The sequence below is a fragment of the Hyperolius riggenbachi genome, chromosome 1 (genome assembly GCF_040937935.1).
Source record: "Hyperolius riggenbachi isolate aHypRig1 chromosome 1, aHypRig1.pri, whole genome shotgun sequence".
In the NCBI taxonomy this organism is placed as follows: Eukaryota; Metazoa; Chordata; class Amphibia; order Anura; family Hyperoliidae; genus Hyperolius; species Hyperolius riggenbachi.
Window position 1 is genome coordinate 231,135,335 of NC_090646.1, and position 288,358 is coordinate 231,423,692.

At 42.3% G+C, this 288,358-nt stretch overlaps 2 protein-coding genes across 10 annotated transcripts in view; both read right to left on the reverse strand.

The window, feature by feature from the left end:
• Positions 1-1,577: 1,577 nt before the first annotated feature.
• On the reverse strand, positions 1,578-145,997 carry NPNT (nephronectin). 6 transcript variants are annotated; one of them, XM_068231317.1, is made up of 15 exons: positions 145,712-145,997; positions 104,502-104,602; positions 82,123-82,176; positions 57,773-57,865; positions 43,862-43,954; positions 39,865-39,984; positions 37,221-37,340; positions 34,572-34,706; positions 34,239-34,361; positions 30,971-31,021; positions 30,326-30,841; positions 9,770-9,856; positions 9,060-9,158; positions 7,430-7,686; positions 1,578-6,181 (listed from the first exon to the last, which is right to left on the reverse strand). In XM_068231317.1, the coding sequence occupies exons 1-15, from the start codon at positions 145,786-145,788 to the stop codon at positions 6,089-6,091; spliced, it is 2,019 nt and encodes a 672-aa protein (XP_068087418.1). In that variant the 5' UTR covers positions 145,789-145,997; the 3' UTR covers positions 1,578-6,088. The 6 variants fall into 6 exon arrangements, with proteins under 6 accessions (XP_068087418.1, XP_068087434.1, XP_068087392.1 ...); XM_068231333.1 differs by lacking the exon at positions 30,971-31,021; XM_068231291.1 differs by having other exon boundaries at positions 30,326-31,021.
• Positions 145,998-241,930: 95,933 nt separating this feature from the next.
• The window catches only part of GSTCD (glutathione S-transferase C-terminal domain containing), a 186,279-nt gene continuing 139,851 nt past the window's right edge, over positions 241,931-288,358 (reverse strand). For 2 of the 4 annotated variants that reach the window (XM_068231343.1, XM_068231352.1), the window contains 5 exons: positions 285,197-285,325; positions 268,057-268,190; positions 265,123-265,153; positions 249,499-249,568; positions 241,931-244,342 (listed from right to left, as the gene is read on the reverse strand). In XM_068231343.1, the coding sequence (XP_068087444.1) occupies positions 244,206-244,342; positions 249,499-249,568; positions 265,123-265,153; positions 268,057-268,190; positions 285,197-285,325 (501 nt within the window). In that variant the 3' untranslated portion in view covers positions 241,931-244,205. Of the gene's footprint in view, positions 244,343-249,498; positions 249,569-261,209; positions 261,241-264,016; positions 264,230-265,122; positions 265,154-268,056; positions 268,191-285,196; positions 285,326-288,358 lie in introns of those variants that run through there. The other 2 variants (XM_068231367.1, XM_068231360.1) reach the window with 2 other exon arrangements.

Here is a 288,358-nt window from a genome sequence, read left to right on the forward strand (position 1 = left end):
CCCTAACAAAATCTATGGTGGTCTCCGGGTCCCGTTCTAGGAGGTTGTTGAAGATGGCGGACAGGGCCTTAGGGATCTGATCTGTAGTTACGGACTCCGGGACTCCCCTGACTCGAATATTGCATCGACGTCCTCTGTTATCGAGGTCCTCAAGGTGTCGAGAATGGTCAGTAAGTAGTGAGGTATGGACCAGAGCTGTCCGTTGCAGAGTCACTATGTGCGAGTCCCTTTTGGCGCCCGCAGCTTCGAGGGAGTGGAGTCTTGCACCGATGGCGACCACTTCACTGCGCACATCTGCTATCGCAGAATGAAGCGAGTTTTTAATGTCATTCGCCATGGCCCTGATGTCTGCCAAAGTGGAAGGTCTGTCTTGTGCGTCACCAACCTTAGTAGTTGTCGGGGGAGAGGAGCCGGGGGATGAGTGCGCTGATGCGTTCTCCTTAGCCGGCGCCATCTTGGCGGCCTGCGTGCTGCCTTTGTGTGGTTTGAAGATCTCCGGGATGACTCGTCCACTTGTTGTCTGGAGTGTCTTGGGGTCTGCCGTGGAGGCTTGGCTGCTTCTCGTGCTTCTCATAGCCAGGAGCAAGGTGGATTAAGCCAGGAAATGTAGCTTCTAGTGAGCGGGGAGCAGGAGCTCTGAATTCAAGCGGCCATCTCTGAACGGCGTCAAGCCACGCCCCCCCATTGCATTTTATTTAAGCTGCTTTTTATTATATATTAAAATCTTCTAGTGAGCTGTTCTTAACTGTGTGAATGCTTGAAGCACAGAGAGTTAATTTTCAGTTGTTATACACCATGTAACAACTGAGGAATGTAAACAAAAAATAATGTTATCTTCACTTCGAATTGGATCCTAAGCTGAAGGGGCTTAGTTTCCATGGCAGGACAAAGTGCTGTGTTTAACTGTTTGAATGCTAGTAGGTTTAAGGCTGTAAGGAATCTTTTAGATCAAAGAAGAAATGCTGCATTTCAGACCACTTTAAGAGAGTCACCTCCCCTTGTGATGCGCTAGCATTTTTCTCACAGGGTTCAGCTATGGACACAACTCAGTATATAGTATTCACCATTATTTCAGGTGTTGCGTGTGCACCAGCGTCCCTCTGTTGGCTTCCAATGCACGACACGTGACATCGGAAGTCAACAAAGGCTGGTGCATGCTGACTGAGAAGAACTGAAGAGGAGACTAAGGTGTGTTTCGCTGTGGTTGCTCTACATATATGCACTTGGTGAGGGGGAGGAGACATAGACACCTTTGGGGAACACAGGGAAAGAGAGGTGGCCATAGAGATTTAGGGAGAGAGAGAGCTCCCCATCCTAGCTACAAGTCATACATTTAGGTCTGGCGTACTTCTCTTTAGTGAGTTAGACCTAAATGTCTCGACTTCTAACCGAGGATATATGGTTTACAGTTTCCCAGTATATATGCTGTCTTTCCCATTAGGACATCTGCCATGTCAGAGTTGGCTTACAGCTCATGCTGGCACTGACTGATAAATTATGTCCCCTACTGTACAATGTCACAGAGCGTCATAAATAAAATGATCTGCATAAGAAATAAATATGATCAGTACTGTAGATGGTGTGAAAACAATTCTGTTTATTGAATACACAGAACTGGCTACAGAAATAGTATGCCTATAATATTGATCATCCCTCTGGTGCATTTGATAGCTGTGAACTGGAATGTCAGATGACTGATGGATAAAAACATTCTTAATTAGAAAAACAGTCATTTCTGGCAGTGGCTGTTACTCATTATCATCCACAGTAAAGGCCTGGTCACACTATGGACACTGTCCTGCCTTTTCCTACTATCCAGTGCAGAAACATATAAAGACATGTCAAAAGTAATAGAAACGTTGCTTGCTCATACCAATACAGTACAGTTCTAAAAAAAAATACCATGCATGTTGCATTGTCATGTTGCAGACTTGAAACCCATGCACAGCAACAAGCAACAACATGCATGACTACATCACACCTACATGCATGTATACCAGTTGTGGCGCATTCCTCATAAATATCATCCAAATGCCAAATACACCCAGAATGTTTATTAAGCTCTCAGATTGGAGAACATAAATAAGTCTGCAAACCTGGCCTAAATTGATTCAAAACTGGTGCAAATAGGACAAAAGATTGCCTGGACCATATCAGAAATGGCCATGGCCAAACTCCTGGGTGGCATTAATGCTATTTCCACTCAGAGTTGTCGCACATTGGCGGGGAAGGGGGGGGGGGGGATACGCAATTCTGGCACTAAGTATTGCCAGCAACCAAATTACCTTTTTTTTTATTTAAAGGAATACTATCGATTCGCATATTTTTTTTCAATTGACACAGGAATTGTTTGGGAAGTGCTGCTGAGGACTGGTGTATACATTTTAGTAGCAACCTCTTTGTTTACTGTTATCAATATACATTCAAAGTTTACTGACGTCAAAACTGACGGCTGACTGAGCCATGAGGAGAGGGGAATTCCCCTCACACTTGATCAGTTAACTCTGTGTGTAGCTCTGTGTGTGACAGAGAAGAGAGCTCCCAACAGCTGCAGCTCCTGTGTTTCTGACTGACGTGTCTGAAGAGAGCAGAGAAAATGTAACTAATTGTCACAGCTTTTCATACTGTTTTTGCTTTCAGAGTTTGATATGTTTGATATTTGCTTTCTGTAGTCTGATATGCAGCTCTGGCTGTGCATTGAAGCAGACACCCCTTCTGCAATTGATTTGTCCCAATATAGCTAAATCCTACCCTCAATAAATTACAGCTTTTGCCTCTGATATTTAACATGAAAAGTAGGAAAATGTTTACACAGCTACTTAGACATTATTTGCACACTGTCATTTTAGAACACTTTGGTATCGATAGTATTCCTTTAAGTTCCGGCTGTCGCTGCTGCATAGCAATTCTCATTATGGCCTTTGGCGGCACCCAAATGCTCTGCCTAGCGATGCACCAAAGTTGGCTGATTCGTATCAGACCACTGAAAGCTCACTGGCCTATCAGCAATGTTAGGCATGATCTGATATGACACAGTTGAGTGTTGTAAATGTGTGCCACCTAATAGCAGTCAATGTTCCATCCAGCATCACTTACCATCGCCAGTGTTCTCTGAGCTAAACTGACCATACACTACCTGATGTGGTAAAGCGATTGATTCTTATCTGACAGGGATCCAATCAGAAAGGAATCAACTCCTACCACACACAGCACATCAAATTTCAATAGATTCCAGCAGGACATCTATTGAAAATCAAGCAAACTGCAGCCTTAATGGGGGAATCCATTTCCAGCAGGAGGAATTGAATGGGAAACTCAATGAGTATATGGGTACCTTAAGAACTTTTGTAAATTATGGCCAATGTATTTACATGCAAAACTAAATTTCACACTTATTGTGGTAGAGGTAAATGTCAATCTAGTTGTTCTTCCCTACATAAACATCATGTACCCTTTTATATAATAATGGCACACTTATGTATGATGAGTTTACTATAAAGAACAAATTGTTGAAGGGATTGTATACAATTGCACATTAGAAACAATGTGCATGTAAATGATTGAAGAGACTGAGGTGTCCAGCTTTCTTCAGGCTGTGTTCCCATTTCTATGTAGGTAAAGTGTGGGGCAGCCATGACCTGCTGGTACTGTATATGAGCGCTGAGTCTAACAATTTGCTAAGCAACACATGGGCCACAAGTAGACCTGCTGTGTCTGGCTCTTCATGTCTCTGACCTGCTCTCTGAGCCATGGCTGTTGCAGTACAGCAAGTCCTCCTCTGTACATCTGAGATATCTGATGACACTGTGCTGATGTAAAACCCACCAGCTTCCCACTAAGCTCCACCTCTGTTACTGCAAATCCAGTCAGTGCTAAACATTGCCAAACATGACATAATAGGAGCACCATTCATACCTCAGGCCCTAAATTTCACTTCTACCTATTAGAGATGTGTAGTCTAGTGTAGATACATTTTTTAAGGTGATGATGCATTTCATTTTTGTATCCATGCTGTCATTTCTCCATTATTTTCTAAGCACGTCAGAGTGCTATAATATTTAACACATGCACATAAATATATATGTACAGAAAGAATTTTCAGCTAGAGTGATTGGCATGTTACATACAGAGTATTCTATGTAGAAACTAACTTGCATAATGAAAAAATAAGGCTGCTAAAGTGAAAGTTAAAGGCATGTGGGTGGTGTAACTGGGTGCAGCCAATCTGACACTGGACAAGACTGGGACAATACGCCTTTACAAAGATGGTGCTGTGCTCCTTTCTGGGCTGCCTGCAGCCTTTGCTGATGTCATTCCCCCAGCATGCACTTTGCCAGGTAGTATCTAGTCAGCATAATCACAAGTTATGGATTTTCTAACCATAACAGAAAAGGAAAGTGGCAGACTAACAGCTAAGAAGCAATGAGCCTGCTGACTGCTAATTTTATATACAGTTTAGGTTCATCAAATTGCTCACTTCTATGTACAGTATTTGTTCACAACCAGATCTGTGTGGGCTATGAATTCTTGTCTCCATTGTTTTCACAAATTTGTGCAATTCTTGATTAGGAACTCCAACCATACAAACACATTGGGCGTAATTCACAAAGCTTTTTCACCTGTTTTCACCTTATCGATGTTACTTGTTTAAGCTCCCAAAGAGCACAAATATAATATGACTAAGGTAAGAAAAGTAATATTGAAAATAATGAAGGAACAACTTGCTTTGATTGATTATTTTGCTTGTAAATGTGCTGAAAGATGATTTTTATCAATTAGGTGATAAGTCATGTATGAGAAGTTTTGTGAATAGAGCCCATTGTTACAATGGATATATTTGAACTATGCTAACAGACAAAATAGATATAATTCTCTTAAACCATTACTGTGATGTACATACACACTTGCCACACCATTTAACCATGTGAGTTCCCATGTATCCTCCCTGCAGCAGCTCTGCAGTGTCTCCCCCACACCAATCCTACACAATTACTAATTATCCTCCTAGGTAAGGTCTTTCTTGTCATTAGCCCTCCTGTTTTGATAACTCCATAGCTGTTTTTATGAGTTTTTCTTTAGTCAACACTAAAAACAAGTGCAAATGTATCTCCATATTATGTATGCCACTACCAGCATCTCATCTACCCAATTACTCTGTCACATTTTTATGAATATTACATGTTTGGTTGTTACAGAATCCACTTGGTAATTGCTGATAATATCCAATTTACAATTCCATCCACAGCCAGCTATGAGTTTGTAAAAATGTAAACTATGCTGCCTTGCAACCATGGTGATTCATTTCTTTGGCGTACAGAATTTCCCAGAATTCTCATGCACAGAGGACCAGATGTTTAAACAAAATGGTGTCATGTTTAAAAAACAAATTAAAAATAACATTTCTTGCACTGAGTCTACTGAGTGAATACTGACAAATAACTGAAAGGGAAACAAAAATCACAGCTGCAAATATTTTCTTGTATGCCTTTTCCAGAGTAAAAGGACTCCAATATAGATTATGCTTCCACAAAGAATTAATGTGCAACATTTGTAGCCTACTAAAAGCACCAATAGGACTTTCAGACTGAATGCATGTTGACAATTATTCACCATAATTTATTAACATGCTATACCCATTATAAAAAATGTGTAGTTCATCTCTGTTGATAAATACTTCAGTATACAATATGCATTTACAAAGCTTTTTCCTCCACTACAGGTGGAGTTTGACTTGGACTTCTCAGTGGTGCCAATGTTGTCAGAAGCTTGAGCACTTATTTCAAAATGTCCACACCACACCAGACTGGTTCCTTCTGAATAAGTTCAGTTCCTCAGAAAATGGTCTTTGGTAGTGTGTGTAGTATTCGAAAAAGCAGCACATTGAAATGTTCGTAGAAAACAGACAATCTCCAAGCACTTGTGCCTGTTGTCGTCTTCTAAACGGAGCACCTGTTGGGTTTTAGGACCTCCTCTCCTGCAATTTTTAGTTTTAATTATTTTTGTCTCTGGTTTCACAACAGCTTTGGTGATGTACGTCCACTTTCCTGCCCCTCTTTTCTATTGGGTTGTCATACACGTTAGCTGCCATTCATGCTTTATAGCACTGTCCTCTTTTCAAAATGACATCATCAAGGCCAACTCGTCCTGTCCGATCTCTACCTCTTTCTGCTTTGAAAATAATCTGCAAAGCAAAGCATGTTTTGTTAAAGAAAGTTCATAGTCCTGGCAAGTTCAAAATCGATTTGTTTTGTTAGCCTCATAACTAATCTATTCACAGAGATAATAAATGCCTTTTTCAGTGGGGAAACCCCATATAATCTTGTATGGTATGAGCTTAGAAGGAAAATGACTTTTTGTTATTTCCATGTTTGTTACAAGATGAAAAAACATAAAGCTCAGAAGAGCAGCGTGTTTGAGCTGTTTATGACTTGGCAGTCATGGCTCTCCAACATACACACCTTAGGTCCTCAGCTAAAACCATAAGGGATCAAACCCACTAGCAACCTTTTCTAAGCGCTAGTGATTTGCAAAGCTCTTGCTAATGCAATGCTATAAGGGATTTTTACAAAATCACATCACTCAAGTGGGTTCACTAGTGGTTTTCAGGCCTAATTCACCATTATATTAACTGGATCCACGAACTAGAAATCAGAAATCCCCATAAAAACCACTAACATGATTTTTGCACTTACCATAACACAGAGCGATTTCCAGACCAATTTCAGGGAATGCGATTTTGGACCCTGCATTCCCTGAATGAAATCACTCTGAAAATGCTGCATGCATATCAACTACTATTTTGGCAAATCGCTCCTGGGGAATCGCTACCACAGGCTTGCATTAGCCTAGCACGTTAGGAATCACAGGCCATTCCTTGGAAGCGAAAATCGTGGGTGAAACCGCTCTATTGGTCCTCGGGCCGAAAGTGTGTACAGGTGTATCCCAATGTCGCTGGCTGCCCTAGTAGTGGCCTAACTGGTCTGATGCTGTCAACGATGCCGACTATTATCCCCCCCCCCCCACCCCATCAGCAAGACGGCTTGTGCCTGCACAGTAGCCTGGAGCCAAGCGGGCTTGGCTCTTTCCAGCAAAACTGAGCAGCAGCTCGGAAACTTCAGGGGTCTCAGCAATGGAACGGAGGGATAAGTAAAGCCTCTCTAAGATCCAGAGGTTTCCCTCTCCTGAGGTAAGTATCTAAATTTGTTAGTTTAATATCTCCCAGATGTGCTATTAGGTCTTAAAAGGAAGAAAGAAATATAGATATATGTTAATAGTGAATACTGACATTCAGAAGGTTACCATTAGCAGTAAAGATGATTAGGAACAACACGTGTATGCATAATGCATTATAACAAGGTTAACTCTAAATGGTCTCTGCAAACAATCAAGTTATTGCTATACAATATGAATGAAGTGGTATTCTACTTACACTTTTGATTCCAGACCCAGGCAGGGTTATGTTTGTCTCTCCCCACCCTAGACCTCCACTCCTGCTCCACACAGGAGGCCCATGTCCGCCAGACCTCCGTGCATAGACTTGTAGTTTCCCAGAATTCTCCTTAGACATGAGGTGTCTGAATGACAGGCACAAGTCCCCAGAATGTGATTGATGTCCAAGAGAAAGGTTTAAGCGTGCTACTTTTCCATACTTTCCTTTAGGCTCCATAATGGTTAGATATTGTCCTCCTAAAACCACAAAAAAAATGTTAAATATGTTAATTTAATATGTTATCAAATTATTACACCCCTACAGGTGAACTCTCAATGTTCTGTTCTGCCATTAGTAATGTTGTTTAACCACTCCTCTGACTCGCACAATCCTGGCACGTGTTGATGCCAGAAGAGAGAGAGACAGTGGTGCACTATTACAGACCTGCAGCTTACTGGTCTAATTTGTGTGGTAATTGGTGTAGTTTCCCCTAGTAAGCTGCATAGACTTCTCCCTCTACAGTCTCTGCTGTCTGGTAACATGTCACTGGTTCAGGCAGGGGCAGACTAATGCCTGTGCAGCTGCCCAAGAGCCATGTGGCTTTGCCACAAGCTTTTTCCTCACAGTTGACAATGTTTTTTCTCACGCACATATGTGTATGAGTACTCGGGAAAGTGGCGCAAAAAAGAGAAGCTTCAGTTGGAATGGATCCTGGAAAAAAGCTGCTGAAGCAGCAGCAGCTGTGTCTCCATCTCCATCTGATGTCATTTTGTGGGACAACCACAGTATCATTATGTTACTGGGGGATAACCGTAGCATAATTATGATATATGGGGACACCTGTAGCCTAATTATGTAATAATTGCAGATTATTAAGTTTCTATTAAGTTTCTGGAGGTCATACTGCATAATTATGTTAATAGGGCACACATGCATCTTAATTGTCACTGGGAGAAGCCTGCAGCCTAATTATAATATTGGGACTTACATCAGCCTGGCTAAAGTATCGAATAAGTACTGTATGTTATCAGGGGAACACATGCTGCATAATTAAGTTATTGGTGGACACATGCTTCATAATCATGTTACTGGGGGACACCTACAGTCTAAGTATGTTATTTTATTATGTCTCATGTGGCTGTTCGTTCAGTAGTTAGGATTTTTTTAATGTATATTTGGCAAAGAGGGAGCCCCATCTAATGCTTTGCTGTGGCCCACTGATTACTTGCTAAGTAAGTGAATATGCACATATAATGCGACATGTAGCATGCCCCATATTTTGCCAAAAATATCTGTATGTTGTTTGTATTATCTGCTGGTCTTTGGTAATATCTGCATTTTTCTTATATATGCCTATTGTTGGTAATATCTGCTGCTTAATAAATGATTTTGTTTTTTTTTAATTTGTATAAGTCTTTTTCTTTAGAAGCATATGACCATGACACTGGCATGAGTAGTGATGTTTACTTGTGCCCCAGTCATACCAGAGGCTTAATGTATGGGTAAAACAAGTGTTACACATTAATATAGTGTCTGCAGCATTCTGTTATGTCATGGCTATTATTTGGCCCCACCCACAATGCACTATGACCATGCCCCATGGGGTATGTATTGAATGGGAAAAACTTACCTAATGGATCTCTGACTAGTTCCCAGTGTAAATCGTTGTTTTTATCTCTTATCCAGCCACACAGTCCATGGTCAAAATTACAGCTATGAACAAAAACCCCTGAAAAAGAGAAGGATAAAGGATAACAGCTTTCTAACAAACCAGGTATACCATTATTTACAAAATACGGTTTATTTGTTACAGCACATAAAATCTTAGAGAATACTACATTTATGCCCCACCCTCCCAGGGTTAAAAGCAGCAAAAAAAAAAAAAAAAAAAAAGAATAAGTGATGTAGGTAGCTTCTTCAGTCACACCACAGACCTGATATCTGTCTGCCAATTACAAGCCAGCAATACTTTCCATCAGCAATTCTATCATGGAGCAGATGCTACTCACAACATTATACACTGCTGGCTGTTGAAGCAGTAACTAGTAGTAAATAGTGATGATCAAGTTTATGAAAACTCATGGAGAAGCATGTGATTGGTTGATTAGCTGATAGATTTGCAAAGATCTGCTTTGCTGCGATCACATCCTGCTTTAGCACATGATCATGACTAGCAAATCAGAGGCTTACATACAGTATCTATCACCTGACCAAACTGGTCACATGCTTCTCTGTGAGTTTACTAGACATGACCATTGACCATCACTGATTAGTAATCTTCCAGCAGACAAATGAAGGGACAAGAGTTGAGAACAAACAGTTACTTAATTATTTTATTACCTGGATCATCATTTTCATCAAACTCATCAGCACTCAGACCTCTTTCCACATCAAAATAGGAAAATATGTTGTTTTCATGACGTGGAACTGTGAACAGAAAAACAGGAATAAAAATAGGTATCTGAGTCTTAATATTTACTTTTCTTGCACTATGGCCTCATTCATATTGTACATGTTGCCATCTGTATTTCGGTAACACGTGTAGGAGGCAGACACGCATGAACATCAGTGTGATGTTCACATTGCATGCATTGCATACCAGTGCAGTGTGGCAAAGCATGCTGCACACATTTTTTAGCAAAACGCACGGCTGATTCATTCACTACAGTAAATGGGATCAGCCATGCAACGCATGGAAACGCAGATGGCGTGTGATCGTACGCGTTGCGTTCCGATCGCACGGCCATCTGCATGTGACGATGTGAACGAGGCCATATTAAGCCAGGACAGTTCAGGTGGGTAACATTTGTTGATTGTCGTAAGGTAAAATTTATGTTATATTACAGCATAAAGAAATGTTCTGTTTATATAGTTAAAGCAAACATTTCTGCCATTCTCTTCCATCATATGCGTAATTTTATTACTACACAGTGTCACCTCACCTTGATTCCCAGAGCTGCTGAATTTGCTGCCTTTGTTTCACAGCTGCTGCCCTCTAGCTTTAAGGACCTTTCCTGCAGAGCTGATGTTTTTCTATCTGGTTCCTGACCCTAAGGGCCTGAGCACACTAATGGGCTTCTGTCAGCTGTGGACAGAAACGAGTGTGCGCAGGCTCTAAAGGGTTATATTTGCCGCTGAGCTCATTAAATGCAGATGCAGATTTATGCAATTTTCTTTAATGCCTAATTTGCTGTGTAAACATGGATCAATCAAGTCCTGCAGCTGCTTTATACCAGGGGTCTGTTTTCAAGCCGCACAGATTTGGATAACATTAGCGTGCAATTTGCATCAAGTCAGAATTATTTGCATCAAACAACTTGTCGAATTCAGTCGAATTCTTGTATACAGAAACCAAAACAGCTGAGCAAAATTGGGAGAAGGCTTCTGATAAGGTTTTTGCACAAGAAAGTTCAAAGGGTCGTTACGTTTTATTTTTCCTTTCAGCAAGTCAGATTTCTCATGGCTGAGGTTAAGAATAAAGTCTTAAAATAAATCCCTTAAACTGAACATAAAAATATGACACTCCGTTCTATTTTATATTTACCTTTAGTAAAGCCTAAACACAATTAATCATCACATAAGTTTATTTTCCCTTCAGGTTAGCTTTAAAGAATACAAAAAAAATTGTGCATTAAAAACAATGATTGTTGAGATGTTCTTTTTAGGTGGATTGGTGGCCAGTTTCTCTAATTCTTGGCAGGGTTTGTTTGGCAACACTCATCCTTTATCATGTATGGCTTGGCTAACAGTAATCTATCATTATCATTATTACAAGGAGAAATAATAGTATATAATATCTTGGAGCAGTAAGCACAACTGTTCTCTTTCTTTTTGGAATGTAAGTGAAGAAGCCTTTCCAGGTACTACGTACATTATTATTAGGAACTTTGGGTAACTGAGGTCTTCCCAACAGCGAATAAAAAACCCTTAGCCCTGGAAACCACTAGCAGCACGTTACTAAGCCTTTTCTAAGCATTTGTGATTTGAAAAGCTTTTGCTAATGTAATGCTATGGGTTTGATCCCACTTGAGCGATGTGATTTCATAAAAATCTCCCATAGCATTGCATTAGCAAGAGCTTTTTCAAATCTCTAACGCTTAGAAAAGGCTGTCAAGTGTGTTTGAGCGCTTAGGCTATTAAACTTAGCAATGCTTTTAGTTTCAAAATGTAAGCTGATGAATCAACCTCTGCTCTGCTATCAAATGCTGGTCAGGAGAGTATGCACTCCATGATCTTTCTCTCTGACTGACTTAAAGGGATACTGTAGGGGGGTCGGGGGAAAATGAGTTGAACTTACCCAGGGCTTCTAATGGCCCCCGCAGACATCCTGTGCCCGCGCAGCCACTCACCGATGCTCTGGCCCCGCCTCCGGTTCACTTCTGGAATTTCAGACTTTAAAGTCTGAAAACCACTGCGCCTGCGCAGCTGCATCCTCGCTCCCGCTGATGTCACCAGGAAAGTATTGCACAAGCCCAGTATGGTCTTTGGTCTGCGCAGTACGCTCCTGGTGCCATCAGCGGGAGCGAGGACACGGCAATGCAGGCGCAGTGGTTTTCTGACTTTAAAGTCAGAAATTCCAGAAGTGAACTGGAGGCGGGGCCGGAGCATCGGTGAGTGGCTGCGCGGGCACAGGATGTCTGTGGGGGGCCATTAGAAGCCCCGGGTAACTTCAACTCATTTTCCCCCGACCCCCCTACAGTATCCCTTTAAAGAGGAACTCCAGTGCAAATAATGTAATAAAAAAAGTGCTTCGTTTTTACAATAATTATGTGTACATGATTTAGTCAGCGTTTGCCTATTGCAAAGTCTTTCCTCTCCCTGATTTACATTCTGACATTTATCACATGGTGACATGTTTACTGCTGGCAGGTGATGTTAGTGGAAGGAGATGCTGCTTGCTTTTTGTCAGTTGGAAACAGCTGTAAACAGATGCAACAAGGCTCCCACAGTGTGATGTTAGAACCTTGGTCGTGACATCACCCTGTGGGAAGGGTGTCACAGCAATATCAGCCATACAGAGCCCCCTGATGATCCGTTTGTGAAAAGGTAAAGATTTCTCATGGGAAAGGGGGTATCAGCTACTGATTGGGATGAAGTTATATTCTTAGTTACGGTTTCTCTTTCACTTCCGCTATATATTCTTCCACTGAGTGCATGAGGGAACATGCTGCAGGGAACATACAATTTCTGTGACTGGCATATAGTTCTTGCTGAAAGTATGCTGCCAATTACACCTCATCTGTACAAAGACCTGCACCACATAATTAAAGTGAATCTGCCATCCTGGAGGTCTGTATAAATATTTTGGGAAAAAAAACCAAATGATTTGTTCTGTAGTCCTACAGTCTAGCCACTATTCAGGTGCCAATGAAGATGCTGAAGAATGTGGATAAAGCAGTCATGCTGCAATCTTCAGTAATATCCTGTAAGTAATAAGGCAGAGACTTCCGCGTGACAATAGCTATGACACAATGGCACGTAACTGGAGAAAGGTCTCTGCAGCTGTTGCCAGTGTCCTGTAAGCAGGTAAACTATCCAAACAATTTGTGTGCATACTGTGGCAATAAATCCATGTTACCTAATCCAGACCTTCTCAATCCTCTATACATAGCTCTAATCCAGCATGAGAAGAGTCTTCATTCCACTGACAGTGTATGTTTAAGGAAGAATGTCAGGATCAGATATTCTACCCGGGCAGCATTTAATCTGGGAGGTCTGTATGTGAACAACATACTGTATATCTCAGCTGCAGGTGCACCAGCTGACATGCCTTCAAAGCTTAAAGGGAACCTGAAGCGAGTAAAATTATTTGAAATAAACACATGATGTACCTACAAATGAATATTACATAGTAACCTCACGTCAGTTCCTGTCAGAAGCTCACCATTTTCTTCTTACAATGATCCCTTCCAGTTCTGACAATATTTTGTCAGAACTGAAATATACCAGTTGCTGTCAGTTATATATCAGCAGCTGTCAGTTACAACTGAATGTGCAAGGTAATGTCCATGTTTCCCTATGGCTCAAGTGGGTGATATTACTGATATTACAGCTTAACAGTGTGCTGACCAGGAAGCTGTTATGGGGTAATTGCCATTTTTAAAATGGAGGACAGAGAATTCCATTGATCACTGTGGACAAATGGGATGCAGAAGAGGAGAAAGAGATTGAGGAGTAGACTACACAGGAGGTAAGTATGACCTGTGAATTATTATTTTGACTTTTTATTTTCAGTTTAGGTTCTCTTTAAACATGTGGGACTCCAACAATACTTCTTCACACAAAACTCTATCAACTACTGTACTATGCAAAAGCTGTAATTAATCTTTGTAAGGGAATGTCCCGTTACATAATGCAAGCAGGAATGTCATTGTAGTTTTGACCTTCTGTGCATACCTGCTGGTGAAACGGTGACAGGTTTTCTTCAACATAAAGGGGGGAAAAAAAATCACACTGTACTAAATGGTTACACAAGGTACCTTGAAACTGACAGATCTTGTTTCTCTTCCTGCAGTTAGTTGTTTGTTGCCTGAACTTTCAATATACCAGATAAAGTGAACCTTAACCTCTTGAGGACTGCAGGGCTAAACCCCCCAAGTGACAAGGACATTTTTAGTAAAAAAAAAGGCCACTGCAGCTTTAAGGCCAAGCTGCAGCACAACATAGCACACAAGTGATCCCCCCCCCCCCCTTTTCTCCCCACCAACAGAGCTCTCTGTTGGTGGGGTCTGATCGCTCCCCCCATGTTTATTTTTTTTTATATAAATATTTTTGTTTGTGTTTAAAAAAAAAAAGACTTGTTCCTTTAAACCCCTTCCCTCCCTCCCTCCCTCCCCCCAGTCAGCCAATCATGGCGATCAGCTCTCATAGGCTTCACCCTATGAGAGGCGATCGCTCTCTTGTCCCCCAGGGGGACAGCCGTGTCACACGGCTGTCCCCAGTGCAGCACTGCTGCTGATTGCAGCGCTGCACCATATAAATAGACGGCGATAACGCCGTCTAACAGTCTTCCGAGCGGCAAGAGATTGAAGGCGGGTTGGAGCTCCCCCCCCAAGCAGGAGATGTGCGCACACCCTGCGAGCGATCTCCTGCAAAACAGAGCCCCAGGACTTTACGCCAATTGGCGTTAGGCGGTCCTGGGGCTGCCGCCGCGGCCACGCCCATTGGCGTGTCACGGTCAGCAAGAGGTTAAGTGAAAGTAAACTTATGATATAAACAATTGTGTTTATCTACTTACTCCTAGAATTACTCCTATGTTATAAAAATGTGTAAAAGCAGACTTATTGTTATGTCTCAGACTCAGCTCAATGACACAGTCTGTCCTGTGTCTCAGGAGAGCTAAGTCCGACTGGGTCCTGACTGGAGAGAGAATGTCAGTTGCATAGCTGAATGTTACCGTAACTCTTTCAGGGATTTAAGGTTCCCTTCCAACAATTGTCAATATAAATATGGCTATTAGCTGTGTAGGGAACATCAGAGCTGGGTCCTGGATGGGAGATGTGTTTGGTCCCTTTAAGGGCTGCATGTGTACCTGGGAAGGAGCCCAGGTATTGTGTAGCAGCAAGCTACTTGCTGCCTTTTGTTACCTTTTTTTCAGGGACGGACTTTGGAATGGGAGGAAAGGAAGGATGGGCCTTCACACACCTGGCTTTCTGTGGAGCAGAGAGAAGCTCTGCTAAAATTTGCATATAGAGGCAGCACAGGTGCAGTATGATGAAGGATGTTGTGCAGGAAGCATGTGTGCTGTTGACCTCCTGTACAAATGTGTTTGGATGCACTGTGAGAAGCAGAACCACACGATGAACTGCTGATTTGGATGGTTTTGGCCTAATGAACTGGACTGTATTGCATACGTTGGATTTTACTAATGCTAAGGACTCCAAAGATGAATGTAAGCCTTTCATTTAATGCTGAAGCAAAGCTGTTTGATTTACATGCGCTTTGAGTCCTTTGGGGAGAAAAGCACTTTACAAGTGTAAAAAAACTATACAGCTTTATATTTTAAAATCAGTGGTGTAAATGGAATTCGTAAGAATCTACCTATTTATGATGAAATACTAATGTGTAGATTACTGTAAATATAGTGAAAAGGCAGCTACAAGGTGAAATGCACAACTCCTATAGGAGTGACACTAGGGTAGTGGCGGTATATCGGTACGCCGTGGTTTGATTGTACATTGTAATCATACTATGCACAAATACGTTTTACCACTTTCCAAGAGGGAAGCAGTGGCGGGGATGCAATGTAGCGGCGGGCACATGAACAGCTGCAGAGGTAAACAAATACTCACTTTGCCGGGGTCTTGAGCGCGTGTACTGCTTACTTCTTCCTGTTCTTGCGTTCCATCTCCCTGCAACAGCAGCCCCTAGACGCCCCCCCTATACTGCGGCCACCTATTACTGGCTACACATATTCCTGGCATCCTATACTGAGGCCAACTATTAATGAGTACACCTATTCCTGGCTACCTATACTGCGGTCAACTATTACTGGCTACACCTATTCCTGGCCACCTATTGCTGGCTACACCTATTCCTGGCTACCTATACTGCAGCCACCTATTACTGGCTACACCTATTCCTGGCCTCTTATGCTGGGGGTACCTATACCTGGCTACCACACATGGGGGGGAGGGGGTAGCTCTGTGAAAACTGCACTGGATTTTGGCGCAGCCAGTGCCGCCATAGGTCGTAATAGGAATTAAGGCTATAGGGGCGTTTACTGAGCAATATGGGTGTCGTCAAAAGACAGAACACAAATTACTATAAAGACACTGTAATTTGCCTGCAAGCAGCCGAATTACATCTTTCTCCACTATCCATGGTGACCTGGAGGGGGAATAGTATTTAACGCTTCCAGAACTCTTGCAGGAGCAGGGTGAGCTGTTTGACAGCTTTACTTTGCGCCCAAATCTCCCGGTGGCCTAATCATATGTATGCCGAGGGAGTGGGGTACACCTGGCTACCATACTGGTGTGGGGGCATTATTTAAAGAGACACTTAAGCGGAAAAAAAAAATGATGATATACTGAATTGGTTGTGTAGTACAACTAAGAAATAAAGCATTAGGAGCAGATACATAAGTCTAATATTTGTTTCTAGTACAGGAAGAGTTAAGAAACTCCAGTTACCTATGCAAATTGCCATTGAGCTCTGCAACTTTGAAAGTCACAGAGAGCTCTGACTTCTGATTAGGTTATCTCAGCTGTATTGTGTTTTTCTTTTGCAGAGAACAGTTCAGGACTGGTCAAAAGTTCACTGCCTGTTCTGTAAAAACTTTTAGGGCCTGTAGAATGCTGAGTAATGTGTAAACTGCAAATATTACAGAATCATGCAATGTTATAAAAATAAAAAAAAAGCTGTATAACTGAAAATAAAAATATGAAAATATTTTTTTTTTGCTACCAATGTTCTAGTAATTACCCCTAATACACAACCAATTCATGATAACATACATTTTTTTTCGCTTCAGTGTCTCTTTAACCACTTCCCAACGCACAGAGGCGGCCAGGAAGTGGACCACGCAAGGACCGCCGCATGTACAGAGGCGGCGGTTCTTGTAGGGGCATGGGCGGCGCGATCGCGTCATTCGTGACGTGATCGGCCGCCGGGGACTGGCTCCGCCCACCTCGCGCTGTAACCCGCCGGCCGTTCGGAAGCGCAGGCGGGTTACTAGCACCCGGATCGCCGCATACAAAGTGTATAATACACTTTGTAATGTATACAAAGTGTATTATACAGGCTGCCTCCTGCCCTGGTGGTCCCAGTGTCCGAGGGACCACCAGGGCAGGCTGCAGCCACCCTAGTCTGCACCCAAGCACACTGATTTCCCCCCCGCCCCCTGATCGCCCACAGCACCCCTCAGGCCCCCCCCCTGCCCACCCGCCAGACCACTGTTTGCACCCAATCACCCCCCTAATCACCCATCCATCACTCCCTGTCACTATCTGTCAACGCTATTTTTTTTTTAATTCCCTAAACTGCCCCCTGCTCCCTCCTGATCACCCTGCCACCCCTCAGATTCTCCCCAGACCCCCCCCCTCTGTGTACTGTATGCATCTATCCCCCTGATCACCTGTCAATCACCTGTCAATCACCCATCAATCACCCCCTGTCACTGCCACCCATCAATCAGCACCTAACCTGCCCCTTGTGGGAAATCTGATCACCCACCCACACCAATAGATCGCCCGCAGATCCGACGTCAGATCACCTCCCAAGTGCAGTGTTTACATCTGTTCTCTACCCTAAACACCCACTAATTACCCATCAATCACCCATCAATCACCCCCTATCACCACCTGTCACTGTTACACATCAGATCAGACCCTAACCTCCCCTTGCGGGCACCCAATCACCCGCCTACACGCTCAGATTGCCCTCAGACCCCCCCTTATCAATTCGCCAGTGCAATATTTACATCTGTTCTTCCCTGTAATAACCCACTGATCACCTGTCAATCACCCATCAATCACCCCCTGTCACTGCCACCCATCAATCACCCCCTGTCACTGCCACCCATCAATCAGCCCCTAACCTGCCCCTTGCGGGCAATCTGATCACCCACCCACACCAATAGATCGCCCGCAGATCCGACGTCTGATCACCTCCCAAGTGCAGTGTTTACATCTGTTCTCTACCCTAAACACCCACTAATTACCCATCAATCACCCCCTGTCACTGCTACCTATCAGATTAGACCCCTATCTGCCCCTAGGGCACTCAATCACCCGCCCACACCCTCAGAACGCCCTCAGACCCCAGCCCTGATCACCTCGCCAGTGCATTGCTTGCATCTATTCCCCCCTCTAATCACACCTTGAGACACCCATCAATCACCTCCTTTCACCCCCTAGCACACCTACCCATCAGATCAGGCCCTAATTTGTCCCGTGTGGGCTCCTGATCACTCGGCCAAACCCTCAGATCCCCCTCAGACCCCCTTCCGATCACCTCCCCAGTGCATTGATTGCATCTATTTTCCCCTCTAACCACCCCCTGAGACACCCATCAATCACCTCCTGTCACCCCCCTAGCACTCCTATCCATCAGATCAGGCCCAATACAACCTGTCATCTAAAAGGCCACCCTGCTTATGACCGGTTCCACAAAATTCGCCCCCTCATAGACCACCTGTCATCAAAATTTGCAGATGCTTATACCCCTGAACAGTCATTTTGAGACATTTGGTTTCCAGACTACTCACGGTTTTGGGCCCGTAAAATGCCAGGGCGGTATAGGAACCCCACAAGTGACCCCATTTTAGAAAAAAAGATACCCCAAGGTATTCTGTTAGGTGTATGACAAGTTCATAGAAGATTTTATTTTTTGTCAAAAGTTAGCGGAAATTGATTTTTATTTATTTTTTCACAAAGTGTCATTTTTCACTAACTTGTGACAAAAAATAAAATCTTCTATGAACTCGCCATACACCTAACAGAATACCTTGGGGTGTCTTCTTTCTAAAATGGGGTCACTTGTGGGGTTCCTATACTGCCTTGGCATTTTAGGGGCCCTAAACCGCGAGGAGTAGTCTAGAAAACAAATGCCTCAAAATTACCTGTGAATAGGACGTTGGGCCCCTTAGCGCACCTAGGCTGCAAAAAAGTGTCACACGTGGTACCGCCGTACTAAGGAAAAGTAGTATAATGTGTTTTGGGGTGTATTTTTACACATACCCATGCTGAGTGGGAGAAATCTCACTGTAAATGGACAATTGTGTGTAAAAAAAATGAAACAATTGTCATTTACAGAGATATTTCTCCCATCCAGCATGGGTATGTGTAAAAATACACCCCAAAACACATTATACTACTTCTCCTGAGTACGGCGGTACCACATGTGTGGCACTTTTTTACACCCTAAGTACGCTAAGGGGCCCAAAGTCCAATGAGTACCTTTAGGATTTCACAGGTCATTTTGCGACATTTGGTTTCAAGACTACTCCTCACGGTTTAGGGCCCCTAAAATACCAGGGCAGTATAGGAACCCCACAAATGACCCCATTCTAGAAAGAAGACACCCAAAGGTATTCCGTTAGGAGTATGGTGAGTTCATAGAAGATTTTATTTTTTGTCACAAATTAGCGGAAAATGACACTTTGTGAAAAAAAACAATTAAAATCAATTTCCGCTAACTTGCGACAAAAAATAAAATCTTCTATGAACTCGCCATACTCCTAACGGAATACCTTGGGGTGTCTTCTTTCTAAAATGGGGTCATTAGTGGGGTTCCTATACTGCCCTGGCATTTTAGGGGCCCTAAACCGTGAAGAGTAGTCTTGAAACAAAAATGACCTGTGGAATTCTAAAGGTACTCATTGGACTTTGGGCCCCTTAGCGCAGTTAGGGTGCAAAAAAGTGCCACACATGTGGTATCGCCGTACTCAGGAGAAGTAGTATAATGTGTTTTGGGGTGTATTTTTACACATACCCATGCTGAGTGGGAGAAATATCTCTGTAAATAGACAATTGTGTGTAAAAAAAAAATCAAACAATTGTCATTTACAGAGATATTTCTCCCACCCAGCATGGGTATGTGTAAAAATACACCTCAAAACACATTATACTACTTCTCCTGAGTACGGCAATACCACATGTGTGGCATTTTATTTGCAGCCTATCTGCGCTAAGGGGCCCAAAGTCCAATGAGCACCTTTAGGCTTTACAGGGGTGCTTACAATTTAGCACCCCCCAAAATGTCAGGACAGTAAACACACCCCACAAATGACCCCATTTTGGAAAGTAGACACTTCAAGGTATTCAGAGAGGAGCATAGTGAGTCCGTGGCAGATTTCATTTTTTTTTTTTTTTGTCGCAAGTTAGAAGAAATGGAAACTTTTTTTTTTGTCACCAAGTGTCATTTTCCGCTTACTTGTGACAAAAAATAATATCTTCTATGAGCTCACTATGCCTCTCAGTGAATACTTTGGGATGTCTTCTTTCCAAAATGGGGTCATTTGGGGGGTAGTTATACTATCCTGGAATTCTAGCCCCTCATGAAACATGTCAGGTGGTCAGAAAAGGCAGAGATGCTGGAAAATGGGAAAATTCACTTTTTGCACCATAGTTTGTAAACGCTATAACTTTTACCCAAACCAATAAATATAGGCTGAATGGGTTTTTTTTTTTTATCAAAAACATGTTTGTCCACATTTTTCGTGCTGTATACAGAAATTTTACTTTATTTGAAAAATGTCAGCACAGAAAGTTAAAAAAAAACATTTTTTTTGCCAAAATTCATGTCTTTTTTGAAGAATATAATAAAAAGTAAAAATCGCAGCAGCAATCAAATAGCACCAAAAGAAAGCTTTGTTAGTGACAAGAAAAGGAGTCAAAATTCATTTAGGTGGTAGGTTGTATGAGCGAGCAATAAACCGTGAAAGCTGCAGTGTTCTGAATGGAAAAAAAGTGCCTGGTCCTTAACCCTCCTGGCGGTTTTTTTTTAAAATCATGTAGCGAGCCCTGCTCAGCGGCATCCCCCCGCCCGCTTCGATCAGGAAATCCCGTTCAAAGAACCGGATTTCCTGGAGGGCTTCCCCCGTCGCCATGGCGATGGGGCGGGATGACGTCACCAACGTCAGGACGTCATTGGGAGTCCCGATCCGCCCCTCGGCGCTGCCTGGCACTGATTTGCCAGGCAGCGCACAGGGTCTGGGGGGGGGGGGGATTTTTCAGTCGAATGAAAAAAAACTTTTGAATTTTTCGGGAGATCCGATCATTTTTATTGAATTACTGTAAAATCGGATCATTTTATTGTATAGTGTGTGGCCATCTTTAGTATTGCAGTGAAAGGTGGACAGATCCGTACATCACTTCCTTCTTGTTATGGGATCTGTTTATCTATGGATGAAGCTAAATTTGACCTCTTTTGCCACCATAAACTAGTTAAAATGCAATAAAATTAGCATGTAGGTTTTTCTCCTTCTTTGAGAATCCAGGATTACATTACCTTTGATTTCTCTACACATGACATGACAGAGATGTTTTTGGCAGAAGGGGCTCTCTCTTTGGACAATAGATCTTCATGCTTCCTATGTGCACAGAATAAGAACTGACTACTATATTAGTAAGGTTTATCTGCCACCAACTTATAGAGTTTTCTCCTAAAAATGTAAAGTACCTGAGGTGGCAGCTACTGTTTTGGGCTATATGTGACAATGATGTGATGTGCATACGTGCCTAGAGGGAATGCTATCCTACTATTTGGAAGGGTGGACATTTGATACAAGTTAGAAAATGTTTTCAGTTGATTTAAGCCCAACCCTTGCTTTCTCCTTTCTTCATTCTAAATTCACACACACATTTGTATGCTCAGCTAAGTTGATTAGTTGTAATTGCTTATTATGTCAATCTTTAATTATTATTCACTATTGTTCTAATCAAATTCATAGATTATATGATAACGTCAAATACTCTCAATTGTTCTCAATATGCTGCAAACAGAACCTGCCAAATTGGTTGGGTTTAGTGTTCTACAGGGATCTGGAGCTAATAGTAGAACATATACATAGACCCAACTGCACTGACAAAACACTACATTATTAACTGGACTAATGCATAAAATAAGGCTACAACAAAAGTTGGACCTTTGTCATTGACTACTAGACCTTTTTAAAACAACAAACAATGGCATCTATCTTCAAAGCTAAACTACCTTGCAGCCTTCCCTCACAGTTTATCAGCAATGTGGAAAGAAGGCATCATGCTTTCAAGAGTGGAACAAAGACTCGTTTCACTCTCTCTAATCTGCTGAAAAATTGGCCTAGCTGAAGGTTAATCAATCTTCTCACTAAGGCATCCAAATACTGTTCACATTGATTTTATGTCTAACCATGAATGTTCACGTAGATTGTGAGATACTTCAGCTCATGGTATAAGGTGTGTCTGCAGTGAGCTCTGCTAAGGCAGCTTGAAAATGAAGGTAAGGTGGCAATACTACTGTGGTATAAATTTATACTACTGTTCAGGTAGATTGCCTTAACCCCCTTGGCGGTCTGATTCTTTCCGGATTTTAGGGTCTAAAAGCGGTGCAATTTTTTAGCATGCTTTTAGACCCTAAAGCCTGGGGAAAAAAATCACACCGCAGAGATCTGCAGCAGCCCCAGCAATCACCCACCTCCCTGGGATCCAGCGCTGCAGTTCTCCATCAGTCCTCTGGGTGGCGCTGTAACCCTACAGTGAGATTGCTGGCTGTCGTCATGACGACAGACAGCAATCTCACCAGGGGGAAGCAGAGCCTCGGAGGAGAGGAAGAAGAATGGCGGCCAATGTCAGGATCCCCCGGGAGGGGAGTAAAAACTCTGCTGCACGCATTGCGCTGCAAGATCTCTCAGCGGCTACCATGAGTTCAGCTTGGAATAACTGCTCCTAGCTTAACCTGTACTAAATAACTTTGATGTCTGAAGGGAATATAGAGGCAACCAGATATTTTCATCTCTCTGCAGCAAGAGATTTTGGAGCTTATTGACTAACTTGTGGCCCCAGCCCAATAACTCATACATTGGAGTATTACATGTCCTTGCATACACCATTCAGGGTATTGTGTGTCAGCTGCACAGTTCTGTCCTCATCAGTGATCCATATACAGACATGCTCCCTTGGTAAGTATGTTCTATCTTAAAGTGAACCTCAAGTCTAGTAAAAAAATGAGTTTTACTCACCTGGGGATTCCCTTAGCCCCCTGCAGCTGATCGGTGCCCTCTGCGATGCTCCAGTCCCCGGCAGCGACCACTTCCGGTTTCGCCGTCAGGACCCGACAGGCATGGGAACGCGAGTGATTCTTTGCGTTTCTAGCCAAAATATCGCCCCCTATGCTGCTATTGCGGCCAGGAGGCCACATGAGTAAAATGCTATTCTCCATGGCCAAGGGTCAACGTACAACTATCATAAAACCCTTTACACTGAACAGACTGTTCCCTTGTGCACTACTGCCAGCCTAGATATTACTAAAAATAGACGTGTGTATCGGTGTTCCTGGAGGATTCTGCTACCCTTGGCCAGATTAGGTCATCCTATCAAGAGGCTAGATAGCTAAATTTTTGCTAGAACAGGTAAATGACAAAACCTGAGCTGTACACCTCTGCAATCTAGGTAATACTGAACAGCTGTTACCTTGCCAAGCACAAGTACTACCGACCCAGGCTAATGAAACCTTCTTGATTAGGGTTGTCTAAAGTATACAGTCTCCATGACCTGAAACACAGTCACTCATCAGTATTGCATTTTATCTATATACCATCAGGTTTCTATAGGTTGGCTGCTGTATGTTAGCTTTTATAACACATAAAGATCACTAACCAGTCTTTGAGATATAAACATGAGAAAAATCTTGTTATGACTGTTTGAAAACTTGGCTGAGAGACTTGGACTGCATAGTGCTAACCATGTGTGGGCATAAGCAGCTTCCAAAAATTATTTTGTTTGAATTCTGAGGAAATGCTAATTTTAGAACTGGGTTTTTCCTATAAACACAGTACGTTTTGTGTCAGTGTTGTTACAGTCAGAGCCATTTGACTCTGACTCTACTACATTGTAAAGCAGTGCCTTGAAAACAAGGAGAGTTAATGGCAAATTTTGAATGTCCAGCACATGAAACACAATACTATCATGATCCAGCCAGGAAGTGAGCGGGCTTTATCTTGCTGTTGGAGGTGTCCAATGTTTCTAGCTAGAAGAAATCCCATTTAAAGTAGATTATCCTGAGATAATTAACAATAAATTTAAGAGACACAGTTTACTGATCCTTCCTGAAACCTTGTAAAGTCGATGAGCCGGATTAAGGCTAAATGGAGCACTGTAACACCAGCCCCCCTCCAAACGCACACATACAAAACTGATAGAACAGCACCAGTGAATAGAATGGCCATTCTGTAAGCTACATTCTATATAACCATGCATCAGAACCTGCAGACATATTTTGGTGTGATCAGTGCATAAAGCTGCATGATTTGCAGACAGCAGTCAGTATTAGGAGAATGGGATTTACTAGATAGCTGGCAACAGTAATTGAGCACTTAGGGCTAGTTCACATTGCTCACTGCTCAGTTACATTGCAGTATAATTCTATGTGTCAACTCACTGCCCATAGAACTCTATTGGCCTGTTTACAGTACAGCATTGTAATGGATCGCAACAGTCTAACTCGCTGCATGCAGGCTTTGTGATTAAGTCTATGTCTAGCCTCTATTGCAATGCACAGTCATTATAACGTGTGCATTATGCTATTGACCACTGTGAACCTAGCCTCAACTAGCCACACCCAGGAAACAGAGCTTGGGATTTGTCTATCACAGCCTCTAGCAGCTGATCCCGTTACTGTATTAATAAACCGATTCAGTTAAACAACAGTGTGTTGATTGTTCACTGATTTGAAATGTAAATATTCATCTATATCAAGATTAGCCTAACACAAAAAGAAGTCATATGCAACAAAAGCCTTTACAAATCCCTACTGGCTGGTAGCGTTGTACCACTAATTTACTAACACCTGGAGAACTGTGGAGAATGCTGGACAATTAAAGTAATCCAGCAAACCTGGAGGTTAGTGAATTTGTGAGCTTGTGCTGTTACAGAAACCTGCTGCAGCTACAACAAGGACACATTTAATAAATCTTGGACAGACAGAATTTTATCAAAAAAACCTAGTTCTGACTCGGGGCTCGTTTCCACTGTTGCGGTGCGGAATCGCCTGCATTCCACCGCGGACGAAATCGCATGCAGGTGCGATTCCGCATGCGGGTTTGCCGTGATTTCGCATGCGATTCCGCATAGGTAAGGGTATGTGCGAATTTAACCATGTCACTGCCAGTGTAAATTAACATTATACCTATGCGAAATCGCATGCGACTTCGCGGCAAAAACCGCATGCTCAACCCGCATGTGGTTTCCCTATTAAAAGCATTAGCGGCGATTCGCGTGCATTCCTCTCGCACGCGAAATCTGACGGCTCTGCCGTGCAGATTTCTGCCGCACAAAAAAAACGCTCCCGCAGCCGCACAAGTGGAAACAGCCCCATCCACTTGCATTGCTTATGCGAATCCGCATGCAAACACCGCATGCAGATTCGCTATAATGGAAACGAGCCCTAAACTTTTCAGCAACCTGACTGTGTTTAGATATGAGCACAGTGACGTCCCAATATTCTACAGGTCTGATCATTCCACAGCTACGTCTAAATATGTCTTGGTATGTCGTCACACCTTGAGAAGCCTGCAATTAGTGAGCTTCCACTACCCATGTTTCTTTCAGTTCCTGGCTTCAGTACTAGATGTAAGTGATTTCTGCTCTTATTTTTTGTTTGTGAGGATAGTTGGTGACATGAGACAGGCATGCAGGAAGGGAGCTCACACTGCACACTTGTTCCAGTACAGTAAAACAATGGGCTTTGCAACCCAAACCAAGCTAACAGTCCTAGAGCTTGTATCCTCCATCCAGAAAAATATAAAACTAAAATGTTATTACCTATGCAAATCAATATTAACCCTTGCACTCCAAGCTTACACTTGCAGAAACACATAAAACTCAGCAATAAAAACTGCCAAAGAACTTGACGGATATGTTCTCCTGCATATGCGCAGTAGCCTGAAGCCCACTCATGAATAGCTTTTTCCTCCATGCAAATGCGGCCTCATGCCACCGTGCAGGCCGATAGTCCCAGCCAGAAGCAGTGGGGTCAAGGAGGACTTTGGAAACCCTTAGGCTAGATTCACAGTGGTCAATTGCATATCACATGCCTTAAAATGTGTGTGAACTGCAATGGAGAGTGGACATAGACTTTAATGCAAAGTCTGCATGCAGCAAGTTAGAATAACGCGATCTGTTACTGTGAACAGGCCCATAGAATTGTATGGGCAGTAAGTTGACATGCAGAATTTTTCTGCAACGCAACTGAGCACTGTGAACCTAGCCTTAGAGTCCAGATGCTTCCCAATACTTAGGTAGATATCTGTTTTTTCTTTAATTTTGTTTTCTTCCAGGTTTGTTTTACAGTTGATATTGATTATTTTAAAGAGTGGAATATAAGAATCTTGGGTTAGAACTTAAAGAGAACCCGAGGCGAGGTTCTAACAATGAAATCCCCATAGAGAGGCTGGGTCTGCTTATATTGCCCAGCCTCTGTTGCCATTTAGATTCCCCCTAAGCCCCCCCTGCGCTCAGCGAGACCCCATAATTCACAGCCGCGCTGCCGACACCGAGTGTGTCAGCAGCGGCTGTGATTACCTTTGCAATTCCAGTCTCCGCTCTCCCCCACCTCCTGCATCGCTCCGGTCCCCGCCCACATCCCTTCCCTCCACGCTGATTGGAGGGAAGGGACACGGGCGGGGACCGGAGCTCTGCAGGAGGCGGGGGAGAACGGAGACTGACGTTACAAAGGTAAACACAGCCATGGGGTCTCGCTGAGCGCAGGGGGGGGGCTTAGGGGGAATCTAAATAGCAACAGAGGCTGGGCTCTTTAGGCAGACCCAGCCTCTGTATGGGGAATCATTCCTAGAACCCCGCCTCGGGTTCTCTTTAAAGAGAAAAAAAAAAGGCACAGACAGGAAGCTAACCTGCCTTATAATTGCAGTAATACCAAAAGGAAAGGATGAGATACTCACAAAAATCAGTCAGCAGAGAGGCAGCCAACCACAATGCAGTGTAGGCTATTGGTTGCCTCTCGGGGGAGCAAAGCTCAAAACCAATGCATTTTGTGGGAGTGGGACTATGAAACATGTTTCTGAGTTTTCATTAATTACATTTCAAATTGGATGTATTTTGTTGGCAGTAAATTCCATTACCCACCTCCGTTTAAACAGTTTTTAATACTTTTATATTTTTTAGTGTTTCCTCCACTTCTATTTTAAGGCTGTTATTAAAGCATTTTTATTGTATGTGAAAACAGAGCTTAAAGAGAACCCGAGGTGGTTTCTAAGAATGATATCTGCACACAGAGGCTGGTTCTGCCTATACAGCCCAGCCTCTGTTGCTATGTAGTGTCCCCCCAGGCCCCCCCTGCGCTCTGTTATGCCCCCATAAATCACAGCCACGGTGTCGACACGCAGCGAGCTGTGTTTAACTATCTAGTGTCACTCTCGCCGCTCCCCCCGCCTCCTGCATAGCTCCGGTCCCCGCCCACGTCCCTTCCCTCCCCGCTGATTGGAGGGAAGGGATGCGGGGGAAAGGACGAGAGTGACACTACGTAGGTAAACACAGCCCGCTGCAACATGCTGCGTGTCGACAGCATGGCTGTGATTTTTGGGGGCATAGCAGAGCGCAGGGGGGGCCTGGGGGGACACTACATAGCAACAAAGGCTGGGCAGTATAGGCAGACCCAGCCTCTGTGTGCGGATATCATTCTTAGAAACCACCTCGCTTTCTCTTTAAAGGTATTCTCACAAAATAATAATTTGATTTTTTAATACCCATGATAGCCTTTACTGTGCTGGAAAGTTCATCATTCACTTGGTGTTGAAGCCAACAGCAACAGCCTATGTGGTTAATATATGATCTCACGTTAAGTCCTGTGTGTTCTGCATATATTTACATACTCCTTGGTGATATATAGCCCATGAAGGGCCTTGGCCGCCTGGCTTCCCTAGTGCATTGGTCCCGTATTAGCTTCCTTTCTCTAGGGAGGAGTTGTTGGCTCCTCGCCAAACCTCCATTCCAGAGAATCAAAGAATCCAATATACATACATTTTGACATTTATGTCTTTGGACACCCTACCAATAGCCAAGCTACTGGTGGCAAAGCACTCAGGATCATTTGATCATGCAAACCGAGACAGGTAAAAAAGGCGATGGAGATTTGTGGGCAGCCGGCACTGCCATAGGCTGTAATGTGAATTACGGCTATAGCAGTGCTCAGCCAGTAATTTGGGTGCCGTCAAAAGACTGAGCCTAAATTACAATAAAAATAGTATAATTGGGCCGCAATAGCTGGAAGGCAAATTGTGTCTTACCCCTGACTCAATGCTAGACTGGAGGGGGAATAGTAATTAATGCAGCTGGGACTTTTGCAGGAGCAGGATGAGCCTTAATTACATGTATACCATGCAAACCCCACCACTACCACAACATTGGTGTTCTGAATATACAGTCGAATATTACTTTACTTTGAAAGACGGCAGCCCAAACATAGTAGGGGAGCTTTCTGTCCTAATATGTGTCCAGGTATCTTTTACAAAATATGGCCTTTGCTAACAGAGGCATACAGGCAAGCATGAAGCAAAGGATAACTCAAATGTACATTCAGCACAATCATACTGACTAAATGAGGACACTGTATAGTATGACATTAACTCCCCAGCATCTCACTTTTATCGTTTCATCAAGTGCATGTTTGATTTAAGCCTCTATGCACCACAGCTGATACCTGCATCAACACCACACCACCTGCAGACTGGCAAATGCTCATGTTACGCTTGAACTACAGCTTGTTTTGCATTCCTTAATAAATCACAGCTGTACTTCATTTTACAAGGTATGCCTAATGTCTAACTCTAACACATACTTTGAAAATGCATCCACAAATCTGTTGGCTTTTGATGTGAGTAAAAGGAGACTGGGTTATTGCAAGTTTTTTTTTTTGAAAAGACGAAAGCTATCCTAGAAGATTCAATCCCCATGTCCAACAGAGTTTGGCCTCCCCTATTTTTCCCCTACATCTTTTTGCCTTTGTATATGAATATTGCCTAATGCAACCAAGAGTACTGGTACATTGCTGAGAAACATTGGAACCATTCTTCTGTACACAGGGCTGCAGAGGCAACCCTTTAGTGTCTGCAGCAGTTGTCCTTGCTTCCTCAGTAGCCTCTAACTACCATGGGTAAAAGTAGGTATCAGCCCCCCTGAAACTAAGGCAACACATTCTACAGCTCTGGCTGGCATGGCGAGATAAATCTGATCACTTTTAAAACAATGTGATTTTAAGAATATAGACTGCCAGAATCAAGTGGAGAAAATGTAGTTTAGGTCAGTATTAAATGAAAATTGCTGGCCTTGCCAGGATTTGTGCACCCAGATTAAAAAAAAAAAGAAAGGACTTAATTGTGGGTATATCCACAGATGGACTGAAGGTTTAATAGTTTTATATTACTTATTGCGATATACTGCCCAATTTTCATACTTTTGCTGTATGATAAGGTTAACCTGGAAAGGTTAGATGTATATAAAGATTATATTCTTCTGTGAATTGTATTTTTGTTATATCTGCTGCTCTTGGTTTTTTTATATAAAAATCATGATTTTATAAAAAAAATAAAAAAAAATTTAAAACATTTCGCCACCTGTCATGAATTTAAGTAAAGAAGGAAAAAGAACAGTTTTACAATGGGCAAATATTGACTAAATCATTCATAAATTAATAATGTAAAACATAAGCAATTTTATTAATAAAATTACATTCAGTAAAATGTCTCTTGAATCTGAATCAGGTCATCAAGTCTGGATGTGCTATTGACATATAGCACACAGATGGGCTACTTTGTACTTACTTCTTACTACTTGTTTGCTTAGTATCTTCTACAGTAGTGAAAACATAAACATTTTAACTTGGACTTTTCAGCATTGTCTATGGACTTCCTACTCCTCGATATTGAGCTATTATACAAGACTCCCTCTACGGTTGCCAGTCGTTTTAATTAATAAAATCAGAAGAATAGCTAGTGAATTGAAGTAGCTCAAGCCTGAATGAGATTGGCATGTGTGGTATGTACCAAGGGAAACTGGCAATCCACCAGGGAAATGTCTATTAATGGGTTACTTAAAAGTGACTCTCCTCAGTTCACATCTGACCTGTCCCAATTAACTGCAGGATAAATGTGAAATAAAATGTTTCCAGCTCTTCCTGTCTGAACTATTATGAGCCTTTATGTCTATAAAAATAAGCAATGATAAATGTATCAAGATTACTTACTGAATACATCGCCTCTCTGTTTACCCTGGTCTTCAATCCTGTTATCATATGGAGCTCTAGTTGCTGGCTGGACCGGCACTGTTGTATATTTAACTGTAGTGGTTGTTGGCTTAGGTGGAGGTCTTGTCACTGGCTGGGTAGGTCTTGCTGTAGGTTGAGGAGGCCTTGTCGGTGGCTGTGGTGGTCTTGTCGGAGACTGTGGAGGCCTTGTCGGTGGCTGTGGAGGCCTTGTCGGTGGCTGTGGAGGCCTTGTCGGTGGCTGTGGAGGCCTTGTCGGTGGCTGTGGAGGCCTTGTCGGTAGCTGCGGGGGTCTTGTCGGTAGCTGCGGGGGTCTTGTTTGTGGCTGTGGTGGCCTAGTTTGTGGCTGTGGAGGCCTTGTTGCTGGTTGTGGAGGCTTTGTCACTGGGGGTGGAGGTCTTGTTGCTTGTTGGGGTGGCCTTGTGACTGGTCGTTGAGGTTGTCGTGTTATGGGGATGGGCGTTGGCCGAGTTGTAGTTGTCTTAACATAAGGCTTGGCTGTAACAGAAGGTGAAGGAGGCCACTTAGGATATCTGCCACCAAAGTCTGGAATCCTGTTACTGCTTCCTTCACTACCACTCAGTGCGCTGCCATTCCCTCTAATAACGTTTCTGCCATTATCTTTACCTGGTAGGAAATTATGTGGACCCATTGGATCAACCATAACTTTGGGGATGGCTGAAATTGAGAATACATTTAAGAATTAGAACATATACCGCGTTTTTAAGACTATAAGACGCTCCTGACCATAAGACACACCTAGGTTTAGAGGACAAAAACCAGGGGAAAAAGTATATAATAAACCTGGTGCATCCATGGTGAAGGGGCATCTTGTGGATAATGCCTCCTTGTACCTTTTGTGTCTACCTGTGTCCTCCTCTCTCTACCCCTTGTGTCCTCCTGTTTCCACATGTATCCACCTCTGTCTTCCTTGTGCCCTCCTCTATGCTCCTTTGTGTCCTCCTCTATGCCACTTTGTGCCCCCCTGTGTCCTCCTCTGCATGGGCACAGTACAGGGAGTCCCCGGCATTGCAGCAGGTATTGCCAGGCGTTCACAAGTCAGGAACTTCATGCATTTGGACTATAAGACGCAGTTACTTTTTTCCCCCATTTTGGGGGGAGAACTAGTGAGTCTTATAGTCCAAAAAATACAGTATTACTTTTACCCCGGTTCTACTCTATATGTAGTCCAGTATAATACTCCATTTCAACAAACAAAATAGAGGGGTCAACTTGTGATTGAATAAGTCTATTTACTTGATTCAAATGTAAACTTTTCTGCAATGATTTAAGTGTCTGGGTGGGAAGAGAGGGTGCTAATGGTAGTAATTGTTATGGGGAAATATTGGGGAACAAGCAGCGATACTTGTAATGAGAGGACATGCTATACCTCTTATGGGATGGGGGTAGTACATGGCTGTATAGATTTTCTAAGGTTACCCAAAGTTGGAGCATGGTGAAGAGCATGCGTAATCCAGCAAACAAATTTGTAAAAAATGGTCAGTTATAAGGTAGGAAAGTTAGTAAACTTTACTTGGATTGTATCATAGCATAGTGAGAATATCTAAAAGGATAGTGAATTAGAGATTGTACTACGGTATTTGCATCCATGCACCCACAGACATAATTCATTTTAATAAGTCTAGGACAGCCTATATTTATTTTAAAAATAATCTGTAGGTGTGCTGGACATGACTGCAATACCACCATTTTAGTAACCTCTCAGCAACCCTAACGGTGTTCTAATATGTCACAGGTGAGGACTACAACGTTTGCCAACTAACAGAAAACTATTTTAAGAAAAGATTACTAGCATTCTCCCACTCGAGTGCCTAATAACATGCAATTTTTAGCAAACATTTTTAATACAATTATTTAGATCAAAGCGAAAGGTTGTATTTAATTGATCCACAGAATCCAAACAATTCCCAATATCAAACACAGTTGCAATTGTATCTATAAAAAAAACTGCCACCTCATTAAACATTTTTTTCAAGAAAATAACAGATAATGCAATCAATTAGGATCAACTAGGAACATTAGCACTCTATTCATACAGTACAATCGTTCATTTAACATTGTACCATTAATGGACACCTTCAGTAAACTCCATTATGTAATGACCAGATACTTTGAGCAGATCACATGTATGATTTTTTTTTACTGCATACTTAGCAATTTGCCTGATATGGTTGGTTTGTGCTGAAGGACAGCAAATGCAATGTACATGCGTTTTTGGCAGCATGGCTTGACTGTTCTATAGGAAAACCACCTTTTCGGGGCTTGGTTTTGGTCCTGAAAATATGCTAATATATAGCCAAAGAGTCAGCTGTCAAGATATCAGCTCCCTTGGATTGGGTAGGATGACGAATGGTGAGTATCATTTAAGGTCAGGTGTTGGTTAGAAGGATTTAGTGTCAGTGGATAGGTAAGAGATAAGTTATCTTTACTGGTTAAGGTTAGTAAGCAATGGTTAAGGTACGTACACATGCAGTATTGTAACAAACGCAGACCCTCCCGCAGCGTGGTCGTTCTCACGACAGTAGTACGTGAGTACAGGCTGTCGACAGACTGATAAGACTTATCAGTCTCCTGACAGCCTGTACTCACGTACTACTGTCGGCAGAACGACTGCGCCGTTTATTACAATTCTGCGTGTGTATGCACCATTAGACATCAGGTTAACATTGACAGAAGGTTTGGATTAGGCATTAGGGTTATGTAGTTCTTAACCTTAGAGATTAGGGTTTGAAAAAAATCCCCTCAGCAAGTAATCTTAACTTTTCATCTCTTCCTGATGCCTAAGAGGATCAGTTAAGGTAGCCATACACTGGTCGATTTGCCATCAGATCGACCAACAGACAGATCCCTCTCTGATCGAATCTTATCAGATAGGGATCGTATGGCTGCCTTTACTGCAAACAGATTGTGAATCAATTTCACTATGAAACCGATTCACCATCTGCTGAGCTGCCGCCTGTCCCCCCCCCCCCAGCATGCTTTACCTGAGGCTGGCTCCCGGGCGTGACATCCCTGTCACGTGGCACCTCCGGCATCCGCATATAACTTACGCTATCACACCAGTGACAGCAGAGGTTATGCGAGGATGCCAGAGGTGCCACATGACGGGAGCAGTGACGGACGGGATGCCCGGGAGCCAGCCTCAGGTAATGTATACCTGCGTCGAAAGGCCCTGAATCATACGCCGCAAGCGACGCGCTCCCTACCCGCCGGCGATCGACTGTAATTTCCCGCACGGCGCAATCAGGAGGAAATCAATCGGTCGGGTGTGTTTAGCGCAAACTATTTGACAGCAGATTCGATCCCAGTGATCGAATCTGCTGTCGATCGGTGGGAAATCGGGCCAGTGTATGGCCAGCTTTAGGGTTAGCTGATTGGCAAGGGAGAAGCAACACCTGAACTGAGAGGGATATGGAAGCGGACATATGTATTTCCTTTTAAACAATGCAAATTGCCTGGCTGTCCTTCTGATCCTCTGCCTCTAATACTTTTAGCCATAGACGCCAAACAAGCATGGAGATCAGCTGTTTCTGACTGAAGTATGATTAGAGTAACTACCTGCTTGTTTCAGGTGTGGGATTCTGGCACGGCTGCTAAAGTAATCAGCAGGTCAGCCAGGCAACTGGCATTGTTTAAAAGGAAATAAATATGGGAGCCTCCATAACCCTCTCAGTTCAGGTGTCCTTTAATAGGGGAGAACTTGAAGATAAGATGCAAACCAGGAGGCATAAGTGATAGGTTTCCACTTCACATTTTCGTCTGCTCTTCATTTAAATAATGGTCCCAGCCAATGAAGCAGCATGATCATTGATTTCATATACAGGATAGGATAAATGATCTACGTTTCTATTTAATATGCACACACACAACTTACGCATACAATCTGCTCCACTGCCACGGTAGCCTTCATTGCATTTACATTTGTAAGATCCTGGTGTATTAAAACATCTTGCATAGTTACTGCATTGATACTGGCCAGTATAGCATTCATCAATATCTGCCAAAGTAATCAAAATAATATTTCAAAACAAATATACCAAATAAGATCCTAATGATCGCATCATAAAAAAGAACATTAAAATCAAAGAAATCTATTGTTTTTCTACAGATTGTCACCCAAATGCTCAGATTTCATGAAGCAATACTCAAATAGACAAAACATAAATCTACATTAAAATCTAGCACAATAAAATATTTCCTTACGTACCAAAACACTGGTATTTGCCATGGGCATGGATTAAGTCATATCCAGGATAGCACTTGCAGATATAGCTTCCAAATGTATTGACACATTTTCTGAACCGAGGACACACAGCTTTTCCTGTTGCACACTCATCAACATCTGGAACAGAGATGTGGGAGGTTAGATTGGGAATGTCATGTAAACAGGTTGAATGCGCGTGTGTTTATGTGTACATGGATACCACCATTTCCTAGATCAGTAGCACAACAAAGCTTCCCATGATAAGCACAGGCAAATCCATCTTCTGCCAGAAAGCTTTGAATAAGATATGAGCTCTTGAAAGCTTTTCAGTTTTAATTAACCCCTACTGGCTACATAGTCATATTAATTATACTTGCACTACTTCCCTTAAAGTAACTAAACAATGAATGTATTTTTTAAATAAAAAGTATTTGTACCATTGACTACTATTTTGTGCTTCTTGTCCATGTATGTACACCAGTGAAGCAAAATGTGTGACTCACCCTGCAGGCTTGGCTATTTAGACTTAGACAGCTCTGCTCTGTCCCTTCCTGCCATCATTAAAACAGATATGCCCAACCAAAGCTCAGTGTTCTAAGTCAGTTTCTCTATTGTAAAAGGAGATCAGTGGGTTCCCTGAGTACACATAATGTAATTATGGTATTTGAAGTAACTATGGCTGTGCTACTCCACATCCCTCCACCTATATTTGTTTTTTGTTTCTGTGGGGGATACAAGGTAGAGGCTGAGCCATTGGAATGTTTATATTGCAATCTAAATCTCCAAAGGAAATAACATCTCTCACTCTTAAGGTGGCCATACACTGGTCAATTTGCCATCAGATCGACCAACAGATAGATCCCTCTCTGATCGAATCTAATCAGAGAGGGTTCGTATGGCTGCCTTTACTGCAAACATATTGTGAATCGATTTCAGCATGAAATCGATTCACCATCTGTGAAGCTGCTGCCGCCACCCCCCCTTCCGCATACATTACCTGATCCAGCCAGCGCGAGTCTCCGCTGTCTTCTTCTCCGCGCTCGGCTCCAGCTTCACTGAACTTCCTGCCGGGGGAAGTTTAAACAACGAGGGCGCTCTACTGTTTAAACTTCCTGCCAGGACAGGAAGTGAAGCCAGCCGAGACCTGGAGCCCAGTGGAGAAGAAGACAGCGGAGACCAGGGGACTCGCGCCGGCAGAGCAGGTAATGTATTGCCGCTAGCGTCGGGCATTCGAACTCCGCTATCAATGCACTCCCGACCCGCCGGCGATCAAGCAAAATCTTCCGCACGGATGGCTCGACGGGAACAATTGATTTCGGACGGAAATCGATCTGTCAGCATTTGCGCAACAATTTCACAGCAGATTCGATCACAGTGATCAAATCTGCTGTATATCGTTAGGTGTATGGGCCCCTTTATTTGTTCTTAGAGTACAGGATGTGAGGCTATTTTAGAGTGGGAAAGGGTAGAGTTGATTCTAGGTTTGTATTGCTGTTTATGCCTGTCTTGTGGTTGTTCCAAGAGACAGAAAGTGAGAGGAATCCTCCTCAACGGGAAGACAGAGAGCATTAACAAACTGGCAGTGCAGTTGTTCTTTTACTTATAAAATATCTGCTCATTCTAGGCTAGCATAGAGAGCAATACTCCAATAACATTTGTTGCTTAAACAATGAGTTGTGTGTGTTTGATTTCTTTTTTTTTTTAAAGATTTTTATTTTGAAAATAATTTTACAACATCAAGAAATATCAAAGCAAACATCTCAATGCATCAGGTACATATATTTAAGGGTACATAGGTAGGGTGACAAACCAGTGCCACCAAGCGGCTACATATATAACACATTGAGAGTAAGGTGAGCTGGACATGACAGGGATTATTATACTCATATAAGCATTAAGCATAAAATAGGTGATTATAGAACACAAGTCTGCCACACATGTGTATAGTCAGGAGATCCGAGTGAAAGTCGTTCTTTATTAATGCCTTAGGAGTACCTGGGGCCCAGAGGGAACATACACCCAGGCACTCCCTTAAATGGCTACATCCCTCGGACCCTGGGCCTGGATAGCTATTTACATCCCTGGTAGAGCAAGTGAAATATTAGAAAGAGGGAAATAGAGGAGAGGCAATGAATACTACAACAAAGAAAGAAAGAAGAAGAAAAGGAAAAGTAGTAAGAGAAGAATAGAGAGAAAGAAGAAGAGAGGAGTATGGCCGGCTCAGAGTGTAAAGAGTTCCGCAGGCATGTCCATTTGTTCTTAAGATCTCAGTCCCCCAACATGACAAAGAGAGATAAGACGCCCATATAACGCCAGGGTACGGGATAATTTGCTTCAGTATGTTGTTTACCCTAAGAATCGTTTGTAATCATCTGATTCAGTAAACTCAAACCAGGGCCTCCATGTCCGAAGGAACTGTTCATTTCTCAACTGAATAGATTGCGTTAAGTCCTCCATTTGTTGAATAAATTTAATCTCCTGTAACCATTCTGCGATTGACGGGGTCTGCGGGGACTTCCAGTGTCTAGCTATAAGTATGCGTGCTGCGTTCAACAAATGTTTGTGTTTGATTTCTTATTACTAAAAAAGAGTTTAGCTTGGGTTTTTCTTTTCATATCTCTCCACATTGTATGGACTTTTCGTATCACTTACCCAAACATGTTCTACCATCTGGCCCTAACTGCAATCCTGGGGATGGACAGCGACAGCGAACCTCGCCTTTCACTACATCACAGCCGTACTGGCAGTTTGCCATAGCACAAGTGTGTGCATCTGAGGGAACAAAGCAATTATGGTCATTATTACCACTACCAGGCACACAATCAAATACAACATATCACACCTGCTTTATTACTTTAAAGTCATTACTTGATTTCCTCCAGATTCTGGCAGAAATGTGCTTGATAAATGTCTATATCACCTGTGTCAAACACAAAGCGGAATGTGGCCCTCCTTGCCAATTTATGTGTCCCTCAAGAGCTTCAAATGTCCATCATTGTAAGAAGAAAAAGAACAACACCAAACTTCCTTTCCATTAAAAGGAGCACACCGGTGACAGTCTTTCTAATTAAAACATTGTCAGTTTGAGCCAGGGTGCAACAATAACCCCCCCCTAACAAGATTTGCATGGGCCTCCTCCTGAGATCCAACTCCCAACCCCCCAGTGGGTGGAAAACCACACACACACATTCCTTTCCCTCTCCCCCGACACCATCTCTCCACATTGCAGAGTAGTGCAGCGGAGTAGTGTAATATTTACTTGCTCCAGCGATGCGCTGTGTCTCTTCTGTCCTTCCTGGAAGTCGCATGCTCTGTGCTTCCTCCTTCTCCCAAACACATGACATGCATTTGGAGCCAGAGGTGTGAAGCATAGAGCATGTAGCTGTCAGGGAGATCAAAAGTGACCCAAAGCAGCACTAGAGTATGTAAATGTTAAACTGCTCTGGTGCTCTACACTGCAGAAGGGGGATGAGCTGGCCCCCCACAGACTCTATAGTTACGTCACTTAGCTTCAGACTGTTCCATAAATGTTAAATCTTAATAAAAATTTTGGCCCATGTCTTGGACTAAGTTTTGTGTGATTGAGTTTAACACCTATGATCTATATCCTTCCTGTGTGTTCCGTGACATTCTTAATATTGTACTCATAGATATGACAATCTAAGTTCCACTTAACCCACAGACAAAAATGTCTTTGTTTGTTCAGTCATTGTAGCAGCTAGGATATGCTCATCTAGCATCAAAACTGCCTGTGAGGAATGTGATTGTCACTTATAACCTAGAACTCTGGAGCTGTTTTTATGTCTTCTAGCTATACAGGATCTTCTCAAAAAATTAGCATATTGTTATAAAGTGACTATTTTCTGTAATGTACTGATAAACATTAGACTTTCATATATTTTAGATTCAAATACACACAACTGAAGTAGTTCAAGCCTTTTATTGTTTTAATATTGATGATTTTGGCATACAGCTCATGAAAACCCAAATTTCCTATCTCAAAAAATTAGCATATTTCATCCGACCAATAAAAGAAAAGTGTTTTTAAAACATAAAAAGTCAACCTTCAAATAATTATGTTCAGTTATGCACTCAATACTTGGTCAGGAATTCTTTTGCAGAAATGACTGCTTCAATGCGGCGTGGCATGGAGGCAATCAGCCTGTGGCACTGCTCAGGTGTTATGGAGGCCCAGGATGCTTCGATAGCGGCCTTAAGCTCATTCAGAGTGTTGGGTCTTGCGTCTCTCAACCTTCTCTTCACAATATCCCACAGATTCTCTATGGGGTTCAGGTCAGGAGAGTTGGCAGGCCAATTGAGCAGAGTAATACCATGGTCAGTAAACCATTTACCAGTGGTTTTGGCACTGTGAGCAGGTGCCAGGTCGTGCTGAAAAATGAAATCTTCATCTCCATAAAGCTTTTCAGCAGATGGAAGCATGAACCCACTTTTGAACCAAAGGCTAAAGGGTATGTGCAGCTGTAGGTTGCCAAGGAGGAGAGGAGGTTCCACTGTATTTTGCAATGCATAATTAATAAAAAAAAATGCTCTATTAAAAGCAGGTAAAAGTACTGTGCATGAACTGGAGTACCTTGCTATAGTCATTTCTAAGAACTACTTGAAAAACACAAAGCAAGACCAAGAGCCCAATATAGTGTAGTACCTTAGTAGCAGATGATAAAAAGTGTAATCAAGCAATGGTTATATTTACAACTATAGGTTGCCACAAAAGGCAACCACTGGATAGGCAGGTGGGGAGAATTATAACCTGACCCCACTCAGGCATAAGAAGTCGCTCTCTGTAGATAGGAAAAAGGGGATACACCCCTCCACCAGGGGTGGACTAGTTGATTTGTAAAACAGTATAACAGAGGCGCCAACAAGCGTAAAAGCGATTAAAAACAGTTTAAAAGGAGGAAGTTGGTGGACTCCCCTCCCTCGTAGAAAAAAGCGGACAATGGGACGTTACTAACATACAAAGTAACTTTTATTAAAAGCTCCAAGATTTGCTAGCACACGAGGGAGGTGAGTCCACCAACTTCCCCCTTTTAAACGGTTTTTAATTGCTTTTACTCTTGTTGGCGCCTCTGTTATACTGTTTTACACATTTCTAAGAACTAGTGAAAAATAAGTCTTTAAATGAGCAGTGGGTAAAACAAAATCAACTTGTACTATTTAGAAAAAGAGGACAGGGAGAACTTAAGTCCTTGCCAGCAGTCATAAATTTCCATGGATGAGCAGCCAATAACGAGGGGATAACAATGTCAGATAGTAATGTTGGAATGAAAGGACATACTTGAACATGATCCATCAGGCATCAGCATGTATCCATTCAGACAATAGCACTTGTAGCTTCCATACGTATTCATACAACGGTATTTGCAGGGTCGAGGCTTCAGTCCACATTCATTTAAATCTGTGGAGCATTGGGATGAAAAACAAATGAGCATGCAATCTTACTAGTGTAATCACTTTAATGAGGAAACTGTGAAGGCTTCACAATTTGTACATGAACTTACAAAGAATGCCAGTATGTGCCAGCCTATGGCTATAGCTGCTGGGTCAGAACAACCTAGAAGCAAATATTAATTTCAAATACACATTACTCAATGATATTTATTGAAAAGGTTCATGGTTTATTGTATGATTTTTCACATTATTACCAACTTATTTTCACATCTGTAAAAAAATAATGTAGTGTGGGCACATACTTGTGTGAATAGTAAAAATGTGTAAGTAGAATACATTGTCACCTTACTGTTGCAGTAAAGAAGTTACTAATATTACAGTTGCTAAATCACTTGGCCAATTATGATGACAGCACAGCAACAATCATTCCACAGACATACTTACTGGCTGTGTGCTGATCAGCTTGTTCTGTTCCGTGGACAGTGGAGGGAGCATGAACACAGTCACCCCCCATTGCAACAACTACAACAGTATCGGCCAAGATTAATCCAAGGCAATAACTCGCAGAAGGAGAGGCCAATGACATCAGGGGAAACTAGTACTTAGGCTAGATTTTAACCCAAGATGATCGGGAACGACCAACTGGAGTTACAAAAGTCTAGTATGTGTTCATAGCTCAACCATTGTACAAATGCAAACCCTTGGTGCCAGCTGGAAACTGCAGCAGAGTCGTATAAAAGTCAGTTCTAATGAACTGGCACTGCTCTCAGTTGTGACCAGCAGGAATACTGGCGGAAGCTTGAGGGCAGTCTTTGGACTCAATTAAGTGGATTCTAGTTACATGATCACTGTGAGATCCGATCACAATGATTATAGTACCAGGAAAACTGCTTCATTCTGCTGCTGATCTCTCTTCTCACTCTAAGAGGGGATTAGCAGGGGATGAAGCTCCAAACAGTGTAACAAATGTATAACTCACTACACAATCCTTCCTGGGTTTAACTGTGACTTTACAAAACTTTTCCCTCCAATTTGAAGTAGAAAATGGCATTTTTTTTCTTCCAGTTTGAAAATATTTTACTTATTATATACTGTATAGCATCAATAAAAAGCGCCATTGTGTTCTCTAAAAACAATATACAGACATGGGTATTATTGAACTAACTACAAACAACGGTACAGTTATTCATAAACACAGCACATTCTCACAAACATGAAAAATAGAAATATAAAGGTTTTGAAGACTTGAATGAGTTAAGAGTTCCCATGTATTGTATTCATTAAGTTGTTCTTATAGGAGAGACTACTTAGAGCACTCTTTACATAACTACAGTTCATGACAAGACTAAAATATCTAAAATATGAAAGAATGGTTACACAATTCTTAGTAGTTGATTTTTTAACACAAATAGAAAACATTCTCTATTGCAATATGGTAACAAAAGCAGTAAGGTGGATTTTGAATAGAAAACTACTGTATTAATGATAACGATGTTGACAAGAACATGTGTGGCCCTGCATAGGCCTGTCCCGTTGTTTCTCAGCAGCATCTGCTTACAGGCCAGGTAAAAGGAATCCTGACGTTTGACAAACTGTCTGACTCAATGACACAAAGTTCCACCCAGAACTAACGATTAGGAAATGTCAGGTATGTGGACATATTGTACATTTTACATGTGCAGAGATTAACATGCCACTCATTAGACACACACATAAATCAGCGCTGAGAAAGAAGTATTGTTGGCAAAGTTGGAGGTTTAGCCCAGAAGTCTGAAAGCTGTGGTTTAAGTGGAGGTACATAAAAAGCAGAGAAGCATACAATAACAATATTGTTCAAAATGACAAACAGCAAAGATAGTGTATGCAGGGACAACTGCTGCCACTTTCTCTACGGGAATTTGCAGCTAGATTAGAGGTTTACCATTAGGCATAATGGAAAGTTTGTATTCAAACATACCTAATGAAAGCACTTTGCCCTTCGCCTTAAAAAATGCTGCTGGCAAAATTCCAATGGACAGTACATTTAAAGGAAGCCTGCAATTACAGGAATATGGAGGCTGCCGTTTATGTCCACTTTCCCAGCTGTGCTTTTGAGTTCAAGGCATTACAAGCATCTTGGTTACGAGGCAGCTATACCAGCGTTCGGCCAATATTATATCACACCTTTCCAGTGAAATCTATAGTTTACTACAGAGTAAAGGTGCCCATACACTCGTCAGATTGGCAGCAGATAGATAAGAAATGCATCTGATGATCTATCTGATGCGTTTTTAGAACATTTTTTACCAGGATAGAATTCCAATAGATTTCAGTTTGAAATCTATTGAAATTCGATCTGATGGCATTTTTTTGCCATCAGATTTCCATTAAGGCCAATGCAAACTGATAAGCAATCTCATCAGATCGACCTAAATTTTCCACCCTGCAAGTTCGATGGAAATCCATCGAAATCGATCGAAATCGGCCGTCGATCGGTCGATTGGCCAACCGATTTGCAATCGATTGATCGATCGATCGATCGGGATCGATCGGTCGGCCAGAAAATCGGCTGAGTGTATGGGCTGCTTAAGTGTTGGAGTCTGTCCACACATATACAACTCAAGGAAGCTGTAGAACCTTGCATGCTTCTTAGGGCGTTGTATTTGCAATCCTCACGATTGGTTAGACACAGTCTAACCACAATGCTCACAACCATGTAAATAGGCAAAAAGGTTAACCGTTATTTTGCAGGGCTGTAAAAGAGTTTTAATTTTTCGGAGGGCTGTAAAAGGGTTTTAATTACTGCCAAATCTGGCACCTTGGTTTTTAAAATACAAACCGATCTTCCAAAAAAGTTGGGATACTGTGCAAAATGTAAAGGAATACAGAAACTGTTGTCTTGCCAAGAATGAAAATCTTATATTTAATTATAAAGGTACAACATAGCAAATGGTAATTTGGAAATGTTCCTTTTTTCAAAAATCTGTGCTCATTTGGAATTTAATGCTAGCAACTTGTTTCTAAAAAGTTGGGACAGAGAAAACACAAGCCTCGAAAAGAGGTGTAATGATTGAAAAAAAAAAAAACACCTAGTGGAACATCCTACAACTAATTTTTATGTAATTGTGAACAGTTCAGAAACATGACTGAGTATAAAATGCACATCTCAGAGAGGCTGAAGCCAATAAGTTCCTTTTGGCTGCAATTTAATACAGCCAAATGACAGCGTTTTTAACACCAGACATGTAAGTGTTTGACACGTGGTGGGATTACCCAGCAGCAAAAAACTGCAAGATCTGGCATCTGAGCAAGGCATCCTCTCTATTGCCCAAGACGAGTGTTAGCAAGTACCTGACTGGTGCACCACCTTCAGCCTACCATGTGAAAGAGGCCTTAGTTTCAGTAGTAAACAAAGGAGCAGTGCACCACTGAGGAAACAATAACATTTCTATATTTCATCATATGATATGTTGTCTTTGTATTACTGTCAATTAACGGTTTACAGTTTCACATTTTTTTTTCATTTACATTTTACACAAAGACCCAAACATTTTTGGAAGTTGGGTTGTGTAGGCCTTGTGCCAGAATGATGGCATTCACCGCATAAACCTTTTGTTTTATCCCCTCATCTTGATATCTGCATAAAATCTTTCCTTTGAGTTGTCCCAGAAAAGTGAAAAGGAAATGTGCTCTGAAAGGAAGAAAGGAAGGGAAAAAAGTGGCATTTTCAGAAAGCGGATCCTGCCATTGCACTTTGATCTGCATGCCCTAAGCTTGAGGAGCCAGCTTTCCATATCACAGCCATCTCATCAAGGAGTAGCACGCTACAGAACAGGCCTGTCAGTCTTCTACAGCCATGCGCTATTTAGAAGAGCACTGGCGTAGTTAGAAGTGGATAATCTCACCCCATGGAGGGTACCCTGTCACAGGAACATCCACAGGGTTGAAAACAGATGCATCATGGTACCACTCTGGCTGGATGGTCAGCAGATACTCATCTTCAAATATAAGAACACATAGTCAGCAATTTTATGAACAGATGGAGGAGTGTGTGGAAAAACCCATTAGAATACGTGCCAAAGCAATTTTATAAAAGTGGTCTAACATTGCACCATCCATGTAACTAACCTCCAACATTTTATGTTTTTTGAGTCTATGAATTTATAACAGTATGCCAGAATGAAATAAACACCACAATCCATTAAAGAGTACCACATAAAATATAAAAAATGTAATGTAAACCTCTGTTTTAGCTTTGTTAGAATCTTAGGTGTGAGGTTTATGAACTCACCTGCTTGCCTGTAACTCATTATACGTCTGAAAGAACATTCCCTTTGCAAAGCTGTCATGGCATTTTTTCCCCAAAATGTTTCCAAAGCTCTGTGGCCACTCCCACCTGCATTACCGCATTCCACACACAGCTCGGCAGCCAAGGCCAGGCTTGGCCACGCAAGTGGGGTCGCCACACAGCTTCAAAAACGCTTAAAGCAGCCAACGGGGTGGGGGAGTTTCAGAAGTATAATGATTTAGGGGAGAGCGGGTGAGTTACTAACTCTAACAACTGCCAAATCTTGCATAACTAAAACAGAGGCTTACATTGTGTGTTTTATATTTTTAAACCTTGGTCTTATTTACGGTTAACCTATTTCACTTTTGATGAGTACCTGAAGTGACATGTAGCTTGATGAGATTGTGTATATATATATTGTACCAATCCTACTTTGTGTATTCTGTACCTTGTTCCCTTTTTATTATATTTGCTGTAAGGGTTAATAACCCAGGGCTGGGAATCCCAGTGCACAAAGTAAGACTGCAGACAATTCTCCCCAATCCCTAAAAAGAGCTTATTCAACCTGTGTAGGCTGTGACAAATAGCAGGGAAGGGAAAAGAAGTTCAATAAGTCATAATTACTCTTTATGGGAGCTGAAAAACATAAAGAAGGCTATTTATAAAAAAAAAAATGGCACTTAGATTAAGAGCTGTTCCCTACTTTTGAAAATCCAATTGCCAGTTTTATGTTGCCTTGTTAATAAAAATAGGAACAGGTTTTATTTCCTGAAAATAAGACTTTCAAAGGTGGAGAACATCCACTATCATGGGGATTGTAATCACCACCTAAAGTGGTGATTACAATCCCCATAGAAGGTCCTTATCCCATCAGGTCTGATTGCCTCATTAAAATGGAAAAATTAGCACTTAAATGATAATAAATAATGGTAAAGTAGCAGGAATTCAAAAGTAGTGATCCCGCTGAAAGAATACAAGGGGGAATAGTGGGTCATGTCAGTTAAAGCCTTGAATTGGGATATCCCTGGAGGCAGATGCAATTTTCCTATTTAATCGGAGTGCACATGATTGCTCATTTACTAAGCAGTCAGGTTAAATAGCAAGCTGCAGATCTGCAGTAGTGAATAATGGTGCCACCATCCTTGCTATGTCATAAGTCATGGGTTAAGGCTACAAGAGGGACTGAACAAAAGTACAAAAAAATTAACTGTTAACTGGATTTGGTTATTCAGTTACAACATCTGTGATGGCTTTTTATTAACTTCAGCTGAATTAAATCAATTACTTGATGTTTACTAACCATGAAAGTAAAAAGTATAACAGACTGTCTTTAGGCAAATTGATCATTACTATTTATTTTCCGATAAGAAATTGATTGGTCAGAAAAGCAAGAACATTATACACATATGTCCAATGCTTTCTTCAACTGATTTGTTATTTTCAACAATTTCCTGCAGGTACCTGTATATTTTGATCAGTCAGCTGTATATGTTTATGCAACAAGTCCAAGACTGATCAATATTTGCCAGCGTGTCTGATCACAAAATGACCAATGGAACAGTTGTTTCCAATTGGTCTGCAGCAGAAATTATTTCTGACCAATGCGGAACATGATCATTTTGATTGTTCATCAATAAAGTGGTGTGGCACATAATAAAGAAGGGCCAAGACAATTCAACATTTTAGATCTCTTGATTATACATCAGGGTAGCTCTACAAATGCTAGACTCACACGTCAGTGTGTAGCACTCTTTAAATTTGGTGAAAGAATTCTCATTAAGACTATGTTCATAGTGGTTCCCCAGACAATATAATCACATTGCTAACACAATTCAATTACATTGTAATGCTGCATTCATATCGGTGCTTTGAGACGGATCAGTCAGGCGTAATGTGATGCATACATTGCGTTTCTGCATAAACCGAGCGTGGCAGTGAATCATACTTTGTAAATACTGTATGTTCCACTGTATGCGTTACAATGCATGCATAAAGTGCGATGTGACTTTTACCCAAGTTTGTGACCCTGTTTTTCCATGGAACGCAATGCAAGTACTTGCTGTGATCGCAACCTCAGGGCTCATTCACACTATGAGCGTTTGCAGGTTTTTTTAACGTGCTGGCGATTTTAGAAATTGCCCCAAAAGCGCTTGTACAATGATTCCCTATGAGAGTGTTCACATGTAAGCGTTTTGATTTCATTGAAATTGCAAACGCGATACATGTACCATTTTCTCAGCGCTTTGGCTCAATGGAAGGTATAGGGAAATCGCTTTGTATAGCAATTTCCTGAGCGCTTTTATGAATAAATACATTGGCCTCAATTCACTAAGCTTAACTCCTGTCTTTAATAACTCTTCTGGGCTGTTTTACAGTTATCACAATTATATCACCATGGTGATACCTGTAAAACAGCTCAGAAGAGTTATTAACTATTTGACATTCCTGGACGTGAAACTCACGTCCAGGAAGCCATGTGCGCTCCTGCGCGTCCACGTGGCCGATCGCGCGCGTGCACGCGCGCTCCCGGCCGGCGGTTTGTTAGCCAGTGAATCAGTGAATCGGGCAACGGTGCCCGATCACTGATTCCTCTCCCCCGCAGAAAAAGCGACAGCTTCTCTCGGAAGCTACGCTTTTTCTGCTTCCTATGTCGCTCTAAGCGTACGTGGTACGCTTAGAGTGACGTCACTGTAAACAACTCATGGCTGCCATCTTGTGGCCAAAAAGTAAACTACATCTAAATGTTAAATAAAAATAAAAATACACATATATTTACAAAAAAAAATACAATTTCAATCCCACCCTCCCAAAAATATCCACATAAAATGTTTAATTAAAAAAAAACAAAAAACATTACAATAAAAAAAAAAAAAAAACACAAATATTTACCTAAGGGTCTAAACTTTTTAAATATCTATGTAAAGATGAAATATTTCTTTTTTTTATTATTATAAGCTTGTAACTAGTGATGAATGCAAAACGGAAAAAATGCACTTTTATTTCCAAATAAAATATTGTCGCCATACATTGTGATAGGGACATAATTTAAATGGTGTAATAACCGGGACAAATGGGCATATACAATACGTGGGTTTTAATTATGGAGGCATGTATTATTTTAAAACTATAATTGCCGAAAAGTGAGAAATAATGATTTGTTTCCGTTTTTTTCTTATTCTTCCTTTTAAAATGCATTTACAGTAAAGTGGCTCTTAGTAAAATGTACCCCCCAAAGAAAGCCTAATTGGTGGCGGAAAAAACAAGATATAGATCAGTTCATTGTGATAAGTAGTAATAAAGTTATAGGCGAATGAATGGGAGGTGAACATTGTTCGGATGCATGAAGCGAAAAACGACTGAATGCGAACTGGTTAAAGACAGGAGTTAAGCTTAGTGAATTGAGGCCAATGTATTTATTAATTTCTGGGATAAAGAGTTCACTTCCTGACTGACATCAGGAAGTGAATAAACAAATCACTCTGCAAAAAAAGCACTTAAAAAAGCGCTTTTCTAAGTGCAAAGCGCAGGGAAAGGCGCTTAAAAAACTCTCAATAAATCACTCAGCGCTTATGACAGAGCTGGCGATTTATAATGTGAACATAGCCTTAGAGGTTGTGTTATTACAGTCTCATGCACTGTAGTAACAAATTGCAGAATTGTAATTAAAAATGCAGGGTGTGCTACTTGTACAACAATTCCCCAACCGCATATTTACTAACCTTCTAGCTATCCTGACTAAATGTTCTGACAGTTACAAACTTATCTCCTAATAAAATACTTTTTTAACGAACTCCGATCATATTTGGAGGGCTTAACCACTTGAGGACCGTGGGCTTTACCCCCCTTAAGGACCGGCCACTTTTTTTCGATTCAGACCACTGCAGCTTTCACGGTTTATTGCTCGCTCATACAATCTACCACCTAAATGAATTTTGGCTCCTTTTCTTGTCACTAATAAAGCTTTCTTTTGGTGCTATCCGATTGCTCCTGCGATTTTTACTTTTTATTATATTCGTCAAAAAAGTCATGAATTTTGGCAAAAAAATGTTTTTTTTTAACTTTCTGTGCTGACATTTTTCAAATAAAGTAAAATTTCTGTATACATGCAGCGCGAAAAATGTGGACAAACATGTTTTTGATTAAAAAAAACCCATTCAGTGAATATTTATTGGTTTGGGTAAAAGTTATAGCGTTTACAAACTATGGTGCAAAAAGTGAATTTTCCCATTTTCAAGCATCTATGACTTTTCTGACCACCTGACATGTTTCATGAGGGGCTAGAATTCCAGGATAGTATAAATACCCCCCAAATGACCCCATTTTGGAAAGAAGACATCCCAAAGTATTCACTGAGAGGCATAGTGAGTTCATAGAAGATATTAATTTTTGTCACAAGTAAGCGGAAAATGACACTTTGTGACAAAAAAAAAGTTTCCATTTCTTCTAACTTGCGACAAAAAAAAATGTGGGGTGTTTACTGTCCTCGCATTTTGGGGGGTGCTAATTTGTAAGCACCCCTGTAAAGCCTAAAGGTGCTCATTGGACTTTGGGCCCCTTAGCGCAGTTAGGCTGCAAAAAAGTGCCACACATGTGGTATTGCCGTACTCACGAGAAGTAGTATAATGTGTTTTGGGGTGTATTTTTACACATACCGATGCTGGGTGGGGGAAATATCTCTGTAAATGACAATTTTTTAATTTTTTTTACACACAATTGTCACACAATTATTTTTTGTCACAAGTTAGCGGAAAATGACACTTTGTGAAAAAACACAATTAAAATCAATTTCCGCTAACTTGTGACAAAAAATAAAATCTTCTATGAACTCACCGTACTACTAACAGAATACCTTGGGGTGTCTTCTTTCTAAAATAGAGTCATTTGTGGGGTTCCTATACTGTCCTGGCATTTTAGGGGCCCTAAACCGTGAGGAGTAGTCTTGAAACAAAATTTCTCAAAATGACCTGTGAAATCCTAAAGGTACTCATTGGACTTTGGGCCCCTTAGCGCAGTTAGGGTGCAAAAAAGTGCCACACATGTGGTATCGCCGTACTCGGGAGAAGTAGTACAATGTGTTTTGGGGTGTATTTTTACACATACCCATGCTGGGTGGGAGAAATAACTCTGTAAATGGACAATTGTGTGTAAAAAAATCAAAAGATTGTCATTTACAGAGGTATTTCTCCCACCCAGCATGGGTATGTGTAAAAATACACCCCAAAACACATTATACTACTTCTCCCGAGTACGGCGATACCACGTGTGGCACTTTTTTGCACCCTAACTGCGCTAAGGGGCCCAAAGTCCAATGAGTACCTTTAGGATTTCACAGGTCATTTTTGTTTCAAGACTACTCCTCACGGTTTAGGGCCCCTAAAATGCCAGGGCAGTATAGGAACCCCACTAATGACTCAATTTTAGAAAGAAGACACCCCAAGGTATTCCGTTAGGAGTATGGTGAGTTCATAGAAGTTTTTATTTTTTTGTCACAAGTTAGCGGAAATTGATTTTAATTGTTTTTTTTTTCACAAAGTGTCATTTTCCGCTAACTTGTGACAAAAAATAAAATCTTCTATGAACTCACCATACTCCTAACGGAATACCTTTGGGTGTCTTCTTTCTAGAATGGGGTCATTTGTGGGGTTCCTATACTGCCCTGGTATTTTAGGGGCCCTAAACCGTGAGGAGTAGTCTTGAAACCAACAATGTCGCAAAATGACCTGTGAAATCCTAAAGGTACTCATTGGACTTTGGGCCCCTTAGCGTACTTAGGGTGTAAAAAAGTGCCACATATGTGGTACCGCCGTACTCAGGAGAAGTAGTATAATGTGTTTTGGGGTGTATTTTTACACATACCCATGCTGGGTGGGAGAAATATCTCTGTAAATGACAATTGTTTGATTTTTTTTACACACAATTGTCCATTTACAGAGAGATTTCTCCCACCCAGCACGGGTATGTGTAAAAATACACCCCAAAACACATTATACTACTTCTCCTGAGTACGGCGATACTACATGTGTGACACTTTTTTGCAGCCTAGGTGCGCTAAGGGGCCCAACGTCCTAATCACAGGTCATTTTGAGGCATTTGTTTTCTAGACTACTCCTCACGGTTTAGGGCCCCTAAAATGCCAGGGCAGTATAGGAACCCCACAAGTGACCCCATTTTAGAAAGAAGACACCCCAAGGTATTCCGTTAGGTGTATGGCGAGTTCATAGAAGATTTTATTTTTTGTCACAAGTTAGTGAAAAATGACACTTTGTGAAAAAAAAAAAAAAATCAATTTCCGCTAACTTTTGACAAAAAATAAAATCTTCTATGAACTCGTCATACACCTAACGGAATACCTTGGGGTGTCTTTTTTCTAAAATGGGGTCAGTTTGTGGGGTTCCTATACCGCCCTGGCATTTTACGGGCCCAAAACCGTGAGTAGTCTGGAAACCAAATGTCTCAAAATGACTGTTCAGGGGTATAAGCATCTGAAAATTTTGATGACAGGTGGTCTATGAGGGGGCGAATTTTGTGGAACCGGTCATAAGCAGGGTGGCCTTTTAGATGACAGGTTGTATTGGGCCTGATCTGATGGATAGGAGTGCTAGGGGGTGACAGGAGGTGATTGATGGGTGTCTCAGTGGAGGTTAGAGGGTAAAATAGATGCAATCAATGCACTGGGGAGGTGATCGGAAGGGGGTCTGAGGGGGATCTGAGGGTTTGGCCGAGTGATCAGGAGCCCACACGGGGCAAATTAGGGCCTGATCTGATGGGTAGGTGTGCTAGGGGGTGACAGGAGGTGATTGATGGGTGTTTCAAGGTGTGATTAGAGGGGGGAATAGATGCAAGCAATGCACTGGCGAGGTGATCAGGGCTGGGGTCTGAGGGTGTTCTGAGGGTATGGGCGGGTGATTGAGTGCCCTAGGGGCAGATAGGGGTCTAATCTGATGGGTAGCAGTGACAGGGGGTGATTGATGGGTAATTAGTGGGTGTTTGGAGGAGAGAACAGATGTAAACACTGCACTTGGGAGGTGATCTGATGTCGGATCTGCGGGCGATCTATTGGTGTGGGTGGGTGATCAGATTGCCCGCAAGGGGCAGGTTAGGGGCTGATTGATGGGTGGCAGTGACAGGGGGTGATTGATGGGTGGCAGTGACAGGGGGTGATTGATGGGTGATCAGTGGGTTATTACAGGGAAGGACAGATGTAAATAATGCCCTGGCGAATTGATAAGGGGGGTCTGAGGGCAATCTGAGCGTGTAGGCGGGTGATTGGGTGCCCGCAAGGGGCAGATTAGGGTCTGATCTGATGGGTAACAGTGACAGGTGGTGATAGGGGGTGATTGATGGGTAATTAGTGGGTGTTTAGAGGAGACAATAGATGTAAACACTGCGCTTGGGTGGTGATCTGATGTCGGATCTGCGGGCGATCTATTGGTGTGGGTGGGTGATCAGATTGCCCGCAAGGGGCAGGTTAGGGGCTGATTGATGGGTGGCAGTGACAGGGGGTGATTTATGGGTGGCAGTGACAGGGGGTGATTGACAGGTGATTGACAGGTGATCAGTGGGTTATTACAGGGAAGCACAGATGTAAATATTGCACTGGCGAATTGATAAGGGGGGTCTGAGGGCAATCTGAGCGTGTAGGCGGGTGATTGGGTGCCCGCAAGGGGCAGATTAGGGTCTGATCTGATGGGTAACAGTGACAGGTGGTGATAGGGGGTGATTGATGGGTGATTGATGGGTAATTTGTGGGTGTTTAGAGGAGAGAATAGATGTAAACACTGCGCTTGGGTGGTGATCTGATGTCGGATCTGCGGGCGATCTATCGGTGTGGGTGGGTGATCAGATTGCCCGCAAGGGGCAGGTTAGGGGCTGATTGATGGGTGGCAGTGACAGGGGGTGATTGATGGGTGATTGACAGGTGATTGACAGGTGATCAGTGGGTTATTACAGGGAAGGACAGATGTAAATAATGCCCTGGCGAATTGATAAGGGGGGGGTCTGAGGGCAATGTGAGCGTGTAGGCGGGTGATTGGGTGCCCGCAAGGGGCAGATTAGGGTCTGATCTGATGGGTAACAGTGACAGGTGGTGATAGGGGTGATTGATGGGTGATTGATGGGTAATTAGTGGGTGTTTAGAGGAGAGAATAGATGTAAACACTGTGCTTGGGTGGTGATCTGATGTCGGATCTGCGGGCGATCTATCGGTGTGGGTGGGTGATCAGATTGCCCGCAAGGGGCAGGTTAGGGGCTGATTGAAAAAAAAAATGTATTGGTAAGGTCAGAGTACAATAGCAAAAAGAAGGGGACTTGGCTTGACAGCTATCCACAGAGTAAAGGAATGTTTAGTTGTGGGAATTGTACTGTATGTAAATATGTAGAGAGGACAAAAACATTTAGAAATGCGAGTAATACTAAACAATATGAAATTAGGGATTTAATAACGTGTACAACAGAAAGGGTGGTCTACAGTATTGAGTGTCCCTGCGGATTACTGTACATTGGGAAAACAAAACGAAGATTAGGAAAACGTATTGGGGAACACCTGACGAACATTGATGAAGCAGATAAAGATAGTCTGTTGGGACAACACTTTAAGGACTTCCATGGTGGAAAACCAAAGGGATTACGTTTTAAGGGAATATTGAAGCAAAAGATTCCCAATAGGGGGGGTGACATTGAGAACGAACTATACAAAATAGAGACCACCTGGATTTATAGACTGGGCACGAGAATTCCGTATGGACTTAATACAGATCTGAATCTAGTTTATTTCTTGCAAAAAGGTCTAATACACAACAAGGAGAATGAAGTGCACTGTGGACAGAAATAACGAAACTGAGTTTAAACCAGTTTGGTATGACTTTTTATTGAGATATGATAGAAAATGAGAAAGTGATACAACCATGATTCAAGAGCTATACTGCAAAGATTGAAAAAGATTGGAAGAAGAAATGATATAGATTGACTCAGGAAAAGGAATTTGTATCCGTGTAAATACAAGGGGGAGTTTCTGATCAATATGAAAGAATGTTTTATGCATGAGGAGGTGGACCGATGCTCGGCCCGCCCAGCCATTTGTTAAGATAAGAAGGCCGTCACTGCACTATCCCACAACCCTCTACTGCTTTGAGAAAGCCCCGGTGGGAGGGGCGAAACGCGTCAGCAGGAGGGAGGAACAGGAGTGAGCGCTCACGTGACCCCAAGCCGGCTGGAGACACGAACGCATGCGCAAGAGCAGCAGGTTACCGAGGGAGCCCCGCGGACCAGTAAGGACAAAGTCTGGACGCCAGCACAGCCGAGATGGTGATGGCAGAAGCTCGCTGTATCAAGCTTGAGCACTGCTGAAAGCTGGGATACATCAGCCGAACCTTGGAGCGGGAGGCTCCTTCCCTGGAACCGAAGGTCTCAATACAAACGGGAGCAGTGAGTAAATGTATGACAGCTTGGCGTCAGCCATACACGCTAAATCTATCTCCCAGCTACAGCCCCAACGCAATGCACTGGTTACCTTATTGAGCAATACTTCAACATCGTAGACCTAGATTGTTAGAGTTGTTGATACACGGAATCCGTATTGTCCGGAATTGAGAGACAGTTTGGTATCACTCCTGCACACAGGTCTTATACACGGAATATGCCCACTAGTAACTATGCACAAAGTGTTCATCAACTGCTGATAACTACATCATTTTGAGTACCTACGTTTTTGTTGCAGCTGCTTTTTGAGGCCTCTGAGGTGTGCGTCGGTGGCGGGTCCACACATGGTCAGACCAGGACGGTGGCAGACACCATATGCATAAGCTGAGGCTGGGCGATGGTGTTGTGCATTGACTGCATGGTGACCAGTGGAACATTGTAAGGGAGCGCTCCCTCCTGTTCTTATGTGGTTTTAATGTGTTTTAATGGAGTTTACCCAGCTGTGGATTGATCCATCCTTTTGTACCAATAAAGATTGTTATATGCACATGTAGGACTCTCTGGATTTATATATTTTTGGGCTGATTGATGGGTGGCAGTGACAGGGGGTGATTGATGGGTGATTGACAGGTGATCATAGGGGATAGATGCATACAGTACATGGGGGGGGGTATGAGGGGGGGGTCTGGGGAGAATCTAAGGGGTGGTGGGGGGGGGGGGGTGATCAGGAGGGGGCAGGGGGGGGGGAAATAGCGTTGACAGATAGTGACAGGGAGTGATTGATGGGTGATTAGGGGGTTGATTGGGTGCAAACAGGGGTCTGGGGGGTGGGCAGAGGGGGTCTGAGGGGTGCTGTGGGCGATCTGGGGCAGGGGGGGGCGAAATCAGTGTGCTTGGGTGCGACATAGGGTGGCTGCAGCCTGCCCTGGTGGTCCCTCGGACACTGGGACCACCAGGGCAGGAGGCAGCCTGTATAATACACTTTGTAAACATTACAAAGTGTATTATACACTTTGTATGCGGCGATCGTCGGGTTAACATCCCGCCGGCGCTTCCGTATGGCCGGCGGAATGTTGCGGCGAGTGAGCGGAGACAGGCGCCGGCGGATGATCGCGTCACGGATGACGCAATCGCTCCGCCCATGCCCCTACAAGGACCGCCGCCATTTGTCAATAAGGCGATCCTTGCGGGGTCCACTTCCCGGCCGCCAATCGTCAATACGGCGGTCGGGAAGTGGTTAAAATGTTCTCCACTCAAGAAAACCCCCAGTAAGGCCTTGTCAGCAGAAATGGCATAGAGGTGGCACACTCACTGTATGTCAGCTGCTGTGTTACAGAGGTGCAAATAACTGGAGGAATCTGGCATCGTTGTGGTACAGGACAATTCCCCACCCACCACTATAATATCTGAGCAGACATCAACCACTTGCCAGATGTTAAATGCAAGAGATTTGCATGAGGTTGTTCGGCAACTATCAGCTACCAGTCCCAGGCACGCATGTGAAGTGAACTAGACCTAAATAAGGGTCAACTATATTTTTGACTACAGAGAGTGTATGGGGGTATTGGGCAGTGTCTGTTTCCTCATGCAGACACCTGCTGGAAAACAAAGTGGCCATTCACTATTCAATCGCAGAAATAGATTAGCATATTCCCTGAAAATCAGTCAGGATGCAGGGTTTATTTCACTGCTTAGTAACCCCTTTACCTTTCTACTGATCAATAAAGTGACACCCATCCCAGTTAATAAAAATGATGTATCTTATGTAAAAGGGCTTTACATTAAACTTGTTATAAAAAATTAAATAAACATGGAGGCTACCATTGCTAACCTTCTTCTTAAAATGGTAGTGTCTGTATGTGATTCAGGTGAGTTACTTTGTATATTTATTTATAATACGATGAGCCTAACAGCTGGGAACTTATGTTTTTCAATGAGCTCTGCAATGGCAACCTCCATGTTTCTCTCATGATTGACATGCAGCTTAAATCTCATTTATCTTCCTTTTTTATAGACCCATTTGATAAGGTATTTTTAGATGCAGTTGTGTTGCTAAAACTGTAAGAAAAAGATATTACTGTGGTACAGAAACTGATACAAAGTCCAACATCTGTTGCTTGATATTCGTCAGTTTATTTCTTTTTCCGCCAAGAACATAGTTTGCTATTTATCAAGCCATCAGCAAGGGATCACTGAAAACCTTCACACACCAAAGGAAAAATGCTTGGATTGTGCGAATGCATAAACACAGGCATATCTCATAAATACACAACAGCACAGTCCTCATCTATCCTAGACTCTGGGAATACCTATGGATGCACCACACTGACCCAGTGATCAATGTAGTATGTCTACTGGCTCCCTTTTCTGTTTTATACATGAGTGTTGACGGCAGGATATTTAAATTAGTTTACTAGACTTTTCCCTCTAAGGGCCCATTTCCACTACTGCGGAAACCGGGCCGAATCAGCAGTTTCCCCGCAGGTGAATCGCGCAGGGAAACTCTGGCATAGGTACGTAATAGAGCCGCCGGCCAAATCGCTTGCGCTAGCGATTCGGCCGGCTTTTCCATCCGCAGTTGTGCGGGAGGCTGCGAATCCCATAGCCGTGCATGGCACAGCTGATGGAATTCGTCAGCGTAACCACAGATCCGGAAGTGCCGTCACGCGTCTCGTAGATGTGTGGGGCTGCAGTGGAAGCGGGCCCCCAATCTACCAAAGGCAGCTGTAGTATATTACGAACCTCTCACTTTCTCACAGATAAAGAACTAAACACACGCCCATATTCAATTAACTTTTTCTATTGTAAAATGCTTAAAAGTTATTTTAAAAAGAATATGAAAATTATATCCTAGGAGATAACTCAGGAGAAAAAGTACCTGAAATTTGGTGAAAAACTACTACCAATTTTATTTAGGAGTATTTTTTTTGCTTGCTGGGGTTTTAAAGGGCATTTTATGACAAGATGTGAAAATATCACCTAGGAGAAAACTCAGGAGATAATGTGAATTGCATATGGGCCACAGAATTCATCTGTAATGACCAAACTCACAGAAGTTTGCTTTTTCACCCACTAGATATTAGTAAATGCCCTTTAAGAAGGGGCAGACCTACCATGAAGCCACCTGAATCACGTGATTCGGGCGCAAATCTAGGTGGCGGGTTTGGACAAACAGTTTGGGCCACCTGGCGCCTACCTCCTCTCCGCTTTCCTGCCCACCTTCCTGGTACACACACTCCCCGAATCCTGCTGGCACCAGACTGGCCAATCACAGCCACTCACTGCTCTTTTTCCTAACTGGTGCCTCTGGTCTCGTGGGCGGGACCATGGCACGATCATTGGTTCAATCACTGCAAAGTTTGCCTCAGGCAGCAGAAAGTCTAGAACTTGCCTATAGGCCCCTCATAGAATACAGATACACTAATTGATTTCTTCTATTTACAAATAGGGTAATGCTCTGGAGTCTGGACATGCTTTTTTAGCCTTGTTAAGAGCAACTCCAAGATAGGCAGTTAAAGAGACACTGTAGTGACATATAGAAGAAAAAAAAATAGTAGTAGTAAATAATTCAGGATATCCACTTTACATTAATTATCCTGGTTTCAGCATCAGAAACGCTTGCTATATCTATATATAGCCATATGTTGCCCTGCCCTCACAGTGATGTTCAGCCTAGGCTGTTTAGATCTGCAGAATTCTCCTCCCAGAGCAGATCAAGTGTTTCGGCTCTCTTTCACAGTAATAAACATTCTGCAGTGATGCACCTAACAGCAGTAAAAATGTCGCCCTCTGTGATAAATATAAGAATGTAAATTGGGGATAAGAAAGATTTTATCATGTGAAAGCATTGCAATCTGAAAGCTTACAGCCCATCCAATTTTAAATACTTTTCATTCAATTTATGAAATGATTGTGCTAGATCTAGTTGGCAGTGCATCCGTTTATCAGGTTTATGGCTGAAAAAGGCACTTTCCTATCGTCAGGCGTCCGATGAGTGGAAGCTTATGTGAAACAATTTGAGAATACTTGGTTGCAAATACTTAGCACTGCAAAAATATACATAATAAAACAAAGGTATGTAAGTGACAGAATATAAATAAGCATACAATACCTTGATTGCAGGTCTTTCCGGTGTATCCAGGATGACATTTACACTTATTGGGACCTATACAATCCCCGTGCTTACATGGTGGCTGGCAAACGGCTACAAGAAGAAAATATACACAGTTTAAAATGTAATTATACAGAGAAACAGTTAAATCATAGTTAACTATGGAGATAAATTCTAATAGAAACAACTTGATCTCCGTTTCTAAACCTATGCTTGCATAGTGAATTATTTCCAATAAAAATAATTAATTTCTACAATGCTGATGCTCTGAAATTCAGGTTTACAGGCAAAAGGAAAAAGCACATAAAAAGCTCTGAAAATCTGTGTATGAAGCTGTGTAACTATCAAAAGAGTTACTTCACCTAGAGAAATAATTCAATCAAATGTTACGTACATACAGTTGTGAAATTTCTATAGATGTGAGCACACAATTCTAGACCGTTAGAAGCCTGGAAACACCGTACAAAACATTTTTTTAAAGCTATTAAGGTTGTTACAATCTTCTGCACTCTACAAAAAATTTTATTTGCTGCTGTGTTTATGTTGAGATAGATACAGATATTAAATTAGAGTAATTCTGGCAATGATAACCCATTAAGAGGGTTATTAATGTTCCTAGAGGTGAACTTAAATGCTTGAGGCATTCCTCTACAGCTCTTGAAGTGGTTACGTGCAGCCATCTGTAATTCTCATCTGAGCTACAGATGCAATAAACACGGCCAATCAGGAACCTGACATAGAGCCCTCCACTATTTCTTAGAGGCACAGAGATACACCAAGCCAGGCTCTTCTGGAAACCAGCCTCCCACAATCATACAGCTTCACCCTGCAGAGGGTTTATTTATTTGTGTACGTATTTATATAGCGCCAACCTATTACGCATCACTGTACAGAGTATATAATGTCTTGTCGCCAACTGTCCCTCAGAGGGGCTCACAATCTAGTTCCTACCATAATCATATGTCTATGTATGTATCGTGCAGTGTATGTAACGTAGTCTCGGGCCAATTTAGGGGAAGCCAATTAACTTATCTGTATGTTTTTGGTATGTGGGAGAAAACCAGAGTGCACAGAGGAAACCCATGCAGACACGGGGAGAACATACAAACTCCTTGTAGATGTTGACCTGGCTGGGATTTGAACTGGGGCCCTAGCACTGCAAGGCGAGATCGCTAACCACTACGCCCCGGTGCTGACCATGGTTGGCCAACTAGCACTTATAGTCAGCCTAGCATCTGCAGAGCACTGTCTCCTTAAACAGTACAATGTCAGCTGAAACAAGACCTACTGTCAATGTGCGTGTAGCAATGTAGTGGAGAATGGAACACTGCTATAGTCATCCAGCACTACCTGATATTTGGCTGAAAGAATCACTCTTGCAGCTGCCAGACATTAAAAGTGGAAGGCATTGGCCATCACTTCACATCATTGTATGAAAGTGGGTATCTGTATTCTACAGAAAGGAAAAAAAAAGACTCTGAAGAAGGAGTATTGGCTGAAAGCTTACTCGTTTTCTTTTAAAGAGACTCCGTAAAACAAAAAATTGCATCCTGTTTTTTATCATCCTACAAGTTCTAAAAGCTATTCTAAGGTGTTCCGGCTTACTGCAGCACTTTGTACTATCACAGTCTCTGTAATAAATCAATGTATCTTTCCCTTGTCAGACTTGTCAGCCTGTGTCTGGAAGGCTGCCAAGTTCTTCAGTGTTGTGGTTCTGCTTTGCACTCCCCCCTCAGGGGGGAAAGAAACACACAAGTGATCTCTTGAGATTCAAAAGGAATGCTGTATACAGCCTGCTTGTGTATGGATGTATTTTCTATGTGTGGACATACTGTACATCAACCTACTTCTGTTTTGGTGACCATTTTGTCTGTTTATAAACAAACTTTTTAAAACTGTTTTTAACCACTTTTAATGCGGCGGGGAGCGGCGAAATTGTGACAGAGGGGAATAGGAGATGTCCCCTAACGCACTGGTATGTTTACTTTTGAGCGATTTTAACAATACAGATTCTCTTTAAGTCAGTCAATAAATGGCATCATCCTGATTCAAACAACCTGCTTTACCAGTATTCTGTAAGCCTAGTCAGGTTGGGACCTCTTTCCTTACTGTGTTATGTTTTCACAGTGTTCCTATCACATTTGTAATGTACACCACTTACAAATGTATGCTGCAGTACTGCATAATATGTTTGTACTTTATAAATAAAAGCTTGTTTGTGCTTTAAAGCCCTAGTTCACCCTCTTAGATTTTTCAGCAAGTATAGATGTATAGGGGACTATGGTATTGCTAACACAATTTCATATTTGATGCAGCTATTCCTTTCTATGCACGAAGACCTCACCTGACCCCACCCAGGTGGGTTAGCTCAGCACTCAGGTGAAGGAGCTGGTGTAACCTCCCAGTTCCTTCCCTATTTACCTTGTGTGGAGGAAGATAGGCTGGAGGAGGGGTTTGAATAGAACAGGGACTAACCAAGCTTTTAGTCACCATTGTAAACTAGCCATGATGAAAAAAATTGTTTTTACAAGCTGATGCAAATTTGGTCACAAATGTTATGCATATCGAAACTGAAGCAATCAAATGTAGTTGCAGTCCATTGTGACAGGTCTAGTATTAATCTGCAATCAAATTTGCTTCAAATCGTAACATTTGCCTTGATCATTTATTTGGCAACTCAAGTAAGGGTCTGAGCCCACTAACACTAAAATGTTGACCAAAATCAGCAGTTGTGAAACTGGAGTGGCAGTTTCAACTGGGAATATAAAAGCTGTAGATCATGATGTGTGACAAAACCATAAGAAGCAGGCAACCTTGTGCTGCACATCAAGGGAAGAGGTACCCAAGGAGGTATAAAACGGAGTTAAAATCAACTAAAATGAAATGAAAGAGGTGGCTTACCTCTAGATGACAATAAATTACGCAATAAAATAAATTTTATTAATAAAATATCTTTTATAGCATAAACCTGTATTATCTAGAGCCTAGGTTCTCAACGTGTGGTACGCGTACCCCAGGGGGTACTTCTGATGGTTCCAGGGGGTACACAGGCTTGATATGCTTAACCAAGAACAACAAATTTAGAGTTTTAGAAAATGATACACCTTATTTAATTAACACCAAATTAGTATTTTAGCTAATTAAAAGCAATAGTCAATGCTCAGAAAATTGTTTAGAACCAATTATCATGTACTACGATTAAATATACATTTGTCAAGGGGTACTTGTAATAATGTTTACTATGCTAGGGGGTACTTGATGAGTACAGGGTTGTAAAAGTGGTACCTACCAATAAAATGTTGAGAAACACTGATCTAGAGGCTTCACCGCTACAGTCCCCGAGCAATAGCCCCCCTGTCTCGCTTACCCGTCGAAACCCGCAGAGCCGTGATTGGTGAAAGAGAAGAAGATTTCCCTGAGCCAATCAAAGTGCCCATAAGCAAAGATCATGGCTTTAAAGAGAAGCCAATGGCCTTTGTTGTAAGAACACTGTCTCTGTCTCACAGAGACAGTGATTATGAGGACACCTAGTAATAAAAAGAAAATTACATACAAAAGTAAAAAAAAAAAAAAAAAAAAGCTACACCTACACTACATTTTTAATAAATTAATTAATACCTCTTCTACCCTATCTCCCCCCCCCCCCCCCCCGTTACCAAATTAAAACACTTGTTAAAAAAAAATGACAGCATAAATAGATAAATAGTTATGCTGGGGACTCCGCTTTCTTACAATGTATGTATATTTCTGTTATATTTGCATATATGGGGTTGTAATTAGTGACGGACACAAAACTAAAAAAATGCACCTTTATTTCCAAATATTGTCGCCATATATTGTACTAGGGGCATAATTTAAACGTAATAACCGTGACAAATGGGCAAATAACATACGTGGGTTTTAGTCACAGTAGCACATTTTATTTTAAAACTAGAATAGCTGAAAACTGAGAGATAAAGATTTTTTTTCAATTTTGTTTTCTTATTATTCCATTTAAAATGTATTTAGAATAAAATAATTCTTAGCAAAATGTACCACTCAAAGAAAGCCTGATTTGGTGGAGAAAAAAATAGGATATAGAACATTTCATTGTGACACGTAGTAATAAAGTAATTGGCAAATGAGAGGGAGGAGCGCTGACAGGTGAACATCGCTCTGGTTCGTAAAAAAACCCTTGGAGGTAAAGTGGGTAACCAGTTTTTTATACCTTCTTGGGTGCTTCTTTCCCCATTGTGCAGTTTCCCTCCATGTGAAGGGACTTTGCTCCCCTGTGGATTAGCCACAGTGAGTACCAGACCTTTGTAATAGAGAGCGACCATACCCAGAACATTTGGTAACACCTGAGTGGGGGGAGTCTGTGAATCTCCACAAGCTCTCTGCAAACTCCATAGTTGGGCAACCAACAGTGGTTGGTTGCCCTTCTTACAACCCATCCTTGGAAGTACCATTCTCCTTCACTCTTTTTCCATGTACTCAGTGACTTATTGCGCTATTTGGGCTCCAGTTGTCTCTGTGCTTTCTTTTCAAGGTGACGGGGCACCTCATCTCAACTTGTGCTTCACATAAACCGCTGGTGCCGAGAATAATAATAAAAATAATTTGCTTATTGCCCTTTGGTAAGATTATGAAATGGAAAATATTTAATGCATAAGTGAGGGGTGTGATTTCAAAGGTGCTAAGCTATTATTTTTTCACTGAGCAGTTAAACATTTAGTAGATATGCTCTTTATGACTGCTTTTGGTTGCAAGGGTTTCCACACAATTCTCTGCTCAGTTCTGGTTCAGTCATATGTGTAAGTTTGCAAATAAATCCCCATCACGTACCAGACTCCTTGTAAGGTGTTCCCTCACTGAACTGGAAGTGGGTGAGGGTTTCCTCCCACATCCCAAAAATATAAAGATAAGTTAATTAGGTTCCCCCTAAAAAAATTGCCCTAGACTATGCTGGATTTATAACTATGGTAGGGATTAGATTGTGATCCCCTCTGGGAGGGTCAGTTAAGTGACAAGACTATATAGTTTGTACAGCGTTGTGGAATATGTTGGAGCTATATAAATACTAAATAATAATAATACTAATAAAAAGTTAGCAGTAAAGCACTACACATTGCCACATTATTCAGATTTTAAAAAATTACTGGATTTTACATTTAAAAAGACAGTTGTTAACTATATATTTTTTTAAAATCTAATCCTACTGGTGGAAATGATCCAACTGTTTAGTGTCAATGCTGGAATAACACCATTGTAATAAGAATCTCACTTTAATGGGCATCAGATGGGCTACCTAGATATAGCTGGAAATATATACATATAGCTGAAAATATATTATCTCCAGTAAGTGGTAGTACTAATAAAAAAGGTCAAGCTTCTTGCAACTGCTAATATCCTCAGTTATGATTATTAAAGGGCTTTTTTGCAGCTTTCATCCAGGTAATCCAACTTTGATGGGAAAAAGTGTAGAACTGGTAGCAGACTGCAAAATAGGCTTGATTTACTTTCTTGGTGAAAACAGCTGGAGATCAACAGTTACATTAAATATGGTAGACAAGTATTTTATTAACCTCTGCAGCTATGTAAACAGTTCGATGCACTGCATCTTATTAACTGACATGCACTATGTACATTGTCTCTATGGCCTCAATTCACTAAGCTTAACTCCTGTCTTTAATAACTCTTCTGAGCTGTTTTGCAGTTATCACCATGGTGATATAATTGTGATAACTGTAAAACAGCTCTGAAGAGTTATTAAAGACAGGAGTTAAGCTTAGTGAATTGAGGCCAATGTCAGTACACAAGACTGGTTAGCATCTTAGGGAGCTATGAAGTAGCTTAAAAGATGTTCAAGCTAGATTAAAGGTATGCATTTGGTTCTTTAAAAACACCAAGAATAGAGGTTTTGCACTTGTATGTGTGGAAAACAGCTACATATTTTTGCTTGCATTACTCTGTACATCCCATGGGCTTGATTCACTAACCGGTGCTGAGCCTTACTACCCAGCGGGCGCAAACTACGGAGTTAAGTGGTTAGCGGCCACACATCTTGCACAGCGCCGCTCAGCGGCGTGCCGGTATTAGTGCGCGGTGCGACGATAACGTTACACCCGCCACCTTGTAGGCGCCCCCAAAGGTAGCGGGTGCGACGTTATCGTCGGACTGCGCACTAATAGCGGCTCACCATTCTGCGCGCGCACCGACCGGAGTAGAAGTAGCTTTGCGTGACTGTTAGTATGCGCAAAGCTACTTATGGGGCTCTAAGTGGCTTTTCACACTGGTGGTAACACTTAGTGCCGGTTAGAGAATCAAGCCCCATGTGTTTGTATGTTGAGCTAGTGTCCTTCCACAGTGATTTTTGGGAAAAAAAGCTGGTGTGTGAAACAATGCCTCAGGCTATTATTTTCCCGTATCCAAGAATTTACATTCTAATGCGCATTTGCATTGTGGGAAAACACATGCAAGGAGTTTAAAGTGTACCAGAGATCAATGGTATACAAGAATCGATACTTACCCAGGGCTTCCTCCTGCCTCATAAACACATGCGAGTCCCACGCCGTCATCCCGTGGTCTGCCGTTCAGCTGCGATGAGCCCCGGTAACTTGCTCAGTGATGTCATGCGCAGTAGACCCGAACTGACATCACTGAGCATGTTAAGGGGCTGATCGTGGCTGAACGGCAGACCACGGGAGGACGGTGTGGGACTCACATGTGTTTATGGGGCGGGAGGAAGCCCTGGATAAGTATCGATCTTTGTATACCGTTGATCTTCGGTTTCCTTTAACCACTTCACATCTGAGGGGTTTTACCCCTTTAGCACCAGAGCAATTTTCACCTTTCAGCGCTCCTTCCATTCATTCGTCTATAACTTTATCATTACTTATCACAATGAAATGAACTATATCTTGTTCTTTTCGCCACCAATTAGGCTTTCTTTAGGTGGGACATTATGCCAAGAATTATTTTATTCTAAATGTGTTTTAATGGGAAAATAGGAAAAAATGTGGGAAAAATGTATTATTTTTCAGTTTTCTGCCTTTATAGTTTTTAAATAATGCATGCTACTGTAATTAAAACCCATGAAATGTATTTGCCCTTTTGTCCCGGTTATAAACCCGTTTAAATTATGTCCCTATCACAATGTTTGGCGCCAATATTTTATTTGGAAATAAAGGTGCATTTTTTTCAATTTTGCGTCCATCCCTAATTACAAGCCCATAGTTTATAAAGTAACAGTGTTATACCCTCTTGACATAAATATTTAAAAAGTTCACTCCCTAAGGTAACTATGTATTTTTTTTAATTGTAATTATTTTTTTTAATTACAAAAAAGAAAAAATTGGGGAGTGTAGGAGGTAATGAGTCACAAGATGGCCACAGTGAGTTTTTGTTTATGTAACCTGCAAGCGTACAGGAAGTACGCTTGCAGGAAGAGTTAGGAAGCTGGGACACTGTTTTTTTCTCACAATGATCGCTGCTTCTCGTAGAAGCAGCTGATCATTGCGGGGGCCAGAGATCAACGAATGGGAAAGGTTTTTCCCGTTCATTGATCTCCGGGTGAGCAGGCGGTGGCGTGCACGAGCACGGGGGCGCGTGGACAGGCGAGCGGGAGCGCGGACAGCGGCGTCAGGTACGGATTTCTCCGTCCCTTGGTGGTAGCAGGGTGGAAAAAGGGACGGAGAAATCCGTACCGCTGGGAGTAAAGTAATTAAATGTGAACCCTGCCTAATAGTAACATAACAATGTGCTTCCAGTGCGGCTCCAGCTTCAAATTTTTAAGGGGGCACGATGGCTGGCTGGTGGTGCCCATTTAGGTGATCATAATCAATGATTGTACAGCGAGCTTTAGATATTTTTTTGCCTAACTCAAAATTTTGATCCTGTTCAGTGTACACTGCTGAAGCCTGGGATCCGTTAACTGTATGTTACAAAGCAGGGGGGCATTCATGCGTAAGTTCTAATTAATTAATACTGCGTGCAATATTTGGACCATCACTGCCAAATTTTGATTGGCAGCTTTGGTTCAAGTTTCATCTTTTATGGAATGAACAAATACTGTATGTGAATGATCAGAGTTTCTATATTACTATTTAATCTTAACCTGTAGCTCTTACGGAGAATTGACTGCCAATGTCTTTGGTAACCATCCAGGTAACTACATAACATTTTACAAGTTCTAAGTTTACAATAAGAGGATTGTGTAAAAGAATACACAGTTAATTATGGTGCTTTGAGAGTTTTCCTGGATGGAGCTGCTGGCAAATCTATGAAATGAGTGTTTATACACCTAGTAATGTTTATATGACTAATATAACTTGCCACTAAAAAACTTAAAGGCAAACCCTGGTTACTTATGATTTGATGTACTGTATCTCCGAATTATCATGTGATCATGTGCACTTATACATTTTGTATCTCAGGGAGGCTTTTGTCCTTATTTGCTAAAGATTAATTCATGTCCTTTTTTTCATTGAGATCAGAACAAATAAACGGGAAGTGTTAATGTACTACACATTTTTTCTTCTCCGAGGATTATTTTTATCCCTCTCATAACTTCTGCAAAGTGACCTTCTAATTTAAACAATCATTGCTAATATTCAAAGAAAGTTGTGAGTTTAAACTGTTCTATGTATTTTTTTTTTCATTTTCGATGTAATAATTACCCACTAATTAAGGTCTGTTGGATGTTGTAAGCATCAATATGTGTAACACTATGGGCTTGATTCACAAAAGAGTGCTAACTGTTAGCACGGCCGTTTTCGCACGAATTTTTGCATTGCGCGCGATCGCGAATTTTTGCGCGAAACGATAACGTTCTCACATGCAAACGAGAATGTTCTCGCAAAATCGATAGTTTTTGCCCGAAAATTCAGGTTTGCGCGCGAAAATGTTATCGTTTTGCGTGAAAATTCACGATCGCGCACAATGCGAAAATTCGCGCGAAAACGGCCGTGCTAACAGTTAGCACTCTTTTGTGAATCAATCCCTATATGAGAAGGCAATGTTTGTCAAGGTGAACCATCCAAAACAAAATCAATTTAATACTGTGGTGTTTCCTATTGTCATATGCAAAACTGCACACTAAAGAGGGTGGACAACTGATATGTAAAAGAAACTTCAGCATGTACCGTATATTTAGTGTATGACTGAACAAACTATGTGAATTAATAAGTTCTGTGGTTTTCTTCACAGTGTGCACAGCTTAAAGCGGACCCAAACCAAACATTTTTTTAAGTCAATATATTTAGTTGCACCACTCTGACACATACAAAGATAAATAAACACTCCTTCAAGCCTATGAGCATTTCAGTGCATGCTTTTCACCCTTCTCTTTTCCTAACTAGGGTTATACAGGTGGCAGCCATTACTTCTGAGCTTAATAGGAGGTTTTAGATCATGGGTGTGTTTGTCATCAGCTACCCTCCCTCACCGGGGCGTCGTCTATGTGAAATCTCACACAAGCTGAAATCACCTCCCCTGTGACATCATTAGTAGCAGCCTGTGTTTTGTTTTTGTCTCCTCCACCAGTCTGCCGGATTCTGTCCCAGCAATATGAAAGGAAGGGAGGGGTTCCTCCAATAAATGTAAAATATTTTATATTTGTCATCATGCAGCTGCAAAAAGGCTGCTATTTATTATTATAAGTTAGAAAATAGATTTTATTTCTGAAATCTTGTATTTTTAATTTGGGTCCACTTTAAGCTATGTCACACCTTAGATTCTTCTCAGCTGAAAATATCATTCATAAATATGAAGTGTTTATAGTTGTTGCCGGTTGCCGCTGGCTTACTTTTCTAAGATCTGTTAAAACAGATTATCTCTTACCCCCCAATACGTCTTACTATCTACAGGAGCGTCAACAGAGCTTTTCATAATGGGGTGCTTCTTCCATGTACCAACATAGTGCAGAACACACTTCATAGCTGGAATCCAAAAAGCAAACAAGCTTTAGAAGTCTTTCTTAGTGCTATGGATGAAAATCCCTTTTTTCCCCTCTCTCTCTTTCTTGTTTATTAGCTTGAACATGGATGAAAGTAAAGTGTAAAATTTACGCACTTGTCTGCAGTATAGATTAGTTTAAAATGTTGTCACAATATAATACTTAAAAACTCACCCGACTTTGCAGTACAGCACATACACTGGTACACACATTCATTTTTGTTTGGCCAGTTTTACCATCTCCATATAGTATGATTATTTACACAATCTTTTCGTAGTATTCAAAATCTGTTGGCCCTCATACTAAACAGAGGTGGCAAAATTGCCCTGTCATTGGCCAATCAAAATTGAAGGTTTGTACCTGGCTTTATAATAATAACAGTCTGAAACACACCTGAAACTACAGCTTATTGTGAATGTGGAATGAAAATAAGGCATGGTACACACTTTCAGTTATGATTGGCCAATCACTGACCAATTTTACCATCTCCATGTAGTTTTACCTACACAATCTGCTCATAGTAATCAATATCTGTTTATCCTCAAACTACATGGAAGTGGTAAAATTGGTCAGTGATTGGCCAATCATAGTCAAAAGTATGTGTTCCAGGCTTAAAGGGAACCTAAACTGAGAAGGATAGCGATTTACCTGGGGCTTCTAATGGTCGCCCGCAAACATCCTGTGCCCGCGCAGCCACTCACCGATGCTCCGGTCCCCGCCTCCGGTTCACTTCTGGAATTTCCGACTTTACAGTCGGAAAACCACTGTACCTGCACGGCCGTGTCCTCGCTCCCGCTGATGTCACCAGGAGTGTATTGCGCAGTCCCAGTATGGTCTGCGCCTGCGCAGTACGCCTAGTGACGTCAGTGGGAGAGAGGACATGGCTGTGCAGGTGCAGTGGTTTTCCGACTTTAAAGTCGGAAATTCCAGAAGTGAGCCGGAGGAGGGGAGCATCGGTGAGTGGCTGTGTGGGCACAGGATGTCTGCGGGGGACCATTAGAAGCCCCAGGTAAGTTCAACTCTTTTTACTACTACCCCCCCTACAGTAGTCCTTCAGATCAGGACGAGGAGCCAGGTGATACCCAGACATACTGCTGTCGTGTACTCCTATTCACTATTGCCTGATGAAGCGGGTTTAGGCCTGCGAAATGCATTGCGACGACCCCCTAGAGTATACCAATAAATCTACCTTTTTTGAATACACAGCTTGTTGTGTTTGCTTACAGGAGGTAAGTCCACCACTGCCTCCTAAGCACTTTTAAACATTTTAATAATTGCTTTTATTCTTTTGGCGCCTCTGTCCTTGCTTACGCTATACCTTCAGATCAGGTGATCTGACTGAAGTCAGACTGGATTAGCTGCATGCTTCTTTCAGGTATGTGATTCAGCTACTACTGCAGCCAAAGAGATCAGCAGGACTGCCAAGCCACTGGTATTGTTTAAAAGGAAACCTCCATAACAACCTCAGTTAAGGTTTTCTTTAAGTAGTGCAAATGACACTTTGTAAAATGAAAAACAAAACGTGTTTTTCAGCAAAGTACAAACTTGAATTGAATGCAAGTGCCTTTTTGTTATGAGGTCCAGAATGTTTGATGCAGTTATCGGTCTTAAGTCAATCAGCGCTATCCTATTCCATAGGTAAACTTAATAACATAATTTACACACCTTTCTAGATAAGTGTTTTTGGAGTAGCTCTGCTTGAAGATTAGATTATAGTCCAGCTTGAATAAACACTACAGTTCATAAAGTCATACAGTGAGATAAGCTGCCACTCTGATGAAAATGTAGAAATGGAGCAGACATGCAGTCTGTAAAGTATGATATGCCTTCTTTTGTTATATTCTATTTTTGTGTAGTAGAGGTAGAAGTAAAATACGACTTTCTTAATTTGACCTTCTACCAAAAGATCACAGTCTGCTAACACAATGGCAACACAAGAAGGAAGGTGATAATGACTCTAATGCAGGGCATGCATGGTTCGTTTCTGCCGCTCGATCGTTTTTGCCACTCGATTCTGCAGTTGATTCTCTTATCTTCCATTCATTTTACTTATCTTTTTCCATTCACTTCTATGAGAAATCGAGCAGCGACGATCGAACGGGAGATCGGACATGTCGAAAATCATCTATCGAGCCATCTATCGTCCTCAAAAACGAACAGTGTATTCCCAGCATTAAGGTTGCCGTTTTTACCACCTTAAAGAGGAACTCCGGTGAAAATAATGTAGTAAAAGAGTGCTTCATTTTTTACCATAATTATGTATAAATGATTTAGTCAGTGTTTGCTCATTGTAAAATCTTTCCTCTCTCCGATTTACATTCTGACATTTATTACATGGTGACATTTTTACTGTGGGCAGGTTATGTAGCTGCTCCTAGCTGTTTTGGCTGTTACAGACAGCTTTAAACAGCTATTTCCTGTCTGTGAACATTGTTACATTGTGGCAGTTTGCCCAGAGTACCGCGGTACTCAAAGCTTCTTGTGGGAGGGTTTTCAGCACAAAATCAGTCATACAGAGCCCCCTGATGGTCTGTTTGTGAAAAGCATTATATTTCTCATGTAAAATTGGGTATCAGCTACTGATTGGGATTAAGTTCAATTCTAGGTTGGAGTTTCTCTTTAAACGTTAAAAGGGCAAAACTGTAATGACAAGCTAATTAAAAAATTCTAGCTGTACAGGGCTTGGTATCAGTGACAGTCAAACTGGGCATTATGAGCAATGAGGACCGGTGATGCAGGAAAAATCCTGATCGCATAATTTATTCAAATGAAAAGATTGCGAGCGACTGTGACCGACAATGTCACACCGTGCATTTATTAATCATTTGACAGCTGTCACTATATGTGTTTTATGCCCCAGGCAATGGATACAGTGATCACCAGCAAGTAACAGGCAATTTTACTGTGAATATAATGAAACATCATTGCTAGCTCAAATATCTATAACAATAACATCTAAACATTATTTTTTCTTTTATTTTCATTGTAAAAAAGAAAGCAATATCCCCTTATCGTCTCCCTCGAGAGTTCCTCACCCCTTAACAGGACATGCAGGTTGGAGGCCCGGAGTATAGGCAGGCCCTACTCCCTGAGTCATGACAATCCACAAGGCTTTGATTACTGGGGGTACCTTGTGGAGAGAGGCATAAAATACTTTCCGCTCACAAATTATCCTTTCCCACCTAGACTCAAACAGAAGGAGGTTGTAACTGGATAAGGTGGGAAAGGGAACTTATGATGCTTAGAAATTATAATAAGCTGTCTCATGGGTTAAAGCAGGTTGCCAGTTCTAATATCAGAATGAGTTTTATTTCAGAAGAAGAAACGAAGATGAAGAATTTTGAAAGAGGTTAGCACTCTTGCAGCACTAGGGTCTCTAGTTCCAATCTCAACCAGAACACTGGGTAATCAGTTTCTCCCACATCTTCAAAATACACAGATGAGTAAAAGTGGTATAAAACTGACATCCCATTGAATAATAATAGTTTTAATAATAATTTTAATAATAAATAGTTTTATTATTAAATAGTTTTTATTAAATTATTATTTTATTAATAAATAGTTTTCCTACTTTTTATTACCCATACAGTTACCACGTTTGCTTTTCTGCACATGTAATATTAATGATTTACAAATTATAAGTGCCCAAAGTGCAGTTTAACTGCTTTGAAAGCTGTCATTGCATTTTATTGCATAGCCGCTGTATTTATATATTAACCTTCCTGGCGGTAACCCCGAACATAGTTCGGGGTAAGCCGCGCAGGAGGTTTTCTCAGGCCCCACTGGGCCGATTTACTCAATTTTTTTTTTGCTGGACGCAGCTAGCACTTTGCTAGCTGCGTCAGCACACCGATCGCTGCCGCCCCGCGCTGGATCGCCGCTATCCGTCGCGCCGCTGGCGCCAATGACGTCGCTGACGTCGGTGACGTTATCCCGCCCCGCCCCGTCGCCATGGCGACGGTGGAAGCCCTCCAGGAAATCCCGTTCTTTGAACGGGATTTCCTGATCGGAGATCGCTCGCTACATAATTTTAAAAAAAAAACGAAAAACTGCTGCGCTGCCTCCTGGCGGAAATAATCAAACCGCCAGGAGGGTTAAACTATATCTGGTGATCACTTCTCAGATCTCTCTGCTTCCCCTATGTGTTCAGTTCAGTTTCAGCACTGCTGCTAATGATTACTAATTGTAGCTGACAAAGGAATGTAAAAAAAAATGTCATCACCTCTTTGGATTAGGCAACAAGCTTTTCACTGAAGAAGAAAGTGCTGTGTTTAATTGTTTGAGTGCTGTTTTGCTACCAATTCTTTTTGTGGTAGTAGGTTTAAGGCTGTAAATAATATTTTAGAGCAAAGAAGAAATGCTGAGTTTCATACCACTTTAATGTCAGTGTTATAAGAAAATGGATAATAATAATGTGAATTTATTCAACTACATTCTGTTCTTCTTTTTATTAACTGTTTGTGGTAGTAAGTAGTAGGTCAGAAAGTGTGGATCAGTTCATTTCAGCACCGAAACTGGGCGCCGTCATAGCAACAATGCTATGATGCGCGCCCCGCTTGGCAGTAATTCGGGATCTGGCAGCATCCCCCTCCGAGTTGCGACAACTCGGAGGGAATAGTATTTAACGCCACCTCTGAGTTTTGCAGCAGCGGGGAGAGCTGTCATTCGGCTCTCCCCACGCCGAACTGAGCGGCGCCAAAATAATATGCACCACAGAAAGTGACCTCTTACATATTCACCTTGTTTAGAGTGTTGATTTTCTAAGGGATGAGAAGACAATTATTAGCTTTTATTAAACCGTAACCTTCTCCTTTTTTTTAGGACAAGGAGGTGGAGACAAGAGTGCTTTGAGAGGGGAATTTCTCCCCCCAGGCAGCCCATTGCAAGACCACAGCACAGTAATGCAAGCAGTCAGGGATATGTCCACCCACATGAGCCAGTCCCTATTAAAGTTCAAAAAAGCTAAATAAAACTCCTTATGTGCAGTGAACACTGGGTGAACACTGGTGGAATGTGGTCCTTTGCACAATGGGCTCTATTCACAATCATTTTCCACATGCGGAAATGCACTTGCGGTAAATTCCCGAATGAAAAAAGGCCATCTTGACATTCACAAAGTTTTACGCATGATTATTTACCGCATGCGTAAAATTGTACGCATTGTTTACCCGCATGTGTAAAAAATGCAGTAAAAGTCTGCAAAAGTCGGTTATTCCCACAAAAAATTATCAAAATTCTCAAAAAAAGGGGTGCCTTATTTCTGACTTAACTACCGATTTTTTATCACCTACTAGTACTTAGTGATATATTTTGCTTCCCATTGACTTAAATGGAGTCTGGAGCCTTGAGTTTGTTTGAGCCTTGAGCTGTGTTTGCTGGACTTTAATTTTTTTGGGAGGGGCAAGATTTTTTTTATGCCACTTTTTTTACACATGGTTTCCACATGTTTACTATGTAATTACGCATGTTTCCCAAATTCTTTTACACATTGTTCCCGCATGCGGGAAACATGCGGAACATTTTTAGTGAATGTGGAAAAATGCGGAAATTATCACTGGCGGTAATATAGCGTTAAAAAATCGTATAGTCACATGTCATCTGGCGATCACATTTTCTGGGATATTTCTTTCTGCCCTCCTACGAAGAACATGGTAGGAGTCTTAATGGGCTCGCAATGACCATGGTCACCACTGTAGGATTTCTGAATACCACATCACTTCCTTCCCCACCCTGAGCAAATCCTGCCCTGTGTCAGTCCTTCACATGCACAAATAATACCACTGCCCACATATACACCAGCCCCTCAGTTGTCATACCCATGTCAAACTCTGCCTGTCTTTTCTCTTTGTCCTCATCCTATACATGTACTATACACATACCCACTAGCTCTAAAATTATGCCAAAACAAATACCCATGCACTGTACAAACATACTATATGCATCCACGCACTATACACACCCACATACCCCCACATGTGGTACATGTTCTCACTTACTGTGCATACTCTGCACACATACCCAAACACTTAAATGCTGCACAAGTATCTAACACTGTACACACACAGACACAGGAAGGAATAGAAAAAGAATAAGGGTATCAGTGTATAGTCCCACTCTTTCTTCTTGCTGTTCTCTTTCTAGGTACCTGAAACTGCATGTCATTGAAATCCCGACAAATAATGGCATCAATGGCAACTGTACCTTATGCCCCTATTGAGTGCAAAAGGGTAGGGTGAGATCCCGTTAACACATATGGTAGAGGCTGGTGCTTGATATAATAGCTGTAATCATTTTAAAAGGTATTCTACTAAGACAAGTTTCACATATACCCAGACAGGAATGGCTACTCAGTTAAATAAAATGCATGCTGCACAAATACCTAACGCTGTACATACACAATTGTGCAGCGTGCGCAAACTTGTTAGCGTACTTAACAGTGTTTTGTGTATCGGCCCCAATATGTTCTTTTTTGACTGTTGCTTCATGATTTATATATTAATCAAGGGTCAGATGGGCCTTCTCCAGCAGTGTGTCTAGGTAAATAATATGGTCAGAAGTGTAGCCACTCCCCACTCCCAATAACTGTATATATAAAAAATTACAAGATACAGCAACTTCAGAACCCAATCTTCAATAAAAGCCACGGTGCTAGGGCCCGTTTCCACTACACGCAGATTGGATGTAGAATGGATGCAGAAAAACCAACTCCAGTGAATGCCTATGGGAGAATCTGCTTCAGAAAAAACGTGTTTAGTAGAAACAGGCCCATAGGCATTAATTGGAGTCAGTTTTTCTGCATCCATTCTGCATCCAATCTGCGTGTAGTGGAAACAGGCCTTTAGGGAGGTGTAAGCAGCGTGGAGGAACACTTTCTTTATAATCACCACTATACAAAGCACAAAGGTGAAAAAAAGGTGAAAAAATCACTGTAGCACCAATGAGGAGCTTCCTTATGCTGCAGCTGAAGGAAGGTCCAAGACTAACCCTATAATTCAACAGCCATGCAATGGTCACAACCTCTGCACCCTTAGGGCCTATTTCCACTACACGCAGATTGGATGCAGAAAAACTGACTCCAATGAATGTCTATGGGCCTGTTTCCACCAAACGCAATTTTTCTGATGCAGTTTTTCCCATAGACATTCATTGGAGTCAGTTTTTCTGCATCCATTTTGCATCCATTCTGCATCCAATCTGCGTGTAGTGAAAACAGGCCCTTACTGCCACTGAGGAAGTTAAATATGTGGGTTAACAATTAAACTGATACTGGTTTTAGGTCAGGACATCTTTTGATGCTGTCAATGACCAAAGACTAGCATTTGTTCATGTAATACTATAAACAAAGAACTGGTGTGGAAATAAGTTCCATACTGGCATACTTTTGTTCTCTATTAGGGCTTGTCTACAAATGTTTTTGACAATACTTGTGTGTCTGGTTCACATCTTCTTAACAATAATGGAATCAGTCTTTCTTCAGCTTGGCCTCAGTTTGATCTGACTTTCTAATTCAATAGTATAAGTTGGACATTAACTGATGTAAAACTGAAAGGAACCTGATGCCAAAAGCTGGTTTTGTTTTTTGGCCAATAGTCGTGTCTTTACAGTTCCAGATTTATGGTACAAAGTAAGCAGGCTTCTCAGCTCTACTTAACATAGCTTGAACTCACAGACAGATGCAAATGTCAAGATCCACCTGATTTATAGAGGCATCTCTGGACCAGAAATCATAAGTAATCCCACAAAACTAGCTTGGAATGATAAAAGTAATCTGCAATCAAGTGGATTTACAATCCTCACCTGCTTCAGAAAACCCCTAGGCTGGGTGAAAAGTTAGTAGATTAGTGTCTTCTTGACTGCAGTTTAAGGCATACCCTGCACTAGGAGGTTTTTTTTACTTAACCCCATCTTCTTTAATTTTCCTTTTGAAACTGCTGAACTGTTTTCTGAATCCCAAGCTTTAAAAAGTCTACAGTCGAGTAACTTTCTCTCAGAAAAACTCCCAATCTAACCCCCCCCCCCCCTCCCCACCATAGTCACAGCTGAATGTCCTTATCATAGCGTAAAGGTGGCCATTAATGATATAATTCTCTGGACAATCGATCGTCCGTTTTGAGTGTAATATCGATCTAAAACGATCATTCAGGCACATTAACGAAAATAAAGCTGCTATGCAATTCATTCAGATTAATGGAAAAGATCCCTCTGGAGAATTGTATCGCTAATGGTCACTTTCAGGCCAAATTTGGGGAACCAATTAGCTTATCAGCAAGGGGAAGGAAGCCAGAATGCCTGCATGAGACCCATGCAAATATAGGCAGAACAAAAGCTTCATGCAGATAATGTCTGGGCACATACTTTAACCAGGGAGCCACAAGGCAGGAGTGCTATCCACTAAATCATCATGTGACCTTATTTTCCCCTCCATCTAACTAATATGCAAAAACATTTTTTTTTAATTGAGGTCATTTTTTCATGAAAGCTTTTTTCTGCTAGTCTCCACTGATTGCCACGCTAGTAATACTTTGAGAAATTGGACCTTGTGTCCTTTCTATAATGGAAACGAAAACATTTTCCATAATATCTAGGCAAGATTTCATTGAGTCCCTCAGTGGGCACATGTAATACACCATGAAAGAGTGATAGTCAGCTGTCAGCAGTACGGTTGTGTTGGCGGCACTACAAGGAAACCAAGAGGAATTAGGAGAGCTATTTTAATGCTGAGACAGATGTTTTCTCTCTGATGTAAATTTTGATTTGACAATGTTGATTATGGATATCATAAAACAAGTTGAATGACATAGGCTTACACAATTGTACTTTATCTAAGGACGTTCCAGCTCTCATTGTGAATCCATAGAGGGTAAAAAGCAACACTCCACAGCTTATCCTTTGAAGTTTTATTTTAATATATTAGACACGGTGTTGTAATGTGTATGTGAAAAGCTTGTGTATAACAGTTGTCATCAGATACTATTCCTACATATTCTACCAATCAGAAGAAAAAACAGCCCTATATGCACAACACAGGAAGAACCTGTAATACCACCAAGCAAAAGTCATGCATAGAGTCTAATAGAAAATAAGAAAAAGAAGGCTGCAGGTAACATAAAAAGCAACATTTGCTAAATATACATACGGTACCTGTTCTGATATACACACAATGCTAAAAGGTTGCTTTGCTTACTGTGCTTCATTAGAAGCTGTGTCAGGGCCAGTTTAAACTATGTCTGCTGGCCTGCATTGTAAGGACGGGGCAGCGGATTCAGAATGGACAGAAGACTGTACTGATTTTCCACGGTCCAGTTCACACTGACCTACTTAGTCTGAGTTTGGTGTGAAAAAGCTGCATGCAGATTTTAGGACAGTAAATTGCATTGCCATTTATTTCATGAATGGTATTTCTTCACTCTGGAGTGTCAGCAGACCCTGCAACCTTAAAGTGAACCTCAACCAGGGATGTCAAACCGATCCTACGAGGGCCGAGATCCTCACACATTTTTGATATAGCTCAAATGAATTGATGGGTCTGAATCAGGAAAGGTGTGGTCCATCAGGTAGAACACATTCCTCTCTTTCTCAGTCCATCCTAAACACTGGCATGGATCTGGCCCTCCAGGCCTGGCGTTTGACACATGTGACCTAAACTAAGTATATGGATTTTTCCTTTTAAAATAATACCAGTTGCCTGACTCTCCTGCTGATCCTACGTCTCTAATACTTTTAGCCACAGCCCCTCAACAAGCATGCAGATCAGGTGCTCCGACTGAAGTTAGAGTGGATTGGCTGCATGCTTGGTTCAGATGTGTGATTCAGCCACTATTGCAGCCAAAGAGATCTGCAGGACTGCCAGGCGAAGGGTATTGTTTAATAGGAAACATTATTATCCCTCTCAGTTAAGGTTCCCTTAAACCAACCCCCAAGGCTAACCATCCTGACTGTCGCACCCCCCCCTCCTCCTCCCCACGCCTAACCTGAACTGTCCCCACCACGGGTTAAAAAAGAAAAAAAAAAGACATACATTTTTGGGCACCCCCATAGGACGCCCAAATTTCCTCTCCTTGCCGATAATTACAATGGGCCCCTATGGTGGCACCCAAGCGTCCACCCCTACCAGATGCCCAAATTTCCTGCTTCCCTTTTTTCTATCTTCTTCTAATGGGCTGCTCTTAAAAGAGCCCGCCACAGGATATTTGAACCACACCATTTTATGTTTAAATCACCCTGAGGCAGAGTGCACTGACACGGTAATTTGCATAGTACCACCTTCCACTCAGTGACATGCCTCCACTGGACAGGAAGTACGTCACTGATTTTTGAATGATCAGCGCATGCGGCCATTAATTACAATGAAATTGCGTGCAGAGTGGTACTGTCTGTGTAGTCGGCAGCACTTTTGATGCATCGCCATGCACCACAGGTGCTGTGGACAGTCTCATAGAGACTAATAACCACTGCGACAAGCTGCTGTGGGGGAGAGTACCACAATGCAAAGTGTGAAAGGGGTCTAAAGGGTAACTGTAGCCAGAGTGAAAAAATTTAGATACATACCTCAGTAGAGATAAGCCTCTGGTCCAGAGGCATCCCCCGATTTTCCTGTGTCCATTGGTTCCTGTGCTGGGACCCTCTTTACAATAGACGACATTAATGACAGTTATTGCTCGTAGCCACACTCCCCACTGTGTTCGAGCACAGCCATACTGCACAGGCCTAAAGTAGGGTCCGCACCTGCGAGTAGTTTGGAGTAGCTTGTGCACAACTTTTTCCTCTGTGCATGAGTGGATCCATGCTACTGCGCAGGTGTGAACCCTACCAACACCTGCACAGTGCGGCTGCGCTCGTACACAGAGGGAAGCGTGACCCGAAGATTAAGAGGGTCCCTGCAAGCAGCAAGAGGGGTCATGGAGGATTGGGGTAGCCTCCGGAGCACCCACCTTACTGTGGTAAGTATCTAAACATTTTTCTTTATCGACTTCAGGTTTAACACTGGGCTGGTTCACACAGGCTTTTGCGTGGTGGTAAATGTGATGTTTTTGGTGGCCAACAAAAGCAACATTTAAGAATGATGAATTTATTGTCTTATCCTTGCTGACCTTGCTACTTTCATATATTTTAAAGTTATGAGTGGCTGTTATCATACAAAATGGACCATAGAACAATGAACAAAGGTGGTTTGATTGAATGAATTATGTTTTCTTTAAGATCATATGGATGTTACTTTGACATGCAGATCACACTTGTATGTTATATATGTGGTTTGCCACAGTCTCGAGGGCCTGTGTACACTTGTGCTCTTTTGTGCATTTTTCAGAAATATGAATCATTCTGTAACATTGATGTGTTGCTGAAAAATACACAGAAGCACACCAATGTGCTCAGGCCCTCAAGATGCGTACAGTAAAAAACGGCGCGGCCAAATTTGGACGCAAGGTGAAGCTGAAAGATGGCTTACCTGTTACCTTGCTCTAACTATTTTGCTGTCTCTTTTCAAAACTATTCCCCTACTGACTACCTAATAAATTATCTGACCATGTAATTCAGGCATTGGCTGTTGCTGACTGCCAAATTATCCAGGTTTTTACGGTTTCATTTTGGGCACCGGCTATTGCCAACACCCAAATTAGTCAGTGAGCTTGGCTACAGCCATAATTCACATTATGGCCGTAATTCACATCATGGGCTAAGGTGCCACCCAAATCCTGGCCGTAGCGATGCGTCCAAATTAGGTGTCTCACTTTAAGACTGTGGCAAACCACATATACAATATACAAATGTGATCCATAGAGTTTCCACCGCAAATTACAGGACTTTGAGGATCTCCCCCATATGTCTTAGTACCAAAATCCCCAGGGCACCTCCAGAGGTCTTTTGGAAACCAAGTTGGATGTGTACACCAAGTTAAGAGACTTGATGGATATTCTGTTTTTAAAGGTGCTGTGTGTGCTATAATATTACAAACTCACCAAATGCAAACTAAAGAAAGTATGAACACATACATAGCCCTATGACCCAAACAGGGTGTGAGTGATCAATGACTAGACGCCCAGCTTGGTCATGCATGGTCAGATCTCCATTTGCACACATACGTTTTACTGGGCATTACACACAGCATGCATGTTGCTTCTGCAATATCATTACATCATTACAAGACTAGTGCAATGCGTATTGCAGACGCAACATAAGCAAGTCATGGAAACTGCGTATAGTGTATACATTTTGGAAGTTTTTTTTGTGACTAGACTCCGTAATGATAAAAATGTGTATGTACAGTCCCAATCCTACTTAGAACTAGGTAATATTCCTTTTTTCTGTTTGGGTTAAGAATCCACCGCTATAAATGGCAGTTTTCCTGCAATGTGGAACTATGTAACGCTCCCTGATAAGTAATTACAGGTCACAAAAATCATACGTGGCTGAGAGAAACACATCTGATTGCAGGGAACAGATAACACATTCAACTGTTTAAGATTTGTCCGTATGGGAGTACGGGAACTAACTAACATTAAAAAAAATACTGTCATACAACTGAGCACACTTTTAACATAGATTTTAGACTTTGAACATAAAATAAAAGACTATGGGATTCCAAGAAAGTCTTATTTAGCAATAGATATATAGATGCAATTGTTAATCTATCCAGTTTGTTTTCATTTCAGGTTTCATGTTGAAAAGACTCATGACTTTTTAAAAGTTTGTTAAATAACAGAACGCAGAAGCAGCTTGGTCCCTACAAATAGCTTTAAAGAGAACCAGAGCAGACACCCAATTTACAAAAAAAAATCCCTGACCCGGAGGGCTAACCAGATCAGGTAGAGCCAATTTTCACCAATCCCTGATGCTCAACTGTCCATTTTTTTTAACTTCAATTAAACAAAAAATGGCTGGGACACTGGGGTCACGATGCTGGAGCTCCAGCTGTGTGCTCTCCTCGCAGAGCACAGAAAAAAGGGAAAACAGCGAGGAAAGGTGGAGAGGGGAGGAGAGGCAGTCCAGGGCACATAAAGGTGGGGAAGTTGCATTTTGAATGCCTGAGGGGGCGTGCTGCAGGAATTCCTCTCTGAAAAGCTTGTCAAGCTGCAGACCCAGAAGAGTGCAGGATGGACACTGAGGCATGTGATGAAATCACTAACATGCCTCTGTGTCCAAATCATTAACCACATTCCTCCCCAATTGCACTGACATTCAATGGACAGATTTCTGTGTATTTCCTTAGCTGAAACATTGTTAACTTACATGACTTCAACATAATAGTAAGTAAGCATTTATCAGTTCCTTCTACTCACTTTAAATAATGCATACAAAATATACATTTTTACCTACTAAATATAAATAAAATGTTAATAAGACAACCTGCAGATTATAAGGTCATTATAGAAGGAAAACTCCTTTAAGTGAGGTTAGTTGTTGAGGGAAATAAAGCAGAGTTCAATCCTTTCTATTTACAGTGGTGACCTTTAGACTGGAACTCTCACTTGTATTCCCCAAGCTGACTAGGTGTGACGTGAGGAGGACTCAGCTGACGCCTGACACACTGTGGAATTCCAGGTATTCCGTGTGATAGGTAAACTACAATGCCCTCCAGACACTGTAAAATATACATGCTGTGAGGCACGGGAATCTCAAAGAAACACTTGCATGCAGATATAACAAAAACATGCTAATACATCATAACAGTAGTGGGTGAGGCAGGGCTCAAGTCATACAAAAACACTGAACATGCAGTAATTTCAAGCAAAAAACTCAAAGCAACTTCATTGCATAAATCTAAAAACTGTGTGTGGTGTGGTATTACAATCCTTAAATAAACTATGAGTAAGGCCATGATGCCTAAAACACAGGAAGGTTTACACAAATCAAGTGCTAAATGGCGTCTGTGCTAACATGTGGAAGATATGTAGGTATCAGTATCATCCCACTAGTGGAAGCATCTGTCTCCATCACTAGTGGAGCCAGAGAACTTAAGCAGCCAACAAGGGGATTAAAACTGCTCTTCAGGAATCATGACAGACATCCTTTAATAACAGGTATGTATGGTCATACACCTAGTTCCCATACTATGATAAACAATGAGAAGTTAACTTAACTTAAAAATAGATCACACTACATGAAAAAAAATGTAATCAGTCATTTCAGGCTAAGGAGAGAATGGACTCTTATGTATTTAAGAGCTATTACACAATAAGCAGTTCTCTGCATTCTTCTCATAGCAGGTCATTTTGAAATAACATCAGTTCTGATAGCTTTGTGAAAATTGACTAAATATCTCTAAAATGTTATTTATAGCTTGTTTATGTAAACCCACGTGTGTTTTAGGTTGCATGGTTCTGTAATATATCAAAGTTGTGTGACTGGAGTCTGTTCTCCCCAGACTCAAACAGTATTCTGCCAAAATGATTTGTAAGAAATTTATTTAGCTAACCTTGTGTGCGGCACCTTACGCTGGCTACTCTCTGCCTTAAGACGTAGTAGAAAGCTGTAAAACAAATGTCCAAAAAAGGAATTGAAGATCTTTGTTTTTTTATTTTTTTTAGTCCTTTTTCGGAAGGCTGGACTTGGGTTTTAATCAACATGCTACATTCCGGCAGCCTTAAAGACATTCAATTTTCACAGACATTCTGCAACAAGAAGAAAAAATCTCGGAAAAAGGATTGAAATAAAAGAAAACGGCACAAAACAACTTGGTTATTGAAATGCAGAGAGCATGCTGCAAGGTAAAACAAGTTAGTTGTACATGGCATAGCACTGCTGCACATCTTTAAACACAATAACAGTAAAAGAAACAAGGGCACAGGACATTCTCAGAGGACTGTATCTATGCTTAGTGCCATCACCTGTTCCAGGTTTACGTGTGTGTGTGTGTGTGTGTGTGTGTGTGTGTGTGTGTGTGTGTGTGTGTGTGTGTGTGTGTGTGTGTGTGTGTGTGTGTGTGTGTGTGTGTATCTGTGTGTGTGTGTATCTGTGTGTGGGTGTGTGTGTGTGTTAGCACAAGCATGCGCCTCTGAGAAATGCACTCACTAAGCAGTGCATGCTGTGAAGAACAAGTTAAATGTTGGTTTAACTATATTATTTCAAATTGGCATATGCATAGAAGTACAAGGCATAATAAAAATAGCATCAATTCACTGTGCATCAGTGCTGTGGAGAGATGACTTTGCTTGACACAGATTGCTTAATTCCCAGCCCTGTGTCTTGGAACCCCTTCACATACCATGAATGCAGAGGTACTTCTTCAGTATTACTAGGCCAGTTCTCTGTAGCAACAGAACAGAACAGAGCTGCAGGTGTTCAGCCCATTTTCCACAGTACTATGGGTCAGTAGTTCTTTATAGCTCAAAGTCTTCAATTGGATCAATTGGAAACCTACTTTATCCATTTATGCCAGACAAATTCTGGTTGGAAGGATGGGGACATAGTGTGGAACACCATGCTAGTGTATAATATTCTTTGATGGTCCAGCTTCCCTAAGCAGATTTCAAACATCCATACTAGGCAGTCTTTGTCTTGAATATCACAAAATAAGGAGTAAGACACCAATTTTCATGATTCTTGTGTGGTCTGCTGGTGCCCAGACACTATACATTCCTTGTCTGTTGTGTTCCAGATCCTGTAATGTGTATGGCCAGCTTTAAGGATCAGTTTGTCATGTGTACACAGAAGCACCAGACAACCAGTTTACATGAAGGATTTGGAAACAAACCATACTTCCCCTAGTAAATCATTATCATCAACAAACTATATTGACTATAATGCCTAATAACAAACTTTAATGCAATTGGTAAAAAATAAGTGACATGATATCAGATACAACTACTTTCATGTAATGCTGCATGGAAATAGGTGGCTGTCTAAATGCAGTCAAGGTATAAGAGGCATGGACAGCAAAAAGCATAAGATCCAAAGTTAATTAATGAACTCAGCTGAACGAACTGAAGTATTGCTTAAAGTAATGCTCAGAAGAGATGGGGATATAAATTCATCTGGGAATTTTCTAACAGGACAAAAACATCATGTGAAGCAAGGGTCATGGTCGGTGTCTTTGAATTCCATTCAGAGACATTTATTTTGATCCCATAATCATAATTTACTTACCAGTTCATTGCCAACCAAACACTGCACAAACATGCATTAATGTTCTCAGAAAATACAGACATCAGTGCCCTGAAGATTAATGTGTCTTAAGCATTGCCATAAGTTGTTCTGTACTGTAAGCGTATCAAGGCACACTGGACCTTCAGTAGCATTAGTGAAGGTTTTTCTGCTAAATATCTTGTGATGTGAAGGGCAAGACAGAAAATTGAGCTGAAGGTTAAATTAGCTTCAACTAGCACAGCAACCAGATCCCCATGAGCTCAGTGTGGGATATCAAGATGAGAAATATGGCGAGGAAAGGAACAGCGCTACTTAAAAACAGATTGGATCCTTATGACTACCCGCTTGATAGTGCAAACCCCACTAGTGGGATAAAATACACACCCAGCATTCAAATAAAATGCACCTGTCTACCATTGGAGGATGTTGGTTTCCGTAATAGCTTGCATGCAACTTATTAAGTACTCGTCCCTCCCACTGCGAAGAAGTCATCCCCCATGAGAGGGGCCCTATCACTAACTAATCCTAAATTATGCATATGCATAGCCTGGGTGCGCTACCAAGTAAAAATTCAAAATTGCACAAAGGGGGATCAGCGCATCACCAGGCCGCCTCCGAATGGCCACCAATCAGAGGTGCGCTAAGCCCCCCCAGGAAACTACGAACGCACTTTGAAACCAAACAGAAGTTCTGCATAAACATCAATAAGCAATGCTATTAAATGGGAGCAGCTGACCAAAGTTACTTACATTTGTACAAGGTCGAGGAAAGGAACAGCGCTACTTAAAAACATATTGCATCCTTATGACTACCTGCTTGAGAGTGCAAGCCCCACCAGTGGGCTAAAATACACACCCAGCATTCAAATAAAATACACCTGTCTACCATTGGAGGATGTTGGTTTCCGTAATAGCTTGCATGCAACTTATTAAGTATTCATCCCTCCCACTGTGAAGAAGTCATCCCCCATGGGAGGGGCCCTAACACTAACTAATCCTAAGTTATGCATATGCATAGCTTGGGTGCGCTACAGGTAAAAATTCAAAATTGCGCAGGTCTGTGGATCAGCGCATCACCAGGCTGCCTCTAAATGGCCACCGCCTCCAAATGGCCTCCTTTTTTTGTCCCTAAGGGGACATGCCACCGGAGGGGTCCGATCGTTGTGACCGTTTGTTTATTTTTTTCCCCAGCCTCTATGACGCTCTCTCTCCCTCCTCCCCTCCGTAATCTTTTTGGAACAGGACGGCGATCCGTCCTGTTCCGCCTCTCACAGGCATCAGCCTATGTGAGGACGGCGCTCCCCGGCCAATCAGAGGCCGGGGATAGCCGATCTCGTACATCGCTGCTGGGGACCGCAGCGCTGTACAGTTGTAAACAAAGGGGATTTCTTTCCCCTTTCGTTTACAAACAGCCTGCTAGCCACGATCGGCGGCTAGCAGGCTAATCACGGAACTCCGTTCCGTGAAGTGGCAGGGAACGATCGCGCATGCGCGCAGCTATTCCCTGTGAAACTGCAGCCCCAGGACTTGACGCCAATTGGTGTTAGGCGGTCCTGGGGCTGCCGCCGCGGTCACGCCCATTGGAGTGAGGTGGTCTTTAAGTTGTTAATGTAGGATTTGAGCCTTTGACCATGCTCAAGCCAGTATGTAAAACGGTAAGGAGTCTTTGCACAAGGATCCCTAATTATCCTGATCGCCCATGGGACATGTCCTAAGTAGCTGCAGCCCTGAAGCACTTTGAGATGTTCTGTGTCTTGTCTTGTCCACTAAGTGCAACACTAACAGCAGGTGAACTGCATGAGGATTCCTAATTCATTTAGTGCACTAAAAAATGCACCACCTCTGTATCATTACACTCCAGTTTTCTGTACTTTGTACACTTGTTTATATTTATCTGCTTTGTACATCTTATGCCTTATCTACTATATCCCATCCCACACTGGGGCTGGTTAGCCAACTGAACAGCTGCCTCAGGCCTTGTGTAAGTGTCTGGCTATAAGAGGTAATGTTGCAAGGCTCGTGTTGTACCGCCCAGCAATAAGGGGGCCTGCTGTGGGTCTTACATGACCCACTGGTATGAACTAGCGATTTAAGAGATAATGGCTGGGGCCATAGAGACATCGAATCTGGAGGAGAAAGGAAGTTTCTGGAATATCCATGCTCCAGTGTTTCTGGGACATGGACAGTCTCTGCTTCATTACGCTTGCCGTATTGCATGGGGGTTACCAAATACAGGGGGTATAACTGGCTACCTAATACTTGGGGCACCTCTGACTACTTAATACAGGTAGTGGCTCTGGCTAGCTAATACTGGTGGGTACATCTGGCCACCTAATACTTTCACTACATAATACTATTTGAAGGCACCTCTAGCTACATAATACTATTTGGGCAGCACCTCTGACTACCTGATACTGGGGAGCTGACTACCAAATACCATTGAGGGGCACATTCAGCTACCTAATACTACTGAGGGGCACATCTGGCTATCGATTTATGAGCCAAATCTGGCAGTCTAACAGGACAGCCTAATACTACTAACTGCATATTTGCTCACCTAATACTTGTATTAATATCTAGGGGCACACTTGGGTATCTAATACTACAATCTTTGGGGATCAGGGTGTCACGCATGGTTTCCCAATACTGCAATCTGGGGGATTCACGCGGCTACCTATTACGGTTAGCTGGGTATCTGGGATGCACCTGGCTATCCAACATTGATGCAGCAAAGTCCCCATTACATGGTTTCCCAATACTGCAATCTGGGGGATTCACATGGCTACCTATTACGGTTAGCTGGGTATCTGGGATGCACCTGGCTATCCAACATTGATACAGCAAAGTCCCCGTTACATGGGGATAAGTCATCCAGGAGTCTCACCTAACCATCATGCCTGAGGGGGATAATGGGAGTGGAACTTTTGTGGTTTGCAGAGCAGAAATAACTTACCAATCCACCGGTGCTGTCTTCTATGCATCCTGCAGCTTTTAGCCAATTTCCAGCATCCATGCACAGCACCCAGCGTGTCACCTGACCAGATGCCAGGAGCCTCATACACGGAGGATGCAGGAAAGCTGCAGGATGTGTAGAAGACGGTGTTGGGAGGATCGGTAAATTGATTCTGCTGCTCGTTGGGGAGGGGGGCTTCAGTTAGTGTTAATTTAGCGCTGGTTCTTTGGCTACTTAATTCCTTTAACTGGAGGCACATTGCTACTTAGCTGTTACATCTGGAGGCCCATGGCTATATAATTTTTGTATATAGGGGCACCTGGCTACTTATTTTTTGTATCTAGAGGGTACCTGGCTACTTACTTTTTTATCTTGAAGCCACGACTACTTAATTCCTCTATCTGGAGGCATGTGACTTTTATCTTGATGCACAAAGCTACTTAATTCTTGTAACCACGGTCCATGACTCTTTAATTCTTCCCCCGGGGGTTCAGGGGGGGGGGGGCAGTGGCTAATCTGGCATTTGGGGAATCCACATCTTCCAACCTAAATGGGGAGGCCAGTGGATTATTCAGTGCTCTGACTAAGGCCGTGTATGGTTTTAATCCAGCTTTGATCCTACTCCATTCCTTGCCCTAAGCATGCCTTGGTTCACTCCGTATTTCATGTTTCATAATACCTCTTCCCTCTTTGTGCCTTATAATACCCCATTCATGTCTATGCCTCACTTTATTATTTAAATTATTTTATACCATACAACACTTTCAGTCATCAAAAACAGTGTGTTGTTAATTCTTAGCCTCTCAGTAAATCAAAAATCCTTATAGCTTTACTTTTGTTTTCCTTATACCTTTAGGGTTCATTAACACTTAAGTGGAAAAAAATGTGTTTAACTGCATTCTGTTAAAAGCAAAAACAAACGGTAAATGCATCTTATGTTATCAATATGATGCATTAACACTGTCAAACAGAACTCCAGACTGAAAATGCAAAACGCCGACTGCAAACACGAAGGCGCAAAGCAAGCAGTGTCTGTTCCCACTGGCCAAAAATCGCATACTTGTCCCATAGAAATTTGGCACCGCTGTCCCAGCTCGTCCCTAAGACCTGGATGCGCAGGGCTTCCTGTTGGTTTGCAAAAGAACCAATGGGAATCCTCCTGCAACATAGAAAATTCTCATTGGTTCATGTGGTGGACAGGTGGCGTTGCAAACACAGCAGCTCATGTAAATGGCGCCTGTGCATCAGCGCAGGTCCTGAGGGGATTTGCTTACCATGCCATTTACTCATACACTGTGTTTGCAGTGTAGAGTGAACCCGGCCTAACTCTCGCATAAACCAAATTTACGTTTCCCCATCTGTTGCATTGTGATCTTGTTTTTACGGGGTACGCAATGAAACTAGCCTTACTCTGGGACAAGTTCATATGTGTGTATATATATATATATATATATATATATATATATATATGTGTGTGTGTATATATATATATATATGTGTATATATATATATATATATATATATATATATATGTGTGTGTGTGTGTGTGTGTGTGTGTGTGTGTGTGTATATATATATATATATATGTATATATATATATGTATATATATATATATATATATATATATATATATATATATATATATATATATATATATGTGTGTGTGTGTGTATTTTAAATTTGACAGTTTGTAACCATTGTGCCCCTTTAAAACAGGCCTAATTTACAATCTTAGTGCCAGTTTGTGTCGCAAGTTAAAATTGACCAAGTTGTTTAAGCCTTAAAGGAAACCAGAGCTAAATAAAAGAAATGTTTTATACATACCTGGGGCTTCCTCCAGCCCCATCCGCTCGGATCGCCCTCCAGCCCCATCCGCTCGGATTGCTCCCACGCAGCAATCCTCCACTGCCTGCAGCTCTGGTATGGGTCCAGTCACTTCAGCCAGTCGGGGCCAGTCTGACATAAGAAAAGTGCACTTTTTGCGTACCTCTCCAGCAGCCGCTGGAGAGATACGTAGAGGGCGCACTTCTCCTGCGTAGACTGGCCCCAACTGGCTAAAGTGACGGGAACCAGTACCAGAGCTGCAGACATCGGTGGACGGCGGTGTGGGAGCGATCTGAGCGGATGGGGCTGGAGGAAGCACCCGGTTAGTATAAAACTTTTTCTTTTATTCAGCTCTGGTACACTTTAACCATTTATTGACAATGTATTGTATTAAAACATCATGTTAGAACCTGTTAACGGCAACATGACGTTTTAATACGTCGAGCGTTCCCGCCGCCGGTCCGTCCGGATTCCGTGTTGAGTGGTTGGGGAGTCCTCTACCCAATCGCAATGCCTGGAGTGAATGAATGTGACCACGAACAGCGGCCGCTTCCATTTATAAAACAGGAAGCCGTCACAGTTTAGCAAAAGTGTACAAAAAAAAAAAAGTAAACACTTTGTAAACAGGAGGGTGTTCACTAGCGCCATCTTGTGGCTGAAAAGGTATATTACACATACAGGCACATACATACACATACGCTTATACACAATATTAATAAAATTAATAACTTACACTTCCAAAGCCCCCCCTCCCCCCCGCACTTGTAAAAAAAATCAGCTTTTAAAAAATACATAAATAGTTTCCTTAGGGACTCAGCTTTTTAATCTATATTTTATGAGGGAAAATTACTTTTACTTTACTACATAGGGGCTTGTAGTTATGGACCGGACAAAAAAAAAACAAAAAAAAAAACACCTATATTTCAAAATAATATATTGTCGCCATACACTGTGATAGGGACATAATTTAAACGGTTTAATAATCGGGACAACTGGGCAAATAAAATGTGTTTATCCACAGGACAGGAGAATGTTTAATTTTAAAACTATAATGGCTGAAAACTGAAAAGTAATGATTTGTTTCCATTATTTTTGTATTTTTCCCATTAAAACGCATTTAGAATAAAAAAAAATTCTTAGCAAAATGTACTACCCACAGAAAGCCTAATTAATGGTGAAAAAAAACGAGGTATAGACCATCTTCTTGTGATAAGTAGTAATAAAGTTATTAGGGAATAAGAGGGAGGAGCACTGACAGGTGAAAATTGCTCTGGTCCGTTAGGGTAAAAACCCTTGGGGGTGAACTGGTTAAAGAAATACAAATAATCCTCCACAAAACCAGTCATGAAATAAGTCTGTATGATCCCACTTGGTGATTATGGTGATTACCCAGCTGTTATTCTGCTCCTCTGGCTTTAGTACTTTGTGGGACATCATCTAGTTAATGTTGTGCACTCAGTGAAGGCAGAGCTTGTGACCTGCATGCTTATTCCATGTCAATAAATAAAACAAAAATATTAAAGCCAGAAGATTAGCAAATAACCCCAGCTTGCACAAATATTTAATGCAATTGGAACTGGGCCAATCCAATGCACTTCCTGGTGTTTTCAGTGGCCGCTTACAATTTTCATTAAATGAGCATGCAAGTTAGATTTTTTTTTCTCCCAAAAACCATCTCCAGTCAGCACAATAGGCAAGAAAACAGTATTTTCGTAATGAGGTCAATAATGGCACCAAACTTAACCGATGACGGGTTACCTTTTATGTTAGCCTAATACTTCAATGTTTAAAAAAATGAAATGCGTAACCTCAGGCACATGTGCAAAAAAAAGTGAAATGGCAACATGCAGCTGATTACTCACAAAACACTGTGCTGCTAACTCCACCCCGACAACTCTCCCACAACCCTACAGTGTACCATCGCCTTCACTCACCCAATAGATGTGGAGATGGAGAGTGCTACATACAAGAACTTTGACCAACTTTGACTTTTACAAAACCTGTCTCCTTACTAATAAACACTTATTGATGGAGCAGTGACCATGCTAAGGAGGGAGATGGATACTGCACAGCATTAAGTGAGTAATCAGAAGCTACCACATAAGCACCCTTCCATTTTTTAATACGGTATGTAGATGAATTCAGAGTGGCAAGGTGAATTTACAACTCTAAAATGATTTATCCTTTAAGCTTGTATACATTTACATTACATTTAATAACAATTTCACATTAAAACTAACTCCCTCAAACCCCTCCCACTTCTGTCTTCTGAGCGTCTGACTTTTTAGCTGGGTATAACCTCAACCTTTACTTGTCACCTACTGCATTCACAGGGTGAACATGGAGGAAGCCGACACCAGCAGGTGAAAATTGGCAAGGAGGTTCAGCCTTGAATCATTTCCAAAACCTAAAAACACAAGGCCCATATGCAAATAACTTTTTCACCTGAGCGATCTCCTAGGAGATCATTTTCATCTACTTTTTAAATTAACTTTTCATATTACAATTGAAAAAGTACCCAAAAGTTGGGGGGTGGGGGGAGTACTATTCTGAGTATTTTCTTGCTTGCTGGTGGCTTAAAAGGCATTTTATGACAAGTTGTAAAAATATCACCTAGAAGAAAACTCGAGAAAAAGTGAATTGCATATGGGCCAATATACCATATTAACTTTTCTCCTGAGTTTTCTCGAAGAAGATATTTTCAAGCCTTCCTAATTAAATACTTTAACCATTTATGCCACGCGGACTTGAGCCCCATGTCTGCAGTGGCAGCTGCTACAGCCGCAGGGACACGCTAGTCACGTCCCTGCAGTTTGGGGGGTGCACACGATCGTGCGTGCAGATGCCCGCGATGTTGCTGGTAGCTGTGCCAATCCATACATGTCCGCCAAGAATAAACACTGTTTTTGTTCAAAAACAGTGTTTATTTTTAAATAGAGCTTCCGCCCGCCGCCGATCGTTAGATTAATGAATGGGAACAAAGTTCCCATTCACTTCCTTCACTTCCCTAGTTATAATGTAGCAACACATTGTTTCCTATGTAGCGTACCTGTACGGAACATAGGATTTGCTCAGCGGGGACATCTTGTAGCCAAATAGTAAAATTACACCTACTGACCTAACGGATTAAAAAAAAATGTATATGTATGTCAAGAGGGCATATTATTAAACATTATGGGCTAAAAATTAGCGATGGATGTAAAACTGAAAAAAATGTACCTTTATTTCCAAATAAAATATTGGCACCATATATTATACTAGGGATATAATTTTAAAGTTGCAATAACCGGGACAAATAGGCAAATAAAATGTGTTGATTTTAATTACAGTAGTATGTGGTATTTTAAAACTATAATGGCCGAAAACTGCAATGATTTTTTCAATTTTTTTCTTAATGATTCCCGTTAAAATGCATTTAGAATAAAATAATTCTTAACATAATGTACCACCCAAAGAAAGCCTAATTGGTTCCGGGAAAAAAAAGGTATAGATCATTTCTTTGTGATAAGTAGTGATAAAGTTATTGGGGAATGAAAGGGAGGAGCGCTGAAATAGGAAAATTCCTCTCGTCCACAAGGTGAAAAATACCCGCAGGCTGAAATGGTGATAGCTACCACCATGCAAGAAAATACTCAAGATAAGTTTGATAGTACTTTAAATACTTTCTCAGTTGCTAAATTATTTTAGATAAGATGTAAAATGATCTCCAGGTAGAAAACTTAGGAGAAAAAGTCAATTGAATAAAGTCCAATGTTGTTTTCATCAAACTTTTTTTACACTACAGAGAAACACTTTGCAGACAATTTGTTAAGATAGGTACAAAGATCATGGAATAAAATTGAAGCTGTTGCCCGAAACAATCACTGTAAATGCTTTGTTCATTCAGCAGCTGAAATGTGACATCTTGGCCTGCTTCCCTTTTGTTCCAGTTTTCTTTGCACTTGACTTGAGAAATCAGCACCTGTACATTTTATATTTAAATACAATGCACAAAATGACAACTATATGTAGTATACATCTGTGGATAACCAATACCTTTTTCTCCATCATCTTCACAATATGACACAATTCAGTGCAAGCAGTGCTATGCCATTCATTTTAATAATGTATCATTTACAGTGGAAGCGTGACACAGCATGATTGAAAATGTGCACAGTAATGATTTTGCATTTCAAAGCAGCAGCAGCACAAGCATTTAATAACATTATGGCGAAAAGCTCTTGTGATAGCAAGCTAGCAGCAGCCACATGCAGCAGGCAAAGCCCCACTAGAAGTGCCCACACACCTTCTGTGCTTAGGGGTTATCATGATGCTCTGGCTCGTACTGTGTGACATGTGACAGTGTGTACATATCCCAGACATAGCTGTGCCCTTCATAAACACCAAACATGGTTAGACATCACACACAGATCTACTCGTCCCACATCTGTCTGCAGATCACTGATTGAAAAAACGTACAAATATACAGACAACTGCTAAGCTATCGAGAGAGAGACTAAAATAATGTTGCTGAATGATAACACACATGATACTCTGTTAATGTAATTTTTACTTCATGCGAGTGATCAGATCAATATTCAGATCTGACATTGATTAGATATAGACGTTTGCTAGTATAAACACGGATGCATTTTTTTTTAAACACCGATCAGATTTCTGATCATTTTTCGATTGGGTAATGGTCAAGAACGGATTGAAAGGATGCACACATGGGGCTTGATTCACTAAAGCTAAAGCTATCACAGCAGTTATCACGCGATCTGCGAACTGCGTTACTTCGCCTGATAAGCGCCCGTGATCGCGTGCAAACCTTCTCTTATCACGCAAAGTAACGCCGTTCGCTTGCAAAAACCTTTGCAGTTATCACGCTTTAGTGAATCAAGCCCATGGAACGATAGCCAGTATTTTGATCGATAATTTCCAGCATGTCTAACCTGCTTCCAATCGTAAAAGGGATCAATTTTGGGCTTGGGATCAGTCGATGGCAGTCAGTGGGCTGTATATATTTTCTTGGTCAGACATAGTATCTGAAGTACAATTGCTTGGTGTGTACCAGCCTTAAGACTACATCAGGTATGGAGTTTTCAGTGTAAATAATAATAATAATAATAATAATAAAAGAGTGACGCAGTGTGGGGCCATTGAAGCCTGAGATTAGAGAGGCAGGACAGAGTGAGCCTGCAGCCCGTTTAAAAACAGGCTCTGGGGTCTGTTTCTCCCCACCGCATGTTACTGCACACGCGCACACCCGCCGCATGCACACCTGTGCACACCCGGCCGTCCGCTCACACGCCCGCCCGGCTCCCTGGCCCCATCCACCTGTCTCTGTGAGGCTGGGTCCGTGCTGGGCACATGCGCAGTAGCAAAAAGCATGGACCAGCTACACAGAGACAGCACACGCAGGGACACAGGGGTTTTATTATAGAGAATATCCAGTGGCGTAGCAATATTGGTTGCAAAGGTCTCGACCGCCCCGGGGCCCTTGGGCCAACCCTCAACCACAGTATTAGCTCATTATTGGTCCTGTGTTGATAATAGTCACTTCTGTAGATGCTTTGAATAGTGTTAATCATTAACAAACTGTTCCCCATCCCCTTCTCACACCGCGGGGCCCATAGCTCCTTAGCTACGTCACTGACTATATCCAGCTAAAAGGTGGATAAAGACACTAGATAATAGTCAGACTAGTCAAAACATTACCAAACTATATTATACTATTTAATACATTAATTGCATGCATTCATTAATGTTTGTCAAAAGTATAGGAAGAGCACACATCCTTATTGGGCTCAGTGCTCTCACAAGGTGCTGGTGGGACACCACTGTAAAGGAGCATGCTGCATTTACACAGAGCATATCACTTTGCTAACAGTCTTACTTTTCTGATATACTGTAGGTACGTTATATCCCAGTCTTTTCTGGATATGTTCTAGACTTGTAGTAGAGGGAGTTCAAAGCCGTGCCTCTGTTACACTTTCACACTCTCTCTTGTTACAAATGTTATCCTCCAATACACATATATATGCATTTGTTATATTTGCGCAATGTGTGAATACAGGCAGCACAATGGAGTGGAGGATAGGACATTTGTCTTGCAGTACAAAAGTTCCAACGTTGACTCCCTGACCAGGACAGATTCTGCATGGAGTTTGTATGTTTTTGCAATGTTTCCTCGCACATCCCCAAAAACATGCAAGTAGTTGGCTTTGACCTAAATTGGCCTTAATACGGTAGGGATAAGGCTATGACTATAATAGGGCCATTAGACTGTGAGCTCCTTTAAATAACTCATGCCCCTCTGTGTACTCTGTAAAGCACTGTGGAAAATGTCAGTGCTATATAGATGTGCAGTAATAATAATACTCCAAAGGGGCACAAGCATCACCTGCAGTTGCCCAACTGCTAATTCAGTAACCTTTCAACAACCTCACTAAAAGCCTAAAGTGAACCCAAGGTAAAAATAAACTGATAAGATAAACAATTATATTTATCCTCCTACTCCTAAAAATGACTTTTTTAAGTATCCCAGGGTTATATTTTATATTAAGCATTCAGAACGTAGGTTGAATGTTTTACGGCCTCTAATCAGTGAAAGCCTTTTAAGTTTGGAAAAAGGTCAGTAGTTCATCTATTTTATCTCTCTCTGCTCTTAAAAGAATTGCAAACGCCTACCATTTAATAAGCAGGGCTGTGGAGTCAGAGTCTGAGTCGAGAAGTCTAAGTAATTTTTCAGTACCTGGAGTCGGAGTCAGTGATTTCATAAACTGAGGAGTCAGAGTTGGAGTCGGATGATTTTTTTAACTCACTCCATAGCCCTGCCAGGCCTGTGGAGTCAGAATCACCAAGTCGGAGCAATTTTGGGTACCTGGAAGCGGAGTTGGTGTTTTCATAAACTGAGGAGTCGGAGTCAGAATATTTTATAAGGTCTCCACTGCCCTGGAGGCACTCTGGGACTGCTGGGTCACTTACAGTATATTTTCAAACCACATAAAATCATCTCCTCTATGTGTCTGCTCCACTCACCACTGTGCCTGAGCCTTGACACGTGGATAGAGGTGAAGACTTTAAGAAACTAAATATTTGCATACAAGATTGTGGATGTGCCACAAGTGACTAAGTGGTAGAGGCAACATTTTTACATAATTGTTAACCTAGCATGATGGACTATGAATGTATATATTTGTAAGATACATGTTCACTTTAAATGCACTATTGCACAAAGGTAAATCTTGGAGTTTTGCCTTCCAGTTTCCACTTGAACCTAAATGTGGTTTAATTAAACAAATTAGTCAACTGACAGTGAAGAATGTGACCTGAGCTACAAGGGAATAAATCATTTACGATGACTGAGGCAGATACACGCACTCAGAATACCATTGTACACTGAAATATTTGCAGCATGGATTCAAAAACTATTGAATAACTAACTCTTCATGGGACTGCAAAGCTAGGCTTCGGAACACCCAAGGTCTGGATTTCAGTTCTGCCTCCCATCCCATGTTTACTAATACCATAAGCCTTCCAAGCAGAATAACTTGATTAGAAGACATGATTGCCATTTGAAATAAACTGGTTGCACAATATTTACTCTCTAAATTTTGAAAACCGTCCACATTTCCCATCTACAGTAAGCAATTAAGGTGAGCTGTGAAACACAATTGGCAAAGTAATGTTTGGCTGAAGGAATGTTTTCCTATATCCTTTTGCTCATAGTTACTGGGGAAAAGGCAGTTATGCGCAGGTGGTACACAGCCAAGAGCGGTCTGCAGCACACAGCTCTCCTCTATGTTATGCATGCTGTGTCATGTACCATGTCAGCTACTTTCACGTTCAACAAGCTATTTTTGGCCAAGAATGTTTCAGATCATGTGGTCAATCTTGAAATCAGCTTTCTGCAGATATACATTTCAATGAGAGTCAATAGTAGAAAAGTATGTAATCTAAAATTGTGCTACAAGCCATGGCTTAGAAAAACACTGTCTCCATATACAGATGGAGTATAAAACCCTAAGGGAACTCACAGTCATTTCCAAATTGGTTTATGAGTAATTATTTAATGAACTCACAGCAAAGTAAATTTACAAGTGATAAGTGTAGCAGACATATGCTCAGGCATGCACGTATCAAACCTTTTTACAATGGAACTGAAATTGTTCAGCTAATATTGTGGTACATACAGCCCTGACATATAGCCCCGCTAATGGGTAGAAACCTTTTAATTGCCATCTCAGCTCTGAAATATGTCACCTGTCTGCTCTTTACACAAAAAAACAGCACCATCAAACTTCTGATCAAATGTCCAGTGAGTTGATACGTGACATTGGGAACTTAACAGGTGAAACAGGAAATAGCTGTCACTGGACTCAAACCAGCTGTGTGGATTTGTGACAGAGACATATGAATCAAAAGACTGGCTCAACAGAATTACAAATTCAGTCATTAGTGGCAATATCTTGAAAAATCAGGACTAGTGCACGGTTTTGCTTGTGTGCATGTGTCACATACAGTCCTATTTATAAAACTCTCAGAGGTCTAAAGCTGAATTCTCACCTAACAACGCAGGAAGATGGATCACAGCGACTTCCCATGGATCACAGCGATGTCCCACAGCGACGTCCCCTGATCCATCTTCCCGTACGTGTTCGCGGCACTTTATGTGTAAGTTGTCGGGGATCTTAAAGTTTTGATCAGCCATGACAGTCATTGTTACGTTCGCATAATCGCGTACCTGTGCCCACATTGCAAGATCGTGGAAACGATCACTCATCACTCAGAAGGTCCCTCAGTGTTCTCCCCATGCTCTTTTAGCCGAGTGCTCCACCCGGCTAATTTTGGTGAGAACCCGCCTGTCATTGTCTCACCTCCTCATCCTCCTCCTATGCTGTAAGTAGAGTTGCACAGAGAAGTGCCAGCTCTGAATTTTCCTGTCGCGCCTCACCCAGCTACTTTTTCTTGCCACCTAGCTTGAAAAAATGTGTGGTTGTGTATAATTTCCCCTCACTAACCTCACAACACAACGTGCACTATGTAAAAGAAGCCTGAAGCATTCAGTACATACAAAGTATGCTTCACTGCCTCTATTAACGTGGGCATTATGTGGTGTTGCAACGCTCTTTTAATGTACTATTATAATATAATTGCATCGCATTAGCAATGTAGTTATAATGTCTGATGGTGCGCCCCACTGGGAATGTAGCCTTAAAGCAAGCCCAACAATGTGTAGTTATGAGCTTGATGTGCCCACTGCAATTATCACTACAGGACAAGCCTCGGTAATGGCTAACGACCTCTCAAACGGCTTTTTTTTTAATTAATAATTGCAAAATGCAAATTTTTTTAATAACTGCATTTCTGTGCCGCAGCTGAGCTTTAAAGGTTTCTGGGAGGGGTGCCTTTTTAAGGAACAAAAAAAGAAATTAAAAGCAAGGAAAATTGCAAATGCTATTTTCGTTCAATGCCAAAACAAATGAAACTTCTTGGAATAATCCTTAAAGTCTAACAGCCGGAGACATTTTTAGCTTTATTGCATCAGGATGGTAATTTCGTAGTGTTTTGTTTATTCCTTCACTTGGAGCTGACCTCTGGAAGCAATGCCCCTTGCTGAGGAAGACTTCACACCACTCATTTAGAGAGCGCTGATTTCATTCTCAACTGTGATGGGCATAAATAGAAGTCAATGAATTGTAATCCCTGAAGGATTTATAGTAAAAGGGGAATCAAGAGTTTGGAATGTATAGGATCAAATGACTTCAATCTGCTTTATTTACAGAATTTACCTCTATATCAAGAGGTCACCCATTTTTCATGATGCTGTAATTGGGGCCAGCATAAAAAAGGGTCTGCATTGCTCCACTTCTACTGCTTCTACCAGTGATTACATTTCCGCTTGTCCCCAGCCACATAAGGTATATGCGAAGTTACTTTGCATTCAGTTCACTGCCTGGTCTTTTCCACTGACAACCAATAGCAACCACTCTTGTTTCTGTGGCTGATAAAATCCCTTATAGTTATACAGTAGAATCTCGTTATAGTAAACTCTAATATAATAAACCTCTGGATATAGTAAACTCAGTGTTCATGTCCCAGCAAATGTGTCTTTATAAATATACAATGTATGACATAATAGGTATGATATAATAATAGGTAGCGCTCCACAGTATAAATGCAACCAGCAGATAACATCTCATATGGTATTGCACTCACCCCATCCAATTACCCCTGCTAGATTGGTCCTAAATTGCTCATGTAGTGTCCTGCACCATCTGAGCATTTGCTGCTTTTCTACTTCTCCCAGTTTAGGCATTCGCTGGATCAAGGTGTCATGTACCTCATAGGATGAGAAAACTCACATAGTACAGCTTGTCTCCGCTTGTTTCCTTGTGCCACCGCAGCGTGTGCTCAATAGTTCCTGACAGTCCGATAGGCTCCACCCGACGCGTTTCATCACACCGCGTGACTCATCGCGCCCCTGATGAGTCACGCGGTGTGACGAAACGCATCGGGTGGAGCCTATCGGACCGTCAGGAACTATTGAGCACACGCTGCGGCACCACGAGGAAACGAGCGGAGAGAAGCGGTGGTGACGAGATCTACTTCACGAGCCTGACCGGGAGGCACGGGGGAGTGCCCGTTCTGAAATACTCTACACGCTGTCAAAACTGCAAGGAACTTGTGAGTGTATTTTTATAATAAAAAGTACTTTTAATCTACGGAGCTTTACTATGTGAGTTTTCTCATCCTATGAGGTACATATGACACCTTGATCCAAGCGAATGCCTAAACTGGGAGAAGGAGAAAGCAGCAAATGCACAGACAGTGCAGGACACTACATGAGCAATTTATGACCAATCTAGCAGTGGTCAATTGGACGGGGTGAGTGCAATACCATATGAGATGTTATCTGCTGGTTGCATTTATACTGTGGAGCGCTACCTATTATACTGAGAATCTGATCCAGGTGAAGCGGACACCTTTTTGGATACTGGTTCTCTTATCTGCTATGCATTTTTGGACTATAATTAACAGAGACAGTTGGGTCACAGGGACTGTGACCCCTGATTTATGTCATATTATATCATATTTATGTCATATTATATCATATAACCATGAATTGTGAGAAATTGCACTGAATTATAATCCACCTGTACCGCTTATCTTTAGAATTTTACAAACTTCTGATATAGTAAACTACTTTTCCTGGTCGCTTGGAGTTTACTATGAAGGGATTCTACTGTATTTATACCGGCATATTCAGATCTATAAATACCTAGTGTGAGAAAACATGATAAAATGCACATTGCTCTCTATTAACAATTACCCTCTTTTATTGGGAAGTGGGTTTAAAGCCCAATCAACACGATACGATCCTTTATACGATTTGATTACGATTCTATTTACGATCCAATTAAATCCAACATGTCCGATCGGGATTCGATTCGATTCGATTTGCCATTGTTTTGCAATGGCATATCGAATTGAATCAAATCAAATCCTGATCAAACATGTAGGATTTAATTGGATCGTAAATAGAATCGTAATCAAATCGTATAAAGAATCGTATCGTGTAGATTGGACTATAAGCCGTGATAGAAATAATTTTAAAGGAAAATTCCAAGAAGTATCTTTGGGTCGGACATCAAATAGGAATCACTTGTGTAATTTAAAATGTTGTCTTTCAAACGTTATTAGTAGTAGAAGGTGTAACCTCTCTCTCCACCCAACTGTGCCACTAGTAGAAATATAACTAAAGATTATTTGCATTGGAGCTTCTAAAGCCCCATACCCACAACAAGATTTTTTGGTCCTTTTTTTGGCCCTAAGTAATGTAACTGATTTTATGTTTTTTACTGGCCGTCTCGCTGCGGCCAAATGTATCAAAAGTGAGTTAATTGAATTAAATTAAGCCAGCGGCAATGTAACAGATGAAGCCGCCGGCTTCGGCTCTGCCTCCTCTCCTCCCCCTTGCCTCTCTCCTATAGAACACTGGCAACCGGGGGACACGCGTGTCCCCGAGAGTTGTTCCTCGCAAGAAACAAGCAGAGTGGGGAGGCTGCAGACATTGCTTCTGCCAGCACCCGCGCTGAAAGAACGAACGGCAGGATTCCCTGCCGCTACGAACGACTCTGGGGGGACACGCATGTCCCCGCCGGCTGCCAGTATTGTATAGGAGAGAGGCAAGGGGGAGGAGAGCGAGAGCCAAAGCCGGCGGCTTCATCTGTTACATTGCCGCTGGCTTCATTTAATTCAATTAACTTACTTTTGATACATTTGGCCGCAGCGAGACGGCCAGTAAAAAACAACAAATCGGTTACATTACTTAGCTCAGTTGCGCCTGGCTAATGGAAAAGTACTGACTTTTTTTTATATAGACAAATTATTTTTTTCCCATGATATTACGCAACATCGTTTAACGAAATGTACACCACCTTTGGCGATTGTTCATTTTTGAATGGCCGCCATGCTGGATTAAATTGCAGAGGATCGCTCCGATCCTCACTGATTTTCGCTGGTTTTGCCATGATCATATAAACGATTGTTCATGATGGCGCAAACAATTTGTAAACAAACAGATTTGCCAAGATGAATCGGGGAATAATCATTTGTCAGCGGCGATCTCCAATCCACCTGGCCATGGATATTTAGCTTTAGGCAAACATGTCCAGCTCTGACCCAAGGGCCAAATCTGGCTTGCAGTGCCATTAAATTTGGCCAGTACATGGATTCCTCACGTTGCATTATGTTTGACCTGCGAGCACCTCAGCCCTAAGCACTGAATATGACTATATGGCTAAGAAGACAGGGGCGGGGCGGTGCAAGAGGGCCAGAATGAGCAAACTGGAAGTGCTAAGGAAGGGAGGGGTGGACCTTAGATGGCCAGAACTGCACACAGATGACTGCATGCTGTCCTGCATGCTGATGTGACTGTACAGCTTGATGGGGCTCAGTTTGGCAAAGTGTATAGGACACCGTGACGTACGCACGTCACTTGAGATTTTTGCAGAGGTAGTGGTGGCATTTCTCATTTAAGGGATGCCAACACCACCACAGCAGAATTGGTTATTGGGGTACAGCAGAACATGTGAGGTATATGCGGGGGGTGGGGGGGAGATGAAGCAGCAGCATTTGGGACACTGCCACTCTGAGCCCAGGATCAGGTAAGGTGTTTATTTCAATCCTGGACGCCCGTTTGCATGCATGTGATATTGCTTGAGGATTTATGTAAGGTCACTAGTCACTAGACCACCAGGGGTGCTATGTATATTTTTTTTTTGGGGGGGGGGAGCACTAGACCACCAGGGAAGCTACATGGTGGAGGGAGAGGGGCCACTATACACCAGAGCACTGTAGGGGGGGGGGGGGGGGCATTGGTTTGCAACAGATCAATTCTTCCTAACAACAGGGACATTTTTCATTGGTCCACCATGAACCAATGAGAATCCTCCCAGTTGCTGAGAATTCCCAGTGGTCTTTTGCAATCCACTGGGAAGCCCCATGCTTCTGCCCGGCACCAATCTGTTTACCAGCTTTGGGACCAAGCAGAGAAGTCAGAAGTGGCAGAACTGGGACACATGAGTATTTGCATTTTGCATGTGGCAATGAGCCTAGGTAGAACCCATACTCCATGCAACTGTCGTTTTGCAGTCCATTCGGCAAAAAAATGCAGCAGGGCGGGACTCTGTGTTCCATTTAACAAGTGAAAGCAGATTCTATAAACAATACGATTTTCTTCCCGTGTTGAGTGGAGGTGTAGAAAATGTACCGAACAGGTACATTTTCTACACAAGTAGGCCCCACCCAAAATAGCTGCAATGATTCATTTCCTTTTTTTCACACACGTGCATGGATAAATAAAAAGCAGTTTCTTGCTCTTTACTGATACTGGCTATTAACGCACTGTATTAAACCAAGCATTTAAAAATGTGATTTATATTGTGGAGACAGACAAATGTTAGTAACTATAACTGTGAAGCCACGTGAATATAACAGCACTTACACAGTAAAGGGTTGGTTTTGGCAGCGAAAAAAAAACTGTAAACTTGGTTCATCCAATAAGCTAGCACCCTTGCTGCTTTGTAACCGTACTTTTTAGACATAACATACATTTTGCTGATTGTTGTGCTGCGTCCCTACTATTTGTATATCCACATGCATCGATATGCCTCTTTGCAACACACCGTTTATCTTTCACACTGAACTGATGTATTTAAAGAAAACCTGAACTGAAAATTAAAAGTCAAAATAAGCATAAAGTCATACTTACCTCCTGTGTACTCCTCAATCTCTTTTTCCTCTCCTGCATTCTGTTTGTCCACTGTGATCAATGGATTTCTCCGTCCTCCATTTGTAAAATGGCCATTACACCATAACAGCTTTCTGGTCAGCACACAGTTAAACTGTAACATCGCCCACTTGAGCCATAGGGAAACATGGACGCATCAGTTCTCCTCTCAGCTGTAACTGATAGCAACTGATATATAACCGACAGCAACTGATATATTTCAGTTCTGACAAAATGTTGTCAGAACTGGAAGGGATTATTGTCAGAAGAAAATGGTGAGCTTCTGAGAGGAACTGATGGCAAGGTAACTATGTAATGTTCATTTGAAGTTACCTCATGTGTTTATTTTAAATAATTTTACTCAGTACAGGTTCTCTTTAAGGCCACTTTCACACATGTGGCTGAACTGCACGCTTGCCATTCAGCTTCAATTCAAGGTAGCCAAATATTAACAATTGTAACCCCAATTGTGTCAGCATTTGACCCGTGGTGCAGTTGCCCAGCAGCAAAAGATCACATCAGGTCGCTTATCAGTAAGACTGTGCTCAGATGTGACTCAATTCAGTGGGCGCCTCTCAACTGCGCATGCCGAATGCTAACTGGTTGCACAGGAGCAACTGACAGGCAATGAATTAATTGCCTCCAGCCTCCAGTGTGAAATGGCCTTAGTGTGCAATAACTGGCCTGTGTGCCATTACAGACAATATTACTGTGTATTATATATAACCAATCAAGAAAGCTCTTCAAACCATTGTCAGGTAAGCCATTAGCTGATTAGAACCTGATTAATGCTGAGCAATCCAGCAATGTCACACACAGGAACATAATAGACTAATAACAGAAGTAACCAAGCCAAATCCAAATGACGTAAAACACAACCTAGATAGGACTAAACAGAGTGCCTGAATTCATGATATATGAAGACACCACATACCCTTCAGCAACAGAGGTGTTAAAGGACCACTAAACCTAAAATGTAAATTGTGCCATATAAAAAATGACCTAAACATTCATAGATGTATATTTAAAGTTATATTAATGTTTCGGAGATAAAGATTTTTTAAATACTTTGTCAGTATGGGATGTGGGGGTTGTTTCTGTCTATGAGACGTATTTTCCCAGCCAAGCTTTTGTTTGGAAAAGGTCACACTGAACAATAACCCTCGCTAAGCTGGATAACGCAGGTAAATACTACGCCAAATACTTGAAATATCTGTTCTGGAATGCAGAATATGAAATATACATTTGTGAATGTTACCTGCAGCTTTGTATATTAGCCAACTTATATTTTAGGTTTAGTGATCCTTCCCAATGGGCATGGTTCCCTTGCAGTACTTCTGTAAATACTAAGCAATGCTACTCCATAAGGCACTCTCAAAAACACAAAGCCGAAAGTCATGTGAAACTTCTGCATTTGGAAGTGTCTTGTAAAATAAAAGTGCTTAGTACTCATGTTTGTGCAACTCTTACATTTAATGCTGGACTCTCAAAGCACCATTACTTAATCAAAGTTGGTCAATGAGAGTCATCACATAGCATCTGCATGTGCAAAAGCCCACGTTAAATAAGCCTTGCTGTGATGTATGGAAGCTTTTATTAGATATGTAAGAGCCCCTCCTACATGGCAAAAAGCCCCAGCAATGGTAACACTTACGTGTGCATTGTCCCCAAGATTGCCGAGCCCATCCCCAACAGCAGTCAATCCTGTTACCGTATCGACAGAGTCCTGTAGAAGAAGCAACCTGTGTGGGCCACCTGTTTGAAGAGAAGTATAGTTATTATATGTAATCTCCAATAGAGGTAATCTATTGTGTCCACCCATTTTAAATGTCAGCACAAAACTTAATATTTTCTCAAAATGTTTCTTTAAACATATAGCATTATCATTTATACTCTCATCTGCCAACACAATAAAATCACTGACGGGTGGATGGAATAACAGATGACCCCAGTTCACAGGTGTCCGCTCCTGGACAGCTAACTACTGTGTAACAGCAAAGCTCCCAGAAGACCTGGTGTTTAGGAGATGCTTTAGCCCAGTTTTCTAGCCTTAATTCCTGACACTTATTATTTATTATTATTTAGTATTTGTATAGCGCCAACATCTTCCGCAGCGCTGTACAGAGTATTGTAAAGAGTATTGTCTTATCACTTAGCTGTCCCTCAGAGGGGCTCACTTTCTGATCCCTACCATAGTTATAGGTCTATGTATGTATCATGTGGTGTATGTATCGTAGTCTAGGGCCAATTGTAGGAGGAAGCCAATTAACTTATCTGTATGTTTTTGGGATGTGGGAGGAAACTGGAGTGCCTGGAGGAAACCCAAAAGACACGGGGCGAGCATACAAACTTCATGCAGATAGTACCCTGGCTGGGATTCGAACCAGGGACCCATGTACTGCCCTTCCCACCATTACCACTTTTTCTTGCCTAAAATATATATATCCCACCCTTTTATCCTGTAAAGTGTACCCGAGCCAAAGATCAGGTACAAAAGGAGATACCTAGCTGCAGTAAGGGAGCCTCAGGATCCTATTGAGGCTTCCCTCGGCTTTCTCCTGCCCCCCTTCACTGAGCGCAGACCCCGAAAAGATTGCCGACAACAGACTGTCAGCAATTTTGTCAGGTCCTTGCACCTTCTCAGGCATCATTGAGGATGCACAGTAGCTATGCACATGTCGCTCCCTGCTACTGCTCCTGGGCACCCGTGCTCGCGTGGCCACTCCACAATCATGCTCGTCAGAGAAGGGGAGTACAGCCCCGATATGCAGGGGGTCCACCCTCAGCATAGGGGGTCTGTAGAATGCAGAGGGAAGCCTCAGTAGGATCCTGAGGCTACCCTAACTGCAGCGAAGCAGGTGGTTTCAGTGCACGGCACTCAGTGCCAAGCCCTGTCATAGCAGTAATGTTAAACTACGCTGGGTGTCTGAGAGTAATTCGGGGGTCCAGCTTATTTAACGCCACCGGGGATTTGAGTGGCAGCAGGGTGAGCCATCATTTGGCAGGCAGTATAGAAGCAATAAGTGTGTTGTGTACATAAAATGAGTTGCACCATGTGCGCAATGCATGTTACATTGCTGGCATAAACATCAGTCAAATCATTGTGCTAAGGTACAATTATAATATAGGTTGCTGAATCAGTTGTAATTGTTTTTTTTTCCTTTGGCCAATCCATAACCTGGATAAACCAGAACCTTCATGTGGAATTTGGTATCTAGTTGCCATTTTCACAATCACAGATTTGATCAACAATTCTACATGTTAAATGAGCTGTTACCCTTTCAGAATTCGTGCTATGCGGTGACATATTAATGTATGCATGATGGTCAATAGTTGGTGGTCTATATATAAATGCTGCTATTCCATCTATGAATGAACCATTCCATTTGTAGAATCTTAATGAAAATATCCCAAGGGTAGCCCAGATAAAATATCAACAGGTCAACATGCTGCCCTGGTTGGGTGTCTCTGCAAGCTCATATAAACAAACAGAAGAAAGAATGTTCTGAGCAGCAAGGACCTGCTTGTGCTGGTGTTTACTCCCACAATCAACTACACAGTAACTACACCAACGCACGAGTAGTTTTCATTCCTCAACTACATTACTATTTCTACATACAAGACACATGAAATACACAGCAACATCTGTGCTGTCGTGATTGTATTTTGTGTTGTCACACAAATATGTTTCGGAATGTCAGTAAAGTAAAGAGAGTCAGATTTCTTTAGAAGAGCCATTAAGCTGTTTCAAACCAGACATAATTGCTCTTGGCAATGTGGTATTAGTATCTTTTTTTTCTTGAAAAATGTAATAATCCTGGTTGCTGGAATTTATTTAACTCTTTGCCAAGTGGAATTTTAGAAGTAGTGTGAATGAAAACATCGAAACTGTAGATGTACAGATAGATACTATTTTATATCAGCTATTGTACTTCTGAAGCCTAATAGATATGCAAGCTGCCAGTTAAACAATAGAGGAGTGTTTAACCTTTAGTAATATGATGGATACACACAGGATACAGTTAACTTCACCAAATGGAATTCTGACACTTAATTGCTGGTTTCTCCAGCACAGCCTGAGGATTTGTAGCTTGTCTGAAACCAGACTGCACAAGACACACGTACAGATAACATCATGGCATTAAAAATACATCATTCCATGGAGATAAGTCAACATGGACTGATATATTTACATTAAGAAATGCCAGCAGGAAAGAACAAACACATTTAAACCAAGAGCTGAGACTGTTGCACTTTGATTTTCTCTATGAAACAGTAAATGATCAGACATACATAATAGGTATTCTGAATTAAATATCTTAATATTTATACAGTGTCTTAGAAATATATTTGTACCCTTGTTTGTCTTGTTTGATCGCATTACACCCCAAAATTAAAATGAATTTTGATTTTGATTTCATGTAATGACCTTATCAATACATTCCAAAATGTTGAAGTGGAATGAACATAAACTATATTACATATAAATAAAAAAAACAAGTTAAAACTGGAAAGCTGTGAGTGCATATGCATTTTTCCCCTTTGTTATTCAAACCCCTAAGGGCTCTTTCACACCAGAGCCCTTTTTCAGCGTTTTAACGCAAAGTCTATACTTGGGTTAACCAAGGTAAAAGGAAAGTCCATAGGCTTTCATTTTACCTTTCACACCTGTCGCTGCGTTTCGATGCGTTGCGGTACGACGCATCCCGGTGCATTTTATTGTTGGGAATCGGCGTTTCCTGTTCGGGTTAATTAACTACTACTGCCGCTACTCAGCGTCGCACTGCAGATTCCCGTCGACACACCGCAACGCGTGCAGGAGCCGTTCTCCTGCACGTTTTAAGTGTGTAACCGGCCTAAATAATACTTGGTTCAATCTGAAGCCACATAATTAGCTGTGTGCAGTCAGTGTCACATGATCTGTCACATGATACCTGTATAAATAGACCTCTTCTAAAAGGCTCTTGACTCTACAACACTGTTAATCAGGCCACATTAAGACCAAAGAACATTACAAACTGGTCCAAGATAAAGTGTAGAGAAGTATGGATAAGAGTTTGGCTATAAAAAGACTCTTGTGCAAAGAAGAAAAAAAGTCGTGCCCAAGCAGCTTCATTTCTCTGGGCCTACATGGACCTCATTTGTGTATACCCAAGTCTGGATGCACTTGTCTACAGCCAAGGCGAGCAGCCAGAAAGTGAAGAAGGGCAAATTGTAAGTGTACTTCTTATTTAATTCCAAATTCCATGACAGATAATGTCATCCTTTTAAAGTTCATAGGTACTGATTCTCTTTATAAGAACCTATAGAGCTGATGAAATAAAATCCTTTGCTGATTTTTTTTATAGATTTTAAGCTGCACACAGTATTCACTAAGGTTAAGACATATGAGGAATATTTAGGGCAAGATGTATCACAAGAGTACTCATGTGCAATAACTATCACAATGTACCTTTTGTGTTATCCCGCAAAACTTGTTGAGAAGTGTCAGTAAGAACCAATGTTTATTAATTCCTGAATTTGATCTTATTGTGAGGTACTGTATATACTTGCGTATAAGCCTAATTTTTAAACACAAAAAATGTGCTAAAAAGTTACCCCTCAGCTTATATGCGGGTCAGTGGAGCAGAACTGATGGTGGAGCAGGTTTTGTTACTGGCAGATGAGTTTAAGGATTGTGCACTAGTGATCCTGCTCTTGCCAGCTGCCTCCCTGCTGTGTCCGTGCCCCCCTCCCCTACATCATGGTGTGCAGAGTGCATTGCTTAAGACTACCTGTGTCCCCGAGCTTGTGGAGTAGAGCCTGCATGTAACATGTCAGCGGTGCAACGATCGGGCGTTCTTCCTTTGTGGCAATCTATGTCTCTCATATCTATGACGCCATCTATTGGTGTCTTAGGACATAGCTGTATCATCCTTGAGTCACATCTGGCTATAGGGACAGGGGCTGACTTATACTGGGGCACATCAGGCGACTGTGGAGGGGTCTATACTGGGTAGGGGGCTTATACATGAGTCACTTTTTTCCTGGTTTCTGAAGGAAAAGTGGGTACCTTGGCTTATATGAGAGTATATACTGGTAAGTGCTTCACATAAATTCCTTTCCATGTTGGCCAAAGGAAGCCACTCCCTCATGCACAACCCCATCACCTCTTCTCCACTGACATTCTGATCAGCCTGTGCAGTGGTCGCTCCCTGCAATAGCCCTAACAATTAAGCAATAATTATTAACCACTTTACCCTTTAGGTTAGGAACACACTAGGCAGAAACGCTGGCGTAGCGGAAAACGCACATAATGCAAGTCAATGGGCCGCGTGAAAAAACGCATAGGTTTGCGTTCTGCAATGTGCATTTTTTTTTAAACGCAGGACTTGCTGCATATTTTTCAAAAACGCATCTAAAAAGCACATAATCATTGTCAATGGTGATGCAGAGGTATTGCGTATTAGCATTTTTAGTGCTTTTTTTTTGCTCTTTTTTTTTTAAAAAAAAACAAGATTGATTATGTATTTCCGCCTCCTGTTGACTTCCTAGTGATTAGCATAAAACACATCAAAAGCGCAAACAAAATGCATATGCGATTTATATATGCAAACTGCATACGCACGCAAACCGCAAGAAAAACGCATGTGCAAAACAAAAATGCAAATGCAATGAGAACGCACACAAAATGAACTGAAAATGCACAAATGCATATGCAGCAAAATGTTAACTTTCACACACTGACTAGTGTGTTCCCAGTATCAGTGTTTTTTCACATTATGCATCTGTGCAATTTTCACATTTCAGCATTCCTCCCATTCATTTTCCAGTATCTTTATCACTACTCATCACAACTAAATGATCTATATCTTTGGGGGGGGGGGGGGGGGGGGGGGACTGCCACCAATTAGGCTTTTTTGGGGGTTGTATTTGTTTTCAGTAATTACTTTATTTTCTATGCATTTTCAAGGGAACAACAAGGGGAAAAATAAAAAAGTACACTATTTCTCCATTTCCATCCACTGTGGTTTAAAAAACAAAAACAATGCTATCGTACATAAAACCCACACATTTTATTTGCCCATTTTTCCTGGTAATCCCAGCATTTAAATTGTGTCCCTAGTGCAATGTATTATACATTATATATTATTTGGAAGTAAAGGTGTATTTTTTCTGTGTTGTGTTTCTTGTTTTCACATTGTACCCTCGCAATAATTACAAGCCCTCATTTGCAAAAATAACAGTAATATACCCTCATGGCATACATATTTAAAAAGATGAGTCATTAAGGTAACATTTTATGTATTCTGTTTTAAATTCTGTCACTTTGTTTTATTTTTATAAGCTTTTTATTGTGGTACTGAATACATAAAAATAAAAAAGTAGTGCTTTTGATTCAGTTTGTTACTAAAAGTATTTCACAAGACACAGGTCTCAACTAAAAAAAGACCTTAAAATATATTAAAAGGATACCTGATATATGTCATCTGATAACTATCTGGGCATCTAGCATGCCATTAATGACAAAGTGTCCATGTGGCTTTGGACAGGCCAATTTTTTTCCACAAAGTATTTTAGCACCATAATTTGTTTGCATAGCCCCAGAAGAGTCTGGACAGCAGAAAAATGCCATAAATGTCACCATTATGGAAAACTAAGAACCAGGGCTATTCAAAAGAGGGTGTTTTGTAAGCTACTGATCCATGTAATTTTGCTGAAACGTTCCCAAGTTTGATCATAACTTTTCTCATAATGGATTGCATTTGTCACTACCTATTTTTTATGTGACAGGGGTTCAAGCTATAAGATACATCAAAATATATTCTACAACTCATTATGATTAAAATTAGGTCACATATAAGTCATTTGATAAACTGGACGCACAACAATCCATTACACTCATGGTGTGCCTATGGCATTTTTGCAAGCCATTTTTTTTTTTTTGCAAAAATTGTTACAGCCCCATTCTTTGCATAGGCCCAGAAGAGTCAGGACATCAGAAAAAGGCCACAAATATCATCATTATGGAAAACCTAACAACCAGGGATATTTAAAAGTGGGTATTTTGTAAGCTACTGACTCTTGTAGTTTTGTTGAAACTTTCCCAAGTTTGATCATAACTTTAAAAACGACATTTATTTGAATGATGGATTGAGTTTGTCCATACCTAATTTTTATGTAACAGGGGTCCAAGCTATAAAACACATCAAAATGTATTCTACAACTCATTATGATTAAAATGAGGTCACAGACACGTCATTTGATAACAAACTGGATGTACAACAATCCATTAATCTCGAGGTGCACCTATGGCTTTTTTGTAGGCCTTTTTTTTTTTTTGCACTAATTCTTATGACAACATTCTCTGTTTGCATCACCCCAGAAGAGTCTGGACATCAAAAAAAGGCCACAAATCACTATCATGGAAAGCTAACAACCAGGGCTATTCAAAAGTGTGTATTTGTAAGCTACCGACTGGTGTAGTTTTGCTGAAACTTTGCCAAGTTTGAACATAATTTTGAAAATTATATATTTTTTTAATGATTGATTGAGTACGTCCCTACCTATTTTTATGTGACATTGGCCCAAGCTATAAAATACATCAAAATGTATTCTACAACTCATTACAATTAAAATGAGGTCACATACACGTCATTTGATAACAAACTGGATGCCGTAATGCCTGGGGCACTACGTACTTAGCAGATCTATAAAAATCAAGAAGTCACGGATAGCCAAAGGTCATACACGTATCAGAAACAGAGGTACCAGGAGTCAGACAAAATCAGAGTCATTAACAGGCAGAGGTCAGAACAGAGTATCAGATGACTGCAGTACAGAGAGGATAAGGCAGAGCCTGAGTCGTAAACAGGCCGAGGTCAGAACTGAGTATCAGATGTCTGTAGTACAGGAAGGATGAGACTAATCAAAGTGAGGGGCACGCCGGGTCATACACAGGATAACAATCAGGAGAAAATACAATATAATATACAATATACAAGACTGATCTAACTAGAGTACATATATATCGACAGGGTCTGCATATATACATATATATATATATATATATATATATATATATATACAGTATATATAGCTCTGAAAAACTAGCTGACTTAGGCACAATAGCAAGACAAGGTCCAGCGCACAGCGTACTGATAGCTATAACAGACAGCAAGTAACTGAATGCCCTGGGCTTATATAGAATGAATGGATCACAGACCAAGACCCCAGGAAAATTGGACCAATCAGCAACATTCCTGCAGCAAGTGTCAGCTGACCACAGGAATCAGCTGACACACCTCAGACACGCCTCCTTAATCTATAAAAGCAGTCTCTCCTCCTAGGGAGACTGCCAGAAACAACATGCTGACTCACATCTACAGGGGAGCTAGGGATGTGTCTGAACAAAGAGGAAGAGGAAGCATCTTGCAGCTGCTCAACATCGTCAGAGCAGCCTCCAGAGACAACACCAGATAAGTTTGTTACAGATGCACAGCAATCCATTATTGATTACCCTACCCTACTGCTGATTATTCTAAAGGTGTGCCTTTGGCTTTTTTTGTAATTCTTTTAGATAGGGACTGGTTAGTATTAGGAGTAGGTGGTGGGTGGTTAGGGTAAGAAGTAATTGAGGGGTAATTAGGGTAAGGCATAGTTAGAGGAGGGTTCAGGTGAGAATTAGGGTACGGTGGGTGATGGCAGAATAATAATTTATAACTGAATATTAAAAATAGGCAATTGAATTAATTTTGTTTTTTTCACTACAGTCCCTTTTTAAGAGACTAAAACTAACTTCAGATCTCATTTAATTCTATGCAAGTACCTGACTGTTTAACTTTGTGGAATGTATGGTTTAAACAATACTTAATCAACTTTGTTTTACTAGTTAGTACTCTTTTCTCACAGTGCTAGGATTCTGGATTCACATTCTGTCACGTACAAGCGTCATGTATTAGTGCTGATCTTCATAAACACGATGCAGAGAGATTCATTTTACCTCAAATAAATGCAAATGATTGAAAAAGAAGCTTATTTAATTTCACAACAACTCGAGGCAAAAAGCAAATTTCATTAGTAAACTGCTAAAAACATTTCACAGGACAGAAGTCAAAAAAGGCTGTCCAGGATACCTTTACAGCCAAACTTCAAGAAAACAATATTTACCGTAGCTTTGGATGATGTTGAAAGAAAATTAAAAGGTCTTTTGGCTTTTCACTTCTCTGTGTGTTCCCATAACTGAATTCATAAAGACTAATTGAGAATTAAGTCTGACAAACGCTGCACAGCAGAAAGCTTACTCTTAATCTTTTAAATTAGCCAATAAATGGAATCATCCTGACTCTAAACTTCTTCATAAAGATTGCGATTTAATTTGTGAAATATTTGATAAAAATAATACTGTAGTTTGTCTCCTCAAAACAGCTATTAAGTGAACCTTAACTCTGGCAAAAAAAAAAAAAAAAAGTTCAACTTACCTGGGGCTTCTACCGGCCCCTGCAGACATCCTATGCCCACGCATTCATGGAGTGATCCTTAGGTTCCCCGTATTGGCTAAGTTTAATTTAGCCCTAGCCACGCCGTCCTCGCTCATGTCACCGTGCTGCGCATGCACGTGAGCAAGGACCCACACAGCCAGGGCCGTGCAGGTGCAGTGGCTCAGCGTCTGGCTAGTCGCCGAAAATGAAGCTTAGCCACTTCGGGGGACCAGAGGATCGTTGCATGATGGCGCGAGCACAGGACGTCTACAGGGGGCCAGTAGAAGCACCAGGTAAGTTAAACTCTTTTTTTAGCTTCCAAAAGTAGAAGTGACCAGCGCAGGATGGTGCAAAAAGTCAATTTATTTACTTTCACGGCGTGAATAACATCAGCCCAAACATGCAATCACCTGACAAAGAGCGGTTATACCGCTTGAAACAGCGACAGTCCGTTGTCAGCAGACCTGGAGTGTGGACAGAGGCTAGCTTTATCCTAGAAGTGTGTCCTTCATTTACTGCATGCATCTGAGAACTATGAATACTTTCTAAGAGCTGTATTTACATTCCGACCTGAAATTGGATGTTTGGGCTGATGTTATTCACGCTGTGAAAGTGAATACATTGACAGCTATGATTATAAAGTGTAGGAAAGTGATAACTGAACCAACTGATGGAAATAATCATTACCCTTGTTGCTTTTCTTTCCCCTCAGTTAAAGAGCAGCGAAGTTCAAGAGGTTGAACTTAATTGACATATCTTTTTTTTCAAAGTAGATAGTTATGTAACTTCAGGCGACCAGCTAAAAGCACAGCTAAGATAAATAAATTAATTATTTTTACTTGCCAAAGGAATTAGAATTCTGTTCTTCAAGCTCACAAAGCACCAGTATGCCAATGATAACACAGTTTCTATCAATGTTGTCGTTTATTATGGTGTCACATGATGTAGCCTTCAGCTAAACAAGTGGTCGACGAGCAACGGTAGTTGCTAAAATGGGAGTTAGTGCAAAATCTTCAAACGTTAAAATAGCCAGATTGCGGTTTACAGCAAAAAAGTTTATACTATTTACACTGTCCACAAGGTGAAGATGGAGGAGCACCCATGTAGAGGAAAAATGGTTGTGTGCCCAAGCCTTAGATCCCAGTACCATAGGGACCTTTAATCCAATCCACGACAAGAGGCTTGCACCACAAAAATCAAAGTTCATGGCTGAGTGGCTTGAGAAAGAGCTAGGAGGCTCGAAACAGCGGGCTGTCGCTGCTATTGCCATTTTTATCATCTTTAACCTTTATGTCATTTTTAATGACTAATCAATAAAGAGCGTAACTTTGATTTTTGTGGTGCCAGCCTCTTGTCGTGGATTACTATTTACACTGAAACTAAATTCAGAATGATCACTTAAGATTTGACATTCTTAACCATTTAAAGATATTATTTTTCCCCTGCAAAAGTAAATATGGCTACAATCCAAGCCACAAGCTATTAAAGGGAATCTATTAAGGAACTATGTCCTATGACCAGCTAAACACACTGAAGTCTAGGCTGTTCCAAGAGTGACACATTGATCTCTGCATATTTATGCCTACTGTGCACTAGATCCAGCAACAGTGCTGTTTTACCAATCTGAACTAATTTCAACAGAAATAGTTAACTTTTGATGCAAGTTAAACTCCAAGAATGAGAATAAAAACAAATCTCCCATACCGCTCCCTCTCTAGTTATATTGCTATGTAAGAAAAAGGCTTTGAATATCATTTTAGACTTCAGAAAGAATCTTCTGGCCAGTGCATTTGCTGTTTCTCCATGCTCTGCGCATTTGTTGGGGATTCACAAGACAGGGCTCCATCATTATTGCCATGCAGCCAATCTTTTGGTACCTTATTAAACTTACAGAAGTAGTTACACAACCATTTAGGGTTTAGGGCAACTGTAGTGCACTCCTCTCTATCACTGCCATGCGGAGTATAGGGGGCAGCAAGATCCCAATCCCAGCCTGCTGGCCCACTAGTAGTGCACTTTCCATGGCCAGAGCCCCCCCCCCCCCAAATGCTCCTCCTGAAGAAAAAAATAAAGCTTTTTTATGGTATTTTATTTTGTTTTTGAATCAAGCAGTCTTAGATAGGAGGAAATAATGGGTGGCATCGTTCAAATTATGCACTACCCATATGTAGCCTTTACAAGTGCCGGAAAATGGTAACACTATATTGCTTGCTCTGACTTTCAATAGTACAGCACACACACTCCAAGCTATGCTCCTAATCTTTTGATGCTCTGTGGAACTGAATAACTGAATCTTCCAATGCACATTATTATTAATGTTATTATTATTTATTGTATTTATAAAGCGCCAACATATTACGCAGCGCTGGACATTAGTTTAGGTTACAGACAATATTTAGGGGTGACATACAGCAATATGACAATACAGGAATACAAGAAAGACCAGATCACGCAGCACAGTATGTGTACAAGGTAATGCTTAGTCAGTCACTGGATGGAGCATGGAGACTAGGCAAGTTAGGTTCACTCAGGTGCATAGCGTGAGTTCACAGTAATGGAGGTGCATGTCATGTGAAGTGCTCTGTATAGTTTGCTACTACAGTTTTTTCTAGCACTCTTCAAAGTATGCCCCAACTGTCCAGTGCACCTATATTGTAGCCCAGATCCAGCAACCCAAATCTTTTCTAGCTTTCCATCTTCCCTGAGTGCATTCCGGCTTTCTGGGGCACCTGGCAGTATGTTCCCAGCTTTTTAGAATTTAAAAATATAGTCTTATGCTGGGCATACATGGATAGATTCTCCCTTATCAATCGAGCCGCTGATGGCTCGATTGATAATATCCGACAGGTTCGATGACCCGTCGGATAGATTCCCCGCTTGATTGGCGGACAATAGCGGAGAATCGAGCGGCTGATAAGGCATACCCGCGGGGACGAAAGGGAATCAATCCACGCGGACGAGCGGTGACGCGCCGGCATCGAGCCGCTGTCTGTGTATGCCCAGCATAAGACCACCTCTAACTTCTAACACATAGGAGGGCTGCATTGTGTCAGAAGCTAAGTGCTGACAGAGACTGGAAGCTGCAACGTGATGATTGCTGTGAAAGTAACAGTGAATTATATAGTTACTTCCACCTTGCTATTACATAAGAGTACCTGGAGTTTTAAATGGAGCCTCTGGGAGCAAAGCATTATACAAAACAGTGGCATGTTACTGGATGACAGCAACTTCAGTTACAGAAAAACTGAGTAAACAATGACATGTAACAGAGAAATGACAGCCACCAATGCACCATTATGAACTCCTAGCCTCCAGCAACAGCAATCCACAATGGCTCCTACGTCCATATATTATTTATGGCACTCACCGTGCAGCTCATCTTATCGTACTACATGACCTGCATGTCCTGCTCATAACATTCCCACACACCCCTATGACCCTTATTCATCATTAAACCATTGTGCACCACCACCCTGCTCATAACTCCACCACCACCAAGTCACTGTGCCCTCTATAGCCTCATAAGTGGTTAGTGACTTAGCCATTGTGGTGACATACAGTGGCGAGTTAGAAGCAGCTGCACACACTGAATCCAAACTATTATTGTGATTTACGCCTATTAAAAAAGTATGCACTTCACAAGAAAATCCTCACCATACCTCTTCCACTATTGCCAGTGGAGCAGCGTCCATTCTAACCTTTGGTCAGTATGATGGAGATTTGGGGAGCATCTTTTTATTATATAGAAGAAACAGGATGAAATAAAAAAAATGGCAATCATTTGAGGACATGAGCTTTAAAGGAGATGCAAGCTAAAAAAAAAATCTTTGTATTACTAATGCTACTGATGTAATAAAGGCAAAGTACATTAGTACTACCTAGCTAAACCTCACCCACTGTTAAACATTTCTGATAAGTGAGTTTCAGTATCGAATTCAGCCTTCTACTATCTTAAAAACACAAATGCAGCCTAAAAAATGTTAAACGCAAACGCAGGCTTAAAAAAATGCAAAACACCCTAAAAATGCAAATGCAAACTAAAACCTTAAAACACAAATGCAATACGATTCTGGGAGAGGTGCTCGCAATCTTGGAACTATGAGAGCAGCAATGGAAATTAGATGAGGGGGAGAGGCTAATTATATTAAATTGTAACAGGAGAGGGAGAGATTAAAAAAAAAAAATTTAGGGGAAAGAGGCAATTAATGACTGATGACCCCACATTTGATCTTGATTACACTTAAAAACTGAGCAGACGTTGTTCTCTCAGGAGGTAATATCAGGTGACTTTTTGAACTGTGGCAGGTTCCACTCACTTCCTTGTTGTTTTACACATCACCTGGCTCCCTCCTGAATGTCCTATGCATACTTAACAAGCATCAGTCCCCCTTTGGTGCTCATTAACGGTGCAATTTTTTAATCAGATGCAATCTTCTGATGCACATTTAATGATCAAATTGCACAGAAAACTGTGCAGTGTGTGGCAAAAATCATTGTAAAATGATTCTTTGGTCGATTGAAACAGAAAATTTAATTTTTGAGTTTGATTTTACAATCGTATCGGAAGAGACAACATGCCTTAATTTACCCCTTTATGGGAACAATTGATAGTTACCATACGATCACTTACAGTCATAAAAAGTGCATCAAAATATTGCATCTGATGAAAAGATTGTACTGTTAATGGGCACCTTTTAAGTGCTAACAGCTGCAAAACATGCATCAGAGGAGCAGGCAATGTGAGGCTCTCTCATGATGATTGCAATTTGTAAATTACGGTTATATTTCCTGGGGCCCAGAGAGACCCAGGTGAATTTCCCAGAATTCATCTTGAATTGCTGTCTGTGACCTCATTGCAAAGTTCAGTCTTATAATGTCAATGCATTTCCTTACAAAGAATCAAAATGATGCAAATGTAGTGACCATCTGACCCACTTATCCATCTTCTCAAAACACACCTCTGTAAAGTGAAAGAAGTCTTCCTTTGGTGCCCTTTTTTTACCTTCATCTGTGTCATCACTCAGATGCTGCAAAATGCATTATAATCATTCTGACAACAACTGTATGCCTTTTCTGTAACACACACCAGACAGACTTCAGGGAAGCCACTGGTAATCCAGCTACATTTCCTTCGACTTTCATCACCTTAAATGATTGTTTATGATGGTTTGGGTGAATATCAAGCACTATACAGGTATCACCTCACATCGGCGGCCTCCTATCCTGTCAAGTTGCAAAACAGTTTATCATTGTTCTGGTGCCCACAGAGAGAGCCTTCTAGTTCATCATTACCCTATTCACTGAGGAAAACAGGCTCTTGAGCAGACAACAGATCCAAGACTGTCACCAGGAATTATCAATTTTCAAAATCATTTTCCTAGGTGTGTACATAGCCAGTGCTTAGGTTCAGCTCTGTCATGAAGTTTGCAATACAGTACAGTACATTCTGCAGTAGCAGATTAAGATGAAAGGTGGGATAGTTGAAGGCTCCATATTCACCTTACTCTATCACCAGTATAACTACCGTAAGTTAAACTAGTAACAGGACGGTTTAAACTAAAAGTGAAACCAACATCACTAAGCCCAAAAGGTTAAAGTGCAGCAATGTGAAAAACTAAATATGCAGCAATCAGATTTAATTTATCACTGTTATAGAACAAGAAGAAGAATGAGAGATGTTTTGCTTACTTCGAGTACCTATACATACAGGTTGACTTCATTAGTATTGCGTGCTAGTTTACCAGGTCAGCTACCATTTGAAAAGTTCAACAGCCAGTAATGTTAAGTGCTGCCACCATGAATCATACACTGCATTCCATAGTTCCAGCACTTCTCATATTCTTTGTGCTACCTGTCATAGCATGACCTGCTCTTCTTATCTTACACAGTCACTTACATCTTAATGACTCTTGTCTATGTCTACAGTCACTGTTTGTGGTGTGTGCAACACATCACATTTTACTATGAACTTTACACTTAAACTTGATGGCACATTTACACACTTTAGTACGTTTTCACTTTTGTATACATGTATAAAATTTGGTGTTCACTTACAGTACTATAAAGTAGAGAACTGCAGTACAGTAAGTTCACAAAAGTGGCAATCTAAACCCTCCATAACTTTTCTAATCATGAATGGCTGGTTCTTCCCACATATCCTATCTGCAGAGAACCAATAATAGCAAAGTGATGCCCATTTTTAAACAAATACCCCTCTTCACTACTATTGATTGTTAATGGGGTCTGTCACGTTCAAAGATCCCTATCAGATTTGATTACCCTTTTACAAATTTTGCAATGGTAAATGCCAATAAAAAAGTCACGTGATCATCATGCTGAAAAGATGCAGTCTTTTCATCCAGTAGACACCTTTATAAATGTGGCAGACAGAAAAATGTTATTTCAGAAAAAACTAATGGCATTTTTCTGGAGAACCCTTATCAATAGGACTCTCATCTCTTCCTATTTATTCTGTAATCTTGCTATTTATTGCAAAGATTTCCTAAAAAAGTGTTATTCAATTTTACAACTGGTTTGCCATTAAATAATATCTTTCTAGTTTTTGGTACAGCCCTGTAAATGTTGCTGTATCGAATGATGTGTTGGTAGCTGCACAACACATGACATAGTAAAGTACTTTATTAAATGGAGGAGATAAGGTCAATGACAATTATAAACTGGAAAGAAATGTTGCTATAAATTATTTATGTTAAAGGTACAAATACAGCACGGGATAGATTTTGAAAGCAGAACTAAAATAAAAAAGGCAGTTTAGCATACAGCAGCCTTAATACTTAAAGAGTAACTCTCACTTAGCACAAAATCCAGCTTATGTCAGTGCTACACAAGTCCTTTTGTAACTGAATACCATTAAATACTATCTTTCAACTTCAGTTTGCAGCTGTTGACTAAAAAAATTCAATATACTTATTTACAGTTTTATTGCACAAAAAAGACAGATCTTACAGGTCCATTGGTGTGCTTAGAATTTATATACAGCAGCTGGAACAGTCCTATATCTGCAGCAGCTGACTATGGCTCTAAGAAGCTATTGCAGCGGCAGCACAGTACATGGAAAGCCTTACAGCAGTTGCCATAGGAAACACAGATCTGTATGCTAGTGTGTTAAAATATTTGTAATGTATAGAGTTGTGTTGATAAGGATGGCATTTTTAACCAAATGGATCTACACGGTAACGCTGTGCCTTGTAAACTGATATTGTCACAAATACATTATCCATGATATTGTCACAAAGATACTGTCCATAGAAGTTCTAGTCAGCGAACCTATTTTAGTCCTCTGTACACCACTCTGTTGGCAGACTTAATACCCTTTTGCTGACATCAACAATAATAATCCCCTGGTTCTTTAGAATCCACTAAGATTTGACAAGGATATGAGTCCAAAATGTTGCAAAACTAATAAGAAAAAAATTCAGTATATTCAAATTTAGAGTTGACTACCAAGGGAGCAGACTGATTTGAAAAACTGATTAACATGGAATTCAGGTTTACTGACATACATCCCTCTAGGTTGTAAGCTTGCAAGGTTCTCCTCCTATTGTTTCTTTGTCTGTTGTAATTTATCATATGAACATGTACCAATATTGGTGATGCCTCAAACCACACATTGACTATATATGTATTTTGTACTTGTATTGCTGGATGTCTTGATCGTACAGTGTTTTCACATGTATTTATGTTCGCCAATATTTGTTTTGTACTATGTACAGCACTACGGGAGATGTTGTCTCTATATAACAAAAAAATAATATAATACACCAACAGCTCATTCACTATATTCACTAAATAAGTTGGCATGTTGTACAGAAAAAGGACTACAGGAGGCATGACTTTCTATTCCAGTTTCATGTTTTGCTCACAGTATAGCAGAAGGCTGGATACTGCATTTAGAGTCATACGTGAATAATGAAAGTCCATACTTGGCTTTACAAATTACACTTCTTAAATAAATAGTAAAGACAAGTGGCAGAATTCCCAATAAGGCAATGTTATGAATTGAGTCAAGGGCACAATGTTAACAGCAAGAATTAAATATAAGCCAACATAAACAAATGGTTTCCTGTAAATTCTGTAGATAGTGTAATGATTATAAACTGTGATAGAAGGGAGCTGCTTTGGACAGTTCAGGCCTTTGACCCTGCAGTGTATCTGAAGTGAAATAACAGTGGCGTATTAATGGGAGATGCAGAGGTAGCGACTGCACCAGGGACCCTGGACTAAAGAGGCACTCCTTTAACTGCTGCATTAGTTTCACATTGGTGCTATGCTGGCAATGATCACCTCTGTATATGCTTTGAATTGTGGTAATCATTAACAAACTGTTCACCTCCCGCCCTTACAGCAAACCTGAAATGAAGACAGAAATAAAAGTTATATACTTAACTTGGCTGAGGGAAACTTCCGGATAGTCCTGAGGCTGTCCCCATCATCCTTGACCCCACCCACCCAGCGCTGGGACCCTCTAAGCAAACCTGACAAGAGCTTGTCAGATTTAATTTTGTAGTCTCGCTCCCCTCCATGTATGAGCATGGCCCTAGTGTGCCTGTGTGACTCCTGGCCATGCATGCACAGTACCACTCATGCATGGAGGAAAAAGCCATGCACAAGTGGCTTCATGCCTCTGCACAAGCTTGCCCATGGCTTGCGCAGACGAGCAGTGGCTACCATGGTACATGGAGGGGAGCATGGCCGCAAGGAAGAAGAGAGTCCCAGCAAGCAGCAGAGGGTTTGAGGAGGACACAGGAAGCCTCTGGATCATATAGATGCTTCCATCTAATATGCTATCTATATTTTTTTCCTTATTTGCCCACAAGTTTGCTTTAAACCTCTTTGTTACTGCAGCTGTTCTTGGCAGGTTTTGGTACATTTCAATTGTACGAGGGGGCCCAATGTACAATTCACACTAGAGCACTGAGTTGCCTAGTTACACCACTGTGAAATAAATTAATATCAAGTAGGCAAGTCTGCTGCTCACCAGCTATGAAGTTTCTGGCTGACTCAAAAGCTTCGAAAATTCTCCTATGCAGATGCCATCTTTCTGTAAACTAGTAGTAGTTGTCCTAGCTGTAATAAGTGCATAACATCTGTTACTTTTCTTAAACTACAGGTTTGCTTTAGCAAAGCTTTGAGACGTTTTTGATGTATGAAGTAGGCTTACACCACGGCAGTACTGCCCAATACACCTGCTTCATATTTATAATGAATGGGTCAGTCATGTGCAGACTGATGGTCTTCAGCAAATGCAAACAGGCTGGTATTCCACTGTTTCCTTTTATGTTTTGGGGGCCTCATTGATGAGAATCCTCCTTCATAAGTCCAGACCTAGTGCAACAATCTCACATACGAATTCTCCTTATAATAAAAAAGAGAGGTGGCCAATTTATCTCACCAGCACAATTACAGACATATTTGTTTTGGGTGGACTTACCCTTTACTATACACACACAACTCAGGGCTCCTCAAGTAGGAGGAATAAAAAGTTCATTGGTCCACCTCAAACTAAGAACTCTACTTCTGAATCATGAAAAAAAGATTGCCAAAGTTTTCACCCAAGTCATATTATTAAGCAGCACAATAGAAGAGTTATTTATTTTGGCTGTATAGCCTTTGTAAATAGTAGTGTTACATTGAAAAAGTGGTAACAAAGTTCACACCAGGTTGAACAAATATATTAATGATATTAAAAACTTTAGCACCCAGCCAAGAAAACACTGCCAGTTCTGTTTCAGTAAACAGGCTTCAGGGGAGTACAGACTATACAGCTTGCTGTAGCTGCACGTAGCAGCAATGACAATTCAAGGTCTAAACAGATATTTAATGCTACATTAAAAGGATGCTAAGTTTAATTGGACTTTTTATGCTTTGGCATACTGTATTATCTAATGCAAACTGTGACTGGTTTGGGTCATTGAACAACATTTTACATACACGTTATTCTACAAATTTTCAATCGGAAATAATGCCATGAGAAAACATTGTTTAATGAAAACTTAACTTATATTTTACCAACAAAAGGATCATACCAGGTACTGGAAGGTGCTTCTTTACTTTGAGTCCACAGATCATAATGAACAGGCATACATTTTTACTCTATCATTATTGATTAGAAAAATATTTCCTGGAAAAGGAGGCTGGTATATTTCTTTCCTTTTAAACAATGATGTACATTAACTCTGATCCACTGCATCTAATACTCTTAGCCATAGATCCTGAACAAGCATGCAGATCAGATGTCTCTGACTCAAGTCTAGCTGGATTAGCTGCATGCTCATTTCAGGTGTATGATTCAGACACTGTTGCAGCCAGAGATCAGCAGGACTGCTAGGCAACTGGTATTGTTTAAAAGTAAATGAAGATGGCAGCCTCCATTTGTCTCTTTTCTCGAGTTCCTTTTAAGGTCAGAGGTTTTTGATAAATGATCTGTTGTGAAAAGCCATCAAGCCCTACACCCTTCCCAGCCACTACAAGCTTACCTGTTTACTGTGATCTGTATAATCACAACGAAGCAGCCTCAAGGCCCGTACCCACCTCGCGATTCTTCCGAAGACCGGTATTTTTGGGGGGTGATGAGCGATCGTTTCTGCAATCCTGTGAGGCGGGTACGAGTGCGTGATTAGGCTATAATGACCATCATGGCATATCGGATGTTTAAGATCCTCAACGACTCCAGCACAAAGTTCAGTGATCGTTTCAACTCGCGCCCGACGTGTGACATTGAATGTTCCCACGTGCAGCAAGCTGGATCGGGGAACCTCGTTCGTCATGAGGTGTCGCTGTAAGGTTCCCTGATCCATCATCAGGTAAGTATTTAGCTTCACACATCCTCCAGTGCATGATGTAATCCCTCTATGTGACTAGTAAGACTATTCCCACTATTTTTATTGTTAGTTTAGGCAATAATGAACATTAGTGTATACACTTACTTTCAGCTTGATCGCCTGCCCCCTGGCGGTATTCCCGAGCATAGCTTGGGCTAAGGTTTAGATGCTGGAAGCGGTAAGCCCCAGCTACGCTCGAGCTAGTTAAAATAGCAGCTGCTGCTTACCTGGATCCCGCACTTGATCCGCGCTGCCCAGAAAAGACTCCAGGCCTCTCCAGCCAGCCACCGGGATCCCCAGCTTCTCTCTTCTTCCTGGATTTCAGTGGCCAATTAGTGGCGGTACGGAGCGGAATGACATCATCGGGACGGCACTTAAAATTAAAGTGGACCTGAACTATTGCACATGACAGAGAGATACAGCCTGGATGTGTCTAGAAGAATTTAGCCTGTCTAATTGCCCTCTCCATCTGATCTCTGGCACAGGACAGCAGGATAACAGAGAGAAATACACCCAGTATGTATGTAGAGAGTATAGCCTGTCTAATTCTCCCATCTGGACCTGATCTATTGCACAGGATAGAAGGATAACATAGAGAAATGCACCCAGTATGTATGCTGAGAGTTTAGCCTGCCTAATCCCCCCTCGTTTGTCTATAATCACACGTTGTAATTTGATCTCTCCCCTGTGTCACATGACTACCATGGCAGATAAGCTCATTTGAAAGCACAGGATCTTAATAACATATAGACATTTGGTTTCCAACTGCTTCCGAACTAAGTGCTTCTGCGGATCTGCCTTACGCTCCATCATCACCACAAGATGGGTCCTGTGACGTCCCCTTGACGACGGTCATCAGCGACACCTCTTCCTGCCAGTGGGTATGCGTGACGTCACGTAACATTACATGTTGGGAGTGAACAAGGCTTCAAGCGATCGCGGTACTTTGTGCAGGAGTCGTCGGGGATCTTAGCAATCTGATCTGCTGTCACGGTCGTTATTGCAGCACAATGTTTGCGTGGTCATGCATCTGTATCCACATCGTGATATCACAAAAACGACCATTCTGTGCTAGAAAAAAAAATCGCCGGCTTTCGGCAAAATCACAATGTGGGTACATAGCTTTACTGTTACAGATTTTTTTGCCTGGATTTTGACTACTCTCTGCCTGGAATCTGATTACTCTCTGCCTGCCACCTGTACCGACCTCTGCCTGGTTTTTGACTACTCTCTGCCTGCCGTCTGCACCGACCTCTGCCTGGATTTTGACTACTCTCTGCCTGCCGCCTAAGACTGATAGCAAAGGGGGAAAAGTCCAAAAGGAATCACGCTTCTACTGCCCTGATTGTGATGTCGCCCTCTGTGTCATTTCCTGTTTCACGATCAGGGATGGGTTAACGATCGTAATTAAAATTAGCCTTAATTGCTGCAGCTGTGCGGCTGGATGATAAGGAGTTATTTACGCCTAATTCCGCCGTCCTGCATGCGCTTAAAACAGCTTGCATGCGTCCTATTGGAAGCGTTGCAAGCCTCACTACGCGCACTTCCTCCTTCAAGAAAAGGACTACGCACTCCCGTCCCGGCCATCCTACTTGCAAATGTCTGCTCACACCCCAACAAACTGGACGAGCTGCTCCTCCTACTCGGTAGCAAACCCCAGATCAGCAAGAACACCCCTGTTCTCCGTTTTACTGAGACCTGGCTGAGCGACAGCACCCCGACAACTCTCTACACGTACCTGGCTACAACCTCCTAAGGGCAGACCGCGACATAGCCCTTTCTGGGAAAATGAGAGGTGGGGGGATCTGCTTTTACATGAACACCTCCTGGTGCTCCAACATCACCACTCTCAACAAGACCTGTACCCCAGATGTTGAATTTCTGGCCATTAACTGCAAGCCCAAATAATCCCCCAGGGAGTTCTCTTCCCTTGTCCTCATTGGGGTCTACATCCCTCCCGACGCATGCTCCAAGACTGCGCTGCAAGCCCTCAGTGACTGTATCTCGCGGTGGGAATCATCCCTCCCAGAGGCTCTGTTCATCATCCTGGGAGACATTAACAAGGAGAACCTATGCCAGGAGATGCCCCGCTACAGGCAGCACATAACCTGCCCCACCAGAAACGGTAACACCCTGGACCACTGCTACACAGTCCATAAGAGCGCATACAAGGCCACCCAAGGTGCCCCCCTGGGAAACTCTGACCATAACACGATCCACCTGATCCCCACCTATAGGAGGCTCCTGGAGACCTCTAAGCCCACCGTCAAAACCATCAAAGAATGGACAGCAGAGGCAAAACTGGAACTCCAGGCTTGCTTTGACACCACCGACTGGTCAACCCTGGAGGCACCCTCCCTCGATGAATGGGCCGAGAATGTCACCTTCTACATCAGCTTCTGCGAAGAAGCGTGTATTCCATCCAAGACCTTCAGGGTCTTCCCCAACAATAAGCCGTGGTTCAACGACAAGCTCCGCCGACTTCGGAAACGCAAGGAGGAAGCGCACAGGTCTGGCTTCCCTGAGAAATACAGAGAGGCCAGGTATGCCCTGAAAAGAGACCTGCGATCAGCAAAGAGGGCCTACTCCGACAAACTGGGGCTCTACCTCCAATCAAACAACACACGGGAGGTTTGGAAGCGCATGAGCGCAGCCACGAACTTCAAACCCGTGGCTCAACCTGCAGCCCCGAGCCTTCGGGTGCCAGAGGAGCTCAATGAGTTCTACTGCAGGTTCGAGAGGCAACCAAACCAGCATGAGGACCACACAGCACCGGCTAAGAGGCAACCAAACCAGCATGAGGACCTCACAGCGCTGGCCAAGGTGACCTTCCCCTCGGGCGAACTCGGTGCCCTGGCCCCTGTCGCTGTCCATGAACTAGAGGTACTCCGTCACCTCCGAAAGCTGAACCCTAGGAAGTCTTCCGGCTCAGATGGAGTGTCGTCAATCTGCCTGAGAACCTGTGCCGATCAGTTAGCCCCTGTGCTCACCTCCTTATTCGAGCGGTCATTATCGGACGGTACTGTCCCCTCGTGTTTTAAACAGTCCGCAATTGTACCAGTCCCCAAAAAACCCGGCAGCACTGAGCACAACAACTTCCGTCCAGTGGCCCTAACCTCCAATGTTATGAAGCTCCTTGAACGGCTGGTCCTTGCCCACCTGAAGAAGCACACGAACGCCCACCTCGACCAGCTCCAATTTGCTTATAGAGCAAATAGATCCGTGGAGGACGCCATCAATGCCAGCCTGGCATACATCACAGAGCACCTTGACAACCCTGCCTCCTACACCAGGATCCTGTTCCTAGATTTCAGCTCTGCGTTCAACATGATCTGCCCAGACATCCTGCTCACAAATCTGACGCGGTTCGGTGTTGACCCCACCCTTCGAGCATGGATCAAGGACTTTCTGACAAACAGAATGCAACAGGTGAAGCTCGGCAACTGCTACTCCAGCGTCAAAACCACCAATACATGGGGCTCCACAAGGCTGTGTACTGTCACCACTATTGTTCTCCCTTTATACCAACAATTGCATATCATCCGCGGACTCTGTGAAAGTCATCAAATTTGCAGACGACACCACCATCATTGGCCTAATTGGCAGCACCGGGGAGCACGAGTACCGCAGCGAAGTAGAGAGAATCTGTAACTGGTGCAGTGACAATAATCTAGTACTCAACACCGCAAAGACCGTTGAACTAGTCGTGGACTTCAGGAAGAATCCTCCCCCCCTCCCACCTGTCCTCATTGGGGGTACTGAAGTCTCTAGGGTGTCATTTGTGCGGTTCTTCGGCACAACTCTCACCAACAACCTGAAGTGGGGGCAGAACCCCACCAAAATTCAGAGGAAATCTCAGCAGAGGTTGTTCTTCTTGTGCCAACTGAAGAGATTCGGCATGCCCAGGAATCTGCTGGCCAGCTTCTATACTGCCACTATAGAATCCATCCTCTGCTCCTCAGTCATTGTCTGGTACATGGGTGCAACGGCCAGCGATAAATACAAACTGCAGAGAGTCATAACGGACGCAGAAAGGATCATCGGGTCTCCTCTTCCACCCCTGGAACTCCTCCACTCTGCTAGGATGAGGAAGAGGGCCACTGTGATCTCCCGTGACCCCTCCCATCCAGGCAGTTGCTACTTCAAGCTTCTCCCACTGGGCCGCCGCTACAGGACTATACCATGCAAAACCACCACACGGAAGAGCACCTTCTTCACCCAAGCGGTTCGGCTACTGAACTCCAATCTCCCCCTGTCAGGCCTGCCTTCTGGCGTGCCCTAGCAGGGCCTTCCAGACAGTTCTCGCCGCTGCTGCCTTGGTTCTCACTGCCCAGGGCAGCATGGGGGGCCACCATCACCATCCTCATCACTATTAACATTAACCTCATCGTCATTTATCAATTATTGTTATTATAATCAATATTATTATTATTGAACTGTTCCTGCACGGCAGGAAGAACAGTAACTGTTGACCGGGGTCTGCACTACTGAGGGTCAGACCTATACCATTACTGTAATTCCAACTGTTGTGTTGTGTGTCTTGTCTTCCTATACTATGCCCATGCCATGTGTACCACAAATAATTCCGAGTATAGCCCTGCTGTATTTGGCGAAAATAAAAACTGATTCTGATTCTGAAGCAGGAAGGAAGTGCGTGTAGTGAGGCATAAACCACAACTACTAAAATAACAAGAATAAATTCAAATTTTTTATGTTTAGATGGGTAGAACTTTAGGACATTGTTCTAAAATACTACAAGATTACAATCAGCTCATTTTCACAAAGTGGTTTGTTTAGCGGATGAGTTATATGTGCAGCTGGCAATGTTTATTGTTACATTAGCAATATCACTCTCTATGGTGACCAGCGCCTTTTATTCTGCTGTCAAATCATTTCCACTTTGTTTCCTCTTGATTTGGCTCAGGCCGAAATATAGTAGCCAATTTAAACAAGTAAAGGAGGGAAGCAGCTCATAAGGTGTGTAAAAATATCTGGTGAGCTTTGACAGAACCAAACCATGTGGAGTTTTGGAGCCAATGAAATTAACCAGAGCCATGGGATGACACCATGAGCAATACTTTACTGGGGTGTAGGAAGGAAGCTTGAAGGGTGTGCAGTTGGTGTACACTGTCAGTATGGATCATGCACACTATGTCCCCTTCTGGAACTTATGAGTCACACTAATAAATATAAAGCACAGTGTCAGCAGCATATCATAGTACATGATATAAAATTAACATCACTTCCTTCATCTTCACAAGCAACATCCTTGTTCATGCATGTTAAATGTTATGCTTGAGATCCTGTAAGTGGTGATATACTATATAATCACTGACCCTAATACCATTATTATTATTATTATTGATTTATAAAGCGCCAACATATTCCATGGCGCTGTACAAAGTAAGAAACAAACATGGGGTACATAATAATACAGGGAGTGCAGAATTATTAGGCAAATGAATATTTTGACCACATCATCCTCTTTATGCATGTTGTCTTACTCCAAGCTGTATAGGCTCGAAAGCCTACTACCAATTAAGCATATTAGGTGATGTGCATCTCTGTAATGAGAAGGGGTGTGGTCTAATGACATCAAAACCCTATATCAGGTGTGCATAATTATTAGGCAACTTCCTTTCCTTTGGTAAAATGGGTCAAAAGAAGGACTTGACAGGCTCAGAAAAGTCAAAAATAGTGAGATATCTTGCAGAGGGATGCAGCACTCTTAAAATTGCAAAGCTTCTGAAGCGTGATCATCGAACAATCAAGCGTTTCATTCAAAATAGTCAATAGGGTCGCAAGAAGCGTGTGGAAAAATGAAGGCGCAAAATAACTGCCCATGAACTGAGAAAAGTCAAGCGTGCAACTGCTAAGATGCCACTTGCCACCAGTTTGTCCATATTTCAGAGCTGCAACATCACTGGGGTGCCCAAAAGCACAAGGTGTGCAATACTCAGAGACATGGCCAAGGTAAGAAAGGCTGAAAGACGACCACCACTGAACAAGACACACAAGCTGAAACGTCAAGACTGAGCCAAGAAATATCTCAAGACTGATTTTTTTTGGTTTTATGGACTGATGAAATGAGAGTGAGTCTTGATGGGCCAGATGGATGGGCCCGTGGCTGGATTGGTAAAGGGCAGAGAGCTCCAGTCCGACTCAGATGCCAGCAAGGTGGAGGTGGAGTACTGGTTTGGGCTGGTATCATCAAAGATGAGCTTGTGTGGCCTTTTCGGGTTGAGGATGGAGTCAAGCTCAACTCCCAGTCCTACTGCCAGTTTCTGGAAGACACCTTCTTCAAGCAGTGGTACAGGAAGAAGTCTGCATCCTTCAAGAAAAACATGTGGTACAGGAAGAAGTCTGCATCCTTCAAGAAAAACATGATTTTCATGCAGGACAATGCTCCATCACACGGGTCCAAGTACTCCACAGCGTGGCTGGCAAGAAAGGGTATAAAAGAAGAAAAACTAATGACATGGCCTCCTTGTTCACCTGATCTGAACCCCATTGAGAACCTGTGGTCCCTCATAAAATGTGAGATTTACAAGGAGGGAAAACAGTACACCTCTCTGAACAGTATCTGGGAGGCTGTGGTTGCTGCTGCACGCAATGTTGATGGTGAACAGATCAAAACACTGACAGAATCCATGGATGGCAGGCTTTTGAGTGTCCTTGCAAAGAAAGGTGGCTATATTGGTCACTGATTTGTTTTTGTTTTGTTTTTGAATGTCAGAAATGTATATTTGTAAATGTTGAGATGTTATATTGGTTTCACTGGTAAAAATAAATAATTGAAATGGGTATATATTTGTTTTTTGTTAAGTTGTCTAATAATTATGCACAGTAATAGTCACCTGCACACACAGATATCCCCCTAAAATAGCTAAAACTAAAAACTACTTTCAAAAATATTCAGCTTTGATATTAATGAGTTTTTTGGGTTCATTGAGAACATGGTTGTTGTTCAATAATAAAATTATTCCTCAAAAATACAACATGCCTAATAATTCTGCACTCCCTGTACAGACAATGGTGTACACCAATATACAAGATACATAATCAGTGACAAAATACAAAAAATGATACAAAATACAAAATATAGAATTGGTAATGACAGTGATAAAAGTAACATGATGAGTAAAATGTATAATGATTTCCAAGACACAAAAGGGGAGAGAGTCCTGCCCTTGCAAGCTTACAATCTAAAGGGAATGGGGGGGGGGGAACAAGAGGAGGGGTAGTATACGATAAAATATATAGAGGCAGTGTGTTTTAAGATACCGAGGAGTGCAATTTGGTCTCAGGACAAAGGGAAGTGGCCTAAGGTAACGCATATGCTTGTCGGAACAAATTAGTTTTTAGAGAGCGTTTAAAGGTCACAAAGGTTGGCGAGTGACGGATGTGTTGTGGGAGGGCATTCCAGAGGAGGGGTGAAGCGCGTGAATGTGAGGAGGTGATTCTGGAGGAGGACAACAGAATATCATGTGCAGATCTGAGATTGCGATTGGGTTTGTATCTGGAAATTAGTGAGGATATGTACCGGGGAGAGAGATTGTGGAGAGCTTTGTAGGTTAGGGTTAGGAGCTTGAACTGGATCCTCTGGTTAATTGGCAGCCAGTGAAGAGCTTGACAGAGAGGGCCAGCAGAGAAAGATCAGATCGAGAATAAAGATGAATGAGACGAGCAGCTGAGTTCAGTACCGACTGGAGCGGGGCCAGTCTGTTAGAAGGTAGTCCACAAAGTAGTATGTTGCAGTAGTCCAGACGAAAAATTATAAGAGCATGTATTAACATTTTCGTTGTGTCTTGAGTGAGAAAAGGACGGATGCGAGATACGTTTTTGAGTTGGAGATGGCAGGAGCTGGTTATGGAGTTAACATGAGGAATAAAAGAGATGAGTCAAATATTACCCCCAAGCACCGCGCTTTGGGAACTGAAGTTATGGGAGTGTTATTAACATTTATTGTTACCATCCCCAGGAACCCATATTTGATATCTACCGATCTGTCTTTAAGGAATGTTCATTCAGCCCTGAAAAAGATCCTTATCCTTATCCACCCAACAAGAACCATGTATTTATAGTTTGATAATTCCTATGCAACTTACAATAACATTTTTTTACAAATATGTAACCGATTCTGGCATAGGCCAAGTACAGCAGTGGCCATACCAATGTAATTTCACATTAATGATATAATTTAACAGTTTGACCAGTTTGACCATATATGGCATGGTGGAGCAGTGGATAGCACTCTTGCCTTGCAGCGCTGGGTCCCCAGTTCATATTTGGGCCATGCATGGAGTTTGTATGTTCTCCCCATGTTATGTTTCATCATGGCACACCAGCTTACTCCCAGAGTCTAAAGACATACAGATAAATAAAATAGCTTCAGCAGAAAATTGGCCTTAGACTAATGGACCTATGACTATAGTAGGGATTGGATAGTGAGCCACCCTGAGGGACAGTTAATGACAAGACTGTGTAATCTGTAAAGCAGTGCAAAAGAGGTCAATGCTATATAAATAGCTTCATAGAGGCATTGGCCTACTTCCGAACATCTGCCAGTGTTTGGAAGATCTATATAATCTGTTATATGGGAAGAGACTACCAAGCATTAAATATAAAGGGAAACTGAATTAAGAAGAATACAGAGACTGCCATCTTCATTATCTATTAAACAATGCCAGTTGCCTGAAGTCTTTGCTGATTTTCTGCTTAATACGTTATGTCATTGGCGCAGCATGAGCATGCAGATCAGATGCTCTGACTGTGTTCTGATTCCACTGGCTGCATGCTTATTGCAGGTGTGAGACTCAAAAACAGCTAACGATCAGCATGGGTACTATTAGAGTTCCCTTTAAGCTAGCCTGAACAGAGAAGACATTCAAAAGGATGATATCCGCTACACTGATGAAAGCTGGTGAGTTTGATTTGACTACCTGTTAAGTTTGAACACTGTGTGCCCCAATTTTATAGGTATATAACAGATTTATTGGATTGGGCACCCAATAATTAATCAGCAGTTTTCTGTGTTACAGCAGGAAGCTGAAGTAGAGCCACAATTGAACATAAGCATTAGTTAGGGTTATTGGTTGGTGTAAACAACCAGATAAACAGGTTAGGATTAGGAGTAAAGGTACGGGAAGGATAGATTTACTTTGAGGCAGGGATGTCAAACTTCAGTCCTCAAGGGCCCGAGGTCCTCACACATTTTCGGCACACCCTAAACTAATCGATGGACCCGAATCAGGAAAGTTCATTGAGTAGAACACATTTTTCCAATTCTCGGTTCATCCTAAACTCTGGCATGGATATGTCTCTCGAAGACCGGAGTTCGACTCCTGTGCTTTGAAGTGTCACAGTAGTAGCTTAATAATTGCAGCCATACCCAGCAGAAAAGGTTAACAAATGGATTAGTATTGGAGGAAATGTTAAGCATCAGGAATGAGTTATTGCTGGGGAAAGAGGGTCAGGGTAGAGGTAGGTGTCAGGGAGTGGTTAAAATCAGACTCACATATTATAGTTAAGCATCAGGACGGAGATTTAGCATTGGGGGAGTGGTTAGGAGTAGTCGATCGACCAGGAAGATGTGATGAAACTCTGATAAAAATACAGTCATAAACCTTAAATATCTGCTCCTGAGTGTTGGATTAAACCAAACCAAATCCATACGTTCCCCACATCAGTGTAGCTCACCAGCGCAGCACCAGTCTACATCTCACTATACATCTGATAGCAAGTAGTTAAATTTTTATTTAAAACAAGCTTTGTGCAGCTAAAAATCATGTTTTAAAATGTGGCCACCAGGATGCCTAGGCTTGCTCAGTGTATCAGACACATGAACAGAAAGCTCCCCTTTGATGTTGTCATCTACAGCCCTCAGCTTGTTAGTGAGAGGTAATTTCAGGACACCAGAAACACAAGTGTTCACCAGACCAACAAACCTAATTTCCTCTCCCATTTTTTTTTCATTCTACATTAGAAATATGTTAGTGGAGTATCTGCTATGGATGACAAATTCCTCCAGTACAGAGTAGGCACTGACTCATGAGGAATATAACTACTGCTCTATGACCACTATGAGCATGCTTTGCTAACACATATACATTTAATGAAACCACAAAACTAGGAATTTGCTAACCTTTCAGCAATCACCATTGTGCTTTAGGATTACCCAGATGAGGGCTGCAAATTCAACGAACAACAACAACAGACCAACAACAACAACAGACCATTTTAAAAGATCCTGTCTACATTTGCTAAAGGACTTAATAATAATAATTATAATTATTATTATTATTATTATTATTATTATTATAATATTATTATTGTGTGTTTATATAACACTGACATCCTTTGAAGTACAGAGTATATACAGTCATGGACCAATTGTGAGATCTCAACTGAGTATCCTCAGGGACCACTGGAGATGCCATAGGAAGTCAGTATACAGCTTCTTAAAATGAGTGTAATGCATTTTTGATGGCTACATTTTTGTGAACAGTTTTTAGTACATTTTTTAGTACACAGTTTTAAGGCCCCGTTCACACTTGCGGTTCTCTGCCAAACGGACCGGATGACCTGACCGGATCCGGAACGGATCCGGATCGGAACCGTACGGTTCTGATCCGGATCCGATCCGGATCCGGTCAGTTTGCATCAGGCGTTCATCAGGATGCAATCCGGATCCGTTTGGCAAAAGATAGTAGAAAAGGAATAAAAATGTTGGGGTCTGGGAGGTCAGCAGAAGGTGGACCTGTGGAATCAGGCCCTCCGCTGTTTAGCACTCACCTCCACCTCCGACATACTGCCAACATCTCCAGCACGTTTAAAATCACTGCTGCTCCACTCCAAAATGCTTGCCCATGTGTCCCCATCCAAAATCGCCGCTTCAATACGCATAAGAAGTGGGGTAGAACATCCGGATTTTTAGCCAGTGTGTGGTGCGCTCTCCGGTTCTCATTGGTTTGTATTGGCCGGATGGTGCAGTCCGGCTCCGCTCCGGATACGGCTGCCGGAGGAGCCGGACCAAAAAATAGCGCATGTTGGGTCTTATGCCGGAGTCCCGATCCGGTCTGGATCCGGTCCGGACGAAACGGACGCATGTGAACGGACGCATAGGCTTTCATTGCTATGCCGTGCGTCCGTTCCGTCCGTTCTGCATGCGGTCCGGCTCCGGCACGGCGATTCCGGATGGCGACCGCTAATGTGAACCGGGCCTTAGTACATTTTTGGAACAAATTGAGTCCCTATTCTCTCTACTGGGTTGCAATTTTAAAGTGTCACTGAACTAAGGAACTGTAAACAAAAGCTAAAGGGTCTCTCCTCTCACAAAGATAATTTTCTACTTTACATTTGCCAATTTACAGCTCCTCTTAGGAAAAATTGGCCTTTTTCGCTGTTGGTCACTGTGTGAACTCTGTAAAGAGGTACATCACTGCTTGTCCTTGATGTAGTGTAAATAATCGCCTGTCAGGGGAGATGCAGAGCCATAGATAAAACTTAAAAGGGCACGTTTACACCACAAAGAATTCTGATTTTGATTTGATTCTGATTTTTATGCAATTTTAAAAAGTCCTGCATGATGCGTTTTTCTTCTCCTTGTGTTCCTTGCATCCAGTGAAAATTGCATATTGTATTGTAAAAGAGTCCCTAAATAAATTGCTTTTGGGTGAAGTGTTTATAGCAAACAAATCTACCTCATAATTCTGATCACATGACCAGAAGCTGCTGCAATGGATAAAAACCATTACCACCCACTCTGATATTCATACATTGTTTTAAACACAAGTACCTCTTTCGATAAGCTAAGAAAGTAGGTAGAAATGTCATGACAACTGGAAGGAGTCAGAAGAGTCTATGGCCCATCTATGGCCCATATGCAATTAACTTTTTCACCTGAGTTTTCACCTAGGAGATAATTTGTCATCTTCTATTTAAAATAACTTCCCAGCACTTTTCAACTAAAAAAGTACCCAAACATAAATGAAAAAGTATTTTCAAAATTATTTTGAGTATTTTCTTGCTTTCTGGTGGCTTAAAATGGATTTTATCAACAATTTTAAAAATATCACCTAGGAGATAACTCAGGTGAAAAAGTGAATTGCATATGGGCCTATAACTCAAATACCTTCAAATAATTATTTTTGATGTCTCTACTGTTCAGTAGTATAGTAGAATGGAAAATGATCCTATACACCAAACAACACAATGCTTACAATGCAGCCTGCTTTTCATTTTCATGATAATTATCACATAATTTAAGCAGTGTCACAAAAAGGGAAATAGAACTTCTTTTCAGGCAAAGTGATTTCAACGTCTATTCTTGTTTATAGATCTCTGTGGAATACTCAGCAGACAATGGCCATGGCAGAAAAAAAAATGCATAAGTGGACATCACAAATTCCATTCATACAGAACTCTCAAAATGTTTCTTTCCAGATTAATACATACTTCTGGTCAAACAACCCGCAGAAATCTGGATCAGTACACTGAAGCATAAAAACATAGCATAAAAACTCAGGAAGCAGCCACCTACAGTGGCACTGGGGCCAGGATTGTGAAGGGGTTGATGGCTTCTTGCCCTCTCTCAGATGCAGCACTCCCTACCCAGAGTATTTGGGTGGCATGAAAGTTTTGCTGTTGCACAATGTGTAGTTACACCACTCTATTGGTACGTCAGCAGGTGCTATTGGTGTCGTCCTGAACTTTCTAAGAAGCAAAACCCTGCAGATTTATATATGTCTACCTAATTAGATTTATGGAAGTATAGCTGATTTAGCAGGGAAAGATGATACAGTAGAGTCCTGGTTATCCGGAACTCAACTAAACAGCAGATTCAACCAACCAGCACAAATCGCTGGCAGTACTCAGTGATGAAGGCCAACTTTTTGTTTGTGGGCTCAGCTGTGCTTTAAGACTAAGGCAAAGTGAGAAGTGCATTTCTTGCACAGGAACTGTACTCTTGCACATACTGCTCTAAGGCTTCTTAATAGCTTATCCCTGCCTGTGTCATTGACTTTGCTGCTTATCCTAGCATCACCTTCCTCAAGCTTATTTCTTCTGAAGTACCATATGTATGTGCCAACTTCACAAAGTTCAAATGCAAGAGATCACACAGTAAAACTGAGCATAGTACATAACACTTGGCACAGAGTACTATTAAGAAGTCAGTAATCTCCTGTACACATGGCCACCACAATATCACGTATAACATGGTAACTTTTTTCCCTCCAAACCACATGTATTCCGTTAACAAGAGCCAACATATGCTTATTTCTGCTCAGTGCAGGAAACACGTGCTAACTATACTATTTTATACATGGATGGTCTTAATTTGTTGTCCAGAGTAATTCATTTCTCATGTAGTTTACTGAATCAATAGCAACCACACTTTGATTTTCACTTAAAAGATGAATGCACTTTAAATTAAAGTATAATTTTTCGGCCACAAATTTCCTTCAGTCAACAATGGAATTATAATGTATTACTAATTCTGTCTCCCTCAAGACATCTGTGCCACTCTCTCCTCTGCGTGTGTGTTTTTTAAACACCTCCTCACTTAGACCTCTTTCACATGAAAGGCTGAACTTCACACTTGCATGGAAGTTCAGCCTCAGGTCTGCTGGCCAGCGAGCACCTTCCAAATGCAATTTAATGCAGCTTAATGGCAACATTTGAAATCCCATGTTTGGCATGATTCTGAGTTTGCCATGCTGAAATGTACCTGCATAGTCTAAGGGTCTATTAACTGGTCAAACTGTCTTTTCTGTCTTACCCTGAAGAACCCTTCCACTACTTCCTATTGCTATGTGTAACAGGATTGCTGACATTATTGTTATAAGTATTTTGTCTACACACCATGCCTGAAGAACAGTGCTCCAACCACAGTAAAGGCCCATACACACGTCGGATTTTTCCGAACAACGGGTCGTTTGAACGTCCCGTCATTCAGTCGTCATTCAGTCGTCCGCATGCCAAATCGGGTGCGTGTACAGACTGTCGTTCGGGTGATAAGACTGGTCTTGAGCGATCCGCCCGGCGAAATGTGCTCAGAGACCCTGCAGCCACCCCCCCCCCCCCCCCCGCAGATTTGCTGGAGCTATGCCTCATTTAATAAGCTAATTAGGCCTCTTCTGCTAAGCCAGGTATTTAAGGGTTCACTTGGTTGATGCACACACCCTTTTTGCAAAATGTTGTTTGTTTCTTTCTTCTGGAAGCAGGTGGTGGATGATCCTCTCTAAGGGCTGTCTGCAGCCTGCTTCCCCATTGGGGTGTGGAGCTGTAGAGTCACCCCTGAGCTTTACCTGGCTTGGGGTGACCTCTGTACCACTCCCCCCCCCCCTTCGTAGTGCTCCCAAGTTGCGCACATTTGGCCTGGCATAATAATGCACTTGGACGCAGTACGAAATAAGGTAGGTCCTATCCTTTGGGAGGCGGGTGGGGGCGGCTCTCTCTGGTGGTGGCAGCGCTTGGGGAGGCCGCCCGCGCTTCTCAGCCTCCCCCCCGGGGGGGCGGCTGCAGGGTCTCTGAGCTGGTGCTTGGAGTGCCCTGTTGGTCCCCCTTTTCCTGGGATCCTGGGGGGGGCCTCCACGTGGCGATCCTGGATAAGTGCTAAATGCTGCGCAAACTAATCCCTCGCAGGACAAAAATTTTGCGGTGAATTAGTTGGCAAAACCCTGCAAATCCTGGCATGTGAAAGCGAATGCAGATTTGCTGGAGCTATGCCTCATTTAATAAGCTAATTAGGCCTCATCTGCTAAGCCAGGTATTTAAGGGTTCACTTGGTTGATGCACACACCCTTTTTGCAAAAAATAAATGTTGCAGACTGCATAATGACAGTCTGCAACTATGAAATTCGCGCTGCTCGCCGCCCGTAGGGTAAATCAGCCGTTTGGCTGATCGTGTAGTCACCGGGGGTGTCCATGGTAACCTGACTAGCAGGTCGCCATGGCCAATCAGATGCGCGGCTGGGAGTGGTTACAGCCCTGCTCAACCGAGCTGAAACAATACGCCGAGTACGAGCGGTGGGCGTGGTCAGTATCAGTAATGACCACGCCCACCGCTCGTACTCGGCGTATTGTTTCAGCTCGTTTGAGAAGGGCTGTAACCACTCCCAGCCGCGCATCTGATTGGCCATGGCGATCTGCTAGTCAGGTTACCATGGACACCCCCGGTGACTACGCGATCAGCCTAACGGCTGATTTACCCTACGGGCGGCGAGCAGCGCGAATTTCATAGTTGCAGACTGTCATTATGCAGTCTGCAACATTTACACCAGGAACTGCTGTGGATTTTGGACACACTGAGGCAGATGTACATTCTGATGTGGAGATACTGAGCTCGCAGGTCAATTATGGGGTAAGATAGTGGATCTTACTGTGATATTTATGCATTGTTTTTGCAATGATCAGATTACGCATGGTAATTAAGGGGGCGGTTCCTTTTGTGATGCCTGGTGATTGATCACTGGTGGTTCATATATATAAATGTGCTTGTACTTTGTATCACTGATATGTCTGCACTTATCTGATGAAGGGCACCCTCTGTGGCCCCGAAACAATTGTCATGCTGTGCATTCAATAAATGTGCTTGGGAACTTGAATTGGTGTGCCGACCGACCTTGAATCGTTTGGACTGAACTGATGTTGCTTCTACATCAAGGTTGAGCACCCAACTATCCATGGCAAGATGTGCCAATTCTAAATCTGTTACCGTATTGATGTGCTGATAAGAGATCACAGATCACATCAGTGAAACTGGGCCATGAGCACCAGTAAGAGGTAACAAGTAGAGAATAGGGAATCTGTCAGGCCAGCAGTTAAAGCGGATCCGAGATGAAAAACTAACTATAACAAGTAACTTGTCTATATATCTTATGTACAGTTTAGATGGTTTAAACAGCAAATCTGTCTGCAAACAGCTTTAATAGAATATGATTATTTCTTCCTGTGATACAATGACAGCAGACATGTTTGTAAACATTACACAGAGGCAAGCTTATCTGCAGCATCAGCACTCAGACTGAAAAAAACCTAATCCTCCTCTTCCTCGCTCCTCCCCTCTGCCTCTGAAATCTCTGGCTAGTAATACCTCCCCCTCCTCCTGCCCAGACTGAGCTCCCATGAGCCCTTGCTACTGCCAAGGCTCTCTGAAAACTCTGGGTGGGGCTTATTTAGTTTATAGGGAATTAGAGTATTAAAACAAAAACAAAAAAGTATTTGGCTTGAGGAATGCCCTATAAACTATAGGAAAGGAACACAATTATGCAATGAGTAAAAGTTCATCGCGGATCCACTTTAAAGAAGACCTCTATTAAAATAAACAATAAGGTTAAAGTAAACCTCTTAGACAGTCATACTAGTATCAGCGGATAGGTGGTTGCCAAGCTGGGGCAGGTCGCAGATAAACAGGTGGGGGTGGCAACAGCTTTGGAAACACTTCAAACTTACCAGCAACCGGATTAATTACTTCTCCTGGCACCAATTGATACAAGTATTACTGTCAAGGTTTACATTCACATTTTCTTTCTGTACAACCTCCGTTGTCTTTAAGACTTGAACACACAATTGGTAGCTCTCAAGCAACACTTTTGTAAATTGAGAGTTTTGGGTGACAAAGCCCAAGCAAACACTACAGCCAGGCAGCCTGTTCTGTGTAGATAGAAGACAACAATGAGAGGAGAATCGGCATCCAATGGTGGGAAGAACAATGTTACGATAATGCTCATTCATCATTAGTGATATATTGAAACAGGTTACTAAATAAATGTCATGGACTCGTGTACCAGTGTTAGATCTGTGGCTCGTGGTGATGGAGGTGTACACTATACTGATAACAGATCAGTGTATGTAAACAATACACAGTCAGTGGATTCTTATATCTCTCTAGGAGTGTTAAAACCATGACAACAGTATATGGCTTGGTTCTAAATAAACAAACATTCTTCTCCATTGATTGTCTTATTAGCTCGTATAAGCCTGCACAAAGCAGGATGTAAAACATGTTGTATTCTGTCACACTCTGACTCCTCTGCTGGGTTTACTGCAATGACATACTTATTCCACCAGATGGAAGGAGACTATGCTCAGCTATTCTGGTTCTGTATATACAGCATTTGGAAGAATCACTTCCATCTCACCAACACCTGAGAGTAAAACACAGCAGCTTCACAGCAGCTTTCACAGCAAAGCAGTCAGTGCTACTGAGTTTATCCCTTGTTTCTGTATATAAAAGGGCAGTTATTTTAAAAATGTGCAAATGAAAGTGACTAATCCCAGCACTAATAACTAGTTGTTAAAAGGCACAAATGAAACATGCCGCTTTGAATAACACTGCTCTAGGCAAATGCCTAGCACAAGGAATACCATAGAGAAGGCTAACCTTTAGGAGCTTTCACAATGACGTGTTGTAGCAGAAACCATTTAGCATATGGTCTGATACAAAGTCTATAACCAGTTCACACCTCATCAGTTGCAATGTGATGCAACTAATTCCAATGTAACAACACAGAACATGCAGTGTGGAGTTAGAATCGCACAGTATTTGTCAATCAAGGTGCACATTGGTCAGGTGCTTTTATGCATGCATCACATTGCATGACACAGCAAATGCTGTTTTCGGTTGTTTCATGCGTACATTATTATGCAAAGCAACGATCCAATGCGAAACTAGCCTTAGAAGACACTTTTAGGCTAAGTTCGCACTATGAGCGTTGCATAACACCTGCACTACATTGTAGCTATAAAGCAACGCACACTATGCACGTAATAAATATAATGTATTTTTTTCACACATGTTATCCAGAAATGCACTGCAGACAGCCTGTTAGTATAACATGGTTCTTGACAATGCAGAAATGTCAACGTGCCCATGCAATTGTATGGACGAAACAGGTTCACATGAGGCAATGCAGCGCAATGCAATACTCAGTGTAAACGCACCTCTAATCTCATCCTACTGAGCAATTTAACTACTTGTTATCAACTCATCTGTAATCAAAGTGCTGTAACATGATATCATAGCAGCCAGAACAGCATAGTCCTGATTGGTCTTTTTTATGGAAAGGAGAAGTTAAGTAGATCATATGTTCTGACTCACCTTTGCCTAAACCAGCTATTTATGTGAGCCCAGTCCAGCAAGCTACCAGTCACTCCTCAATCGGAAATAGACTAAAGCCTCACACACACTTTCAATTTGGACTGGCCAATCACTGACCAATTTTCCCACCTCCATGTAGTATTAGAGCTTACCTAAATAATGTGTTCATAATATTTAAAATCTATTGGCCCTCATACTACATGGAGGTGGTAAAATTGTCCAATCATTGGCCAATCAAAATTGAATGTGTGTACCAGGCTTAAAGAGAACCAGAGACAAGAACATAAGAGATTTATACATACCTGGGGCTTCCTCCAGCCCCATAAGACTAGATCGCTCCCACGCCGCCTTTCTCCGCTGCCTCTGTCCACCGGTACAGGGCCCCATCATTCAGGCCAGTCGACGCAAGCACAGTGCGCTCCCTCCGTACTGCGCAGGCGCATGCGTACAGAGCTGGAGGGAGCCCCTGTGCATGTGGAAGACTGGCCACGTCTGCTGGAAGTGACAGGACCCGGTAGCAGCGATAGAGGCAACAGAGGACGGCGGCGTGGAAGCGATCTAGGCTTATGGGGCTGAAGGAAGCCCCAGGTATGCATACAGTCTTTTTTCATTTTTTAGGCAGTCTTCGTCTCTGGTTCCCTTTAAGGGTTGTTAATCAATGTAACCACCATCTCTTATGTGCTCTCAATTACATTTTGGCAGAAATCTGATCAAGAATCCGACAAACCCCTAGTGCACCAATTGCAATTTAGCTGGCAATCTCCTATGCCCCCTATGGCCAGAGCAGGATCATCCACAAGGCAAACTGGGCAGGTGCTTGAGGCTTAGAAGATGTCAAGGTGCCTGACTGCCTGCTTCTCGGATCTCTCTACCACCTCAGCTTACTAAAAGGATAATTAAAAAGCACCTGAAGTATGTGTTCTCAACACCAAATATGAAGTCATTCACGATTAATAACAGTTGGCAATAAAAAAAATGGAGGAATTCACTTGATGAAGAACCTCGGTCTTTGGTCCTGATGAAGCATCTCGCTAGTGGGTGCAAAACAGCTGTAGACTGAACTTGCCTTGTCCTCCCTCCCTCCCTTTCTTTGCCTGTGATTGATGGAACTGGACTTTGCCTGTGATTGATGGAATTGGACTTTTAAAGTGATTTAATAAATGGACGTTTTATCCTGGATGTGCCTAGGCGCTGTTTCTATCTTGTATATGGACTGTTGATCTGGGTTTGGAGCACTCGGGTGAGTCTGTGGGCTTGGGCCTGTGCACATATCCTACTTGATTACTGAATTCACTTGATTAGACCAAGGCAACAGAACTGAAGGTGGCCACAGAGCTGGGGGCTGGTTTGGTAAAACTTCAGGAAAAATTGGCATGGCGGATTTGCTAAGGGGGGGTTTCGGGTTATCTTTAACGGCAGCCAGAGGTACTATCTTGCCTAGGACCCCAAATCACCTTAATCAGTGTCTGTCCATGGTTCCAGCCTTTCTCCTCCATCTGCAATAATGTACAACTGATCTCAATCACTCAATCGATACACTGCCTGAAAATCAATCATAAACTTATTGAGTATGTTGGGGACAACACATCTATATGACTGTTGCTCCAAAGCTCCACTTCATAATCTCACAAAAATTGTCACAAGTCAATGAAAATGAAAGTTCTCCAAGTTCTCTTCTCCATTATTTGCTGTTTATCACAGCTCTAGTCACGTATACATCACCAGGATTTATCAGACACAGGTGATGAAGAATAAAGAGAACTGTCTACAGAAGAGATAACAGCCAGAGGTGACGCTAGATATCCATTTCTTTGGCACTGATGAAAAAGATGCTACAGAAAGAAAAATGTAGGTCAGCCAGGAGAGAGGACATTCGCACAGCAATCTGTGTTTATTAACTTTCAGGCAATAATAAACCAGTCTCTAATAAGAAGCCTGGTCAGCTGTAAAGCAATCATTTCCTATTCATGTGACAGGAGAAACACTGTAATTGAATCTGTCCTAAAGTAGCCAGTTGCTCCCCAGTGGCCATTAGCCACAGACCATGCAGGTGTCCTATCTGTCAGCAGCACTGCACGCCTCATTCCACACGCACATCTGCCAGGCAGGATGACTCACACACACACCTTTCACTCTCCAGCCTTATCTGTCCTCCACTACATGGCAGGCAGCTGGGAGAGGTGTGATCTTTTCCACAGAAACATCACAAAGTCAGCGGATGCCAAGCTGCAGGCTGCCAGCCTCTTATAACAAGACCTGATGCTGCTACAATGCCATCTGTCATTATCCGATGATGAAGATGGGGCTGCATCCCTAAGGAAAGATGATACAAATTGCTACTATTGTCTTGACTCCTGGCTGCTGTGCATGAACTTTCTGACTCTTGGCAAGATACAGCTTCTCTAAACTCGCCCTGAGAGAGTTATAAACTCTTGTGCACTGAAGAGTGACTGTCTGCAAATTACTGCTTCCCTGGAGATGAATGAGGTTTATTTAGTTAAATGAACATAGCCAAATGATTTGACATACCACAGCATACGGACGCACTGCTATGTCATTTATCTTTGGGTGCAGGCTTTTTAAACTATGGAAAGGATAAATGTGCGTTCCTAAATGTGTTTTTCTTTCAAATGTGATGAAATATAAGCTTGGTTCAAAGGAAACCGCAGTAGTTAAGTGATTATTACCCACAGAACACTCTCTACATGCAGTTTATGTTTCCCAGCGTCTCTGTGGGTTTCCTCTGGGTCTATAGTTTCCTCCCACATCCCAGAAGCATAGTTGTAATAGGTTCCCCATAAAACTGGCCTAAAACTATGGTGGGGATTAGATTGTAAGCTCCTTTTAGGCATATTTAGTCCAGTAAAACCTTTCAATTAGGCAGAGTTCACACTCATAAATGCGGAAACCTCAAACGTTTTTGCACTTATATTTTTCAGATGCTATGCACATTCGTTTGTGGGGTTTTTTACGTGCATTCTTTCAGAAGAGCTAATGAAAGTCAACGAGAATTACATGCAGTGTGCTAATTTATGCTGAAAAATGTCGGTTTTTTGTCACACATGCGAAAACACGAACACGCTTATCTTAACAAAAGTGCAAATCTCCATTGACTTTCATTGTTTGTGCAGCAAATTTGTCCAGCCAGTGTAAGTTACAATCCATGTGCAATATCCCACTTTTGCCAGAATAAAGGCACAGATGACAAATGGAAGATCCATGAAACTTTCTGTAATGTATGTTAGGAGTGATAGTGTAGATAGAACTAAAGGCACAGATGGAAGATCCATGAAACTTTGTGTAATGTAGTTAGGAGTGATAGTGTAGATAGAGCACAAGTCCAGGGACAAATAATCATCAGTGGAACTGATTCACCTACTTCAGCTGAAGAGGAACAGGCTACACCTCTGCAACAAGTGATGACAAGTGATCAAATGGACAATGCTAAAAAGTGGCTTACCTTCCATCATAGTCCCCGGCTGCCTTCATATACAGGGAACAGGCAATCATTAACCTTAAAAATAAATCCATGACCATGGCTGGGAGGAAGGCGAAATAAAATGCTGTAAGGTGCCGCAAGTCAGGTGAGAGCAAAACTGGAGAGGAGATTCAGCTCCAGCGCCCAGTGTCCGCTCCCCACAATGGCAACAGGTGAGGTGTGTGTGCAGGAGCCCCGGAATCCCTATACAGAACAGACATGAGCAGCAGCACGCCTGTGTGTGTCCTTCTCCCTGCAGGGAGCACTCTGACACATGCCGCCGAGCTCCGCTCCCTCCCTCCCAGCCTTGTCAGTGAGGAGGAGCTGCCCTCCACTAACACACCCTCCCTCACCGCTGGCTGCCAGGCTGCCGGTGCACGTCACCTTCACTTCTACTGTCCCGACCTGCTCTACATTACCGAACTCACCTGGCTGTTATCGCTGCCACGCACTGACCTCCCTGACCAGAGCCCTCACCTCGCACACGTGCTGCTCTGCCATTCTCTCTAGCTACACCTTCCCAGCTTCTGCCTGCTTAGCTTCAACTGCATTCTGTGTTCACGTACAGATGCTGTGATGCTGAAACTCGGTTTGTGCGGATATTTCACAACCAAAAATTAAAACTATATATATTTTTGTTTGGAAAAAAAAAATGTTTACTTTGTCAGATCTACTTTTGGAGTTTTTTTCTCGTCTTTATCTTACTTTTCTTTTCTTTTTTTATATTTTTCACTGTACATGTATATATGATCTGATTAAAAAGTTATGAGTTTTTATTTTTTTGTATTCCACAGACACAAAATATATATTTTTTCTCTTTAGAAGAGGAGTCTTTTAGCTACATACACTTAACATTTCAAAGATGATTAAAAAAAACCCTCTTGCAGGTAACTACAAATCATGGGGTCCCCTAGAAAACCTTTGATGGGGCCACCTGACACTCACACCCTGACCCTTACCTACCTTTTGTGACCCTCACAGCCTGGGGCCCATCTTGCAAGGGTCATAAAACAAGTGTGGCCATCATAATCTTCACTCCCATAACAAGTGTAGCCACAAAACCACCTGATCTGAAGGATAGATCCCTTTATTGGAGGAAGGGAAGGTTAGTAGTTGGGGTCCCATCATAACTCTGGGCCCCCCTGCAGTTGCGGGGCTGCTCCCCATAGTTGCGCCATGTCACTTTTAACGTTGCAGCTGTGGCAATTTTCACTTTATCATCTGAAACCAAGCAGTAAATTTGGCCAAATTCTTGATTTACTGGCTACAGCCAGTAATTTGGGTGCAGGAGTTGCCCGAGAAAAATAGCAGCGGTGGACAGCGCAACTCATGGTGGAGGTGGCAGTGTTAGGTTTAGGTAGGGAAGTTTGTGTTAGGCGTAGGTAGGGGGAGCTTAGTGTGGTGCATAGCTAGGGGGGAGCTTAGTGTTAGACGTAGGTAGGGGAGAGCTTAGTGTGGTGCATAGCTAGGGGGGAGCTTAGTGTTGGGTGTAGGTGGGGGGAGCTTAGTGTTAGATGTAGGTAGGGGGGAGCTTAGTGTTAGACGTAGGTAGGGGAGAGCTTAGTGTGGTGCATAGCTAGGGGGGAGCTTAGTGTTGGGTGTAGGTGGGGGGAGCTTAGTGTTAGATGTAGGTAGGGGGAGCTTAGTGTTAGGCATAGGGGGGGCAGCTTAGTGTTTGGTGTAGGTAGGGGAGCTTAGTGTTGGGCATAGGTAGTGGGGAGCTTAGTGTGGTGCGTAGGTAGGGGTAGCTTAGTGTGGTGCATAGCTAGGGGGGAGCTTAGTGTTGGGTGTAGGTGGGGGGAGCTTAGTGTTAGATGTAGGTAGGGGGGAGCTTAGTGTTAGACGTAGGTAGGGGAGAGCTTAGTGTGGTGCATAGCTAGGGGGGAGCTTAGTGTTGGGTGTAGGTGGGGGGAGCTTAGTGTTAGATGTAGGTAGGGGGAGCTTAGTGTTAGGCATAGGGGGGGCAGCTTAGTGTTTGGTGTAGGTAGGGGAGCTTAGTGTTGGGCATAGGTAGTGGGGAGCTTAGTGTGGTGCGTAGGTAGGGGTAGCTTAGTGTGGTGCATAGCTAGGGGGGAGCTTAGTGTTGGGTGTAGGTGGGGGGAGCTTAGTGTTAGATGTAGGTAGGGGGAGCTTAGTGTTAGATGTAGGTAGGGGGAGCTTAGTGTTAGACGTAGGTAGGGGAGAGCTTAGTGTGGTGCATAGCTAGGGGGGAGCTTAGTGTTGGGTGTAGGTAGGGGGAGCTTAGTGTTAGATGTAGGTAGGGGGAGCTTAGTGTTAGACGTAGGTAGGGGAGAGCTTAGTGTGGTGCATAGCTAGGGGGGAGCTTAGTGTTGGGTGTAGGTGGGGGGAGCTTAGTGTTAGATGTAGGTGGGGGAGCTTAGTGTTAGATGTAGGTAGGGGGAGCTTAGTGTTAGGCATAGGGGGGGCAGCTTAGTGTTTGGTGTAGGTAGGGGAGCTTAGTGTTGGGCATAGGTAGTGGGGAGCTTAGTGTGGTGCGTAGGTAGGGGTAGCTTAGTGTGGTGCATAGCTAGGGGGGAGCTTAGTGTTGGGTGTAGGTGGGGGGAGCTTAGTGTTAGATGTAGGTAGGGGGAGCTTAGTGTTAGATGTAGGTAGGGGGAGCTTAGTGTTAGGCTTAGGTAAGGGGGAGCTTAGTGTTGTGCATAGGCAGGGGGGAGCTTAGTGTTTGGTGTAGGTAGGGGAGCTTAGTGTTGGGCATAGGTAGTGGGGAGCTTAGTGTGGTGCGTAGGTAGGGGTAGCTTAGTGTGGTGCATAGCTAGGGGGGAGCTTAGTGTTGGGTGTAGGTGGGGGGAGCTTAGTGTTAGATGTAGGTAGGGGGAGCTTAGTGTTAGATGTAGGTAGGGGGAGCTTAGTGTTAGATGTAGGTAGGGGGAGCTTAGTGTTAGGCTTAGGTAAGGGGGAGCTTAGTGTTGTGCATAGGCAGGGGGGAGCTTAGTGTTGGGCATAGGTAGAGGGGGCTTAGTGTTGGGTGTAGGTAGGGGGAGCTTAGTGTTAGGCGCAGGTAGGGGGGAGCTTAGTGTTAGGCATAGGTAGGGGCAGGGCAGTTGTTAGGCTAAAATGCACCCAGGGTGATGGTGTAAAAGTTGCACCCCCCCATGTGAAGCCAGGTATAGGTGCCCGCAGTATAGGATAGCCAGGTCTAGTTGCACTCAGTATAGGTAGCCAGCTCTAGGTCCCCCCAGTATAGGTAGCCAGGCATAGGTGCCCCAGTATAATTGCCCCCAGTATAGGTTAGCCAGGTAGGTGCCCCCAGTATAGGTAGCCAGTATAGTTGCCCCCAGTATAGGTTAGATAGGCAGGCAGGTGCCCCCGGTATAAGTTAGATAGATGCCCCAGTACAGGTTAACTAGGTGGGTGCCTCCAATATAGGTAGCCAGAATAGTTGCCCCCAGCATAGGATAGATAGGTACAGTAAGTGCCCCAGTATAGGTTAGTTAGGTAGGTGCCTCCAATATAGGTAGCCAGTATAGTTGCCACCAGTATAGGCTAGCTAGGTAGGGGCCCCAGTATAGGTTAGCTAGGTAGGTGCCAGCACTATAGGTTAGATAGGTAGGTAACCCCAGTATAGGTTAGATAGGTAGGTGCCCCCAGTATAAGTTGGATAGGTAAGTGCCCCCAGTATAGGCTAGATAGGTAGGAGCCCTGGTACAGGTTAGATAAGTAGGTGCCCCCAGTATAGGTTAAATAGGTAGGTACCCGCAATGTAGATTAGATAGGTAGGTGCCCCCAGTATAGGTTAGATAGGTAGGTGTCCCAAGTATAGGTTAGATGGGTAGGTGACCCCAGTATAAGTTGGATAGGTAGGTGCCCCCAGCATCGGCCAGATAGGTATGTGCCCCAGTACAGGTTAGATAGGTAGGTGCCCCCAGTATAAGTTGGATATGTAGGTGCCCCCAGTATAGGCTAGATAGGTAGGAGCCCCCAGTACAGGTTAGATAGGTAAGTGTCCCCAGTATAAGATAGATAGGTAACTGCCCCCAATATAGGCTAGATAAGTAGCTGCCCCAGCATAGGTTAGATATATAGGTGACACCAGTATAGGCTCCCAGCCTAAACCCTGGCACCCAATCACAGAAAGGAACACTGGCCAGCCCCCCCTGTATAATAAGGAGGGCTGCCATGATGAGACATATCGTTTTAGCTTGCTGAATGCTCACTGAGAGACATGCTCCAGTGCTGGTGGCCTAGCAAGGGCTGTACACAGTTATAAACCTAAAGCTGTTCAGTGATTAACCCCTTCACTACTATCACTACACTATTGTTAAATCGTTAATTAGCTTGATTGATGTCATTGTATGACAGTCAGAGTGTGTTCTCCAGTGCTGCTGGCCTAGCAGTGATAAACCGAAAGCTGTTCAGTGATTAACCCCTTCACTATCACTAAACTATTGTTAAATCAGTAATTAGCTTGATGTCATTTGTGTGACAGTCAGGTGTGCTGCAGGCAGCTGCTATGTGTCTGTGTGTGTGCTGTGCACAGACCAGGCCAGCTGCTGCCTGCTGGCCAGCTATTAGTCTCAGGTATAGGTTGGGTTAGGGATTAGGGGATAATATTACTGTGTTATTTTGTAGTTAGTACTGTAGTACTGCAGTCATTGCTAGTAGTTGTTAGAGTAGTAGTACCAGTGCAGTTTCTAGGCTAAAATGCACCCAGGGCGAGGGTGTAAAAATTGCGCCCCCCCGGAGCAAGGTATGGGTGCCCGCAGTATAGGTTAGCCAGGTCTAGTTTCACTTAGTATAGGTCCCCCCAGTATAGGTAGCCAAGAATAGGTACCCCAGTATAGGTAGCCAGGCATAGGTGAGCCAGTATAGTTGCCCCCGCTATAGGTTAGCCAGGTAGGTGCCTCCAGTATAGGTAGCCAGTATAGTTGCCCCCAGTATAGGTTAGATAGGCAGGCTCCCCCGATATAAAAGTTAGATAGGTAGGTGCCTCTAATATAGGTAGCCAGAATAGTTGCCCCCAGCATAGGTTAGATAGGTAGGTGCCCCCAGTATAGGTCATTTAGGTAGGTGTCTCCAATATAGGTAGCCAGTATAGTTGTCACCTGTATAGGCTAGCTAGGTAGGTAGGTGCCCCCAATACAGGTTAGATAAGTGCCCCCAGTATAGGTTAGATAAGTAGCTGCCCCCCCAGTATAGGTTAGATAGGTAGCTGCCCCCCAGTATAGGTTAGATAGGTAGGTTCCCCTCAGTATACGTTAGATAGGTAGGTGCCCCCCAGTATAGGTTAGATTAGGTAGCTGCCCCCCCCCCCCTTCCAGTATAGGCTAGATTAGACAGGTGCCCCCCAGAATAGGTTTGATAGGTAGCTGCCCCCCAGCATAGGTTAGATTAGGTAGGTGCCCCCCAGTATAGGTTAGATAGGTAGCTGCCCCCCAGTGTAGGTTAGATAGGTAGCTGCCCCCCAGTGTAGGTTAGATTAGGTAGGTGCCCCCCAGTATAGGTTAGATAGGTAGTTGCCCCCCAGTGTAGGTTAGATTAGGTAAGTGCCCCCCAGTATAGGTTAGATTAGGTAGCTGCCCCCCAGCGTAGGTTAAATTAGGTAGGTGCCCCCCAGGATAGGTAGCTGCCCCCCAGTGTTGGTTAGATAGGTAGCTGCCCCCCAGCATAGGTTAGATTAGGTAGGTGCCCCCTAGTATAGGTTAGATAGGTAGCTGCACCCCAGTGTAGGTTAGATTAGGTAGCTGCCCCCCAGCGTAGTTTAGATTAGGTAGGTGCCCCCCAGGATAGGTTAGATAGGTAGCTGCCCCCCAGCATAGGTTAGATTAGGTAGGTGCCCCCCAGGATAGGTTAGATAGGTAGCTGCCCCCCAGGATAGGTTAGATTAGGTAGCTGTCCCCCAGCGTAGGTTAGATTAGGTAGGTGCCCCCCAGGATAGGTTAGATAGGTAGCTGCCCCCCAGCGTAGGTTAGATTAGGTAGGTGCCCCCCAGGATAGGTTAGATAGGTAGCTGTCCCCCATAATGGAGGGGGGAAGCACCGTAGCCGCGGGGAGGGCAGCCCGACCTCTCCCTCCGTGCTCCCCCCTCAGATGTATAGTGAGCAGCAGCCAATGAGGGAGCGCTGTATACAACATACCTCCCTGGCTCCAAGCGCTGCTCTCTCGTCGCCGGTCTTCTGGCACGCCCCGCACGGGGCTAGAAACGGGCATGAGTAGTACTACTGTGTTAGCTTTCTACAGAACTGCTGTGCTGTGAGCAGTGGCAGTGTGACAGTTAGTGTGCACTAGTGTCTTCTCCTCTGCTGTCTGACTGTCACTTGGCATGTGTCACGTGACACTTGCCAAGTGTCACTTGGTACGTGGCACTTGGCACATGTCACTTGGCACGTGTCACTTCGCACGTGTCACGTGGCACTTGCCAAGTGACAAGTGCCACGTGGCACACACTTGGCAAGTGACACGTTCCAAGTGACACGAGCCACGTGACACGTGCCAAGTGACACGTGCCAATTGCCATGTGACACGTCCGGCATGCTCCTGGAACACATTACACCTGCTGCTGCTGCATTGCTCTGTTCCTGTGCAGCTCCCACCGCCAGGCCAGGGTGCCACAGGCCACTGATACCATTTTTATTTAACCCAAAAACACAATTGCTGCGTAATTTTTTGGAGGTGTCTTGGCTGAAAACTGTCATGTCCCAGTTGTGCGGTTGGACTTTGGACACAATGTGGGCTGCACGACCGCTGTCTGAAATATAGGCCTAATGTTGACAGCCATTTTTTTTTGGGGGGGGGGGGATTTTAAGTCCCCACATCATCAATTAGTGTTCCCCTTTAAAAAATAATGATGCTGCATGCCTCATATACCCTTAAAAACGTTTTTAAAGCAATTTAAAGGCCACTTCCGTTTTTTCTATCCGGATATCCGAATTTGCCCGGATATCCCGGATATTAGGGTCGGATATCCGATTCAGATTGGAACATTTTGAAATCGGATATCCGACCGGGATCGGATAACTGGGTATGCGGATCCAAATCGGATCCGGATTTTGAAAAGGGGTATCCGAGCACCCCTGCCCACTAAGGGACACACACAAAACATTTTAGCTGCCGATGAATTCCACACACTCAATTGTTGATTGACGGTACGTTCACACAAATATGTTGCGTTGTCACAGACATAAATGTTGTGCACTGTAATGGGGTGCAATTCAAGGTACAGTATATGAAAAGTTCACACCCCATCAGCTGAGATGTGATGCAATGGATTCCATTGTTACAACGCAGAACATGCACTGCATTGCTACAAGCGTTATATCACGTTGTATTACATGCCACGGCTAATGTGATTTTTGGTTTTGTTATATGTATGCTATAGCACAACCCAATGCAACACCCCAGTGTAAAACTAGCCTAGGGCTGGGTTCACACATACACTGGATGAAAATGTGTACAGTTCCCTTCCAGTCTTGTCCTGTCCTGTCCAGTATATGTTTGGCTGTTTTCTCCCTTGAGCGGAAGGCTAACTTTTTTTGTCCGGTATTACTGCATTGCAAAACTGACAGTGAACGGATGCTATGTTATAAATAGGTGCAAGAGGGGAGTGGGATAACTCCCTAGTAAGGGCGATCTGGTGTTTTCAAGGATAGGCAGCTTTCCAATCCACTCAAGAAAAAAGAAAAAACAAGAGAAAGCGCTCTAAGTCTTAGGTAGGTGTGAGGGTGAGTGCCCCACCAGGACTGGTCTCACCTGGATTTAATGTGGCTGTACGGATGGATCCACACAGCGAAAGGGCCGGCATCGCTCAAATGTATTCAAAGCTCTTTGTTTAAGTGCATAAATGGCAGCAGGACAGACCGCTGTTTCGGGACTATGCCCTTCTTCAAACTGCATCAGCCTTGTTGTACGGATGGAAACAGCAAGGTCAGCAGGTCCAGAAGCAATCCTGGTGGCAGTAGCTCCAACAGCTTCCAGAGGGTCAGAGGGCATGGGATGCCTGTACCATGTGGCGAACTCCTGCCTTAGATTTTCAGGCAAAATTATCATTAATTATAAATTATTCATATATTATATATTATATCTGTAATCATAATTATATCTGTTCATCATAGCCGAGACCCACAGCATCAGGGCTGCTCTGGGAGATTCAGGAATGGTAGAGACTATTTTATAAATATAATCCGTTCACACTTGTCAGTCTGCAACTAATCCTTTGCGTTATGCGGACCGCACTTCTATGCCATCCACGATTTTCCTGGACAGCGTTCCCCCATATAGACTACAGTTAAAACGCATCCACCCCTGGCTCCAGCCTGACCACCACCGTTAGAGGTCTGGTTGCAGATGGGAACCCGGCCTTCATCAGTTTGGAACAGTTTTGTGTCAGTTTTAACGGACAGGAAAAACTGACAGGAAAAGAATGGATAGAACAGGACAGTAGACAACTGATATGTGAACGGCTGCTGTCTGATTCTTTTGACAGCTACTGTGACAGTTAGCATATGGTATGCAGTACCAACTGAAATTTGCGAACAGTTCCATGCCATAACATTGTATCAGTTTTTCTTTCCATTTGTCCGGTTCTGTACAGTCCACAGCAAAGACGCGTGTTGCGTTGCTACACAATGCAAATAAAACGCAACGCAAAGTAACAAGTAATGTGGTTGCGGTGGCATGCCATGTAACGGAGGCATAAGAATCAAAATTGCACCATAGATGTGATGTCTGTGTCACACATTTGAGAGTATAAAGCCCTGCCTTTTTAAAAACAGGTGTGCACCTGTGCAATGACTATAACGTAGTGTGACGCAGTGCAAAAGTTCAAACATGCAAGCGTTACCATAGACTAACATTGAATGCATTAACGCATATATTTGCATAAACACAGAGCAGGATCTGCGTTATATTTATGTAGCCCGTTGAGGCGCATCGCACTGCATGTACTGTGAATGTCGCATTTACTTTTCATTGCTGTGCGATATTCTCAGCTCCATTATGACGCAACATAACTGAGTACTGTGAACCTATCCTAAGGCCCCTTTAACACATGTGGTGTCGCAGTACTTTTCTACACTGTAGCACGTTGCAGTGGCCAGAAGTCTGTACTGTGGCCTAAAAGGACCACTATCGCAAAAATCCTAACATTTAAAATACATGTAAACACGTACAAATAGAAGTAGGTTTCTTCCAGAGTAAAATGAGCCATAAATTACTTTTTACCTATGTTGCTGTCACTTACAGTAGGTAGTAGAAACCTGACAGAACTGACATCCTCATAGTGGATTCTCAGGGTTTGTTTGTTTTTTCAAAAGCATTTAGAGAGTGGCAGTTGCTCTGTCCAACTGCCAAAAAAGTATGCAGTGAACGGGGAAGCTGGCCAGCATCATTGTATAAATCCTTTTTAGGGAATGTCTTTATACAGAATAAGAGCCTTGCTGAGCAGTGGCGTAGCTACAAACCTCTGGGCCCTGATGCGGAATCTGGATGTGGGCCCCCCTCCCAGCAACACTCGACGCACACAAATCCCTATAGCCAGCTATAGGTCCCTTCAGTATAGGTAGCCAGGCATAGGTAAGCCAGTATAGTTGCCCCCGGTATAGGTTAGCCAGGTAGGTGCCTCCAGCATAGGTAGCCAGTATAGTTGCCCCCAGTATAGGTAAGATAGGCAGGCACCCCCGGTATAAGTTAGATGGGTAGGTGCCCCCAGTACAGGTTAGCTAGGTGGGTGCCTCTAATATAGGTAGCCAGAATAGTTGCCCCCATCATAGGTTAGATAGGTAGATGCCCCCAGTATAGGTTAGTTAGGTAGGTGCCTCCAATATAGGTAGCCAGTATAGTTGCAACCTGTATAGGCTAACTAGGTAGGTAGGTGCCCCCAATACAGGTTAGATAAGTAAGTGCCCCCAGTATAGGTTAGATAGGTAGCTGCCCCCCAGTATAGGTTAGATAGGTAGCTGCCCTCCAGTATAGGTTAGATAGGTAGGTGCCCCCCAGTATAGGTTAGATAGGTAGGTGCCCCCCAGTATAGGTTAGATTAGGTAGCTGCCCTCCAGTAAAGGTTAGATTAGATAGCTGCCCCCCAGTATAGGTTAGATTAGGTAGCTGCCCCCCAGTATAGGTTAGATTAGGAAGCTGCCCCCAGTATATAGTTAGATTAGGTAGCTGCCCCCCAGTATTGGTTAGATTAGGTAGCTGCCCCCCAGTATAGGTTAGATTAGGTAGCTGCCCCCAGTATAGGTTAGATAAGGTAGCTGCCCCCCAGGATAGGTTAGATTAGGTAGCTGCCCCCCAGGATAGGTTAGATTAGGTAGCTGCCCCCCAGGATAGATTAGATTAGGTAGCTGCCCCCCAGGATAGGTTAGATTAGGTAGCTGCCCCCCAGGATAGGTTAGATTAGGTAGCTGCCCCCCAGGATAGGATAGGTAGGTGCCCCCCAGGATAGGATAGGTAGGTGCCCCTTAGGATAGGTTAGATTAGGTAGCTGCCCCCCAGTATAGGTTAGATTAGGTAGCTGCCTCCCAGTATAGGTTAGATTAGGTAGCTACCCCCCAGGATAGGTTAGGTAGCTGCCCCCCAGGATAGAATAGGTAGGTGCCCCCCAGGATAGGTTAGGAAGCTGCCCCCCAGGATAGGTTAGATTAGGTAGCTGCCTCCCAGTATAGGTTAGATTAGGTAGCTACCCCCCAGGATAGGTTAGGTAGCTGCCCCCCAGGATAGGATAGGTAGGTGCCCCCCAGGATAGGATAGGTAGGTGCCCCTTAGGATAGGTTAGATTAGGTAGCTGCCCCCCAGTATAGGTTAGATTAGGTAGCTGCCTCCCAGTATAGGTTAGATTAGGTAGCTACCCCCCAGGATAGGTTAGGTAGCTGCCCCCCAGGATAGAATAGGTAGGTGCCCCCCAGGATAGGTTAGGAAGCTGCCCCCCAGGATAGGTTAGATTAGGTAGCTGCCTCCCAGTATAGGTTAGATTAGGTAGCTACCCCCCAGGATAGGTTAGGTAGCTGCCCCCCAGGATAGAATAGGTAGGTGCCCCCCAGGATAGGTAGCTGCCCGCCAGGTTAGGTCAGGTTAGGTAGGTGCCCCCACCCCAATAATGGAGGGGGGAGCCTCAGCCGCGGGGAGGGAAGCCCGACCTCTCCCTCCCTTCCTCTCCCCGGGCTCCCCCCTCGAAATTCTGAGTGAGCGTGCAGGGTAGCGGCGCTATACTAAACTACTCACCTCCGTCCCAGGTTCCAATCGTCGCAGGTCTCCTCCCGCTCCACATAGATGCTGATACACACGCTGCGTCAGCGTGTACGCAGCGTGTGTATCAGCATCTATGCGGAGCGGGAGGAGACCAGCGACGATTGGAACCTGAGACGGAGGTGAGTAGTTTAGTATAGCGCCGCTACCCTGCACGCTCACTCAGAATTTCGAGGGGGGAGCCCGGGGAGAGGAAGGGAGGGAGAGGTCGGGCTTCCCTCCCCGCGGCTCCGGCTCCCCCCTCCATTACAGCGCACACCCTCAGGGCAGCGAGCGGCACAGGCAGCACGGGCCTGGAAACGGGTATGGGCCCCCCGGGCCCCTCCCCCGCCTCTTCAGGAGCCGGGTCCGGTCGCGAAGGCGACTGCTGCGACCCCAGGCCCTACGCCCATGTTGCTGAGAATCCCCCATGAAGAGATGGACTAGTGCAAAACCTGTTGCTTCTGTCAGATTTCTACTACTTACTGTAAGCGACAGCAACATAGGAGAAAAGTAATTTATGGCTCATTTTACACTGGAAGAAAAATGCTTATTTGTATATGTTTACACGCATGTTAAATCTTACAATTGTTTGCAGTAGTGGTCCTTTAAAGAGAAACTCCAACCTAGAATTGAACTTTATCCCAATCAGTAGCTGATACCCTCTTTTATATGAAAAATATAATGCTTTTCACAAACAGACCATCAGGGGGCGCTGTATGACTGATTTTGTGCTGAAATCCCTCCCACAAGAAGCTCTGGGACCGCGGTACTCTGGGCAAACTGCCACAATGTAACAATGTTGACAGACAGGAATTAGCTGTTTACAGCTGTCTCTAACAGCCAAAACAGCTAGGAGCAGCTACATAACCTGCCCACAGTAAAAATGTCACCATGTAATAAATGTCAGAATGTAAATCGGAGAGAGGAAAGATTTTACAATGAGCAAACACTGACTAAATCATTTATACATAATTATGGTAAAAAATGAAGCACTTTCTTTACTACATTATTTTCACTGGAGTTCCTCTTTAAAGTGTGTGTGGACCAGCCCTGAATCAGTTGCTGTCAGTTATAACTGAACAGACAACTGATGTGCAGACCAGGGGAAAAAGTGTCCATGGTTTCCTATGGCTCAGATCACCTAGGCTGCACATCAGTTGTCTGATCAGTAGGCTTTCATTGCATACATTTTACTGGCCATATCAGAAAAATGCAGTAAGTTCGGACTTTGTGTTCCATTTGCTGCAATGCAACAAGTGTAAGTGGAACCTATTTTTAACATTAGGATCCACCTCCTGCAAAAAAATGTACAGAATGGGTTTGTTTGTTTTTTTAAAGTGGGAACCAAGCCCAAGCCTAAGTTCATAGTGGTCAGTTGCATAACTCATGCATTATAATGACTGAACTGCAATGGTGACTGGCCATAAACTTTAATACAAAGCCTGCGTGCAGCGAGTTAGAATAATGCGATCCGTTACTGTGAACAGTAACATTTTCCATGCAACTGACCACAGTGAACAGGGCCTAAGGCTGGATTCACCATGGTCAGTTGCATAACGCACATGTTAAAAATGTGTGTGAACTGCAATAGAGAATGGACATATATATTATACAAGGCCTGCATGCAGCGAGTAAGAGTAACGCAATCTGTTACATCGCAGAACTGTGAACAGCCCCATAGAACTGTATGGGAAGTAAGTTGACATGCAGACATGTTCTGCAACGCAACTGAGAACTGTGAACTAGGCCTAACTCACCATTTCATCAGCTCTTCTGTGAAATTGGTCACTTCTTTGGATACTCTTGTGGTACACAAGCAACACAATTTCAGTTTCACTGTCACAATGTGTAGCGTCCATTCAAATGAGAAGCCAAGTAGAGTTGACAGTGTGTAAAATGAGCCTTTTGTCTTTTTGCAACTGGTTGTTGGCCTTGGCAATGCTGACATCCCTAATCGTGGTGAATGGCCCATTAGAGTGCATTTTGAAATCCACGTGTGTTGCTGATCTAAAGAGGAACTGTAACCAAGGATTGAACTTCATCCCAATCAGTAGCTGATACTCCCTTTCCCATGAGAAGTCTTTACCTTTTCTTAAACAGATCATCAGTTGGCTCTGTACTGTATTACTGATATGGTGAAACACCTCCCACAGTGTGATGTCAGCACCTAGGTACTGACATCACACTGTGGGAGCTTTGTTGCATTGTGGGAAATAACAGCTGTTTCCAAATGCCAAAAAAGCAGCATCTCCCTCCACAGACATCACCTGCCAGCAGTAAATATGTCTTCTGTGATAAATTTTAGAATGTAAATCAGAGAGAGGAAATCTTTTACAATGGGCAAACACTGACTAAATTGTTTATAAATAATTATTGTAAATAATTAAGCACTTCTTTTCATTCTGTTATTTTCACTGAAGTTCCTCTTTAACTAGTTTAGGTTCCTGGCAAATTTGACATTTCAGCTGTGTTGCCATTGACACAGTGTGAACTTTTTTTTTATTGCTTATGACCTCTCAAGCCCGCTGTCTGGGTGTCACCCTGGACTCTGCACTCTCCTTCACTTCCCACATCCAAAACCTCACAAAGTCCTGCAACTTCCACCTTCGTAACATCTGTAAGATTCGCCCTTTCCTGACCTCTGCCACCACCAAACTCCTCATCCATGCCCTCATAATTTCCCGCCTTGACTACTGCAATGCCCTGCTGTCTGGTCTCCCTATGACCCGAACAGCCCCACTGCAGTCCATCATGAATGCGGCAGCCAGAATTATCCACTGCTCCCATCGCTCCACCACGGCAGATCCCCTCCTAGAATCCCTCCACTGGCTTCCTATCCAGTCCAGAATCAGATTCAAGATACTGTGTCTGACCTACAAATCTGTCCACAAAACCTGTCCAACCTACATTTCCGATCTTACTCAGAGGTACACACCTAGCCGCTCACTCCGCTCTTCCAATGAACTTCGCCTAACCGCCCCTCGCATCACCCAGTCCCATGCACGCCTCCAGGACTTCTCAAGAGCTGCTCCAACACTATGGAACTCCCTACCTCCACCCATTAGGGCAGCCCCCTCCTTCAACATCTTCAAGAAAGCCCTCAAAACTCACCTTTTCACTCTGGCCTACTACCCCTCACAAGTGCTCTAAACCTACAGCTGAACTCTGGTCCCCTACCATTCGTGTCCTTACCTCTCCCTCTAGATTGTAAGCCTTTGGGCATGGTCCTCCTCCTTTTGTGTCCTACCTGATCTGGCACCTCCATTACTGTGAACCCATGCTATGCATCTGAGAGAACATAACTTGCCTAATCTCCATGCTTCATCCAGTGACTGACTAAGCATTACCTTGTACTAATACTGTGCTGTGTGATCTGGTTTTCTTGTATTCCTGTATTGTCATATTGCTGTATGTCACCCCTAAATATTGTCTGTAACCTAAATTAATGTTCAGCGCTGCGTAATATGTTGGCGCTTTATAAATACAATAAATAAATAAATAAATAAATCTAACTGCTAGTTTAGGCTTTCATTGGTCAATATTTTATTCTGGATATTATTGTACTTTGTAGTCAATTTACAGGGGAAAAAAGACATAAATGCAGAAAATGTATAGATTTTTCTCACCATTCCTAATTTTCACAAGACAAGTGCCATTGCTATAAAACACCTCAAAATATATTATTTGGCTCTTTATGGTTATAATGATACCATATATGCCTTATTTCATGACTAGTTGGTCAAGTAGCTTACCATTAACACCAGCCTGCGCCTCTGTAGTGATCGGATCAGATTGCTATGATAACAGTTCCGATGCTGTACAGAGGCATCGCTGGGCAGAGGCAGGGAGATGCACCTGTACAGTTTGGGCCCTTTACTGTCACCCTAGCAATCTCTCATTAACTTGGTCGTCTGTCATTAAAGGTGTGCACAGCTTTTAAGGCTACATACAGGTGACACAAGGTGGTAATAGGCTAGGTAGGTGGTTATTGGTTAACGCTTCGCTACAGAAAAAAACACAGCCACTTTTTAAATATTTTTTAAAAAACGTTTTACCCTCCTGCCCAGGAATAGATGTCCCAGCAAATTCACCCCAAGATCAGACCGTGCAATGCTTACATACCGTGAATTCCAAAAAAAACACGTGCTACATCTTAGGGTCTACATATGGAATAGAGAGAGAGGCCTCAATAGGATCTTGAGGCTTCCCTCTCTTTAGGTAAGTATCTCATATTGTATAGCAAACAAGAGCAAAATGAATCTGTACATGAACACTGCACCACCAATTGAATATACAAAATATAAGCTTTATTGAACAACAGAGAAACATAAAACCATTTAAAAAAGAGGTATAAACCTCTGGAAAAAAACTTTTATAGACACATGATAATGTAAAAAATGAACTGCGCCTCACCTCTGTACAATGGGTAATTCCCTGAGCTGCAAATTCACTAAATTTGGGGTTCAAAAGGATCCCCAAGTATGGAGTGGCGACCCGGGACAGGTAAGAAACTGCCTGAGGACAATGCAAATTGCTAGTGCTCAAAAAAGAAGACTGTGAAAGCCAAGATTTATAGCCTGAGTAAGTGCAAGGGTTAATATGCTCATAGTCAAACCAATAATTATCTGAGTGAGCAAATAAGATATGATATGACAGGCATACAGAGGATAAAGGTTGTGTGGCATACATACTATACCGGCCCAGTGTTCCACAAATGAAGGGGGTATGGCAGCGATTCATTCAGCCAGAGGGAGGCATGAAAATGCTCCACATGTGGCGTGGTCCACGTGACCACTTCGTCAGGAGCTTCGGCTCGGATACACTTTTAGACACCCCTGAATAGACAGATCTTGCCAGCTAAAACTTTACCTTTTTATAGTGGGCAACCTGCTATGCACAAGAGGTCTTCTATGGTGATATTTTTACTCCACCAATTGTTCCAGCAGTTCATAAGTCACACAGTTATTACAGTACCAGGTTATTTTTACAAGGTCCTACTGTACTCAATATTCCCGCTTGCTTAAACTCAACATGAGCAAAACGGAGATTGTGATATTTCCACCTTCACTCTATGTTCCACCTCCCATAGTCACAATCAATGTAGATAGCACCCCAATAACATTAACTCCCAAAGCTCGTTGTTTGGGGGTAACTCTGGACTCTGAGCTCTCCTTTATACCACACATGAACACATTAACTACTTCCTGCTACTTCCATCTCAAAAACATTTCCAGAATCCGTCCCTTCCTCTCTCAGGAGGCAACCAAAATGCTTGTGCATGCCCTAATCATCTCCCGTCTTGACTACTGTAACACTCTACTCTGTTATAAATAAAAAGGGGGTTTATAAGCGCTACATACACAATAAACAAGAGTTCCTTGGAACAGACACTATTCAGTATATCAGTTCATCTGTAATATGGCCACAATATTAAAAGTTCATCAATAGGTGATAATGTTGGCCAATATAATCACACATATAATTCATCTGAAGGTATGATTTTCAGGGTTCACTCTCCCCTTCAGTTCCCCACTCACCAGATATAGCGGCCTATATGGGCCCGTCACAGCAACCTCGGGTTGTAACCGGTCTATAGTCAGAAGCCGTTAGGCAGGCGGAGCGAGCAGACAGGTGCTATATTTAACCTCGGGCTGCATTGGAGCTGATCATACCAAGTCCACATATTGAAGAGGCTTATCGGATCGAGAGGCTGTGGGGTGGCCAATACCTCAGATGCTGTGACGGGCCCATATAGGCCGCTATATCTGGTGAGTGGGGAACTGAAGGGGAGAGTGAACCCTGAAAATCATACCTTCAGATGAATTATATGTGTGATTATATTGGCCAACATTATCACCTATTGATGAACTTTTAATATTGTGGCCATATTACAGATGAACTGATATACTGAATAGTGTCTGTTCCAAGGAACTCTTGTTTATTGTGTATGTAGCGCTTATAAAACCCCTTTTTATTTATGATTGTTTAGCTTGCACAGAGCAGGGTAGCGCTCTACTTGTGAATCAATTTATTGGCGTTAATCAAGTGGCTGAGCGCTTATCTATTTGTATTTATTTACACTCTACTCTGTGTTCTACCAAAAAGCAGACTAGCACCTCTCCAGTCCCTGCTAAACTCTGCTGCCTGTCTCATCCACCTCTCTTCCAGATGAAGCTCCTCTCTGCCAATCCCTCCATTGGTTACCAGTTACCCAAAGGATCCAGTTAAAACTTCTCATGCTTGCATACAAAGATCTACACAAGCTATCACCTCCATACATCTCCTCTTTAATCTCCAGATAAGTCCCCGCCCGGATCCTCCGCTCCTCACAGGAGACCCTTTTGACCTCTAGCCTAGTCACCTCCTCTCACTCTTGCATCCAGGGCTTTTCATGGGCTGTCCCTCTCCTTTGGTTTGGTGGTGCCACATTCCACACTGCAACAATGGAAAGGCCCTCATCTGTGTTAAGGACTGAGGTTGTCAAACTTGTGAATGAGAGGAGGGTATGTATGCTGCAAAGATTATAAACATGAACTTATGACTGCAGACATTGAAATGTATTACTTAGCTAAAAAATGTTGTTATTTTAAGCAATAAATAGCTGCTTACTTTACAGATATCTTCAGGATTATCCAGATTGTCTGTAAATAAAAGAGATAAAACTTGTCTACATTGCAATAAATGTCACTCACGAAAGCTGCTTGCGTGCTTTGCTGTTTTTATGTGGCATCAATAAAATGTTTCTGCTGGTAAACCTTCAGAATTAAAGCTCTAGTTCAGCATCATATTTTTTTATACATTTGATAGTAAATTGGCATTAATTAGCAATACACAGAGTTTTGTAAATTGCATGTCTGTACTTTTTGCAATAAATATTTTTAAAATACCTAGTTGGGTAACTCCATAGGCTCCATTTCCAGTTAAGATGATCTTTCATTGTCGGAGAGACATCTGTCCAAATTTCACCTATATCCCAACCCCTATCTACCTAGCTATGTTAGGGCTAGTTTCCACTACATGTGAATTTTCCCATTTTGGCATATTGAATATCTACATGCTACTGACAGTCTATGGCACAGGACTTGAACTCAAGGCCCATGGGCCGAATGCGGCCCTCGTTGCCATTTTATGTGGCCACTGAGAGCTTCAAATGTTAGAGATAAAAGAACAGCACACTGCCTTACCATCAAGGGGAAAACACTAAAGACAATGTTTCTAGTTGAAACGCTGTTATTCTTAGCCAGGGTACAGTAACAACCCACAGGGACCACCTCCCTCCCATGAGATTAGCACAGGGCACCCTCCTCAGATTCAGTGGCTGGGACAGCAGACGCACACCTCCCCCCCCCCTTCCTTCGAACCTCCCCCACTTCCCCCGACACCACGACACCACATCCCCGCATATTGGCGTGGTGGGTCAGTGTAATATTTACCTGCCTCAGCAATGCATCGTGTCTCTTCAGTTCTTCCTGGCAGTCTCTCACTCTGTGCTTTCATACTTCCTTCTCCTGATCACACGATGTCTCAGGAGCTGTGTGGCCATCAGGAAAATCAGAGGAGACCCAAAGCAGCACTGGAGCAGGTAAGTTTTAAATTGCTCCACTGCGCCACTCTGCAGAGGAGGATGAGCGGGCCCTTCATGGTCGCTATAGTGATTATTATTATTATTTATTGTATTTATATAGCGCCAACATATTACGCAGCGCTGCACAATAGATAAAAGGGTTACCATACAAGGTAGGACATACAGGAAACTCACAACAAAACAAGATCATGGAAATTATTTGATAACAATAGTGTCATAGGTCAAAATAGAGACTGTTCTAGTCCACAAGAGGGGTGATTGTTAGTAAGATTGCATAATCAAGCTGGAAACACTGAGGGAGATGGCCCTGCCAGAGGCTTACAATCTAAAGGGTGGGGGTGGAGACAATAGGTGTATCTGTTGAGAGGGTGTCTAACAGAACATATTATGGTGCTGGTGTATGCGAGCATGAAAGGGTGAGTCTTGAGAGCTTATGTGAAGCTATTAAAGGTGGGGGCGAGTCTGGTGGCTGGATGGAGCGAGTTCCAGAGAGCAGCTTATTGCGGGTGGACCTGGCATTCCAGAGGCCACAAGGAGTGAATGCCCAGGGGTAGGATGGATAGGAATAAGGTTATGCCGAGGGGGTGTGTGGGTAGAGTTTGGGGGGGAGGGAAGGGAGGTGCATGGGGGTTGAGGGCCAAAAGGGACTCTAAGGACAGAAGGGGAGAGGGTGCAGGGAAACAGAAGGGGGGCAAGGTGTAGAAGGAGGTGGAGGTAGAGCATGTGGTGATGGGGGAGAGCAAAATGGGGAGGGAGATAGCTTGGAAATGGTGGAGTGGTCAGGGAGTGAATAGGAGGGAACATTTTGTACTGATGGGATAAGGTAGGATGGGGTGTGGAGAGTGGAAGCATAGACAGGGGGACAGCAGTTAGACCAAGATGAGATAAATGTCACCAATGATGTGGCTGATGGGGTTCAGCAAAGTTGCATCAGTAATCAATCTGGTAAGGAGCAGTCCACAGGAGATCAGCAGTGAAGTTGGCAGAACATCAATGATGGCAAAAAAAAATAATAATCCAGATGTGTGTGATTGGTAGATGGGGTGTCTGGTTGGTAATGACATAGCTTCTCTGGAGGTCGGCGATGGATCAGCTGATGGGGAGTTCAGCAGTGGAGCAGCCAGCGAAGATCAGCAGTAATGTGGTTGGTGAGGCACGGTGAAACTATCAGTAGTTTGGTAAGCGGGTGTGCAGTGCTTAAATTTAGCTGGCTGTATGTTTAGCTGGTGATGCCACTTAGTTTCAGACTGTTCAATAAATACTCAATCTTAATAAACAATTTGGCCCACAACTTGGACTATGATTTAGATTTTGGCCCCTTAGGTGATTGAGTTTGACACCTCTGGTCTTTGGGTTGATTTTCATAACATTTGAATTGTCTTTCCTATTTCTTTGCAGGAAAAATAAAACTTATGCTAGGTACACACGATACAATTTTCTGGCAGATTTACTGCCAGATCGACTATTTCCAACAGGTCCTAACTGATTTCCGATTGATTTTCCGTTCACTTCTATGCACAACCAATTGGAAAATCAAGTGGAAATCAGATCGGACCAGTTGGAAATAGTCGATCTAGCAGTCAGTCTGCCAGAAAATTTTATCTTGTGAACCTAGCATTACAGAAACAAAAACTCTGGAGGAAGAAAAAGGAGGACGTACACCCCAAGCAATTCAAACAACACTAGCATTACAGAAAGTTGAATTTTTTTACATGCCGCACTAGTTTGCATCCAAATCTTCCATAACGATTCTCAATAACTCCTCATGTGAAATGCAAAAATATGTTTTACAAAGTAAGCAAAGGAGGAAGCTGTATTTTATGCTTTACTAGCTCATTGGCCGGGTATGTATTTGGCTGGTGTTGACTCCGCCCACTTTTCTAACCCTAACGCACAATGACTCAATGACCTAGTTTGTGAGCTTTGCATTGTTTGGCATCAATAATTTTCATTGAAATGAATCAAATCTGATTAGCTGTGGCTCCACCCTCTTTTCTGAATTTGAACCCCAGTCACCCAATGACCAACTGTAACAGGTTTTAAGCGTGTGTCCTTAACAGTGCAAGAATGGCAGCAATTGAATATTCCCCTTGAAAAGCAATACATGAATTTGGATTGGCTTTTGTAGGATCCACCCTCTTTTATGAATATTAATCCCAGTCACCCAGTGACCAACTGTGCAAAGTTTGAGATCCCTACCGTTAACAGTGTAAGAATGGCTGCAGTTTACATTTTCCCAGTGAAATTTGTATTTGTCTCTGCCCACTGATGACCCAGCATTGCCTGGGTATGTAACAGACAATTACTTAATTACTCAATGACCAAATTTGTGAGCTTTGCAGTCTTTGGCATCAATAATTTGCATTGAAATGAAACAAATCTGATGGGCTGTTTGTGTCTCCACCCCATTTATGAATTTGAACCCCAGTCACCCAATAAATAACTGTACCCAGTTTGGGGCGTGTGCCATTAACAGTGCAAGAATGAAATATTCCCCTTGAAAATCAATAGGTGAATTTTGATTGGCTTTTGTAGGCTCCATCCACTTTTATGAATAATAGCTGATGAATCGGCGTTGCCCGGGTATGTATTTGGCTGGTGTTAGCTCCGGCCACTTTTTCTAACCCTAACACACAAATACTCAATGATCAAGTTTGTGAGCTTTGGGTCTTTGTCATCAATAATTTGTATATTCCCATAGAAATTAAACAAATCAGATTGGCTGTTTGTGGCTCTGCCCCTCTCTGGCATTTGAACCCCAGTCACCCAATGACCAACTGTAGCAGGTGAATTTTGATTGGCTATTATAGGCTCCACCCACTTCCCATAATATTAATCTCAGTCACCCAGTGACCATCTGGGCAAAGTTTGAGAACCCTTGCCAGTAACAGTGTAAGAATGGCTGCAGTTTATATTTTCCTAGTGAAATTTGTTTTTGGCTCCACCTACTTTTTGTAACCTTGACACACAGTCACTCAATGACCAAGTTTGTGAGCTCTGGTGTCCTTGGCATCAATTTGTAATTTATCAGTGAGATAAAACAAATCGGATTGGCTTTTTGGAACTTCACCCCTTTTCTGAATTTGAACCCCAGTGACCCAATGACCAACTGTAGCAGGTTTGAGGCTTGTGTCATTAATAGTGCAAGAATGGCAGCAATTTAAATATTCCCCTTGAAAATCAACAGGTGAATTTTGATTTTCTTTTTAGGCTCCACCCACTTTTCTGAATATTAATCCCAGTCACACAGTGACCAAGTTTTAAGCTTTCGGGTTTCTGCCATCAAAATTGTGTGAATGGAAGCAGTTTATCCAGTAAAGTAATCTGATTGGCTGTTTGTGGCTTCACCCCTTTAGTGGATTTGAACCCCAGCCACTTCATGACTGACTGTAGCCGGTTTGAGGCGTCTGCCATTATTAGTGTAAGAGTGGCAGCAGTTTCAATATTTCCCTTGAAAATCAATAGGTGAATTTTGATTGGCTGTTGTAGTTTTCACCCACTTTCCTGAATATTAATCCCAGTCATCCATTGACCAACTGTGTCACATTTGAGAACCCTGCCAATAACAGAATGGCTGAAATCAATCTAACAAATTGGATTGGCTGTTTGTGGCTCCACCCCCTTTAGTGAATTTGGACCCCAGTCACCTATCAGGCAAGAGGCCTCTGCCATTAACAGTGTAAGAATGGTAGCAATGTAAATATTCTCCTTGAAAATCAATAGGTGAAATTTGATTGGCTGTTGTTGGCTCCACCCACATTTCTGAATATTAATCCCAGTCACCCAGTGGCCCACTATGCCAAGTTTGGGAACCCCGCCATTAACAGTGTAAGAATGGCTGAAATTTATATTCTCCCCTGGAAAAAATGTAGTTGTTGGCTCCGCCCACTTTTTCTAACCTTTAAATACAGTCACTCAATGACCAAGTTTATGAGCTTTGGGCTTTTGGTATCAATAATTTGTATATTCCTATTGAAATAAAAAAACATCTGATTGGCTATTTGTGGCTCCTCCTCCTTTCCTAATTTGAACCCCAGTCACCCAACGACTAACAGTACCAGGTTTAAAGCATTTGCTATTAACTGTGTAATGCTGGGTACACACGTTGCGATTTCCCGCTCAACGCGCGGGATCGATTTGATTATTTCCAACATGTTTGATCAGGTTTCGATGGATACAGCCGTTGATTTTGCATACTTAATATGCAAAATTGACGGCTGTATCCATCGAAACCCGATTGAACATGTTGGAAATAATCTAATCGATCCAATCGATCCCGCGGATCGAGCAGGAAATCGCAACGTGTGTACCCAGCATAAGAATGGCAGCAATGTAAATATTCCCTTTGAAAATCAACAGGTGAATTCTAATTGGCTGTTGTAGGCTTCACCCACTCTCTTCAATATTCATCCCATTTACCCAGTGACCAACTGTGCAAAGTTTGAGAACTTTGCCAGTAACAGTGTAAGAATGGCTGCAGTTTATATTTTCCTATTATTTTTGGCTCCGCCCACTTTTTGTAACCTAGACACACAGTCACTCAATGACCAAGTTTGTGAGCTTTAAGGTTCCTGGCATCAAAAATGTGTGAATGGAAGCAGTTTATCCACCAAGAAAGTCTGATTGGCTGTTTGTGGCCCCGCCCCTTTAGTGAATTTGGACCCCAGTCACCCAATGACCGACTGTAGCAAGTTTGAAGCCTCTGCCATTAACAGTGAAAGAATGGCAGCAGTTTTAATATTCCCCTTGAAAATCAATAGATGACTTTTGATTGGCTGTGGTAGGCTCCACTCACTTTCCTGAATATTAATCTGATTCTCCCAGTGACCAAGTGTGCCAAGTTTGAGAGCCCTGCGATTAACAGTGTAAGAATGGCTGCAGTTTACATTTTTCCATTTAAAATGAATGTCTGAAATTTCATTGGCTGTTTTATGCTCCGCCCACTTTTCCTGGATTTGTAACCTCGGTCACCAAGTGACCAACTGTTCCAAGTGTGGGGACTTTGGCTCGATTACTGTGAGAATGGCAGCCTTTTACATTTTTTCCATTCACTTTAATGGGTGGAATCTGATTTGCTGTTTGTAGCTCCGCCCAGGTAAGCACATATCATCCCAGGTAGTAAGGGGTCTGTATACCAAGTTTCGTTCAAATCGGTCAAGCCATTTTCACGTGATCGCGACACACACACACACACACACACACACACACACACACACACACACACGGACGCACGCACGCACGCACGCACGCACGCACGCACGCACACACACTTTTATATATATAGATGCACAACATTTACATTTTTTTTTCTTTTCATGTGCAAAATTTGCAGAACAATGGAAATTAGTATGCTAAGTAACTCTCCACTTATTACTTCCCTACTAACCACTTCTTTCCTCTGCTATGTTGTGAGCTATGTTTGTTGCAACAAGGAAACTGGGGACATGCTTTAGAGAAAGTATGTTTTAAATGGTGGAATTCAGAGGATGTCTGCAGAAAAGTAAAGAGAAGCCGGACTCAGTAAGGAGAGGACACATGGCAGTATCAGCTTCGATGGAGAGCATAGAAAGTATTAACTACACTGTGTAATACGTCTGAATGGAGTAATATCCTTTATATACAGAGTTTGAAGCTCCATAGCAGCATTGCATAAAATAAATGTCAACCTATTAAAAGAACACTGAGTTAGTATGGAGGAAAAGTGTTAATCCTCTTGCTACCAGCTCCCAATTGCCTGAAATGGGCAAATGATATTGACAACATCACATGATCTCGCTGACCAGTGAGAGAGCAGGACAATATCTTGCCACTTACTTGAATGCGATAGCCACTGGCACTATTGTTGGCTTTGTGAAAAGGGAGGGGGATATTGAGGAGAGGGCTTGTGCTGACTAATGTCTGGTACACTAATGCATTTTTCCCATCAGATGGTGGACAGGTTTTTTGATAATTTTTGCATTTCCGGCTCCCGATCGAGAAAGGGATCAATTTTGTGCAGGACTGATCTGAAAATCGATCCCTTTATCCATCTGAAGCAGAACAGACATGCCAGAAATTATCAATCGACCCATTGATAAGACGGGAAAATTGCTTTGTGATTTTTAACCTTAATATTTGGAAGCTTCATTTCAGCCCTGTATATTGAATAGACTTTGCTACCTAATAGGTAGTAAAACTACCCTTGTGAAGAGATTAGTTGAAGCACTGTCAGATTGTATTTCTATAGCAATTGATTAACTAGGCTGCTTTTTCTAATGATATGTAGGTAAAGAAATGAGAACCTTCAGGCGGTCATGGGAAGCTCATATGAGATTCACTGTAGGAAATCTTAGAAAGGAAGTAGTCAAATTTTGGTCTATGTTGGGCAGATGTATATATAACTGAATGTAAATTGTGGAACTTTCGCTATACAGTATACCTGTTTTTTAATAAGCTCCTATCTGCAGAATAACTGAGGAAAGCAATATGTAGAGAAGGGATAATGTGTTCTTTATCTTATGACTTGGAAAATTTTTCTTATAGTTGTTCTGAGCAATGTTTTGTGCAGGGGCGTAACAATAGACCCTGCAAGGGATGCAGCCACAGGGGGGCCCAGAAGCCACAGGGGGCGCTGTCCTGAGAAACTGACAACTAAGGGCAAGGAGAGAAAAAACTATCTGCTCTCTGCACAATTGTTCTAACGACTGCATCTGCTCAGCCACTGATAAGTAATTATACAAAGTTTTGTAGTCAAAAATTTGTAGAAAGTCCCTATTCAGGGTTCAGCAGGGTCTTGTGTACAGTGCTGCTCTACCCCCAAGTCTTTCTACCCCTCCCCAATTGCTATGTACTGTAGTGATGTTTGTCTGGGCATGGAGAGAAAAAGCTTTCTGCTCTCTGCACAATTGTTCTGATGAATGCATTTGCTCAGCCACTGATAACGAATCATACAAAGTTTTGTAGACAAAGATTTAGGGGGTGGGGGACCCCATCTAAAGTTTCGCAAGGGGGCCCAGTGATTTCTAGTTTAATCTCTTAATGTGATTTTTATTTTTTATGTGATACATTACTGTTAACCACTTTACCTCCGCAGTGCTAAATTTCTCCGTCCCTCTGCGCACTGCTTCACCCCCAGGGACGGAGAAAGGCGTATGTTTCTGTTTACATGCCGGGAGTGGGCGGGGCAACACGCTTGCACACTCTAGCCAGCCCGCACAGCAGTTGACTAATTGGACATTAGGAACAAGTGTTCCTAAATCCAATTAGAGTCCCCGATTGATGTATGAAGGCTGCTTCAAAGAGAAGCAGTCTTCATAACAAACCGCCGGCACATTGTTATTGTGTCCGTGTGCGCGCGATCACGCGATCGCGCGTGCACACACCCACCCGCACAGCCCCTGCAGTCCAAAGATTGGTTATTGGGGACCCCAGTCCCCAATAACCAATCATACCACATGACAAATAAATGAATGGAGACTGCCTCTGCTTGAGGCAGTCTTCATTCATAACAACAGTTGTAAACAAAGGTGCAGCGTGCGATCGTGCGCCCCCACGCCGCGCGCACGCACGTGCACACCAGCTCCACAGTCCAATGATTGGTTTTGGGGACCCCAGTCCCCAATAACCAATCATATTGCCTAATAAATAAATGAATGAAGACTGCCTGGGAGGAGTGAAAAATGCTCTGGTTTTTAAGGGGAAAACCCCTCAGTTGTGAAGTGGTTAATGTCAATTTTGGCTTTCTCTAATGTAAGTTGTAAAATATTTTGTTTTGTTTTTCAATAAACATTTTTTTGAAACACACAAACATTTTTAGAACCATTAGTAGGGATTTCCCTGTTGTTCAATTGTAACTTCACTATTCTATAAGAAATAAAAATATTACCGTATATGTAGCACTATTATACCTGCCATTTTGTAACTGAGTGAGCATGTACACACATGCAACTGCGGTTGTCGGAAACAAACAATGAATGTCAGGTTAGCCCGACAATCGTTTAAAAATACATTTCCCAAAATGGTAAAATACAGTGATTATCATTCATGTAGATGACTCCATCCAGGCAGATCGGTTCAGAGGATCATTGCTAATCATTGGTACTGCACAATGGTAAACAATAAATCCATTCAAAATACTTAAAGAAAACCTGTAACAAGAAAAAGTTCCCCTGGGGGGTACTCACCTCGGGTGGGGGAAGCCTCCGGATGCTATCGAGGCTTCTCCCGTCCTCCTGTATCCCACGGCGGTCTCGCTGTGCCCCTCTGCACAGCGGGGATGTAAATATTTACCTTCTCGGCTCCAACGCAGGCGCAGTATCGGCTCTCCGCTCTAAGATAGGCGGAAATAGGCAATTGCTGTCGTGCCGCTCTACTGCGCAGACGCAAGTCTCCTGCTCCTGCGTAGAAGAGCGGACCTGACAGAGATAGGCTATTTCAGTCTATTTCCATGCTGAGAGCCGAAACAGCGCCACCCGCTGGAGCCAGGGAAGGTAGATAAATCTAGCTTGTCAGGCTTGTCGAGCTAGGATTGTGGGACACTTCGGGGGAGCCAGCGCTAGATTGCCTGCAGCTACAGGGGAGGAGGAGCCTCATTGGGACCCTAAGGCTTCCCCCTTCCGAGGTAAGTACCCCCCAGGGGACGTTTTTTTCAGTACAGGGTCTCTTTAATGTTGCACTTCTGGGTCCTCATTTTCACATTTCCGGTGACAGTTCGATTGGGAAATCGTTGTTGTGGCATAGCTGAATTTAAATGTGCGCTGATGTTGTTTGCTCATTGGAGCAGTCAGGAATCGCTTGTTTACCGACAACAGCAATCAGCAGATTGAAGTTTGTCTAATATTGATTGTGCCTTTGCAAGCTAGTGCAATACAAAGCTTACACAGATGTCGGTTATGCACCACTCCTGCCTATGGTATGGGGGGAGGTAGAGAGAGAGAGAGAGAGAGAGATCAATAACTTCAGTCTACCTGGATGACTATAGTTGTCCAGATAGACACCTCTCAAGTCTAACTGGACGTGTATTGGCGTCCTGTGTTATAGCGGTGGGTGCGTGCGCATGTCCACGCGACCTCCGCTATTACCTGGCGGGATTTCCATAGCGGTGATTGGGGAAGGGAACCTCCCCAATCCATTAATAGTTGCCTTAGGGATGCAACTTTTTTTTAATATGTATGTCATGAAGGTATATTACTGTTATTTCAGTAAATAATGGCTTGCAATTGGCTGGACACAAAATACCTCCAAAATAGAAAATACAGTAGAATCTTGTTATAGTAAACTCTGCTATACTAAACCTCTAGATATAGGAAACTCAATCCTCGGATCCCAGAAAATGTCTGTATAAATATATAATGCATGACCAATTCTGATACAGTAAGCATCTCAAATATTAAATTACTTCTACTTCTCCTGGACCCTTGGAGTTTACTATAAAGAGATTCTAATGTACACCTTTACTTCCAAATACTATATTGCCGCCATATATTGTAATAGGAACGTAATTTAAATGCTGTGATAGCCAGGACTAATGGGCAAATAAAATGGGCGTTTATTTTTTTATAGTAGCTTTGCTCATTTTAAAATTATAGAGGATGGAATTGGAGAAATAGTGTATTTTTTTCTTGTTTTTGCCTATAAAATGCATGGAATATAAAGTAATTACTGAAAACATGTATCACCTACAAAAAGCCCTATTTGTGGCGAAAAAAAAAAGATACAGATCATTCATGTGTGAGAAGCAGTGATAAAGTTATGGCCAAATGAACGGAAGGACGCTGGCAGGTAAAAATGGCTTTTGGCATTGAGGTAAAATGGGCTGTAGGCTGAAGTGGTTAAGTAAGCCATATACTGAAAAATACATGGGATGCATATTTCAGCTGTTTTCTCGCAATTATGCTGTGAGTGACAAAAAAATAGGATGAATTGAAATTACTAGGCTTTTATGCGTGAACTTCATTGTGAACCTTTCAACTTAGTTTACCCGTTAATGCATGCCTGTGAATATGCCTATATTATCATCAAAGAGGATTTCGCTAATAAAAAGAACGATTGTCTTTGGAAGACTGAGCAGAATTGGCCCTTCTGCTCAAGTTCATCTGCAGCACAGTTTTTGTTTAGCGGAAATATTTTATTGTACAATAAAACACAGAGATTTATATACTTCTTCTCTGCATATCATTAGCACAAAAAAAATTATACAAGCACTTTTATCTCTACACTGAATTGCATACCATATGAATGTGTAGTATGCATGTGGGTCATGCAGCTGCAGAAAACCTGTAGTGTGGGACTGATTAAAAATATTATTTAGTTGGAATAATTAATAACATTAATACTCTTACAAGAACCGAAAAAGGTTGCCAATATGAAATCTTTGATGCACACTGTTTATGAGAGCCTGTGGTATGGGCCATAATCATAAGCAGCACATCATGGGTATAATTTGGGAGACCTTGAATCCTATGCAGAAACATCAGCTATTTATTCATGCAACCTCAGCATATGCTACTTATGTTCTTGGGAAGATAAAGGATCAGATAGAAAGACAAAATGAATAGATGGCAAATGTCATCCAAACATAAAGTACACCCTACAATAGACTAACAGATTTAGGCCTCGATTTATTAAAGCTATTTCACTAAAGATTTTTAGTTCGTTAATTTACTGCAATCAAAGTTTATCGTTGGTAGTGTAGTATTCATCATTTTGTTCGTCTGTTGGCAGGTGATCGATAAATACTCGACAGAGGTCGTTATTTATGTGGTTTGCGTGCGTTAAGGTGTTGGAATCTATTGTTAGCGATGTTTTACCAAAAGTATATGACTGTCATGGTGCATTGTGGGTAAGAGGGCTGTCTTTAGAGTTCAACATGCCGTTCCTTTTCATGCCACTAGGGCAGTGTACTTCCTGGAAATGTGTTTTAGTGCCAGCCTGGGTGTTTGCCACCAAGAAGACCAGACACGTCAGAAGGGGACAAGGCTGCCATGAGTGAGAGAAGGGACAAGCCGACATGACGGATCGTGTAACGACAGACGATAGGAAAGCAGCCATATTCAGCTATATTTCATATAGCCTGAAATTACAAATTGCAATAACCCTAGACTGTAACCTAGCTCTTCTCCTTCTTTGAACAACTCTAATTTGATACACAATTGCATCAAAAGGCTCCATAGCAGCTACACTAACAAATGTACATAAACACCGACAGGAGATACAGCGATACCGCCAGAAAAGTGCAGGAGATATGCAGATCGGTATTTACCGTACTGACAAACCCCCCTTTCTGTTTGATGAATACAATTTTCTGACATTTTACAGCTGAAACACCGCATTAGGATCGCTGGAATCCCGCACTCTCAATATTCACTTGCCATTCCCTTGATGAATGCAAAGTGCAGTAAAATGATTGCAGTAATTTAACGAGCGCTCGATAAACCGTTCAGTAACACTTGATGAATCAAGACCTTAATGCCAAACTCAAAGTATTTAGTTTTAAATATACTGTATGATTTCTTAGAAGGCACGATGCTCAGGATGGGGGGGAAGGATGGGGTGTCTTGGCACCCTAAAGAAAAAGACACAGAAAACAACGCCCAGATAGCATAGTATGTAAGTATTGAGATGGAGTGTGGAAGTGAGTCATAAAAAGGGCTACTCACAAAGGCGAGTTGCAGCACAGGCAACCAACCACTTGAAGCAGTTGGAGACAATAAAACCAACTCCATTGGGGGTGTCCACAATGGACTGGATCCGGTTGCTCTCTTTAGTGAAAAGAAACTGGTTTTCACTATTGTGTCCTACAAGTGAGACCAGAGGAGTCCCCTCCAACCTCTAAGGCGTGGGGGTTATTGCACACATTAGGGGTAAAGAGGTGCCCAGGTTTGGATAAAATTGAGTTAAAACCAATAAAATCGCAAAGGGTGAGGTGGCTTACCTCAACGACGACAGTCAAATAAGAAAATAAGGTTTTTAAATCACAGGCAATGCATTTCACGGGGCATAGCCCGCTTCCTCAGGCCAATACAATTGCCAGTTAGCAGATAGCTGGGTAGCATCAAGCGCCTCTCTTATGTAAATGTAAGTCATCTCACCCTTTAAGCTTTTATTGGTTTTATCTCAATTTTATCCAAATCTGGGTGCCTCTTTACCCCTACAGTGCTCAGATGTTACCTGTTTTATGTCATGCAAGGACTCCACAACTATAGGTCAGGTTTATAGGTCAAAACATGACTTGAGGCAGCCCTGTTAAAAGAGTTAGCAACAGGATCTGCCAGGCCAGACTTTCCAGATCAGCGTTGGATCTGATTTGTGAGTTGAGTTTGGGTATTCCAGCTTGTGTTTGATTGGATTGCAGATCAGGTGTGGGTAGTAAACTGAGAGAGTGTTTTGGTTCGGTGGCTATATCCTGCTTTCAAATTCAGCTTCACACACCTAATTAGGGACAAACCAGCAGACAAAAGGATAGTGCCACTTAATCATGATTCTCCACAAAATGGAACTCATTTGGTCCTGTGTGTGCTCATTTCTATTTTGGATTTATATGGTGCCAGCATCTTCCGTGGTGCTTTGCAATGGAGAATACACAGTACAGACAGTTACAAGGCAATGGGTTACAGATATGTAACAATTGAACAGGTCAGCAATGCATCATATACAGTGGAGGAAATAATTATTTGACCCCTCACTGATTTTGTAAGTTTGTCCAATGACAAAGAAATGAAAAGTCTCAGAACAGTATCATTTCAATGGTAGGTTTATTTTAACAGTGGCAGATAGCACATCAAAAGGAAAATCGAAAAAATAACCTTGAATAAAAGATAGCAACTGATTTGCATTTCATTGAGTGAAATAAGTTTTTGAACCCTCTAACAATAAAAGACTTAATACTTAGTGGAAAAACCCTTGTTTGCAAGCACAGAGGTCAAACGTTTCTTGTAATTGATGACCAAGTTTGCACACATTTTAGGAGGAATGTTGGTCCACTCCTCTTTGCAGATCATCTCTAAATCCCTAAGGTTTCGAGGCTGTCTCTGTGCAACTCTGAGCTTGAGCTCCCTCCATAGGTTTTCTATTGGATTAAGGTCCGGAGACTGACTAGGCCACTCCATGACCTTAATGTGCTTCTTCTTGAGCCACTCCTTTGTTGCCTTTGCTGTATGTTTTGGGTCATTGTCGTGCTGGAACACCCATCCACGACCCATTTTCAGTTTCCTGGCAGAGGGAAGGAGGTTGTCGTTCAGGATTTCATGATACATGGCTCCGTCCATTTTCCCGTTAATGCGATTAAGTTGTCCTGTGCCCTTACCAGAAAAACATCCCCAAAGCAAAATGTTTCCACCCCCATGCTTGACGATGGGGACGGTGTTTTGGGGGTCATAGGCAGCATTTTTCTTCCTCCAAACACAGCGAGTTGAGTTAATGCCAAAGAGCTCTATTTTAGTCTCATCAGACCACAGCACCTTCTCCCAGTCCTTCTCACAGAATCATTCAGGTGTTCATTGGCAAACTTCAGAGGGGCCTGCACATGTGCCTTCTTGAGCGGGGGGACCTTGCGAGCCCTGCAGGATTTTAATCCATTGCGGTGTAATGTGTTTCCAATGGTTTTCTTGGTGACTGTGGTCCCTGCTAATTTGAGGTCATTCACTAACTCCTCCCGTGTAGTTCTAGGATGCTTTTTCACCTTTCTCAGAACCATTGACACCCCACGAGGTGCGATCTTGCGTGGAGCCCCAGAGCGAGGTCGATTGATGGTCATTTTGTGCTCCTTCCATTTTCTAACAATTGCACCAACAGTTGTCACCTTCTCTCCCAGCTTCTTGCTAATGGTTTTGTAGCCCATTCCAGGCTTGTGCAGGTCTAAAATTTTGTCTCTGACATCCTTGGAAAGCTCTTTGGTCTTTCCCATGTTGGAGAGTTTGGAGTCTGCTCGATTGATTGATTCTGTGGACAGGTGTCTTTTATACAGGTGACTAGACAAGACAAGACAAGACAAATAACATTTATATTGCGCTTTTCTCCTTGCGGACTCAAAGCGCCAGAGCAGAGCAGCAGCCACTAGGGCGCGCTCTATTGGCAGTAGCAGTGTAAGGGAGACTTGCCAAAGGTCTCCTACTGAATTAGTGCTGGCTTACTGAACAAGTGTCCTTAATGAGGGTGACTAATTGAGTAGAAGTGTCTAACCACTCTGTGGGAGCCAGAACTCTTAATGGTTGGTAGGTGTTCAAAAACTTATTTCACTCAATGAAATGCAAATCAGTTGCTATCTTTTATTTAAGGTTATTTTTTCGATTTTCCTTTTGATGTGCTATCTGCCACTGTTAATATAAACCTACCATTGAAATGATACTGTTCTGAGACTTTTCATTTCTTTGTCATTGGACAAACTTACAAAATCAGTGAGGGGTCAAATAATTATTTCCTCCACTGTATGAAGGTGGAAAATATGTAATGCTTTACACAGAAGCAATAACTTATAAGGGGATATACGGTAGCAGTGCCCAAATATGCTCGAGTGAGAGAAGAGGTGGATAACTCATGCCGAGGAGTTCATAATAGACTGGAGTGGAGCAAACTGGTTAGCTGGCAGGAGTTTCAGTAATTAAGATGTGAGAACATCATGGCATGCACGAGGAGTTTGGTGGAATCCTGGGTGAGAAAGGGGAGAATGTGGGAAATGTTCTTTAACTGAAGACGACAGAAGGGAGAGGCAATTACTAAGCTGTACCTTCCTGTTATTGACTGAACCTAGATAACTGACCCTCGATAAGCTGGGAATGATGCTGTTAAAGCGGACCTGAACTCAGAGCTTCACTCTATTCTAAAAGATACACAACAGCCAATAACCTTCAAACAAAAAAAACATTTCTTTGTTACAGCTGATACAAATCCTAAAATACATCTGCAATGTTTCTACTTCCTGATTCATGGAAGCAGACTTATTGTTAACAGCCTGTGCTTTCAAATGAGCTTATCTTCCATCTCTGCCATTGGCAGTCATGTGACACAGGGAGAAATCAAATTGTTAGACACAGATGAGGGGGAATTAGACAGGATAAACTCTCTAAATACATACAGGGTGGATTTCTCTGTTTTCCTTCTGTACTGTGCAAGACTTTAGGTCCATTTTAATAAGGCACATCCACACTCTCACAGGTACATGTATATGTAATAGCATTGTTTTATTAAATACATACAAATACCTGTGCCTGAACTGAAACTTTAACTAAATGTAAATGTATTGTATAGTAAACTGCCTCTAAAACTTTATTTGGCAGTTTTGTGGCTACTGTGTTGACAATGTATTAGCTTTCATGTAGAGAGGAGCAGAATGTACTGTATTTAGTTTTAGCTCAATATATTCATGTTGACAGTGGGCAACTTTCTGTACACAAGCAGCTATTTTGTGGCCTTTAGCTAGCTTGGGTCAGGTATATGGATCTAACCCACCAGCAAGGTGGTTGATGAGTCAGGTGCAGGTAATGGTATGCATGTGTGGGTCTAAATCTACATGCTCACCTGCAACGCAGGTAGATGGATACAGTGACATTCCTCAACAACGAGCATGATCGCATGCCTGTATCCACGTCACGAGAGTGTGGAAACGATCGCTTGTTGCTCAAAAAATTACTGAAAAGAAAGAGATAGATGGAAGCTGACTGGTTGCTTTGCATATCTATTGCTTTTGGAAACCTGCATTGTCTACCACACTGCCTTTCCCATTTGATCATGAGCAGGAGTTTACTGTTAAAGAGAAATTCATTAGCGTGACTAATACATTGAGATACACCCTTTACGAGAAAGGAATAAAGGAAAACTCTCTCGGAAAAGCTTTGACTCATTCTATGTAAAGGAACTCACAGTCATAATATGTTTGGAAGACAATCTCAGAGTTAGTAGAGCTTTAAGAGGTGTAGCTGGCCAAGTATAGCTTGAGGGGTAAATAATGGGACAGACTGGAAGGTTTTTCCTGATTTTTACTGTTTACTCCCATGCCCTCTTCCCAATATAGATGTAAATAGGAACACAGTCAAGTATTCCCCTAAAAGCAGCTAGATTGTGTTTACATTTTAACTGCCCTTAAATATATGTAAGCACCTTACTAGTGTGCAAATACAATAGAACTGAATTCCTGCAGGAATATTTATGAAAAATTGATGAAATTATCTCTGAGCTGTAAGGTGCCAAAAGGTATCCAAAAGTATTTTAAAGGTAAAGGATTACCCCCTTGTTGTCTCAGACATCCGGATCAGCACAGCGACTGCCAGACCTCAAGATCAGTGACTGATGGACACAAGGCAGAGCAGCCACAGCACTCGCGCGCATCACTTCAAATGCAGGAAGTGACGAGTGATGTCACTTCTGTATATGAAGTCTGCGGCAGAGTGTTACTGCTCTCTCTGCCTCGGGTTCTGCGCTGATCTTGAGGTCTGTCAGTTGTTGTGCTGATCTTGAGGTTTGTCAGTTGCTGCATTGATCTGGAGGTCTGAACGGGGTAGCAACAGTACATTTTATTAAAATAGGCAAAGGAGGATTCATGAGGGGCCCCTACGCACCCTGAAACCCTGGAGCAATTGCCCCTGTTGCCTTTATTGTAGCGCTGGCCCTGACCCTGGGGTCTCATCCCTCTCCCCTACCCCTTTGACAGAGATCGGCAACAGAAGTAAGTAAGTCTGGTAATTATGTCCCACTTCTCCTGGTCCCTGCAGTGATTGTCTCTCTCACCTGGCACAATCTGATGCCAGCCTTCTGTACTTGCATGTACCAGTTCCTCTCTTGATTATGGCATCAAGCCGGAACCCAGTACATGTAATAAAAGTGGTTAGTATCAGAAAAAGCGAGGGTAGCACTTTAATAGCCGCAGGAATGGGGTAGGTGAGAGATACTTACCCAGAAGCCCCTTCTGCTGCCGATATCTGCAAGAAGGTGGGGGACCACTAGACTACTAGGGAGAACTGTGGGAAGGAGGGAGGAACCACATAACTACCAGGGAATGCCTTTAGGGAAAAGAGGGGGACAACTGGACTAAGAAAAAGTGGTAAGTCTCCACCAGGCACAGGGCTTTTTTGAAGAGCTAGTGGAGGATTAGAGTTAGAGGCTAGGGTAGGGTGTTAGTATTTTCGGTTAAGGTTAGAAAAGTATGGTTAAGTAAGGAGGGGGTTTAAATTGAGGGCTGGGGTTAAAATTGGGCATCATGAAGGTTTTCTTTGTGAGAAAGGAAGTTTTCATTATGGGGGTAAGTAAGGGTAAGCGTCAGAAACAGGTTTGTGTCAATAGCAGATGGTTAAAGTTAGGCGAGAATATTCTTACCCCTCATGCACATAGGTATATCAAGAGAACTCCCACTAGGGATGGGAAACTTGGGGCCCTGGGAGTCCCCCATGGGCTGTAGCCAAAAACACAAAGAAAGTCAAACTACTATTAAAGTGTTTAGACAGCATAAAGCATAACATTACGGGTGTCCCTATGGTTACAGCATTCAGCTATAAGTCATAAAACATAAAATAATTGACTAAAGGTTTTAGACACAGCTTTAGTTTTATTATAGCTAGGTTTAGCCTTTTTCTTAAGTCTCTGTTGAAGGGAATGGGTGGGAGGCTGAAGATTAATTGCTGGGAGATGCAGCTTATAGAAGGGAGGCTGAATCAACAAATTCATGGGGTTTTGTAGGCTTTTCACAATTTTATTTCAGCCTTTAATTTCCTTTAAAACCTTCTGCGTCAGTCAGCTTGCTAAGACAGCAAATGAAGAATTTCTCTGTGTGTCGTGAGGGGAAAAAAAGCTGCGGTAGTCTTGTGAAAAAAGATAATTTTCTAAATGGTTTCCTGTTTGAAGGCCTTGTCATGGGCTTGTCTTTGTGTTATCAAGCTGGTAATGATCTGAGAAGCATCAAGGAAGGTTTTATATATATATTTTTGTAATCCAACAATGCAAGGAATGTGGACTGACTCCAAACAGCTGCAAGTGTGTATTTTGCAAATATGTACAGCAAACAGAAGCAAAACTGGTGTTAAGTGATTGTACTTAAAAATGTTGTGATCATTCTCATGCAGGCTTCTAGGAACCTGGGAAGTAATTAGTCACGGTCGTGTTGTTTTACACAGTAAAATTATTATCATTGTGGATTTTTACAACTACACCTAGTTTTTGTTGCACATGAATGTACTCATAATTTTAAGAAAACCAGACAACTCTTCATAGAATATATAATACAACAATGCTTTTTGAGGGGTCTAGTGCTTAACATGAAAATATAATTAGAAATTAAATGGCTCAAATGTTCATCCTCCCGCTTGCACCACACAGTGTGTATCGTCCCTAGTCATTCCAAGTAAGTCAGTCTGGAGACTTGCTTACATCACAAAAAAGGATTGCCCCAGAGCTCCAACCACTGACAATGGTAGCACCAGGATGTCAACCAGAATACACCTGGATCCCACAGGGTTGTACAATCAGATGCAAAGAATAGAAAAAGCTGGGTCTCTACTCGGATAGTGGTACCATAGACACAGAAAGCATAGCCACAGAAAGCATAGCAACAGGTGCTTTCTGTGGCTATGGTACCACTAATAAATTAAGTTAATATTGCAAAATCCAGGTGGAGACCCAGCTTTTCTATTCTTTGCGACTTTCTTACATCAGTCATACTAACAGCTTCAAGTCTAAGAGATGTTTGGCACCACGAGTCAGAATTTCTATCTTGGATTTATGAAGAGTTCTAAAGACTTTGACGAGATGGATCATAAACAGCAATAGCAAGTGACACTGAATAGTGAATAGTGACACTGGCTCATCTCACCTCTATGTGACTCAACAAACAAAGTTGGAACTGACTATAGAAGAACTGACTGATGCAAGATTAGTAAATACGCAGGCTGCATTTTGTCATGTACAGTATGTTATTTATTTTATGTAGTGAATACATAAATTATCTAAATTAATCAGACATCGGAACTGTCAGGAGTCAGGGAGTAATATTAACAACCTCAGTTGTTGTACACTGTGATGATAAATCCTTAATGGCTACAAATGAGGAATCGTTGAAGAGCCTGTAAATTAGAAATTTAAAAAAGTACAAAAGCGGTCTTGCTGCTGAGCATAAAAACACAACAGCAAACAAAAAATACATTGTGATAAAGATTCTAATTAATTCTTTGCAAATAGACTGATTTTCCGGATGTTTTTTCAACGTCAAATTTTTTTTTCAGGATATGGCATTACATTGTTTAACGAGATTTCTGACACAGGCCACCCGCAGTGATTGTTTATTTTTAAACGAACACCATGTTGGTATCGCAGTGGATCATTTCGATCCCCATTGACTTTTGCTCTAATTTGCCACAATCGTGTAAATTATCGTTTACACAACTGTTTGCTTCCGCTGTTGCTTGCAGATTCAGCCAGATGGATCGGGAGAACTATAGTTCTCCGGCAGAGATCCCTGATCCATCTGGCCATGGGTACACAGCTTTAAAGTAGGGGTGGGGACAGATTTTACCCTCGCGGGCTGGAAGATCTCGGCAGATGGTGACTGCAGACATGAAACTAACACACGCATTGTGCTTTGGAAGAAAGCTATGGAAAACTGGACATAATACTAAACATTAGAGACATTAGTTTATCGAGAACAGAGGGTTAGGATGGATTCACAATGACATAAAAACCACTTCACAAATTGGAAAACACAAAAGATCGGAAGGCATGCAAATGGATGCTATGTAAGGCAATAGGATCTATTTACATTTATGCGTTTGGTACAGATTATTTCATTCAGCTCCGATGAGGGGAACTGATGGCTGAGCAGTACACGACAATTCAGGAGCACTGATACTAAATAAAGGTTTACAGATGTAATTGAAAACAATGCAAAAATTTAACAATGTAAAAATATATTTACTGAAGAGGCTATAAAAACAGAAATCGAACAGGCTACTTCCTGTCAACTTGATTGTATTTTGGATGCAATTTCAAATTCCCATTTTATACAACACTGAATTATGAGCTTTCATCCTAAGTCTATTTATAGGAAGTCAGAGAGAAAAGACAGTCCAGCATTGTCCAGCAAGCTGAGAGTAAACTGGTATGTGTTATGGGAAAGCAGTGTGCTCTTGAGACATACAGTCAATCAGATTGCAATAGTTGTGGTATAAACTGGGGTTCCAGGCACTGTTGCAATCTGGTATGTTTTCACATACCAGATTAGGAGACAGTGGGTGTAGGGTGCAAGTCTATTTAAAAAATGAAACTATGTCCATTCAAAAATAGAACGGAAAAGGAAGTAAAAAAAAACTGATAAAAAAATCTTATGCTTCATTTGTAAAACAGAATGGATCAGTTTTTATTTTTATCAGCTACAGTGTGAACCCAGCCTTAGGGCAATGGTCTTTCCAGTACTAACTTAAACTGACTTTACCATAAATAAGACCCAACTTAAAAGAATATATATATTATTTTGTGTTTCAAAGTTTTTTAGTAGTTTTTTTAGTTTTGTATAACAGGAAAAACAATACAAAGACAACATAAATTCCATATGGTGTAACCATCAATACAGAAAACATAGCCAGCATCATCACGTACAGTTACAGGGTTGGCACTAAGAAAGCTATTAAACAATTAGACTTTCCATTAACATACGTCGTCATACCAACTGGTTTAGTAATGAATGTAGGAGTCTGAAGCACATTAGTAGGTGGTTATGTGCATCTGCTTTATCTACCTAAGGACTGCCTAACGCTAATGGGAGTGATCAAGGCGGCAGCCCCGGGACTGCCTAACGCCAATTGGCGTTGAGTCCTGGGGCAGGGATTTGCAGGAGATCGCGCGCACCGATATGCGCGCATCTCCACATGGATGACGGAGCTCCGCTCAGCCATCAGTCTCCCAGCGGCGATCCCCACTAGAAGACTGCTAGACAGCGTAACCGCCGTCTATTTGCTTAGTACAGCTCTGCGATCTAAGGCAGCACTGTACTGGGGACATCCGTGTGACGCAAGTGATGGATGCAAAACGGAAAAAATGCACCTTTATTTCCAAATAAAATATTGGCACCATACATTGTGATAGGGACAAAATGTAAATGGTGTCATAACCGAGACAAACGGGCAAATAAAATACATAGGTTTTAATTATGGTAGCATGCATTATTTTAAAGCTATAATGGACGAAAACTGAGAAATAATGAATTTTTTCAATGTTTTCTTATTAATCCTGTTAAACTGTATTTATAAAAAATAATTCTTAGCAAAATGTACCACCCAAAGAAAGCCTAATTAGTGGCGGAAAAAACAAGATATAGATCAATAAATTGTGATAATTAGTGATAAAGTTATTGGCGAATGAATGGGAGGTGAAAATTGCTCTGATGAATAAGGTGAAAAATCCCCGCGGGCTTAAATGGTTAAATAAATATAAATAAATAAATATTTATTAAAAATAAACAAACAATCCTGGGGGTGATCTGATACCACCAACAGAAAGCTCTGTTGGTGGGGTAAAAAGGGGCGGGGGATCACTTGTGTGCTGAGTTGAGTTGCAGCAAAGTCTTAAAGCTGCAGTGGCCCAATTAGAAAAAAATGGCCTGGTCACTAGGGGGGTTTAACACCATGCTGCTCAAGTGGTTAAGCAATAACAAGGAAACACGTTAAACATTATAAAGAGAATGAAACAAAAACTGGAGTGAACCAGCCAATGTCGAATTCCAATTATACTCCAGAGGATTATAACCTACTACATGGAGCATGCTGTTAGGTAAACAGGGTTACCAGTCTAGAGAAGAGAAGGCTGGTATGTGAGTGAGCTGTGGTGGCCTGCCTGCTGAGAATAGGCAGAGCACCTAAGGAGATGTAACGTTGGTCAGCGCTCAAAGAAATAAATCTAGATTGCTTGGTGGATGGACTAAAACTACTTTTGTCATACAGTGTGAACAAGAGCCCCGGGAACCCCATAGCCGTGTGTGTTGGGGGGGGGGGGGGGGGGGCACATTCAGTATTTTACGGATTTTGTGGTATTTGATTCAGTGTCTGAGGGATTGTTGAACATCACCTTGAGTGTTGGTTATCTGGACCCAGTTCTACACTACAACTCTACCAGTAAAGACCTCCAGTACACTACTGCTGAATATGACCATTTTTCTTTGTGATATAAATAACCATGTTCTGCTCATAGAATAAACTGCTATGTGCTACATGCCTCCTGGATACTGCTAAGAGCTAATATAACCTGGATAGTCAACATATTGCTCTATATCACTTCAGGTGCACAATCCACACTTTGAGGAACAAAATGAGTTGCATCCTCTCTCCAGAAATCTGCATTCAAGAATTAATGTTATTGTTTTATGATTTTTGTACTCTCTTCTTGTTTTGCAGATTAAGAGGACAAGTCTTCAATCATATGAACTGTAAAATATATAGTGGTATCTACCGATACCAGGTGGGGAGTGTGCTGTCACAACAGCCGCTCTATATGTTATTAAACATTTTTCTACAATAGTATAGTCCAGTTCCCCTGATAGATTTAGCTAGTTAGGATATCCCAGCTGTCATTCCCTGCTTAGCAGCCATTTTCTAGATCATTCAGTTATAGATTGGAGTCAGTTGGTGAGGTAATCATGTATGTTCCTTGCAATTGCATCATCTTTTTACCTATGAAAAAAGCTCTGAAAAACATCCCTGTATGCTTTAAATGCAAGTAAAGATTCTTCGGATTATACTTGGAGTTTTATTTCATCGAGTTAAACTGCCTGTGGAGCTCTGCAGCTGATCTTGTGTTCTCAAAATTTGGCTGATTTTACTACAGATATATGATTGGACAGGAAGGTCAAATCAATATGCACGTGTTTACAAGCTCTTCTGTTGAATAATTTCTTCTTGCGAAAGTTCCTTTCACTGTCACACTGTGTCAACTGGTGATTCACATGTGCACATAGAGTGATATATGTACTTATTGATTTACCAGCACATCTATTTGTGCATTAACTGATAAAAGATTAATCACTCACTTGATTCCATTCGGAAAGACACAGAAACCAGGATCATCTCCTCAAGTGAGGACAATTAAATAAGGTAAAATGGAGGTGCTAAACGGAGTGTAGCCAATTAAAAAAAAAATGAACCATGTGCACACTCTCATGCAAATACTGAATGCAGACCAGCCATTCAAGAACCACTACTATCCCTACAACTAAGTTAAAAGCATAGGTCGTAGTTTGCCACACAAAAAAAAGCATTATTTTCCGTAGTCACTTACACCATGCAGTTCCTCCCCTGAATTTCTATGCCTTGTATAATGCAACATGCAAGCATTCAGTACATCAACCCAGGGGCGGAACAATAGGGGATGCAGCCCCTGCCCTCTGGGGCCTGCTCAGGGCCTATTTGAGGGGGCAGGAGGGGTCGCAGCATGTTTAACTACCTGCAGACCGCCGCAGTATAAATCTTCGGCGGGCAGGGGGCGCTGCGGTTCTGACCGGACGTAAACTCTATGTCCCATTCACCGCGTGCCCCCGCCTGTCCTCGCCACTGTCGCCGCTCGATCTCTGCCACAATGTGTTGCCCTGCCGCCTCTATGACGGCAGAGCACGATGAGCCGGGCAGGAGCCGTTTTCATTGGCTCCTGGCCCTGTCATTCATGTAAGCCATTCCCATTGGCTTACATTGAGTGACAGGGTCAGGAGCCAATGAAAGCGGCTCCTGACCGGTGCACAGCGCTCTGCCATCGTAGCGACGGCAGAGAGAGCAGCCTGCGGCGGGGACAGAGCGATGTGACCGGCGGGAGCGGCGGATTTTAAGGGCGATTTTTTCGGTTAAACAGGAAGTAGTGTGAAGCACCTAGAGATCTAGCACCTAGAGATCGGAACCTCCAGCGGTGGATGAAGGTATGTGTCCTGCCTGCCGCCATTGCCAGTGATAGATGCAGGAGGGGAGTGCTGAGGGGAGAGCCTGAGGTGAGGGCGACCCCTCCTGCCCCCCCAAAACATCCCTGAGCGGGCTTCCGGGGGGGGGGGGGTGCTAAATTTCTTGCAGGGCGGCCCGGTGACTTCTACTTACTCCCCTGCATCAACCTATCAGATTAGGAACGCATATCATAACATCCTCTTATGGGACAAATAGTGCTTTGAAGTAACCTTACATGCTGCAATATATACCCATATGCCTCATACACAAAACAGAGTGAGTTGTGTAAATGTTGACAATGGTTACAGGACAGAGAGAGAGAAAACACTGGGATTTAACCTCTGCCACAAGGATCACAAATACAAGAAAGAAACAGAATCCAAGCTCATCCCCTTAAGTGAAGACACTTAAAGGGGCACTACAGCGAAAAACTGTAAAATGTAAAATATGTGCAAACATACTGTATACAAATAAGAAGTGATTTTTTTCCAGAGTAAATTGAGCCATAAATTACTTTTCTCCTATGTTGCTGTCACGTACAATAGGTTGTAGAAATCTGCAGAAGTGACAGGTTTTGGATTAGTCCATCTCTTTATAGGGGATTCTCAGGGATGTATTTATTTTCAAAAGCACTTAGTGAATGGCAGTTGCTCTGTCCAACTGCCAAAATAATGTACAGCGAGCAGGGAAGCTGGCCAGTATCATTGTTTAAATCCTTTTTAGGGAATATCTTTATAAAGAACAAAAGCCTTGCTGAATATCCCCTATAAAGAGTCCAAAACCTGTCACTTCTGTCAGATTTGTACTGCCTACTGTAAGTGACAGCATTATAGGAGAAAAGTAATGTATGGCTTATTTTACTCTGGAAGAAACATACTTCTTATTTGTATATGTTTGCACGTACTCTAAATTTTACAGTTTTTCGCTGTAGTGCCCCTTTAAGTAAAATGGAGGTGCTAAAGGGGGTGTGGCCAAACAGCAAAATCAGTTAACCCTTTACACACTCTAGTAAAAATACTTATTGCAGACCAGCCATCAAGGAACCACTATTAACCCTAACGCTACAGCTAAGGTAAAAGCTGTTGGTAAGTTAAAAGAATTGCATTATTTTGCATAGTCACATATGCCACACTGATGCTTCCCCCTGAATTTGTATGTGTCCTAACTCTGTATCTATAACATGCATAATGCATAATGTAAGCACAGTGTATCAACCTATCAAAATATTAGCAGCACATATCTTAACATCTAAATATGATATTGTCCCCCAATGTGACCAATGTGAGAAGAGTGTATTGTACAGCATTTGGTATTGTAACTTGATGCACTGTGAAATGTCTCTTGATGTTCCACTGAAACTTCTGAATACCCAAATTAGTGCAGAATGTAAATGACTAAATAAACTAATTATCTGAACATTCACACTCTGTTAGTGATCTAAGGGCAAGGAATGGGGCATGTCTCTTTCAGACTTCAGCTTTTTTCTTAGTTTATGCTAAAGTTGGGCTTGTCTTGTCAGGATGAATGAAGGATATAAATGGCCTCTTCCTTGATCACACAAACTGACTTAGATTTATAGGTGGATGTTTGTGGCTGACTAAACATTGGGATCTGGAAACCTGTGGTTAATTTTGCACTAGATACTTTGTTGAGGTTTAGTACACACACTTCTCACTGTAGAAGTAAACAGACTTGGTGATATTTATGTCTGGATAGATAGTCTGATTCTCCTCAGCAGAACACAGGGAGTTTCTGCTGTGAAAGGAGTTAGTGGCCCATAACAAACATGCAGGTCAGACTTCAGAGGCTGCTTAGTGGCATATCTGGTTTGGCACATAACAGTACATACTGATAACAGATGATAGTCTTCAAGTTTGACAGGTCATGGTCAGACTGGGCAGCTATGGGGTATCTGTACAGGTATCCTCTGAGCTACTGGCCAAATTTTCCATGTAGAAAGACATGGGTTAAACCCTCTTGGCTGATTGATATTAATATCCTGAGCCAGGGTAATGCTTGGCACCACTTTTATCAACTTCATGCTTCATTAGATGACAATCTCATTTCTACAGGTTCTCTGCAGAGACCATTGGCTGAGTGCTATTGCCGAATTCTGGCCTAATTATTTCACTCTGATAAGATCACATGTGCTGAATTTTGTATCACTCCCCTCTCCAATCCCATTATATGGTGGTAATAGGAATTATTGGCTGAATCAAATGTTTCTGGATGTTTTAGCACCAGCAGTTAAAGGGACACTTAAGCCAGGAACTAAAAAAAAACTAAGTTTTACTGGCCTGGGGCTTCTACCAGCCTCCTGCAGCCATCCTGTGCCCTAGCAGTCACTCATGGAGCCTCCAAACCCCGCCGCCAGCTAGTTGTGACAGGCCTGGCCACACGGATTTTTCTTTGCGTTCCCGTCCACAATAGCATTTTGCGCCTGTGCAGGACGCTATTGAGGATAAGAACATGAAGAAGGATACGTGTGGCCAGGCCTGTGTAGGTGCAGAAAGCCAGTCGACTCCCTGTCAGGGCCTGTCAGCGAAAATGAAACTAGCTGGCGGCAGGAGCTGGAGGATCCATGAGTGACTGCAAGAGCTCAGGACGGCTGCAGGGGGCTGGTAGAAGCCCCAGGGAGGTAAAACTGATTTTTTATTCCTGGCTTAAATTTTTCCTTTAAGGTCCAGAGAAAACATGATAGGGTTCCATGATAGGTGGGTACAGGCGCCCAGAATGGATTTTTTTCTTGTTCTAGGCACGAAAATTGACCTGATGAAGCCGTATTGACCGTGAAACGTGTTGTCACTAAAATGCACAGTGAAGTCCATTTTTTTGAAAACATCATTGTTTGAAGTCTACTTCTGGAAGATAGGACCTTCTTGTTCTTATGTAGAGAGAGAAGTTTATGGTTTTTGTCTTATCAACCCAGTCCGAGACGCAGATAAAAAAACAATCTATATTAATATTATTTTTTATATTTTGGGCCCCTCCTATCCAGTAAGTTCTTATTTTGTTTTTTATTCTCATAGATCATACAGCAATTGGATTGTGGGCTGCTGGTGCCACCAAAGACATAACATAAAGTCCACTGGAAAACATAACTATGAATCTCTTTTTAAATTGTGAGTATTTTTATAAATATCAATGCAACGTGATACTTCTTGCATGCATCACACTGGTGAATACAATTAGGACTTGAAGAGTATCTTAGTATATGATATGCAGTATTGGAATACAACTGTAATGTGTAGCTAGAGCATGAGAAAATGGAACGTGTATGAAGTTTGTACACAGTATTTTTTTCTGATTCCCATGATGATGTTGAACTTCTTGAAGTGCTCCAATGGAAGTACCAAGCGATCAGCATTATGATGTCAAGAGCCAGTTAAGGATCATTATCAGTTAGAGAGTCATTGGCAAATTGAAAAACTCTTCATAAAGCAAGTATCATGGCATGAGTATCATTGACATAATTAAAGTTTAATTAACTAAAGCTGTGTAAGATGTTCAAAAGAGCCTTACAGGAGAATCCCCAAATAATTGCTGGCTCAGTTATACGGTATAATTTGCTGGATATGGTTACTTACTATAGATTAGATATGAGGAGAGGACTGAAGTTTTGCTGGCAAGAAACCTTTCTCAAAGTCCAGTAAGACAAATTCTGCCTCTTTGGGTATTGTGTAATTGCCACCTCTTGGTAAATTACCTCTGAATGCTATTTAAATATTTTGCCAGATTGTCCATATATTCTCCCAAAAGCTGCCTAAGTAAATCTAATTCTTCAGAAATGTGTAACTTACCCCTCATACAAACTCTTGATTACTCTTGTCCACCAGGGATCAGCACACAGACCCTCAGGTGGCAGTACAACAATGTTCCTAGCCTTCTGGATAGCAACTGATTTAGTCACTATGGAGGGGGGTGGAGGGATGATATGTAGTGCACAATAAAGGGGGTGGAGAGAACAGTAGCATTGGGTTTTGCTCAGGTGAGATGAATCATCAGATGATGTGTCAAGCCTGACCTCTCATCGGTCTATCAGAGTCACCATACACACTAGGTTCTGACCTGAGGTGGTTTTTAGTGGCCACCCTGGCTGATGTGTTTAGTTGTAGTAGCATGGCCTAAACTGTTATCAGAGTGTTTTGAAACCTCCTCCCTCCACTGCAGAGCACAAAATGGAGTGTGTCAGTAAGCAGGGCCATTTTATGGACTAGGTAATCTTTTGAACTCATGAACTTTAGATTATGTCCCCAAAGGAAATTCTTCTGCAGCAACTACAACACATGCTGTTGGTAACATCAAGTTACAGTAAAAGCTGGTCATTATTTGGATTCTGATTAATTGCTGCCAGAGCTTTAGTAAAAATCTGCACACTTTAAACAAAATGACAAGACATAGAACATTTATATTGTGTTTTTTTGTGGCAGACTCAAAGCGCCAGAGCTGCAGCAATCAGTACACAGTAGCAGTGATAGGGAGTCTTGCCCAAGGTATCCTCACTGACTAGTTTCTGGCTTACTGAACAGGAGGAGCTGAGATTCGAAACCCAATCTCCTGTGTCAAGGCAGAGCCCTTAGCCAGTACTCTATACAGCCAGTAGTGTCATCCACACAGTTTGTTAAATTCAGAAATTGAGGGCTCATATGAAGCAACTAATGGAAAGTCTCATGTGCCTCACAGGGGCTGTCTGTATTGCATAAATCTGCAGCAGCTTTATACTAATATATAAAACATATTGCCAGAAAACAATATCTGCAGTTTATTTTTTAAAATTCTGGTTAATCATCACCAGAGCCAAATATGGTGGATACCTTCTGAGTAAGATGAATTCAATGATGTTATTTACACAGTGTCCCAGATGTTAAAGATTGTCTGCATAACATAAGTTAAATAGTTAACTTGTAGCACTTCAAAGTTTTCCAAAGGCAATGGCTTCAAACGCATCTTTACTGCGAGCGAAAACTTTGAAGTGCTACAAGTGAATGACTTAATCTATGTTATGCAGGCAATGGCCTCTGTGATACATGTGTGACTATTTGCTGGCCGCTTCATTATGGATTCAGCTGAAATTTTAGTAATTTGATGTTGCCTAAACACCCTTTATTAGAAATATGGGTTCCATCTTAGATTTGAACCCTGGTCTCTTGTGTAAAAAATGGCAGACTAAGCAACTACACTAATATATATACATATATATATATATATATATATATATATATATATATATATATATATACACACATATACACACACATATTATATATATATATATATATATATATATATATATATATATATATATATATATATATATATATATATACACAGTATATATAGTGTTCAATTTTCCTGTGTTGCAGACTTAGGCCTCTCTTTGTCTGTTTAATAGTACACGGTATTATTACAACTGCTGTCTATAACTCCTCAACCAACAAGTTTTTGCCACCATTTGTTTACCTAACATCTATTTTGTGTGTCATTAAACTAGCCCTGTCTCCAAATGGTTATAAACTTGATACAATTAATACGTGTAAAATAACTAAAATACAAAATAAATGCGGACTACCATTTTTATTTGCACCACATAAATACCTCTACTCCTGGTTCTTTGCCATGCAGGGCACTGCTGTTGCCGCTAAATGGAAAATTAGGTGATCCGTTGCATTGTGGCATTTGTAGTTCTATGGAGGTTCTTAGTAGAGATGAACTCTGCCCAATATGTTTTTTGGGACAGTTAAAGCTGCCAAATGTGTATTTTGGTAAGAACACAGCAGAAACACTAACAAATTATGTGTATTTTGGGGGGAAAACACAAGTTACTGTATGTGTGTTTTGGGAGGGAAACGCTGTCTAATTATGTGTACTTTTGCATTATTGCATTATTATGTATATTTATGCTGCACTTGTTATGGAGAAGAGGCGGTCTCTTGGTGGCTGCACTATGTATACCCCCCAGTGGCTACTTTGAGGGCAGCCCAAACTGTATAGTTTACTGCTTGAGTTGTTAATGCTCTACATGCTTTGTGTATATGTATTCATTTTACTTTTCATTTTGTGGTTATTGTCTGTTGAGTGGAATTATGTGTCAGTGTTTTGTCTTATTGTTCTTTACTATATGATTGATTGGTCCTTGCTGTATTCACCTTTTGCAGACACTGTATATATAAAGTCTCACTTTATCTCATTTCAGTGTCTCAAAGTAGATGCTGCAACCTGGTTTTAATCTGCTCTATAGGTTTCAAACAGTATAACTCATTATATTGTGTAAAGAAACACTTGTAAGACAGTACAGAGAATCCCCCTACTTACAAACGACTGGAGTTACAACAATTCAGAGACACAAACAAAGTTGTCATCAGTCACAAAATATACATTACTATTTTTTATTACATATGTTTGCTGTTAAATGTTACAGTAGTGTTCAAACTGTTAGAAGTTGTTTAAAAAAAAAGGTAAAAGCAAATTGAAAACAACCAAAAAACATTGTTAATATGTCCAAATCCAGAGTTGTCCAAAAGTAAATGATTTATCCATGTTTCATGACGTTTAACACAGTACTCAACTTACAAACAAATTGAACTTACAGACAATCTGCGTCACGGAACCTGTTTGTAACTAGGCGATTGCCTGTACAATCATACTTTAAGATGCATTTTACAATTACATTGTTTTTGTATTTTATTAATTACAATTATACAATAATGATTTTTCTTTGGTCCCTCTGACTGAACATACATATCCTAAATAGTGACAGCAGGAAAGTCTGCTACCAGTAGCTTACTGCATTAACTTGCTTGGATGTTCTGACTTATTTTTGTACTATGTATTTTAAGTTCACTTGGCAGCAAGATTCTGCAGTTCTATATATGTCTATCTGCATATCTGCTCTCCTCTTTTTAAAATCACTCCATGTGTCCATCTGGTAACCCATACCAGGAACATCTGACATATTTGGCAGAATTACGGGTAAAAAAAAAACCTCACTCTGATTTAATTGGTACCAAAAATAAGCCATCACAGATATACAGTAGGATGTTTTCTTCATTCAGTGGAAGGATTTATTGATATGAATACTAAAGTGCATATCTCTCAGATTATAGTGATTTGCCATCTTAAAACAGAAGGTACTTGCGATAATTCAGCTTTCATTGAATATCTGTGGTTACCCACAATGCACCACTACTGAATATGCAAATTATCTCTTTATGCCCCTTGCATCCAGAACTGTTGGTGTTCAGCACCCTATAGCTTAGGAAGTAAGGAGAGGAGAGTGGAAGGCTAGTGTTAGATAAAGAGAGGGGAGGGGGGAGGTTAGTGTTAGAAGGGGAAGGTTAGTGTAAGAATAAGATAGGGGAAGGCAAGTGTAAGGATAAGATAGGGGAAGGCTAGTGTAAGGATAGGAGAGGAGAGGGGAAGACGAGTGTTAGGAGAACAGATGGGGAGTGTCAGGAATATAGCAGCTAGTTATGATGTTAAGGATAATACAGGAACATATTTGTCATTTTTCATTGTGTGTCACATGTGTATGGTTGAAAGAGGCTGCTACCTTGCGACCTTTGATCTGCTGTCTCAGATGTGATTGTCTGTGTCTGGGTACAGGTAATTACATAACAACATTGCTTGGAACTCTGTGTACATGTAAATAGCTACCTGTGGGCCAAAATACAATCTGACTAATTGAGTTCAAAGTGGACAGGAAAAGCCTTGGAATTTACATATGACAGGAGGAAACCTCACTTCACAATCTTTTGATGTATGGACTAGACTATAGTTTTACCCGTGGAAATTGGGTTTATGGAAGTGTTCTGAAATCTCTGAAAAGATCAAACACTAACACAGGAACGCTTTGAAGTTGCACACGTTAAACAGGAAATTGGATTATTCCTGGACCTGGGACATGGGGTGGCCCCGGGGCACACATTTTGCTAGAAAACAGCAGCTAGGCAGTCACAGATCATCTTCTCCCGAGAGTAGCTCATCGCTAGAGATGATCCCGAGGAAATTGGAAAATTCGTGTCTCTCCACGGTTGGACATTTGCGCTGGTAAAAGTTCAATTAACGTTTATCCCATTTTATTTTTTATGCAAACTTGTCTTGCTGTGTATCCTTGTAAACTTTTATTTTGTAACTTTTTACTTTGTTCTTGTAAATCTTTTGTATATATTATTTTCTACATTGTTCCACTTTTTTCCTGGAATATTAAATTGTTATTTTATAAGTTTGACTTCTGCTGTACTAAGCTAACACTCATAGCCTAGAAGAGACTGAATTGTAACTGTGTATAAGTCCATGCCTGATTGTATGATTGAGCAACACTACCGTATAAGATTGTAATTGCATTGTGTGTATGGGGCCCTTCCGCGCTCGACAGCAGAGTGGGAAGTCTCGGAGTGGCTGACAGTATCGTTCGGAACGACTGTTAGTGGTTTTGCTTCACTACAGTGTAAGATTGCAACTGTGTGTGTGTGTGTGGCGTTCCCGTATTCGGCCTAAAGCACAAAGCTGACCCAAAAACGAAAACGCGGATTGCGTGCTGAGCACTCGACAGCAGAGTGGACGTGTCTAGCAACAGCTAGTGGTGGCAGTGAGAAGTGTTTGAGGGGTCACAGCCTTGTGGTAGCTTGACTAAGGCTGCTTCCCCTCTCGATCTGGTCAAACCCGCAGTCGGGAACCATATACGCAGGCGTGCCGCGGGCCGGTTCCTGACAGGGAGGGGGGAGGTTAGTGTTAGAGGGGGAGGCTAGTGTAACAATAGGAGAGGGGGAAGGCTAGTGTTAGGATAACAGATGGGGAGGGGGGAGGTTAGTGTTAGAAGGGAAGGCTAGTGTAAGGTTAGGAGAGGGGAAGGCTAGTGTTAGGAGAGGAGAGGGGAAGACTAGTGTTAGAAGAAGAGAGGGGGAGGTTAGTGTTAGGAGAGGAAAGTTAGTGTAAGAATAACTCAAGAGAAATTCCAAAATAAGGGAGCACAGGGCTATAACCATACAAACCATTTATTGAAATTACCATATAAATAGCTTAGTACCAAGAAAAAGCGCAACATCTGTGATCACACACATACATACAACCCCCATACAAACCAAAAGCAATCAAGACCTCTAAAAAAGTCCCTATAGGAGTGCACTCCTTTGAAACAGGAACCTGTCCATCTTCTGGCCCATGTGATTGCATATCTGTAACATCCAAGACCGTGCTGTAGATGTAAATGACAGGCGAGTTCCACAATCAAACTCCTCAACCCCGTGTGCACAATAAGTATGCCTCTGGGGGACACCCTTACGCATCCATTACAGACACATTCGTGTCTAACCTCACCAGCCCCGGCCTGAGCATGAAGAAAAACTTATAGCAGCATATTAATTTAAGCAGTAAACCGATACCCTCCTTATGCTTGCTCCAATCCGATGCCCAAGACTGGCTTTCACACTCCCAACAGGGGTTACTGCGATGATTGGATGAAGGTAGGGTTTCTGGTCCTGCGTTCAAGCGGCAACTATGTCCATTACGGCTGCAGGCAACTCACCGGCTCACGCCGGGCTTAGAGGAAAGATGTGCAGGCACGGGGGAGGCAACACTGCGTGGTCCAGTGCATCACAGAACACTCAATGTTGCCTCCCCGTGCCTCCACATCCTTCCTCTAAGCCCGGCAAGAGCCGTGAGCCAGTGAGAGGTTGATATCCCGTATCTTTCTATTTAATAGTGTAAGGATAAGATAGGGGAAGGCAAGTGTAAGGATAAGATGGGGGAAGGCTAGTGTAAGGATAGGATAGGGGAAGGCTAGTGTTAGGAGAACAGATGGGGAGGGGGGAGGTTAGTGTTAGAGGGGAAAGCTAGTGTAAGGATAGGAGAGGGGAAAGCTAGTGTAAGGATAGGAGGGGGGAAAGGTAGTGTTAGGAGAGGAGAGGGGAGGACTAGTGTTAGAAAAACAAAGGGTGAAAAGGGTGGTTAGTGTTAGAGGGGAAAGCTAGTGCAAGGATAGGAGAGGGGAAGGCTAGTGTTAGGAGATGAGAAGAGAAGGTTAGTGTTAGAAGAGGAGAGGGAGAAGGTTATATCCAGAGATGCCATTAATGGGCACCTTTAGATATAGCGCGAGGTTGTATCCATAGCAGCTATTGAATGTTGAGCTGAACTTTCTGCAGTAGGGAGAAGTACTTGAGAAGAAAATGTATTCCCACCTGCTAAGTGCAGCAACCAGGCATATAGTCCTAAGAGAAAACCCTTCTTCTCCCAGGTAGGAGAGGCAGGGGGTGCTGAAATAATGTATAATGGCTTATGAGTACTCTTAACCTTTAATTCTCTTTTTTCTTTACTTCTCACTGTGCACTTTTAATTAACATATAAAACTGGATGCATTCATTTTAGAGCACATTAGTAAAAGTCACATAGAAATGTTTGCTTCCAGGCTCTTTGTGTACGTTGCAGAAATGAGCCGTATGGTTTTAGAAATAAACAAATGGGTGTGTTGATGTGCACGGTAGAGTCATTACATGGTGACAAATAAGTCACTTATGAATATGTGTACAGGTAGCTGACAGAAATGGTCTTTGCTTTGTATGTGATAAAACTCATGTCCCCTACTTAAAGAGCCAGGCACTGAGTTTCAGTATGCAGCTGTAACGAATGACAATGGGCTGTGTACCAATATTTTTTTTTAGCAAGAACGTACGGCCACAAGTGGTAATCAGTTATTCCATTCAAGTGAATGGAGCCTTGAAGCAGCCCTTTAGGGCAATTCACAGCAATGAGTGCCAGGCAAGGAAAAACCGGAAGGTAGGAGTGGAACTTGGCACCAATCTACAGAACATGCCATTGCTTGGGTGCTGTTACCTGTATGGTGGACAGTATCACCAAGCAAGTCCATAAAAAAGTTATAATTTCAGCAAACACTCCAAATCTAAAACTTTAGTAAAAGTTCAATAATAGAATCTATTATGTTTCACAACCAAACCTGAATAGGGCTTTGTGCTGGTGCCAATTCCACAAGTGGGTCATCACTCCATGCTCAGCAAATTTACAAAGACGAGGAGGCACTTCCTTGGCAATAAACATTTTTATTATTATTGCACATATGGTAATATGCAGGAGAAGTATGTATATACAGTGGTTTGCAAAAGTACCGGCCCCCTTGAAGTTTTCCACATTTTGTCACATTACTGCCACAAACATGAATCAATTTTATTGGGATTCCACATGAAAGACCAACACAAAGTGGTGTACACGTGAGAAGTGGAACGAAAATCATACATGATTCCAAACATTTTTTACAAATCAATAACTGCAAAGTGGGGTGTGCGTAATTATTCAGCCCCCTCTGGTCTGAGTGCAGCCAGTTGCCTATAGACATTGCTTGATGAGTGCTAATGACTAAATAGAGTGCACCTGTGTGTAATCTAATGTCAGTACAAATACAGCTGCTCTGTGATGGCCTCAGAGGTTGTCTAAGAGAATATTGGGAGCAACAACACCATGAAGTCCAAAGAACACACCAGACAGGACAGGGATCAAGTTATTGAGAAATTTAAAGCAGGCTTAGGCTACAAAAAAATTTCCAAAGCCTTGAACATCCCACGGAGCACTGTTCAAGAGATCATTCAGAAATGGAAGGAGTAGGGCACAACTGTAAACCTACCAAGACAAGGCCGTCCACCTAAACTCACAGGCCGAACAAGGAGAGCGCTGATCAGAAATGCAGTCAAGAGGCCCATGGTGCCTCTGGGCGAGCTGCAGAGATCTACAGCTCAGGTGGGGGAATCTGGACATGGGATAACTATTAGTCGTGCACTGCACAAAGTTGGCCTTTATGGAAGAGTGGCAAGAAGAAAGGCATTGTTAACAGAAAAGCATAAGAAATCCCGTTTGCAGTTTGCCACAAGCCATGTGGGGGACACAGCAAACATGTGGAAGAAGGTGCTCTGGTCGGATGAGACCAAAATGCAACTTTTTGGCCAAAGTGCATAACGCTATGTGTGCCGGAAAACTAACACTGCACATCACTCTGAACACACCATCCCCACTGTCAAATATGGTGGTGGCAGCATCATGCTCTGGGGTGCTTCTCTTCAGCAGGGATCAGGGAAGCTGGTCAGAGTTGATGGGAAGATGGTTGGAGCCAAATACAAATCAAAATGCAGTGACTCCTGCTAGAGTCCTTTATGCTGAAGTTCTTTATAGATCCAGATTTCACACTGATCATGGTTATGCTGGCTCCATTGGGTTGCTTGTATGTAATTCTACTACCGTAGCATGTGGCCAGTTTTGGGTGAATCCTGTGGGAGTGCAATATGTCCCTATTCCTTTTTTTTTCTTTTACATTTAACTCTTTATTGAAAAATGTCAGCTTTACAACATAAGCATAGCATCAACATCCGTTGCCGTAAAAGAGGACATTTATATAATAAAAGTGCATAAAAAGAGCAATTAAAGTCATATAACACTGCCCAAAAATCATAACATAGCAGTAAAGATGAACCATGAAACATCAAAAACTCCCATGATAAAACGAGATGCAGTAAAGACAAAGGTCCATGGTTTCACTACAACAACACTATTAAAGGACATCCGAGGTGAAAATAAACTGATGAGAAAAACAATTGTATCTACCATCAGTCTCCTAAGAATGACTTTTTAGATATCCCACAGTTTTATTTTATATTGAAATCTAGTTTTTAAGTTTTTACTGTTATATTGTCTCTGCTCAATGACACATTCATTGAAGTATGTCAGAGCTCAAATCTATGAATTATTGACCCTTTTTATCTCTTTCCTGCTCTAAGAAGCCATTTACTGATAAGAAAGTGTTTTATGGCTGTAATTACTTATCAGTGCTATAGTCTGACCCAGTCTGACCCGGTCCTGACCCAGGCAGAAACTGTCACTCGCATACCTGTTGTTTAACTTTTTCAGGCAGAGAAAGAAAAAAGGAAGACAGCCTAGTTCTTTGTGTACTTGGCACTGTACATACACATGTCTATCTCATCATGTCACATGTCACCGCGGTTATCCTTTAAGTAGAATCAAGTGATGTTCCTCACTTCTGTAGCAGGAGAGAGAGAAAAATGAGGAAGAAAGAAAAGAGAAAAAGAAAGAAGAGAGAAAAAGAATCAGGAATAGATGAAAAAGAAAGAGAAAGAAGTAGAGAGCCAAGAAAACTCGTAAGACAAAAGAAAAATAAGAGAGGTAGCATAGCCAAGGTTAGGTAACCAGCATCAATGTTTTATAGTCATCTGAGTATTTGAACATTTCCCAGGTGGCCCAGGTATGTGTAAACTGTTCCGTTCTACCCTGGGAAAGAAGGATAATCTCCTCCATCAGCGGGATTTTATCCAACCTGGAAAGCCATTGGTGAACAGTAGGGGGATCCTGTTTCTTCCAAATAAAGGGAATTGATGCATGAGCAGTGTTAACTAGGTGTAAAAGAATGGGATTTCTTGTACTTCTTACATGAGAAAGGGCCAGAATGCAAAATAAAAATTTCAGGGGTCTTGGAAACCTTTGTAGAGGAAATTTCCCCTGTCCACTTATAAACTTGAGACCAAAAAGTGGACAAGTGAGGGCAATGCCAGAACACATGCAACAAACCGGCTCCTGAGGAACCACACTTCTAGCATTTATCCGCGATCCCCTCCAAAAATTTGCTGAGTGCAGCAGGTGTCCTGTACCATTGGGTGGTGACCTTGAGTTCCTGTGTAGTAACATTAAGGGAGCCCTTATGATTTAGAGATCAGATGGCCTGCCACTGCTCATCCGAAAAGGTTCTGCCCAGAACGGACTCCCGCCTGGCTTGAGAATACACTAGAGTGTAATGAATCAATTAGTTACAGAGCAGCACCTGACATAAAGTCACAGTCTGGGGATAGAAGGGGCAGACCAGTCGTGGGTGAGGGAAGAGTGTTGGCCCGGTGAGAACTCTGGATTATGCCATACTGGAGTGAGAGGTCCCAAAATGGAGGAACCCCTACCCTCTTTGATAAGCATACGGAAAGCCCATGTTGTAGTGTAAATGAGAGGGTTGGAGGATTCAGCCACCTTGAGTTTCTCGTTAGGAGCCAAGGAAGGCCTGCCAAAGGAGCAGGTATGAGGGCCTGTTCTATCAAAACCCAATGTTTAGTCGTAATATTTTCTATTCTGATGGGCATTATGATTTGACATTTTCCTAGCATTAGTGAGGCTTTACAAATGCCAGTTATAGAAGGCATCCAAATGACAATCAATAGTATAGTAGCTATATACATACAGTATATGGTGGGTGTCAGCCTAGCTTAATGAACTTAATTAGACGAATGCAAGAAGCAACTAATTTTTATTCAGCACAGTCCACTTGCTGTTACCCACTACCCCAGGACTGGGGTTCATGTTTTATGATCCACTCATAAAATTCTTTTGGAGCTGCGACCCGTGAACTCACAAAAGGCCAAGTGGGGATTGTATTTTCCACACATCCGTTATTAGTGGTTGCTAGATCAGCAACCCAGAATTGTGAGTACTATACTTTTACTTACGATATTCCATCTTATATAACATACTGCACCAGATTGGCCTCCAGGGGTCCCTGTGTTTTTTTTCTTCTCTTGCATAATCTACAGTTGAGGTCCACCAGATCACCACAATTTTTATATAATTATCACATAATACTAAGTGCCAAAACCAGCTTTACAAGGACAGCTAGAGTGTGAGACAGGTGTAAACAGGAGGAAATATAAACAGATCGTTAATATTTACCACTATTCAAAGTGCACATAGAAGGGATGATTATAATTATAGCCCAGCCAGGTCAACATCTGCAAGGAGTTTTTATGTTCCTTGCCGTCTGTGTGGGTTTCCTCAGGGCACTCCGGTTTCTTCCCACATCCCAAAAACATACAAATAAGTTAATTGGCTTCCCCCTAAAAATTGGCCCTAGACATGCACTACACGATACATACATAGGCATATGACTATGGTGGGGACTAGATTGTGAGCTCCTCTGAGGGACAGTGACAAGACAATATATACTCTGTACAGCGCTGCGTAATATGTTGGTGCTATATAAAAACTTAAATAAGTAAATAAATAGCATCAATTAAGAGATAATGCAGTTGATGAAGGTGGCCTTAGATAGGTCCTCTTGTCCAGGGGCTCAGGTACCATTGCTACCTCTACAAGCCCTAAACCTGAACCACTACAGATGCTTTACAAACTTTGCCAATTGCTGAGAAAATGGCATAAGTAGTAGCTCTCCTTTACTTTACTTTCCATTATCTGTCTGAATAAAACCTTAGACACACAATGTTTCAGGGGCATCCATGTATTTCCTCAGCTGATAATGCTGTTCTGGCCCTGGTAGGGTCACACAGTTTTTGTGCCCAGATATACTGTATATCCCATGGTGGATGCTGTCACTGTTCGTGTAAGATGTATTTTGCTCTGTGTGCTTCTGCTCAGTCTCTTGAACTCCTCGCTTGTTAGATATCAGCCTGACTGAGTGGACTACCATATCTTTGGAAGCCATCGTATTGTGTGATCACTGCACATTTATTTTATAACTCATGTGAGTAACCTGCCCACTGAGCAGCATGATGGTTAGCAATGAATAGGGAGACATGCACCGTTTACCTACATTAGAAGAACTACACATGACTGCATCAGTAGCCGGGCATGGCTCTTTACAAACAATAATGCTGTAACTGGCCTGCTGCTTAGATGAGTTGTGCTTAGATGAGGAGTCTACTCCTGAAGACACCCTAGAAACGTTGATCAGGTCTGCTCAACCCTGACCACTTCAACCAAACTTCAAGCAGCTTAATGGACTCGCCAGCCTTAGGGAATTCCTACTTTCAGCTTTCTGCCTGTAGTTCTTCCTGATGAACTTTCAAGATTATTGCCTCTGCAGCATGAAAGCACATTGCAATACTTTATTTTTAGTCTTGCTATATTCCTCATTTGTTCTGCATGAGTTTTCTAGCCTGTATTGTAAACATAACTAATACCAGATCATCATCCAGCTCCTTGAAGAATAAATATTTCTGGGCTTTTGAAACCTACAGCTCTAGCATTAATCATGATTACAGTGATAAGTAAAATAAAATATTCTTAAATATTTAGATCAGAGAACAGCAGCACTTACTATGATAGTACAGGGGAACCTGGCTTAAATCATCTTGAGTTAGATATACTCACATGCTTCTGGCTTTTCACTTGACCTGTGCAGGGCCGGTTCTAGACTTTTTGCTGCCTGAGGCAAACTTGTTAGCACAGCACCCAATATTTTTTTTCCAGCTATGTGCGCAGCACAAGTACAGTGAGTGGCATTGAGGAAGTGACGAGTGATGGTACGCAGCACTGGAACGCGGAAGGAAGAAGTGAGTAATTACTTCCCCGCCTGCTGCCAGACACACGCTGCGCACATAGCTGGAGGGGGAGAGCGGATGGGGGGACCCAGGTGAGGGGGGGGGTCAGACCTCCCCCCCCCCCTTCCTGACTGCTACCACCTTTAGCTCACTTCACAGCGCCCCCCGCTGTAAGCTGGGGTGTCGGCAGGCCAGGCACACTTTCTGGTCTGGCCTGGCAGCGCCCCCAGACTTCCGCTGCCTGAGGAAGATGCCTGACTTGGCGTCATAGGTGGGACGGCCCTGGACCTGTGCTGCAAACAGTCTCCATGAAGAAGTCACACTTGTGCCTCGCATTGATACTATTTGATACTATTCAACTATTGGCTGCTGCTTCTTCTTCAAGTCCTATTTCACCCACCAGGGTTTTTCATTGTTGGTAGAGGTGCTATTACTCAGGGCCGGGACGAGGCAGAGGCTGGAGAGGCTCCAGCCTCAGGGCGCAGTGTAGGAGGGGGCGCACAATTCATTCAGCTGTCATTCACAATTGTGTTTGAAGCAGAAAGAAATAAGAAAAGGGATACATGACAGTGACTGCAAGCCAGATAACTAGAGATTAAGGTGTTGGGGAGGTTGGGGGCCCTGGGGCACCTATTAGTCTAATAGCTATCAGTGTGTGACAGCTGGGTGGGAGGGATGGAGGGGCGCACTTTGCTGTCTCAGCCTTGGGTGTTGAAGGACCTTGTCCCGTCTCTGCTATTACTTGTGTATCGCATATGATAGGCACACACTCCACCCTATCCTATCATTACTCCTATTAAAGAGTCAGAAAGAGTCTGAGAGGGACAGTAGCAGCTGTCTTGTCCTCTCAGCACAGAGTTAACACCATCAATCTCCTTCCTTTGCTGATAGATTAACTCTTTGTGGCCAACACTGCAGCAGCATAGCTGAATAAAGTTATCATTGTATGGGGTATTTAACCACTTGCCGACCGCGCACTCATACCGCGCGTCGGCAAAGTGGCAGCTGCAGGACCAGCGACGCAGTATTGCGTCGCCAGTTGCAGGCTGATTAATCAGGAGCTTCCTGTCAATTCACGGCGGGGGGCTCCGTGAATAGCCTGCGGGCCGCCGATGGCGGCTCGCAGGCTAAATGTAAACACAAGCGGAAATAATCCGCTTTGTTTACATTTGTACGGCGCTGCTGCGCAGCAGCGCCGTAAGGCAGATCGGCGATCCCCGGCCAATCAGCGGCCGGGGATCGCCGCCATGTGACAGGGGACGTCCCGTCACTGGCTGCACAGGACGGATAGCGTCCTGTGCAGCCCGGATCTCCAAGGGGGGGCCAGGTAGGAGAGGGAGGGGCAGGATTTCGCCGCGGAGGGGGGCTTTGAGGTGCCCCCCCCGCAACACCCGGCAGGCAGGAGCGATCAGACCCCCCCAGCACATCATCCCCCTAGTGGGGAAAAAAGGGGGGCGATCTGGTCGCTCTGCCTGCACGCTGATCTGTGCTGGGGGCTGCAGAGCCCACCCAGCACAGATCAGCTACAACAGCGCTGGTCCTTAAGGGGGGGTAAAGGGTGGGTCCTCAAGTGGTTAAAGGGACACATATGTTAATATACATACAATTGTGTAATAGTAAATACACCATATGTTTTACCTTACATATCTGGTTTTTGCTTTGTGAATGCTCAAATCATTTTTGTGAACCATTTTCTGTATCTAACCAATATTGTTATTTTGCAAGAAAAATAATATTTTACTTAAGTTTTTTAGAACACACATTTTAACCATAAATCAGCCCCAAAAGCATTACTTACTGAACGCTTAAAAGAATTTCCCTCACCAGCTGGCCAGTCACTCTCCCATCAACTATCCAGTCACTCACAAATAGAGCTTAAGCCAGGACAGGAGGCACAGGAGAAAGTGGAAGTGGTATTTATGAAGAATGGAGATGAGAGTCAGTTTGGGAAAAAGTAATATATGTCTGTGTTGCCTGACTGGAGTCTGTCAACTGAAAGGCTGTTATTGAGGTATTGTAGCTGGATATACTAAGGGCATTATCCCTGTAGGGCTATAACCAATGAGATTATGACTGAGGGGACTATCATTGTGTTGTCATTAAGGGGCCAATCACTGGAGATATATAGTCCACTGGGTATATAGTCCATAGATGTGAGGAGGGTATAGGGAGAAGTATAAGGGGTATATAGTCCGTGGGGTATCATGTTCCTCTCAGTTGGTGTCAGGTAATGACATATTTGCACTGTTGTTTCCTCTTCCCCCAGGATGAAGAGTTTCCTCTCCTCTTGTGGAGGTGAAATCCAGGATGTATGTGGAGAGCCTTTGGAAATGGGCAGTCCTCCCAGGTGTGTATTTGCTACATTGTAGCAGGAAGTGGGCCTCATCCTCCAAGTCCCCCTGGTCACACTGCCTGCATAGTCTCTCCTCCCTGATTACTGGAGGGGTTATCTCAAGAGGGGCAGTCACCAGATATAGATCTCACTGAAGGATGCTATCACTGGAGGGCAGACCTAAAGTGGCTTTAACTGAGGAGGCCATTACTTTTATGTAAGATCAATTAAAAATTCTTCTTGCCGACCGCGTCACGCCAGTAGGCGTGGCCGCGGCGGCAGCCCCAGGACCGCCTAACGCCAATTGGCGTAAAGTCCTGGGGCTCTGTTTTGCAGGAGATCGCGCGCAGGCTGCGCGCGCATCTCCCGCTTGGGGGGCGGAGCTCCGCCCCGCCTTCAGTCTCCGAGCGGCTATTGCCGCTCGGGAGACCGGTAGACGGCGTGATCGCCGTCTATTTACTTTGTGCAGCACTGCGATCAGCAGCAGCGCTGCACTGGGGACAGCCGTGTGACACGGCTGTCCCCATGGGGGACAAGAGAGCGATCGGCTCTCATAGGCAGAAGCCTATGACAGCCGATCGCCATATTTGGCCGGCTGTGGGGAGGGAGGGAGGGAGGGAGGGAAGGGAGTTAAAGAAACAGGGTTTTTTAAAAAAAACAAACAAACAATAATATTTATTAAAAAAAAAATAAACATGGGGGAAGCGATCAGACCCCACCAACAGAGAGCTCTGTTGGTGGGGAGAAAAGGGGGGGGGAATCACTTGTGTGCTGAGTTATGCGGCCCTGCAGCTTGGCCTTAAAGCTGCAGTGGCCATTTTAGCTAAAAAATGCCTGGTCACTAGGGGGGTTTAGCCCTGCAGTCCTCAAGAGGTTAATAAATAAGGTAATTAGAAAATTATTATTTTCAAGTAATGATTTCATAATATAGGCTGAAAAATATAAAATGTGTTAAAACCATACCATGAACCCTGATTAATGTGTTTGGACTGCACTTCCTACGATATGCAAGCAGGTTTCTGCTGCCTATAATGCATTGTCTGTTTGAAGATGACTATACGTTCTTGATGTGGAGCCAAACAAATCTTCAAAGAGATTTAAAATGATTCGCTTGCACTTGCTCAAAGGAGTAAAAATATTTAGAAGGAGTGCAATGCACCTCTCCCCCCACATCCTTTTCTGAGGAGCACCAGCATAAACAGCTCTGCTCACACATCTGAAAGACAGCCTCTGCTTCTGTGAAAACACTGGGAATTCTGAGCTGTTCTCAAACAAAACAGCTATGTGATCGTTTATCAAATGAAAGAAAGTGAAGGAGTTGCCCATGATAGCAACCAATCACATACCAGTAAAAGTAAACATCTGATTGGTTGCTATGGACCACAACTGCAACACAAGAACAGAAAATAATCTATTTTTAATGCCTGTTACTATCAAGTTTTACATAGCTTATGCCACCAGGCTTACATGATATTCATATTCAGTAGATCCAAATTCATGAAAAGAAGAGTTTAAAATTACTGTTTTCACACCTAATCCTATTTAATAAAATTAAACAAAATAAAGAAATATTCACAAATTGTATTATTTGAAGTAAAAACAGGCAATAAAGTAATAGGGTTGACCAGGGCCAGATTTACCATAAGGCGCTGTAGGCAAGTGCCTACAGCCGCATGATGATGGTGAGTGCCTCCCTCCCTCCTTCCCTATGCAGAGTCCCAAGCAGAGCGTAAATGAGAGGTTACTCACCCTGCTCTCGACATTCCACTGACGAGATCTCCCTTCAGTCGGGGGCACCTCTAGCTACTTCCTCTAGCTACCTAATACTTCTAACTGCTTAATATTGAAGGTACTTCTGGCTACCTGATACTAAGGAGCACCTGTAACTACCTATGACAGGCAGGGGAAGTAAGGGAGAAGTGACAGCTGGGTCAGCCAGCACACTTGCGGTGTGGTTTGGTGGGGGTTTGTAGGTTCATGGAGGGTAAAGTCTAAGGAGCCAGGATATCTGTGCCTATAAGCTCCTGTGAGGTAAATCCGGGCCTGGGGTTGACTGAGGTTGAAGAAGAAAGGAAATCAGTTGGGTACAGAAAGGACTCAATAAACCTGAGATTATTTTTTTTACCTCCTTAGCTGTAACACCGGATCAGGCTCGGGCCAGAAATCCGGGTGACCCCGAGCCTGACTTGTGGTAGCTGTCGGGCAGTATGTGCAGAGTCAATGTGCAGCGGGCATTTGTAGCTCACCTCCCCCAGGATCCAGACGCTGGCAGACATTCTTCTTCCGGTCCTCGGAGGCTCTTGATCCATCTGGTGAGATCGCCATTTGTCACTATAGGGGTAGAGCACCTGGTGGATGGAGGTTGAATTGCAGTGCTGGATCCAGGGGAGGTGAGTAATGTGCAGGGCTGCTGCAGATCTTTATAGCAGCATGATTTTTTTCCTGCTTTTAGGGTCTAAAAGTGTGTGAAAAAATGGCACCACTTTTAGACCATAAAATCCGAAAGTAATCATACCGCTAGGGAGGTAGGTAATCCAGAAGTAATACTTTCTGTGTCTTTGTAGTCTTTGTATACTGTACAGTTCCAGGCAAGCAGCAAGTCGAATATGCTTCTTTGGTGTGCCAGCGTATTTGTGAACGAGTCCATACTGTGCAACTACGGTTGATGCAGGCCTAGTGGTATGATGGCACTCCTGCATGGCTTTTTTCTTCCGTGCAAGAGCACCTTCATCCCACTGGGCCTACGCACCCATACGCACGTATGCTCAATACGGCTACACTCATCCACAGCTACACTCACATTCTGAAGACACTAAGGAGCCCATTGTTGGAACGGTACAGTGTACAAAGATACGAGGTACGAATGGCGTACCACTAACGAGGTAAGTATCTATTTTCTTTTTAAGGTATGATTTCAGGATTGCTACTAAGTGGCGAAGCTAGAAATGATCTTCCATGAATCCAGGACAGGCTGGACTAATTAATGCAGAACACCTCTAGTGCCTGCCACGTCCACCTGCATAACATTTCCAATGTACACACCTTCCTTTCCCCAGAGACTGCCAGACATGTGATACATGCTCTCATTATGGCCCTGATTCACTAACCTTGATTGCCACTAACAGCGTAGTGCCCATTGCCTAATTGAACTGCAATCTTACTGTTGGTTAGTGAACCAGGACCTATCTCTCATCATCTTCTTAATATCAACATCCTCCTATGTAATACTCCTCTAACTAGAATATTCTCCTCTAACTACACTCTCAATCCATCATAACTGCTGCAGCTAGACTTGGTCATCCTTCTTTAACTCCCTCTGCTGCCCTGTCCAACATATATTTCTGACCTTACAAATACAACCCCACCTGCCCTTCCACTCTTTCAATGACCTTCTAACAACGTTCTTACTATTTATCTCTTCCCATGCATGGCTCCAAGACTAATTAGGCTAGATCCTATCATTAACATATTAAAAAAACAATCCTCATAATCTATCTCTTCAAACTTTCCTTCTCATCTTTCTCTTGCTTCTAACAACACCTAACAACCCACATTTGTATTTCCCCACCCTCTCGTATACTATGCTGCTCCCTCCTGCTAGATTTTAAGCACAATTGTACACAGTCTTCTCATCTTCTTGTGTCACGGTATGTACTTGATACAGTATGCTGGTTTGTCATCTGCACCCTAATAATAATAATAATAATAATAATAAAAAAGCCCTTGCTTTGTGCTGCACATGACTCTAATCTACAATTCTTTCAGCAACTCTCGGTATGTTTTGCAATGTCCCAGACTAGGGTGGCCAGCTTTTGCACCAAGTAGCAGATAATCTTGAAAAGCCTCCAATCCAGTTTACTGGATCACTGAAAGTACACCTGAGATTCCACAATAAGCCCATCCCTCAAGACCTAACTCCACATTTTTCGAGGTAGTCATCCCCACCTCTAAAGCACAAAGGTGTAGAAGTGTCCCTTGTCCTTGACAGGTTGGAGACTTTGCAGGGGAAGGGGGGGCTCCTGCCCCTATCCTGCAGAGTCATCTCCATGCCATGGATCGTGCTGGCTGGAATGGTTCAGGAGCTTTACACATCTTATGCAGGAGGTGTGTGCATGGTGCGCAGATATATTTTGTTAGCTCCATTGTGAAATTAGTTTGATGCATCTGTTTCAAGAGAGGACGTCAAAATATGTGATGCTAATCTTTGATGCAATGAATATTTGCATGTTTGCACTATGCATATTACAGGGCCAGAGTTAGGACACCTACAAGCATTGGGGTACCTCTGCACGATGTATGACTATGCAAGAGAATGCATTCTTTTATAGCAAGACCCCAAACAGAGGCGTATCTAGAGATAACAGCGCCTATGGCAAGCATTGAAATTGCGCCCCCCCAAGATATTGAAAATACTATGGAGCAGAACTATATGACGGCGCTTAAGTATGCGATGACGAATAAGCTAAGCGTGCACTGTTCTCCCGCAATAGTCGATGTTCTTTTGGCCGACCCACATAACCTAGAACCCGGACATACTGTGCTGCGTATGTACAGTATGTCCCCTGTGCTCGTGCCGAATGATGTCCCTATACAGGGGAATGCTCGCTACCCGCGCTCCACTGCAGTGAGAGTACATGCAGGACAGGAGTTAGCGCACTCCTGTATAATGACATCATTCATGCACAGGGGAGAAGGACATACTATGCATACACAGTATGTCCGGGTCATGCGAGTTGCCCAAAAGAACATTGATTATTGCAGGAGAACAGCAAGTGAGGGACAGGAAAAGAAAGTGGTATTTGCTTATACCACCCTACCCTAACCACAACATATGCCTATTTAACCTGTCTTTCGGCTCTGGTATCCTATTTGGTCAGTGGACATTGGACAGTGGTAATCAATCAGTTCTTATTACCTTATAATATTTTAAATTTCACTGCTGCCACCAGCCAGATGTGATCTCTGCTGGACTGCTGCCCATGCCCAATGCCTCAGAGACACAGTCAATGTGCACACTCACCGCCAGCGCTATTGTATAGGTCCGCCACCCGCAGGAGGAGAGGAGAGGCCAAGGGATTCTGTGACATTTACTGCTGTACCTCATGTGTCACCTACCCGCCTGGTGCCAGCTACATCCACGCATTATTTCCTACTAGTGGAGTCTCCCCTCCCACCTCCATTACATATGTGGCCAATCAGGAGCGGGAACGAGGATACAAGGCAGCGAGCAGCGCCGCAGTTGCTATGGCGACCAGAGACGCTGCGGGGACCTCCGTCCCCGCAGTGTTTTTGGTCGCCATAGCAACGCCGACGCCTTCTCGCTGCCTTGTATCCTCAAATCCGATCCCGCTCCTGATTGGCCACATATGTAATGGAGGTGGGAGGGGAGACTCACTAGCAGGAAATAGTGCATGGATGTAGCTGCCTGGCACCAGGCGGTTAGGTGACACGTGAGGGGCACTGCACGGCAGGTCACCGGTACAGCAGTAAATGTCACAGAATCCCTTGGCTTCTCCTCTCCTCCTGCGGGCAGCGGGCAGGCGACGGACCTATACAATAGCGCTGGCGTTGAGCCAGCTAATACAGGGGGGATTCATTGCTTGTTGGGGATGCGCCCCCCCACAAGGGGGCGCCTATAGCAGGTGCCCTATGTGCACCCCTACAAATACGCGTCTGACCCCAAATTTAACTTAGCTGTAGGGATAGCAGTGGTTCCTGGATGATTGATTTTTGTGAATGCATTTGTATGAAAATTAGCATGTGAGTGTGCAAGGGTTAACTGTCTATGACTTATAACCTAGGAAAAGCACCGTTCCGAGATGAGATACATGACTTATAACCTAGGTAAGCAAGGGATAAGTTTCTCACACATCTGCGCTCATTTGTGAGGGAACATTACTTCTTCACATGCAAAACTGAATGATTAGGAAAAGTACTCGGGACGAGGAAAAAAAATAAATCGAAGTGAATTAATATTCACTGTGCTTGGCAAAGTAATATTTGCCTCACAGTGCTGCGTTAATGGAATCCAGTGGTTGAAAAATTGCATGATTTTACCATTTGCCAGCATATAATGCTGGTGAGCTTTGTAATTGAATAGGGCCATGTGCATTTATAACAAGCAGCATGTAAACCTACTCTCTCTACTGCTACAACAACATTGTAAATCATTCCAGTAACTTTTAAAGCTGTAATACAATAGCAGTTAATAGATTTAGGGAGCAACACAGTGAACCTTTAAGATTTGACATGCATATTTGAATTACCTCACATTACAAACTTTAAAGATAGAGAAGTCTCAGCTTGCTGTTGGATCACCTGGTGTCCACCCATGTAATATTTCAAATTTATCACACTACCCAGGGGTGTTGCTCCCGGAGGCAGCTGTCCGGGGCACACGGCAGACACCTTGGAAAAATACAAGTATTTTAAAAATGTTTTTAAGGATTGTACTTAAGAGAATCTGACCAAAATAATTCAATTATTAACAGAACCATACACTTGAATATACACTATTTATATTTTAGTAAGACAGAGAGCAAGGTGTGTTGCCAGTAAAAGCAATTATAATTCATAAGAATAATTATATCAAGAGACAAAAACAAAGGGAGGAATGCAGAGATCCATAATTAACCTTGTATAGAAATGTGTTGTCATGAAAGGATCATTCATTTTCTTGAAACATTCCAGAGCCTAGATCATACCAAGTGATATCAGGAAGAGCTATTGAGCATATAATGTATGGTGAGGTCACATCCTGAGCATGGTTTTGTAGGGTGACAAGCTGGATAGAGTGGCTTGCTGAAACGCATGCCTCCATATGATCTGCATCACATGCACCCACATGCACTATGTGAGAACAGACATGTACCCGCACTCACACTGGGGCTCAATCTTAGAGCAGGTATTTAAAGCAAAAAGTGCAATGGAAAACATTGTGAAAGCAACACCGGCTTATTATTTGGTAGGAGACGCTTCTACTGTATACAGTGGAGTAGGGAGCACAAACCTGGTGGATGTTAGAGCGGTGGGTGCATGGCACTCATTTTACCTGATGGCCGTTTTGCTCATGAAAGCTTTTTCGGAAGCAAGTACCATGTTGCATCGTGGGTAAAGGCAGTCATTTAACTGTGAGGTGGTGGGACGGTGACTAATGGTCTGGGGGTGACTTTTGCCCATAAACTCTGTCCCCTCTCTCTGCGTAATCTTGGAGACATGTGCCTCCAGCCATCTAAGCTGGAACAGACAGTTCCTGCTAATGTAGGTTTGCGCCCGTGTATTCCCAGGAGACAGATGTTCTATTCAGGGGTGCTACTAAGGTTTCTGTGGCCCCAAGCCGCACATAATTTGGTGCTGGATCGTGGCCATGTGAGTATAGCAGGAGGATGCGGACAGCACAGGGCAGCCCAGCATGAGGCCTGCTAGGGACAGCGAGGCCCTCTCTAAAGTGAGGTTTACTTGTATCCTGACAGCGCTCCTGGTATAGTCAGTGGACAGTGTCTTTAGCCACATGTCCAACTTGGAAACCAAAAAAGAAAAGTAGTGAAAAGAGTGAACTTATGCTTATGTAGGGCTGCAGGGATAGACTTCCAAGTCATTTAAAAGCAGATAGTGTGCAGTTGTACCCCCAGCTCAAACATAGCTGGAACTGATTTAACTATGTGGTTACACATATATCACTATGTTACACAGAGGCCCAGGAGTGAAGTGATTAAAGGACAACTATCGAGAGTCTGAAGAGGAGGAAGACAAGTTGATCAGAGGAGATGTAGCAGGTAGCTAGATGTGCTCAGTGCTTAAATATAACTAGCAGACAATGACATGTATATACACCACTCCTGACTGGCTGCTTGTAATGTTACACTTCTGGCTGCAGAATCTCCTGTAACTTCCAAGGCTGAGGCTCTGGCTTACTTTCCATGCTGGAAAGGGGGAAACAATGATAAAGACACAGTGATAATGCCATTGTAAGCAGCGCGAGATATGAAGATAATAAACACACATTGCTGGAAACCAAACAACTTCCCACCACCTGAAGGCATTTCTTTCACCAAGGTGATTACTAAACTATACACTGAGGAGTTGATAGCAACCTCCAGTGCAGTTAAATGGTTCAGTCCTGTCAGGACCTCAGATTCTGTATCTGAAAATATTGGATTGATTTTACAGCATAGACGCAGAGCTGTATGAAGAAATAAATTGCTTCTAGTATTTGTGGTAATGTGCGTTCTAATATACAGTATTAAAAAATATATATTTTTTTATTGATAGTTGTCCTTTAAGGGGTAAAACACACACACACACCCCACATTAATAGAATAGTGATTTGCTTTAAGCCCAACTAGTGATCATAGGACACGTGAGCGGTATACCATAATTTTAAGCATAGCAAGTGGCAAAATAGATGTGCTTTACAAATTAGGCAACTGTAAAGTAATACATCTTTAGAACATTTTCAAAATATTACAAGATAGGAAAAATTAAAAAAAAATCCAAAAGATTTAAAGGTTAAAAACAATAAGAAATGAATAGCCAAGGTTTTCGAACTGGTGGCATTTGTGTGGCTTTTGATGTTCAAGCGCTTAAGAGGCTTTGCAAATTGTACTGTACTGTGAAATTCAGCGCAGAAATATTGCTGTAGAAAAACACAAACGCACAGCATGTGACTAATCGTCTGTTACATGCCCAGCTAGTCATCAAAAGACACATGTGGGGTATCATATGTGACAAGCAGCAACCTAAAATATTTCATCAAGCAATCATAATTTCTCCCTAGTGAAAGTTCCTCAGATCTCTAGTCTTGCCCATTTTTCTTTCTTCATTAAAAAAAGAAGTAAAGAACAAGATTGCCATTGTTTTTCCTCTTCACTTTTTTTAAAAATATGATTGCCACTTTTATATTGACTTGCCTATGATATTGCGATCATATCTTGGTCACTAGCAATTTGTGCTTGATTGTCATAGAATAATTCACATACATTAGCAACTTGCATTTCCAAACACTTGAAGGAACAGATTGTCTAATGAATGTTACAATTAAGGGGAAAGAGGCGCCCTGGATTATATAGAAGCTTCTAAAATCAATTTAAAATGGAAAGGGTAATGAGGTATCTTACCTCAATGACGAAAATCCTTGTAATATACAAAAAGATTTTTTTTTTAGCACAGGCAACGCGTTTCGCGGGTTTAAGCCCACTTCCTCAGGACAATAAACAGTGCCTATAAACAACAAAGAGGACTGCTAAATATTAAACACTAGTACACATATATACATTGCGTAAATAAATAAATAAATAAATAAATACCGAAGTACACAAAATACCAAAACAATAGAATAGATCATAAATAGCATATAGCGTAAACGTGTAACGTATTGTATGCAAAATTATTATTCCAGCTGTTCTGTATAACATAAAATAAAAATAAAAAAAAAATATCTCTGTAAATGACACATTTTTGATTTTTTTTTACACACAATTGTCCATTTACAGAGAGATTTCTCCCACCCAGCATGGGTATGTGTAAAAATACACCACAAAACACATTATACTACTTCTCCTGAGTACGGCGATACCACATGTGTGACACTTTTTTGCAGCCTAGGTACGCTAAGGGGCCCAACGTCCTATTTACAGGTCATTTTGAGGCATTTGTTTTCTAGACTACTCCTCACGGTTCAGGGCCCCTAAAATGCCAGGGCAGTATAGGAACCCCACAAGTGACCCCATTTTAGAAAGAAGACACCCCAAGGTATTCTGTTAGGTGTATGGTGAGTTCATAGGAGATTTTATTTTTTGTCACAAGTTAGTGAAAAATGACACTTTTGTGAAAAAAACAAGAAAAATCAATTTCCGCTAACTTTTGACACACAAAAAAAAATCTTCTATGAACTCGTCATACACCTAACAGAATACCTTGGGGTGTCTTTTTTCTAAAATGGGGTCACTTGTGGGGTTCCTATACTGCCCTGGCATTTTACGGGCCCAAAACCGTGAGTAGTCTGGAAACCACATTTCTCAAAATGACTGTTCAGGGGTATAATCATCTGCAAATTTTGATGACAGGTGGTCTATGAGGGGACACATTTTGTGGAACCGGTCATAAGCAGGGTGGCCTCTTAGATGACAGGTTGTGTTGGGCCTGATCTGATGGATAGGAGTGCTAGGGGGGTGACAGGAGGTGATTGATGGGTGTCTCAGGGGGTGGTTAGAGGGGAAAATAGATGCAATCAATGCACTGGGGAGGTGATCGGAAGGGGGTCTGAGGGGGATCTGAGGGTTTGGCCGAGTGATCAGGAGCCCACACGGGGCAAATTAGGGCCTGATCTGATGGGTAGGTGTGCTAGGGGGTGACAGGTGGTGACAGGTGATTGATGGGTGTCTCAAGGTGTGATTAGAGGGGGGAAATAGATGCAAGCAATGCATTGGCGAGGTGATCAGGGCTGGGGTCTGAGGGCGTTCTGAAGGTGTGGGCGGGCGATTGGGTGCCCTAGGGGCAGATTAGGGTCTAATCTGATTGGTAACAGTGACAGGTGGTGATAGGGGATGATTGATGGGTGATTGATGGGTAATTAGTGGGTGTTTAGGGTAGAGAACAGATGTAAACACTGCACTTGGGAGGTGATCTGATGTCGGATCTGCGGGCGATCTATTGGTGTGGGTCGGTGATCAGATTGCCCGCAAGGGGCAGGTTAGGGGTTGATTGATGGGTAGCAGTGACAGGGGGTGATTGATGGGTGATTGACAGGTGATCAGTGGGTTATTACAGGGAAGAACAGATGTAAATAATTCACTGGCGAATTGATAAGGGGGGGGGGTCTGAGGGCAATTTGTGCGTGTGGGTGGGTGATTGGGTGCCCGCAAGGGGCAGATTAGGGTCTAATCTGATGGGTAACAGTGACAGGTGGTGATAAGGGGTGATTGATGGGTGATTGATGGGTAATTAGTGGGTGTTTAGAGGAGAGAACAGATGTAAACACTGCACTTGGGAGGTGATCTGATGTCGGATCTGCGGGCGATCTATTGGTGTGGGTGGGTGATCAGATTGCCAGCAAGGGGCAGGCTAGGGGCTGATTGATGGGTGGCAGTGACAGGGGGTGATTGGTGGGTGATTGATAGGTGATTGACAGGTGATCAGTGGGTTTTTACAGGGAAGAACAGATGTAAATAATGCACTGGCGAATTGATAAGGGGGGGTCTGAAGCCAATCTGAGCGTGTGGGCGGGTGATTGGGTGCCCGCAAGGGGCAGATTAGGGTCTAATCTGATGGGTAACAGTGACATGTGGTGATAGGGGGTGATTGATGGGTAATTAGTGGGTGTTTAGGGTAGAGAACAGATGTAAACACTGCACTTGGGAGGTGATCTGATGTCAGATCTGCGGGCGATCTATTGGTGTGGGTGGGTAATCAGATTGCCCGCAAGGGGTAGGTTAGGGGCTGATTGATGGGTGGCAGTGACAGGGAGTGATTGATGGGTGGCAGTGACAGGGGGTGATTGACGGGTGATTGACAGGTGATCAGTGGGTTATTACAGGGGGGATAGAGGCATACAGTACACTGGGGGGGTCGGGGGGGGGGGGGGTCTGGGGAGAATCTGAGGGGTGGGGGGTGATCAGGAGGGAGCAGGGGGCAGTTTATGGTTAAAAAAAAATAGCGTTGACAGATAGTGACAGGGAGTGATTGATGGGTGATTAGGGGGGTGACTGGGTGCAAACAGTGGTCTGAGGGGTGGGCAGGGGGGGGCTGAGGGGTGCTGTGGGCGATCAGGGGGCAGGGGGGGGTGATCAGTGTGCTTGGGTGCAGACTAGGGTGGCTGCAGCCTGCCCTGGTGGTCCCTCGGACACTGGGACCACCAGGGCAGGAGGCAGCCTGTATAATAGGCTTTGTATACATTACAAAGCCTATTATACACTTTACATGCGGCGATCCGGGTGCTAGTAACCCGCCGGCGCTTTCGAACGGCCGGCGGGTTACAGCGCGAGGTGGCGGAGCCAGTCACCGGCGGCTGATCGCGTCACGAATGAAGGCAATCGCCGCATAACCACGCCCGCCTCCGCCGATGGGCGTATTGCGGTCGTTTAGGCCCAGTCTTTGCCGCCGCCCATCGGCTGGGGGCGGTCGGCAAGTGGTTAAATAGTCTGTCTCAAACGTTCTACACTGGTTTTGGAAAGTTAAGGTAAACCTTTTTTTATGGAGTAAGACTCAGGCTGGGAACACACTTAGCAGAAACGCTAGCGGTGCGGAAAACGCAGTGTTTTTGCCTGCAATGGTAGTCAGGGAGCGGCATAAAAACACGCATATAAAAAATGCACATACGTTTTTAAAAACGCTGGTTTTGTTGCATATTTTTCAAAAACACACTTAATGAAAGTCAATGGTGACGCAATGTAATGCGTTTTGTATGCATTTTTAATGTTTTCTGATGCATTTCCACTTCCTGTTGTCTTCCTAGTGATTTGCATAAAACCAAATAGAAAAACGCATACAAAATGCATATGTGTTTTGTATATGCGAACCACAAATCGCATGTGTGGGGCAAATGCACTACAAACACAAAAACACACAGACAACGCGACCTTTCCCGCACTGACAAGTGTGCACCCAGCCTCAGGCACAAGTTGTAAATTATGTCCACCCCTTGCTGCCTCACTAGGCTACTCTGACTGTCCAAATGTCACGATACTGGTGCCCACTAATCCTGTCACAAATATCATATGACTAAAAATGACGATAGTTAACAGCTTATTGAGGGAGGAAGAGGCAGGCACAATATACAACAACAATATAAACAACTAGACACAGGTTAACTTTAAAGGAGTTATCAGGTATTTAGTACTAAAATACGTGCTACTTACCCGGGGCTTCGCAGTACGCTCCGGTCCACGTGGCGGTGATTGACAGCGCCACTCGCGCAGGCACAGTACAGGCCGACTGATGTAATAACCGTGGACCGGGAGGCAGAGGCAGCGAACGGCTGCGGGTAGAGCTGCGGCGAGGGACATGCTGGGAGCTTGGGGCTGGACGAAGCGCCGGGTAAGTAGCCCTTATTTTAGTACTAAATGCCTGATAACAGCTTTAAAGAACCACTGAAGTAAGAGGGATATGGAGGCTGCCATATTTATTTCCTTTTAAACATTACCAGTTGCCTGGCAGCCCTGCTGATCTATATGGCTACAGTAGTGTCTGAATAACACCAGAAACAAGCATGCAGCTAATCTTGTCAGATGAGACAATGGCCTCAATTCACTAAGCTTATCTCCTGTTTTTAATAACTCTTCTAGAGTTGTTACCATGGTGATAAGGCATGTAGTATTCAGGAAACATTTTACCTCAGGCAAACCTAAAGTTAACTCTTCTGTCTTTAAGTTAACTCTTCAATCCTTAAAATAACTCCAGAGTTAAAGACAGGCTGTTTATTAACTGCATGGAAAAATAACTACAGAGGAGGTAAATTAACTACAGAGGAGGTAAAATAACTACAGAGGAGGTAACTTAACTACAGAGGAGGTAACTTAACCTCCCTGGCGATTAATTTTTTTTTCCAAATTGGCAAAAATCCTTTTTTAAAAATTTTTTTTTTTTGTTTCATGTAAAGCTACCAGAGTGGTAGCTACATGAAACACCACTAGAGGGCGCATGTGTCCCTCTAGTGCGATCGTCGCCGGCATCTATAGCAAACAGGGGAATGCGTATATAACGCGTTCCCCTGTTTGGCTTCTCCTGTCGCCATGGCGACGATCGGGATGACGTCATGGACGTCAGCTGACGTCCGGCACACCAGATCCAGCCCATAGCGCTGCCCGGAACTCATTGATCCGGGCAGCGCAGGGCTCTGGCGGGGGCTCTCTTCAGCCGCTGCGTGCGGCCGATCGCCGCAGAGCGGCGGCGATCAAGCTGTGCGCGCGGCTAGCAAAGTGCTGGCTGCGCGCACAGCACTTTACAGCATGAAAATCGCCCCACCAGGGGCTGAGATCTCCCCCTGTGCGGCATAGCCCGAGCTCAGCTCAGGCTTACCGCCAGGGAGGTTAAGGAATGAAGAGATAAGATAACTCTCTCTTATGTGGAGGTAAGTTTTCTCTTGCCTTATTATCTCCAGCATGATCTTAGTGAATTGAGGCCAATGTCAGAAACACCTGATGTGCATATGTTTGTTCAGGGACAACCAGGCAACTGGCTATGTAAAAGGAATTAAATATGGCAGCCTCCATATTCCTTTCTCCTCTGCTGTCCTTTAAATTGATTCTATAAACTCAAAATGATCTACAGGATCTTCTCAAAAATTTAGCATATTGTGATAAAGTTCATTATTTTCTGTAATGTACTGATAAACATTAGACTTTCATATATTTTAGATTCATTACACACAACTGAAGAAGTTCAAGCCTTTTATTGTTTTAATATTGATGATTTTGGCATACAGCTCATGAAAACCCAAAATTCCTATCTCAAAAAATTAGCATATTTCATCCGACCAATAAAAGCAAAGTGTTTTAAAACAAAAAAAAGTCAACCTTCAAATAATTATGTTCAGTTATGCACTCAATGCTTGGTCGGGAATCCTTTTGCAGAAATGACTGCTTCAATGCGGCGTGGCATGGAGGCAATCAGCATGTGGCACTGCTCAGGTGTTATGGAGGCCCAGGATGCTTCAATAGCGGCCTTAAGCTCATCCAGAGTGTTGGGTCTTGCGTCTCTCAACTTTCTCTTCACAATATCCCACAGATTCTCTATGGGGTTCAGGTCAGGAGAGTTGGCAGGCCAATTGAGCACAGTAATACCATGGTCAGTAAACCATTTACCAGTGGTTTTGGCACTGTGAGCAGGTACCAGGTCGTGCTGAAAAATGAAATCTTCATCTCCATCTCCATGAAATCTTCACTTTATCACAATATGCTAATTTTTTGAGAAGATCCTGTATGTGTTCAAGAGCTGATAACATCAGTAAACACCGCATGACTGCTGCTAAGTATTTTCTACAATATCAGCAGTAGGGCAGAGAACACTGAATGTTGGAGCAGAAGTAAACCAGATATAGAAGTATATTGTATAGAATTATAATATAGAATTCTATACAATATAATATAATTTTTAAAAAAATACTTTTTGCAATTTTTTGTTTAAAAAGTTTCCATTTTGAACAATGTTAGCAGCACTTTATTGCTGTCAAAAGTCATTATGCATATGATTTTGAGTGTGCAATGGGTTAATTTTTATGTTTCCAATTTCACGAAGTTAAAACATTTTGGCATGCCACTTGCACACCTGCAAGTCCTGTCAGTCGTAGGGAACAGAACTCAGTTCCTCAGGTAACAGTTCAGGGCTGGGTTCCATACTGTCCAGCAGGCTGGCACCATGTTCTTTTGCTATGTAGGGAGGTAGAGGGGCACACGTGGTACATTACGTAGCAGAAGTGGTAAGGAGGAGAACAATGACCTCTGCAATCTGGATCCCTCAGTGACACACTGGGGCTGCCATACACATGCTAGGTTCTCGGCAGAAGTGGCCTGGACCGTCCTCCATGCCTGGGTGATGGTGGCTGCATTTTTTAAATGGATTAGTGATTGGTGCATTTACTGTTTGTGGGTAGTAACTGCTGTAGCTGACATTTGATGGTTATTGTTGCTGCATGTATCATTTCTTGGCTAAAGGATGCTACATTGGTCATGTTGGAGCTCATTATTAGTGAATAATAGGTTAATAAGTATAGATGTGTAGCATAAGCTGGAATTATAATTTTGTATGCAGGGGTTTGCCAGGCAGAAAAGGCTGAGAAAAACTGCTGTAACTGGACATAGAAGCTCTCTGCCATAAATCAGCCTCTAATCTCCTGTAGTCCAAGATCTCCTGCAACCTGGACAGCTCCTGCTGCTCTTAGCACAAAATTAAATTAAACCTTTTAGACACTTTTTTTTTAAGTGTTTGCCCCCTAAACTTATAGTGTGAGTGACTACTCTGTTAGGGCCAGTTATCTGTGTTTTTGCTTTTATGTGTACTCTGTTATTTATTAAATGCACAACAATAAAAAAAGACAACATGGCACAGAGTTGGCTAAAAGCATTTTTCATTTTTACACTGACTTTGCTATAGTACCAGGAACACAGGTGCATGAGAGTTCTGGAATGTACTGAAGTTAGTGAAAAGCACAGAAATGTAAAAAACACTGTAAAAGCTGCATTCTCAGGTGATCTGTAGACGTTCCATTTTTATGGTAATATAAACATTTTTTATTGGAAAGAATGCAAGACGTTATACTGTATGGATAATTAACATTGAAAACATCTGAAAAATTTCACACCCACTACCACATGTCTGGGGGAAAGCACTACCTGTCAGTGAAAGTAAAAAGGTAGTTACAGATTAGATTAATGACTTGATTGTATAGGTCTCATTTTCTCCTTTTTTTTGTTTATGAAAGGATTTAACAAGACTGGGTTATTCCATTTTTCACACATGCTTTAAAGAGGAACTGTAGTGAAAATAGCATAATGAATAAAAGTGCCAGGTGATCTGTATGGAATGTTCGTTACTGAGAGTTCTATGCAGAGAGTGCGGCCCAGTGCACACCGAGTGGTTTTACGAGAGATCCGCCAACCGCATCCGCCAGTGAAAACGCTTGGCTAATGTATTTCAATGGGATGGTGCACACCAGCGGTTTGAGGTTTTTAGCAAACCGCAAACGTGCCTCCTGCTGTTTCAGAAGCGTTTCTGCCTCAATGTAAAGTATAGGGAAAACACAAACCACTCTGGAAAACGCTACATCAGAGCGGTTCTCCAGGCGTTTTTGTTACAGAAGCTGTTCAGTACAGCGTTTACTGTAACAGTATTTGTAATCTGTTACACAAAAACGCTCCCAAAAACGCTAGGCATGTTTAGAAAACGTCTCTAAAGATGCCTAGAATCGCTCTGAAATCAGCTCCAGAAACCTCTAGTGTTTTGCCGATCTGCTAGCGGTTTTGGTGTGCCCTGGGCCTGAGATACTGCTTGCTTGGCAATTGGAAAACGACATTATTACCTACAATGCAATGAGGTTCACAGACAGCAAATTGCCAGGACCATGGTCATGACATCACACTGTGGGAGGGATTTCACTACCAAATCAGCCATACAGACCCCCCTGATGATCTATGTGAGAAGTAAATATTTCTCCTAAGAAAGGGGGTATTAGCTACTGATTGCATTGTTGTGATTCTTTCCAGATTTTAGGGTCTAAAAACAGCACAATTTTATTGCATGTTTTAAGGCCCTAAAACTGGGAAAAAATCATGCTACTAGGGAGATCTGCAGCAGCTCAGCACTCACTCACCTCCCTGGGATCCAGCGCTGCAGTTTTGCCTCTGTCCTCTGGGTGTAACCCTGTAATCAGATCACCGTCTGTCGTCATGACAACAGACAGCGATCTCACCAGGAAGAGGAGAGAGGCGGCCGACGTCGGGATCCTCTGGGAGGTGAGTAAAAATGCCCGCTGCACGCATTGCTCTGCAGTAACCTCCCGGTGGCTGCTATGAGTCCAGCTCTGGGTTACCACTCCTGGCTTGTTTTTTCCCCCCTGAGCTGTACTCATGATTACCGCTAAGGAGGTTAAAGTTCCTCTTTAAAAACTTACAGTTTTCCATACTATACAGAGTAGGATAAATGGAAAGAAAAAGGTAAACAATGTTTTAAAATGTAACTGTTCACACATTTCTGTTTCATTTAGTTTGTTTCATGAATAGAACGGAAAGTCCTGGCCTGCAGCATTTTTCAGGACCTGAAGCTAAACATACTGGATATCATATGCTTACGGACACAGTGGCAGTCTATAGGAACGGACAGTAGTCGTTCACACCGTATATGTTATCCTATATAATAATCTCTGTGTCCCTGCGTCCCCTTGTGTCTCTAAGTTTTGCCCAGCGTGTATGCACGGAACGCGTCTGGACTTGAGACAGAGATGGAGGATGGTTGCAGGGGGGTGGGTGTGTGCACACGCTCGGTGGTGCACACGAGTTGCGGTGTGTGGGTGCATACCGTTGTAGGCTTGTGCGAGTCGCGTGCGTGCTTTTGCACACTGACCGTGCGGGCGTTGCTGCAAGGGTGGAGGAGCTACCAGCCGAGGCCAAGCACCGGTTATTTTAGTGAACCTAAAGTCCTAGTCTATTTAATAATTACCTTCCGCTTTAACACAAGGCCATATGCAGCACAAAGCATTGCAAGAGGAGAATTAGTTGTTTTCTGTCCTGCTCTGTCAAAAAAAAAAAAAGACCAATGGGAATCCTGGTGCAGGGAGGATACCCATTGGTCTTCTGCATTCCAAAGGCAGCCTCTTGCTTCGGCTGGGGGTCCGATCTATAAATTCACACTTGTCTCATGCAATGGAGCAGACTGGTGGTGCCAGTAGCGGCTGAGGATCCAAATGGTGGCTGCGGCAACGACAGCAGCGATGGACCAGATGCAAAATGGTGAGCAGTGTGAATTTCTTGCCGGACATTGTGACGGGGCACAGCGTAACCAGTCAGAATGTTGTGCATTTAACAGAATGTGCACCTAGCCTGATACAATGCAGATTGCCTGGCTGTCCTGCTGAACCTCTGCCTCTAATACTTTTAGGCTGCTTTCACAGTGGGACGTTACAGGAGCATGTTAGTGCAGCCTGTAACGCAACCCACCGCACAGTAATGAAAAATCAATGGGCTGTTCACAGTGCCCACGTTGTGTTACATTGTAACGCTGCACGTTCTGGGAAAGTGCGTTATACTGGGCTTTAGCTGCGTTAGACTGCTTGCACATGCTCAGTGACTAGCCACATGGCTAATTAATATTCACTGCACTGTGGTGATGTAACCTGGACCCATAGTGTTGTCCAGATCATGAATGAATCGTTCATTTGATCTGGATCTTTTTTGTGAGTCGAATCATCTGGATCATCACAATGAACGATTCGGTTCACAGTGGATGTCTGTCTGGAAGAAACAGGAACATACAGAATGTACAGTGCAGGGAAAGTCGTGTCCTGCTAGGCATTTCACTCCCAGTCTGCTTCCCTAGTAAAATGATTCAAATTATTTGGTTCAAAGATCCGGATCTTTTCAATGATCCGATTCGAATCATCCGAATCCTTGAAAAGATCCGGACTTCCCATCACTATCCTGGAGAGGCTGTTCTATCAGTATAGACAGAACTAAAACAGCGCTCCAAGAGCCGCATAACTCAATCTGACGTACAACTTCAACACCACCATGCATTGCGTTAGGGGCACGTTATGCGATCTTAACATCCCCTAAAACGCAACGTCTTGGTGTGAAAGAGGCCTAAGTCATAGACCCTGAACAAGCAGGCAAAACCGAAGTTTGAATGGATTTGCTGCATGTTTGTTCTAGGTGTGTGATTCAGATACTACTGATTCCTCAAAGATGAACAGGATGCCAGGCAACTGGTATTGTTTAACCACTTGAGGACTGCAGGGCTAAACCCCCCTAGTGACCAGGCCATTTTTAGCAAAATTGGCCACTGCAGCTTTAAGGCCAAGCTGCAGGGCCGCACAACTCAGCACACAAGTGATCCCCCCCCCCTTTTCTCCCCACCAACAGAGCTCTCTGTTGGTGGGATCTGATCGCTCCCCCCATGTTTATTTTTTGTTTAATAAATATTTATGTTGTCACTTTTTTTTAAAAAAAACTTCTTCCTTTAATTCCTTTCCCTCCCTCGCTCCCTCCCTCCCCACAGCCGGCCAATTACGGCGATCGGCTCTCATAGGCTTCTGCCTATGAGAGCCGATCGCTCTCTTGTCCCCCATGGGGACAACCGTGTCACACGGCTGTCCCCAGTGCAGCGCTGCTGCTCATCGCAGCGCTGCACCTAGTAAATAGACGGCGTGATCGCCGTCTAACAGTCTCCCGAGCGGCAATAGCCGCTCGGAGACTGAAGGCGGGGCGGAGCTCCGCCCTCTGAGCATGAGATGCGCGCGCACCATGCGCGCCATCTCATGCAAAACAGAGCCCCAGGACTTTACGCCAATTGGCGTTGGGCGGTCCTGGGGCTGCCGCCGCGGCCACGCCTACTCGCGTGACGCGGGCGGCAGAAGGTTAAAGAAAATAATTGTTGCAGCCTCCATATGCTTCTTACTTTGGGTGTCCTTTACTGTGCACCTGAACTTATGATACATTTTAAAATGTAATGTATTTATATGTTCTGCCCTAAAACATAGGTTATATATCTTTTTCTGATTCCTCAGATAATCCAACTTCCTGCCTACAGACGATGCTAGAATGCAAGCAATGCATTGGAATGTATGAAGAAAGTGACTTCATGGAGACAAAATAATACACCTGTATTTTCTCCGGTAAAGCATGATTAGCGGCATGCCTTTTTCTCTGTCAGTGTAAGGTTCTATTCCTCAGGTATTCCCACTTCCTTCCTGTAGCCGGGCATTGAGTCTACTGGCAGGAAGTGGCAATATTTGTGAAATGGTTCTGCACAGAGACTAAATGATGGCGTGCAGCTAATCTTGCTTCAAAGAACATACCGTATATTCCGGCGTATAAGACGACTGGGCGTATAAGACGACCCCCAACTTTTCCAGTTAAAATATAGAGTTTGGGATATACTCGCCATATAAGACTACCCCTTTTCCAACACACACCAAATAAAAATTAAAAAAAATTGTATACTGGTGCTACGTATGAACAGATACTGGTGTTGTACTGTCTGTGGTACCCAGTATATAACAGTATATAGTCAATTGACTGGTTGGATTGGTCAACTCTCCCTAAGTGGATTGGTCAGCTCTCCTTGTCTACCTGTTTATCAGAGTGGTATGGAAGAATAGATTGTGCTGTGCCCATAAAACACGCCTCTTTCACCTGTCTGGCCCACCCTCGTATCCTATTTACCTCCTTCTCTGCCTCTCAGATCTCACACATTTGCGCCTGTGCTGCTTCACTACAGTACTCAGCAGCAAGATCTTAGAGTCGGTAACAGGATAGGGCGTATCACCCGGCGTCAATGATACCCGGCGTATAAGACGACCCCCAACTTTTCAGAAGATTTTCAAGGGTTAAAAAGTAGTCTTATACGCAGGAATATACAGTACACGTATTTTTATGTAAAGACTTCCAGAGTTCATATGCACTCAAGACTGTATTTTACGGTATTTTCAGATGAGATATTAGGTTCAGTACAAAAATTTTATCAAGGGAAAATGTAGATGTGTGAATCAAATGCAAGAAAAGGTTTTTGACTAGCGGTATGTAGTGTGCATCATAGGTAACTTTTTGTTTTTATGAAAGCAGTAGAGTAGGCTACTGTGTGATATGCCTAGCAATGAGATCTTAGCTATGTATCTGCCATTATTCACTGTTCAATGAAAGGGTCAAATTGCAAGCTATTGGAAAGACACATTGGAGCGGGTGTGAAGTTCAGCACTTGAAAAGACAAGAACAAAGCAAAATGTCTTCACTGGCTCATAAAATCTTTGCCACCCATGACCTTCCCCCAACATCATTTGTCAGCGGAATCAGCTGTCTGCTCTAGCGGCTCTTGGCAGTGATTGTCTTGGATTATTGAAGCAACAATCTTGAACTCCAGTAGGACAGGTGAACGGATACCAAAATGATTGTGTGCAGAACAATATCCATAGAGACAAGTAGTCTTGTAAAATTCCTGCGAAGCAGAGCAATAAATACTTCAGAAAGAAATACAGCCTGTGCCTATCGCAGGAATGCAAAATATGACAAGGCCCGAGGAAAGGCCTAAATTGTCTGGAAAGCTTTTAGCTAAAACATTGCACAGCTATAAAAAGTATCATCTTCAGCGAACCATTTGTCGTTTCCTTTAATAAAACATATTTTAACTGTGACACATAAAGGCATCCTTACAAGCTTTATGGTATGTTCTATTGTAAGATCAGCCTCACACATTTCATCTTATAGCGCGGTCTGACTTCCATGAAGCCTCAAACAATCTGAATTCAGTGAAAATACATATCTACTGTGCATATAGGTAGACCTGCCTGTGCATCCCAGACATCTAGGCACCAGTATATTCCTTATCACTCTTTACTTAATAGGTTTCCCATTTGTTAAGTAATTCTTTGCTGCATCTTGGGCAGAAATGACTAGAGTTTCAGAGCCCTTTTCACAGTGAAAGCTTTTCATGGTATCAGCTTGTCATCACACAATTTATGACTTACTTATACTGTACATCTTAAAGGTAAAATTCACGTATACCAGTCAATAATAGTTACACGTCTGTATGTTATATAATTGTGAAATTAAGTACATGCTAATGCAGATCTGAACACTATTATAATTATTTTTAAATCAGCGTTAAAAGTGGCCCTAAACTCACATCATGCTTTTTCCTTTAATCAAAAGTTGTACGCTGCAAAAAGTAACAAGAATTTTCAATCTGCTTCCTATTCAAACTATAAACACCTTTGTAATTATGTTTTCACATGTATTGATTCAAGACACCATTTTGTCCAGTGTTCAAATCCTCTATAATAAAACCCTACTGTCTCTGCGTCCCATGTCCCTGTGTGTGTCCCACATGCGCTTCGCGCATGTCCAGGGACGCAGAGACATTGAGGGAGAGTGACGCGCGGCGAGCAATGACGGGCGGAGGGGCGGACGGGCCAGGTGGCGCGGGTGGGCACGTTGTGCACGCGCGCGGCAGAAATGTGCGTGCGAGGCGGGCGCATGTGCAGTGACAGACCTAGCCCGTTTCTAAACGGGCTTAGGTCCACTAGTGGTCAATAAAGATTTAGTGAAAAAAGGGGCAGATTTTTCAGCTGCGGAGGTACTTTCACATCTCTATGTCACGTATTGTGGTAGGGGTGTATTGACACCGTGTAGGAAAAGGCAAAGGCAACAAAAGACGGGAGCCCAATAGTGTGGTATGTTAAGTGTGAACGTAACAATAAGTAAGTAAGACACTACTCACAAAGGAGGTTTGCAAGGTTTACACTTTTCGTACTTATCATACTTACTGGATTTCCGAAACAGAAAAGGAACGCAAGCGAGCGTCACTTCCTGTTTGGATGTCGGCCAGAAGGGGATTACCGCATACTAACGCAGTAATCCCAAAAGGGGGCTGCACCGCTAATCTATTGTCTGAAACTGGTCTCAGGGACATATACAAATCTCTATGCAAAGAGGAACGTCTTCCTGAGCACTAAAAGTGGTTACCATAAAGCAGAGGTAGGGAACCTATGGCTCGGGAGCCAGATGTGACTCTTTTGATGGCTACATCTGGCTCACAGACAAATCAGTAGGGGTTGATTCACTAAGCTACACTGCTCAAGCAGCGCAGCTTAGTGTGGCAGCGCAAGTAAAATTTTCAAAGTAGTGCACGCTGCTTCTGTAGCATGCACTACTAACTTACTCGCACTACCCCAAAATTAACAGCTGCTCTAATTGTCCCAATTTGGACCCTGTCAGGTCCAGTGACTTTGTAGGACAAGATCCCCACACTTTGATTGGCCCAATAGACTACCTGTCAGGGATCTTTTCCTACAAAGAGAATCAACCCCCAAGTCAGCTAGCTAATTGTACAAGCTGATAGTCGGTATTTCTCCTGTCTAAATTGCTGATGTTGCTGAAACCCAAGAGAAGCTGAAGATGTGTCTGACACTTCCGCTGCCCAGCGGATCAACTGTATACACATCACCATGGCAACAGGGATGTGAGCCATACTGTCCCAGTTTGAAACATATTGTATGGCTCTCACAGAATTACATTTTAAAGTATGTGGCGTTTATGGCTCTCTCAGCCAAAAAGGTTCCTGTCCACTGCCATAAAGGGTACCTGTAACTTAAAAAAAAGGTTAGATACCTACCTCAGTAAGACCAACCAGAGGCTTCCCCAGTTTCCCTACATGCCTCCTGCGCTGGGACCCTCTAAACAATCTTCAACATTAAAGTCAAAGATTGCTCATGGCCATGCTGCTGCCCACTAAGTGTGGATGTACTGCACGGGCACAAAATACAGCCCGCGCCTGCACAGTAGCACAGAGCTTCTTGTGCATGTTTTTTTCCTCCATGCTATTGTGCAGGCGCAAAACCATTGGTGCCTGTGCAGCGCGGCCACAAAGATAAAGAGGGGCAGCGGAGGGGTGCGGAGGACTAGGGAAGCCTCTGGAGCTTCCCCTACTTACATTATTATGTAACTTTTTTTTAAGTTATAGGTTTACTTTAAGAGGTATTTTAACCAAGAATTGAACTTCATTCCAATCAGTAGGCAATACCCTCTTTCTTGCCAGAAATCTTTACCTTTTCTCAAATAGATAATCAGAGACATCTGTATGGCTGATAGTGTGGTGAAACCCCTCCCACCATGTGATGTCATGACCATGGTCCTGACAGTTTGCCGTCTGTGAACCTATTTGCATTGTGGGAAATAAAGGCTGTTTCCATCTACAAAGCAAGGAATATCTCCCTCTGTGAATAGAACTCTCAGCAACGAGCATTCCGTATAAATCACCTTGCAGAACTAAAGATGTCACCAGTAGTGATACACTTATGAATGTAAATCAGGGAGAGGAAAGATTTTACAATGGGCAAACACTGACTACATAATCTATAAATGAAGTTTGATCTATAAGTGAATATTGTAAAAAAATAAGCAATTTTATTCATTACTAGTAGACCCAAGCCTGTTTAAAAACGGGCTCTAGGTCTTTTTCCGGCCACCGCAGGTGCACTTGCGCGTGCCCGCAACCACCCACACACCTCGCTCACCCACCCACCTCGCTCGCCGGCCCTCATCCGCCCACCTTGCTCGCCGGCCCTCATCCGCCCACCTCGCTCGCCGGCCCTCATCCGCCCGCCTCGCTCCCTGGTCCCGTCCGGCTGTCCGCATGCGCAGTAACAAAAAACCTGGGACACAGGGACAGCTGCTGGACGCAGCGACAGTTAGGGTTTGTTTATAGAGGATGTTATTTTCACTACAGTTCCTCTTTAAGGTGCCCAATAACGATACCATTTTTAGAGAAATATCCTATTTTCGATCAGATTATTTAGATCGTATTGTATGAAAACAGAGAAGCTGGTGGGCCAAATGTTTTATGATCGCATTATTGATCGTTTCCTAAAGGAAGTGATCTATCAACAGGGCATATTTTTCATAGATACAATCATAACTGGCTCAGATATGAACACCAGTTGAATTCTGTAGTGCTGTGGATCCATTAAATGCAATCTTTTCTTTAAGTTTTAATGGTCTTATTGAAAGAAAGAGGATAATTTGCTTAACCAGTTCGCATTCTGGGGTTTTTACCCCTTAAGATTCCTGTCAATTTTGGCAAATTAGCTGTGTCGCAATGATACAGCAATAGCTTTTTTATTACTCAACTATCTGGGACCGCCTAACGCCGATGGGCGTGGCCGCGGGGGCAGCCCCAGAACCGCCCAACGCCGATGGGACGTCAAGTCTTGGGGTTGGGATTTGCAGATCGCGCGCATCTCCTGCCTGGGGGGTGTAGCTCCGCCCCGCCTTCAGTCTCCGAGCGGCGTTTGACGCTCGGGTGACTATAAGACGGCTAAATCGCCGTCTTTTCACTAAGTACAGCACTGTGATCAGCAGCAGCGCTGTACTGGGGACAGCAGTGTGACATGGCTGTTCCCCTGGGGGACAAATGAGCGATCGGCTCACATAGGCAGAAGCAGCCTATGACAGCGGATCGCCAGGATTGGCTGGCTGGGGGGAGGGAGGGGTTTGTTGAAAAAAAAAAGTCAGAGTTAAAATACAAACAAAAACACTCAAATAAATAATTATTTAAAAATAAACAAACAACTGGGGGGAGATCAGACCCCACCAACAGAGAGCTCTGTTGGTGGGGGGATAAGGGGGGGAATCACTCGTGTGCTGTGTTGTGCGGCCCTGCAGCTTGGCCTTAAAGCTGCAGTGGCCATTTTTTTTTAAATGTGCCTGGTCTTTAGGCAGTTTACCACTGTGGTCCTCAAGTGGTTAAAACATCAAAGTGATACACATATTGTTTTTTTAAGAACAATCTCGGATTTCTTTGGATAATATTTGTTTCCAAGAATTATTTAATTTTATAAGCATTTTATAGAAAAGAATAAGATGTAAATGCAAAAAAGGCGCTTTTTTCATTTTACACCCTGTGTAACTTTTAGATGATAAGTGCCAATTATTCCACACCACACATGGGCATATTTCACTGTGAGTTGGAAATGTGGTGTACCGTTATTGCCAGCCTGTGCGTTTGTATATATTAGATCCGATCACTATGGCGCATGGTTTGGGGACCCCAGTATTGTACAGATTCATTGCTAGCCAACAGTATAGCAAAGTATATGTACAGGGTTTGGTCTTGAAACTGTCGCACTAGTGATCTCATCCGATCGCTACGGGGGCGGCAGCCATTACAGGTGTCCACTAATCTTAGGGCTAAGTATAGGTGACACAAGGGGTTAATTAGTTAGGTTGGAGTTAATACTTTGCATGGGGGGGTTGTAAACACTTTATTATTTAATAGTGACACTGTCCCCTTACATTTTTTTTTCGTTTACAGTGAATGAGGGCTGCTACGGTATTAGCAGCAGTCATTTACATTCAAGTGAGTGCAAGAGCATGCACAAGCATGTGCACTCTCGGGAATGACAAGAGGGTGCGTGCACGCACACAAGCACGGTGGCGGCAATTCAAACAGCAGAACGTGAATTTCACGTTCTGGAATGCACAGGGGGGCTAATTAGGATGTGAAATTCATGTCCTGGAATCTTAACTGGTTAAAATTGCACTGCTATTGGGCACTTTGACATAATACAAAACAAAACTACACAAGTGACGTCTTTATTATGATATACTGTATATATGGTTACCTTACTTAGTACATATTACTCATGTTCAATTTCAGTGTGAAATTATGACTTGGGCCCATATGCAATTAACTTTTTCTCCTGAGCTTTCTCCTAGGTGATACAGTATTTTCACACCTTGTCAATAAAATGCTTATAAACCACCAGCAAGCAAGAAAATAAAATCATTTTGATAGCACTTTCTCACCTACATTTTGGTTATTTTCAATTGCAGAGGGCTGAAAAGTTATTTTAAACGGAAGATGAAAAATTATCTCCTAGGATAAACCGCAGATAAAAAAAAAGTAAATTGCGTATGGGCCTTGGAGTTAATTTCATGACAAATGCATGGAAAATGTCTACCTATCTGACCTTCTTTCGGGCCTGCAAAATATTTTAGCTGCAGGGAAAACAGCAGTAATCTAAACAGGCATAAATGCAATCGTTCAATAAAATTATGCAGTACTCCACAAATTACCATAACTCATTCTTGTTTAAAATTTAATAAATATGTTTTATGTCTTCATAAAGTATTAATAACCAAACCTTTGTGCCTCAGGCAACCCGACTTACACACATGTGATTTGGCAAACTGACTAATAGTGTGTGTAATATCTAACTTGTGCCTTTGCCACAAATTACAGAAAAGGTGTGGTTACCATCCTAAGGTGGAATAAGATGGGGGCCAGTACTTCTTACTTCATACTATAGAGTTAAAAGCCAGAGATTACAACACTATTCTATCATTGCTACCTAATATGTACTGTTTACTATAAGATCATAGGAAACTGGGTCATCACTGAAGTTCATGCAAGGTAAAGACAAAGATCTGTAATTAAGAGTGCAATTAGCCTATAATTACAGTACAACAGAGTTCCAGAGAGACTACTGTTTATAAACCTCTGATGGTTAAACCATGTACAGGACTGATAAAGGGAATATTATTTTTTTATCTAAAGACTACTTTGCAAAGGTTTTCCCTCTATGAATGCAAAACAACTTGAAACAGAGATGGAGAATGTATGTTTTTGCAACACAGGTATCATTTTACGTTGGCTACAGGTCTTATTATGGAAACCTTGATAAATACCAGCATACATTTTTTTATTGTGGATTCTGACACCACTTCTGGTCATCTGCTCTTACGCGATACATTAGGAAGCAGAAAATAGCTTGGAAGAAGATATTAACTTGAAGGGCAGTCATGGAAGCCAATGGAAATATAACGTTTATATGGGGTGCAGAGTTACCCAGGAAGGAAGTAGGACAGGAAGCTATGCATGTTACGACTGCAGTGATGCTCTTGAAGGCTCTCGTTCAAGTTTCATTGTAAAATAATGTTCATCCTATACTATGGTGGGCTGTTTTATAGAAGACCAGTGCAGATGCAAGGGCATTTCAGAACATAGTTGTCATTACCAACTGATAAGCATGCAAAGTGGCACATGGCAAGTGGGGATTTCTGAGAATAGCTACCAATGAAGTGGACTGTTTTACAAAGACATAACTGACATCAGTAAAATCTGATCGTTACTGTGGACTGTTACATAAGTCAAGAGCCCCACTTAAAGAGAAACTCCGACCAAGAATTGAACTTTATCCCAATCAGTAGCTGATACCCACTTTTACATGAAAAATATAATGATTTTCACAAACAGACCATCAGGGGGCGCTGTATGACTGATTTTGTGCTGAAACCCCTCCCACAAGAGGCTCTGGTACCGTACGGTACTCTGGGCAAACTGCCACAATGTAACAATGACACACACAGGAAATGGCTGTTTATAGCTGACTGTTAAAGCCAGAACAGCTACATAATCTGCCCACAGTAACAATGTCACCATGTAATACATGTCAGAATGTGAATCTGGGAGAGGAAAGATTTTACAATGAGCAAACTCTGACTAAATCATGTATACATAATTATTGTAAAAATTAAGCACCTTTTTATATTAAATTATTTTCACTGGAGTTCCTCTTTAAAGAAAACCTGAACTGAAAATTAAAAATAAACATACACAAGTCATACTTACCTCCCGTGTAGTCTACTCCTCAATCTCTTTTTCATGTCCTGTTTGTCCACTGTGATCAAGGGAATTCTCCATCCTCCATTTTGAAAATGACCATTACCCCATAACAGCTTTCTGGTCAGCACACAGTTAAACTGTAACATCGCCCACTTGAGCCATAGGGAAACCTGGACATCACCTGGCACATCAGTTGTCCTCTCAGCTATAACTGACAGCAACTGATATATAACTGACAGCAACTGATATATTTCAGTTCTGACAAAATGTTGTCAGAACTGGAAGGAATAAGAAAATGGTGAGCTTCTGAGAGGAACTGACAGCAAGGTAACTATGTAATGTTCATTTGAAGTTACCTCGTGTTTACTTTAAATTATTTTACTCAGTTCAGGTTCCCTTTAAAACAAACCTAATTAAAATTAAAAATCAAAATAAACATACACATGTCACATTTATCTCCCGTGTAGTCTACTCATTAATCTCTTTCGCCTCTCCTGCATCCCGTTTGTCCACTGTGATCAATGGAATTCTCCATTCTCCATTTTAAATATGGCCATTACAGCTTCCTGGTCAGCACACTGTTAAACTGTAATGTCGCCCACTTGAGCCAAAGGGAAACAGACATTACTGTGCTCATCGGTTGTCCTTTCAGTTATAACTGGCAGCAACTGATATACAACTGACAGTTCTGACAAAATCTTGTCAGAACTGGAAGGAATCTGTATAAGAAGAAACAGTGAGCTTCTGAGCAGGTACAATATCATGTGTTTTTAAATAATTTTACTCCGTTCAGGTTCACTTTAAAGATGCCCTTTACTGAAAGATTAACCCTCTGATCGATCGGACTAGACAGTGTTGATTGTGCCAATTGACTTCAAATGATCGTTTTATTGATTTTTTTTGCAGATTGATTCCATATAGATCGGTTATATTCCTTATTCCATTTATGGACCCGATTGATGCTTTCCGATCGTTTTCTTCCACTTGTCGTAATCGGATCAGAAAGTTGATGGACAACTTAACAGATCACAGTGAAGCCAGCAAAGTGGTATTCAGGCTTAGGACCAAATGCAAGTGCCATCTCTTTTAAGGATTCAAATCGAAAGAGATACAGATGAAAAAAATAAAGGAAAGAGATACAAATCAAAATCATCAGCTAGTGTATTTGATTCCTCCAATTCCAAGTTGCATACATTTGAATAAAATGAACAGAATTTGCACAATTTTAAGATTGCTGGGATGTTTTCTAAACATTTTCCTCAATAAAAATGTAAAGGAAACGTTTTTAATACATCCATGCAATGTACAATACATGTACGCTGACACCATCTCCAATTGCCTGGAATAAGTTAGTTAATTCCTGTATTACATCCAGGCCCGGATTTACCTCACAGCAGCCTATTGGCACATATGTCCTGGCACCTTACATATGTGTGACTTTGCCCTCCATGAACCTACAAACCCCCAACAAACTGCACCGCAAGTGTGCTGGCTCTAACAGCTGTCACTTCTCCCTTATTTTACTTACACTCTCATCAGGACTCTATGTAGGAAAGGAGGGCACTTGGAGAGGGGAATAAACCGCCTTTCCATCAAGCGCCTGCCTGTAGGCAGGTGCCTACAGTGCCTTATGGTAAATCTAGCTCTGATTACATTGTAGGCTTTAAGCATACACTTATGCTTATACTTACATGCCAGTGTTTTGCTTAGCAATCACATCTTTGCACTGCTTTGGTGAATCAGTATGTAGATCAGATGATCTTACTCAGGTCTGGCTTCACTGGCTGAATCTATTGAGGCTGTTGCCCAAATTTCCTAGAAAAAAAATAATCCTTGGAGTACATACCTCCAGAAGATTAGTAGTAATGATTCTCATGGTCCTAGGACTAGAGAAACCTGACTACTGACATAGGGGGAGTGAGTTGTGACCAGGAATATGAGGTTATATCTATGAATTATTTACAGTACAGCGTTAACAATATGAAATCAAATAACTTTAATAATTCAGTACACATAGTAAAAACTTCGATTTTTTATAAACCAATACATGTAAAATGACACCACTAATTTACAGTATCCAGTGTATCTTTCACACATGTAAAACACTTGAGGTGCGTTTTGTGGCAAAAATGCAGCAATAACATATTTGCAATGCAATTTTTTGGGTGACTGGGCTTTGCATTTTCGTTTGGGCAGTGGGAACTGCAGGCAAAATTCAACATGCACAATGTTTCCAATTGGCGCAATTGCAACGTGTTTATTTAAAATTAAACCTGTGATTTCTCTTTTAAACTCTGTGTGCCTGCGAGCGATTTTGAGATTCGGATGCGGCCTGCAGAAAACTGCAGCCGGCAATACATTTTTTTGGTCACACATAATTTTGAATGCAGCCTATTGCTTTCAACATCCACATGTGATTTCGGATGCAGAATCACAGCCTAACAGCTGTGATCCGCAGCTAGTGGAAATAGGCTCTTACAAAGCCTTGTACACATGCTAGATGGAGAGTCTAGCATGTACACAAATGTCCCGGAGGTTGCTAAGTGACAGGGACACCAAAATACATTGTTCCCCTCCTTGTTTTGCCCTGGAAGCAGCTCAATTCATTGTAGTCCCTCCTCTGCTTTCCATAAAAACAGTACACACTGCTCGAGTATACTAAAGTGAGGTCCCTGCGCTTGCTTGTCCCGCGTATTACTGCTTGCAGGAACAAGCTTAATTATGATGGGTTAGACTAGCAATGTGGATGTGTGCACCGTCACAGTGTCTTAAGTATGTATGTAGCTTAACCCTTTCAACACCAGCGGTCTCTGGCCCCTGAAGGATCGCTGGTAACAGAACCCGGCAAAATACAAACGTACCACTGCATGCCCGTCGCCTCAGCCCACCCACTCTGCAATCTCTATGACGGCAGAGCTCTGTGAGTTGGCCAGGAGCTGATTTCACTGGCTCCTGACCCTTTCATTAATGTGGGCCAATGAGATTGGCTCACATTGATGACAGGGTCAGGAGCCAATGAAATCATACTGACAGCATGGCCAATGAGATTGGCTCACATTGATGACAGGGTCAGGAGCCAATGAAATCATACTGACAGCATGGCCAATGAGACTGGCTCACATTGATGACAGGGCCAGGAGCCAATGAAATCATACTGACAGCATGGCCAATGAGATTGGCTCACATTGATGACAGGGTCAGGAGCCAATGAAATCATACTGACAGCATGGCCAATGAGATTGGCTCACATTGATGACAGGGCCAGGATCCAATTAAATCATACTGACAGCATGGCCAATGAGATTGGCTCACATTGATGACAGGGTCAGGAGCCAATGAAATCATACTGACAGCATGGCCAATGAGATTGGCGCACATTGATGACAGGGTCAGGAGCCAATGAAATCATACTGACAGCATGGCCAATGAGATTGGCTCACATTGATGACAGGGTCAGGAGCCAATGAAATCATACTGACAGCATGGCCAATGAGATTGGTGCACATTGATGACAGGGTCAGGAGCCAATAAAATCATACCGACAGCCTGGCCAATGAGATTGTGAGTAAATACCGTATATACTTGTGGATAGGGTGATCCATGCTTAAAGGGAACCAGAGAGGAAGGACAGTAAAAAAAATAAAAAGATTTCAGCCCATTAGGCCCGGATCGCTCCCACGCCGCAATCATCCGCTTCCTCTATCGCCGGTACCTGGTCCCGTCACTTCCGGCAGCGCGACCAATTGTCCGCATACACAGGTGCTCCTTCCATACCCTTATGCATGCGGCTGCGCAGTAAGGCGCCACACGCGTAAGGATAAGTAGAGCGCACCAGTGATGCGGAAAATTGGCCGCGTTCTTCCGCCGACTGGCCGACAGTACGGGACCCGGTACCGGCGAATACAGGCAGCGGAGGACGGCGGCGTGGGAGAGATCCAGGCTTATGGGGCTGGAGGAAGGTATGTATAAAATCTTTTACCTTCTTCAGCTTTGGTTCTCTTTAAGGCCACCCCCTCCACATTTTTGTAATAAAAAAAGGGTTTTAAATCTAGTAACCCGCAGACAGGCCAACCCTTTAATGTTTGACCTTAGCCCACCCCCAGGTAGAATGCTCATTGGAATGTGATTTTGGGATGTGGGAGGAAGCCAGAGCGCCCGAAGGAAACCTACATAGACATGGGGAGAGCATACAAACTCCATGCAGATGGTGCCCTTGCTGTGGTTCAAACTTTGCAAGGGGACAGCCTTATCCACTACTGCACCACTGTGGCTACATAACAAAACAAAACATATATATATATATATATATATATATATATATATATATATATATATATATATATATATATATATATACATACACACACAGTGTATTAATATATATATATATATATATATATATATATATATATATATATATAGTGGCTTGCAAAAGTATTCGGCCCCCTTGAAGTTTTTCACACTTATACTACTGCCACAAACATGAATCAATTTTATTGGCATTCCATGTGAAAGACCAACACAAAGTGGTGTACACGTGAGAAGTGGAACAAAAATCATACACGATTCCAAACATTTTTTACAAATCAATAACTGCAAAGTGGTGTGTGTGCATAATTATTCAGCCCCCTTTGGTCTGAGTGCAGCCAGTTGCCCATAGACATTGCCTGATGTGTGCTAATGACTAAATAGAGTGCACCTGTGTGTAATCTAATGTCAGTACAAATACAGCTGCTCTGTGACGGCCTCAGAGGTTGTCTAAGAGAATATTGGGAGCAACAACAACACCATGAAGTCCAAAGAACACACCAGACAAGTCAGGGATAAAGTTATTGAGAAATTTAAAGCAGGCTTAGGCTACGAAAAGATTTCCAAAGCCTTGAACATCTCACGGAGCACTGTTCAAGCGATCATTCAGAAATGGAAGGAGTATGGCACAACTGTAAAGCTACCAAGACAAGGCCGTCCACCTAAACTCACAGGCTGAACAAGGAGAGCGCTGATCAGAAATGCAGTCAAGAGGCCCATGGTGACTCTGGACGAACTGCAGAGATCTTCAGCTCAGGTGGGGGAATCTGTCCATAGGACAACTATTAGTCGGGCACTGCACAAAATTGGCCTTTATGGAAGAGTGGCAAGAAGAACGTCATTGTTAACAGAAAAGCATAAGTCGTCCCATTTGCAGTTTGCCACAAGCCATGTGGGGGACATAGCAAACATGTGGAACAAGGGGCTCTGTTCAGATGAAACCAAAATTGAACTTTTTGGCCAAAATGCAAAATGCTATGTGTGATGGAAAACTAACACTGCACATCACTCTGAACATACCATCCCCACTGTCAAATATGGTGGTGGCAGCATCATGCTCTGGGGGTGCTTCTCTTCAGCAGGGACAGGCAGGGAAGCTGGTCAGAGTTGATGGGAAGATGGATAGAGCCAAATACAGGGCAAACTTGGAAGAAAACCTCTTGGAGACTGCAAAAGACTTGAGACTGGGGCAGAGGTTAACCTTCCAGCAGGGCAACGACCCTAAACATAAAGCCAGGGCAACAATGGAATGGTTTAAAACAAAACATATCCATGTGTTAGAATGGCCCAGTCAAAGTCCAGATCTAAATCCAATCGAGAATCTGTGGCAAGATCTGAAAACTGCTGTTCACAAACGCTGTCCATCTAATCTGACTGAGCTGGAGCTGTTTTGCAAAGGATTTAAGTCTCTAGATGTGCAAAGCTGGTAGAGACATACCCTAAAAGACTGGCAGCTGTAATTGCAGTAAAAGTTGATTCTACAAAGTATTGACTCGGGGGACTGAAAATTACGCACACCCCACTTTGCAGTTATTTTTCTTTTTAAACTTTTGGAATCGTATGATTTTCGATCTACTTCTCATGTGTACACCACTTTGTATTGGTCTTTCAGGTATTTGTGGCAGTAATATGACAAAATGTGGAAAACTTCAAGGGGGCCGAATACTTTTGCAAACCACTATATAAAATGTATCATTAAAAATGATATTTTATCAAGCAATGTTTTAGCTACTTTGAAAATAAAAAAATACAGTAAATTATTCAATCATAAAAGAAAATCAGCACACTTCAAATGTTTATTTTAAAATTATTGCTTAAAGTACAAAAATGTGTACGCATACACTGACAGTGAAATATCAGTGACATATGATTAGTTACCTCTCCTGACACTGGTCATATGTAGAATTCCACAAGCCTGAAAAGAAAATAAATCAAGTAACAGCAAAACTTTTCTGGGATTTTTTTAAGGAAAAAAAAGGCAGCACAGAGAGAAATAATATACAATTATCCACAACTTACACTTCACCAGGGCCCTTATGCTGGCAATACACGGTTCGTTTTTGAACCTTTTAGATGGCTCGATAGATAATTTTCGACATGTCCGATTTCCCGGCCAATCGTTTTGCCGCTCGATTCTGCATTGAACACAATGGAAAAAGATAGGAAAAACAAGCGGAAGATAAGAGAATTATCTGTGCCATCAAGAGGGGAATCTATCGAGTGGGAGAATCGAGCGGCAAGATCGAGTCATATATGCCCCACATTACACTTGTGCTATGCGTTTAGCTGTCTGGTAAAGGATGTGCTTCAGGTGCAAGTTTTGTTTTTTCCCGCTATGAACAACATTCAAAACATGTACGCTTTTTGCCAAAAAACTTTTAAGAATGCAACACAGCCCAGAAAAATTGTCTACAAGGTAATTAGGAGTTTTTACAGAGTGCCCAGCAAGCTCATGGTGAAACAGAACTCCCAGGAGTTTTTAATATCACTGGTGCTCACAAATACACATGCATACACACTGTGTGGAAAACCCCTAAGCCATCAGACTGCTCTCTGCTGCCCAATGTAGACAAGACAAATAACATTTATATTGTGCTTTTCTCCTGAAAGACTCAAAGAGCTTGAGTTTCAGCCACTAGGGCTCCAAGGGCAGGCTCGGTAGGCAGTAGCAGTGATAAGTAGTCTAGCCCAAGGTCTCCTTAATGAATAGGTCCTGGCTTACTGAACAGGAAGAGATGAAATTCAATGAAATCATACAGTAGCAGCTCCATAGGTGTACAGACCAAAGCATTATGTGGCAGACATAAGGCTGGACTTGCACACTTACAAGTGCAAGAAACTTTGGAGTGCCTGAGATGTTCATAGGAACCTGACATACAGAAAATAGCAATGCAGATCAGTGCTCAAAGGCACCCACAGACCTGAAACTTTGGTCACCTGGACCAGCTGTTGAACAAATGGTGCTTCATAATTCTCAATGAATAAACATTCTTGCCTGAACACCCAATCTGCTGGGACAGACACTTCCCAACAGAGGATAAGGCAAGCGTTGCAAAGTAATAGTCTTCCGCAGGAAGTGAATGCAGAAATTACATTCAGGCTATAGTTGCAGGTCTATGCTGCCTAGCATTCACCTCAACACACAGTTTGAGTTTTAAGCACCTACAGATTCAACTTAAACTTGAACTCCAAGCATTCCAAAAAAATGAAATCCAATAATGTATTTATTAGCAAAGAAACTTTGCATTTTCATATACAGGAAATTAAAAAAAAAAGTACATCTGTTCCCTGCACTGCAGATTGCTCCCGAGAGGGAAGGAACTGTGTTGCAATCTTAAGGTGCCCATACACTCATAGATTTTCCCATTCGATTCTCTGCAAATTCCATTCATCTGCTGAGAATCAATTATCCAATATATCAGATCAATTGAATTTTTATAAATTTAGACCAAAAAAATCGATCTAAGGTATTGATTGGTCAGGATGGAAAATTAAGGTTGAATAGGGGCGGGACGAGAGCATAAGTAGATTGTTGCCCATAACGTTGCACTGCATCAAACGGTGCAATTCTGCAATCTGATCGATTTTCAATAGATTCCCTGCTAGATTCTATTGGAAATCGATGTGCAGTGTGGGTTTCTTCTGAATCGATTATTTTCAGAAAATAATCTATAGTTTTGGAACATTGGGTGGAAATCTGTATGTGTATGGCCAGCATTACATGGTAAGCTTCCCGATAAAAAAAAATAAAAAAGACACCAGAGAGATAAGTCATCAAAGTATTGCTGCTCTTCACTATCCAGCATGCCTTCATTTGCCTGCCAATGGTGCAGTGCAACAGAAAAAAAGGGAATTCAAGTTGCAGGCTGTACTGTCTGGCTTAGTTGTCTGTTGGTTCCTGAATCATGGAATTGACTAGACAGAATTACAAGTATTTTGGTAAGGAAAAGATTTTACATGTATTCACTGTTTTTGAACTATTTAGTTGTTTTGAGTTCATCTTTATGTAAGCAGTGTTTTTGTTTCACAGTCCGTTGCTGGCTTTAGTTTCCTCATCTTACACCGGAGATCCCACAATCATATTATTTTTGGGCGAACAGCTTTCTGGTTCCATTGAGATAACTTCTGCTTTATAGCCATACTCCTCAGCGTTCCACGCTCGATCGAGGTCCACCAATCCCATGCATCGCTTCCCTTCAGGAGACACAAAAGGCAAACAACCATTTATTACCTATATATAGGCTAATCTAGATCAGACTGGTTGGTAATTAGTGATCACAGGCTGAACTAAAAGCACAGCTAAAAGTTTATGTTTTGTAAAAGTATGCCTGTAGCAGTGTTAGTGCAGTGATGAATGACTTCTAACTGAGGCAAGTGATTTACTGCTGTGGCCATTGTTTCCTCACCCACTAAACCTGGTGCACCAAATATCTATAAGGGCTCTTTTCCACTAGCAGTCGCAAAAGAAAATCACAAACGCAAGCAATTACAATTTTTCATGAATTTTGTTATGCGATTGAGATTTCGCATTTAACATTGAAGCACAATTGCAGGTAAAAATCGCTCCAAAAAGCAACTGTGCTTTAGTAAAAATTGAATCGAGATAGTGGAAGATACTTTTTGTGATTCCCATGTTAAAGGAAACCAGAGGGGAGGGACCCTAAAGATTTTATATTCACCCAGAGCTTCCTCCAGCCCCATAAGCACGTGTGAGTCCCTCGCCACCCTCCCGCAGTCTGCCGTTCAGCCGCGATCAGCCCCGGTAATAGACTCAGTCTGGATCAGTCTGGGCTACTGCGCATGCACTCTGGTACACTGTAAAGTAGCAATTGCTATCGTTTTGCGATTTTAAGCAAATCGCTCACAGTGGAAAAGGGCCCTGACTGAAGAACAAACTGTAAATGTAACCAAGATTTATCAACATTCCCTTTTAGATAACAAGTGTTCAGGCCTTTCCTGTATCATTTTGTATGGCAGGGAGTGTAGCTGAAAGGGTAGTAAACTAGTGTTAGTGCTATTGCAGTTACTTGCACAAACCCACAGTAAAAGCCTGTTCTTTTTTTATATTATACATTTGTATTAAATCGAGACCAAGCTTGCAGGCTCTTATATGCTCTACAACTTTGGAGAACCTATAGCTTTGCAAAGTCCTGTGTTACATGGCATCCACTACTTTTCCAGAGTGCAATCACAGATGGAAACTTAGGATTTCCTCTGCACCTCTTTAACCGCTTTACTTGATTTGTATATCTCTAAATACATGGAAGGGGTTATACCACAGTTGATTTTTACTGACTGGAAAGTGACTCCATAAAATAATTATTTTACATGCAGCAAGTGCCCACCCAATTGCAGAACATCTCACCTCTTTGGTGGGTGACATCAATCCTCCTGGGGGCTTATTCATGCAGGTCTTGTACAACCATGTGCAGTGGTAATAATGGCATTAGAGTTGTCACACATAAGGCAGTGCTGACACATTCATGTTGTGCTATGTTAGGAGTAGATGAGTGCCTGGCATTGGTGTCCATGCCATGCATGGACAAGTTGTAGTTAACTGTGCAAAGGGATATCTAGTTCTGGCACCCCCATATGGATAGTTAGGTGGTCCTGCTTTTCTGACATGGCAGCACCCTGCTCCCAAGGCAAATTTCTGGGAATGGAGCTCCTTTTTCACTTTAAATGTACTTTTCAAATCAAGTAGTGGGACATCATTCTTCTACCTACTTTTCAAATCAATGAATATTGCCAACTACTACCTTAATTCTGAAGAAGTGCTCTTTGCCCCACATAATGTGCCAACACTAACTGATTAATGTGATAAGGGTGGGGATATTTTATAGAAGTACTGTGTATTGGCAACCCACCTGCAAATTTCACTGACCCAGTTCAGGGTGCTGCTACAAATGACCAGTATAATGTGGCTCTAACCTTTTACTTACCCTTTTGTAGTTACCACTGCCAGACTTCTCTTACTGATTTTGTATTGTATCTGTATTGCTTTTTGCCCTATTTGCCCTTTTCCTGCAATGGGGTTGATTCACTAAACAATATTGTGCGCGTAACCTCCTGTTACTCATGCCATTTCCACAGCGTGCCTTACATGTAATTGAGTGCACTCTATGCGCGCTAGTAGCCGCGTAATCACAGGAGCGCACGTTATGCTGTGGCTAGTAACTTCCGTCAGCTCCCAGCAGATAACTAGCGCTCCACTCGTCATGCCCTGCGCCCCTTCGGGTCAAGTAACTATGATCCCCATACTTTGATTGGCTCAAAAGGCTGCCTGTCACCTGACAAGTTACTGGACCCGAGGAGGCGCAGGGCATGACAAGTGGAGTGCTAGTTATCTGCAGGGAGCCAGCGTAAGTTACTAGTCTTAGCACAGCAAGTGCTCCTGTGATTATGCGCGCTATGCGGCTACTAGTGCGTAGCGTGCAGCCAATTACATGTAAGGCACGCTGTGGAAATAGCATGAGTCACAGGAGGTTACTCACGCAATTTTGTTTAGTGAATGAACCCCAATATTGTTTAAATGCCTATAGTTACTCTGCTAATGCCCCTTTCATGGATGATTAGAAACGTTTGTATATCTGACAGGAAAGGTATTTATTTATCCACTTTATTTTGAATAAACAGCTATAACAAAAGTTGGGATTTGATGGTCTTAGTCACTCTGCAGAATCCACCTATTCTTGTCCTTGTAATACCCTGGGGATTTGGATGATGGACTTGGCCCTTGGAACTTTTTCTACTGTTTGTGTGGCTAGGGATACCTCAATCATGATATACCAGTATTTATTTACACCTATAGGTGCAGAATAAAAGAAAACCTTTTAATTTAGATTTTACACTGTTAAGGTACGTACACACGCCGGACTGGAGGCAACGACGGGTCCGTCGGGGCGGATCGTTTAGAAGCAGCCGTATCAGTCCGCCGACAGTGCGTACACACGCCGGACTGTCGTTGGAACGCCCGCCCAGCGGGAAGTGACGACGGATCTGTCATTGCCTCCAGTCCGGCGTGTGTACGGACCTTTACTCTTTGGACTTTGATATATCCATTCCACTCTTGCCCAGCACACAATAAAACAACTTAATTCCATATATAGTTACTGAAGAAATTCACTTCACTGTGTTCTGTTTGTGTTTAGACATATCATCATGTCTAATTAGTGCTTATTAGCAACTGTGAATAGACTACAGTAGAGCTCTCTACATAGTAAACACTGAGGCTTAACCCTATCAGAGCCTTCTGCAAGTATTTTTTTTTTTTTTAGGATTTCCATAAATTGTAGTTAGTTGCGTGTGGTCCAGTGTTAGTCATGGAAAGAATCTGAAAACATATCAACAAAAGTTGTTTAGGTGATACTTTTAATGACTAATTGAACAAGATTTCTTTGTAAGGTTTCAAAACTCTCAGGCATGTTACAGAGCTGGATCAGAACCGTACGGTTCTGAATTGGAATCATTTGGTACTGATCCAGTTCTAGAACATGCCTGCAGAAGAAACTTAAAGTTCCAAAAGCTTACAAAGAAATCTTGCACGGTTGGTCATTAAAGTTACCACCTAAACAACTTTTTTTGCAATGTCTTCCCATAAATTGTAATGAAAGTTATCATGCTGTGGCTAATCTTTTAAAGCAGAGAGTAAGTTCTGAGTTTACACCCACTTTAACATTCGTTTGCTAACATATTCTCCTACTTGATTTTGCACATGATAAATTATATTTTGCTATGATAAATGATATTTACCCATCACTGTATTTCCCTTAAAACTTAGCAGGCTTGGATCAATATTGTCAGAGAACTATAAGAAATAGTACACAGATGCTTAAAGCTTAATAAATCTCTCGGACTGACTTGCAGCTGGTGGATTCCATGGCAAAGGCAGAGAGTCTAGAAATGAATTGCTTGAATTTAAGGCTGATAACTGCACAGTCTACCAGTTAATGTTATTAATATTACAGCAGAAATTACTTTCCATTCCTTTACACCATGACTTTGACCCGATAATACTGTATTCTAGTTATGCACAAAATAGCTGCAAAAATTACACACCACTACCTCTTGTTACAGGAAGTACGAATGTGCTTATGTGTGTCCTTATGAGCTATACACAGTTGTGCTATAGCTTAAGCCACAAGTGTCAAACTCCAGTTCTTGAGGGCAATATCCATGCCAGTGCTTAGAATGGACTGGGAAATGGATTAATGTGTTGTACTTGATGAACCACACCTTTCCTGATTCAGTCCCATCAACTGATTTGAGCTGTGCCAAAAATGTGTGAGGACCTCGGCCCTTGAGGACTGGAGTTCGACATCCCAAACAGTCTGGATCCCAGCCTATAACCCAAATACTCATCTCCTGCTTTGATTTGTAAGACAGAACAACTGTATATGTAAGGAAATGTCCTTTCTTGTGTTCACAATGCATTTCAGCTTGGATTGTAGGCCAAAAGAAGCTGTAGTAAGGTCTGTAGTGATGATTGAAGCCTCCGGGAACAGAAGATGTGCAAAGAAAGACCCCAGACCTTATTTAATGCTGTGTATATTTATGCTGGTCACATACTGCGATATTTGACCTAAGAGATATATTCCAGATCAAAGCATCTACCAACAGTGCAGGTGGCTTAACAAAGCAAAGATGTAATGAAGCTTCACTATGTTGATTCCAAACAGCCAAATATGTGCAAAAAAAAAAAAAAAGGATTACTATACAAATAAAAAAAGAGAGTGACGCTGGCTAGGTTCAAAACAAGCAAATTTATTTTGTAGGCAAGTAAAATGTATAAAAGTTTAATATTCAAATTAAAACTTTTTTTATTGCTCAAAGATCAATCTATATTGTAGTCATATACTTCACACATACCTTGCCTTGCACACAAGGATCCCCTGATTCCCCTTTAAAAGGGGAATCAGGTGATCCTTGAACCTAGCCAGTGCCACTCTCTTTTTTATTTGTATAGTAATTTTTGTGCGGAGGGGACTAGGGGGATATCCCCATTCCTAAGAGAGCGGCTGCAGGATATTCTAAGGTTCAAAAATCAGGACATTAAGAGAAGCGCCCTTCAGAAAATCTTTTTTTTTTTTTTTTAAGAAGGTTTGCTGCATGACAGCCTATTCAGACTTATCACTGTGAAACATCAATCCTTTTCACTTCATATATCACTCAGTAACCACTTGAACTTTAGGTAGCTTCTGTGATCTGACTGACATCTTTCAGATCAAATCTCTAGGTATGTAGCCAGCATTATAGATGTACTGCTGGTTTATTTTAATGCTTGTTACCAGAAACTTCTTCTAGAGCACTAATGCCCCGGCCAGTGACTGCTGAGCACAGCATGCCCTTACCTGTCAGTCTGCGTTCTGGAGGAAGCTGGAGAGCTGTCTGATCAGCAAATCGACACAGAACCATGTGCTCCTGGAAATGGAGGAAAAACGGCATTTCAACATATTGGCAGACACATTGCAGGATGTCATCAGACAAGCAGATCTCACAGCATCAGACTACAGATTACAGAAAAGAAACCTGTTACAAGATATGACTTGAGGAGACAAACGCTATAGTTTGAATTAAAAAAACAAAACAAAAGAAAAGTACAGTGCTACCCAGGTAATTGTCAAGGTCTTCAGAGAGCCAGTGCAATATGAAGGCTATCACACACCACTTGACATTTTTTTTTTACCAGATTAGACATGAAGGCCCAAATTCAATTCACTTTTACTTCTATGTTGTCTCCTGGAAGGTTTTTTTTTATTTTCTGTTTCAAATAACTGTCCAGAATTGTACAATTGAAAAAGTATCAAAACGTAGGTGAAAAAGTACTGTCAAAATTATTTTGAGTATTTTCTTGCTTGCTGGTGGGTTAAAAATGTATATATAATAATTATATATAATCCATATTTATTAATAATTAATGTATTAATAAGGTGTAAAAAAATCACTCAAGAGAAAGCTTAGGACAAAATGTTAATTTAATAAGGCCTACTGTATATCAGATAAATACACTGAACATAACTAAACCTTTTAAAAACTAGAGCTGCTTTGATAATTGTTGATAGGCTATCAGTAACCAGCGGCACTTTATTTGGCCTGAGGAAGTGGGTAAGTTCCCACGAAATGCGTTACTTGTGCTTTGTACTAATAAACAATTCATCTTATGCTGCAAAAATCTTCTGTCAATTTGCAGTGTCGTTTTTTGTTTTTACAAGGCTTAGAGTTACTCCTTTTAAAAGAAAGATGGTTATCAACAATTGTGAACATTTAAAAGATACATATTTGGTCATCACGCATCGGATCATCATAGCAAATATGAGGACTACCAACCAGTGATCATGTGAACTACTTCCTATGGCAGAGAACCTACAATACAGTATCTTGTTCTAATGTAGAGAAAGCAGACTTCTACCAGTCACTGGTTTCATCCCACATTCCAAAAACATACAGGTAGGTTGTTTGAAGAAAGTAAATTAGTGCTGTTCAGCTCCAGCCCTTGAGGGCCGAGGTCCTCACACATTTTTTGGCACAGCTCAAACTTATTGATGGGACTGAATCAGGAAAGGTGTGGTTCATCAAGTCGACCACATCTCTTAATTTCTCAGTCCATCTTAGACATTGGCATGGTTATAGCACTCGATGACTAGAGCTGGGCAGCCCTGAAGTACCGTAGATGAAAGATCTCAGCACTGCTTTACTGGCGTTCCCCCCAAAATAGCCCCAGTCTACAGTGGAGCTATTAAACTAAAGCTTCTTACAGATGCTAGATGGTTCTTCTGCTCTACTGAGAATCTAGCATGTGTACAGCAGCACCCAATCACCTTAAGTAAGTGCAATGAATAAGGAAAACCTTAAAAAAAACACAGAGTTACCGGGAGCCCGGAAGGTGCATTATGTCTAATAGTTGCAATATTTTTGAAAATCAATAAACTCAGTACTCTCAAGGTTGGGTTGCTGGAAGAGCAACCACCAAACAGCACTTGAGGAGGATAACTGCCTCCAAACGGGTACACCTCGCTATCTGTACAGGTCGCACTCTGCATAAGAAGAACCTGAAGCCTGGAGGCCTGAGGGGAACACCCCTCAAAGGAGGAGTGTAGCTGTGAATCACACACAGAGGAGAGGTGCCCAAAAGTATAAAATATTTACAAAAATGAAAAACAAACTGAAGTGGCTTACCTCATACAAGAATTTACTTACAGTAGAGTAAGAAAAAGAATGTATTGAGCCTAGTGCTCAATACATTATTTTTCTTACTGTACCCTTAGTGAATTCTTGTATGAGGTAAGCCATCTCAATATGTTTTTAATTTTTTAAAAATATTTTATACTCTTGGGCTCCTCTCCTCCGTGTGTTATTTACCCTCAGTAAGTGGTTGAGTATTCCACCTGGCAGATTAACTCCGCTGAGTTCTTTTACTCACCTAGCTCCACTCCATTTGCCCCCCTTGCATAGGAACAGAATGTACAGCCTCTGTCCCAAACTGTCACCTGAGGCATAAAGTGATGATCCCTCTTGGGGTAACAGTTCTCATACCTGTGTATAAGGCTTTAGACTGTGGTAGTGGCATTTAATCATAAGTGCCTCAAACTGAAGAAAAAACTCAACAAATAGTAGCACAAATAAGATAGGTGCCTTATGTTTAATGCTTATGTTGTTTCTCTGGGTGCTATGATTTTCTCCTGGAAACTAAAAGCATAGAAATAGGTAACAGTAATTGGCTCCCACCCAAAAACTGGTCCAGAATTTGGTACGTATCTTAGTGTCAGAGCTCCTCTGAGAAAAAGTGAGTACTGTGACTTATTTAGTAACAGAAATGAGTAAAATAAATGAATAACGGACTATTTTCTAATGAAGGACTCTGCTGGCCTGAGGCCCACTTCAGACATGCCACACTGTCTGATTCCCTGAGAAGTGCAGGTATTGGATGAGAGCCACCGCATAATTATCAGTCATTTTAGTTAAGCATTTTATTTGTCTTTCCTTTATAATTAACCATTTTCTACTTCATAAGGAAAGTTCATTGAGAAACTGTTTGAGAATGTGTGTTTGAATAGTCTACGGCATTTTCTCTCAGAAGAAATGGCTTTGAGATTAAAATAAAGAAAAGTCTATAAACCCCGTAACGCCATCAAAGTAGGATTTATTCTGGATAATTAACAGACAAGAGGTCTAAATCTGCATGGTCAAGCTGGGAGACAATGTCAGTCTATTAACGTTGAATGCTGGGCCCTCTGCCAATTATCTAGGCTAAGTTCATAAATAGGCCCATTAAAAGTGCCACACATCTCTACCTGCACTTCAGTCTGCAAATTCTGGAATTCATTCTGCAGCTTGTGCAAACATATTCCTGAGCTCCGTGCATAAAAATGGCTGCTGGGGGCAAAATAATAATATAGACAATAAACAAGGAATGCGATTAGACTCACTTTTCAATTCAAGAGTTTCATACAACTAAAATGAAGAAAACTTGGCAGAAGGTGCAGTGTGTACTTTCAATCCTATCATTTTTAAAACAAATATTTGAAAGATGTCATCACTAGAAACCTTAAAAGTTCAACAGATTGAATTAAAGAACTATTCATAAAAGCCGTTTTGAATTAATAGGTGATCAGGTCACTTGCAATCTTGTTTAAAAAAAAAAATGAGTACACAGAGTAGCAACACTCCAAAACCAGGCTTAACTTTATATAGTCAAATGAGGAAAAATTAAAGTTAGCATCCAATGTCAATAGGAATTATTATAGTGATATATCAGTACTGCACAAAGCTTTTTGTAATTTGATACAATTACCCGACTATTTCAGTATGCAGGTAGCTATACATTTTAAAAACTGTCCACGGTAAGTAAATGTAGGTCTTTAACCCCTTGCGTACCAGCAGTCTCTGGCCCCTTAAAGGGGAACTTCAGCCTAAACAAACATACTGTCATCAAGTTACATTAGTTATGTTAATTAGAATAGATAGGTAATATAATCTCTTACCCACCCTGTTTTAAAAGAACAGACAAATGTTTGTGATTCATGGGGGCTGTCATCTTTGTCATGGGGGCAGCCATCTTTTTGGTTGAAAGGAGGTGACAAGGAGCAGGAGACACAGTTACAACTTTCCTGTGTCCTGATTACCCCTCCCAGCTGCACACGCTAGACTTCAAATGTCAAATTCAAAATGTAAAAAAAAAAAAAAATTGCACCAAATCAGCAGAACGAGAACAACAAAATCAGAAATCCCATCATGCTTTGCACAGCATCAGGGGAAAAAAGCCCGGGCAGTTTTCTTCTGTGCAGCTAAAAATGAGGCTTGTATAAGAGAAACAAAGTTCTGATGCTGTGAAACTGTTAAAGAAACACTAAGGCTTTTCAGTGCTGCTGAGTCGATTTTTAGTCCGGAGGTTCACTTTAAGGATTAAAGTCTGCGGATACCATAAAACAGCGCTTAACAATGAATCGCCGCACATACCCGTCGCCCTTGCCAGTCACGCTGCTCTATATGCGGTTGTTGTGATGGCAGAGCTTTGTGCGCTGGTCAGGAGCCGATTTCATTGGCTCCTGACCCTATCCATCAATTTAAGCCAATGGGATTGGCTCACAGTGATCACATGGTTAGGAGCCAAGGAAATCGGCTCCTGACTGGCTCACGGAGCTGGCCCTCCTGTCTATATGAACTGCGGCAGGGAGAGAGGGACGCGATCGGTGGTAGCGCATGGACATACAGGATCTTCTCAAAAAATTAACATATTGTGATAAAGTTCATTATTTTCTGTAATGTACTGATAAACATTATACTTTCATATATTTTAGATTCAAATACACACAACTGAAGTAGTTCAAGCCTTTTATTGTTTTAATATTGATGATTTTGGCATACAGCTCATGAAAACCCAAATTTCCTATCTCAAAAAAATAGCATATTTCATCCAACCAATAAAAGAAAAGTGTTTTAAAACAAAAAAAGTCAACCTTCAAATAATTATGTTCAGTTATGCACTCAATACTTGGTTGGGAATCTTTTTGCAGAAATGACTGCTTCAATGCGGTGTGGCATGGAGGCAATCAGCCTGTGGCACTGCTCAGGTGTTGTGGAGGCCCAGGATGCTTCGATAGCAGCCTTAAGCTCATCCAGAGTGTTGGGTCTTGCGTCTCTCAACTTTCTCTTCACAATATCCCATAGATTCTCTATAGGGTTCAGGTCACGAGAGTTGGCAGGCCAATTGAGCACAGTAATACCATGGTCAGTAAACCATTTACCAGTGGTTTTGGTACTGTGAGCAGGTGCCAGGCCGTGCTGAAAAATGAAATCTTCATCTCCATAAAGCTTTTCAGCAGATGGAAGCATGAAGTGCTCCAAAATCTCCTGATAGCTAGCTGCATTGACCCTGCCCTTGATAAAACACAGTGGACCAACACCAGCAGCTGACATGGCACCCCAGACCATCACTGACTGTGGGTACTTGACACTGGACTTCAGGCATTTTGGCATTTTCCTCTCCCCAGTCTTCCTCCAGACTCTGGCACCTTGATTTCCGAATGACATGTAAAAGTTGCTTTCATCCGAAAAAAAGTACTTTGGACCACTGAGCAACAGTCCAGTGCTGCTTCTCTGTAGCCCAGGTCAGGCGCTTCTGCCGCTGTTTCTGGTTCAAAAGTGGGTTCATGCTTCCATCTGCTGAAAAGCTTTATGGAGATGAAGATTTCATTTTTCAGCACGACATGGCACCTGCTCACAGTGCCAAAATTACTGGTAAATGGTTTACTGACCATGGTATTACTGTGCTCAATTGGCCTGCCAACTCTCCTGACCTGAACCCCATAGAGAATCTGTGGGATATTGTGAAGAGAAAGTTGAGAGACGCAAGACCCAACACTCTGGATGAGCTTAAGGCCGCTATCGAAGCATCCTGGGCCTCCATAACACCTGAGCAGTGCCACAGGCCGATTGCCTCCATGCCACGCCGCATTGAAGCAGTCATTTCTGCAAAAGGATTCCCAACCAAGTATTGAGTGCATAACTGAACATAATTATTTGAAGTTGACTTTTTTTGTTTTAAAAACACTTTTCTTTTATTGGTCGGATGAAATATGCTAATTTTTTGAGATAGCAATTTGGGGTTTTCATGAGCTGTATGCCAAAACCATCAATATTAAAACAATAAAAGGCTTAAACTACTTCAGTTGTGTGTATTTGAATCTAAAAATATATGAAAGTCTAATGTTTATCAGTATATTACAGAAAATAATGAACTTTATCACAATATGCTAATTTTTTGAGAAGATCCTGTAGATTTCGACCAACACGGTCCAGAAGCAGTTAAGAAAGAGTATCTTTGCAGAGATGGACAACTGTCTGTTGTTTTCCACACCTTCTGTAATGGAATGATTGGCAGTAACGTTCACTCTTCTTGTCTGACAGCCTCTGCCAGGCTCATTGTGAAGTGACTGTATTTAATATTCACAAAAAAGTAATTAACTTTCAAAACGTTTGTCATAAATGCCAACAATAAGCAGAACCGAACTGAAGGGAGTGGTTACTTTTCAACAACAAAGGAGCTTCATTTTAAAGAGAACCTTCCAACAATGTACATTAATAGCACACATTTCCATGACAGCTGGGGACAATGGTTTTCCCATTGCATGTTCTTGCTGCTCTGTCAGTACAGAACCTCTGCTGCCTGGTACCTTTATATCATTATGATATATGTAACAGTTTTAAGAGCTTGCAAGCTGTAGCTCTTAACATCTAGGATGCTGAGAACAATGTACTGAAGCCTGATTGGCTCATGGCAGCAGGTTTTTCAGTGACGTGGCCAAGCTTACATTGTCTAGTTGCCATCATAGTGAACAGTTAATGCAGGTAAATAAAGCATATCTAAATCTAAATGTAAATGGTGAGGTATCAAAAATGCACTTCCTATGGTCTAGCCTTGTGGGTGGGATCTTGTATCATCTGAGTAGTACAAGAAAGTAAAAGGTTAGCACCCTGAAAGTTTTGGATTAAAAAAACTTTTTTTCATGCTGCCAGTTTATAATCCACCATCTCCAGGCAGTTATGTGCCAAGGAAAGCAGTGCAAATGAATTGTAGTCAGCGGGAAAGGCTTCCTGTAACTCCTTGCGGTCTTAGGCTCTGGACCCAATTAAGTGGAGAAACTGACATTTTTTTGTCCGTTCTCCGCTCCGAAGTGAGCGGCTCCTATTTTATAAATGGGAGCCATTCACACTTGTCACGCTGCAATGGATCCACGGCATCTGATGCAGTAAGAGGACCGCACTTCTGTGCAATCTGTGATAATCCTGGGCAGGCGGATGCGTCCCCCCTTATAGCATATGGGGTAGCACATCTGCCCAGGGCTACAGCTGGACCAAAGTGGACCATCAGCTCCTGCTGGAACAAGTGGGAACACAGCCTACACTACTAAATGTACAGAAGTGTCTCTAGATAGACTTAGCTTATATAGTACTATACCCCACTTTATATACATACCATGAACTCTGTATTAAATGTTAAAATACAGTAACTGAAAGTATTAACTTTGGAGGAACTGTGGAACCCAGACTTTAAGCACAGCAGAGCCCACAAACAGCCTAAGAGGTTGAACTTCACCACTGTGAGTACTGGCAGTGATTTTTGCTGGTTGGTTTAGACTGCTGGTAAGTTGAGTTACGGATAACCAGGACTCTACTGTAAATGGCTACCAAAATGCATAAACACCCATACAAACCTACCAACTTGTAAAATCTGCCAATAAATTGCAGTAGCCAGCTCACAGTCTGCAATGATGGTGTATTTTCTGTATAGATTGGGAAACCGAGGGTTAAACAATTACATACTGCATTAAAATGGGTGCATTAACTGTGAGAATATGACCCAATGACTTATTGAGACAACAACAGAATAGCTTAAGCTGACTAAAGGGTTCCTTGCTTCAGAATTAATTAGCCAGGAGGTCACTGACCCTACAGGAAAATGAAACCTCCCACCCTGCTTAAAAGGATTAAAAAATAAAGCTGGTTTGAGACTATATTGTTCATTTAATTATATGTCCAGGGAGGGATTGTGTTCATTAAGCCACTAACATGTAACTGGCCTGGAAAACCGACATACAACATGTAATTATACACTGCATTTTCTCCCGCAAAAATCTGTCCCCTTAGAAGATAACGAAATAACCGACAGCCATGATGACTATAGTACTCAATTCTCAAATGTGATAAAACAATCCTGTATCCAATCTCAATAATATTACCATAATTTAATGACCTGTTTATTTAGTTATGATAGTGTAAAGTTTCAGACTTAGCGTTGCCATGGCTGTCTCATCTCCTACTCCTGCTTCCTGAAAAAATGAAGGGTTTGTTTTAGTATAGCAATGGAAGAGCACCTGTCAGCAACAGTGAGCTCAGGAAAAATACATCAGACAGTCTCACTGGGGGCCAGTAGCAGGATCATCAGAAGTAAATTTGACCTTCTAGATTTATGTCTCGCCACTGCAGGCCAAGAAGCTCAGATAAAGGCCATCATAGCCAGTTAAACTATTTTTTTTTGTGGGAAAAAGTCAGTCAGTATTTTAGTCAGAAGTAACTAAATTCCCTACCAGCTAAATTGTAAGCATTCTAAATGTGGGGACCATGCAGAGATTCTCAAGGTCATAACTTCTGGGTGGCCTGTATGGTACAAATAACAAAGTTCTGTCAGGTTGGAAAGTGTTTAAATGTTGCCTACTGCTTTGCATCTTGATACAAAAGATAACATTTTGTCTGACGTACAGCACTATATGTATATATATATATATATATATATATATATATATATATATATATATATATATACATATATATGTATATGTATATATATAGTATATATTAATTCATCTAAAGCTCCTTTTTTGGCAAAGAAATGTATTACTCTGCTCTTTCAGTGACCTCTCACTAGTCTTGCCAATGTATGAAAAAGAGTGGAAAAAAATGATATAATATTTTGATGTAACTGAAAACAGCAGCAGTCATATGACCACCACTGCAAGTCCTTGTGCCTAAATGACAGGCATGCACTCTTACAGGCTCACACACAAGGCCAACCCCAAGCCTCTTCACTGCCCCCTATGGCAAGGGGGATTGTGTGTCAGCTTGGCCAGTCCTCTCCTGTTTCCTTAATTATAAAAGTTGGTGAGTGGCAGCTCAGCCATAATCCTCTTAAAGAGGTGCTGTCAGCCATACTATCTCAGAAAAAACACACACATATATAAGTAGATACATACTTGTTCTACTTACATAACATGTATTGCACTGTCCACATTTTGATTTTAATTATTTTTTTTTTATAGTACTCTGTGATTGTGTCTATTTTGAAGCCAATCCTGACATAATTTCCTCCCTTACTTTGTCTGTGTATCATTGCCCACCCTCCTCCCAGTCTTGAGACACTTCCACCGAGGTCTGCAGTAGAAAGTGCATTGTCTCAGCATGAGAAATACTGGCCAATCAGAGAGGACCAGAGATGTGGGAGGGGAAACAGGAGGGAAAGAGGCTTCAGCCAATCAGGCTGCATTAATAGCTAATGCAGCCTGATTAGCTGAAGCCTCTTCCCTGAGGGGAAAGTAAAGAAGAAAAAAAGAAAACCCAGCATGCCCTGCAACTTCCTTGGTGCGGCAGATGTACCAAATAAGAGCCAAGGAAACTGGGGAATGATGTTTTATGGAGAAGAAAAGTAAGAGATTTTTTACTTTTGGATTGCCTGGTTAGCATCCCTATTACTTGTTTACCAGATAAAAATAAAGTATTGATTTCTGATTTTATGCCTGACAGTTGCACTTTAACAGAAGGCATAGAAGCAAAGCCAGACCCGGTGAGCAGAACCACAAGGAGCAATTTTGCTGTGCCTGCCAAGGGTTTCAGCTAAGTTTAGGTATTTATGAGATTTTTTTCAATCTTATTAAGATCTTGTAAAATAGTGGGATAAATTTGGCTGATTGATTAACATTTTGCCTGTAAAGGGGCCTTACATTCTAGACATGTCTCTGTGTGTCTTAGCATCAGGTAATTGTAAGATCTCTTGGTTGCCAGATTAGTTTCTCACATCTAGCCTCAAAGGTCTATTATCATCCAAGATTCAATACTGATATAATTGATATAGGGGGTTGAGCTGTATCTTTTTCCCTACTTTTGCAGTTACTCTGGTGGCTCCTGCCAAAGTCAGAGCCATAAGTCTTTAGAGTAAAGAAGCATGGCTGGAAACTTTGAAAGGGACATTCCTTCACTGCAAAGCAGGTGGTTTAGGCGCCAGTGCTATAGTCCGCAGCGGGCACAATGGGTAATTCGGGTGGCAGCGATCGCCGAGTTGCTACGACAGAGTGGGAACAGTATTTAACGCCGCTGGAATTTAAGCAGCAGCGCTCACCCTGCGCCCAACTCACCGGCGGCGGGACAATACGTACCCTCTTCAGTGACGCTCCCAAAGGATATAAGAAGCTTGTAGGTGGTTGAGGATGCCAACAGTTATCTAAAGTGCTCCAAACCTGGACATCTTCAAACGCACTCTTAAACACACCTGTTCAGACAAGCTTATAACATTTTATAGCCCCTATTTACATATCTGTTCGCAATGTAATCAGAGACAAAGGCTCACTGCCTCATCCATCCATCCATCCATCCATCCCCCGTCTCCTTACCTAGTGTGTCCTCCCAATACCCCTTAGATTGTAAGCTTGCAAGGCCAGGGTCATCCTCCTAAAGTTTACTGTTTTTGTTGCAATACTTGTGCTGCTTGACACTCTGCTGTAGATTTTTTGGTTGAACCTATGTTCCCCTTGTCATCTTATTGTGCTTTGTAAAGCGCTGCGGAATATGCTGGCGCTATATAAATAAATAAATAATAATAATAAAGTGAAATCCTTCCTCATCCTTTTGTGTCTTGGAATTTGCTATATATTTTGTTCATCATGGTACAATTGTCACTTTAATTACTATGCCTACGTATTCTGTATTATATATCTGCATCTATATTTTGTGTGTGTCTGTATCATTATGTGACCCATACGCCACAAGATCTGTTTGCACATTATAAATCAACAATCATAATACTTCATACTAGCAAAACACATGTACTGCACTTAGAAATGCATAGAAGTATACAGGGTATAAAATATTATTGCAGCCCAAAGAAGAAATAATGTACATCTAAGTATTAATGCAAATAGCATTGACAAAGTGCTAATTTCACAAAATTAACAATTTTAACAAAATGATCAGGTTTTATAGTCCTGTTCAGATGGTTTCAGGAGCATTTGATGTTTCAAATATTAATATGCTGGTTTTCATGGAAACTGAATTCATAATCTTATAAAAAACAAATACAGATAAGGTCATCAGAGCGATTACTGTAAAGGACAGCAGCAAAGGGAGAGTGCAGCACTGTCTCTACTAATCTCTTTAACTTTACTGGATCACAAGAATGGTAAATGTACATGATACAATACCAAGGTGGGATCATAAGGAGGAAAATTATGTATTTTACATCATAACTCTCTAATCAGGCCCAGATTAACCTCACTGGAGCCTATAGGCACAGATGTAACAGCACCCTAGACTTCATCCTCCATGAACCTACAAATCCCCACCGAACCGCACCGCAAGTGTGCAGGCTGTCCCAGCTGTCATTTCTCCGTTACTTCCCTTGCCTGGTGTAGGTAGCCACAGGTGACCCTTAGTACCAGTATTAGGTAGCCAGAAATACCCTCAATATTAGGTAGCTAGAGGTGCCCCCAGGTATTAGATAGCTAGAGGAACCTCAGTATTAACTACTTAGAAGTGCCCCGACTAAAGGAAGATCTGGTGGTCAGTGGAATGCTGAGAGCTGGGTGAGTAACCTCTCATTTACACTCTCATCAGAACTCTGCATAGGGAAAGAGGGAGGGAGGCACTAGGAGAGGAGTGAGCCACCTTTCCATCATCAGGTGTCTGTAGGAACGTGCTGCAGTGCATTATGGTAAATCCAGCCCTGTCTCTAATCCTATATAATAATATCCCTTACCATTAGCTATATAATGGTAAGATCTTAGAACAGTAAAATTACCTTGTATGACAAAACCTCTCCAAAGCGACAACTGTAAAGAAAAGTTACAAAAGATTAGCCATCTTGTCTCTCTGTGTCCTCCTGTGTCCCTGCGTGTAGGCCAGCGCGCATGCGCAGCACGCGGGTGGACTTGGGACAGCAGAAGGACGGTTGCAAGGGGGCGGGAGCGTGCGTATGTGGGAAGTCAGACGAGTGTGCGAGTGCGGCAATTGTGAGGGAAAAAGGGGGTGAGGGGGTTGCGGCAGAGCCCTGGTGCCCCTTTTTAAATGGGCAGGGCTTATGTGTAGTTAAAAAAAAAGTGCAAAAACTACACAAATGGCAAATTTTAATGAGCGTACTTACAGAACACACTTTCCTATCAGAGGTTTGGGACACGATGCCTCATGCCGTATGCACATTCTATGGCCTCCTCCCTTTCCATCACAAACCATCTGTCCAAATAGGCACTTTGGTGTCCAACATAATGGAATTATTACCAAATCAGTTTATTATTTCAAATAAAAAGTGAAACAAAAATTGCTCTCTCTTGAATAAAATTGCTTTTGCCATGGGTATACTTTAAGGCACTGTACCAAGATGCAGACTTGCTGTTGGTGGACCTAGAGAGATCAAAGAAAACGTCTGATGTAGAACTCTTGCACACTACAAGTGATTCCGATTTTGACGCAATTTTACATGAGATTTCGATTTGCAATTTTTAATCGGTATGGCATGCTGTGTTTTTCTTTTCGTTTTGATAGCAACCAGGGCAACTCGGAAACGCAAATTGGAATCGCAAATTGGACAGTGTAGTCAAGCGAGGTCGCGATGAGAGTTACATGTTATGGAATCAAACCATTTCTGTAATTTTCAGTCTCCTGTACTGTCAGTTCCTACAGCTCCCTAAATCAAAGTTATAAAGATGTAGTAGACTGGTGTGGATGCATATGGGCCAAAAAAGAAAGCCTATAACAAGAACGAAAAGACCACAACAGTGCCTTTTCAGGCAGACACCATCAGGTGGGAACACCTCAGATCTAGTCTTTGCACAATGTCCTCTGTGAAATTCTAATACATAACTGCTACTTGCATTAAAAATAGGAGGGACAATATATTTAGCACCTAAATGAGCACTGCTGATTAGCAAAAAAAAGGACACTTGACTGAATAGATTGAGAATGATACATCAGGTGCTACTAATGTGCTAATTAAACTGTAATTGTTTTAAATTGAATCTGCATTTTAGATGTGGACCTGTAAGGATCCCACCTGTACATAACCAGTATAATGTTTTTATTAAGTGGCTACACAGCCCTCATAATTATAGTAAGTGTTCAGTGGACCTGGACTGATGAAGTAGATTGGCTGGATAGTGTACAGGTTAAAGTCACCACCTTTGACAAAGGGGACAAGGGTTTGGATCCTAGCTGGAGCCAGTTTAACCGGTTCAGCACCGCAGTGCCGTAAATCTCATGCATCCGAGCAACGTTCACCTCCCATTCATTCGCCTATAACTTTATTGCTACTTATCACAATGAATTGATCTATATCTTGTTTTTTCCGCCACTAATTAGGCTTTCTTTGGGTAGTACATTTTGCTAAGAATTATTTTTTTCTAAATCCATTTTAACAGGAAGGTTAAGAAAGAAATGAAAAAAATTCATTATTTCTCCGTTTTTGGCCATTATAGTTTGAAATTAATATACGCTACCGTAATTAAAACTCATGTATTTTATTTGCCCATCTGTCCCGGTTATTACACCGTTTAAACAATGTCCCTATCACAATTTATGGTGCCGATATTTCATTTAGAAATAAAGGTGCATTTTTTTTATTTGCGTCCATCACTATTTATAAGCTTATAATTTTAAATAATATAATAACATACTCTCTTGACATGCATATTTAAAAAGTTTAGACCCTTGGGTAACTATTTATGTTGTTGTTTTTTTTTATTGTATTTTTTTATTTATTTTTTTTAATAAAAAAATGTATGTGGGTAATTTTTGGTGTGGGAGGGAAACTGCCTATTTTAAATGTAAAATATTATAATTGTTTAATTTAAAATGTTTGTTGGTGCAGTTTACTATTTGGCCACAAGATGGCCACAGTGAAAAAAGTCCTGGATGCGAACGATCTCGCATCCAGGAACTTAAATATAGGGGAGATGTTTCCTGGGGGCAGAAATACCACGCTCTCTGGATAGAAAGCGTCAGTATTTCTGCGGGGAAGTTAGATTGGTGAATGGGAATTATATTCCCATTCACTGATCGGGGGCTAGCGGCGGGCAGCGGGTGAGCGCGCAGGCGCCCAATCGCGCGCACCACGCAGGGAAAGCAGCAGTGCCTTTCTGGACGAGAAAGCTCGTCCACAAAGGTCGAACTGGTTAACTAATCAATAAGGAGTCCTTGGGCAATACTCTAGACCTCGCTCTAAGGTAGCCTGCTGAGCACAACCTTATCTTATCTTCAGTGCATTCTGGAAGAGCAGGTGATTTTCATACTGACTTTGAAACACACAGCAAACAAACATTCTTAAGTTATGTACCTGACAGCGCTAAAGATGTCACCACCAGTGATACATTTAAGAATGTAAATCCGGGTGAGGAAAGATTACACAATGGGCAAACACTGACTAAATAATTTATAAAGTAATATATTGTGTATCCTTTATAGACATGTTATTAAAAGCAACATCTTTTTTGTATATAGCCCATCAATTTGTTATTGGTGTCTGCAGAAACTAGTTACAGTAATTGTAGGCTATGATCTATTCATTGGTAGAGGCGAAATGTACCTTTTCGGGGCACCAAAATAGTCAGCTGCAGCTTTGATGAAGGCATTGATATTTATTTAGCACACTTATTCATACACTCAACTTGTGTACAGTCAAGAATGATTGTGCAGTTAAGTTTCGTAGCTTTTTAGGGATGTAATTTACGGTTTGCAAAAGGGAGGAGCATCATTTCACCTGCTGACCTTACACTGGTAACAGGCAGTCAGATTAATGTGCTGATCCTGCCTATGATTAAAACGCTCCACCTGAAATACAGATCGGAGAATAGTTATATATCATATTGCAGGCTAATGCAGGCTAATTTCTATTCATATTTCAGCAGCAATGTAACCAGAATTCATTGTAGCTATGTCCGGCTTTGTACAGTACAAAACCACTGCTAAGGATGGACAAACCACTGCTAATAAGTACACCACTACATATCAGTTTGGCTGTTGAAATTAATCTAGCATTATTAAAGAGAAACCGTGACAAAGAACTGAACTTCATCCCAATCAGTAGCTGATACCCTTTTCCTATGAGAAATCTTTTCCTTTTCACAAACAGATCATCAGGGGGCTCTGTATGGCTGATATTGTGTTAAACCCCTCCCACAGTGGGATGTCAGGACCATGGTCCTGAAAGTTTCCTGTCTGGGAACCTCATTGCATTGTGGAAAATAACAGCTGTTTATAGCTGGGTCCAACTGCCAAAAAAGCAAGCAGCATCTTCTTACACTGAAATCACCTGCCAGCAGTAAAAATGTCCCCATGTGGTAAATGTCAGAATGTAAATCAAGGAGAGGAAAGATTTTACAATGGGGAAACACTGACTAAATCATTTATAAATAATTATTGTAAAAATTGAGCACTTTTTGTATTACATTATTTTCACTGGAGTTCCACTTTAATGGATTTGAGGGAAAACAAGGTAATTCAGTTACAATGAATCAAGTTATATGAATCTTATGGAATAGACCGGGACTGTCCCTTTATGGAAGTTGTTTGTAGAGAGCATGGGAAAACAGTTATCTAGATCTAATTCTGATCCATTACAGCTGTACTTACGGTACATTGTCATGATTCTGCACCAAATTCTTTATTTTTTTTTTCTCAAACATTAGCTATATAATGGTAAGATCTTAGAACAGTGAAATTACCTTGTATGACAAAACCTCTCCAAAGCGACAACTGTAAAGAAAAGTTACAAAAGATTAGCCATCTTGACAGCAAATGCTTGATATACTGTACTACAGGATGTATTTATATTAATAACTGCCAGTGCTCTCAACATATTCCCTGTGCTTTATGGCACAGTCACAGGGGTGAACAAGCAGGTAGGGTAAAGTGCACACATACAGGGACACCATTGCTGTGTCAGAGATGGACAGTCTGTTGCTGTTGGAACAGGATAAAACATTCATCTAAATATCTTTTATAACATCTGTCCAATATAAATCAATCTGATTAAAACCTACAGTGGAAAATAACAGGTTAGCAATAAGATATCCTGGAAATTCACTTTAAAGCTCTTCTATATAAACCATTTCTATAAATACTTCTTTCTATATAGTTTTCCACTTCCATGTTAGGAAAAGCACATTCTCTCTCAGCTATATGAATGCAAAGTTGATCAAATGAAAATGCCCTGAAGTCATATTGGAAAGAAACAGGTTAAGGTTTAACAGCAATGACATAAAATAGTTTAAAGCAAACTTGAAGTGAAATAAACTTATGAGATAATTAACTGTATGTGTAGTACTACTAATAAATAATATTAGTAAGGTAGAACTAAGAGCCATATGTTTATTTTCAGTTTAATTGGTGCGGGACCGTGTGTAGTTAAAACTATGCCGCACTTGTGGCAGCCTAAGCCTGTTGCAGGGTGGTTGTAACGCTGAAAAAGTCACGTGCCTCCGCCACATATCACGTGTACATCGCGGCTTATTGTACGCAACACCTGGCGTGTACCTGCAGAGTGGATATGCCGTTGAGATTGAGCGGCCCTGCTTCATTCTGAATGTGATGCGCATGCCGCTGGACTGGTGCACGTGAGTTGGGTACCCCATACAAGGGGGTTCTTCAGTACAGAGGTGTTGAGGTTTGACACTGTATATGTGTCAGTAATGAGGGCGTATGTAGATTTATACATAGGAGTGCTTCTATCACAGCACATGGGGTTGACTATCTTTGTTGACCTATTTCAATCGCAACTTCTGTGAAGGCCCCTACATTTGCTGGCTATATAAATATTGGGCCCGAAGATATGTTTACATTTCAGTTCTCTGAATATACTTTCCTTTTGAACAATTGCTTCTTTATGGGTGAGATGGGCAGTTGAGGTAGATATCCTGTACCCTTGTGTTTGTATAGTTTTAATGCTGCCAGATCCCGAGCACGGGATGCAGTAGTGCAAAACCGCCGGCACAGAGCTCATCTGTCTAAACACAGCTGAGCTCCGTAACTCAGTCAGGAGCAGTTTTTAAAGCGCTAGTGCAACATAGCTATACGTCAGGGATCTTACGTTGTTTGATGCATTTTTCCACGATTCTGGAACGATTACGATACAGTGCTTCAAAAAGCGCTGATCACAATCGCTCGGGAATCACGAGAGTGTACAGTGTTTTTACTGCGCTAATTGCGGTAAAATTACCTGCGCAAAACACTAGCGCTAAGCGCAAGCGTTTTGCGACTTGAAGTGAGAACGGGCTCTTAAACCTCATCACTTGGCTTTTAACCACCCGATAATAGCCTTTTGCCTTCTATTTAATGTCAAGGAAACCAGATTAAAATTCAACAAGTTTATTTGCATAATTAACAATGCAAGTTTTTTAACACTTGCTGTACTGGAAAACAAAAAGGGACTTCAGACAATTTGTAATTAGTACTACAATAAGTAGTACTAACTACACGTCTATCTCATTATATCACATGCCACTTAAAGTACTCTTTAACTTTTCAATATAATGTTAACAATAAGCACAGTTGTACTTTCCCCTCTACAGACATTATATCTGAGAGGTATATACAGCTAAGCTGACAGCTGCAAAAATGACAGACTGAAGTGTCCATTACAGCCTTCTATTGCTGTAACCTCAAAGGTGAAACCCATATGGAGGGGGAAATATTTATTTTACTTTTAAACAATGCACATTGCCTGGCTGTCCTGCCGATCCTCTGCCTCTAAAGCCCCATCTACATTATACAATTTTTCGATTCAAATCATTGATTCGATTCAATCAGACATGTCCGATCGGGATTCAATTCGATTCAATTTGCCATTGTTTTGCAATGGCAAATTGAATCGAGTTGAATCCCGATCGGACATGTCGGATTGAATCGAATCGGACAAAAAAATTGTATGGTGTAGATGGGGCTTATTACCTTTAGCTAGAGATCATAAACCCTAAACAAGCATGCAGATCAGATGACTCAAGTCTGACTAGATTAGCTACATGCTTGTTTCAGATGTGTGATACAGACATGGACCAGGACCAGGACCAGAACCACTTTTCTTTTCCCTTTCCCTGCCTAATGTACAGCCTCCCATTCTATGTATAGCAGGATCCCTATGTGCAGCATGCAGCTGTATACTCTATTTTCACATACATCGCCCCTGTGCACTACCCACCTCCTACTTTACAAGGAGACCTCTCTTTCATGTGCACCCTTCATGCGCCACAACCCCTCTTATATTTACAGCACCCCTCTTAGTCCCTTTTATTATTTAAAAATAACGCAGTGAAATGATCTATCGGCAATTGCAGTGATGTACGTACTTGTCCAGTCTATGTCACATCTGATGGATGATGTATGCAATGTCTCTCAGATATTTACTGAACATTTTCTTGGCAAGCCAAGTAAAAGTGCCAAATGAATGTTATCTGACATTGGGTTTGAATAGGTGATCAGTGTCGATGTGCTTGTTTTCTCCCCCAATACTAGTATGAACCTAACCTTAGTAAGCACCAAGACACAACTGTTAAAATGGCCATTTTACCAGCAAGTAAGACTATGCCCTGCTCATCCATATCCAGTGTGCTTTTAGAAAAAGAGAAAACCGTTCAGAAAAGAATGAAGAAATGTTTTATTACCTGCGTGGAAAAGTGGTCTTCACTGTGTTTTGTATAAAGCCATAGCAACATGGGCAGATGACAAATGCTGCTCTAGCAGAGATGCAATGTTCAATCACCATATCTGTGGCCACTCCGCATGCATGTAACGCTACCTACAGAGTTTATAAACATAGAGAAAATCAGCTTAAATATAGCAGAAAAATACAGGGAAAAGAATTATTATACATGGGTTATACAAAAATATAAGAGCAGAGCAGTGTGTTTATGCACCTAAATAATTATAATCTTTAACTGTGCAAAGTGAAGGATGGCTGCTATTAAAACAACTCAAAAAGCATCATCATCTATGAAAGTTCTAGGACTTCCAGTCCATCCAACGGTACAGTGTGCAGGCACATGAGTGATTCAGTAAAGATGAATCACGCACACACGGAAATGGTTGGTGGGCAGAGTCTTGACTTCCCAACGGGACACACTATTGGCGTCCCACGTGACTCTCTTCCCCAGTCTCTCCCAAAAATTTGGCTTGCATCCTACAGCCACTTCATAGCTATTATGATGCAGCATTCTACACAGTGTATCCCTGGATGAGGGCACACTCTTCACAGCCATATGAATCATTGTGGCAGGAGCAGGCTTCAGCAACAGGCATACTGATTGGCAGGATTTACACAACTCATCATCATTTTCGCTTTCACCAAGGCTGGCTGTATTGTTATTCTGTGCAATCCACCCATCCAGGTGACTCAGGAATCCAGGTTTCTGGTTAATGATTTTCTCTTTGGTCTGATGTTATGACTAATGATCACTTGGTAACATGCAGTAAAGTTTGGTTTAGGTATACAATTTAACAATTGATTAAACCCCCAATAAAGAAGGTTGCAGATTTTTTCTCTCCATCTGGTGTTTGTGTGTTATTTTAATTAGACATTAAGCTTCCTATTATGTCCAGGTCGTGAAGGCCCTTGAATTACATTTATATATTACAGTATAATCTCTGATATAGTAAACTCTGATATAGTAAACATTCCGCTATAGTAAACTAAATGCCCAGGTTCCAGCCAAGCACCATGATAAGTATATGGGAGTCACTCCTGGTATAGTAAACCATGATATAATAGAACTTCTGTTATAGTAAACCTGTGTTTTGGCCCCTGCGTGATTCTGTATTCAGCTATAGTGGAAAGTGGGTGGAAGCATGTGCCATATGTCAGTCGGAGACCCATGGGTAATGGTCAGTGGGTGGGCTGGCAGCCACTTGTTGCCTGTTCGTTATCTGTGCATTACACTGAGCCTATGTGGATTACCTCACAAGCACCAGCCTGTGAGACCTATGCTTCCTATGTAAGCTGCAGCATGGCTGCAATGCTACAGTATCATCCAGGCTGCACAGAAATGTGGACAGGGGACCACACTATAAGTAATGTACCTGTATTAACTGGTGGGACCTATACTTCCTGTGCAAGCTGTTGCCTGATTAGTGCATGCAAATCCCTGCATTCTGAGCACTGTGCATTTTGATAGAGCTTAGACACTGTCTGTGCTCGCTTGCTGAAGCATTAAAAAGAAAAATATACTCCCAATTATTGACTGAATAAAGATACAGTACTTTGCCCTGTCCCTGGGAGTTTACTATGAAGGGATTCTACTGTATTCACAAAGTTTAAAAGTGGAGCAAAGCATCCTATATATTCAGGCAAAATGCTGTAGTGTATGTATTTTCACTGTGTGGCCTCCCAGCAGGAAAAAGAGCATCAGGGACCACTGCTCTGTAATGGGAAAAGATAAGCTTCACCTGTGGTGCATATAGAAATATGACCACCAGACACTTGTGTTATGTAAGCTTTTAGTGTGTGCAGAAAGCAGCTGATAGAGAAAAAGCAGAGTGTATAACACGAGGAGAAGGGCACTTATTGTCATACATTACTTCATTACTTACTAGGCTATGTTCACATAAAGACATATTTCCAAAGGCCTTTTCAGACATTTATAACAGCAATGGTCAAGCTTACAAAACTGCTGAACAATATAGTAAGCATGTGTATCAGTGTGTATGTGACACAGCATATAGCTGTGTATAGCTGGGTACTCATATATGTTGAGTGGAGTAGTTTGTGCTGCTTTAATAACTCATTGTTTATAATACATGACCACTAGCATAATAGGACAATGGAACTTTAGTTTAAGCAGGAAAACAGCTTATATTATAACATTCTGCAAAGAAATGTCATCATTTGAAAAGTACGAGTTCACAGCATAGCAATTGTGAACAAAAATAAATTAGGACACAATTAAAGCAAAACAAAACAGTACGACAAATAGGCACTCAAGCAATGACATTTTCAGGGATTACAAGTTAATGTGGCTGAATACCTAAATTGTCTCAAGCAGCCCAAGTTTAATGGAATACCATATGTTGTATCTAAACAGATAAGCAGAAATGTGTTTCTCATGTCAATCCTCTAAGGGTCGCATGAACTCTCCTAAAACCATAATAATCACTACTCTATGGTGAAAGACCTGCTACTTGAGTTGTGAGAATTTCATGAGGTGGGGCAGCAGGTCACTGCAGCAGTCCATTCTCCTGCAATGTCTTCTGGCATGGAACACGTTGTCACTTGGCCACTCTATTCGCTATGGGAGGGGATTGGCTGCTTAAGCCAATCATCTTTCCACCTGAAGAGGACCATGGGATGCAGCATGGAGGGTTGTGAGAGTAAGAGTTGTCATGTCACTCAACAGCCCTTAATGTCTTCCCATAACAAGTATATAAATTGAGGCATGGCTTAGGAGTCTTCTTAAAAAAAGCAGGCCCTAAGGCTGATGCAAGGATGATATTGGTGATCCACTTGGCAAGGGAAATTACATGACAAAAGTTGAAGAACCTGTAGAGAATGCAAGAAAGTTTTAGGGGAATGGGATGAACACCTATTGGCGAGGTTGAGTGAGGGATGAGGGAAATACTGTAATCATGACATTGGGCTTACAGCAAGTCAGATTTATAAAGGTGCAGTGTTATAAACAAGGTGCAGTGTCATGAACTAAAATCAGACTACCCCATACATCCATATAATATTTATAAAGACGCTACTGGATTACATCATCCACTGGCTTCTTATAGCTTGCCAGAATCTTAGCTGAGATCTCTCTGCTAAAAATCCCAGCGTGGTATTCCTTTTAGACACAACTTCACATGGTTTTTGATGCAGGTTGGAATTCTCAGTCTCCAAATTTAATTAACCCTTCGCACACTCTCATGCAAATATTCACTGCAGTCCAGCCATCCAGGAACCACTACTAACCCTCTAAGTTAAAAGCAGAGGTCTTAGTACGCAAAATATTGCATCATATACTCCACACAGAGGCTTCCCTGAATCTGTATGTGTCCTAACTCTGGCTCTATTACATGTATAATGCAACATGCAATCATACAGTCCACCAACCTATGAAAAGATTAGGAGAACATATAACGCCCTCTCTTGGACAAACCTCACAAAGGCACTCAATATACTACACATTCATACGCATCATAATATATGGTACGTACAACAGCGTGTGCTGTATAAATGTTCACAATGACTACAGGACAGGGAGAGAAAAAGCACTGGATTTAACCTTGGCCACAAGGGTTATAAAATACAAGGAAAACACAGAATGCAGACACTGCACTTGCTGGGTTTCGAACTGGGGACCCTGGGCTGTAATGCAAGAGCGCTAACCACCGTGTTGCCCAGTAAGTAAGTCAGCAATCACATATGGAATATGCTAACCTTTCAGCAATCACCACTATGTTTAAATGTGACCCAGGTGAGAACTTCATTCTTTTACCACATAACAGGAAATGATTGCAAATGATTTCTCAAGCAGTGGACAGGTTTGACAACCTTTGGGTATGCTCTATATAAATCAGGCCCGCTGAGAGTAATCTTGTGTTATCAGAAGTTTGCTTTTATTTTATTTCTCAGCATCTGAATATGCATGTAGAAAGCACACATATACACTACAGGCCCTTTCTGTAAATATAGCTGTTTATACTCTAAAACCTACACTTCCATTGATACATGCACAGCCTTGCATGTGTTACAAGGTGGGTGAAGGAATAAATGGTGAGATGGAGGAGTAAATGGATATTTTCTGCTGCTCTTCTCCAGGTGTTTAACCCCTTATTTATACCTATATGATTGTTGTTATAAAAGTTAAACTGTAAATGTATTTTCATGGAAAAAGAACACTGGTCTTACAAAGGGAAACAATACTGTTTATGCACTTTTACTAGTTATCCTTTCTTCTGGTGCAGTGCAATGATGTGACGCTTCTTGGTGGTTACTGAAAGGGTCAAGGTTTTTCCAGATCACTGGCTACTGTGATGGATAGCTGTGATGTGTAGGAACTAATTCCTAGCAAAGCAATTGCCTTTTAAAAGAGGAGGAGGACGAGGAGGACTTGTGTAAGGTCACATCTGAGTGAATGATGAAAGTGCACTTGAACATTACTTATACACATGGCATTGTGGGAGAACGGCTCATGACAGCTTGCTTTCATCACCGGGTTCAGCCACATTACAGGTCAGCATTCCTCTACCATCTTATGAGACTTGCTCCTCTGGTACCATGTTTACTCAAGCTAGGCCTCAAATAGGAGAAATTCCACAAGGACATGCGGTTGCACACCATTGTGGTTGTACAACATACAGAAAATAAATGTTTGTTAACTTGTTACAGCGTTAAGTAGACGCTCCGCTATATTATCTAGGAATGACAAACCTGTCCACACACAAGTGCGCTCTACAAATAGCTTGTTTGATGATGCAGTGAGAACATTTGGTAGAGAATATATACTAAAAAGTCAGAGAACACAGACAAGCAATGTGCAATAGAAGCAAACATGTTTGCTGCTTCATTAAAACTAATTTAAAGATAAACTGTAGTGAAAATGGTATCATCTTGATTTAAAACTTCTTGCTTGTAGTGAAACTAATGTAATAAATAAAATTGCTTATTTTTTTTTACAAAATGTATGATTTAGTTAGTGTTTGCCTATTGTAAAATCTTTCCTTTCCCCGATTTACATTCTGAAAAGTATCAGGTGGCCACATATTTAGTCCTGCGGAATGTTTGATTTTTACTGAGCGTTCTATGCACAGAGGGCAATAATGCTTGCTAGCCCTCATCCCCCCCGCTACCTATGCCTGCGAGGAGACAGGTCCGCAGTAAGCGTACATCCGGCAGAGCTGGAGGAATTGGTGAGCAAGTGGGGATGCCCATGTGCTTCAAACCTCGCTCCTTGCTGCAGCGGAGGTCGGTAAGATTGTTACCTATGTGACGGATGTGGTGGAAGTAACTCTGTGCATTAATGCAGGCTACGGTTGGCAAGTTACCGTATTTTTCGGACTATAAGACGCTCCGGACTATAAGACGCACCTAGGTTTAGAGGACAAAAACCAGGAAAAAAATATTATACTAAACTTGGTGCATCTATAGTGCGGGGGTGTCTTGTAGACATTTTTCCTCCAAGCTGTCCCTGTCTAAGCTTCAGTGCCCAGTTACACTAACCCCTGCTGCCCCCGACAGCTAGACCAAGTACCCTACACTAATCCTTGATGCCCCACCAGTAACTTGCGCTACACTACACTACATTACACTAATCCCTGATGTCCCCACCAGTTGCTACACTACATACTACACTAACCCACCCCTACTGCCCCACCAGTAACCTTGCTCTACACCACACTAGTTACTACACTAACTACCCCACCCCTGCTGCCCCACCATTTACACTACACTACATTACATTAAACTAACCCCTGCCTCCCCAGAAACTACACTTACTCAACATTACAATTACAAAGTGGATGATCTCACCTATCAGGTCCTTTCCAGCCATTGTGGTGATCCTGATGATGGGCTCCTTGGTGCAGGCCACTCCAACAGCAGCGGGATCCAGGCATCTCAGCATACTGGTGGCTGTCCTACAAACTCCCTGGGCTTGCAGCAGCTGGACTGAAGAGGGGCGATCCTGGCATCTTTGTCCTCCATTCCCTGCACTAAAAAGGGGTGATCCTGGCATCTGTGTCCTCCATTCCCTGCACTGAAAAGGGGCGATCCTGGCAGCTGTGTCCTCCATTCCCTGCACTGAAGAGGGGCGATCCTGGCAGCTGTGTCCTCCATTCCCTGCACTGAAGAGAACGATCGCGGTGGCGGCTGTCCTCCATTCCCTGCACTGAAGAGAACGATCGCGGTGGCGGCTGTCCTCCATTCCCTGCACTGAAGAGGCGCGATCCTGGCAGCTGTGTGCTCCATTCCCTGCACTGAAGAGGGGCGATCGTGGCGGCGGCTGTCCTCCATTCCCTGCACTTGCGGCAGCTTGATAGAAGGGGCGATTCCGGCTGTGGCTACAGCGGCTGTAACGAGTACCGATGCCTACTTCCTTGTTTACTGGCGCCTCCTCGTGACGCTGCTGTCCTCCATTCCCTCTTCAGTGCAGGGAATGGAGGACAGCCGCCGCCGCGATCGCCCCTCTTCAGTGCAGGGAATGGAGGACAGCCGCCGCCGCGATCGCCCCTCTTCAGTGCAGGGAATGGAGGACAGCCGCCGCCGTGATCGCCCCTCTTCAGTGCAGGGAATGGAGGACAGCCGCCGCCACGATCACCCCTCTTCAGTGCAGGGAATGGAGGACAGTCGCCACCACGATCGCCCCTCTTCAGTGCAGGGAATGGAGGACAGCCGCCGCCGCGATTGCCCTTCTTCAGTCCAGCCACTGCAAGTACATGGAGATCGGAGGACTGCCTTAATCCCGCTGCTGTTGCCCCACGTGGAGTGGCCTGCACCAAGGAGTCCCAAGGAGCGCACGGATAGGTAAGAGAGCTTCCGCTGCGCTATCTGCATTTTCTGTTAGGGGGCACATTCGGACTATAAGACGCAGGGACTTTTTCCCCCCACTTTGGGGGGAGAAAAAGTGCGTCTTATAGTCCGAAAAATACGGTATTTTAATGGGCACTGTCACTCCCGCTATAATCAAAGCCTTTTAAGGTTAATGAATGATGGAATATCAAGAGCAATAATATAAGTGGAAACGCAATCTGGAACACTGTGTTTGGATGCTATATCAGCATATTCAGAACTGAGTATCAGCGCTGATTTAAAAGACTCAAAATCATTTAGGCCTGCAGGCATAGGTAGCGGGGGGGGTGGGGGTGGGGGGGGTGGTGGAATCAGGGCAGGTGCAATGTGTATGGGATAGGGAAGTGGGTTTTCATGTGTATTGGGATAGATCCATAAATGCACTTTAGAAAAGGACTACCTGTCTCATAGTGGTATTATTTAGTATTGTCATGTTGTGCTATGCATAAAAGGAGTATGTGGTTTAGTTCACCACAATATCAGCCATACAGATGTCCCTGATGATCTATTAGAGGAGAAGGTAAAAGATTTCTCATGGGAAAGAGGGTATTGGCTACTGATGGGATGAAGTTCAATCCTGGGTTAAGGTTGCACTTTAATAGCTTAAATAGTATAGTAGAGTACCAGTTAACCGGAACTCAACTAACCAGAGTCTTCAACTACCCAGGAATACAGACTGCAAAAAAAAAGCAGGTTCTCATCCCTTCCAAACTATTTCAGTCCATTTATTTATTTTCCTCTAGTGTTGTGCTGTAAAGTACACTTCTCATCATGGAAACATCCATTACTTGCCTCTGTCTGAAAATGTTGGTCTCTTGGCCATACCACCGATCCCCTGAGTATATAGCTCCCCACAGGCCTACAATAATAAACTATGGGGCTGATTTGTCAAGACAGGTGCAAAAAAAAAAAAAAAAAAACTGGGCCAAAATGTGGAACATATGCTTACAGCAACCAATTAGGTTTCAGTCGTTAAAAGAAGCAAGCATTCTGGCTAGCTTCTCTGGAAAATAGTCCACATTTGCTCTAGTTTGCACTACACCGATCCGATTATAACAAATAATGCATCATGAATGCGAACATCTCGTTGGAAGCAATCATTAATGATAATTTGAGGTTTCTCTCATGACAGGTAAGCTTGCAAGTCATATTAAGGCTGAAGCTCTCATGTGGGACATGATGCGTCATTGCTGACTCCTCCAAAAAGAGTGCAATTGTGCTTAACTGCTTCACTACCTGATCCATGTTCATTTCTACCCTTTCAAGAGCTATTTCTGTCTTAGTGTTATTTTAGTGACTTTATGATCAGGCATGCCTCACATTTCTGCTTGGAAACAAAGAAGAACAACTTTTAATTCTTCAACTGGACAAGACGAAAACCCGTTATTGTCCTGAAAATGACCAAATGCATTTGTTACATAGTTAGTTTGGTTGAAAAAAAGACATCTGTCCATTGAGTTCAACCAGAAAATATGGCACAAACACTAGCCTGTGCCTTTACCTATCCCAGTTGATCCAGAAGGTTGCTCTGATAAATATTGAGATATGTTAAATTAGACAAGAATAGTGCCAAAATGTCCATCATACTCAGGTAGGGAAAGGTTACAACATGTCAGACATTAAGTGAGTAAGATGGAGGCTGCCATTGCTGGTCTTCCAGAGTCACAGTACCAGAATGAGTGTGCAGTATAGAGACTCCACTCCTACTTTACACGGAATGTACTGAAGCCAAAAACAGCCATGACAACTAGTGTTATGTAAAGAAGGTCAGAAATGACAATCTCTAATTGTCTCCTAGTACAGATTTTCTTTAACTGCATATTTCTTGTAAATTAAGCTGTTTATTCAATTGCTCCATCCTCTGGCCACAAGACTAGCGTACACACTCATGTCTCTCGTGTCCAGTCTATAAAAATCTAAAACTTTTCATAGAGGTTGGCGCTCACGATACTTTTGAAGGCTCAATGACTGTATGCACAACACATTCAAGGTTTACAATACTACACATTCAAAATTAAAAGTCCATCAATAAATAAAAAAAAGGTCCATCAATAAATAAAATTCTTCATCAGAACGAATTGCAGATCTTCAGATGTATAGAGGCCACCACCACACCCTTTGTGTGCCACTCACCGCAATACACAGACCAACCAATGGTCTATATGCACAACGGGACCGTTCCCGGGTCGTCCCCCACCTCTCTGGCACCAGTAAGTTGCAAAGTCCTCCCTTTAGGCCGACTGTCCTCTTGGTTACCTCAATAAAAAGCCTCATATAGTGCAATATCGCTTTAAAAGGTTTATTTAGTAAAAAGTACAAGTTACACTCACATGCTCCTCCATAAAAATGCTCGCTCAGAGTAATTTTTTAAACGGGCTCTTCCCCGTGATTGATGGCCAGGGCTGGCAGGCTCCGGATAAGCGTATGCTCCCTCTCACCTCCGCCGCGCGCTCGGTAGATGAAAGGACCTTCCGCGTTCGCCGCCTCGCCACTGCTTGTAAGACGCTTCAGTCCTTCCGCATCAGACTCCGCCCGATCGATTTCGTCATAAATGACTCATCAGGGGCACGGAGTCTGATGCGCTTGGCTTCCCTTATGTATCTCCTCCCCTGTATCACGTCACAATGCGTCCGCCTCCCCTCCGCAGCCCGCTAGTTCCGCCATCAATGGGGCATACGGTTATACACTATACGCTGCATATACATCTCATCTAAAAAAAACTACTCATATCAATGCCTACCTTCAAGACTTATAAATCTATATATTCATGCCTATAGTAATCTTCCCATAAGGACCACCCCTCACTATCTATCAAATATGACTACTACAGCGGATAAAAAATATATATATAATAACAACATTATAGCCCCTACAAAAAACGAGACCCCTTAACATATTGCGAGCAAAAACCCACATACAAACATGTCAAATACCCCTTTTATACAGTCAAAATAGACAAATTCCCACATACAGCAAAAGCCAAAATTATCCACTCATGGCCTCCTGGCCACTAATCCAGGCTCTGTATGAGCTTCCCTCTCCCCATCAGGTTGCCCACAGCAGATGAGGCTATCCACCCCTTAGTTATCCCCACCCTCTATCCCTCTAATCCCTCTGTTTCATACAAAATAATCCCCTATTTCCCCCAAATCATGTCAATTTATTTAAAGGCACCTGATGAAAACCCACACAGCACCTCCAACCTATATCTGTCAAAAATGCCTGACCTGCACGACTTAAAGGGTATGTATGTCACTATGCGTCCTAGTGAAGCAGGTGGAACCCTTAGGGGCCCCCCTCTAGCTTGGCGTGACCCAAGGTGGAGTCGGGTGCATACACACATATCACACCCTTACTCCCCCAAGAAACACACCAAGTCAATATCTATATTGAGCCCCTCTGGTCTTAGGGTCCCCATCTTTTGGATGCACCTTGTTTCCTCCTGCGATACCTTTTTCACCCTGTTACTTCCCCTCCAGTGGGGCACAATCTTTTGGAGGGCACAGAACGACAGTTCCTTGGGGTTACAATTGTGTTCCTTCCCAAAGTGTGCCGATAAACTGTGATTAGGGTAGCCTTTCAAGATATTGCGTACATGTTCACCCATCCTTTCTTTTAGTGTTCTTGTGGTTCTCCCAATGTACTGCCATCCGCATTTACACCAGGCCAGGTAGACCACAAATTTATCATTACATGTGATGAACTCTTGAACTTTAAACGTCCTCTTGGCCAAGAAGCCCCCCAAAATGCAGGGCTGGCAGACAGCCGGCTTCTTCCCATGTAGGGGATGTAAAGCCTGTAGGGAGGCAAAGGGGATAAGAACTGATAGAGTCACCTCTTTCAGCAATGGGAGGACGTTTAAAGTTCAAGAGTTCATCACATGTAATGATAAATTTGTGGTCTACCTGGCCTGGTGTAAATGCGGATGGCAGTACATTGGGAGAACCACAAGAACACTAAAAGAAAGGATGGGTGAACATGTACGCAATATCTTGAAAGGCTACCCTAATCACAGTTTATCGGCACACTTTGGGAAGGAACACAATTGTAACCCCAAGGAACTGTCGTTCTGTGCCCTCCAAAAGATTGTGCCCCACTGGAGGGGAAGTAACAGGGTGAAAAAGGTATCGCAGGAGGAAACAAGGTGGATACAAAAGATGGGGACCCTAAGACCAGAGGGGCTCAATATAGATATTGACTTGGTGTGTTTCTTGGGGGAGTAAGGGTGTGATATGTGTGTATGCACCCGACTCCACCTTGGGTCACGCCAAGCTAGAGGGGGGCCCCTAAGGGTTCCACCTGCTTCACTAGGACGCATAGTGACATACATACCCTTTAAGTCGTGCAGGTCAGGCATTTTTGACAGATATAGGTTGGAGGTGCTGTGTGGGTTTTCATCTTTTCATCAGGTGCCTTTAAATAAATTGACATGATTTGGGGGAAATAGGGGATTATTTTGTATGAAACAGAGGGATTAGAGGGATAGAGGGTGGGGATAACTAAGGGGTGGATAGCCTCATCTGCTGTGGGCAACCTGATGGGGAGAGGGAAGCTCATACAGAGCCTGGATTAGTGGCCAGGAGGCCATGAGTGGATAATTTTGGCTTTTGCTGTATGTGGGAATTTGTCTATTTTGACTGTATAAAAGGGGTATTTGACATGTTTGTATGTGGGTTTTTGCTCGCAATATGTTAAGGGGTCTCGTTTTTTGTAGGGGCTATAATGTTGTTATTATATATATATTTTTTATCCGCTGTAGTAGTCATATTTGATAGATAGTGAGGGGTGGTCCTTATGGGAAGATTACTATAGGCATGAATATATAGATTTATAAGTCTTGAAGGTAGGCATTGATATGAGTAGTTTTTTTTAGATGAGATGTATATGCAGCGTATAGTGTATAACCGTATGCCCCATTGATGGCGGAACTAGCGGGCTGCGGAGGGGAGGCGGACGCATTGTGACGTGATACAGGGGAGGAGATACATAAGGGAAGCCAAGCGCATCAGACTCCGTGCCCCTGATGAGTCATTTATGACGAAATCGATCGGGCGGAGTCTGATGCGGAAGGACTGAAGCGTCTTACAAGCAGTGGCGAGGCGGCGAACGCGGAAGGTCCTTTCATCTACCGAGCGCGCGGCGGAGGTGAGAGGGAGCATACGCTTATCCGGAGCCTGCCAGCCCTGGCCATCAATCACGGGGAAGAGCCCGTTTAAAAAATTACTCTGAGCGAGCATTTTTATGGAGGAGCATGTGAGTGTAACTTGTACTTTTTACTAAATAAACCTTTTAAAGCGATATTGCACTATATGAGGCTTTTTATTGAGGTAACCAAGAGGACAGTCGGCCTAAAGGGAGGACTTTGCAACTTACTGGTGCCAGAGAGGTGGGGGACGACCCGGGAACGGTCCCGTTGTGCATATAGACCATTGGTTGGTCTGTGTATTGCGGTGAGTGGCACACAAAGGGTGTGGTGGTGGCCTCTATACATCTGAAGATCTGCAATTCGTTCTGATGAAGAATTTTATTTATTGATGGACCTTTTTTTTATTTATTGATGGACTTTTAATTTTGAATGTGTAGTATTGTAAACCTTGAATGTGTTGTGCATACAGTCATTGAGCCTTCAAAAGCATCGTGAGCGCCAACCTCTATGAAAAGTTTTTGATATATTGCTATAGAGGAGGCGAACTGGTGTTATATATGTGACAGGAGTTTGGAAAGAGTCTTTGCTGTGAGCGCTAACCTCTTGCTGCTATAAAAATCTAAGATATGAATAAAACAATGAAATCATATGATATTTCTATCCGCTATGTTATCTGCTGTCTCTTGTGAAGGTGGAAACAAGCAGACCTGACAGCGGAAATGTAACATATTCTTGTAGTAATATAGAACAAGTCTGCACACTTACTAACTGCAGCCAAATGAAATTGTGATCTTTAGAACCCACAGTTAACACAGATAAAATCAATGCAATAGATCAGAACTGACTGCAGCTTTCAACACATTCAAGTGGGTTTTTTTTAATCACTCTAAAATGTTGCTAAGGAATACCCAGACAGCCTGTGGTGAACCAGAACCACCTAGAAGGTATGAAGGGCTTAAAGAGACCAAAAAGCTCTCTATTCAAAAGCAATGCTAAATGTAAGTTTGCCTTCTTAAAACAGAAGGTATTAACAATATTTCAGCTGTAAGTGAGCAACTGTAGTTGCCTTACTCCAATATGCAAATCATCTCTTTATGCTCCTGAAAGCAAGGCTGCACATCCAGAACCGCTGGTGTCTAGAGAACCTATCGCTAATGAACTTTATAGAGCTACAGGCTCACTATACACCAGCGGTTCTGGATGTGCAGTTTTGCTTTCAAGGGCATAAAGAGATGATTTGCATACTCGGAAGTGATGCATCATGGGAAACTACAGTTGCTCACTTACAGCTGAAGCAGGCAAAATTACATTTAACAAAATGTTCCTGCTTAAAGAGAACCAGAGACAAAGCACCCTCATGACAGTAAACACCTACTCTGCTCTTTGTTTCATTCTTCTCTGCTAAATCTGCCTGTTATCATTTCTGATAAGAATCCCCGACTGAGCATTCAGTCTAGCTTTGCCCCGAGTGATTATAGCTGAGTCAGTCTTCTGTGATGTCTTTTCAAGCCCAAGCCCGCCCCCTCCTGGCTCTGATTTCCTGCTAGGAGGCTACATAGCAGGAAAGCAGAGCCACAAGGGGGCAGACTTGGGCTTGAAAAGACATGACAGAAGGGCAAAGCTAGACTGAATGCTCAATCAGATAACAATGTGCATCATATGGTAGTTGCCCTGTCAATCTGTGCCTTACTGTCCCACTGTGCTAAGACCTGAAAGGGGTGTGATGTCGGGACTAACTTGGAGGTGGTAGTCTGCAGATCTCTGCAGCTCATGCTCCTATGGGCAGGAGCACATTATGGCTCCTTATTTTATATATGGGGCACACATAAAGGCTGTGTAAATAATCTGTGACATACTCTATAATGATTTCACATGTAATGAGGGAAACATATAACAACTGTTATCTTTAAATCCATATATTTTAGCAGAAGTTTTTCCCTGTGTTTAATATCACAAAGGTAGGTGTGGTGTCTCTTGGGTAGTGGAGTTTCAGGCACACGTTCTTCTATGTTAGGCTCCTAACATTTAGGACCAATTGTAGGGGAAATCCAGGTCGCTCTTCTGATACCTCTCAGATCAAGCACAATTTATCTTGCAAGGAGTTCTTAAAAGTAATGGAATATTCTTGAATAAGAAGCAGTTTACCATGTACTTAAAGTGGACCTGAACAGGACACAAGAAAAACAGAGAGAAATGCACCCTGTATGCTTTTAGAGAGAAGAGTCTACAGTCATTCCCCCTCATCTTCAAGTAATCACAAGTGTAATTTGATCTCTCAGCTGTGTCCGCTCAAAAGAAAAAATTGGTGTGAGTTCTGTAAGCTGTAACAAATAAATATTTTTCTTTAAAGCGGATCCGAGATGAAAAACTAACTATAACAAGTAACTTGTCTGTATATCTTATCTAAACTTTAGATAGTTTACACAGTACATCTAGCTGCAAACAGCTTTAATAGAATATGATTATTTCTTCCTGTGATACAATGACAGCAGCCATGTTGTTTGTAAACATTACACAGAGGCAGGCTTATCTGCATCTTAAGCAAAAAAACCTAATCCCTCCTCCTCCTCCCTCTGCCTCTGAAATCTCTGGCAAGTAATACCTCCCCCTTCTCCTGCCCAGACCGAGCTCCCATGAGCCCTTGCTACTGTCTGAAAGTGCCTTGGCTCTCTGAAAACCTGTGGGCGTGGCTTGTTTAGTTTATAGGGAATTAGAGTATTAAAACAAAAACAAAACAGTATTTGGCTTGAGGAATGCCCTATAGGAAATAGGAAAGGCACACAATTATGCAATGAGTAAAAGTTCACCTCGGATCCACTTTGAAGGTAATTATACCGTTGCTTATCTTTTAGAGCAGAGAGGAGTTCAGGTCCGCTTTAATTGATTTTTTAAAATGGCGATTTTTAACCACTTAACCCCCCCCCCCAGTGCTAACTTTCTCCGTCCCTCTGCGCACCGCTTCACCCCCAGGGACGGAGAAAGGCGCGTTTGTTTACTGGCTGGGAGTGGGCGGGGACCTCGCGCGCACACTCCAGCCAGCCCGCACAGCAGGTGACTAATTGGACGTTAGGAACAAGCGTTCCTAAATCCAATTAGCCTCGCCGATTGCGAATAGAATGAAGACGGCTTCTGTTTGAAGCCGTCTTCATTCATAACAAAGTAACGTACACAAACGTGCAGCGCGCGATTGCGCGCCCCCACAACCCGCGCGCGCACACCAACCCGGGCTCTGCAGTTCAATGATTGTTTATGGGGACCCCAGTTCCCAATAACCAATCACATTACAGTAATAAGTAAATGGAAGCAGCGCTGAAAGGTAAACATCGCGCTGGTGTTTCAGGGGTAAAACCCCTCAGTTGTGAAGTGGTTAAAGGACCGCTATCACGAAAATCGTAAAATGTATAATACATGTAAACACATACAAATAAGAAATACATTTCTTCCAGAGTAAAATGAGCCATAAATTACTTTTCTCCAATGTTGCTGTCACTTACAGTTAGTAGTAGAAATCTGACAGAACCGACAGGTTTTGGAGTAGCCCTTCTCCTCATGGGGGATTCTCATGGATTTGTTTATTTTCAAAAGCACTTTGTGAATGGCAGTTATTCTGTTCAACTACCAAAAAAGTGTGCAGTGAGCATGGATGCTGGCCAGCATCATTGTATAAATCCTTTTCAGGGAATGTTTTTAAAGAATAAAGGCCATGCTGAGAATTCCCCATTAAGAGATGGACTAGTCCAACACCTGTCGGTTCTGTCAGATTTCTACTACCTACTGAAAGTGACAGCAACATAGGAGAAAGGTTATTTATGGCTCATTTTACTTTGGAAGAAAAGTACTTCTTATTTGTATATGTTTATACGTATTTTAAATTTTACAATTTTTCGCGATAGTGGTCCTTTAAGGGGTACCTGAACTGAGCAGAATATAGAAGCTACCTTATTTATTCCCATTTGTAAAAATGGCAATTACCTGGCTGTCATACTGACCTTTGGTTTCACTAGTGTTTGATGCAAAGAATAGAAAAAGCTGGGTGGAGACCCAGCTTTTTCTATACTTTGCATCTGATTGTACGCCACTGTGGGATTTGGGTGTATGCTGGTTGATTCCCTGGTGCTACAACTGTCAGTGGTTGAAGCTCTGGGGCAATCCTTTTTCCTGTGCAACCTGTGGAGTCGGAGAAACTGGTCAGCATGCTAGTTGTTGGCCAATGATTCAAAAAGTATTGAACGCAACAGACTCAGTACAACAGCCAAGTACTATATCCAGAATTTTTAAACTGTAGTTCGCAATTTAATATCCCTCAGAATTCAGGTGTCTTTGAAAGCACAGGTGTAATTTGTGTAACACCTCCTACATAAACCTTACTACAAACACATGCCTGGAATATTGCTATAAGAAAATATGAGGTGGGGGGACAGAAGCATTTGATCTTCCCAAGTTTATAAATAAAAGAGGAGCTGAATCATAGTGGCATGCATAACCGGATATCAAAGAGATGAAATAACAAGGTCAGGGGCATCACAGGCTGGCAGGCAGCAGATTGGGCTAATATTGGGATGCTGTCCACTTTCTCAACAGTTTTGTTTAACTGTTCTTAGTAGTGAATGCAGAAGCACATAGTCACAATTCAAACATTATAAACTACAACAGCAAAAAAAAAAAAAAAAAAGTCCATTGAGAGGCATAAAACATACTTTGTACACATCATGGTAAAATAAATACCAACATATCAGATAAAGGAGGTTGGCCACATTTCCACTAAAGTTGCGTTTTCACTTTTAAACGTGCATTATGTATGTACATGTGAACCAAAAGACCCATGTTTTTAGCAGTAGTACAGTGCATTCCAATTTAAAAAATTAAATCAGCATGAAAAATAAAAAGCAGCATACTGTAAGTTATTGATGCATATGGAAAAATGTATAGGAGGCTAATCAGCCCATTGATCAACATGGGCTGCAAGATCTAAGGCATTCCTGCAAGTGGAAAAACAAAAACTAATTTAGTGGAAATAAGGCCTTTATTGTTAAAAAGAGAGAGACAATTTACATTTTTGTTACATGCATCCATATAAACTGTATTGCTTAGAACTGAAGTTCATGTCACTTACCCCAATATCAAACTTCCCTGTAAAATAATCTAGATTGGCTTGAATGAACCAGATGTTTGTTAACCCCAGTTCACAACTTCTCTCTTTAGCACGTACCAAAGACTCCTCTTTATTCTCTATAAGAACAATCTGGAGTAAGGGAAAACAAAAAAAAATTACCTTCAGTAATATATTTTTCACTAAACTAATAACAGAGTGGAATTGCAGTCTGGCATAACAATTAACACTTGTCTCCCAAATCTTTATCAGCCGTAGAATTATCCTACTTGCCTTAATCCCAAAGTAATTTTAACTGAGTAAAAATCAGAACTCCCCTCAGACAGAGCTGTACAGTAAGTAAACCATAACATTCTTCTGCTTGCAATCAGTGTAGCTATTACACAAAATAACAAAGAACTGTTTCTATTCTGTTTGATCATACTGTTTTTCTGCACTTCTTATATCAAAATACGGATTGCTCACCAAAAGAGCTCAGTACAGCACACGTCCTGAAAGCACACTTACATGATATGCTGACTGTGAAGGAAGTAAAAATAAGTCCTAATAACCATTTTAGGAATTGCTTTTAAAACATGACTATTATCAATCGCACTAGTGGGGCAAATTTGTTGGAGAAAAGGGTAAATTAGGACTTCAATTCTGCTTCAGTACCGAAACATTTAATAATACCGCTCAAACATAAATGTCAACATAATGATGTGCAGGTAAATGCAACTGCCGTCATACATGATAAGTAGTTGTATTGGCTTGTACTTTATTGTTTCAGAGTTTAGACTGTGATTGCACTCATCTTTTGCTTAAAGTAAACTTTTAAGTCACACTATACTTCAAATAAATGTGATAGTCTCTACATCTTGAAGTAGTTTTAACTGCTCTTTTACTAGTGATGTCAGCACTATGCATAGTACAGAGAAAATTCACAGAATATTCAGCTTGCTATGCATAGTCATCTCACCCTGTTAACTGAAATAGTTAAGACACCAAAGGTGACTTATTTATTTATTTTAAACAAATCTTTATTTGAGATAAAAAATAAATCCGTTAACAGCATGTCCAAATGGCACATGGTATTAAAGTCACACAAGAACAAATTTAACATTTTTCTTTTTCTGTTTTGATGTTAAACAAACAACAAGAAATAATAGGTACATCCATCTTTTCAACCATATAATGGTGCATGCATATGTCCCACATTGATACTGCGGTATTAAAGATCCATACCCCATCACAAAGTTGGATATTCTGGGCCTGCAAAGGTGACTTCTTATCACTTGCTAGTTTGTACAAGGATAACATTAGTCCATCAGGGATAGATAGTGTAAGCAAGCCATTTACCTCTTAACAGTAATTGGTAATCTGGAGTTCTGTGTATTCAGCCTTCTGTTCAATGTCAAAACTCCTTTTCAGAAGCAATATGTACTTATAAGCAAAATTAAACCTTAACTGTCCTTCACTAGTCACCCATGTTCTCGCACTGTTCTGGCCAGAGGTGCAGAATCTGCTGTCCCTGTTTCGGGGTGGGGGGGCTGTCATCTTGCTTTTAGGAAACTCTCACATCTCAAGATCCTAAGTAACATTTAACATTTGCTTCAGACACCTAAGACTCAGCTGTGCCTCTAAGCTCCCGACATATGTGTGTGTGCAGTAAAGGGGCACAGGAAAGTCAAGCTGAGGACTCAGTACTTCTGTCTTAACTATTTTGAGAGGAACTCATAGCTTTTGTTTACAAGTATTTCAGGGGTTTGGTACACTTTAGAAGGGGGGGGGGGGGGGGGGAGGGGGTCTATGAAGACTGTTTCAGTGGTTCACTTCCAGAATCCAATTTAAATGTCTGTCCCCTTCATAAAATGTGCTAACTGTGCCCAATAATGTCACTGTCAGCTGTTATTTTACAAAATAGTGCATTCATGTTTGAACTAAAAATATTGCTTCAGATGTACTCCAGTGATAGCTCATTGTTATTCCATCCCCATAACTAACGGATGCACGTTATTCATTTCTAAACACATGGGCGGCTATCACTGTGTGCTGATACACTTTACAGTTAAATACCTGTATTTATTCAGGTCTAAACAGTTTCCTGATATTATTGTTATTGCTGACCTGACAGTGACTATTATTCCTATGCATGTGTATCTGTTTATGGCAGAAATGAGAGGAGAAGTAATAAAGGGTATAGTTATACACATGAGACAATTGTAGATAAAACAAGCTAAACCTCTATAGATCATCAGCAGATGACAATACAATTCCCCGAAAAATGGATGATTGATCATGATGATCGATCAAAAATAATAATTTGTGCACACTAAGGAAAAAACTACTAACCAATATGATTAGAGTAATGGAATCGATCTGCTTTTCATATTTAATCCATCTAATTAGCAGTTTTCTTCCATTACTGGGACCGAACGATAGTTTTCAATCGACGATTGATTGTCCAGGAAATTGTATAGTTAATGGCCACCTTTAGATAAATACGCTGATTTTAAATAGAGAGAGTAGGAGAACATGAAAGACTAACCCTATGCAATAAAAATTAATCAAACTCTTTGATTTGCAATGATTTAAGTAAAGAGTTTGCAGGATCTTTATGGTTCTCCAAAAAACAGAGGTACAGAAAATATAAATAACTTTGCGCAAAAAAAACAACAAACTTCAGATTTGATTTGAACAGTTGAGAAAGATAAAATTGTGTGTTAAATCATAATTATCATATGCTGTACTGAAGAATGAAGAAACCAAGACACAAAACAACAAGTAGAATAGTGGGCAGCACATGCCTACAGCAAAGGAAGCCAGTAAAATAGTAATGTTAACAACATGCGGTACCATTCATGTTAAAAAATGACCAAAAGCTACATTATCGTGTTACACTGGATCCATTCCAAGATTCATGCAAATACTGCTTTATAAGGAAAAAGCATACATCTATAAAAAAATAAGGAAAAACAATAGGAAATAAGAGACATGAACTGCACTGGACAAACTAGACGCCCACTAGAGCATTTCCAATGGTGATTTGTGCTTTCTAGGAATCGCCAGTGATTCAAATATCGCTTCGCCAATGTAATTCTATGGGCGTGATTCCACTGGAGCAATTGCGATTCGCGGAAATACCCTTAAAGCATACTAAAGACCTTGGTGCTCATACGTTCAGAA

Excerpts from the sequence above, each read along its gene's own strand:
- NPNT (XM_068231291.1), bottom strand. The coding sequence starts at position 145,788 with ATGGTCATGGATTTATTTTTAAGGTTAATGATTGCCTGTTCCCTGTAT. Across the intron at positions 9,857-30,325 it reads ACAGAGAGGCGATGTATTCA|TTCCACGTCATGAAAACAAC; the intron begins GTAAGTAATCTT and ends TTCTGTTCACAG. Across the intron at positions 7,687-9,059 it reads ACTAGTCAGAGATCCATTAG|GAGGACAATATCTAACCATT; the intron begins GTAAGTTTTTCC and ends TTGTGGTTTTAG.